At 48.0% G+C, this 264,203-nt stretch overlaps 5 protein-coding genes, 1 long non-coding RNA gene and 1 pseudogene across 32 annotated transcripts; 4 read left to right on the plus strand and 3 right to left on the minus strand.

The window, feature by feature from the left end:
• Positions 1-6,172: 6,172 nt before the first annotated feature.
• SLC66A1 (solute carrier family 66 member 1) lies at positions 6,173-16,439 on the minus strand. Of its 3 annotated transcripts, none has more exons than XM_036448628.2 (8): positions 16,120-16,267; positions 11,610-11,818; positions 10,080-10,209; positions 9,500-9,587; positions 8,754-8,896; positions 8,511-8,603; positions 7,755-7,940; positions 6,173-6,662 (listed from the first exon to the last, which is right to left on the minus strand). In XM_036448628.2, the coding sequence occupies exons 2-8, from the start codon at positions 11,768-11,770 to the stop codon at positions 6,591-6,593; spliced, it is 873 nt and encodes a 290-aa protein (XP_036304521.1). In that variant the 5' UTR covers positions 11,771-11,818; positions 16,120-16,267; the 3' UTR covers positions 6,173-6,590. The 3 variants fall into 3 exon arrangements, with proteins under 3 accessions (XP_036304521.1, XP_045441064.1, XP_045441063.1); XM_045585108.1 differs by having other exon boundaries at positions 11,610-11,800; positions 16,120-16,240; XM_045585107.1 differs by lacking the exon at positions 10,080-10,209 and having other exon boundaries at positions 16,120-16,439.
• Positions 16,440-16,522: 83 nt separating this feature from the next.
• LOC118724892 (aflatoxin B1 aldehyde reductase member 2) lies at positions 16,523-25,386 on the plus strand. Its single transcript, XM_036448621.2, has 7 exons — positions 16,523-16,896; positions 21,528-21,715; positions 21,877-21,981; positions 22,911-23,007; positions 23,195-23,294; positions 23,871-24,000; positions 25,003-25,386. Exons 1-7 carry the CDS (start codon positions 16,566-16,568, stop codon positions 25,162-25,164), a joined length of 1,113 nt encoding a protein of 370 aa, XP_036304514.1. The 5' UTR covers positions 16,523-16,565; the 3' UTR covers positions 25,165-25,386.
• MRTO4 (MRT4 homolog, ribosome maturation factor) lies at positions 25,043-31,388 on the minus strand. The gene is made up of 8 exons (XM_036448630.2): positions 31,218-31,388; positions 29,230-29,288; positions 28,429-28,532; positions 27,694-27,775; positions 27,376-27,443; positions 27,027-27,178; positions 26,623-26,699; positions 25,043-26,516 (listed from the first exon to the last, which is right to left on the minus strand). The coding sequence occupies exons 1-8, from the start codon at positions 31,243-31,245 to the stop codon at positions 26,370-26,372; spliced, it is 717 nt and encodes a 238-aa protein (XP_036304523.1). The 5' UTR covers positions 31,246-31,388; the 3' UTR covers positions 25,043-26,369.
• A 16-nt stretch (positions 31,389-31,404) lies between these two features.
• On the plus strand, positions 31,405-54,754 carry EMC1 (ER membrane protein complex subunit 1). Of its 10 annotated transcripts, none has more exons than XM_036448609.2 (24): positions 31,405-31,652; positions 34,093-34,217; positions 34,864-34,929; positions 35,169-35,262; positions 36,293-36,421; positions 37,554-37,680; positions 38,204-38,353; positions 38,634-38,801; positions 39,246-39,317; positions 39,685-39,747; positions 40,365-40,487; positions 41,470-41,566; positions 41,889-42,011; positions 42,623-42,631; positions 43,880-44,079; positions 44,218-44,367; positions 45,019-45,180; positions 45,507-45,626; positions 47,598-47,735; positions 49,830-50,003; positions 50,363-50,573; positions 51,752-51,836; positions 53,318-53,447; positions 53,585-54,754. In XM_036448609.2, exons 1-24 carry the CDS (start codon positions 31,561-31,563, stop codon positions 53,762-53,764), a joined length of 2,988 nt encoding a protein of 995 aa, XP_036304502.1. In that variant the 5' UTR covers positions 31,405-31,560; the 3' UTR covers positions 53,765-54,754. The 10 variants fall into 10 exon arrangements, with proteins under 10 accessions (XP_036304502.1, XP_036304504.1, XP_036304503.1 ...); XM_036448611.2 differs by having other exon boundaries at positions 41,892-42,011; XM_036448610.2 differs by having other exon boundaries at positions 39,688-39,747.
• Positions 54,755-61,232: 6,478 nt separating this feature from the next.
• On the minus strand, positions 61,233-64,421 carry LOC123652757. Its single transcript, XR_006742249.1, has 2 exons — positions 64,162-64,421; positions 61,233-61,403 (listed from the first exon to the last, which is right to left on the minus strand). It is a non-coding gene; the product is annotated as an uncharacterized LOC123652757 (long non-coding RNA).
• On the plus strand, positions 64,422-187,303 carry UBR4 (ubiquitin protein ligase E3 component n-recognin 4). Of its 16 annotated transcripts, none has more exons than XM_036448595.2 (108): positions 64,429-64,652; positions 72,513-72,610; positions 74,387-74,490; positions 75,266-75,395; positions 75,509-75,648; positions 76,613-76,715; positions 76,849-76,990; positions 77,138-77,262; positions 80,775-80,899; positions 81,465-81,524; positions 81,678-81,868; positions 86,464-86,563; positions 86,697-86,834; positions 87,299-87,416; positions 88,988-89,175; positions 90,337-90,496; positions 90,603-90,688; positions 92,372-92,541; positions 93,703-93,985; positions 94,616-94,751; positions 95,605-95,684; positions 96,399-96,527; positions 97,181-97,363; positions 97,516-97,638; positions 97,727-97,956; positions 99,329-99,450; positions 100,884-100,981; positions 102,124-102,281; positions 103,014-103,223; positions 104,199-104,300; positions 104,611-104,711; positions 104,951-105,149; positions 105,514-105,702; positions 106,628-106,691; positions 107,984-108,175; positions 108,686-108,756; positions 108,844-108,991; positions 109,415-109,642; positions 110,281-110,451; positions 111,796-111,978; positions 112,876-113,034; positions 113,364-113,516; positions 113,937-114,164; positions 114,471-114,628; positions 116,095-116,266; positions 116,494-116,695; positions 117,783-117,946; positions 118,366-118,582; positions 119,403-119,619; positions 120,361-120,393; positions 121,534-121,597; positions 122,033-122,167; positions 123,109-123,283; positions 123,983-124,066; positions 124,156-124,296; positions 125,199-125,320; positions 125,961-126,072; positions 127,953-128,083; positions 128,198-128,375; positions 128,831-128,935; positions 130,386-130,541; positions 131,370-131,544; positions 134,744-134,840; positions 136,007-136,114; positions 136,562-136,678; positions 137,621-137,830; positions 139,763-139,912; positions 142,560-142,787; positions 143,925-144,003; positions 144,688-144,945; positions 145,736-145,904; positions 146,404-146,548; positions 147,427-147,512; positions 148,224-148,311; positions 148,560-148,753; positions 150,583-150,822; positions 151,248-151,386; positions 152,092-152,217; positions 152,325-152,453; positions 153,073-153,416; positions 155,021-155,111; positions 155,456-155,540; positions 155,695-155,822; positions 158,848-158,977; positions 159,102-159,259; positions 160,045-160,154; positions 160,780-160,921; positions 161,188-161,269; positions 161,564-161,737; positions 163,531-163,652; positions 164,595-164,792; positions 165,503-165,583; positions 166,436-166,523; positions 167,062-167,189; positions 168,087-168,194; positions 168,670-168,789; positions 169,466-169,660; positions 170,028-170,197; positions 170,560-170,659; positions 172,955-173,173; positions 174,074-174,187; positions 175,025-175,167; positions 175,572-175,697; positions 176,702-176,896; positions 179,546-179,770; positions 183,752-183,842; positions 184,531-184,693; positions 186,925-187,303. In XM_036448595.2, the coding sequence occupies exons 1-108, from the start codon at positions 64,477-64,479 to the stop codon at positions 186,987-186,989; spliced, it is 15,693 nt and encodes a 5,230-aa protein (XP_036304488.1). In that variant the 5' UTR covers positions 64,429-64,476; the 3' UTR covers positions 186,990-187,303. The 16 variants fall into 16 exon arrangements, 15 of the variants coding, with proteins under 15 accessions (XP_045441060.1, XP_036304488.1, XP_036304487.1 ...); XM_036448594.2 differs by having other exon boundaries at positions 169,466-169,656; positions 170,024-170,197; XM_036448598.2 differs by having other exon boundaries at positions 130,404-130,541; positions 169,466-169,656; positions 170,024-170,197.
• Positions 187,304-244,213: 56,910 nt separating this feature from the next.
• LOC118724397 lies at positions 244,214-245,462 on the plus strand (annotated as a pseudogene).
• The last annotated feature ends 18,741 nt before the right edge of the window (positions 245,463-264,203 follow it).

Raw genomic sequence — 264,203 nt, forward strand, 5'->3', positions numbered from 1 at the left:
TCCCCAGCCCCACCTGCCTCGAAGCCCTGGGGCTACTTGAAGTCACACCAGCCATGAAGTGGGAGGTGGGGGCTTTCCTCCCTGCTCCCCGCTTTGCTTTCATCTTAGCAAACACCTCCTCTGAGGGTCACTGTCCTCATTCACAGCTTTGGGAGGGAGCTGAGGGAAGGCACCCAAGGCCTCACGGCTGCAGAGGCCATGGGGCCGCAGTAGGGCCCAGACCCTCTCTGGTTTGAGGTGCCTGGAACCGTGACCTCTGACCTGCTCTGCTTGTTCTGACAGGAAGGTTCAGATGGGACATCTTCATTGAGAGAGAAATAGAAACGGGAGAAGCCCCCGCACTCGGTTCCTCCAAGTGCCAGGTGCAGAGGACAAGCTGGAGAGAAGCAGGCCCTGGCCATGCAGCCCCGCACGTGGCAGCTGGGCACCCTCGGTGCGGGGCCTGGAGGCACTGCCTGAGGGTCTGGGTGATGAGAGTGCCGAATAAATGATTTCCCTTTTGATAGGTGTTCAATCATGTGACCAAAAACAACACTTGAAACCCAGAAATTGTGACTGTCCTGGATGCCAGGCCTGATCTTACTCTGCCTTCCAGAATCTTCCACAGAGGGGGGCGTCACTGCTCTTGTTTTGATGCGAAGTCAGGCTGGTGAGAGGGAACAGTGGGCTGTGACAGCAGGTTTCTTAGGCGAAGGAAAAGCAAAAGGAGTGTTGGTGGCCTGGCTCAGGGCCACCTCCCAGCCACTCCTTTCTCTGCACAGAGGCGAGCACGGGGGCTGCAGGGCCCCTCAAGCATGCAAAGGCGCCTGGGTGCTTGACTAGCCCTCGGGGTCTACAAGCTGCAGGTGGCAGACTCAGCCCCTCCACCCCCACGGGCTCACTAGATGCTTCCGGCAGCTGCCCTTTGGTGCCCGATAACAGGAGGCAGCCTTCTGGTCTGGGCTGCATGAACCCTGGCCCCCTGGGTCGGTGGTCTCCACCCAGGTGTGAGGGCTCCGGTGGGTAACCCCGGCATTCCCCGTCTCCCAAAGCCCTCCTGGAACCTGCCTCCTTGCTGTCATCTTGATAGGTGGGCTTCTGGGGCCGCAGGTTCCAAGATTGCCTGTCTCCATTCCCATCACTGACTGTGTGGCAGGCCTGGGAGACCCTCCCTGACGGGGCGGGCAGGCACTGCGGACTTGGCCTCCAGGCCCTTCTCTTTGGTGCCGCCCCCTCCATGGAGCCTGGTGCCCTGCAGTCATGGCCTCTCCTCCCCCTGGCATGACCCACGCTAAGCCAATTAAGATGTTCTCTCCGGAGAGACTGACGCTTAAGTTGGAACAGTTTCATCCCAGCTTGGAAGGTTTCCTGCTCCCGAGCCCCTGGAGCAGCCTGGGCGCTGTCCTCGGTGAGGGTTCACCTGGCCCTTCCCTCCTGGGAGCCCACAGTCGGCCTGTCGCTCGCTGAGGGCACCTCTGCTCCTGGGGAGCAGTGGACACTCCAGGGGCTGGAGGAGAGGGAACCCGAGGGAGCACCTACTTGGGGTCGGTCGCTGGGCCTGGAAACCCTCATTACAAGCCAGAGGCAGGCCCGTCTCTCCACTTAGCAATAAGCAGGGGGCCAAGAGAGGATCTTTGGCTTGCGTTTGTTTGTAAGCCCGTTTAGCAAATTCTTAATAAGTATGTCTCGTTCCAAATACTGGAAGTAAATGTTAATAAATTATATACTCAGGAATTTAACGTTAAAAATCTCATTTTAGCCGGGACCGGTTTGGCTCAATGGATAGAGCGTCGGCTTGGGGACTGAAAGGTCCCGGTTCGATTCCGGTCAAGGGCATGTACCTTGATTGCGGGCATATCCCCAGTAGGGGGTGTGCAAGAGGCACCTGATCGATGACTCTCTCTCATCGATGTTTCTAACTCTCTATCTCTCTCCCTCTCTGTACAAAATCAATAAAATATATTTTAAAAAAAATCTCATTTTATATAAGCAAAATCAATGGATGAAAAACTCGGGGGGGGGGGAGAGGGCATGTATAGGAATTGGGGCGGGCAATGGAAAGATATGTACACATATAATACCTTAATAAAAAAATCTCATTTTATAATTATTTTCTCTATATCTAAAATTTGTAAAACCTTCAGTAGGAAAACCGAGGTTACTTAACACCTTGCATGTTACTTCACCCAGAACATCTGCTTCCTACAAACACTTGGAGGACTTTGTTACTGATTTTGCAATTCACTTGGGGGCCCTATAGTCATTCAACAGGTACTTTAAAAAAAAAAAAAAATAACTAGTTGGTGCTATTTTTTTCTTTTTTCATTATAATTTGTATCATTTCTCAGATTGTTCAAGTAGCCTTTTAAATGACAACACAGACTATAGACATTTTTAAAAATATTTTTTTTATTGATTTCAGAGAGGGAGATAGAAACATCAGTGATGAGACTCGTTGACTGGCTGCCTCTTTCACTACCCCACCCCCAAAAAGGGGATCGAGCCCACAACCCAGGCATGTGCCTGACCGGGACTTGAGCTGTGACCTGGTTTGAATGCTGATGTTCAACCACTGAGCCATGCCGGTAGGGTGAGACTATAAACATTTTATATGTATAACCTCATAATTTAAAGAAATCAAGTCTCTGAAATGTATTTAAATATGGTAGAACATTTTAAGGTTTTATTTTCTTTTCTTAGATATTTCCTGTATCTTTAAAACTATTACTTCATAGACATACTCATCCCTGTTGCTACTTTGTGAAACTTTTCAACTTGGAGTAAGTGCTCAGTAAATGCTCTGAGGAATGAACTAGATATATATTATATATAATCTTTTTGGTCTAGTGCAGATATTCAGCCAGTGTGCTGCAAGAATTTCTAAAGCATGCAATACCTGTTTAGTTGGGCACTGACCTCTTTTCCCTTCGACTATTGAATAAAAACATGGCAACAGCCAGCACAAGAGCCATCTGGTGTGAAGGAATCAAAATTTACCTATTCTTATTGTCAGATCGGCAAAAAATACATTTTTCAGTGTGCTGCAGAATTTTAGTCATTCGTTTGTGTGCCATGAGGGGTGAAAGGTTGAAAGTAGCTGCTCTAGTGAATGAAATCCTTGACTCCTCTCACCTGACCAGTTCCTCAGGCACCGTAGGCCTCCAGGTGACTGTGTAATGACTACATTGAGTAGGAATGTTGTAAGACAGTAACACGTTCTCATTGCCTACAACTTCCCATTCAAGTTTCAATCATAGCCAAGAGCTGTATTGAGTGATGAGTCACATGCCTGCCCATTTAAGATGTAAAAATTCAATAGTTTAGTGCTTCCGGGGGTTCCATGCCTTCTTCACTTGGGTCCCTTGAGGGACAGTGTTTCAGGCATTCACTCCACTCACTCAATTCATTCACCATTTATTGAGCACCTGGATACAGTGGTGACCAGGAGAAGTCTCAGCCCATACCATCTAGTGTGGGCGGGGACGTCCTTATTAACTGCATGTGCTGGGAGGTGGCTGTGTCCTCAGGGCTGTCACAGGGCAAGGAACTAATCAATTAGTTGAATTGAGTTAATCTGAAGCCAAAGGCCATCCCTCCTCCCGGCCACAGGGCTGACACTGCCGGGACAGCTGGGACTCACACCTGGCTGTTCACCAGGGATCCCTGGGGTCCCGCCATCCAGCTCCGGTAAGAGCCAAGTCCAAAAAGAGGAGGCGTGAGGAGAGGGCCATTTCTCCCCTTTCTCAGCTTTGGGAAGCCCAAGCTGTGGCTTCGAAAACCCCAGGTTCCAGGAATAACCAGGGGGAACCCTGGGCTGGGAGGGCCTGGGCACGGGCCCTGGATTGGGTAGTTCCTTCTGCTTTTTGCAGAGTGCCACCTGCCTGCCAGCCAGCTGGTCCTGTCTCTCCCCCCCCCCCCCCCCCCCCCGTCCCTGTACCCAGGTGTGGGGTCCACGGGGCCAGATACTGCACAAGGCGTCTTCACATTCAGCATCTCATTCGATAGTTAGGCCTCACCTAGAGATGAGCACCCTAAGCACCCCTGCCTGCAGCAAGAAGCAAGAGGTGTGAGCCCAGGGGAGAAAGGAAATCCATGGGGTGCCTTCAACCCCGAGGCCCCACTCCAGCAGGCCCGGCCCAGTCATGCAATGGAACCCGTCAGACTGGCCCTTCCGCTCTGGGGAGGAAGTAACCTGCACAGACCAGGGCTTGTGCTGGGCAGTGGCTACACTCAGGTAGGCAGTTTATTTACCAGGCACCTCCCTGCGCCAGGTGCTGGGGCACAAGCCGGCAGGCCCGTCTTATTCAGCCACAACCACGTTCTCCATCTGACAGGCACTCCCAGCGCAGGGGCCTCGTCTCCCATCAGACTGGGCTTCCTGAGGGGAAGGGGTGCTATCGCCCATCAGAGAAAGGTTTCCAGGGTGGGGCTGTGATATTTCATCTTTCTCCCCACCCAGCTCTAGATCAGGGGTTCGGGCTGCCATACTGAGCCCGTCTTCAGGCTGGGAGGTGCCTCCTGGCTCAGGTGACCAGCATCATCCAGCCAGGTCACAGCCCTGGGTGGCGGTGGGGGAGGGGCGGCAGAGCCAGCTGGGCCTAGGGCACCTTCCACTGCGCAGACCAGAGGCTGTGGAAGGTACTGCTCAGAATGGTGGGAAAGGGGCCTGAGCCCAGCAGGGTTGGCTGCCTCCCTCAATCCTCCCCCCTCCTGTTCCCCTCCTCCCCCCGGCAGGGCAAGACTGAGGCTGGACCCCCAGGCCCTAGCCAGGGAGAGGGAAGGCACCAGGTGTGGGATGACCCCTGTAGCTGAGGGACCTAATGAAGGCAAGTGGCTTAACCCCTCCAAGCCTGGTTCTCTGTTAAATGGCCATCATAATGCAAGAGGAACCCCCCCCCCCCCAGCAAGTTCTCAGGAAACCTCAGTGGCATGCCGGGTTACACACAGGCCTCATAGGCATGCCTCCGGACAGGGCGGGGGAGACTGGCCCTCACTGCCCACCTAAACCTCAGAGGTGCCCTGTCTCCTCTCCCCAGCCCCAGATCCCTCCTCTCTTCCCCCAACCAAACCCAGCCTCCTGCTGGGAGCCACTCCATGCCTGTCCCACACCCCACACCCCACATCCCCGCACTCCCATCTCCGGAGCAGCCCAGACACACACTCCCTTCCCTCTGCCTTCACCATTCGGCTCCAGGCCTCTCCGCCATGAAGCCTCCTCATTCCTATGGCACTTTGTACCTTCTGGTAACACCCCTTCTCGCCAGGGAGGGCCTGGCAAGTTCTGCCCTTCTTACTGGCAGGGACCAGAGCTGGTTCACCCCATCCATCCCAGATTTTGACTGTAGCACCAAATTGGGCCGTGGCAAGCCCCCGCCCCCTCCCCAGGGAGGCTGTGCCCCTTGCTCAGCTCCATGCTTTCACTGGGGCTGGAAGAGGAAGATTCTGAAAGAAAGGCTAAGGGACAGCCTCCATCCCAGCCAGCCCGATGGCTCCCACGGGCTGGGTGTGAGGGAAGTTGGCTGTTCCCAGGCACCCAAAGGGTCTTGGCCAACAAGGAAGTGAACTCAGAACAGAATCTGGGAGGCAAACGGAGCCCTGCCTTCCTCTCCTCCCTTCCCACCGGCTCTTGCGCCTTCCTTTCCTCTGGCCAGCAGCACTCCCACCTTTCCCCGTTTATCCCCTGCTCATCCCTCTGCCGTGCCGCCTCCTCCAGGAAGGCCTCCCGGATCTCCGGGGAGATCTGGTTGTCCCTCTCCTCCAACTAAAAGTGGTCAAAGCTAACCTGTACGGAGCTCTTACTACGTGCCAGACTTTGGGCTAGCCGCGATAATTACACCCTCTCCTAAGGACATGCGAAGTGGTCATACTGCCATCGCATTTCACAGTTCAGAGTCACTGAGGAAAAGCGAAGATGCAGAACCAAGACCTGAAACTTAACTTGTGCTTCCTCCTGAGCCCTGAGGTGCAGGGACTCTCTTGCTGGTCCCCACCACCGGGTGTGGAGCCTGGCACCGGGAAGCAGCCTGAAGAAATGTGAGGCCACCGGGAGGCGAGCCGGCAGACCCGGTCCCCTCTCGCTTGGCTCCCCGGCAGCGGATCCTCTGGCCCTGGAAGGCGGGGCCCAGATCTCCCTCCACTGCTGTTCAGAGCAGCCCAGACCCCAGCATCCTGGGAAGGAGCGACAGGACAGGCCTCGCTGGGAAGTATGGTTTACTAGGCTGGCTCAGTCCACGGGACAGTCTGGGCACACCAGGCACGGCTGTCCCTCGGGGGCGAGCAGCAGAATGAGGTAGGTGAGCGAGGGGCGGCTGCGCTGTGTTTTCAGGGGTGAGGTCCCCGCGGCAGCCCCTTCATCAAAGCTCCCAGGGCAGCGGCCTCAGACCCCGGGGATTGAGTTCCCAGCGGGAGGGGCAGGCTGGCCTGGGGGCCATCTGGCTCCGGAAGAGCCAGCCCAGCAGGTGTGAGGGAGGCAGCTGGGTCAGGAGCACTAGGCCCCCGACCCTGGCTTCCTCCACAGCCTAGTCCAGGGTCCTCGGCACTCTGACTGCCCCCCCTCTCTTCCTGAGTGGTATCTGGACGTCCCGGTCATGTGGGCTTGGCCTGCGTCCCGGTCAGCCGGGGAGGAGGGGCTGGTGCTCTGAGGACGTGGCGGCGTTTCTGTACACCAGGAACTGGATGGAGATCTGGAGGGGTTGACGTCAAGGCCTGACCAAGCACAGACTGGGCTGGACCTGCCCCTGGGGACCCCTGGCTCCATCCAGAGCTCCCTCTTCCCTCCCTCTCAGCCCCACTCTGGCCGGCGATGACCTCCCAGCTTCTGCTCTCCCTGCACCTCCCACTCCTCAATCCCTAACCCGACTTCCTCCTCCAAGTCCAGCGCTAGGGTCTTCCTCCCGCAGGCAGTCCTCCCTGACTGCAGCCCCATGAGCTGGCCTTCCGCCCACCCTGCACTATCCTGGGAGTTTCCCCCAGGGGCTGGGGCCATCGGAAGGCACTGAGAGCTCACACTGTGCTTTTGCTGACGTTCGGTATTATTTTAGATTAGTTCCAGGTGAGTTAAACTTCCCTCACGGCAGCCAGCAGGGACGCGGCAGATGTGCAAACAAGGGCCACGCTTCCTTTCTCCCAAATGCGATCCGAACGAGGCCCCGTCCGGCCGTTCAGCAAACATTTACTGAGCACACACTGTGCTGGGAGCGCGCAGCCTTCCGGACCCCTTACCTTACGTGATCGCCCCATTACCTTACGGTGAGACAGCGGCTGTTACCTCCCCCAAGCGATGAAGACCCGGAAGCACAGAGAGGCTGAGGAACAGAGCCAGGATGTGACCCGTTGTTGTGCCGAACTCACGTGTCTCCACGTTTCAGCTCTCGCTCCTCAGGCCTGCAGGGCCCGACCTCCCCACTCCCGGGGCCTTCGCACAAGCTGCGCTGGGCACGTCCTTCCGGCCTTTGCCTGCCTGACCTCTCCTCCAGGGCAGCTTAAATGGCACCTGCGAGGCCTCTGCAGAGCCTTTAAACCAGGACAGCCCCCTGGTCACACCCTCACAGTCTTTCTCTGTGGCCCTCGTGTCATTGCAACGAGCAATGAATTCTCCGAGTGCCTCCCGTCTGCCTCCTGGGGCGGGGAGCTCCCTGGGGCCAGGCCGTCCGTTCTCGCTTGCTCCTGGGCCCAGTGCCTGGCGGGACGCATGCATGGCAGGCAGGGCTGACTCTGGGTGGGTGGGTGGATGGGGAAGCCCCGAGCAGGCAGGGGCTGCCCGCCCGGAAGGATACGATGGCGTCGAGCAGCAGCACGCCCAGGCTGCCCACGAGCCACGGCAGGTGGTGCAGCACGTAGCTGCCCTCGCTCTGGCCCTCCTCGGGGTTCTTGAGCAGCACACTCATCCCGTACAGCGTGTTCCCCAGCATCACCAGGGCGAACAGCGAGTAGGAGATCCCCTGCGTGGACTTCCGCAGGAACTGGAGGGGAGGGGGCTGGGGTCAGAGGCCTCAGACAGGGCTCTGTCACCCTGGGTGTGACCGTACCCATCTGCCCGTCACACTGCGCGCGCCGTCAGAAATCCGACTTTTCAGGCACGGCATCTAAACAACCCGCTCCAGGGCCCGGCTCCTCATCCTCGCTCCTGCCACCTCCCCAAGCCCCTGCCCAGGTCCACGGGAGACCATGGCTGTGCTGTGCCTGCTGCCACAACGCCCTGCTCTCAGCCCCACGCTGGCTCCCGCTGCCTCTGACCGCCCATCCCTGATTCTCCACCGTCTCTCCTCTCGGGCCTCTCAGCTCAGCCCCTCGCTCTCACCTGACTTCCTACTTGTGAGAGCCACACCGGTCACACGGGCGCCTGGATGGCAAGCATCACCACGCCCATTTTCCAGAGGCACAAACCGAGGCTTGGAGAATTGGATGGAGTTTCAAAGCCACCGGTGAGAGTCGACCCAGACCTTCTGCTCTGTGCTACTCCTGAACCCGGAGGCCTGAGCTGCCAGGCCGGCTCCTCTCTTCCCCTCGGCCCCACCCCGCCCCAGGCTCACGTTGGTGTGGATCTGAGGCAGCCGGGAGAACAGGTACAGGACGCTGGAGACGGAGCCGATGACAAAACCGATGATCTCCTGCTTCGTGAAGGGCTGAGAACGCAGAAGGGAGTGGTGCTCAGTGCTCCCTCCTAGAGGGCAAGCCCCCCCCCGCCCCCCCGCCTCCCGCCCAGGTGGCCCCGCAGGCAGGGCCCTTGATGCTAGCCTCCCACCTCCACCCGACCGTCACGTCCCACACCTCACCTTATTGCCTGGCTCCACAGACAGGAGCTTCCGGCCCTGGAAGACCTCCCTCGGGGTGGCCACGGAGGCAGTGCTTCTCAGCAGCGGGCTGGCGCACACCAGTCCCAGGCTGAAGAAGAGCAGGGCGTTGATGGGGGCAGACACTGGACAGGAGGCAGGAGGGAAGCCGGAGTTAGATATCTGAGTGGCGGCAAACGGATCAGAGTCCTGGCCTTGCCCCTCGGTGGCTGTGTGACCTCGGGCAAGTGACCTAACCTCTCTGAGCTTTAATTCCTCATCTGTAGAATGGGTGCACTAACACTATCCTTCTCCTGGAGTTGTAAAATTGGTACGATGACAGCAGTAGGGTCCAAGGTGGGGGGGGGGGCAGTGCCTTGGGCCACATCTCACAGCCCTGGCTCTGACCTTGGCTATGGCCACCTCTGAGTCCTCAGAGGCAGCGATGGCCTGTGAGCCCTGTGCCTGTTTCCCCGGCTCCAGGCCCAGGCCCAGGCCCAGGCCCAGAGGAGCAGCAGAAGCCATGCCTGTGGAATAGCAATGTGAGTGAAGGGAGCCCCAGTGGTCCTGCCCGGATGTGTGTGCCCTCAGCCCTCGGCCCCTATCTTGGCCGATCAGGGCTCAGGCTTCCAGATAAGGCTGAGGAAGCCTTCCGGAGGGTTATCACCAGGCAATAGGACAGCTGCTTCCTCTCACCCTCCGGCTGCCCCCGGCGTGCCTAACACAGAGGGAGGGCCCTCCGTACTCACACGCAGAGGGGCGATTCTTAAACTTGTAGTGAAAGTAGAGGGACAGCATCACCAGGTCCGCCAAGACGTAGTACACCGCCGTGTAGGTCTGCAAGAGAAGCAGGGCGCTGGCTCAGCCCCGGCCCTGGGACCGCACCCCGACACTGGGCAGCACTCTTGAAAGGAGGATTGCAGTTCCTCCCTGGCAGAACTAGAGAGCACGGGGGTGAAGTGTTGGCCCTGGCAGGTGAAGGAATGGGTGGCTAGCTCCCTATTTTCCTCCTCCAGCCCACCCCTCCCCCACCCCACCCCCACCCCCACCCCCACCCTGAGCTCCATCAGGATCAGAGCGCCCCAGAGCTTAAAGGCTCTGGTGGTCCTCTGGTTTGATGTGGCCATTTTACAGATGGGGAAACTGAGGCCCAGCGACCAGCCCATTGCCATACTGCACGGCAGGGCCCAGGGCTGTCTCTACAGCATGGGGCCCTCATAAGATGGAACGACAGGCCAGGAGCCCGGAGCCCGGGCCTCTCCTGTGGGTGCCCCCACCGCCTCTGCCATGGCTCTCCTGGGCAGCCCATCCTGCCCGGGGCCGGCCCACCTGCAGGGGCAGCTGGTCAGCAAGGAAAGAGCCGATGAGGTTGCAGGAGTCTCCGCCAATCCAGCCCAGGAGGAACCACAGGGACAGGGCCTGGTCCATGTTGCCCGTCTTGCAGGCCTTGATGTACTGCCTGCGGCAGAGGAGGAGACGCGTGCTCAGGCGCCGAGGGCCATGGCATCGCCTCGGAGGGTGGTGGGGCAGGGGCAGCAGAGGCCAAGGTCACCGGGAGCCCTGCAGACAGGGTCCTCGCGAGCCTCTTTGCCCACTGGGGGTTTTTACTGGGAGAAGCCCTGCCTACCCAGGGACTCGATGGGATGTGCACCTTCTCAGACAGACCATGGCGTCACTCACACTCCCCTCCGAGCACCCTGGGGGCCTAGAATCTTCCTTCTACGAAGCGGGTGGGGAGTTTGGAAAAAGGATGGTGGTGGTGGCAGCAAGCCAAGGGCCGAGGCACGGCCGCTGCCCTATCTCCAGGACGGACGGCGATAAGATGATGGGCAACCACAGCCCGCTAGCTGCTAGGGGCAGGTCTGTGTCTCCTGGCTCTCCAGTACCAACGCCGGGGCAGTCAGCACCCTGGCTATTTCCCAGGGGCCCCTGGGACTGCGCCCCTTTCTTTGGGCCTCTGGCTGGGTACCAGGCACGGTGCTGAGCCTTTCTGAGGTCCTCACGGTCCCCCAGGGGGTCAGGTGTATTTTGAGGACCCTCCTCACTGCGGGCTGAGGAGGTGCGCAGCCAGGAGCTGGGAGTAGGATTCACACCCAGACCCTGGGGCTCTGGTCTCATTCCACCGGGACTGCTTTCTCCTCTGAGCTCATTTGCAGATGGCTCGCCTACCCCTTTATCTGTCACCGCTCTGGATGTAGTTCCTCTCAGGGCCTTGCTTGGCCTGAGCTCACCAGCGCCCTTTGTGACACTAACACCTCCTGGACTCAAGCTTCTGGAGGGCAAGGACAGGGCCCAGCACAGGCCTGGCTCAGAAGGCCATGAATTAAGGTTTATGCCGTGTCCCACTTAGCTCCTTCACGGTGCCGTGACCTGGCCTAGCTCCGAACGTGCAGGTAAAATACTTTAGTCACACCCACAGGGCCTGTGGAGGAGCAGGAAGGTGGCTGCCCTTTCCGCCGTCACTTGGGGCCCCCCCAGGCCTTCAACCCCCGTCACGGGATAATCAGCCACACCCAGGCAGGGCCAGTGCTGTGCCGGGGCCGGAGGGGGAAGCCTGAGCCAGCTCCTCTGATAGTTCAGGAGTTTCTCTCCCTCGGCCCCCATCAGCACCCAGACCTGTCCACTCTGCCTCCTGAGGGCCCCTCCAACGGCCCCGCCATCACCGCCTGCTGGATGGCCTCTCCGGCCCCAGGGTGTCTTCGAAGGGGAAGCCCTGCAGCCTCTATTTTCCTTCCTGTGTCACCCCTAGCGTAGCCCTTCTGTGCTTCTGTGGGACTATGACATAGGTAACGGCTTTGGAAAAGACCCTGGGAGTTCTCAAGCGATCGAGCACGGCCCCGCCACCCTGGCGCTACTCACGGGAAAGTGGACGAGGCGAAGCAGAGAATGGAGATCAAGCCCAGGCCCACACTGGCCTCGTCCCAGCCGTCCTGGGCACATTCCCCAAACACGTCCCAAATCCACCGGGAGCCATTGGGGCAGCTGGAGAAGTTGCCGGAGCCCAGTTTCTTCCAGACCATGCTGCGAGGGCGGGAGGGAGGGTGCTGGCGCTGAGGCAGGCGAGGGCTCTACAGGGAGAGAGGGGGGGGGGGGGCTTCAGCCTTGGAAGGTTGGGGTGCTGTCATGGTGCCCCCAACCTAAGCCCACCCCAGCTTATGACTGAGTCCTGGACCACAGGACACCATCAGCCTCAAGCACAGAAAGCGAAGCCAACCCCAGTCAACCATGCGTGCAGGGAGCGCTGGGCCCACAGTCAGGGGCAAAGTGCCTTCGCATCCCCCCTTCACCCTTGTTAACGGGCAACTGAGCCTCCGTTCCCTCAGCTGCAAAACGGGGTGATAACAGCGCCCCCCTCATACATCTATCTGTGAGGCCCAATGAGCTCGTAAATACAGTGTGGAGAGCTGGGGCCCAACATCTCACTTTGGCTGTAACTGCTGAGACCAGGCCCATGGACGAGGCTTGTCACCGACATTGGTCTGCGGGCGAAATGAAAGGGGTTCTGTGGAAAGTAACCTCAAGGGGTGACCCGTAATCTGATAGTAATCTCATAAATTCCTAGCGGGGCAGGTCGTGGTGGGTAGGCATGTAACTTCTTCAGTGAGAGGTTTTAAGCCCTGTTCATTGTTCTTGGATTAAAACACCACGGAAATGCCGGGAGCAATACCCCTCCAGACACAACCACACTCAAGAAAGCACATAACCCTATAATCTGCTTTCTCCCCTCCTCAGGCACCCTTTCCTTTGTTCCCCCCCAATCTCCCATGCATAAAACAAACTGCAAAGCTGTCCTTCTCCAGAGCACTTGAGGCCTTGCTCTCAGGCATATCCTGAGATGTGTCAGGTAAACGCTTTAGAAACGTCCTCTGCAGGCTGGGACATCTCTCCCATCACAAGTCAGATGAGGCAGGTGAACAAGGACCAGGTGAACCCCGAGGTTGCACAGGTGGCTGGGATTCAGGCCATATTCTCCCAGGAGCTCACCTGTGTGGAATGCCTGCTGGCAAGGAGCCCGTGCCACCTCCCCATTCTCACCGCTGCTAAAGCCAGAAGATGGCTGGCTCGGGGGCAGGCCCCGCCCGGTGCTGAGCACCCTGCACAGTGACGAGAGCAGCCACTGCTGTGTGACAGCCCCAGAGGAAGGAGGAAGCCGAGCCAGGTGGCCCACCCCTCCCCAGGGGGAGTCGTCACAGCCCATTGCTGAGCTCTGTGCCAGCTCCGTGCTCACTACCTGCCTGCATATATGCATCTTGTCCTCCTATCCGCTGGTACAGGAGCCAGGGAAGGGGCTTGCCGGGGCCTCCCAGCCAGGAAGTGGCAGAGCCATGAGTCAAAGCCAGGAGGAGCAGGACCCAAACCCCTGCTCCTGGCCACCGTGCCCCACAGCCTCAGGCGCGGCGTCTGTGGGCGGGGCAGAACCGGCCTGTGGTCCGGCCTCCCGGCCCAGCTTCTCTCGCAGCCACAAGGCAGGCTTCCCCTTTTCTCGCTGCTCGGAGGGGCTTTCCTCCGGAGTGGGCTCAGGCTCCTCCAGCTCCCTCCAGTTCCCAGTCCCGCCAGGAGGCCTGGGATCCTCCTAAAGCGACGCCCGGTGCCACAGACTGAACATTCATGTCTTCCAAAACTCAACCGAACCCCCGGCAGCCGCCAGGAAGAGGTGGGGCCTTAGAAGTGCTCAGGTCAGCAGGGCGGAGCGGATTAACGCCTGATGAGAGATGGGAGAGAACTTTCTCTTTCTCTCTCTTCCTCCCTGCTGGGAAAGGACTGTGAGAAGGCGGCCATCCCCGAATGGGGAGCGGACCCTCACCAGACAGTGAGTCTGCTGGCACCCAATGGACCTGTGTGGTTATAAGCCACCCCATCTATGGGGTCTGCCAGGCAGCCCCAATGGACTGTCATGGGGACTGGACCCTGGGACTGTTGAGGTCGCAGCTGAGTGCCAGGAGGGCAAAGGAAGCGAGTCAGCTTCTCTTCTCAGGAAGCTCCAGGCTCTCAGCCCTAATGCGGCCAGCAGTGTAGTGGGCAAAGGCCCCGGGGCCGGGACGGGGGCACCCGAGGTCACTGTCTGCCCGGGTCACTGCAGCATCTCCAGGGCCCAGCCTCTTCCTGTGTTGGGGTGACGCACCTTGATGACCTTTAGCACAGCTGATGCTGCTGGCATTTACCCGATGTCCTGCATTTCAAATCAGGTCCCTTTGCTCCCCAGCCACCCCCAAACTGGACTGCTCCCACTCTCCTCTTAGATCCCAAACGTGCCACTGCAGTTCATCACGTTAGGACACTGCCATCCTCGGCACTTTCCTGAGAGGTGGGAATGCTGTCCCCATGTTACAGATAAAGGCGAGTGGCTATGGACAAGTACGTAACCTGTCCGAGCCTGTTCACAAACTGGGGATAAGAGCCTCGCTCCTTGGGCTGCTGTGCAGGTGAAATGCACCCACAGCGCCAAGCCAGGGCCTGGCAGTGCCTGGCGGTGACTGTTTTGTGTAGCTCAGCGGCTCTCAGGCCACTCTCTCGCTCCCTCTTTTCATCAGGCTGGGGAGAAATGAGGTAGACAGGAGCCCAGTGAGGGAGGGAGGTGTCCTGAGGAATGTATCCCGGCTCCCAGGGCCCAGGGCTCGGGTGGATGGTCCCCAGTCCACGGGGAAGGCCACCCCTGAGCCCTGAACAGAAAGGGCTTTCCTCCGGGGACCGCTGTGCCTGGGGCCTGTCACCCTGATTCCGACTCAAGTAGGGAACCGTGTGGCCCCCCGCCTGGCTTGTGGAAATGGGCCCACCTGGTCACACGGCACCGAGGGAATGGATGCCCAGAGTGGCAACAAAGCTTGAGGGCATTCGTAGGTTTGACAAGGACCACAGCTGGGTGCCTTAGGATCAAGGAGGGCACATGGTCAAAATTCAGGATCAGTCCGCCTGGGTTGGGGATCAGGGACCTTGGGTTTAAGAGGCCCCCCGGCTGATTCTGAGGCCACAGAGGAAGGCTGCGCTGGAGAAGGCAGCTCCTGCCACACCCAGCTCCTCTCCCAGCTCGCAGCTGAGTCAAGGAGATGCTTTCTACTGAAGCTGCCCAGGGGACCTTCACCTCCCAGATCAAGTCCACATCCCCAGGTACTTTGGGGACTGCCCTCCCTTATCTCCTGCCCAGTGCCCCCATCTTCAGTAGTCATTCTCCAGGCTTATTTCTGCACATGCTGTCTCATCCCCTAGGGCTGTGCTCCGCAAACTGCGGCTCTTTGGCCCCTTGAGTGTGGCTCTTCCACAAAGTACCACGGCCTGGGCGAGTCTGTTCTGAAGAAGTGGCGTTAGAAGAAGTTTAAGTTTAAAAAATTTGGCTCTCAAAAGAAATTTCAATCGTTGTCCTGTTGATATCTGGCTCTGCTGACTGATGAGTTTGCCGGCCAGTGGACTAGGGCTGTCCTCCTCCCCATGAAGGGCCTGGCAGAGATACTAAGATCAAGCTACCCCTTGTCCTCTCCAAGAGGCTTTACCAGGGCTGGCTGGACGCCACCCGCCACCTCCTCCTCTCCCCTCACCCACAAGCCTGAAGAACACTTCTGACACTCGTCGGCGATCATTGCTCTTTAAGCCCAATCCTACCCTCCAACCTAATTGTACACTTAGGAGTCCGCGCACACCAGCTGCTCAGTAAAAATACGGAGAGAGGAGGGGAGGAGGGGAGGAAGAGAAACAAGAAGAGATCTTGTTATGAGCTCAGATGGCCTAAGGACGAGAAGCCTACAAGTCAGAACTCTCGGGCAGGCGATGCTGCCTTCGCGTTCCAACCCGCGAATGGGGAACATGCAAGTACCCACCTCCATGACGGCACACAGAGCAGAATGGTGCTGACACCGGGTAACCCCCTGCGATAATAACTATCATTCCGTTCTGGCTGAAGAGCTCCCCGGATCCCCCTACAGGCCCCCTGGCACACAGCAGCCTTCAGCAAGGGTTGCACGGACAAGACTGGCGCCAACCCTCACGCTTTCAAATGCAGCCTCCCGCGTACTCATTTGGAAACCGGTCCCGGGCACAGGGTGGGGAGGACGCAATCTGTGCTCCCTGCAGACCTGGGGAATACGTCGAGGAGGAGCGTCCCGGCGGTGGATACCACCCACGCCAGGCCTCCCGGGTCTGGGCCAACTCGTGACTCAGCCCGGCGCCGGCCGCCTGGTTGGCGGGGATAATGACAGAGCAGCTGCTGGGGTCAGCGCTCCGCCCCCTCCCCAGGCCCGCCAGGGGGAAAACAAAGCAAAGCCATCAGAACCCGGGACCCAGACCCCAAACCCCGGCCAAGCCCGTCCGAGAAGCCACGCCCCAAAGGGAAGGGGGACACGGTCCCCGAGGGCTACCCGATCCCGGCTCAGACCCTCACCTAGGACCCTGAGCTCCACAGGAGAGGGCGGGAGCTCCAGGCCGGTCCCGCGGCGGGAGGGGGCGCTGTGAAGATGTGGCAGGGAGGCACCGGGGCCTCCACCCGCAGGGTACCTGCTCCCAGCCCCAAACCGGCTCACCTCGTCCCGATGCGCCGCCCGGCCGGGTTCCTGGGTCTCTGGGATCTGCCTCCACGGCCAGGTCAGCTGACCCCAGGCGAAGCCCCGCCCCCGCGCCGAGGCTCCGCCCCTCGCGCCGCGAGCGGGCCCGACAGTCCCCGGGGCGTTCGCGGGCTCGGCGCGCGCGGAGGGAACCGACGCTCCAGGCCCCGGGTCCCCGCTCCCGCGCCGCCACCGCCTCCTCCGGGCTCCTCCCCGCCGCCCCCTCCGGCTCCTCCCCGCCGCGGGGGCGGGGTCCCCGGCGCCCCAGCGCGCAGGCGCGCACCCCATGCTGCGCGCGGTGTCTCGCGCCGTGGGCCGCGCCGCGGTTCGCTGCGCTCGTAGCCGCGGGTCCCCGCAGGCCCGCAGCGCCGGTGCCGCCGCCGCCATGTCCCGGCCGCCGCCGCGGCCCGCCTCGGGCTCCGCGGCCCGGCCGGCCACCGTGCTGGGCACCATGGAGATGGGGCGCCGCATGGACGCGCCCGCCAGCGCCGCGGCCGTGCGCGCCTTCCTGGAGCGCGGCCACACGGAGCTGGACACGGCCTTCATGTACAGCGACGGCCAGTCCGAGAGCATCCTGGGCGGCCTGGGGCTCGGCCTGGGCGGCGGCGACTGCAAAGGTAACGCTGGTGCCCGCGCCCGGCCCCCCGGACTCCCTCCTGCCCCGTGCAGGACGCTGGCCAGGCCCGGGCCACTGTGCACCGACCCGGGTCGGGACACACAGCGTCGTCCCCTCCCCCTGGCCGCCTGGTAACTGTGAGTTGAATCCCGGCTCCTCAGGCCCGGGGCACGGATAGCCCGACGGCTGGGCAGTGCTTAGTCCTGATCACCTTCCCCCTTCCCTTCTCCTTTAGGGGTTGCAACTCAGGAACTCCCAAGTCTGGTCTATCCCTTAGCTTTCTACCCTTTTGCTTTCTTGGGGCACCTCTCTGAGGCACTGGCCTCCAGAGCTATGCTGTCCACACCTCCAATCGTGCCCGGCGCCCATACCCAGGCCCAGGTGCCTTGCCTATGCTCCCCGAGTACCCTTTTCTCTTCCTAGACTTTGCTCGGTTCGGTTGGCAGCCCCTAGACTTTGCCCGGTTCAGTTGGCAGTCCCTAGACTTCGCTCAGTTCAGTTGGCAGTCCCCTTGGCGCTCTCAGGGAGAGCTGTAGCGATGCAGTAGCAGGCTGGGCTGAGGGGGGCAGAGATGGAGGTGTGAGGGGGTAAGATAGCCCATGCCAGGCTTTTTATGGGGTCATAGGAAGGAAAGTGACTAACACCTCCGGGGAGCTCAGTGTAGTGGTGAAGATTGAAGCCAGGGATTACTGGGGCACCCAGGAGGGGCAGCACGGTGGGGAAAGGAGGGGAGGGGGCACCAGGGAAGGGAAGAGAACATGGAGCTGGACCCTAAGGGGTCAGTAGTGGTTTGCTGGGCAGAGTGGCTGAAAGGGGCATTCGAGCTGAGGGCACAGCTGTGCCAAGACTAGGACTGGAAATGCAGAGTGCCTGGGGTGAGGAGTTGTTACAGGATTCCAGGGCAGAGGGGTAGGGAAACTGAGACAGGGAAGTTAACACAAGGCCAAGCTGTGGGCAGTTTGCAGCCAGCTCGTAACTAACAAACCATTATCTTCCCCAGCCAAGGACACTGAGCAAAGGATTTAAAAAACCTCCCTCATGAGAGATGCAGAAAGGGAGGGCAAAGGGGAGAGGAAAAAGGACAGTCTTACTCCCTAAGCAGAGAAGCCAGCAGTCACAAGGCTTGGCAAGATAACGGTGCCAGGTGCTTTTCATGAATTCTGGGAAGGCCACAGCAAAATAAAAAAAGGGGCCTTGAGAATTAATCTGTATCAAAACAGTCAGCAGAGAAAGTTTGAAGCCTGTAAACAGGAGGGTATAGAACACCTCAGACCCCTACCCAACTTGCTCTTAAGATTAACTGAGAGCCGAAACCGGTTTGGCTCAGTGGATAGAGCATCAGCCTGCGGACTGAAAGGTCCCAGGTTCGATTCCCGTCAAGGGCATGTACTTGGGTTGCGGGCACATCCCCAGTAGGGGGCGTGCAGTAGGCAGCTGATAGATGCTTCTCTCTCATAGATGTTTCTAACTCTCTATCCCTCTTTCTTCCTCTCTGTAAAAAATTAATAATATATATATATATTTTTAAAAAGAATCAAGGTTGAGGACAGCCCTCTCCCACTGGCTCAGGGGGCTGTCCTGTCCGGGAACCCCTCTCTAGTGTCCGTAAGAGGTGCCTGTAACAGAAGGACGGCCAGCAGGGCAGGTGTAGCTTGAAAGGGGGAAGTGTGTGTGTGTGTGTGTGTGTGTGTGTGTGTGTGTAGGGGCTGTCCCTCATTAGCCCGATGCCATTACAAGTGACTAGTACGATGCATATAGTGGGGCCCAGTAAATGCTAGCTAGTATTGTAACCGGACAACTAAGGGGTCTGGGCTGCCTGTCACTACTTGATCCAATTTAGCAGAGACAGCGTTGAACCAACCACATGAGCGTTTATTCCAATCACACATGCAGTATGGGAGAGCAGCAGGTTGTCCACAAAAATCTGCTCTGTGACCCCCCCCCCCCCCCATAAGCCAGCTGCTTATAGTGGGGAGGGCAAAGATTACCTGGGGATGTAGGCGGGGAGGGCTGGGGTGGGACTCTCTTGTTTGAGAGAGTTAAGATAGTTAATCTTTCTGTGATAATAGGCAGTTTTTGAATGAGAATGGCCTACATTCCAAAGGTCACGCCCAGGTCCAATGGTGACTGTGACTCCTGGGCCCCAGGGGCATACTACTCCCAGCCAGGTTAGAATGTGCTTTCTTTACTCAGAACTAAACATTCACGGTTAACAGCATGAGTAATATTTCTTATAACAACGTAAAAACATTCAAACCTGTAAAGATTTTTTGTGAGTTTATTTGAGCCAAACAGTTGCCGGGAAGCAGAATCTCAGAGGACTGGGATAGTGCTCCGGAGAATGGTGGTTTTTCACCTTGTTTTATCATTACATTCAGAGGAGGAGACTAAGTGGGCTCCATGAACTCCACTGGTGATAGATTAGAGAGGCGGGAGCCAGCAAAGGGGGCGTGGTGGGGGGTTGGGGGGGTGGAGAGGACAACTCTGGAATTGGATAAAAAGTAAAATGATAAGACAGTATTTCTTTTACTGAGGTGGGCACAGGGTAGTTAACAGGCAACAATTAACATGATAACAATAACAATGAAGGAATTGTGGCTTCTGTCCTGCTGCCCAGGGCATTTGGTTGTGTCCTGAGGGGTCCAGAAAAAAGGGAAGTTACAAGTTACCCAGATAGTTCAAGGCTATGTTATCCTAGATGCAAAAAGACATTGGCTCAGTGAAGGTAAAGATTGACCTTGTCTGGGAAGATACCAGCCTAAGCCTAGGACGGAACTACCCATCACTGCTTTCAGTTAAAGTTTTAATTTCCGACCATCTTTGTGGTCACTTTACATCTTAGAATCTGCAAGACTGCCATGCAGGCCTTCCTTGAGTTTGTCGGGTTAGCATGTGGCCTCCTTTGTCCACATAACTATAGCCAGTCCCCAATATTCTATTGTTGCCCCTAACCCTGCCACACTTTGCCCCTGAGGCTCTTCTTTCCCAGCCCTGGTGGGGCTTCCCCTCTGGGCCCTTAGGTTCATGGCTTGGTGGGTCTGGAGGAACCGAATGAGAATGTGTATCTCAGGCCAGGTGTATCTCAGACTCGCACTTTCTAGTTCACCTGGCTGCCTCTCGTGGATAATGCAGGTTTTGTTTCTGAATTGGTGTTTCTCTTCCAGTCCTCCTCTGCTCCTTCTTTGAGGCCAGGCTCCCTGGGCCAAAGTCCTCAGGTCGGATCCGAGGCAAAGTTCACTCTAAGCTTGCAGGGGAATGGAGAACTGGGCCTTGTTCCCTCATGTGAAGTGGTCTGATGACTTCCCCCCGAACTGCTGAGTTGCCTTTGGCAAGTGTGAAAAGTGCAGACTCCATCTACCCACCCGTCCAGACAGCCAGCATTCTTCATAGCATCCCCACGCTGCCTGCGTGGCAGAGCAAACCGTCTCATTCTCATGGCGATGGAGACTGCAGTGGTGTGTGTGTGTGTGTGTGTGTGTGTGTGTGTGTGTGTGCGCGCGTGTGCATGCTTCCATGAGTCTGGAAGGGGAGGGAAACTATAATTGCCTTCTGTTCATTTTGCCTTCTGCTTGTCTCTCAAAGGCAGACACACCTCAGCCCTAAATTCTCCCAGCAGCCTCTTTACCTGTCTTGATATTTCCAGGCCCGCCCCCTTGAGTTTTTCCTGTGTACTGCAGCCAGAGTGCTGAACGCATGCTACTGGGTGACGGTATCTGAGAAAGCCCTCTGGGCTAAGGCCCGTGCCCTTTCTCTACTCTCTTGTCCCATTGCTCCATGCCTGGAGTTTATGCTCTTGTCACTCAGAATTGCCAAGTATGGCCTGTATGGCCCTTCACAGACTGTGTTGCCTTGTGTTTGATTTTGCCTGTGTTCTCACCCTCTGGAATGTGCTTTCCGTCCTTCCTTGTTGACTCAGCTTGGGAGTTAGTCCACAGGGAAGCCTTCCCTGGCAGTCCCAGGCTGAACACATACCTCTTCTCTGGGCTCCTTTGGCAGTGGTGCTTTTCAGTGCATTTACTGTATTGTAACCTCACCTAGACGCTGAGCTCCTCAAGTGTGTTTAGTTCATCTCAGTGTACTCAGCTTCCAGTGCAAGGCTTGGCACAGCCAGCAGTTTGATGACTAATAGTCTATATGCATATATTTATATATATGTCTAAGTGACTGAAGGACCACACTGACCACCAGGGGGCAGATGCTCAATGCTGAAGCTGCCCCCTGGTGGTCAGTGAGCTCCCACAGCCAACCTCCCATAGTCCGTTGGTGTGTGTGTGTGTGTGTGTGTGTGTGTGTGTGTGTCCCCGCCCCAGCTGGCACTATATGGGTCCTAATTGGGACTGGGCGAGATGGCCCTGATTGGCTCTGATTGCTGACCATGCTGAAGGACCCCACTCATGCATGAATTCATGCACCGGGCCTCTAGTAGTTACTATAACAGCAGTGAACATTGAGAACTTACGTGTACGATCATGTAGTTCATCCTTATGATCTCCCAATAAAGATAGCACCATTATTATGCCTATTTTACAGGTTATAGACTCGAGGCTCAGGGAACTTAAATAATTTAGCCAGGGTCACGTGGCTAACAAGTGGTTATAATAAGTCTCTCAACTATTACATTCTCCCCCAAAGTGAAAATCGCCACTAAGGCCAATCCCTGGGACGGGAAGTCGCTGAAGCCGGACAGCCTCCGGTCGCAGCTGGAGACATCACTGAAGCGGCTGCAGTGCTCCCAGGTGGACCTGTTCTACCTGCACGCGCCTGACCACGGCACGCCCGTGGAAGAAACGCTACGCGCCTGCCACCAGCTGCACCAGGAGGTGAGGGTGGTGTCCCGGGCTCCGGGAGGGGGTCTGTGCTCCCTCTGGCCTGTCATAATCCAGGGCTGTCCTAAAGGGTCACTCCTAGGGTCCTCACTGTGGTCTTGTCTTCCTGGGCTCCTGGGATGTGTTGGGTCCTGACCACCCCCTCTCCCCTGCAGGGCAAGTTTGTGGAGCTTGGCCTCTCCAACTACGCAGCCTGGGAGGTGGCTGAGATCTGTACCCTCTGTAAGAGCAACGGCTGGATCCTCCCCACTGTGTACCAGGTGCGGGGCAGGTCTGCAGAGGCCTTGGCCTCCACAGCTCCTGCTGATCCCAACTTCTCTTGGCCCCTCTGACTGACCCCATGCCCTCTCCACAGCATCCATTCCCCTGCTCACAACCTTGCACATGAGCCCCAGGTGCCCTTGGGATGACATGCAAGCTCCTCAGCCTGGCCAGCCAGTACTCGCTCGCTCTGGCCCTGGCTCCCCTTTTTGCCTACCTTGGTCCCATCCTTCCTGCTTCCTTGCTCTGCACATCAGCCTGGAACACTCCCCCCTTCGCCCTGGTAGAAGTGCTCCTTCCTGATGCCCCAGCGGGGCCTCTAATCTCCAGATCTAATCGTCATGTTCCGTGAGCACCTGCTATAATCCTAGAATCCGCCTTTGTTGTCATCATCTGTCTCCTCTCCCTGTCTTAACTCGCCTCTAACATCTCTGGGGGACAGAGACTTGTGTGTGGAAGCCCAGTGGCCCTCCCACCGTGGCACCCACAGATATTTGTGGAATGATAGCTCTCGTCTAGTTTCCCTTCCTGGGGCCCAACTCTGTCTCCCCATCCCCTACCACCGCTCTGGGAATGACCTGGGAAATCATTGCTGAAGTCCTGGGCAGGTTTTGACGAAAGGAGGTTGCTGGGCCGAAACCAGTTTGGCTCAGTGGATAGAGCATCAGCCTGCGGACTGAAAGGTCCCAGGTTCGATTCCGGTCAAGGGCATGTACCTTGGTTGCGGCACGTCCCCAGTGGGGGTGTGCAGGAGGCAGCTGGTCGATGTTTCTCTCTCATCGATGTTTCTAACTTTCTATCCCTCTCCCTTCCTCTCTGTAAGAAATCAATAAAATATATATTAAAAAAGATAAAAAAATAAAGGTGGTTGCTGGGGTCCCTTTCCCTTGACTTGTGCACCCCGTCTAGCCGGCCCTTCTCCCTGCAGGGCATGTACAACGCCACCACCCGGCAGGTGGAAACGGAGCTCTTCCCCTGCCTCAGGCACTTCGGCCTGAGATTCTACGCCTACAACCCCTTGGCAGGTACGGGCTGTAGGGACAAGGCTCCTCCCGGGGCGGGTGGGCATTCCTGGCCCTGGGGGGCAGGGAGGTGTTTGACAAGAGGCTGGGCTGTGTCTTCCATTCCTCCTGGTCCCCCAACCCCTGTCCAGTCCAGAAGAGCCTCTGGGAACAAGGCAGGTCAGGGGGTCTGATGGCAGCCTTCCCCCAGGGGGCCTGCTGACCGGCAAGTACAAGTATGAGGACAAGGACGGGAAACAGCCTGTGGGCCGCTTCTTCGGGAATACCTGGTCTGAGATCTACAGGGACCGGTGAGCGGAGAAGTCTGCATTGGGGGGTTTGGGTGTGGGGGCTGTTGTCCTGTTATCTGAGTGGAGGAGTTCCAGGCTGCTTTCCTGTGGGCTCCAGGCCTTCCCTTGCAGCCTGGACCTATGTGTCTGGATTCCTGCAGGGATTCCCACACCCTCTGTGGGGTTCTTGTTTTTTGGGGGGACCTCTGGGAGGAAATGAGGACCCCTGGACCTAATGCCGGGTGTTCCAGGTCATCACTTGCCAAGAGGGAAGGAAAGAGCCCTGGATTGAGGCTCAGGAGGTCTGGGGCCCCTGCACCAGCTGCCTTTGCTCCCTGGGAAAGTGAGGGCAGGCTCCGTGTTCTTGGGAATAAAGATGTTGTGAAGGTCTCTGGGGAGGGGGCCACATCCTAAATGTTTCTGCTGTCTAATAAGGCAAGAGACCCACTGCTAGAGAGGACACTGCCCTCCACCACCCTAGACACCATGCTGTGGGGTTGGGTGGGCATAGCTGCCCTGGTTGGCTCTTGGCCTGTGGCCCCCAGTGTGACTGACCCTATACTACTGACCTCTGTGCCACCCCCCTCACCTGCCCAGCTTCTGGAAGGAGCACCACTTCAAGGCCATTGCCCTGGTGGAGAAGGCCCTGCAGGCTGCCTATGGCACCAGTGCCCCCAGCATGACTTCAGCTGCCTTGCAGTGGATGTACCACCACTCACAGCTCCAGGTAACCTAGCCTTCCCAGGAGGCTCTGCTTCTGTTTTCCCTTTTTTGGAGGGGAGAGGGAGGGTGGAGGAATGGAAGAAGGGAGAGGACTATACAATTATTTGGTAACTTTGCTTTCTCTGAAATCTCTCCATGGCCCAGTTCTTTTGGGTGGTAATCTTGTTCTTAAGTTCCTTTAGTGCTCTGTCACAAATACTATTGGCTTTATTAGGTTTAGCACTAATTTTATTTTTATTTTTTCATCCTCACTCGGAAGACTGATTTTTTTTTTTTTTTTTTTTTTTTAAAGAGAGGAAGGGAGATGGGTGGGGTGGAGAGAAAGAAACATTGATGGGAGAAACTGATTGGTTGCCTCTGGTATATGCTGCAACTGGTATGTGCCCTGACCAGGAATCGAACCTGCAGCCTTTTGGTGTACTGGATGATGCTCCAACCAATTGAGCCACTTGGCTAAGGCAACTTAATCCCAATTTTATTAAGGAAACTGGCACAGAGGCTATTACACTTGACCAGGGTCCACTGGTACATGTGACTGGGCATGGATATCTGAGACCTACATTTTTTAGCCATTAACATTTATTCCATCCTTGGTTGCCGGCTCTGCAGCGTCGAGCTCTGTCCCTGGTGGGGTTGTCCTCTCCCTGCTGTTCCTTTTCACCTCCCCAGCTGGGGCATTGTCTGGCTCCCTTTACTGAGCACCTGTTAAGTGCCAGGCCTGAAGCAAAATATTTCACAAACTTAATTCCCACAATCAGCCTTCAAGGCCAAGTAAGTAACCCAGGTTTACCCAGCTGCCGAGTGCAGAAGCTCTGAAGTTAGTTCTGTCTGCTGAGGCTGGAGGCAGGGCTTTAGAGCTGTTAGAAGACAAGGTAAGTTTTTTCTGGAGTAGAAAAGGGTATATACAGATATCAGACCCAAATCCAGCAGGGGCGGGGCTGGCCGGGTGTGCATGACGGCAGCACTGTGTACTGGTGTGTTGACGTCTGTCCATCTCCTCTTCCAGGGCGCCCACAGGGATGCGGTCATCCTGGGCATGTCCAGCCTGGAGCAGCTGGAGCAGAACCTGGCAGCGACCGAGGAAGGGCCCCTGGAGCCAGCCGTTGTGCAGGCCTTTGATCAGGCCTGGCACCTGGTTGCCCATGAGTGTCCCAACTACTTCCGTTAGGCCTCGTCCTGACGTGGTGGCAGAGGGTCCCTTTCGTTCTCACCCTGGCCTTATGCGGCTTTGTTTAGCCTGTTCTTTCTCATCATCTGTTCACAAATGTTTCCTATATTCTTGGAATACTCCCAGTTGCCTTCACAAAATGTCAAGGCTGGGGCCGTGAGTTGCTCCAGCATTTCCGGTCTGAATAAAGCAGGCACCGGGGTAGCCCAGGCCCCAGCACACCTGGTGAGCTTTCTTCTGCTGCCAGCAGCCTGTCTTCCTAAGGCCTGGGGAGAAGGGCGCAGGAGTATGGACCCCCATTGAAGGACAGAGGCAGTGGGAAGGGCTCCCCGCCTCCTGCGCTGACCTCTCAGGAGGGACTGCAGGTGGCCCTTCCACACAGGGTAAATGGCCATTGAACTTGAAGTAGGTTTTCTGTTCAGAAATGGTCTCATGGAGTCCTTTACAAATAGAACAATTTGGGCAAAAAACCCACTATCATTAGAGTCACCGCCAAGACCTCCCAGGATGCTCTGGAACATTAACACTCGATTTCCCCAGGGGCTTTACTCTGGTCCCAGCTAAAGCCTCTGTCACTTGGTCCTCCAGAAGCTTGTCAGCTCTGGTTTGGGAGTGTGTGTAGGGGTAGGAATAGGAGCCAAACTGCCTGCTTTTCTCTGTATAAAATGTTTTTATTTTATTGATTTTAGAGAGAGGAAGGGGCATGAAGAGAAACATCAACGAGAAACAGATCAGCTGTCTCTTGCCCACCCCTTACTGGGGACTGAGCCCACAACCTCTCAGTGCATGGCACGATGCTCAACTGAGCCATGCCAGTCAGGGCCAGCGTGCCTGATTTCCTCAGCAAACTTGTTTCAAGCAAGGGCACTGAGGGCCAGGGAAGAGAAGCCCGAGGCTGCTCTCCTGGGCTCAGAAGTCTCGCAGGAACTAGTGCTGGAAGCTGACGCAGGTTGTGAAAAGGAACCCCAAGAATCCGAACAAAAGTCCAAACCCAAAGGCCTTTTTTTCTGAGAAAAGTTCCTTTGCCATCTACAGGGAGACACCCTACAGACAGTTTTATTCTTTGTAGGGAAACAGTCTGTCCCTATCGCCCTCTTGTCTTCATCACAGCAACAAATAGCTGCTCCAAGAGGGGCAGCATCAGTCCAGTGTGGTCAGGATGACAGCTGGCATGGCCGGGTGGCCCTCAGTCCACGTGCCCATCATCAGTCATCATCTTCCTCTGACTCTTCCGCCGACTCGGACGCGCTCTCTGGCAAGTCATCTCCCATCTGTTGGAACCTTCCAGACTGTGCATCCCACATGTATTTGATGGTCACCTTGAATTCAGCCATCTCATAGCCGAAAAGCTTCTGCAAGAGACAAAGGAACCAAGTCAGGAGGAGCGGGTGTGATCAGGAGTCTGTCCCTCCCGCTACACAGTCTGCAGACTGCTGGGAGGGCCCAGGCCCGACTCACCAGCACACGCGCCTGCTCTGGGGTCAGCACGTCGCCCTCCTTGCACACCTCGTAGTCGGACAGCAGGGTCACCACACCTATGGGGGGTGGGGTGGGGGTGGGGGGCAAGCAGTTACTTCTGGCAGAGCTTGCTGTCTGCTCCCAGTTGGGAAGAATCTGCTTCTCCCCACCAATGCAGCACACATAGAGGCACGGATTAATCTGTGCTCAGCGGCCTCTCCCATTATCTCAAGTTACTGTCAACCATGAGGCAGACACTCAGCCCCACTTTCTCATGAGAGAATGGAAGCTGGTAGAAATAACCTGCTCAGCCAGAAAGGGGAGGAGCGGGGCCTGTCAGGTTTGGGAGCCTGTGCTCTGGGCCACTCGGCTGTGATGTTTCAGCTCCAGGGGCCTCCCCGTACCCTTCTTGAGGGCGGTGGGCAGGCCGAGCTGCCTCAGCTGGGGCTCCATGGAGTGGGGGAACTGCTCCAGGGGCCCCGGGTCCAGGTTCACGGTGAACGTGGCTCTGTTTCCAGCCCGGGCGTAGTCCATTTCCGCATATTTCGTGAACCACCTTAGGAGAAGGAAAAGCGTGGGAGGGGAGGTTCCTGACTGGCCCATCAGCCCACTGGAAGTCAGAGCTAGGATCAAAGACTTGGTAGTGGGTTCCAGGAACCAGCTCATGTCTCCACTGGACAAAGTCCCTGGATTATTCTGTCCCCAGAGTCCTCACCACCTCTCTCTTCCCCACCATGCCCCCAACACACTCACTCATTCACTTCCTCCTTCGTGCGATTGGTGAAAAGGAGGCCAACTTCACCCCTCAACTTCTTGCTGACCTAAAGAACAAAAGTGGGTAGGTCGGGTCGCATTAGAGCAGTGGTTTTAGACTGGGGACAATTTTCACCCCCGCCCCTCACATTTGGCAATATCCGGAGGCATTTTAGATGGTCACAGCTGGACCGAAGTTAAAGGAGAGCCGGTGCTTTAAGCCAGACCTTGCTTTCCCCAGCCGGCTGGGATGCATGTCCTGTCAGAGCAGCAGGAGAGAAGGCAGCTTTGATCCCTCCTAGTGAGGGCCAGACTCACCTGATGGAGGTTGTCTTTGTACTCATCCGCTGGGCTTCGACCTAAGGCCACCATCATCACTTTGTTTTTGCCAAAGAACATCCTGCGGGGAGAGGAGGGATCCGTGAAGGAGGTGGCCTGCCTCAGTTAAGAGCAAACCAGCTCTACTCCGGCTTTGTAGCTGGAGGAATGGTCAGACCCCACTTCTTCCATGGAGCCCTGCCACTGTCTCCAGTCCACTATTTCCTGCCTACAGACCTGACATTCACAATTAATGTGGATATCTGCCCTCCCTGTCTGAACATATGGAAGAGGCCCCTTTAATGGTCTGAACCAGTGCTGGCGCAGCAAAAGAAGACCAGAATCGCCATCCGCACTGCCGTCATTCCAGCCCAAGGACAGATACTCGCCATGTGGCTTGTAGAGCCTGCTGTTGGGTCCTGTGGCTTCCCAGAGCACACCCTGACCTGAAACTGACAGGGGTTCCTAAAAAAACCAGACCTTAGGGGTAAGGAGCCCCTTTTTCTGGAAGGGCCAATGCTCAAACATTCCCTGAGCAATGACCAAGTCTGGCCCCCACAAGAAGTTCAGTGCAAAACCAGCTATCACAGTTACAAAGTGCCCTCCAGTGGGGGCATGGCACTTTGTCCTTAAGATGCCATCTATGTCACTCGGAACCAGAGACAGTAACTGCCTCTGTGCTTTGAGCAGAACGCCTTTCCACGCTCAAAAGGGCCCCGCCCGCCGCCTGCTCACCGGCTGTGCTTCCAGGCGTTCCGGATGTCCTTCAGCTTGCTGTTCCGCATGTTGGCCACGGAGAAGATGAAAAGGTACTTGTACGTGTCCACACATTTCCGAAGCTGTGGAATAATTCAGGGGGCTCTGAAGTTCAAGGGGCACCATTGGCAGGGCAACACTCCGGCCTCCGATGGGAAAGAATATGCTCCAGGTCCCTTACGACAGGAAGTTCAGAACTGGAGGCCTCTAAGCCGGGACCCCTGAGCAGAGCAGACATGACCTCAAAGTGTCCAGGAAGCTGAGCCATGGGTCAAGATCCCAGGTTTTCCCAGGTTTCTGACTCATCTGCGGCCACTTCCTTCACCACCCTGCTCTGTCCACATTGCTGGCCGCAGTATGAGGAGGTGGCCTCAAGGGAACAGAATCTTTGTGTTGGAGGAGACACCCTTCTTATCCAGCCTGAGCCCCAGCATTTACTCACATCTGACAACTCCCAGTTTTTTGACATCAGGCAGACTAACAAATCTCTGTAAGCTTCAGTTACACAACCGCAAAAACAGTGACAATGTCAGCTCATATGTAAGGATGAAGTGGAATGATACATGTGGAACACAGCCCCGTGCAGGGCAGAGGAAGAGCTCAGTCAAAGCTGGAAATCATTACTCTGAGAATTTTTATTGGTGCTGCCACTGGAGGAAAAGGGCTGGACCGGCCTTTCCTTTTCTCCTTTTAAAGAGAATGTTTCCCCAACATACAGTCCTATACCCACATTTCTAACCAAATACAAGGTCTGGGAAAATACAAAGAACAAGCTCTTACCTCTTCGATCAGGTTCTGTTTCAGTTCCAAGCCTTTCTTGGCAGTTTTGGTTAAGGAAACTAATACAAAAAAGAAAAAGGAGATGTGATGAGAGACAAGCTAGGTGTCCTAGAGACTCATTTTTTTCTCACCTCCAGTATTGGCTGGACCAAACCAGTACGGGGAGAGGCAGCAAGGCCATTCCAGGGTCCTAGTGTGCTGTTTTCTGTCATTCCTGACCCTGGAGGTCCTTTGATATATGTCCTGTTATGCAGACAAACTAGATATCCCTTCACTCCTCTTAGTTTAACCTAGAATTCCGTACTGAGGTGGGGGTGGGGCTTCTTCCTGCTCCAGAGTGCTTTCAGTGGCAGACCTAGCCTGCTGGCTGAGGCAGGTCCCTTCCGGCTCTTGGCCATGGTGCACCGAGCCATCTATAGTTGGCCTCTGCTGTGGAATGAATTAGTCTGGGGGCCCATCACTGACCTCCTCTGCTACATCTTTTGCAGTTTGGACCCATGGATGTAGCAATGCCACTTTGGGGGAGAGGTAGGCACCCCTAAGGTAACAATAGCTGGGCCCCAAATGGTCCCTTACCAGGAAGGGTTTGGTTTGGCATTTGCCAGATCTCATCATGGCTCCCCTCAAAGAACCCACACACACTTAAAACATTAAATGCAAAGCCCAGGGTGCCCCCAAGAAGAGGCTGCCTCTTATTTATCCTGCCTGGGACTTAGTCCCTCTTCACAAGGCATGCATACAGAAAGGCAGTCCCACCGGTCAGGGGCAAGTGAAGCTGAGGGCAAGCATAAAGCAACGATCCATTTTCTATCACTTCCGCTGCTACAGTGTGGACCGAACCAACCTCAGCCAGTCTTGGATTGCTGCTGGTCTTGCTGCTTCCATTCTTGCCTCCACTCTACCCAGTCCATTCTCAACAAGGCAACGAGGCTAATCTTTTAAAAGTAAAGCTAAACTACGGTCATCCCTCTGTTCAGGCCCTCTCGAATGGCTGCACATTTCATCGGGATCTGAAAGGCAATTCCTTGTAAAGGTCTAAAAAGTTCCGCCCACTCTTCCCACTCTGCTCCAATCACACTGGTCTCTTGTCCCAGGACATGTCAAACTGCCCTCATGTCAGTCAGTGTTTGCACTTCTATTTCCTCTCCTGGGAAAGCCATTATATCCAGGCAACCCCATGGGTTGTTCACTTCCTTTCTTCAGGTTTCTGCTCATTTGTCACCTCATCAGAGAAACTTTCTCTGGTCACAGTATACAAAATTACATCACCTGTTTAAATTTTACTCCATGGGACTCATCACTACCTGACATTAGTTGTTCGGTTCTTGGTATGAGGGGAGACATACTTCCCATGACTACAATGTTAAACTCTGTAAGGGCTCTAGGCCTTCCTCGTAACTGCTGTATCCTCCTATGCCTAGAGAGTGCCAGGCCCTAAATACTTGAGTGAATGTGCTAACCAGCCGTGTGAGAGAGGCCACCATAGTCGGGATGCTCTCTTAGGAGGTGCCTGCCATATGAACTGACAAATGAGGTCTGCCGGATGAAGACTGGATCATAAGCATGCCGGGCAACAGGGGCTACAAGTACAGAACCAGACGCGAGAGCAAGTCTGGGATGAAGGGAGAGGCGGCCCGGGTGGCGACAGCACAGAAAACTAAGGGGGGTGGGCCGAGGTGGAAAAGTGGATCAAGGAGAGATCGAGAGTAGTCTGGGTACTCAGAAGCTGTTTCCTGGTCCAGCACGGCTTGGGAGAACACTCGAGGCCGGGCGAAGCGGTCTCCGCTCCCTGGCCCCAACCAGGCTCCAGTCCCCAGTCCCCTGGGATGCTCCCCGTGCCCCAAGGGCCCCCGCCGCCCGCTAGCAGCGCAGCTCCTTGAGAAGGCCTGGGTGTCCCATTCCCTGCCCCCAAGGGTCCCACAGCCCCCATCGCAGCCGGCCCCCAGCCAGCGGAGCTCCCCCCGAGTCCCAACGTCCCTTTCGCCCACCTTTCTTGTCGCGCTTGGACTTGGGCATCTCTCCACAGACACGTGCGGCGGAAGGCGGCGCTGCCTGCTAGGACCCCGGTGGCGCGGGGGCTTCTGGGACGGCTCTGGAGAGCTGTCTTCGCAAGTGCCTGACCCAATCTGCGCTGCAGTCAGCCTCTCCGCCGGCCGCCGCCTGCGCCCTTCCCCACGTCTCCAGAGCTACTTTCCGCGGGTCCGGGGACCCCCGAGTCCTGGGCGCCCCACCCAGGGTTTTGCGTGTGTTTCCCGACTCTACGGTTCGCGGAGAGGGAGCCTGCGGCGCGGTGCATGCCGGGCCGGCGGCAGGCGGGGCCGGGCTTCCATCATGGCGGCGGCGGCTTGTAGGTTCTGGCTCTGGGCTGCCCTGCTCATCCCTGCGGCTGCAGTCTACGAAGACCAAGTGGGCAAGTTTGATTGGTGCGTGCAGGGGGGCGCCCCTTCGGGAAATATGTGGCTATTTTGCCAGTACCTGTCTTCTGCCTGCTGAAGAGGGGGGTGATCAGGCATCAGGACCGCAAAGGTTTCCTAACTTGCGGGGCCCAGTGCAATAAGAATGTGGGACCCGTGTTCGTTCAGAAGTGAAGTTTTAAGGTGGCGACAGCAGAGCATTAAGCCAAACGTTGGGGGCGCTGCTAAGCCGCCCCGCGAGACCGTCCAGGTAGCAGCCCGGGAAGCCGGCCTGACGTCCCGCAGGCTGGGGTTCTGGACGGCGAGCGCTGCTCCCGCCTCCCCGTCAGGTTTCTGATCTCCTCCGTGAACTCTCAGTCCTCCTCGAATTGGCGTCTCTCGGGCATGTGGACAGGACCTTGGGGGTTATACGTCCTACTGAGTCCTCTCGTTTCGCCTCCCTTCCAGCCCAACCCAGCCCTGGCCTCAGAACAGGTCCGCCCACGTTTTACAAGGGCCAGAGGTGCCATTCATTCACTTAACCCTCCTCCCTCCCCAACCCCCCGCTTCTTCCTTGAGGCCCTGGAGCTGGCTTGCTTTTGTTGGAATCTCAGTTTTGCCATTTAAGGGTTGTGTGATCTCGGGAAAGTGACTTAACCATTCTGTGCCGTGTTTTCATGATTTGTGAAGTGGTTTACTAATACTAGTACATTACTTCTTACTGTAGTTGTAAGGATGATCGAGATAAGTCCCATAAATTGGCACAGTGCCTGGCTCATTGAGTGCAGTCAGTAAATGTTACTCATTATTGTTGCTATTCAGGGGGCATTTCAACCTTCAGATCCCCACTCCGATAGCTCCTCTGTGAAGTCTTTTCTGAAGCCGGCAAATTAATTCACATATTTGTTGAGTGCCTGTAGTGGGTCAGTGGTTATTCTAGGTGCTGTGGACACAGAGGTGAAGGAGCTTGTGGGGCAGGTATACAGTAAGTCCTTACTTAATGTCATCCAGTAGGTTCTGCAATTTTAACAAAACCACATACATCCAAACCACTTTTCCCATAGGCTAATTGATATAAGCAAGAGTTAAGTCCCTACGGCAAATCATTACAATGCAACAACATTATTCCAGGACCTGCTGTGTGTGACAAATGCAACATGTCACGTTTTTAATGACGGGGCACATGCTCACAATATAATATGTATGATTCCAATTTTGCAAATACTAGGCACATGCAATTTACAAGCTGAAAAATAAACGGAAGGAAATACACCAACATGTTAATACATTTATGGCAGTGGTATTTGGGACTTTTTTATTTTCTTTGTTATATTTTTATATATTTTTCACATTTCTACAACGAGCAGACATTACTTTATAGTCCAGATAACAACATTTTAAAAGAGAGCATGGATTTAGAGTCAGATCTTAGTTTTACCTTCTAGTTCTGACAGTAATTAGATTACTTCAGTGGACTTTGATTTACTTACCTGTAAAATGAGTAATAATCGTCAGGTGTACTTCATGGCGCGTTCATTGGATACAGTGAGAGTCAAGTAAGTGGAAATCCTGGCAGAAACTGTCCAATGTCATATAAGCCTGTCACTATCAGCTTCTTCTAAAAAAAAAAAAAAAAATTAGACCAAACAACATCATGAGGAGGAATTCAGTGTAAGCATCATATGTGATTAATTTGCTAGAGAATGTTGTACTTTTTTTTTTGTTGTTGACACTATTATAGGTGTCTCCCACTTACCCCCCCTCTGTGCGCATATCCACCCAGCACCCCCCCCAACCCTGGCCTTCAACACTCTGTTGGGGAATGTAGCACTTTTTCATCAGTAGCAGTGTGTACTTGGAAGTCTGCCATACAAAGCTAATTGCATTCTCTTTATGCTTAGAGTGTTGAAAGTGAGGAGGGATGTATAGTCCCAAGAAAGTATGAGAATGGGTCAAATGGATCCTGAATGTGGTGTGGGCTAGAAAAGGTTGTAGAGAACAAAGCCTGACCCAGTCTATGGAGTTTTGTTGTAAAATTTGCATAATTTTTCCTCCAGAGGTCAGTGAAAATAGAAGAAAAAGTTGGATTGTGTGTTCATGGACAGTAGGGTTTGTGCCTCTTCCTCATGTGCACTCTGAGTGCCTAGTCCCACTACTAATGACCACAGAGAGAACTGTGATGTTTGTTCTAGTGGGAGGTAGGCCAGGTGTCACTGATCTGGAGATAAACATGTGCTTACATTTAGAAGGAAGGCTTGTATTTTTTCATCTATTAGGGCTATTCTTATTCCCTTTGCTTCAGACTACATTGTATGGAAATCTTGCTTTGGGTGAGGTCTCCTCATTAACAAACATGTCTCCCATGGCCTAAGCTAGGTCTGCTGCTGATAGCTTGTGCCTGTGCAGTTGATTTTTCCAAAGCACTTGGTGCGGTGCTGGTTTTGGCCCCTCACATTTCCCTCTTCTTTAGGAGACAGCAGTATATTGGGAAGCTCAAATTTGCCTCCTTGGAATTTTCCCCTGGATCCAAGAAGTTGGTTGTGGCCACAGAGAAGAACGTGATTGCAGCCTTAAATTCTCGGACTGGGGACATCTGTGAGTAAATTTTGTAGATCGTTAGCTCAGGATGGAATGGCTGACCATAGTGAATCCAGAATGATCTGTGGCTGGCCAAGTCTGCCTGGCTGGTTCCAAGTTAGGGACAAGTTGGCCAAAAGATGCATCTCTTACTGGATTCTGACAGCGTATTTTATTTTTTTATTTTTTAGTCATGTCATTTAATATATTACTGGCCTTTGTAGTTTATTCCCTCAGATCAAGTCCTAACTATTCTTAAAGTAGATATTACTGCAAAAAACACATTACTATATTTTGCATTAAAGATTTGGATTACCACCTTTCCAATTACTTGTACTGCTTTTAGGGATGTTTTTAGGCACTAAAACAATGGCTATGAAATTTATAATCGCTTTTTTTTGTGTGTGAATCATACAGGTTTTGTTAACTTTGTCATTGTTCATTTACATGCTTGATGAGGTGGTAGTGGAGATGGGAGTGCAGAGACCTCCCCTTGTTACCAGGGAGTGCGAGGGTGTCATCGCCAGTTCTCTGTAGTCCTTCTCTCCCTTCAAATAAAATTGGGCACCACCGTGCCAACAAAGACCTCTTCTGTTTTCTCCCACCTGTCTTCTTGGGTGCCTCTCTTTATTTCGTAGTAATGACTGACTCTCCTGTCCCTCAGTGTGGCGCCATGTTGACAAGGGCACGGCGGAAGGGGCGGTGGACGCCATGCTGCTGTACGGACAGGGTAAGCAGAGGCCTGCTTTGCTTCTCTCGTGGTGGTGGCCCCTCTCCTCATTCCTTGGTTTCTTCCTTGCCCTGGGTCTGGTAGGGGAAGGAGAAGGGGTATTCCCAACAGGAAAGAACAGGTCTGCAAATAGCTCTTACTTGCACTCATATCAGAGGCGAGGTTACCGCTAACAGGCCCCAGGAGGCTACAGAGCTCCGACCTGGGGGATGGTGTCACCATGGATTTTTCTCTTCCAGATGCAGTCACTGTGTCCAATGGTGGCCGGATCATGCGTTCCTGGGAGACTAACATCGGGGGCCTGAACTGGGAGATTACCTTGGACAGTGGCAGGTAGAGGGGAAGAAGCTGTATTTCATCTGGTTCAGGGCTTTGCTGGAGCAGAGATCTGTGTGGGCAGCAGCTCTGGGTCTTTTGGCTTTTTCCCAGGGACCACTACAGAGCCAAAGAGCATTAAATGTCCAGGTTTTTGTTTTTGTTTTTTTAATCCTCACCCAAGAATATGTTTTTACTGATTTTAGGAAGGGAGAGAGAGAGAGAGACAGAGAGAGAAAAACATTGATTTGAGAGAGAAACATCAACTGGTCGCCTCCCATGTGTGCCCGACGGGAATTGAACCCACAACCTAGATACGTGCCCTGATCCTGCATCGAACCCACCACGTTTCCATGCTCCAACCAGCGGAGCCACACTGAGGTTATGGAACACATGTGTTTACTCAGCCAGCATTTACTAAGCACCTCTTAGATGCAGAGCTCTGAGCTAGCTAAGTGCAGTGTTTATTGTATTCAACTGCTTTTTCTAATCTTACCATGACTTGAGAGCTTTGCAGTGTTGTAGATACAAGAACATAATATAGAACTTTCAATGTTTTAATTTTGTGTTTAGAGAACAGCTTGAAGTTCTGTTACATCTTTGCTAAAGTTTGATAAGATCATGTGCATTAGCTTATGCATCTGATAGTCATTTATTTGGTAAACATGTGGGGAGCCCCCCGGCAGTGGGAACACACCTGTGAGCGTGAGTTAGTTTCTGTCATCAAGGAACTCACTGTCAGCTGGGGGAGGCAGGCATGTGGCCCAGGAATGACATTACTGTGTGAGGGGCGCCATGGTGGGGGTTTGGTCTGGTTGCTGTGAAGTCCCACGGGAAGGTGGGAACAAACCTTAGCGGATTCAGAGGGCTGGAGGGAAGCAGTTGGCCTAGTGGTTCAAAGAGGCAGAGCCAGGCTAGGATCCAGATGCGTTTGAGCCCAAAATCTATTTTCTTGCCTACCCAGCTACCGTGGCAGTGTGCCACATTGTCTCCTGGAGCCTGAGGCTCTGGAGGTGCTGGGCAGTGCTCACCCTGTGCCTGTGCTCAGCTTCCAGGCGCTTGGGCTGGTCGGCCTGCAGGAGGCGGTGCGGTACGTGGCGGTCCTGAAGAAGACCACTCTTGCCCTCCATCACCTCTCCAGTGGGCACCTGAAGTGGGTGGAGCATCTCCCAGAAAGGTAAGGCTGCCCTCCCACCAGGTGATGGCTACCTGGTCCTGCTCTCCACAAGCCCTCTTCCTCCTTTAGGCGTGGGCCCAGGCTTACCTTACGCTGGGATCATGTGTAGCGTGTTGGGCTCACTAGATCTAGGCCTGAACTCAAAGGCTGTGCTACCTCTGCAGTAGCCATTGCAGTGGGCAGAAACTCTCAAACTAGGCATGAGAGCTGGTCAAGCAAGGGGACTGGCTGTCTCACTCATGGTCCTACTGCTTTTTGCTTTTTGACTTCTAGTTCAAGTCGGACTTCTAACAACTCAAGAAGGCCCAGGGTAGGAGCTTAGTGAGATTTGAGACAGTTTCCAGAGGTCCTGGTGGTGGGAAGCATTGAAGCTGAGAAGGAATAGGAGGGAGGAGGAAAGATCTACTTAGACCACCTCAGGCAGGGACCAAAAAGTCAGATTCCTGTAAGACCAAGTGCATAGATAGCAGGCTCTGGGGGGATTCTTGGGAGCTGCGGTGAGCCTGGCCTACCGCAAGGGGGCAGCCTTACTCAGCTGATAAGTGCCCTATAGCAGTGTTTTTCAACCTTTTTTGGGCAAAGGCACACTTGTTTCATGAAAAAAATCACGAGGCACACCACCATTAGAAAATGTTAAAAAATTTAACTCTGTGCCTATATTGACTATATATAAAGTAATTCTCTTGAATAGGAATCAAATAAACACAAAGAAAGTATTTTATAATTACTTTATTATGAAATATTAAGTAAACAAAATAGTGAAAAATTATAAAATTCTTGTCTTGTCTGCACCTACGGCACACCAGGCAACATCTCGCGGCACACTAGTGTGCCGCGGAACAGCGGTTGAACAGCGGTTGAAAAACGCTGCCCTATAGGATGCATTGTTGGGTAGTGTTGCCACGCCATTTAAAGAAAAGCTAGAAATCTGGTTTGAAGTGTAAAATCTCAGTTCTGAATGTGGACAACTGAATTATTTATTAATTGAAATAATAAAAAAAGGACTGTGTGAGACAAAACCTAGTTGGGGACTGATAGTAGAGGGCCTCTGGCTGAAGACCTGGCAGCCTAGTTTTGGAGGACCCTGCCCTGTGGCTGAAGCTGTTGTTCCTGTTTTTCTTCCCTCTCTTAGTGACAGCATCCACTACCAGATGGTGTATTCCTATGGCTCCGGGGTGGTGTGGGCCCTCGGCATTGTTCCCTTCAGCCATGTGAACGTTGTCAAGTTTAACGTGGAAGATGGAGAGATTGTGCAGCAGGTACACTCAGGCATCTTCCTCGAGGAGCCTTGTGAATTGAGGAGGGACTAGATAGAGCCCTTCCTTGCACTAGGACCAGAGAACTCAGCTGGCAAAAGCCATTTAAGTTTCCTCTCCTAGTCATTAGGTATTTATTTAAAGCCCTTGCATTCGCCCATAGTGCTCTCCTGTGGTGGCTAAAATAGTTCTATAGATCCGTTTGTTGCCTGCGAGTATCTTGCAAAATAATATGTAAAATATGGTAGAGAAACCACAAATGACAAATACAGTAAATAAATGCTTATCTCAAGTGTCAGGTATTAAAAAATAATCTGGTCTATTTTTCTAGCATCCAGATAAAAAATTGGTTTTTTTTCTCTGGCTTTGGAGCTTTTGGGAGGCCGGGGGGACAGGGAGAACTTTGGAACCAGCCATGCAGAGCCTTGTGCTTGGGCCCCCGGTGGAAACTGGCTAGCGTTGCTGATGAGCCGACTGGGAAGGGTAAACGTCCTCACTGGCCTCCTGTTATGTGTCTTTCCCACAGGTCAGGGTTTCAACCCCCTGGCTGCAAAGTCTCACCGGAGCCTGCGGCGTGGTGGACGAGGCTGTCCTGGTGTGCCCTGACCCGAGCTCACGGTCCCTCCAAACTCTGGCCCTGGAGGCGGAGTGGGAGTTGAGGCAGGTCCCACTGCAGGTGAGAGGCCAGCGCTGCTCCCGCTGGCCCGAAGTCTTTCTCCCAGTGTCACTGCCTCCTTCCTGCCGTGGCAGCTGTAGAGAAGGCCGGGCCTCTGGCTGAGCTGGTGAAAGGGGAAGTGGGCCACTCTCCTCTCTGGAGAACCTGGATGGGGACTCCAGCAGCCACGTGCCATGGCCTCGTTACTTTCATTGGCAAAGGCGGGCAGAGGATGCAGGCCCAGGAAGGAAATCTGACTTCTCGGCTTCTAACCCTAACCCTCCTCCCTCTTGTCTTCTAGTCTCTTGACTTAGAATATGCAAGTGGATTCCAACCCCGGGTCCTGCCCACACAGCCCAACCCAGTGGATCCTTCTCGGGCCCAGTTCTTCCTCCAGTTGTCCCCAAGCCACTACGCTCTCCTGCACTACCATCACGGGGTCCTGAGTCTGCTCAAAAACCTCCCTCAGGTAACTGCAGGCTGCATGTTTGCCAGCCAAGACACGATGTTAGAAATCCCCGCCTTTGAAGCTGCAGGCATTTGCTCAGGAAAGAAGACATCTTTCCAAAAGTGGCTTGAGAGGGTTTAGCCTTAGAGCAGAAATGAAATAATTTTTCTTCTAAGTTACACAGCATCTTTAGATTAAAACTGGCACTCTCCTCTGGGTCCTTGGGAAAGTGGGGGAAATAATTACAGCTTCCCACAGATACTGAAAGCAGCGTAGGAATGAGGATTGACTGTGCCTGTGCCCGTTTTCAGCTGTGGATGCAGCTGGCCCTTCCTCTGCTCTCCTACACCCTGGCCATTGTGCTCTCAACTTGGGAGAACTTTCAAATCCCGTAGAGGTGGCCCTTTGGAAGGCTGCTGGCTAGTAAAGGCACATTTAGGAACTGACAGCCTGCTTTCCCCCCAGACTGCCCTTGTGAGCTTTGCCACCACCGGGGAGAAGACAGTGGCTGCAGTCATGACCTGTCGGAATGAAGCGGTGAGTATTGAGAGTAAAGTCAGCCCTGGGGGGTTTCCTTTATGTGACTGCCAAGAGCCCAGGGAGCCAAAAGTCTGGGCGTAGTCTCCTGGTCACTTAGAGCCCAGAAGGCAGCATGCTGTTGAGAACTAAGTTCTCACATTATCTATAGAACTTCCTGTACATCCCCTTGTCCCCAGGAGTGGGACCCTAACATGATGCTTCACTTTCATCCCGGTCTGTTAAGGGTTGCATAGGCTTTGGGGTTAGGAATGAGAAATTACGATGTGCCTTCTCCCAAGTGTTGAGAAGACAGGTGAAAGCTTCCTTTTGGTAACTGGGAAGTGACCCTTTGGCTCATTTCCTCCTTCTGTCCTCTTTTCTCTAGCAGAAATCTAGCAGTTCTGAAGATGGGTCACTGGGGAGCTTTTCGGAGAAGTCTAGTCCGCAGGTAGGGTGTGGCATTGGGCAGTGTGCCAGACCTAGACCCAGGAGATAACCCCAAGATGTTGGGGGTGCAGCTTAGGCCATGAGCTGGTCTCCTATAGAGTTCAGTCTCACATGGGGTTTCCTGAATTGTGTAAATGATAGTTCCCTTGGTCCTTTTCAGTTGGGAGATTAGGAAGTAGAAACTCTAGAATCTGCACTTTCTCCTCTGGGCCTTAGTTTCCTCATTTCTTCTGGGCTCCCAGCTCGGAGAGTTGTTTTAATCTATGCTTTTGCACTGGAGCAGAGCATGGGACGCTGGCTGGGGCACAGGTTCCTGGTGTGGCTCTTTCTCATCAGCTTTTCCGAGGGTTCTGCCATTTCCCCGCTGACGCTTTTACCTCCTTGGCAAGTCTCTGCTACACTGCACTGGCTTCCTCCTGGACAAGTACAGTGGGTGTAATTTTATTTATTTACTCAGGTGTCTTAGTTCTGCCTTAGGATTTAGCTTTCTTTTCTCTTATTTTCCTTGCATGTATTTTCTGTCTTGGCCTGGGTTCTTCTCTAGGGTATTGACCCCCCAGTTATTAGGTTTCCTCTGGGGGAATCCCTCAAGTTAACCTGTGCTGTCTGTTCCCTTAGGACACGCTGGCTTGCTTCAACCAGACCTACACCATCAACCTCTACTTAGTGGAGACAGGTCGGCGGCTGCTCGACACCACCATCACCTTTAGCCTGGAACAGAACGGCACTCGGCCGGAGCGGGTGAGTGGGAGCCTTTGTCTCAGGCTCCGTCCTGTGGGCATCTCAGTGTGGGGTTCTCTTTCCTCAGGGCTGGGTTACAGCCACGGGGCCTGGATTAGAGCTCTCTGATGTGGTCCTTTCTGAGCCACTGACCAGCCACAAATCCCTGTGAATAACAGTAAAAGTAGTACCATTCATTCCAAGTTATGGCTGTGCTAGGCACTGTGCTAAGCTTTTCACAGTGCACTAACTGATCTAACCCTCCCATCAGTCTGGGAGGTGATTATTACAAATGAGGAGACTGTCGAGAAATTCAGGGCCCTATCCCGAGTCACAGAGCCAGGAAGAGGTCATTAGCCCTGTAGCTGGCGTTCTTCATTGCTGCCTGGGTTGCCTTTGTGCGTGTTCGGATGTGTTCTGAAGCCTCTCTGGGCAGGGCTTTTGTTTCTGGAATGGGAGGTATACGCCCTAGCTGGTGTACTCAGCAGTCAGCGCACCGGCTCTAGCACCAAAGGGTCTCGGATTCAATTTCTGGCCAAGGACTTATACCTGGGTTGCAGGTTAGCTCCCTGGCCCTGGTCAGGTGTGTGTGGGAGGCACATTGATGTTTCTCTTTCCTTATCTTCTACTCTTCCACTCTTTAAAAATTAATGGAAAAAAATATCCTCTATCCTCGGGTGAGGATTAAAAAATAAAATAAAATGGGAAGTGTACTCCTGGCCTGTTCACTTAGTGGGGTGTGATTGGCACATGGTGATTGATATGGAACTCCTTGGGTTTCCTCCATGACAAGGTCTGAGGGCGAGCCTAGCCCCATTGTGTTGGCTCCTATGAACACGTGTTATCTTATTGGAGTCCAAGTAGTAGCTGTATTACTTAGACATCTGCTGATGCCATGACCTAGACCTCTGACCACTCCTGAGGCTTTGGATCTGGCATCCGGCGCTCTGTGAGGCATTTGAATTCTCGCTGACCGCAGTGGTCTCCACTCTTTGGCTTACAGCTGTACATCCAGGTGTTCTTGAAGAAGGACGACTCCGTGGGCTACCGGGCCTTGGTGCAGACAGAGGACCATCTGCTCCTTTTCCTGCAGCAGCTGGGTGAGCGACCCCATTCACCCATTTATTTTAGGCCTGCCCATGGGTTCCAGTCAGACTCGGGGGCTGTGGACAGGCTTGTGGAAGTCACATAGAGCGTAGCCTGTTAGTTCATTTACTTTTTCCAGAGCATGTCACCTGCTTTTGAGGAATTCCTTAGCATTCTTGGCTGGGACATGGAATTTTCTTCCCTTGACTTACTGAATCCAGCCCCTTGCCCTGTGGCTTCTGTTTGTCACACAAGAGCGGCAGGGCATCCCTGAGCCACCGAGGAGAGTCTGTTTGGGAGGTGAGGGGCCTAGCGTTGTGCCCATGCTCTTTCCAGCAGGGAAGGCGGTGCTGTGGAGCCGGGAGGAGTCTCTGGCAGAGGTGGTGTGCCTAGAGATGGTGGACCTCCCCCTGACGGGGGCACAGGCTGAGCTGGAAGGAGAATTTGGCAAGAAGGCAGGTATGAACTAACAGGCTGGGCCAGCAGTCGCTGCAGGGGGTGCTTTGGGAATGTGTCTGGTAGCTGGCCCACTGGCAGTGCTGTCTCACAGCATCTCTGGCTTCCAGGGTGCAGCCGTTGCCAGTCTGCTCTGAACCGGCTCTGGTCAGACCAGTTTGTAGTGCTCTGTGGCCATATGGTTTATGTACCCATTCTTTTCTATGAGAGGTGTCACCTGCGACTCCCTTTAGGGAAGGGCCGTGAGGAAAAGAAACTTAGTTTAGTACACTAAGAGCTACCATTGTCTGAGCACCTGAAAATTATCAGGCACTCTACACCCATTGTCCCTAAAGCAACAGCCAGAGCTTTCTAGAGAGACATGACTGGGCTGACTGACCCAGTTGTTGTGGCCAGTGCCCTCTGAGCCACATCCCAACCCCCAGGATGGACTCGGTTCCCTCTACTCTGAGCCACTCCTACCCCCATCTCTGTCCCTTCCATCCATTCATCTCGCTATCCGACAGGCGTTTACTGAGGGCCTACCCTGGGCCAGGTACCCTGGTAGGCATTGCAGTTTTCTTAAGCTGAGGATTAATTTGACTTTACTGTTTATTTTTGCTGCCCGGATCCAGCGATTCAAGGTAAAATCTGCTTTCTGCCACCTCATTGCTCGTTGCCTGTCCACATGACTAGCTTTTGATTAATTCTTTGTTTTCCTGACTTGCATCAACAAGGTATATACTGTGTGTGCGTGGACTGCTATGGCTGTGACTTGTCCTGTTTGCCTCTCACTGCTCTTCCTTGACCTGAATAAAAATTACATAAGAAAGGGCACCCCTCCTTTTCAGTGAGCACTTAATGTGTACCCCACACTGTGCGAAACCCTGTATGTACATCATGTGTCATCTTGCTGTAGCCCAGTCAGCAGATTACGTGCCATTAAATGATGAGGAACCAGAGGCCAGAAGATCAAATACATTTCCCAGGATCACTGAGTTAGAAGCAGTGGAGTTGGGATTTAAAAAAAAAATACATTTTATTGATTTTTTACAGAGAGGAAGGAAGAGAGAGAGTTAGAAACATCAATGAGAGAGAAACATCCATCACTTGTCTTCTGCACATCCCCAGTAGGGGATGTGCACACAATCAAGGTACATGCCCTTGATCAGAATCGAACCTGGGACCTTTCAGTCTACAGGCCGATGTTCTATCCACTGAGCCAAATCGGTTTTGGCTGGAGTTGGGATTTTTAACCTAGGTCTGCCAGACTCCAGAGGCCATGCTCTTTACCGTGCAATGTTGCTTTAGTGATCAAATCTGCCCTGTGGAGGAGATTTGAGGGTCGTGGTGTCATTGATGGGAGTCAGGGGAGAGTGAGTGATAGCCCCGGGAATTGGTTGTAAGTAGTTCTGTTGGGTGCAAGTCAAACACTTGACAGAATAGGGGTGAAGCAGTGGGAAATGGAAGTGCCTGTTCCTGATACGCATACATATGTACCCCTGCACCCCACATCCCTCCCTCTTTTGGTTTCATGGCACCCAGAGCCTTCCTCTGGCCATTCTGGATGTGGGGCTGTGGTGGAGACATTCACAGCATGGCTGCACCCTGCATGGCTGACCCCTGACCTCTTAGTCTCCTATTCCAAGATCAGGCAGGTGCAGTACTGTGAGCCAGGTGAGTAGGTTTGGAAGTTCCTGCCTGGCTGTACCTGAGTGTGAGACCGTTGACATCAGACACAGGACCGCTCCTTGGATGTGTGGTCCGAGGTGTCAAACCACAGGAGAGAGGGTGACCCCTCGCTAGCAAAAGCAAGTACCCCCTTGCTGGACACACCTAGTCTGGTGGGGAGGGAGCCTCAGCTGTATTTATTACCTTTCCCTTGACACCAGACGGCTTGCTGGGGATGTTCCTGAAACGCCTCTCGTCCCAGCTCATTCTGCTGCAGGCATGGACTTCTCACCTCTGGAAAATGTTTTATGATGCTCGGAAGCCCCGGAGTCAGATTAAGAATGAGATCAGCATCGACACCCTGGCCAGAGATGAGTTCAACCTCCAGAAGATGGTGGTGACGGTGACAGCCTCAGGCAAGGTGAGGGGGTGAGCCCAGGTCCCAAACCTCGGGGGCTCTGGGGTGGCGGGGGAGAGCATGGGCTCTAATTTTCATGGATAGAATCAGTTCTTTGGTTTGTCTTTCTCGTAGTGAGCCAGCTATTTGTTTATCTTGCAGCTTTTTGGCATTGAGAGCAGCTCTGGCACCATCCTGTGGAAACAATATCTCCCCAATGTCAAGCCAGACTCCTCCTTTAAACTGATGGTGCAGAGAACCACTGCTCACTTCCCCCACCCCCCTCAGTGCACCCTCCTGGTGAAGGACAAGGTGAGGCCCCCTCTGATGTGTGAACCAACGTGGTGTGGCTTTTTGGTGTTGAGTAACTTACATCTCTCCCAGGCCTTTAGAATTGTATGAGAGTTAAGGGTCAGTATTCAGGGATGAGAGCTCTGTTTCTTCCAGTTTTTTCCTGCGTGGAGGAACCATCCAGGACTGAGTTGGGATGACTGGAAAGGGGGTGACTTTACCAGATGTGTAGTAAGCCAGCTCGTCTTCGTCCCAAGCATAGGCGGCTGGTGGTGGCTGAGTGGCTGTTTTCGCGCCTGTAGATGAGAGACAGCAGGACACCAAGCTCTTTGTATCCCTGCCTCCCAGAAGTGGACGGATTTTGTAGGTTCATTCTGGTACTGCCAGAAGGGAGCTGGGAAGCTTTCTGCTGGAATGGCTGCCCTGGGGTTGCTGGTCATGGACCATTTTGTTTGCCCCTCAGCCTGCCCGGTTCTTGGTTAGCTTTGGAGTCAAGAGGAAGTTTATTTTCCTTTTGACACATTAGCCTCGGGGACCATTCACCTTCAGCCAAGACTATTTCCCACGAAGAAGACAGACTAAGGCATCCAGCACGGCGGAGCTCCAGTCCCAGATTTACTCCTGGAATGTGCGTTCTTTTCACGCTGAAATCTGACAGTGTGCCCGTTTCAGGAGACAGGAATGAGTTCTCTCTACGTCTTCAACCCCATTTTTGGGAAGTGGAGTCAGGTGGCCCCCCCAGTGCTGAAGCGCCCCATCTTGCAGTCTCTGCTTCTGCCCATCATGGATCAAGACTATGCCAAGGTGCTGCTGTTGATAGATGATGAGTACAAGGTACGGCATCTTTAGTGGCTGGAGAACATCCACGCAGAGTTGGGTGTTGGGGAGGGGTGGTCAGACAGCCAGGGTACCAGAGCTGGGGGCTCTCTGCAGTCAGCACCCATTTGGGCTTGTAGGGGATCTCTAAGCAACTTGATTACTCTTTGTGCACTTACAAAAATTCAGGGTCTTAACAGAAGTAAAATTAAGCCCTAATTGAATTCTTTAAGATTGGCATTTCTATTAAGGCTCTCTTTGATGGGAAATAGTAATTGAGAAAGCGCTTAGAGGCTCCTGACCTTGTCCTTTAACACTTGTCTTGGGCTCTCTGGATTTTCAAGGTCACAGCTTTCCCAGCCACCCGGAATGTCTTGCGGCAGCTCCATGAGCTAGCCCCTTCCATCTTCTTCTACTTGGTGGATGCGGAACAGGGACGGCTGTGTGGATATCGACTTCGGAAGGTAAGGGAGGGGCACCTTTCAGGGAGAGATGTGGGTGTTTTCTGGTTATTTGCCTAAGAAGTCAATTATGCTAATCATTCCATTGAAAATTTTGATCAGCATAGAACTGATATCTGATTCAAAGCAATTTTCATATTTATTGGGTGGCTATCTCATGGCAGGCATGGTTCTAGGTGCTGTGGAAAAAGCAGTGAACAACAAAGTCTGCTCCCATGGAGTTCTCATTCTGCATTCCTTTTCTATGGCAGTGAGAAGGGACATTGTTCTCCATTTGGGGGAAAGTGGGTGGGAATGGGGTTGAGTAATAGTACTTTCTGTATGAATATGGTGTTATTAACTCACTCTTGATAGAATGTGTGCTTTGAGTTTTATTCTAGAAATGGAATAGGTTTGCTCTGAACCTGACATACTTGAGTCTAATTCTTACTAACAGTGATACACAGTGGCTCTGAGGTCTAGCTAGGAGGTTCACAAGGGCCTGGTCTTGGTCTCGCTAGCAGGGCTGCAGAGAGGAATAATTTGTGGCCTCACCAGGCGGCCCCTCAGTCCTGTCCCGTAGGGCCTTTGGCGAGGACTGTAATGTAGAGACGAAGAGCTGGGATGGACGCCTATGTGTGAAACCTCACTAACTTTGTGACCTTGGGCGTAGGATTTCTCTACCACTGCTTTCTTGTCTGTGAAATAAGATGATAATGACACCTACCTCATAGGGTTATTGTGAGGAGCAGGGACTTTATACATATAAATTACATAAAGCAATGCCTGGAACATGGTAAATGCCATCTAAATTTATTATCTGTTGTTTTAAAATGCAATGCCCTTTTCTGACATCTTGTATCAGCCCAACTTTCACATAAACAGCGTAGGAAATGGTCTGCCCAGAAAATATATTCTTTACCCTTGTGAGTGAAAATAAATTGCCCTTCCAACTTGATAAAAAGGAGACCCTGAAAGAGACAGTGCTTTGTGGATACAGGGGAGCAAACTGGAGTGTGGGTGCCATGAATCAGTGGAATCCCGAGATGTCATCGGAGTGAGTGGTGGCCAAGGGCAGACAAAGGAGGCAAAGTGCCATGGGGAGCAGGCCAAGGGTGTCTTAGTCTTTGACTTCTGAGTGAGTTTACTGGTGACCTTACTCTCTGGGATGCTTTTTATTGTAAAAAAGATTAAATTGACGTAGAAGCGCATAAGCAAAATGTGAGCCGACCCTTTCCACCCGGCTCCCAGCTGCTTTCCCAGATGGATGGCCTGTCAGGAGCTGACTGCGCATCTTCCACGGTCCTTCAGTGTATTCACAATACTGTGTAAGCAGCTGTATGAACCATATAGATATGTGATTCATAGATATTTCTTAGTGAAATGGAATTGGCCTTTATTAATAGGATTTTTAATTTTTTCTTATCTTATTATTTTGTTAAACCCATGTTTAAATGAAAGTATAATATTAAGAAAAATCCAGAATCCTGAGGTTATGCCTCAGTGACCTTTCAAAAGGGAGTATTTGTGAACATGGCAGTCAGATCAGGAAGCAGAACGGCACCAGTACCCCGGTGGCCCTTGGGCCCTTTCCCCTCCCCCTATAGTAACATTTAACCACACAGATTTGCTTATGGTTTCCTGTGACTCTAAAGAACCTTTCCTATAATACTTCAAGGTCCCTTCCAGCTCAGTAATTCTCTGCTGGCCCAGGATACGGATTCTTTGATTTTAGTAATAAGTGGTAAATTTTCTTTGGATATTTCCTACTCAGATAAGCAATGGAAAGCTATTGAATAAATCTTCAGCTTTCTTAATGGCTTCAGTATATTTTTAAATCAAACTGTGAGCTATAAAACTTGTTTCATAAACCAGGACCTTCTTCCAGCACAAAGGCTGCAGGTAATGAACTGTAGGGCGTGTCCAGCTACTGCAGACTCCAGTCTAGGCATAGCCTCCTGACTACAAGTGCCGGCTTCCTTGCCTTTGCTCCAGGATCTCACCACTGAGCTGAGTTGGGAGCTGACCATTCCCCCAGAAGTTCAGCGTATCGTCAAGGTGAAGGGGAAGCGCAGCAGCGAGCACGTTCATTCCCAGGGCCGTGTGATGGGGGACCGCAGCGTGCTCTACAAGGTACGGCAAAGCAGCCTGGTATAGAGTAGGAGAGCAAGGGTTTGGATTCTGGCTCTAGAATTTGTAGGTACATTATCTCCAGTGAGTCACTTAATCCCTTTGAGCCTAAAGTATTGTCTGTGAAATGGGTACACTGTGCCCTTCTAGAGTGGCCATGATGAGACTCATGCTTAGCCTAGGCTCTAGCTTATGGTCATTGCCCAATCGATGTTAGCTGTTATTATTAGTGACTAGAGGCTCGGTGCATGGGTCTCTCAGCCTGGCTGGCAATCGAGGCCTATTTAGGGATCAGCAAGCCAGGAGGAGGGACCATGAGAGGTTGGCTGGCTATTTCCCTGATAGGGGCCTATGGGTGGGGGGCGATTGGCAGGGGGAAGGGGCCATGGGAGAACGGCCGGCCGCAAGAGGTTGGCTGTGGGAGCACACTGACCAACAGGAGGCAGCTTCTGCGTTTAATGTCTGCCCCCTGGTGGTCAGTATATATCATAGTGACTGGTCAATCAGTCGTTCCGGTCATTCAGTCATAATAGTTACTTAGGCTTTTATATATATAGATAGTACTGATAAAATGACTGGGGTTAAACCTAAGTTGATTCATCAGAAAGTCTGTCTCTGCGATCCAGCACTCTAGTTAATAGTAAAGGGTGGGGTGCTGAAACCAGTTTGGCTCAGTGGATAGAGCGACGGTCTGCGAACTGAAAGGTCCTAGGTTCGATTCCGGTCGAGGGCATGTACCTTGGTGCAAGAGGCAGCTGATCGATGTTTCTCTCCCGTCAATGTTTAACTTTCTATGCTTCTCCCTTCCTGTCTGTAAAAAAATCAGTTAAAAATATTAAAAAAAAAAATAGGGTGAAACTTCAAGTGAGGAGTGGGGCAAAGCCTTCTGGACAGAAAAATCAGAGCATGCCTGAGTGTTCTAGAAACAGCAAGGAGGCTAGCGGGACTAAAACAGGGTCTTTGTGGAGGAGGGTCTGGGTTGCTCAGGTCAAGGGGTGACAGGGCCAGGTCACAGGCCATCATTCTGGCCTTTTGGGTGAGGCAGAGCCATGGGGAAGTTTTGAACAGAGAAGTGACTGAGGTGTTAACAGGTTCATTTGGCCTGCTGTGTTGAGATGAGCCTGTCGTGGGCCAAGGGGTAGAGCAGGCAGACAGGTAGCTGTTGTAATAATCCAGGTGAGATGATGGGTTGGTGACAAAGGATCTGATTCTGATACTTTAAAGGTGGAGCAATAGGATGTGTCGATGCATAGGATGTGTGTGTGTGTTAGAGAGAAGGAGTTGAGGATGGGGAGCTCTGAGAGGGAGCAGGTTTTAGCAAGGGTGGAACAAGAGTTCAGTTTGGGGCAAGTCAAGTTCGAGATAAGACATCTAAGAAGATATACTGAGCTGGCAGTCTGTTAGTCAAGTCTGGAGTTCAGGGAGAGGTCTGGCCCAGATACATAGAGTTGGCATTGCCAGCACCCATATGTGGTGTGAAAGCCAGGAGACGGTGGCTACCATGAGAACAAGTATAGATGGAAATGTACAAGAGGTCAGGAGATGAGGAGGAACCTGCCAAAGGGACCAGAAGGCGTGGCCAGTAAGGCAAAAGGAAAACCGGGAGCATGTGTCCTGGACGCCAGGTGGGGAAAGTGCTTCAAGACAGGAGTGATCCCGTGTCACATGGTACTAGTAGGTCATGTAAGAAGAGAACTGAGACTTATCTGTTGACTTAATGATAGGGAGGACACTGGTGGAGAGAAATAGCATTGCTGGAGCAGTGTCCTTGGGCCAGCGAGTGAGCAGACCTGGGTTGTATCTTGAGTTACCAATGTCTGTGACTTGAGCAGGTTGCTTAACTCCTGTAAGACATTGCATCTTGAAATGTGGGTAATAATAGCTACTTTGCAAGGGTGTTTATGGGTTCAGTGAAACCAGGTAGGCAAAGCACATGGCATGGCACTCAGCAGACACTAAACGAGTGCAGCGATGACAGGAAGCCTGATTCCTCTGCCAGGCCAGTGAACTCCAGGTCTGCCTTCCTCCAGGGCTCTCCGTGGCATGGAGCCCATGATGTGCCACTGTGGTTCTGAGGAGCTTTTCTCTCCTCCCCAGAGCCTGAACCCCAACCTGCTGGCCGTGGTGACCGAGAGCACGGACGTACACCACGAGCGCACCTTCATCGGCATCTTCCTCGTGGACGGTGTCACTGGGCGCATCGTCCACTCCTCCGTGCAGAGGAAGGCCAAGGGCCCCGTCCACATCGTGCACTCAGAGAACTGGGTGGTGGTAAGGACTCGCAGATGAGCTCGTGTCGCCACCAGGGACACTCGGTGGCATTATCTGTGGAATAGGGGTACTAGCAGGAACCTCTCGTCTAGCTTACAGCAGCATCTGGCACATAGTAAGCACTCAGATGTTACCCTACTCTAATTCTGATTTCCAAGAATCTGGAGAATTCTTTGTTTCTTGTGAACTCTGGGTAGCCTAGAGATAACTACTCTGAAAGCTAGTAAACTTGTTAGCAAGGAAGAAAACTGGGGTGCTGGGTGGGCATGTAGCCAATGAGAAAAGTGTCTTCCCATGTAATTTCCCCTGCCCAGTTGGACTGGCAGCTGAGCCCCTCGCTGCCCCTCTCCTCTCTGCAGTACCAGTACTGGAATACCAAGGCCCGGCGCAACGAGTTGACCGTGCTGGAGCTCTACGAGGGCACTGAGCAATACAATGCCACTGCCTTCAGCTCCCTGGACCGTCCCCAGCTGCCCCAGGTCCTCCAGCAGTCCTACATCTTCCCCTCCTCCATCAGTGCCATGGAAGCCACCATCACGGAGCGGGGCATCACCAGCCGACACCTGCTTAGTGAGTGACCAGGGCAGGGGGGCGGAGAAGGTCTCTGGGGGTGACTAGGTCTCTTAGGCAGCCACACTGAAGGACAAAGTCAGTATATATTGCTGGCAGAGCCACGTTTGACCACTGAAAGGGATGGTTAGCGAGGACGGCTTTATTTCAGCAGGAAAAGTTCCTCGTCTGGCTTTGCCATCTGTAAAAGATGACACATTTTAATTCTTATTTCTGATGAACCACATTGTTCTGTATTTTTACTTTGCTCAGAAAGGTGAGCCCTGTGTCATTCCTAACAGATGGCCTGTGCTGACTGCAGGCACTGGCATGGTTCAGTCTCATATGTAGTTCTCGCTCAGGACTTAGTGATGGTTAGTAAGCTGCTGTCTAGTTGATTTTACCAAAGACATTGGGGACTCAGAGCTTGGCACTTGGTATTACTATTGTATAATATTCTCAAGTAGGAGGAGGACAGCCCCTTTTGGCAGTTCCCGATAAGCCCCACTGTTTCTGAATCGAACAGCTCTCATGTCCTGTGTCCTCCCTGGCCTTGCTGCTGCACTGGCGCGCGTGGCTTGTTTGGCTCATGGAAAGGCGACTCATTGGTTGGGGCAGGTAGTATTGGAAAGAAAGGAGGGGATGAAGAGATCTGAGCGGCCGGCTCTCTGTGCTCATCTCTCTCATCATTACCCATTTCTTTTTTATAATAAAAAAATATATTTTTATTGATTTTTTTTATAGAGAGGAAGAGAGAAGGATAGAGAGTTAGAAACATCGATGAAAGAGAATCATCGATCAGCTGCCTCTTGCACACCCCCTACTGGGGATGTGCCCGCAACCACGGTACATGCCCTTGACAGGAATCAAACCTGGGACCCTTCAGTCTGCAGGCCTATGCTCTATCTGCTGAGCCAAACCTGTTTCGGCCATTACCTATTTCTTGAGTCTAGAACTTTATTTCCTGATGTCTCAGGATATGTGAGGAAACCAATATTTTCAAAAGTGGGAACCTTCATTCAGACACATACGTATTATTAGATTATCGTTTTTGGCCATTAGGAGACTCATTGACACTCCCACCTCCTCCCCCCTTTTTTTAACTCAATGTTAAATTTCTGTGATAGTGACATTTTTGCAGCTAGCTCTAATCTGGGGTTGATTGGTGTGAACATACACTTTGACTTCTTTCTGTGCAGTTGGACTACCTTCTGGAGCCATTCTTTCCCTCCCTAAGGCCTTGCTGGATCCCCGCCGTCCTGAGATCCCAACAGAACAAAGCAGGTGAGACCCCTGTGGGCGGTGTGAAGGCTCTGACCTTAGGAACTTAACCTGTTGGTCACCTCTGGTCCTCAGCCTGGTACACGCTGTCCTGCTGTGCTGGGACTTGGGGATGTAGCAGTGAACAAGTCCGACAAATGCGTCTGCCCTCATGGAGTTTACATTTTGGTTGGGGAGATGGACAGTGAATAAGTTGAAATGTTAGCTACTCGTAAATGCTGAGGAGGAAAAAAGCAGAAAGGGGACAGGGCTGTGCAGGGTTAGGGGTGTGTGTGGTTGAACTTTTGCAAGGGTGACCCGGGGAAGCCCCTCTGAAATGGTGACTTGATTGAAGACCAGAAGGAGGAAAGAAGCTAGCCTTATGGAGGCCCGGGGGCACTTTCAGGCAGAGGGAAAAGCCGGTGCAAATGCCCTGACAGTGGTTCTCCACCTTTCAAATGCCGAGACCCTTTAATATAGTTCCTCATGTTGTAGTGACCCCCAACCATAAAATTATTTTTGTTGCTACTTCAGAACTGTAAGTTTGCAACCCTGCTAGCGGTTCTCAACCTGTGGGTCGAGACCCACAGATTGAGAACTGCTGCTGTAGAGCCTAAGACCATCGGAAAACACAGATATTTACATTACGATTCATAACCGTAGCAAACTTACAGTTCTGAAGTAGCAACAAAAATAATTTTATGGTTGGGGGTCACAACGACATATTAAAAGGTCGCAGCATTAGAAAGGTTGAGAACCACTTCCCTCAGATGATGTCAGTGAGTTAGAGGGAGGCTGGGAGGTCATTGGGGCTAGAGCAGCTGGTGAAGGGGAGATGGAAACGAGGTCAGGGAGGAAATGGGGGCTGGGTCTTGTGGGGAAGATAATAGCTTGCCACTGTTAGTATGTTTTTTTTTTTTAATAATTCCAGCCATGGGTTCTGTATAGTCTCGCACCCATCCTGAATTCTTTTCCCTCAGGGGTCTGAGAAACTGGGCAGCAGAAAGCACAAATCTGTTTTTGCACACAGAGGAAAGGAAGGAAGGGTATGGTCTGGAGTGAAGAGAGTAAGAGTGAGACTATGGGGGGGAGGAGGGGAGGATAAAGCTGGGGAAAAGTCATGGGGCGATAACAGGGTTTCTAGAGGAGTGTAGACAGGCACTCTGGGTTGAGGGCAGGAATTGGCAGGAATTGGCCCAGTGGCTCAGTGTTTTGGTTTGAAATGGCCTTGACTTTCCTCCCCTGGTGTGAATACTGTTGTCCGTATGTTATTTGTTTTTAGATTTAGAACAAGGTAGGAATCCAGATCTCAGTCTTAGTCTCCAAGCAGCTTGCCTTCTTACAGCCTTCCTAACAGTTGGCTGCTAAATTTTTAACTGCCTCGTAGACTTTGAAGGAGGATGTGAGGCTAGATATGTGTTCTGGAAAGCTCCCAGGACTCTGAAAGGGCAGCCAGGGGATCGCCTTACAGCAGTTTGAATGCCGTTCCGACTGATGTTTTGCAGAGAGGAGAACCTAATCCCGTATTCTCCAGATGTACAGATACATGCAGAGCGATTCATCAACTACAACCAGACAGTTTCTCGAATGCGAGGGATCTACACTGCTCCCTCAGGCCTGGAGTCCACTTGTTTGGTGAGTAAAGCCCACAGCCACCAGCTGTGACAGGCCGTGGGGACACGGCTGAGGGTTCCCTTTCCTTGCCCACCCGAGTTGGAGGTCGTGCAGATCACTGGCTGCCTTTCTTATCCGTTTTTCCCTCTGCCTTCCAGGTTGTGGCCTATGGCCTGGACATTTACCAAACTCGAGTCTACCCGTCCAAACAGTTTGATGTCCTGAAGGATGACTATGACTACGTGTTAATCAGCAGCGTCCTCTTTGGCCTGGTGTTTGCCACCATGATCACTAAGAGACTGGCCCAGGTGAAACTCTTGAATCGTGCCTGGCGGTAAAGGCCCAAAATCTGCTGCCGGAGAGCAGAGAGCCGAGGGAGCGAGGTCAGCAAAGCGCCAGCTGCAGTTTGACAGGGTGATGGAGGATGTGTGGACGCTCATCCTAGCTAAGGGTTGTGAGGGAGAAGCTGGACTCGCATGGAGACTCCTTTTGGGATATGTCTGGTGCGGTCGGTGGATGGAGGTTGAACTCACTCTCAGCTGAGAATCTCAAAGCATCTTGATGGACTTCCCCCTGAAATCCAAAGGCCATTGCCCTGTTTCCTCTCTCTGTCCACCTAGGAATGTTTTGTGTGTTTTTTATAAGACCTCCCACAGAGCTTTCTCTCTCAGGAGGCCTGTTTAAATTGATTTTGGTTTGCCTCCCGTTTCCCAGGTTATATTAGAAATCTTTCTGTTTCCCTGCTTCTTGCTTGAGTGGGAAGGGAACTCTTACTGACCACTCCGCCTTTACCTGCATTTGCTGTTTACACCGGGGAGGAAGAAGACCCGTCCTTCACTAGTGTGAGCGCTGATCCAGCCTCTCGTGGCTTCCTTGCACAGTGACTCCCGGTTGAGGAATCTATATGTGGGGTCAAACTTATTTTAACGAAGCCTCTAGTTTCATATTCTCATTCAGGGTGGGCCACATAGTCTTCGTTTCAGTTTATTAAAAGCCAGGTGTGTAAATAACATCTTGGTGTGTGGATCACTGCCCAGGTCTTTCACCTAAGGCTTGTGCAAGCTGAGGCCTTTTAATACTACTGAATTGTCTGAACCTTGAAGAGATTTCAGGGGAGGGAGGAGAGAGAACCCGCCTGCTTGGAGTACCTCATGATCTCTCATTTCACCCACAGCCTGGTCTAGCCATCTGATAACCTTGTCAGAGAAAGCCGTCCTGATTAAGAACCTCATTATTTATTTTTTAGTTTTGTATAAATTGACACATGTGAGTCACTAGATTGCTCTTAAAATGAGATTTCAAATCTTATGGATCTTTAAGAAATGGAGGGGGAGAGGGGAGGCAGAGGTAGGAAATTGGCATATTGTGGGTGAGGCATTGCTGATTGGCTGGGCTGTTGTCTCTGCTGCGAAATAAGATGTCCTAAAAATTTTCCCTTGTTCCCGGATTTGGGGAATAATGGGGCTGTTCTTTACTGTGAAGAATGAAATGTATAGAGGAGACCTCTATCCCTGTGTGGGGAGAGGTACATTCAAGCATCTAAATAAAGTGAGTGACGACCTGCACCGTTTAAGTTCTTTTTTGTGTGGTTTAGGAACACTTTGAGGCTACTTTTGTATTAGAGGGGACAAAAAGCAATGCCGAAATGGTTTTTTAGAAAACTTAAAATATATTTCAGAGAGGAAGGGAGGAGAGAGAGAAACATCAATGATGAAAGAGAATCACTGATCAGCTGCCTCCTGAACGACCCCTACTGGGGATTGAGCCTGCAACTGGGCATGTGCCCTGACCAGGAATCGAACCTTGACCTCCTGGTTCACATGCTGAAGCTCAACCACTGAGCCAAACTGGCCAGGCTTCTCAGTATTTCTGAACCTTGAAGCAGCACTCAGTTCTGACCAGCTATGCTCAGCCTCTATCTGTGGCTTTTGACTCTCTGATGGGGTTTTCTCCTCTTTTTCTCTGCATCTAGGTTAACTTTGGGGCCACCTGCAATGAATGTTTCTCTTAAAAGGAGATTCCTTAGTGTTTTGGATGTCATTATTTTTATTAGTTTGGTTAACATACATGATCTCTTGGTGTAAAGTTGACAGCTAAATACAGTGATTTTCAGTCCCTGTTGGGAATAATGTAAAATGGCTATGGCTCTCTTTAATGTTTCCTTAGTCTTTGACTCTGAACAGTAATTAGTTATTGGCGAACGTGCATGCATTAAACACAGAATTATAGTTTTAAATTTTGGGGAAGGAGGAGTTAAATAGTAATGTATTTTGCCCCACCCACCCTCTTACAACTGTAGCTTATTGCCCTTTGCACTCCGCTGTCCCCTCTCAGGGAACATCGGAATTCTAGCATATCACTCGGATGTCCCCTCTCAGGGGACATTGCAGTTTATCAGTGATTACAGGGAATTGAGTTATTTCAACGCACGTGTCCGCCGCAAAGTAGCGTCGAGTAGCTGGTAGCCAATGTCCAGAATGGTTCGGAGTGCAAAGTGTTGATTTAATGCCACTTTTGCAAGAGGCTGTTACCTGCTCCCCTTCCACTGCCCCAACAATGAAGGCTGAGCGGGCTCATATGCAGATAATACAGTTTAACACTGACCTTCAATTTGATAAGTACCAAAACAAGTTATAGAGTTACACTTTCCTGAAACCCAAATAATTTCTGGTAGTATCCCTCCAATATTTATTTTGTTTAGTCTACAATTCTAAATTGGGAGTCGACTCATTCTGCCTTTCTCTATGGAGTAGAATTCTGGGCCTTGACTACCCTTGTGTGTGCACTGGAGCAGATGCTAAACTTGAATCATTCCTTTGGCCCTGTTATTAGCCATCAATCTTCGTCAGGCTCTTTCATTGTAACGAAAGGATGTTACTCCTCTCCTCTGCTTTAAAGAGTGTGAAATTATATGGCTCCATTCTTATCTTTTTTTAAAAAATTTATTTTGATTTTTTTACAGTGAGGAAGAGAGAGGGATAGAGAGTTAGAAACATCGATGAGAGACAATCATCGATCAGCTGCCTCTTGCACACCCCCCACTGGGGATGTGCTCTCAACCAAGGTACATGCCCCTGACTGGAATTGGACCTGGGACCCTTCAGTCCACAGGCCGACGCTCTATCCACTGAGCCAAACTGGTTTCGGCTATAGCTCCATTCTTGAGCACAAACGGAAGATACACCCCCAGGAAGTTTAATGTAGATCTTCTTGGCCAGTATCTCACCTCCTTACTAAAAAGCACTTGGTTGAAACAGACACATAGATACTGAGAGGGGACTGGTGGTTGCCAGAGGGGAGAGAGATGAAGGTGAGGAAACAGAGAAAGAATAAGTACAGATTGGTAGCTACAAAATAGTCACAGGGATTTAAAGTACAGCATAGGGGACATGGTCTGTAATATTGCACTAACTACAGTGGCAACTGGGTACTGGAAATATTTAAAGGGGGAACACTTTATATGTTATAAAGTGTATGATTTATGTTATAAAGTTATAACATTTATATGTTATAAAGTGTAAAGTATATAACATATATACTTTATATGTTAAAGTATATGATTATCTGATCACTATGCTGTACACCTGAAACCAATACTAAATAATATTGAAAGTAAACTAATTGAAGAATAAAAATAAAAATGATTTTTAAAAAAAAGCTCTTTGTGGTAGAGTGTCGGTCTGCGGACCGGGTTCGATTCCGGTCAAGGGCATGTACATTGGTTGCGGGCACACCCCCGGTAGGGGGTGTGCAAGAGGCAGCTGGTCGCTGTTTCTCTCTCATCGACATTTCTAGCTCTCTATCCCTCTATTCTCCTCTCTGTAAAAAATCAATAAAATATATTAAAAAAAAAAAAGCTCTTGGTACAGCTTACACAACCACAAATGATACACAATAAAATGAAAATTAAGGTGAAAACAGCAATGAGAGTGAAAAACACGACTCAAAGGAGTGGTTCAGACAGTGTGGTGGGTCCTCCACCCCCAGTGAATACATATAATTCGTCTTTCTTTAAGCTAAAGTCAGTCCCTAACTTAAGGCAGACCTGCAGGAACCTAGCTGTAGTTCTAGATGGAATTTTAGGACGGCATTTTGTCATAGCCTACCCTCAGGAATGGATTTTAAAACTAGGTGCTGGATTTATTCTAGAGATGTTAAGGATGTTGTTGATCATATGTAGAGGAACAAGGAGGAATTTCCCCGTGGGCTCAGTATCAGAATAGTGTCTCTTAAATCACTCATAAATATATTTTTCCTTTGATTTGAAGTAGAGCATGCCTGTTGTAGAACAAAATTTTAATGCAAATTACTGTGGACTAGTACTAATAATCATATGGTGGCCAGTTTAGTGTCCTTGTGATCCAGGTTCTTTCTTAATGGAATCATGCTATTTAATTCTATTTGTGTTTTCAACTACTGCCTCTTGAACATCATGTTTTCATGAAAGGCCCTAAATTCTTTCTGGAACAAAATATGATAGAAATTTTAGATTTGTAATTTGACTACCCTTATAAATTGCTATTCTTTTTTTAAAGCTTATTACATAAGCTACAATGATCAGAATCATTCCAAGTCTATTTACTGACTTCTCATTTAAAATTTCGTTTTTAAGTAATGAATTATTGTTTTTCTACATTCCTTATTTGGAATGTTTTTTTCCCTTCTCAAAATATGCCTTGTCTCAAATCTAAAATCCTCCCTAAAGCCTTCCCTGTTGATTCTGGCTACCCAGAACCTTCGAGTTTCCTGGCTGCTCACCACACAATTTCCCGAGTGATGTATCCCAGCATTTTATTACTTGAGTTGTTTTGTGTATCCCAGAGATTGACAAGCTGTTTTCTGAATTCCCCACAATCGTAAGCATGAAGATGCTATTTTGACTAATAGTTTCCCCAATGCTAACACCTTCATAGGAGACAGGATATTTGTCTTCATTTCTTAAATTTATAGTGCCTTATAGTGACTTAGTAAGGATTTCTTACATTGAAATGCCAAGAGGTAGTCCTACTCACCTTTTCTAGTATACCCTGGAACACAGGCTCTGGCAAACCCTATTATGCTACATTAAAAAAATGCTCACAAGATCAACATGGGAAATGAACTTTGTGGTACCATAATTTCTATCTTAAAGAGGAAGGAAATCTCAGTATTATATTTATGTGTACTTATATAAACAAAATAAAGAGAACTGTGATTACTTAGACTCAAAGTCCAAATAGGCTTTGAAAAACAATCTACACTAATAAAAGAGAAATGTGAAAATTGATCATACCTCCACAATACCCACCAGCTAATCAGGAGTATGCAAATTAACCCGCAAAGATGATGGGTTAATTTGCATACACAGGCTCGGAGCCGCTGGATGGGTGGGACGCCTTCTATGAGGGGGCGAGGGGCAGAGGGAGCTATACCAGCGGTGCTCTGGCCAGAGCCCAAAAGACTTGAAGGCGCCGGCTGGAGCAAAGACCGAAGGCAGTGGCCAGAGTGAAGGCCTGGGTCCCAGGTGCCGGCAGCCGGGAGAAGGAAGGCCTATTGCATGAATCTTCGTGCAACGGGCCTCTAGTATTCTATAACTACATTAATATTCAAAATTTGATAATTATTCCATAATCAAAACAAGGTAGACGATACGCTGTCACATTTATTTATTTATTTATTTATTGTAAAATGCAAATGGAGACATTGGTACTTCATATGAAGGAACTGCTTCATATTTTGTTGCCAAGTTATATTAAAGGACTACATTCGTTACCATCCATGTCCTGCTCTCACATGGATGTTTCCCTTATCCTTCCTCTCTCAAAATCAGCAAAAATATTTTTTTTTAAAAGACAACATACATTATTAAACAATACCAAAAAAAAAAAAAATAGTAATGGTAGAGTCTCCCTTTCAAAACTTTCCCCAACCCTTTATGTCCAAGATAACCACTGAACAATTTGGAATGTATCTCTCCAGACAACATAATGTCTTGCAACTTGATTATATCAGTCCTAGAGGCACGATGCACAAAGTCTGTGCAAGAGTAGGCCTTCCTTCCCTCGGCTGCCGGCACTGGCTTCCCTCTGGCACCTGGGACCCAGGCTTCCCTCCGGCTGCCAGCAGGCACCTGGGACCCAGGTTTCCCTTGCAACCCCAGCTTCATCTGGAAGGGTGTCTGGTCTAATTAGCATATTATGCTTTTATTATTATAGATATCACAGACAGCTTCCCATATTAGCAATAAGGATCTCCCATACCCCTTTTTATGGTCGCGAGATTGAAATTCTTGTGTTATTCCATTAGTGACTGTTGTTAGATCAATTAAGTGCTCTTTCAGGGGAGTCTTTGATTTACTTAGACCGGCGGTCGCCAACCAGTGGTCTGCGGACAACTGGTGGTCCGTGAGGTCTGAAAGGTTGGTGACCACTGACTTAGATCATCTTTCCCGTAAAGATTTATAAAGGATGTGTACACCCTTCCTCTTAATTTTTCAAGGAGTTTGAGTGTAATGTCAGTTGAGATTGACCAACCAAAATCCCCTTTCCCACCAGCACTAGGGTTATATACATTTCTAATCTTTGGCACTGAGATGGTACTGTTTTCAATATAGAGACTAAGGCTATTTAGAAGTTATATTTATAAAATAGCTACACATTTATACTGAAGAACACTTTTGTCTATTATTGCCTAAACATGCAATCTGAAAGAATAAAAGTTAAGAAAGCAGAAATAATCATATTTACTCATATAAGTTTCACTGTATTTATGGTTCTGGTGAAGTTTTATATCTCAGGTGCGGTGATAGAATAAGATAAACTAGCAACTAATAAGCAGAATGCCAGCTTATTGATAATGAAGACAGGAATCATAAAGAGGATTAGAATACTTATGTCTGCTAGTTGGAATATATATCTATGTGCTTTCCTTTGAAGAAATCTGGATAATAAGTTAAAATGTTATCATAAGTTTGCTTAGTTTTTATGGAGTTAGAATAGGGGGTGTAAAATCCTATGTGTGGTTTTTTACCAGGCATCTATGATAATAAAAATGTAATATTAAATCAACCGAACAGCAGAATGACCGTCCAGATGACCCTCCAGATGACCACGCTATGACATGCGCCCCCGCCATCACCCCTCCATCGTCCCGCCGAGGGAGGCCCAGGTCACCAGCCAGCAGGATGATCCATTGCAGATGGGGGCGCTCCATAATTGGCCCAAAGAGGGAGGCCTAGGCCACCCTCTGTGCAGGGATCAATGGCAGAGCCCTGGCCTGGTGGGTGGTGCCTCCCTCTGCTGGGTGATCGATTGCGGAGCAGAAGGAGGCCCAGGCCATCCGGCTGGTGGCACGTGGTGGGTGGGCAGGGCTTCACTCTGCGGGGCAATCGATTGATCACCCTGCAGAGGGAGGCCCAAGCCAGCCTGATTGCGCCCCATGCCTGTTGCCTGCAAATGAGGCAACTGGTGGTGGGGGTTGGGGGGTAGCGCCATACAGATAGCAAGCAGTGGCAGTGGTGGGGGTGGGGCCAGCCCCAGCAGCTGGGGGAAGGAACCGCCTAGGGACCCTACCTGAGGGGTCCTGGATTGTGAGAGAACACAGGCAGGGTGAGGGACAACCCCCCTTCTCCCCCCCATGAATTTCATGCACTGGGCCTCTAATATATGCATAAGAGACAAGAATATTCACTTCCGCTGACCAGAAGAGCCCCTTCCTCCCCCAAAGGATACATTATAATCATTTGATTGCACTTTTCCTAGACTAAGTATACTACCTTCCTTCTGTTAAGTGCCTGCCAAGTGTCTTTATACTCTAATCATAAAGCATAAAACTTTTTATTCTGTTACAATTTCAGACTTACAGAAGTTACAATAGTACAAAGAATTCTCAGATACCCTTCATCAGATTCTCTAAATGTTAACATTTAACATTTTCATTTTATCCTTCTTCCTCCTAGCTTCTCTTTCAATCTGATGGTCCAAAATTCTGAGTATAAATCTGAAACGACAACAATGACAGAACTGAGGACTATAAAAACAGTTCACAAAACAAAACTCTTCTGGTAGATTTTCAATTTTATGTGTTATTTGTTTAAAGTTGAATAAATATATCCAAGCTTCATTTTGTAGGAGAATTTGCCAATGAGTTAATTCACCTTGGCTATTACTGAACACTTAAAATTTTAATAATTTCAACTGTGTTCTCTCCTTCTCCAGTTTCCTATAAGTCCTGCTTCCTGCTGTTGGGTAAAACTGACATTGTATTCTAGACTTGCACAATTGACAAAATTATTTGTCTTAAAGCAAGACACATTTTCTTCTTTAAAATTCTACCATACCAAATGCACTATTATGGGGGAAATAATATTTGTGGATTACAATGACTGTATCCTATTACTAAATTAAATCATGTTTCCAATCTATTGCCTTATATTTGTTTTTTAAAATATATTTTTGATTTCAGAGAGGAAGGGAGGGGGAGTGAGGGAGATAGAAACATCAATGATGAGAATCATTGATCGTTGCTTCCTGCATACCTCCCAGTGGGGATTGAGATACCAGACCAGAATTGAATCTGGGACCCTTCAGTCTGCAGGCCGAACCTCTAGCCACTGAGCCAAACTGGCCAGGGCTCTTTACTTATTGTGAATTACCAAAACAGAGCTACTCCATCTGCAGTATTCAATGCTGCATTAGGAGTTCCCACAAAGTGTGCACTGACTATTGGTTCATGTAACTTTGTAAAAGCTTGAGAGCAGATTGATTTCTTTTGGCTCCTGGGAACTAATAGTAGCCATGGTCTATTCACCTAATTGTTTCTAAACACAAAGTATTATTAGAGTTTACTTCAAGCAACTCTGTATCAGATGGAATATTTTTTGAAAAACAAAAAGGAAAGCCAATATATCCTGCCTTTGGGGATCCTGCAGTGACACGGACCTCTTGTTGTTCTTGCTAGATTGAGGTATCTACAGTAATAAAAGAGAAACATGCAAATTAACCATCACTCCACTATGCCCACCAGCTAATCAGGAGGAATATGCAAATTAGGACAAAATGGCAGGACACCTACTATGAGGGGGGAGGGGTGGCGGGGAAGGGGTCTACAGAAGCAGCACTCTGGCTGCAGCAAAGACGAAGACTGCAGACTCTGGCCAGAGTCTACAGCCAAGAGGAAGATGGCAACTCCAGCCTGAGTCTGCAGGGAAGACAAAGATGGCAGACTCCAGCTGGAGTCTGCAGTGAAGATGGAAGACTCTAGGTGGAGCCTGAAGCAAAGACAAAGAAGGCAGACTGGCCAGAGCGAAGACCTGGGTCCTGGGTGCCAGAGGAAAACTTGCTGGAAGCCAAGGGAAGGAAGGCCTATTACACGTATCTCTTCGTGCAATGGGCCTCTAGTAATTTATAACCACTAAAGTGTACACAACAAGTACATAGCTCAATAAATAGTACTGTGTGTCTCTACCCCTAACCATGACTTGTTCAAGATACAGAACTTTCCTAGCTCCCTCCTAGTCTGTACTTCCACATTAAACCATACCATTCAGCTAAAGCTGCTTAATTTTGAAGCCATGGTTTCCTCTAAGCCTGGCCTTCACTGGATTTATTTCTAGTACGAACTAGGTCTTTTCTTACTAAAAGTGCAGATCAACCACCAGGTATCAATTTATTCATCCGCATAACAAAAGCTCTTCCCAAACTTGGGACAGTTCAGGCTTCAGGATTTCCATACAGGCTCCACGGTTCTCGAAAGATTTTTGTATTTAGGCAGACGGGTCCACAGGCCTAGTGCTTGACGTCTTCTACCAAGATCTCACATGCACAAGAATGCCCTTAAGGTACGCATACCTTTCCTGGAGTCAAACGGCTTTTTCCTCTTAAATCTGGCATCCAGGTCATCCCCCTTCCTCCCCTTCTCTCCCTCAATAAAATCTAGACATCATGCCCTGTGAATAAAAGCTTACCGTCTTTCTTTTATAAAAAATATATATTTCTTTATTGGTTTCAGAGAGGAAGGGAGGAGAGAGCGATAGAAACATCAATGATGAGAGAGAAACACCGGTCAGCTGCCTCCTGCACACCTCCTACTGGGGATCGAGCCCGCAAACCCAGGCATATGCCCTTGGCCAGAATCGAACCGGGGACCCCTCAGTCCGCAGGCTGACTGACGCTCTATCCACTGCGCCAAGCCGGCTTGGGAAAGCTTACATTCTTTCTTTGCCAGGAGAAAAACAGGAAAACGGAACCTTACGTGACAAACTGAAAAGAGCGAATCAAAACGTAAAGGGGCCAAAACAGATTTGGCTCAGTGGTAGAGCGTAGGTCTGCGGACTGAGGGGTCCCAGGTTCGATTCCGGTCAAGGGCATGTATCTTGGTTGCGGGCACATCCCCGGTAGAGGGTGTGCAGAGGGCAGCTGGTCGATGTTTCTCTCTCATCCATGTTTCTAGCTCTCTATCCCTCTCCTTTCCACTCTGTAAAAAATAAAAACAAAACAAAAACGTAAAGGGGATGTGGGTGATGTGGGTGCGAAGGACGTAAAAACTAGTGATCCCCATAATAGCGGGGGGTGTTGTGTGAATCAGGAAGCTTTGTAAACCGTATTACTATTATGAGCACTGGGGATGAGAAGTGGGTGAGTGATTAGGCTTTGGCCTCCTCGTCTGGTCCTCAGCGGTCTCGGGCCGGAGCCATTCGCGATTCATAGCGTACTCCGCTGCCCTGGTCTCGTCACCTGAGACCAAGAGCTCAACTCACCTTTCCCGGGCAGCGAAGCCACTTTGCTCCCACAGGCACGAACGACTCCCAGGGCGCAGGCGCGGAAGTGAGCGCGCTCCCGCCCTCCAGGAAGCGCTGCGTCCTGCACATGCGCAGCAGCCCCGGCCTCTCTGCGCCGGCGCCGCGCTCGGCCTGTGGGAGCCGAGGGAGGCCGTCCCTGCGCGTCGCGTATTTGGGCCGGCGACGGCGGCGCTTAGTCTGACGCGACCGATTGCGTCACTTCCGCCCCCTCCCGGGAGGCGGCGCTGGGCCGGTGGCAATCCCCCGGAGGGAGCCGCAGGAGTAGGACGGAAGATGGCGACGAGTGGCGGCGAAGAGGCAGTGGCAGCAACGCCAGCGCCCGGGGACCCGGCGACGGGGATGGACACGACCCCGGGCTGGGAGGTGGCGGTGCGGCCCCTGCTGTCCGCGTCCTATTCCGCCTTCGAGATGAAGGAGTTGCCGCAGCTGGTGGCCTCAGTCATCGAGAGGTACCGGGCGGCGGCCCCGGTGGGGCGGCGGAGCGAGGGGGAGGGGAGGTCGTGCGGGACCTTCTGGACCCGCTTCCCCGGCCACCTGCTGCCTTTTGGGGACCTCCGCCCCAGCCTGGGCTTCGGGGCTCCGCGGCCGTGGTAGACGTGGGCTTGTCCGGGGTTTCCTTCCATCAGCCTGTGGAAATCACCCGTGCCTCAGTTTCCCTCCTGAGCAAAACTTTGGAGGTCGGCCTCTCAGGAGGGAGTGGTCGCACTGGTTTGTGTGTTGAGTGACTTTGCGATGCACCTGGCCGCGAGGGGAATGGCCCCCGGGCCGCCCCCTGCGTTAAGGTCAAAGCGCTGATGAGTTTGCATTTCTCGCCGGCACCCAGGCCCCTCGCCTAGGCCCCGGCCGAGCCCGGGGTTTCCATTGGGGGCCACCACGCAATTGGATAACGGTCTCTCCGAGGGGCCGTGGTCCCCGGGGCACGAGCTGTTTCTGCGACTGAAGCCACTGGTGACCGCGGTGACTCTCTTCCAGGGTTGCACTGACTATGTTTCTGCCATAACGGTCTTTGATCGGAAGCATTGCTGTGTGGTAGTCTGAGAGGATCATTTCCACAAAGTCTGTGTTCACTTTCTCTCTCAATAAAATAGCTTCAGACTCTCTCGCAGGTGGGACTGCTTATGTGGTTTGGCCTTTTTGTACAGAGATTCTGAGATTGGGAGGGCTGTGTTAATAGGAAGGCGGTGCTCGCCTTTTCCTGGCTTACTTGCTCAGAGCAATCTTTCGTCAGCTTAATGGTAGACGTGCTTTTAAAGCTAGTCTCATTTCCATTTTTCTAGCCAACCTTCCTGATTTCAGCAACTCCCTGCAGTTGCTAACTGGGTCATTTTAGCTTCATGCCAACAAGGGTCTATCTAATTGTTACCCAGAAGGTTAGAAGTTGCTATTTATTACTAAAGGAAAGGCCATGATTTGAAATATTTTATTACAGTGCTTATTGTTAGGGTTATGTTGCTTTGGATGCAGTTGTTGTTTTTTTTAATTATAATTAAATAACACAGTAGTTAGGTTTGGTAACAGTTTTGGTCACAGTTAACTTTACAGATGGGTCTTTCTGTATAATTACTAAGCCAAGAATGTTCTGAAGATGTAAACAGCTATCAGAAATACTGCTCTGAAATGATGTAGCCTCTTTTTAACTGTTTGAAACATTTGGATTAGTGGTATTTTTTCCTGAATTATACTTGTCAGTCACGTTACTTATAATGGACAGTGTTATACTTTTTAAAGACCAGTTGCTTTTATGTTTTTGTGGAAGTGAGCTGAGTAGGTGAGTAGGTTATAAGTCATTTGTTGACACCCACCCATACATCTGCTATTCTGGGCCCATGCCTTTTATTATTATTATTTTCCATTGATTTTTTTTTTTTTTTTTTTAGAGAGTGGAAGAGATGGGGGTGGGGGGGGGAGAGAGAGAGAAATAGATGTAAGAGAGAGACATTGATTGGTTGCCTCCCTGGATTCAGCCAGGGATTGAACGAACCTGCAACCTAGGTATGTGCCCTTGACCAGGAATCAAACCAGAGACCCATCAGTCCTTGGGCTGGTGCTCTAACTACTGAGCAACCGGTCAGGGATGGGCACATCCCTTTTAAAACCATAATAGTTAAGAAGCAACTTCCTCCAACCTGTAGAAGGAGCCAAAACCAAATGCATCAAAGTGGGTTTGAATTTTACCACATAAGAAATGGTGGCCCCTCCTACAGTCTATGTTAGCTAAGAGAACCAGAGCTGCCCGAGTTTGTGGACCTCGTAAGACCTCTCTTCATGGTTTAGAAAAGAGGTCCAAACAGATGGCTGTTAGTAACAAAATTTTATTGGAAGGCAAGAGCTTCAAAGTCTTTGCTGATTTTTGTGGCTCAGTTAACTTTGGAAGCCTATGTGCCCTCTTCAGACTTTATGAGAAGAATGTGATCTTAAGAAAAATTTCCAAAAGAAACAGCTGGCTTACAAGTTCTTGTAGTTAAAAACTAAAAACACTCAGTGACAAGTTTGGTGCACAGCAGAGGTTGGCACACTTTTTCTGTAAGGAGTCAGACATTTGCAGGCCACATAGTTTTCTTATAAACAGTCAACTTGGCCCCCTAATGGGCGGGCATGGCTGTGTTCCCAAATCTTACTTGTGGACACCACCGTGTGAATTTCATGTTATAAAATATTATTTTTTTGATTTTTTTTCAGCCATTAATAAATGTCAAAACCATGCTTTAAATTTTTTTTGATTGAGTTTATTGGGGTGACTGATTAATAAGGTTATATAGATTCTATAAAACATTACGCGTATACTGTAGTGTGTGTTCACACCAGAGTCAAGTCTCCTTCCATCACCATTTATCCCTCCTTTACCCTCTTCTATTTCCCCTCATCTCCCTTTCCCTCTGATAATCACCACACTGTCTGTGTCTGAGTTTGTTGTTGTTTTTTGCTTAACCCCTTCATCTTTTTCACCCAGCTCCCCACCCCACCTCCCCTCTGACAGCTGTTAGTCTGTTCTCTATATTTATTAATCTGTTTCTATTTTTTGTCAGTTTATTTTGCTCATTAGATTCCACAAAAACCATTCTTTTTATTTATTTACACACACACACACACACACACACACACACACAGGCCGGCCAACCACCCATGTACCCTCCCCCTGGCCAGGCTGGCCAGTCCCCTCTCATGCACGAATTTATGCACTGGGCCTCTCTCTCTCTCTCACACACACACACACACACACACACTCTGGGTGGCCAGATTATTATGATCTCGAACGCATAATAATCTGGCCACTCAGTGTGTGTGTGTGTGTATGTATATTATTGATTTCAGAGAGTAAGGGAGAGAGTAAGAGAAATAAAAATGTTAAAGAGAGAATCATTGATCAGCTGCCTCCTGCATGCCCCCTAGTGGGGATGGAGCCGGCATCTGAGGCATATGTCCTGGGACCCTTCAATCCACAGGCTGATGTTCTAGCCCCTGAAATAAACCGGCTGGGGACACAAAAGCCATGCTTAAATGTGGACTGTATAAAACAGGCTACTGGCTAGATTTGGCCTGCAGGCTATAGTTTGCCAACCCCTGATTTGGAACACAAAAATTAGTACTGTGCTGTTAGTATTGTGTTTCTCAAGTTTCACCTGCCTTTCAAAAAAAATGAAATGAGGGTGTCAGAATGATGGAAGTATTTCTTGAATATCAAGTTGTGGCCACTGAGTATAGGACCAGACCGGAGCCCGCACTGTGCAGGGGTTGTGGTGGGCTTGCTTTACTAAAGTCTGTGGTTGCCGCTTTCATCTGCAGCTCTTGTGGTTTTTTCCCTGGTCTGCCTGCCACACTTTTCTTCCTTGCCTCCAGGGATCTTTTTTTTTTTTTTGTTTCAGTCTGCTACTTTCTGTTTCCCTTTTTGATGTCCCGGTTCCATCATGCCAGCTCTTACTTTCTATCTGGCGCCTATTAACCCATTGAATTCCTCCTTTTTTTTTTTTTATTATTGGGGATGATGACTGCTCAGTACCCTCTATTCTATTTTCTGTCCCTGTTCTTTCATATTTCATACTTCCATAATTGGAATTGACCTTTGGGTTAGAAGAAAAGATAGTTAGAAAAAAAATTCCTAGGTCCAGACCCTGTTACATTTGGCTTGGTAACCAAACTAAGGAAACAAAGGAGGAGTGGATTAGCATGAAGATATTGGGAAGGTACTTTTGAAAGTGTCAATGGATTTTTATTTATTTATTTATTTATTTATTTTAAAAATATATATTTTATTGATTTTTTTACACAGAGAGAGAGGGATAGAGAGTTAGAAACATCAATGAGAAAGAAACATTGATCGGCTGCCTCTTGCACAACCCCTGCTGGGGATGTGCCCACAACCAAGGTACATGCCCTTGACCGGAATCAAACCTGGGACCCTTCAGTCCGCAGGCCAACGCTCTATCCACTGAGCCAAACCGGTTTCGGCAAAAGTGTCAATGGATTTTTAAAAGAAAAAGGTACTGAGTTTACTTAAAGGGGAGTTATTTCTAAAGTCTTTATTTTTGAAAGTATTACAGATGTCCCCCTTTCCCCACATTGACCCCTTCTAGCTTGCACCCGCTCCCCCAGAAAGGGCAGTTACTTATATTTCTACTGTCTCTAGCTAGCCTGTCTTTTAGTAGTAAAGACTGAAAGTCTTTTAAACACCATTACTTTTCCAGATCAGAAATAGAGCTAAGACTAGCTTAATGGAGCACGTGTTATACGTGGAATTAATATAATTGCTGAATGTAGCCTTATGTTTTAAAGTACTGTAAAAAAATTTCCTTTCTTAACTTTGCGCAAGATATGGTGATGAGCATGGCTGTCTTTGAACAATTTGATGGACTCTTTGTTTATTACAAAAAGAAATTGCCCCTTTCCTCTGAGCCAGTCCTTCCTAGGTTGTCCTGGCCTCCCTAGTGATAAGCCTATTTGAGTCTCTGCCTCCCAGTTATTTGTTAAATTTAAGCCAGAGAGGCCTACTTGGGAAGGCAGAAGCTGTTGCAACAGAGTCATTTCCTAAAAATCTTTTTTTAATATGTTTTTATTTATTTTGGAGAGGAAGGGAGAGGGAGAGAGAGAAACATCAGTGATGAGAGAGAAGCATTGATTGGCTACTTCCTGCATGCCCCCTACTGGGGATTGAGTTTATAACCCCTGGCATGTGCCTTTAACCAAGGACCCCTCCATTGAGCCAAGCCAGCCAGGGCCATTTCCTAAAGATCTTGAAAGGGAGAAAGGGATGCTAATGCCATGCTCTTTTGCATTTATATGCTATGGGACATATGTTTGTGGTTGACCTATAGAAAAAAAGCCCACCACCTGATAGAGAGAGTATCACTGTGAGATAATAGTAAGAGTTACTGGTTCCCTGTCTTAGTGTCACATTCACCCCCAGTTTGTCAAGAATGGGAGGGACATATCTGAAAGCTTTCAGTTCTTTGATTAATATGTATTAAATACTCCGTGGCATACAGCAGATGTTCAGTAAACATGCTATTTTAAAACATAACTCATTAATGGATTCATTATGCTTATTTGTTTCATGATTGTATCATGAAACATGTTAACAATGGATTCTATCCTTGGAGTTTATGATTCTGATGAGTTAAAAGGGGTTTGTGGAGTTTTCACAGTTTCCCCAGAAGATTTGAATAGTATGTAATCCAAGAGGGAGGAGGGAGGTGAATTCTTCATCTTTCATTTTGCCCTCTCAGATTTCTACCTCTTCCTAAAAAAGCTAGACATATCCAGAACCTTCCAGTCCTTTTTGTTTACATGTCGAAGTGGATTTCTCTGACCTGGCTGCTTAGCTGCCGTTCCCCTTTGCACTCTGGATCACATTTATTTTGTGTGGAATATGAACACTCCATCTTTCAGCAATGTTTCAGTGGTGCTGTTGTTGCAAAGTTAGAAGAAGCAGATCAGATGTTTGAGGAAGATAGCCTGACTTTAAAGTCCCTCTATTTTTCTTCTCTGTGTTATGTCTGTCTTCAATTTCTTCATCCTTCCCCTTCCTACCTAACTTCTTGTCCTTTATTTTATTCCCCCCCCCCCCCCCCCATTTCTTTCCATCCTCTGATATCCATCAGGTTCTTGGGGAATGGGGATGGGGTCAGGAAGTATGGCAGCACATCTTTATTAGGTGACTCATACATGCTTGTTTCTTTAAAGTCAAGGGATATGACATTGTTATTGACCACATGTCTATTCCCTCCAAGTGGTTTGAAAATAATTTCCTCAGGTTTATCCTTGATTTGCCCTAAGCAAATTATAAGTGGAGCTCAAGACTGCTCCATTCCCCCCCACCCCCACCCCTATCCTAGTGTCCATCTTTCCCAAAAGTGCATTCTTATTTATTAAAAGTGCTCCAGGCATGCAACAGCTCTGGCCACCAACACAGGCATCAAGGTAGGATGAATTAAGTAAGGACTGCATGTCTGCTTAGCCCCTGACAGATAGACGAGCAACACTGCTAATCAGGTGTCTTCTTGCCCACTGCTAGAGCACATTCCCAGGTGTGCTAGGGGTCCAAAGTGTGTTCTTGTTTCCTTATTGAAATAAGGCAGTTGTGTTTTCTAGGGCAGGAAGTAGGGTTTGTTAAATCATATTGGGGCAACAGTGAACCAGGTAATTAAATGAGTTTATTCATATATTTTGTATCTGTTTCATTGACTGAGAATGAAAACAGAATAAGTTCATCCTTTGGGTGGCCTTTTTTTTTTTTAGTTTTAATAAACCTATTCAACAGAAAACATGGGGGTAAGCAATTCTGAAGTTTTGAAATAAAGCAGAGAAGGTAAACAACTCAGTAAAATACACCAATTTATGGGGTGAAAAACTTTAGAACAATGAATAAAAAAGCATAAGGATGGAAGTGAAGGAACACCTAAGTAAAGAAGTAAGGGGATTTAGTAGGGAATTTTCTGTTGAATATGGTATGTCCCTTATCAGTGTGATGGTCACTAGAAACTGAGTGCTACTTGGTTTAAAGGTTTTCGTTTCCTCCTTTTTGTTAACCTGACAAATAAGGAGAAATGATCACTGGTGGAACATCATGTGTTCCATAAATATTTCTTCTTGGTAAAGCAGTTGTTATAAGTAACTGATCTTTGATAAGTACCCATTTATCCATGATAAATCCCCAAATAGCAAAATGTTTGCAATGCCAGACTCTTAAGTGTTATTTGAGGTAATTCATCATTCACATTGGCACCTTCTGAATCTTGAGCTTGGATTTTTGGCTCCTATGTTGCTTTGGCAAGTGGGTAGAATCCTTAGTGTTTACATTTCCCTTCCTAGGCTGATACTTGTGGTTAGAGAATTAACTTATTGAGGAAACTATGTAACCACATTGCTCTGCTCTTTAATAAAATACAGTTTAATCTTTTCTTTGCCTTCTTGTTTCATGGATTGTGGACTAACATTCGATTTGAGAGAGAGAATGCTATAAATGTATCCAGCCTGTAGACCTAGTTGGGCTCCAGGCTTTCACTGAAGAGGTTATTTCTTCAGCCAAAGATCAGGGATGTGATTAAAAATCACTGAATCCGTGCCCTGGCCAGGTGGCTTAGTTGCTTGGAACATCATTCATACACCAAAGGATTGTGGGTTCAATTCCTGGGCAGGGCACATACCCAGGTTGTGGGTTCGATCCCTGGTTGAGGCATGTACAGGAGGCAACCAGTCAATATTTCTCTCTCACATATATGTTTCTCTCAAAATCAGTAAAAAGCAAATCCTCAGGTGAGGATTAAAAAAACTGAATTTGTTGTGAACTAACTGTAATCTACCAGGAAAGGGGTGGGGTCAAGAAGTGAATTTTAGGTTTGGGCAACAATTAGATTATTTCCTCCCTTGAGTTATTGATTTTTTTCCTCTCTTGAGTTTATAGAGTTATTGCATATGGACTAGCCTTGTTTGGTCTTCAGAAGGGATCACTGTATCTGTATTCCCACTAACAGGGTTTTAAGGGCTTTGGTCTACCCCTTTTGGCTAGTACATGACATTATTAGATTTTGGTCTTTGCCAATCAGTAATATAGGACACAATGGTATCCTGTTATGTTTTCACTTGTATTTCCTTTAGCCTTTGCCATTCACTAAACCAGATACCTTGAACAGGTACTTAATTTTTTTGGTTCTCTAAGCTTCACATTCTCAGTCTTGAATGTAGGGATGATAACCGTGCCTTCCAAGTAGGGTTGCTATAAGAATTAAGAAAGATAATACCTATAAATGAACGGGTAGGGTATCTGGCATATGGTAAGTACTAAATAAACCTTGGCCAAATTATTTTCTTCCTAGTGAGTCAGAAATCCTGCACCATGAGAAGCAGTACGAGCCATTCTACTCATCTTTTGTTGCACTTTCTACACATTATATTACAACAGTTTGCAGCCTCAGTAAGTATTCCACTCTTATCACTCTCTCCTCAGGGCCTGTGAGTAGGGGTTGTGTACTAGTATCCTCCTGGTAGGGTGCCTGAACAAGTTGTTGATGAAGTCTGTATTTTAGCACTTTGGACCTGTTCACCCAGGAGTTCATTCATTACATGTGTTGTTGATATATTGATTGTGAGTCTGGAGTGAGTTACAGAAGTTTGAGGTTAAGTAAAGCTCACAACTGTCAGTGTGATCAGGCTCTGCAAGTTCTTTACCTAGGCCAACCTAGAGGGGTTTAAGAACTACTTCCTTTGGACACCTGCTTCATATCCCATTAAGTTAACCTTTACCTTCCTAATCAGAAGCATTTTATTGATTTCATAAATGCACTTACTAGTGTGTTCATTTCTGGGCTGGTTAGGGGGATAGATGGGTCTCAACCTGGGGTTAGCAGCCAGTAACTAAGGCTCTATTCCTTACTTGGTTTTGGTGAGAAAGAGAATTCTCCTTTTATGTCCTCTGGTATGTGAAAGATTTCTACTTCAGGTTTCCATCTTTAAAATTTTCTGCTCAAAAAGCCACCAAGCTCTTATTTTTCCACTATTTCTGGATTTTTGCATTTTCAGATTTAAAAAAATATATATTTTATTGATTTTTTACAGAAAGGAAGGGAGAGGGATAGAGAGCTAGAAATATCGATGAGAGAGAAACATCGACCAGTTGCCTCCTCCACATCCCCCACCGGGGATGTGCCCGCAACCAATGTACATGCCCTTGACCGGAATCGAACCTGGAACCTTTCAGCCCGCAGACTGACGCTCTACCACTGAGCCAAACCGGTTTCAGCGCATTTTCAGATTTTTAATAAAAATTCTAACTTATGCCGGGACCGGTTTAGCTCAGTGGATAGAGCGTCGGCTTGGGGACTGAAGGGACCCGGGTTCGATTCCGGTCAAGGGCATGTACCTTGGTTGCGGGCATATCCCCAGTAGGGGGTGTGCAAGAGGCAGCTGATCGATGACTCTCTCTCATCGATGTTTCTAACTCTCTATCTCTCTCCCTTCCTCTCTGTACAAAATCAATAAAATATATTTTAAAAAAAATTCTAACTTATATAGTTCTGAAAAATTGTAATGATTTGTTTACTTAAATAAATTCTAAGCAAGTAAAATGAAAGGAAGCTCCAGGGATGCTGAGTAATCTTTTAGTGTCCAATGCTGTTTATTATAGGCATTGGCTACTGGTGAAAAAATTAATTTTAACTTGAAGGAACTTTGTGCAGGGAGCCCCTTGCAAAAAGGCATTTAGAATCTGTGGGGGTAAAGAGGTAGTACAGTCTTGTGGCTAAGAGCCAGACTTCCTGAATTTGACATTGGCTATGTGACTGTGGGCAAACCATTAACCTCTCTATTGTTATCTGTTAAAAAATAAATAAATAAATAAATAAATTTAAAAAAAAAAAAGGAGGGAGATCAGATAACAATAATACCAACCTCAGAGTTGGTTTAAGGACTGAGTTAATATACTTGCAGTTCTTGGTGCTTACAATGATATATTTCTTATTATAATTATCTTCATTTCTAGTAAATATAAGTTGATTTGCAAGCAGTTGATGGTTATCAATGCCAAGATACTTTTGTGCCCCCCTGGGTTGTTGGTTCTGAACAATTATTATCCTGGAAATATTGGAAATGTTGGATATATAGAGCTCAATACATGTTTTGTTTGATATATTGACTGTGAGGCTGAAGTGAATTACAGAAGTTTGAGTTTAAGTAAAGCTTATTACCTTCTCAGTTCCCCGGAACCAACTTCAGTCGGTGGCAGCAGCCTGTAAAGTCCTGATTGAGTTTTCTCTCCTACGTCTGGAGAATCCAGATGAGGCTTGTGCTGTGTCCCAGGTGAGTGATAGGCCCATTTCTGGCTCTTATCCTGAGGTAGGATTGTGATTGACTAGTGGAATGATGGAGAAGAGGTGGCATAGAGCAGGGGTTGATAATTTTTTCTGTAATAGGCCAGATAGTAAATAATTTGTTGACCTCCAATCCTTGTTGCAACTAGCCTCTGCCTTTCCAAGCTCTGCCTTTGTGATGTGAAGGCAGATACAGACACTATGTAAATGCATGAGCATTACTGTGGTCCAGTGAACTTTATTTACAAAAACAGGCAGTGGGCTGAATTGGGGCTGTGGAGCTCTAATCTGTAATAAAAAAGGGCCGCAGAAGCTTTTCCAAGGAGTCCAGGCACATGTCCACAAGACCAGGCAAGTAACATAAAAGGAGTAAAGTGTGCTAGTTGAGATGGTGCATGACCCAGCTAAAAAGGGCCCAATCACTGTTGGCTCCAGCTCACTGTTGTCATGCAGTAATGGAGGCTCAGAGGCTTGTTGCTCTATCTTGTGAATTATTGAGAGAGAGAAGAAATGTGGACTTGTAGGTTAAACCTCCCATGTTTTAAAAAGTTAGTATAAACTTCAAATTGGGAACCAATAACATTGTAAGAAATGTAGGACAAACCTGCAAGCCAGGTATGGTCAAAGGACCGTTAGCTAGTGATCTCTGCTTTAGTGTTTTTACCCAAGATTGCAGTTCTTGGTAGGAATCTAAATTTACTCCCATGCCAGTTAGAAAGTGTAGGATCTTCTAAAAGACATATTTGAACTTGTTTTCTTTTCAGAAACACTTAATTCTCCTCATCAAGGGCCTTTGCACTGGCTGTAGCCGACTAGACAGAACTGAAATTATCACGTTTACAGCAATGATGAAATCTGCCAGGCTGCCACAAACAGTGAAGACACTCTCAGATGGTGAGTGTTCCCTTGCCAGGCCTGGTAACTTGGCCGCTTCCCTGGCCTGCTTTTTCCTGTTGTGCTTTCTAAGGGCACTCTCCTCACCCGTCTTTTTGCTTTTGTATTTTCAGTGGAAGATCAGAAAGAGCTGGCCTCACCAGTAAGCCCAGAGCTGAGGCAGAAGGAGGTACAGATGAATTTTTTGAACCAGCTGACATCGGTTTTCAACCCTAGAACTATAGCATCACCGCCCGTAGGCCCACAGACTCCGGTGAGTTACTTCTGTCAAATGTCCTTATTAAGACGATAATACTAGAAAAATAAGTAACAAATATATTGTATATTTCTGATGTAAAATGGTGTACATGCCTGTGATAGAGAAAAATTGAAGAATACAAATAAAAAAGAAAGGGCCTGGCCAGTGTTGCTAAATGGTTACAGCATCTACACACACCAAAGGGCCTGAGTTCAAATCCTAGCCCTGATCTGTGCACGTGCAGGAGGCAACCAGTTGATGTGTCTCTCTCATATCAATGTTTCTTTCTCCCTCCGTCCCTTCCACTCTCTTTAAAAATAAATGGAGCCAAAACCGGTGTTGCTCAGTGGATAGAGTGTCAGCCTGCGGACTGAAAGGTCCCAGGTTCGATTCTGGTCAAGAGCAGAATGTTGCAGGCACATCCCCAGTGGGGGTGTGCAGAAGGCAACTGATGGATGTTTCTCACTCATCAATGTTTCTAGCTTTCTATCCCTCTCTCTTCCTCTCTGTAAAAACTCAATAAAATAGATTAAAAATAAATAAATAAAATAAAAATAAATGGAAAAAGTATCCTTGGGGAGGATTAGCAACAACAAAAAACAAAAGAAAAATAAACAAAAGTAATACTTACCCCAACTTGTCTGTCCACATTTATTACTATTTTTGTGACCATTTTCTAACATTTTTCAATTTGAATAAACAAATGTAAAGCATGTTTTCTATAAAAGGCATCACTCTGTAGTAGTTGCAGAATGTATAAAATATATTACAGCTATATATTTTCTCCCTTCTTTTTGGAAAATAACTTGTATTTCTCCCCAGTATTAGAGAGGAATCTCTTCTCATTAACGGGGAGTCTGAAGAGTGTCCATGAAGTTGCTACTTAGTGTGGACAGATGGTTCAGTTCTGAACTCCAGAGCAACAGTCAACAGATGATTGTATCTTGATAGGCTTTTCTCATCCTTTGATTCTCTTCAGGTGGAAGGAGAAAACGACGAGCAGTCATCCGCAGATCAAGCCTCTGCAATCAAAACCAAGAATGTGTTCATAGCTCAGAATGTGGCAAGTCTTCAGGAGCTTGGTAAGACACTTAATTGTTGTCAGAAAGGTGGTTCCTCTACTGGTTTCTCTGCTTTCAAATATTCCTTGAGTGGGAAATAATCAAACAGCAGACAGACGCTTGTTTGTAAGGTCGAGTCTTTTCGTTAATTCAGGTGGCTCAGAGAAACTACTGCGTGTCTGTTTGAACCTGCCATATTTCCTGCGCTATATCAATCGGTTTCAAGACGCAGTGATGGCAAATTCCTTCTTTATCATGCCCGCAACAGTAGCAGATGCCACTGCTGTTCGTAATGGGTAAGTGCTCCAGGGGGCATGTACTTTACATTCGAATGCTCTTCTTAAAAAGAGAGACTGTGTAGTTTTTATGTCATGCCACTATCAGATTATAGAAGCACGTGATTCAAAGAGACACTTTTGTCCTTCTTTTCTGTTACCTTCCAGTTTTCATTCACTGGTGATCGATGTAACAATGGCATTGGATACCCTTTCTCTACCTGTGTTGGAACCTCTCAATCCTTCTCGTCTGCACGATGTGACAGTCCTCAGCCTAAGTTGTCTATATGCAGGTGAGAAGTTATGTCTGATCTCACTTTCTCGGTCAAACACAGGTATACTTTCCAGAAACCATGAGATCTTTCTAAGTATACTCTCCCCCTTTACCTTTGCTTCCTTCCTTCCCCCAAAGATCATCTAATATCCTTTCTAGGTGAAATGAGGTCTCAATAGGAATCTTGTAGGTTGTCCTACTGACTAACAGCTAACATTGTGTTATGTGCATATTTGTGGGGTTTTTTTTTTTTTTTTTCATATTTGGTTTTATGGTGTGTGCAGGTAATGTCTACTGTATGAAAAGCAAAATGCCAGTGCTCTTGGGATAAGTAATCTGTAATCCCTGCCCTCAAGGAACCTATACTCAAGAGTGGAGAGCAGATAGAACCACATAGCGAAATATAAAGTTGGAGATGGTAAAGGCAATAGTATAGTACATTGGGGACACACAAAGAAGGGAGCGATTGCGTGTTGCTGTGGGAGCATATTGAAGAAGGCTTTGTAGAACAGGTGGAATCTGTTTATATTGGTAAATATGATGAATGCTTTCTTCATGCTTCCACACAATCCCCTTCCTCTTGATCCTACTTGCCTTAGGAGTGGGGCCTTACAGCTGGTATTTACTCTCTTTTAAGTTATTGTTACCATGGCTTGTTGACTACATAATCCTGGAATGTCTTGGAAGGTGTAACAGTTTCTGATGTTTACTTGATTCTGTAAGTGAGGATTTGAACAGTCTGGGGAAATCTGACTTTGAGGGCACCAAGAAATTATTGAAGTTGGTCACCTTCCTACATTCTTTGAATAGCTTACTTTGAACATCCCCGTGCAAATAGGAATCTAAAGTTAAATGCACTTCCACTAAGGAAGGCAGTCGTCATGAAGGAATTAAATTCTGTTGATACATCTTGTAGGCAGGCAGGATTTTAGCTTGGCTAGCCCTAGGCACAAGTAAAAGCAGGGCCAAAAGTATGCTAGACATTGGGGAACATACTGGATGTGTGTGTGTGCGCTCTCGAGTACGTGCGTATGTGCACACTAATTAGTGAACGTTACAGCTGCCTAGAAAGTAGGCCCCAATTCCAGAGGGCTTAGGAATGCAATCTAAGTCATTAGGACCACATTATTTGGACAGTAGAAACCATTAAAGATTTTGAAAGGTGTCATGATCTGAGATATTTTAAGAAGAACATTCAAGCAGTAGTACGTGAGATACTTTGGTGTGGGGAAATATTAGAGGCAGAAAGATCTGTTGAGGAATTTGCAGTTACTCAGGTAAAAACACTAATGGCCTGAGCTACAGCAGCAGCAGTAGGAGTAGAATGCATGTGATCTTGATCTCTCATTATACACAATAATGTGTTATTTTAATCCTTCTGCTAATTATGGGATTCTGAGCCATGGAAGCTAACTCATCTGGATATAAGTGATTATATTTATGCAACAACTGTGGACCAAGGATCCATAGGTTGGTCTCAGGTATACAGACATGTATAGATGTAGACCTTGAATAGTTCTTGAGCTAAGAGTAGGTGCACTCTCTCCAAGCCCACTTCCAATATTTACATGCTAGTCTCTACCATTGATCTTTGCAATTTTAAATTTAGGGTTTATTAATTTCAATTTTCAGGGAATTTCTTGAATATCACATGGATCTAAAGTATGTTTAGTCAGTAAGGATTAAAGATTATTTAAAAATTCTAGTTGGATGAAAGATTCCAGATTTGATTTGTTGTTGAAATTTGATCACTTAGGGTTAGATTTAAAGAAAGAGATTTGTCCTTGATGCCTTCCAGAAAAACTAAATATGGGATTTTCCCCCCCAGAATTTAAAAAAAATAATAAAAATCATTAAAAGTATATTTTAAAATTAACAGATTTTATTTATTTTTAAAAGGATTTTAAAATTGATTTTTTATTAAAAAAATATATATTTTATTCATTTTTCACAGAGAGGAAGAGAGAGGGATAGAGAGTTAGAAACATCGATGAGAGAGAATCATCGACCAGCTGCCTCTTGCACACTCCCACTGGGGATGTGCCTACAGCCAAGGTACATGCCCTTGACCCTTCAGTCGGCAGAGCCAAACCGGTGCCTGCTTAAAATTGATTTTTAGATAAAAAGTGAGGGAGAGGGAGAGGGAGAGAGAGAGAAACATCAGCGTGAGAGCAAACATTGATTGGCTGCCTCTTGCAGCTCCCTACCAGGGATTGAGCCTACAACCTGGGCATGTGCCCTCTTTTGCTCAAACCAGCAACAATGACCAGCTAATTGAGTCACACTAGCCAGGGCAATAAACTCACTCACTCTCTCTTTCTCTCTATTTTTAAAAAATATATATTTTATTGATTTTTTACAGAGATGAAGAGAGAGGGATAGAGAGTTAGAAACATCAGTGAGAGACAATCATTGATCAGCTGCCTCCTGCACACCCTCTACTGGGGATGTGCCCGCAACCAAGGTATTGATACATGCCCTTGACCGGAATCGGACCTGAGATCTTTCAGTCTACAGGCCGATGCTCTATCCACTGACCCAAACTGGTTTTAGCAATAAATTCTATTTTTAAAGCAGTTTTAAGTTTACAGAAAAATAGAACAGATTGTACAATTTTCATATATCTTCCCTTTCCAACATATTTTCCCTTATTAACATCGCATTAATATGTTACATTTGTTATGATTGAGGCAGCAGTATTGGTATATTATTATTAATTGAAGTTTATAGTTTAGATTAGGGTTAATATGGTGTTACCTCTTCCTTATCCTCACCCTCAGTCTCTAGTAACCACTGATGTTTTTATTGTCTTCTTAGTTTTACCTTTTCCAGATTGTCATATAGTTAGAATCATATAGTATGCCATCTTTTCAGATTGGCTTTTTTCCCCCTTAGGATATGCATTTAAGTTTCTTCCATGTCTTTTTGTGGCTTTATAGCTCATCTCTTTTTTTTTTTTTTTTAAATATATTTTATTGATTTTGTACAGATAGGAAGGGAGAGAGATAGTTAGAAACATCGATGAGAGAGAGCCATCGATCAGCTGCCTCTTGCACACCCCCTACTGGGGATATGCCCGCAACCAAGGTACATGCCCTTGACCCGAATCGAACTTGGGACCCTTCAGTCCCCAAGCCGATGCTCTATCCATTGTATAGCTCATCTCTTTATTGCTGAATAATATTCCTTGTATATGTACCACAGTTTGTTTATTCACCCTCAGAAGGACATCTTGATTGCTTCTATTTCTTGGCGATTATGAGTAAAAGATACAATAAATTTATGTATACAGGTTTTTGTGTGGATAGTTTTTCTGCTCATTTAGGTAAATACCCTTGGAGTAAGATTGCCTCTTTCTTGAAGTCTAATGATCCTGCGGTCTATTCTGCACAATGAAACTGAATTCTCAAATCACTAATAATTACTTTCAGTAATCAAATCACTGAATTGCTTGTGAGTGGGTTTTTTGTTTCAGCTTTGGTAGATTCTTCGGACCATGCCATGATTGGAATCTATGCATCTTTTTTTCAGGTGTGAGTGTGGCAACCTGTATGGCCATCCTTCATGTGGGCAGCGCTCAGCAAGTGCGGACAGGGTCCACGAGCTCCAAAGAAGACGACTATGAGAGTGATGCAGCTACGATTGTCCAGAAATGTGTAAGTCACGCCTCTGGGGATACGGCTGCCCTGACTGTTCAAATGAGAGACTATGGCCAGTTCCACTTTCTTTGGTAGAGGAAAGGCCGTGGAGTACTCTATGTCTAAGAGATAGGCATCCAGTTTGTTTATTTGGCAGATTGGTTGACTCTGTAGAAAACACTGCCATGTTGTGGTGGCAGTGGATCTTAAAAGATGAGTCATCCAATCAGCATATATATCTGAGGGCTTACTATGTGTCAGTGTACTTTTAGTGGAAACATACAATACACAAGGTAATTTCCAATAATGATAAGTGTGTAGAATGAATAAGGAAGCAATCTGGGTGTGTTGGGCCTGGGTGTGTTGCTTTAGATTGGGTGGAGGGAACACCTCTGAGGTGACATGTGAGCTGAGGGAGCCAATACTTATGTGAAGATGAAGGAAGGTGGCATGCAGTTGTATCATTGGAAAGTGACTTGAGGATATTTAACTCTCGAAGCTGAATTATTTTAGGTAGGATTTAGCATGTATAATGAAATATGTCAGCTTGTTCAAATTTTTGTGTATGTTTGATATTGGACAGCTTGAAATCTATGACATGATTGGACAAGCAATCTGCAATTCTCGCCGGGCTGGTGGTGAGGTAAGAAGCACATCTCTGCTACATTCCACTCTTGTAGCGTCTAAGATGTGTTCCTGTCTTGTGGCCTATAAGATATCAATGTTCATTATTTTTCTTTTCTGCCTTTTTCTTATTTCTTAGACTTATTTATTTAAAATTACCTTTTTTCAACAGCACTATCAGAACTTCCAGTTGCTCGGTGCCTGGTGCTTGTTAAACAGCCTTTTCCTCATATTGAACCTTAGTCCTACTGCCTTGGCTGATAAGGGGAAAGAGAAAGACCCACTGGCTGCACTCCGAGTCAGAGACATCCTTTCTCGTACCAAAGAAGGCGTGGGCTCTCCTAAACTGGGGCCTGGAAAAGGGTATGTGGCACTCCTGCCTTGTTTTATTTTGTTTCCCTGACATTTTCTGTTGATGGGGGCTAGTTTAATTCTTCTAATCTCCACATCAGTAGAAAAAATTGCCTCCATACTCAGTTGAATTTAACAACTAAGATATTGATCATAGTCTATCTCTATGTCATAGCTATATGGTTTTGGTGGCAGTGGACTCATATTCTCTGATCCTGTTTCCTCATCTGTAAGGAGAAAATATCTATTAGGTCTAGTAATAATTAATGTCGTTTTCTAATACTTTTTTAAAAAAAATTTATTTAAACAATACAACAAAATTTAATCAACAATATAGTTGCCGTTGTTTTCTACTACTTGTGCCCAATGCTCAGGAAGCATTTTGCTCTGTTGTAAAATTCTTGTGATTTTGATGCAAAAAATTTGGTCAATGCATTTTTGAGGCATTCTTCATTATTAAATTTTTTTCCAAGAAGAAAGTTTTGCAAAGAACGAAACAAATGGTAATCAGAAGGGGCAATATCAGGAGAATATGCAGGTTGAGGGAGAACTTCCCATTCCAACTGGTGCAGTTTTTCAGCAGTGATTCTTGCAGTATGCGGTCGTGCGTTATCGTGGTAAAGAATTACACCCTTCCAATTAATCAGCGCGGGTTCTTTTTCTCTTAAAGCTTGGGCTAACCTTTCCAATTGGGCACTATACACTGCACTTGTAATGGTTTGGTTAGATGGTAAAAGTTCATAATGAAGAATTCCTTTAAAATTCCACCAAACACACAACATCACTTTTTTCGCATGCAAGTCAGGTTTTGGCGTGGGCTGCGGAGCCTCATTTTTGTCCAACCATTGAGGCCGCCTTTTCAAATTAACATACCATTGTTCATCTCCGGTAACAATTTGCTCTAAAAACGGCAAACAGTTTTGACGAGAGAGGAGCGAACTGCAAATTGTGACTCTTTGATTACGGTTGTTGTCGGTCAACTCATGAGGAACCCATTTTCCAAACTTTTGGACTTTGCCAAGTGCAAGCAATTGATTGGAAATTGTTTTTTGTGAACAATTTAAAGTTGTCGCAAGCTCTTGTTGGGTAATTTGAGGATTTTGCACCAAAAGAGCTTGAAGAGCTTCTTGATCAAAATTGGACACACGGCCTCGACCACTCTTGTCATCTAACGAAAAATTTCCCTCGCGAAATTTCTCAAACCAACGCTGGCATTTTCTGGCTCTAACTGCATGTTGACCAAGAGCACTACAGATGTTTTTTGCAGCCTCACTTGCTTTTCTTCCTAATTGGAACTCGTAAAGCATGCAGTGCAGAATATGCTCTTCATCCGCCATCTTCTTAGCCCTAGTTTTGCAACAAAAACCAAACCAAACACAAACTTTTTCAAGCAAAACTTGTTAATTGCACTTCACACATTCTGTAGATACCATGTGTTTGAAGGTTATGTCAATACAAGTCAATGCCAAGCAAGATTTTAAACGAATGTTAAAAAACGACATTAATTATTACTAGACCCAATATGTAATATATATTTTAGGATTTTTTCGAGGTTCAAATCAGGAAAAAAAGTGCTTTTATATAATGAGCTGGTTGATTTGAAGGTGATGACTCAACTTGTATGTTTACCTATAAAGCGAGGATTTTGTCATGTCCTTCTGGCTTCTTAAAATACTTATTACTGTTTTGAAGAAATCTGGGCACTAAGCCCTGCTTGGTAGGAAAAAAGAGATGGCTTCTGTGCTGTTCAAGGTTTTGTTTTCTAAGCCCAGACATTTCTGGATTGTATTTATTCATTCTGCCCCAACAATGTACTAGGTAGGTTCTATTCAGGCCTTGAGGCTGTAGCAGAATCAAAGCAATGTCCTTGACTTTCTGGAGTTAATTTTCTTTCTGTTTGTTTTGTTCTTGCTAATCCTCACCCGAGGATATTTTTTCCATTGATTTTTAGAGAGGTTGGAAGGGAGGGAGGAGAAGGAGGGGGGGGGAGGGGGACACACATCAATGTTGATTGATTGCCCTCTGCACATACCCCCACTGGAGCTGAGATTGAACCTATAACCCAGATATGTGCCCTTGACCAGCAATTGGGCTTGAGACCCTTTGGTAACCAGTGAGCAGAACCAACCAGGGTAGAGTTTATTTTCTAACTGAACGACAGAGAACAAATATACTAAGTTCATAATAGATTATTATATATGAGTGTTGTGAAGAAAATAAGCCAGAGCAAGGTAATAGAGTGATTGGCTGTTATTTTAATTAGAATAGTCAGGAAAGAGCTCTAAAGATGAGGTGTAAAGAACATAAGTGAAATGACATAGTAAGCATTGCAAATATTTGGGATACAATTGTACAGGTTTTGAGGTGAGATTATGCGTTGGCATTTTTAAGACTCAAGTTCAGTATGGCTCGAGTAGAGAAATTGAGGAGGGAGATTAGTAGAGAATTAGGTCAAAGAGGTAGTAGCTAGGGGCCAAGTCACCTAGGGCCAAATGTAATCTGTAGATATAAGAGGTTTTCGACAAGTGAGTGATATGATCTGATTTATTAGTGATTTGATAATCCAGCTTCTGTATGGAAAATATTCTGTAGGGTGGTTAGACAAGAAGGAGGCAGAAGAGTTAGGAAGCTCATGCATTACTCCAAATGAGAGAGGAAGGGGACTTGGAGTAGGGTGGTGGTGGTAAAGCAGAGAAGAGATCATGTTGGGATATGTTTTGAGGTATAGCTGATGGGATTTGCTGATGGCTTGAATGTTGAGTGTGAAAATATGACATCAAAATTTTTTGGCATGAACTCAGCCTATGTGGGTCAGTGGTTGAGGATTGACCTATGAACCAGGAGATCAAGGTTTGATTCCCTGTCTTGGAACATGCTCAGGTTGCTGGCTCAATCCCGGCAGGGGATTGATGGGGGAGTGAAGGAGACGGCTGATTGATGATTTTCATCATTGATGTTTCTCTTTCTCCCTCTCTCTCACTCTCTGAAATCAATACAAATATATTTATATTGAGTCTATCTTCACTTTTTTTTAATTAAATATATATTTTATTGATTTTTTACAGAGAGGAAGAGAGAGGGATAGAGAGTTAGAAACATCAGTGAGAGACAATCATTGATCAGCTGCCTCCTGCACCCCACCCACCGGGGATGTACCTGCAACCAAGGTACATGCCCTTGACTGGAATCAAACCCAGGACTTTTTGGTCCACAGGCTGATGCTCTATCCACTGAGCCAACCGGTTTCGGCTATCTTCACTCATGATATTGTAAAGGGAAATGCAAAACAAAACAAAACAAACAACTATATTCTTAGAAATAGCAGTTACATTTTTTAAATGGCTGTTGTTTCTTGAGATTTAAAGAGAACATGTACATTTTATAAGTTAGGAACCATAAGCAAGGGGGGAAAAATACCCAAATTGGTAAAAACTCTACCAGACATCAGACATTTTTCTGTACACATATATATGTTTTAGAAAATTAGGATCACTGTTATGAAATATTGTTGACATCTTTTCAGTGAACAAACTAGGTAAGTTTTTAATGGCTGACAGGATTCCACTATAAAAATACACCATAGTTAACTAATTATCTGTTAAACACTTAGGTTGGTTCAAGCTTCTTTTGATAAATAATACTCTGTTAAAACTTCTAAAACACAAATCTTTGTGAACTTGTTTAATGATCCCCTTGGAGTAAATTCCTAGAAGTGTAATTGTTAGGATAAAGGGCACACTTATTTAAACATTTGCAATGTTTCGCAAGTCTCTCTAGTTTGCATTTCCACCTTTTATGTATGCATATTCTCATTCTCCCAGGTCCATTTTGACAGTGGTTATCGTTAGTCCTCTTGTTTGCTAACAGAAGTGAAAGATGTTCTTATATTGCTCTTGTCTGTATAGCTTTGGTTACTAGTGTGATTGTGGTTTATTGCTCATTTTTGTTTCTTTTGTAAACTGTCTATGTCCTTTGCTTCAGTTTTTCCTCTTTGGTGTTTGTCACTTTTTTTTTTTTTTTTTTATGAGCTCGTTGTAAATTGGATATGCAAACTTTGTCATGTCATTCAGACATAAAAGTTTTATAGAAGTTGGTAATTTTTAACGCTTTCTCAAAAGAATGACTTTTAGAAAGTTCAAACACCATTTAAACATCAGCATCTTCACATGACTCAGTGGCTGGTAGCTCAGTTCATTACAGTGTCATCCTGAGATGCTAAGGTTGCAGGTTCGGTCCACACTCAGAGCATGTATATAAGTGGAACGCTAAATGTTAATGTTTCTCTCTCTCTCTCTCAATAAATAAATAAAATACCATGGGTTTGGAAGTTTCTACCAGTCCTGGAATTCTTAACCTGAAGCCTGTGGACCCTTAGGAAGTCTGTAGTTGGCCTCCAGGGAGATTGTGCACTTCTGAAATTACATGCAGATTGTGTGTGTGTGTGTGTGTGTGTGTGTGTGTGTGTGTCTATGTGTACTGTTTTCTCCTCTGGGGAAAGGCCCATAGATTCTGAAAGGGGTCTAGGATCCCAAAATGACAAGATCCACTGTTTTTACAGTTATAATTTATTTATCTTAAGATTTGTGTTTTCCTTTTGCTTTGTGTAGGCATCAGGGATTTGGGGTGCTCTCAGTAATTTTGGCAAACCATGCTGTCAAGCTGTTAACATCCCTCTTTCAAGACCTGCAAGTGGAGGCTCTGCACAAGGTAAGCGGATTGTGCTCAGGGAATCAGTATATCGATGGTTAGATCTACTGGATTAGCTAGCCGAGGCTAGCAGATCAGGTTGTTATTTCCTGATGACTCATAACATTAATTATCTTTTGATGTTTACCTTTAGGGCTGGGAGACAGATGGTCCTCCTGCGGTACTGAGCATTATGGCTCAGAGCACCTCCATACAGAGAATTCAACGGCTGATTGACTCTGTTCCACTGACGAACTTGCTGTTGACATTACTCTCAACTTCCTACAGAAAGGTGGGTGGGTCATACCCTTGGTAATTGGAAGATCTTATATAGAATAACCTTCTCAAATGAGTAAGCCTGACTACATTCTTATGTTGACCTTTGCAAATGCCAAATTTGTGGTAATGGTTTTAAAAATTAGAGGAATTCTTAAATTATCCTAAACATTTGAATCAGCTATTAGCATTGTGACACATTTGGCTACTTGGTGATTTTGTGGCAATTGGCATGCTGAAGCAAAAACATGCAGTACACTATGGAAACACTCCTTTTTCAATTCTTGACTGTATTTCTGGCTTTGGAGTGCTTTTGTAGGGTAAAGCAGAGTCTTATGAAGGGGGCTATTAGGAGAGCTACTCCTTGGATTTAGAAAGAAGAATAAGACTAAGAAAAAACTTTGCAAGTGGTGAATGGGATGAAGTAGGATGGCTCCAGTTTTGTGGTTTTCAGTTACACAAACCTCACTGTTTGCCTAGGCATGTGTCCTGCAGCGTCAGAGGAAGGGCTCCATGAGCAGCGATGCCAGTGCCTCTACTGACTCAAACACCTACTACGAGGATGATTTCAGCAGCACAGAGGAGGACAGCAGCCAAGGTAGAGTCTCTCTTTTCTGTCTCCCGGGAGATCAGCTACTCTGAAGCTGCTGCAGAGAGCTGCAGGAAGTTTCCCAGTGGTTCTTCTAGTTCCCTATTTACCGTTTTCTTTCAGCTCCTAGCCTGGATCTTGATTTTATGTGTATTCAATGGTGACATGTTATTTAAGAGTAAGTTGAGCTGTTGAAGACTGAATGATAGAAAATATCAGTAAAGCCCAGATTGCTTTTCTCTTCTTATCTTTTCTTTTAAAATATATTTTATTGATTTTTTACAGAGAGGAAGAGAGAGGGATAGAGAGTTAGAAACATCGATGAGAGAGAATCATCGATCAGCTGCCTCTTGCACACCCCCCACTAGGGATGTGCCCGCAACTAAGGTACATGCTCTTGACCGGAATTGAACCTGGGACCCTTCAGTCTGCAGACCGACGCTCTATCCACTGATCTAAACCGGCTTAGGCCCAGATTGCCTTTCATTCCTTTTCTTCCAACATCAAAATTCATATTTTTTTTCATGTTAACCCATTTTGTAAACTCTGCTCTGAGCTTTCCCACTGGAACTGAAAAGGTTGTGAGGTGCTTGGTTTGGCTGTTGTCATAGATGTGTGGCTTGGGGAAGCTTTGGGAGAGACTGTTGCTGTGAAATACAGGGCAAAACTAGCATTACTTCCTGCCTCTGTTTGGAGAAAGGTTGAAAGAGATAAGTATCTCAGATTCTTTATAATCAGGTTTGAGGGGCCAATGTAAAGTACTGCGGAAGGTATGATTCTTATCTTGATGTTTACAACTGATAGGCAAGTAAAAATTTGCTTTTGAAAATATTTGCTTTGTTGCCAGTAAAATAAAATGAGATTGTTTTTCTTCCTCTGTTGGGCTCCATTAAAAAAAAAAGTCAGTTGGTAACAAAGAGAAGAAAAATCAGTTTTATTGATGTATAATTTACATAAAGTGCTCCCATTTTATGTACCGTATTTTTCGGACCATAAGACGCTCCAGATCATAAGACGCATCAGTTTTTAGAGAAGGGAAATGAAGAAAAAAAGATTCTGAAACAAATAGTGTCCTAAAATATTTTATGTGCATTAAAACCCAACATCACAGTCATAAACACATGTAATCAACCCTGTAAAGTAAACAGCAGCATTTAGAACCATTTTAGAGCCGGGCAAGCACACAGAGACCACACAGAGCTGGGCAAGTAAAAAAACTTTTTTTTTAAAGTATATGTGTAGGCTATATTTGGACCATAAGATGCAGGGACGTTTTCCCCCCACTTCTGGGGGGGAAAAAGTGTGTCTTATGGTCCGAAAAATATGGTATATGTTTAGATGTTCTAAAATTTTCAATTACAGTTGACGTACAATATTATATTAGTTCCAGGTGTAAAAACATAGGTGAGTTTTGACAAATTTATGCAGTTTTGTAACTACCACCACAATCAAGGTATCCTTGTGTTCCTTTTGACTTAATTTTTTTTTTTTTTTTTTTTACAAAATATCTAAATGATATACTAACATTTTAAATTTTTTAAAAAGTATTATGTTTGTTGTTTTTCTTTTCTTCTGTTCAGATGATGACAGTGAGCCTATTTTGGGGCAATGGTTTGAAGAGACCATCTCCCCCAGTAAGGAGAAAGTGGCCCCCCCACCTCCTCCTCCACCCCCTCCTCTGGAGAGCTCTCCACGAGTTAAAAGCCCCAGTAAGCAGGCCCCTGGGGAGAAGGGCAACATTTTGGCCAGTCGAAAAGATCCTGAGTTGGTAAGAGTGGATTTCTGAGATTTAGGGGAAGGAAAAAGAGGGAGAAAGGACATGAAAAGCCGATAATATAACTAAAACATTTTGTAGGATGGGTAATTGTAAGATTTAAAAGTATTTTATCTTAAGACTTAAATGAATCAATTATGCTTCATTAATTAACTTATACTCTTCATGGTGTTTCTGTGATTGAGGGTTAGTAACATGGTCTTTAGAGTTAGACAGAAGTGACTTTCAATTATATATCTCTTACTGGCTCTGAATTTGGGCAAGAATCTGAACTTCTTGCCTCAGTTTTGGTTTTATCATATGGAAGTGATTGTACCTGCCTTTAAGGATGTTGTAAAGACCCTTTATCATAGATCTGGTACATAGTAAGTGCTTGCTAACGCTTTTTCTAACCAGTATTTATAGATGATGTACTCTGTTGGCCCCTATTCTGAAGCTGTATCAGCAAACAAGTCAGATACAATCTTTGTTTTCATACAGCTTAGTCTAGTCAGGAGTCTGGAATAAAGTTTTTATACAGTAATTCAATTTAATTAAAAAATATATTTTATTGATTTTTTTATAGATAGGAAGGGAGAGGGATAGAAAGCTAGAAACATTGATGAAACATCGATCAGCTGCCTCCTGCACACCTCCCACTGGGGATGTGCCCCCAACCAAGGTACATGCCCTTGACTGGAATTGAACCTGGGATCCCTCAGTCCACAGGCTGATGCTCTATCCACTGAGCCAAACCGGTTTCGGCTTCAATTTAATTTTCATAGAGCAGGTAAAGAGCCAAGAATTCTATAATGGTTATATAGGCCTTAGAATTGAATATATCAATAATACCCTAGAACTGGACAAATAATAGATGGTAGAAGAGAAAGAAGCGAGTTAGTCTATTTGGAAAATCCTTGTCTTATAATATTTTGTGAAATCTGTTATACTTAACTGGCATACTGCTTTGTGTAATTGGTAGAATTACATGGGAAGGACTATCATAATTAAACTTAGTCCTGATGTAGGAATTTAAAATCTGACTTTTAAATTCATTGTGTTTATTATAAGCATGAGGCCCATGGCCATATTTTACTTCTATTTGTATTCAGAATTTGTAGTGGCTCTGGGCTTCAAAATCTGATATGAGCTTTTTGTTGTTACTGTTCTTTCTAGTTCTTAGGTCTGGCTTCCAACATTTTGAATTTCATCACCTCTTCCATGCTGAACTCCCGGAACAATTTTACCCGAAACTATCTGAGTGTATCTCTTTCAGAACACCATATGGCCACGTTGGCCAGTATCATTAAGGAGGTGGACAAAGATGGACTCAAGGGTGAGTAGACAGGATATCTTTTTCTAGGGGAGTTTGGCTGTCAGCAGGGTGGTGTGATGCATCAAGTAGCTGCTTGCATAAATTGGCTTTTCCATTTGTCTCCAAGGTTCATCAGATGAAGAGTTCGCTGCTGCTCTCTATCACTTCAACCACTCTCTGGTGACTTCTGACCTCCAGTCACCTAACCTGCAGGTTTGTGTGCACTATGACTGGTCAGGCCAAGAGCTCTCCATCAGTTCTCTGCAAGCTACAATTCTTCTATTGCTAAGGAATGCAGTTTGTCATGGAATCCCCACACTGGAAAGAGTATCTGAGGATTCTAGTGTGTCCCTCTGCCTCAATTAGGATCATTTTAGGGAAAAGAAAATGTCACTCGGTGAACTCAAAGAAAAGGAACTACTATGTAACTCCCAATGACTATCCTAGCAGAAAAGTGGACAAAATAAACAAGAAGGCAGTTTATTAAAAAAAAAAAAAAAGGCCAACAAACAGGAAATGTTCGTTATTAGTAATCTTCATAAATACAAATTAAAAGGTGTGTTTTAAAGAAATCAGATGACAGAAGATAGATGCTCTCATATACACTCCTGCTTGCAAACCCACCACCAAAATGAAATATAGGTTCTTGATTGTGGACTTCTAAATTTTAAAGTTTTCTCTCCTTACTGAAGTACCTGATGTCCTAATTTCTCATTTTATTAGTTTCATATATGTATTTTTGCATTTATAGTTCTTAAATGATAAAATATTGTTTTTAGTTTTTATAGCAAATGACATGCTCTATGGAATCTTAGACTTTTTTTCACTTAATATTTTTTAGTAATAAACTGCCAAGATCCATCTCTAATTTTGCAGTTCTTGTTTTGACTACTACGTAATATTCCACTGTCTTTGTGACTATACCAGTTTATTTCCCATCTGCTCCCACTGACAGACCTTTGGGTTGTGCCAGGTTTAATTGAAATTCCAAGTGTTGCTATGGTCTTTCTTGTACATCTCCCCTGTTCCCTTGGGACTATAACTAGAAGTAGAGTTGATAGGTTATGGAGTTTGTGGCCTTAAGCAGATAATGCCAAATTACTCTATTTGTGATATCTGTAATGTTTTGAATAATTATTTCCAAGGAATGAGGTCCTCTAGAATGTTTTATAAGAATATAATTTAATTTGGCAGACTTAGAAGTTCATCCTGTGCCCTGAGGTAACCACGATTTGTGTTTTCTGAAGCCAAGTGAGAAAGCAGGCTTTTGTCTGCTTTTCCATTGCATCCTGCTCAGTTTGTGTGTGTTTGAGAAGATAAGTTGCAGCTTAGATAACTGAGCTGAATGTAAAGCTCATTTGAAAGACTTGCCTCAACTGGAGGCAGACAGCCTTGATTAATTCTAGATGCCTTGACATCTTCCAGGCAAGTTTCCCTGCTAATACTGTTAATGTAAGTTGTTAGACCTACAAGGTGTTGTATCTTCCCCTTTGGAGTGTTATTTGTAGCATGTCACTGATTATGAAAGAAAAAAATGTTAGCTATTTCAGTTCAAGTTATCTTTGGAAAGTACCGACTTTCCATGTTCTATCCCTTTAGAATATTTCCTTGATTCTGCTGTCTCAATGCGTTTCTCCCTTTTTGGGATCTCATTTCTGATACTAATTAATAATAATTTTTAATGGGGTTAGGTTAGTAATTGTTTCCTTTATGTTTTTGTCATTTGTTGAATGAAATGATCTTTTTCCAAACCACTTCTAAATCTGAATATTTGCACCCACTTTTATTTAAATTATTCCTTTCAGTGTTAAAAAGTAACATTAGAGAGCATGAGTAGCCTTTTGGCCTCATTCGCTGCCCTTTTCCTAATGGTCTCTTGTATGTCTTTCATGTCAGAACACACTATTGCAGCAGCTGGGAGTTGCTCCTTTTTCTGAGGGCCCGTGGCCCTTGTACATCCACCCTCAAAGCCTCTCTGTACTTTCACGCCTCCTGCTCATCTGGCAACATAAAGCCGCCGCTCAAGGTGACCCTGATGTCCCTGAATGCCTTAAAGTTTGGGACAGGTAAGAAAACGCCAAGAGAGCCCTGTGGAGAAGGTTACTTACTTTTTCTTTGCAGTAATCTGTACCTCTGAGGTGGTACTCGGATGATAGTGTTGAAAGTGTGAAGGTGGAGGGAGAGGGTTGAGGGAAGATGTGCTGTTTAAAAGCTAGAAGTACATAAACTGTGGTCTGGAAACAGAATTCCTTCAGCACAGAAGGGATTTGGTTGCAATTATAAGATAGAACCTAAATTGTGAACATAGCCAATTTTATCCTGACATGGTTTTTTGAGAGGGAACAGGGAAGCCAACTCTGTCTGTGGTTATATTGCTTTCAGCATGAAACCACTTAGAGTGACTCGAAGTCTTTTTTGGACAACTTTTAAAGCATTTTTTTTTTACTTGGGGGAAGCTCAGATTAATTATCTAAATCCTCTTTAGATGGACCTATATTTGCATTTTTGTTTACATGGTTAGGAGTCTTCAAAGCAGTTTATTTTCCTAAAAGGCTTTGCTTTTTCTTCCCCATTCTATGATCAAATAAATTCTAATGTTGGATTGGATAAATCATAAACCTCTCAAATGCCAAAGACCCTACATTTTTCCTGATGGAATCTTGCAAAAAGGCCAGGAGGTGGTGGGGGGAATGGGAGGAGGAAGCCCTTATTAAAACACTAATCTCTATTCTGATAGCCAAAGGCAGCGGAAACTGTTGGCTACATTTATTTCTTTTTTGCATAAAAGCTCTTCCAACAAGTTCTGAATAGCAGAGGTTTGAGTTATTTTTGACTATTATACATTGATTTAACCTGTACTATAAACTAAAAAAATTAAATTCTAGAATCAAAGTATAGGGAAAAGTAATTGTTTTTCCCGGACCAGATTTGTTAATTAAAAAGAAAAAAGCACCACCTTTTGGGAGTTTGCAGTTCTTGCCATTGTCACAAATGGCTAGGCTGGTGTTAACATTCCTGTGGCCTCCCTGGACATTGCTAAAGGGTTCTTGTGGATCCATCTGGCTTTTTTGTAACCAAGATTTAGTTTTTTCTTTGCATGTGGCTTTTTGTCTTTCTCAATTTGCTGTCTTAATGCCTGGGTTTAACTCTTCCAGTACTTAACATTGTAACACTTTGGGAATGTTGTAATTTTTTCCCAATGGACATATTCTCCTTTTCTCTGGTAGGTTTTTGTTGACAATGAAGCAGAATGCCTTGCAAGGGGTGGTGCCCAGTGAGACAGAAGACTTGAACGTAGAACACCTGCAGCTGCTCCTTCTCATTTTCCACAACTTCACTGAGAAAGGCCGGCGGGCCATATTGATCCTTTTTGTGCAGATCATCCAGGACTTGAGTGCCAACATGGATGCCCAGATGCCCTCTGTGCCTCTCATCCTGGCTCGCCTTCTTTTGATCTTTGATTATCTGCTTCACCAGTACTCCAAAGCCCCTATGTATCTGTTTGAGCAGGTACGATGGACATACTCTTTTTGCTTTACTAGCTGTTATGGAGAGTGTTTTCTACTTGAGTTACATGATACAAACCAAAATGACCTACTCAGCTTAGGTTTAAGGTGATCATTGTGGTAGGCATTTGAGTAGCCTTAGGAAGACCAGTAGGACTGTGTTTATGCAGTCACACGTGATGTTTAGCCAGAAGCAATAAATGTAGATGATTTGATATGTTTGTTAAATTTGGATTATAGGCTCTGTTCACAGGTGTCCTTCTTTGACTTAACCTTGCTTTGTCTAGCACAGTACCCTGAACATCAGCCCTTACTGAATATCTCTTAGTGGTAGAATGATAATCAAGGAATACATTTTATGGTTTAGTGAATTCTTTTGTAGGGATCCAAAATGAAGGTGGAAGGGGCAGTTAAGGATTATTATACTCATAATAATGAAACATATTATTTTCATAAAATGTTTCATTTTACTCCAGCAAAAAGATGCTCCCCAAAAGAAGTCACAGAAAAATCTTAAGATTTTATTTTAGTTTATGAATTCCTTAAACTTTGATTCATCTGTCTACATCATGCCTGGAGTGAGAAGCAGATGGTGACTATGCATCTTTCTTACTTTGAGTATTTGTTTTAAAAGGTGCAGCATAACCTGCTCAGTCCTCCTTTTGGTTGGGCAAGTGGATCCCAAGACAGCAACAGCCGCCGGATGACCACCCCCCTCTATCATGGTTTCAAAGAAGTAGAAGAAAACTGGTCCAAGCATTTCTCATCAGGTCAGACAAAAGACTGTCGATAAGAAACCCATTTATTGGTTTTCATGGGTAGAAGACTCCTTGGGGATCTTTGCTCATTAGTTTGTCTACTCCCTTGGGTGACGAGTTCCTATAAATTCAAAACATTTTCAGAAAGAGATGCTTACATATCCAGCATTTATTTTAAAACAACAACAACAACAACAACAAAAATACCACACTGAGACACAAGAATTAGAATCCTTTAATTTCTCGAAGGATATGGTTCTAACTCACAGGCTAAATTTCCTTTTGGGTCAATATTCAGAAAGTAATGGGAGTTATGACATTCTGTGTTCTATTTCTAGTTACCCATTCTTTTGACAAGGTGCTTCTTGTGTGCATTTTATCATGAGGATTGTGAGATGTTTAGTGTATCCTGTGGAAATATTCAAGTGTTCATATGAATTTACTATCATTTGGATCTCTTATTAGTCCTTTTGGTATTGGGGAAATAGCATTTATCTTTAAGGTAGTCAGTCTAATGATACAATTTTGTTGATGAGCTTGATCATAGAGCATGTTTGTTAACTCCTAAGTAGTTCTTATCTGGGGGTGATTGTGCCCCCACTGCCAAAAGAGATATTGGGCAATGTCTGCAGATATATTTAGTTGTCATAACTGGGAGGCTGCTCCTGGATAGAGCCATAATGGTGCCAAACATGCTACAGTCTGCAGAACAGCCTCCCATAGCAGAGTTATTTGGCTCAAAATGTCCGTAGTGCCAAGGTTGGGAGACGCTATTTTGAAGTGTTTCTTGGTTCTTACATTTTATACCTATTAAACAGGGTTGAGAATAAAATACTTTTTTTTAAGTAAGCATATTATTTTTCAGATGCTGTGCCACAGCCCAGATTCTACTGTGTCCTGTCTCCAGAAGCCTCAGAGGATGATTTGAACCGACTCGATTCTGTGGTACCAGGAATTTTAAAACCCCATTGTACATGCGGGTCAGATGGTTTCCACCAAAGTTTGTCAGGGGGAAAGGGAATGACTGTATGTAATGAGAGAATTTGTTCTGTGTTAAGGTTTGAGCTTATTCTAAAAGGACATGCTACTTTGAGGTTTATTGGCTGGGCTCCAGTTTTGCTGTAGGGGAAATGTCTTTTCTTGTGGCTGACACCTTTGAAACGTTATTCCTGAAGACTTAGCATTTTCACATGCAAATATATATATATTTTTAAATATATTTTATTGATTTTTTTTTATAGAGAAGAAGAGAGAGAGAGAGAGAGAGAGAGCTAGAAACATCAATGAGAGAGAAAGACAGATCAGCTGCCTCCTGCACACCCCCTACTGGGGATGTGCCTGCAACCAAGACATGCCCTTGACCGGAATCGAACCTGGGACCTTTCAGACTGTAGGCCGACGCTCTATCCACTGAGCCAAATCGGTTTCGGCCACATGCAAATATTTTAATGGATAAACATAGTTGCCTTATTCTAAAGCCTGCACTGTGTGCTCACAATGGCCCATGTGAGGGCTCTGAGGGGGAATCTTTCTGCAACAAGAAATTAATCAGAATTAGATGAACTCTCTTGTCAATCATGAGGTTAAATGACAGTATAAGTAGTAGGAAAAAAATATTTCCCAAAATAAGAAATTATTGTCTTTCTTTCTTGATATTAGGCATGTGATATTCTCTTCTCCAAGCTTGTCAATTATGATGATCTTTATACTGCCCTGACATCCCTGCTTGCAGCTGGTTCCCAGCTTGACACGGTCCGGAGAAAGGAAAACAAGAATGTTACAGCTCTGGTAAGACCATGGAAGCCTGGGCTAGTTAGGAAGTTTGGCCTTTGATAATTGGTAGCAGTTCTACCAGAAGTTTCCTTCAGTTTACTGAATATCTATTTGCAAAACTGACTGATACTTCAGTATTTCTATGTAGTTATACATCTTAGAGATAATTTTATCATTTGTTAGCACTGGGAAAATTGTGACTTCGAGAGTTAATGGCCACCTAAATATTACATATCCTGTAAGCACTCAATGGGTGATACCAGAAGCCTCACATTTGAACTTTTCTTGGTCACAGCAATGTGTCTCTCTCTCTAAAAGCCATAACAGCAATCAGGCCACGGAAAAGGCCAGATGATTGTGGGCCTGCCAAGGCGAATGTCCTGCTTTCTTTTAGTTACTTGTTAAGTTGTGTGGGGAGCCAAAGTTGTCTCAGAGCAGCTTTTTTGGCCTGTGAAGTCTGCAGGATATGGTGCAAATTATTTGTATGTGTGCTTTCACGTTTTCTGCTTTATTATTAGATATATTCTCTAGGAAGACTTGAGAGCCAAATCTCAGTTGAAAATGAGGACTATTCTGCTTTGAGAGTTGCATTTGGAGCAGTTCTTACCATTAGGGAGATCTTGAGGCAGTGCTGCTACCTTGGTGACTGCTCTTTTTGCTTCTTCCAGGAGGCCTGTGCCCTTCAATATTACTTTTTGATTCTGTGGAGGATCCTAGGAATTTTACCACCATCCAAGACCTACATGAACCAGCTGGCCATGAACTCACCTGAGATGAGTGAATGTGACATCTTACACACTCTGCGGTGGTCTTCTCGCCTGCGGATCAGCTCCTATGTCAACTGGATAAAGGTACCATAGTGCAATGCAGAGCTTGCTGCTAAGGGGTATTCAAAGCCAGTATTCTCTGTGCTGTTGGGAACTTTTAAATGTAAGGGTGTAATGAAAACTTCAGACTCTGTCTATATTGATCTCCTGAACACTTTTTCTTGCTGCCCAAATAGGATCACCTTATCAAACAGGGAATGAAGGCTGAACATGCTGGTTCTCTCCTAGAACTGGCTTCCACTAAGTGCAGTTCTGTGAAGTACGACGTTGAAATTGTAGAGGAATACTTTGCTCGACAGGTATGTGTTTTGGATTCATAGTGACTGAATTTGGCTTTTGCCACACAGCCCTTTGCCACAACTAATTAATATATTGTTATTTTTAAAGATCTCATCATTCTGTAGCATCGACTGCACCACCATCTTGCAGCTCCATGAAATTCCTAGTCTGCAGTCCATCTACACCCTTGATGCTGCTATCTCGAAGGTCCAGGTCTCCTTGGATGAGCACTTTTCCAAGATGGCTGCTGAGACTGATCCCCATAAGTCATCTGAAATCACCAAGAACCTACTCCCAGCCACACTACAGCTCATCGATACCTATGCGTCATTCACTAGGTGTGACGGGCTGCCTGCCCAGAGGTGGCAGAAAGGGAGAGTTTAGATCCTTGGGTGGTTTGTTTTCTTCAGGAGCCTGAGAATTCCTAAAATTGAACTTTGTAGTTCTAAGTACTATTCACTCTTCAGATCCCCAATGATTCAGAATTTTGTTGGTTTTGTTTTTATCCATTTAGATTTTTTTCTTTTCTCCTCTAATATGAGGAAGTGCTGATGAAGGAATTTTCGAATAGTTCAGTAAGAATCAAGAGAAAGTTTAATTTGTATAAATCTTTAAACATTTTCTCGCATTTTATTTATAAGATAGAAAGATAATATAATTTTTCCAAGCATGGTCATTTCTGCTATTCATTAAGATGAAACTCTTAAATGCTCTTTAAATTTTATTGTATGTAGTTAGAAAAACAAATTTTTAATGAGTTCGAGTATATTAAAATCCAGCCCTTTCTTATAAGCATGGCAAATCACATGCCATGTAGATTTGTGTGTTCTTCATGATGTCTAAATATTTTGGAATTCATTTTCAGTGTATAAAAATTGGGAGTTTATTCATAAATCAAGATTTCTGGCCTTTCTTACGTTGGAAGAACTGGCAGAACTGGGCCTGACTTGCCACGTGTCAATAACAAACCAGAGCCGAGGAGTGACCTCTCTTGTAGCTGTGCTCACTGGGCTCACAGGGACTTTAAGCTTGTTCCCTTTTTCTTTTCCCTCTAGGATTTCACTATTCAGCTCTGATTCTATCGGGCTTTTATGTTAAAAGGGTCTTGGTGTCTTTGCAAAACTTAACTAATGTCTTTTAATGTGAATGCCTCCCAGTAGAGAGAGGATTGTTTCTTGAGGCAAATTTTTGAACAAAAAATACGAAGTAAACATGAATAATAAATATGAGTGCTTGCTATGTGCCAGGTGGTTTTCTAGGTGCTTGGACCTTGCCCTCTGAGAACTTACGGTCTTTACTCTGGCCCATTAGGCCAATACTTTGTCAGCGGAACTGTTACTAGATGTTCCTGGGCAAGTGAGTTTGGGAAGTGCTGGGTAAATAATATTTAACAGTTTTTAAAACTTCTCTGAGACTTTATATATTGACAGTCTTTCAAGGCCAGGGGAAGAGGGGTCGATATAGTATTTACTATTTCCTGAACTCAGTTATACTAGAATCGTGCTTTGGGAACATTTGAGAGGATGGGATATTCTTTGGGAAAGTTACCGATTGGAATTCTTATGAGACCAGAAAGGGGCAGGAGCTGTCAACTATATTTAACAGATTAGGAAATGGATAAAGGTTTTTCAATCGGTCCAGGGTTAGTTTCTCTAACTACAATGGGAGTAGATTCCTTCGGCTTTTACATATCCCCTATTTTCTCTTCAGAGCCTATTTGCTACAGAACTTTAATGAAGAAGGATCCACTGAGAAACCTTCCCAGGATAAATTGCAGGGCTTTGCTGCTGTTCTGGCTATTGGCTCTAGTAGGTGCAAGGCAAACACTCTGGGTAAGTGAATGTGCTTTTGCATAATACTGTTACTACGACCAGTAGTGCCACTTCTCTCCCTCTCGACCGGTCTACTGGCATTTTCCATTTATTGGAACCTTTCTGTGCATCAAACACTGACAGGTTTATCTGTTTAAATCTTCACAGTAACCCTGTGAGTAAGTGTTGTTATCATGCTCTTTTACTCATAAGGAAACTGAGGCTTAGAGAAGTTATTTGCCCCTAATCCTGTATCTTTGCAAGTGGTAGAGCTGGAATCCAAACCAAGATAAGTTGGTTCTAAAGCATTAGACTATTTTGTGAGTGCAGATCTTTGTTTCATGCTTGGGAAAATCTTCCCTGAGTTAGGAATGATCTGGTAGAAATTTAGGATGGGGAATCAAAAGAATTGGATTTAAGTACAGTAGTTACCCTTCAAAATTTCCAGCTATTTGGCCCTGGCTGGTTTTGTTCAGTGGAGAGAGCATTGGTCTGCGAACTCGATTCCAATCAAGGGCACATACCTGGGTTGCGGACTTGGTCCCCAGTGGGGGTGTGCAGGAGGCAGCTGATCAATGATTCCCTCTCATCATTGATGTTTCTGACTCTTCCCTTTCCTTCCTCTCTGAAATCAATAAAAATATATATTTAAAAATTTCCAACCAGTTGTATTTTCCTGAATTTCAAACTTTAAATGCTTTGGATGTTGAAATATTCTCACTTTAGAAATTAAATTTTACTACTTCCTTCAATGCTGTTCTTTACAATTTCTACCCTTAAGATATATTGTAAGGGTAAAAGGGACCAAAGCAACACTTATTTGTAGGTGTAGCAGATGTTTAATAGTAATTTTAGTCAAACTTTTTTTTTTCTCATATACATTTTACTAATTTTCTTTCATCTATGACACTTCTATTATAGAGAAAGGGCAAATAGAATATTAAAATATTTCCTCTAATTAATCCCCTTTTAATGTGCATGAATTTTGTGCACCAGGCCACCAGTTGTTTAATAACATGCTATTTTGCCTCCATGTGTTTTGAAGGTTGTTGATTTTTGTCATGGTTGATTTCTAGTTTCATGCTGTTGTCAGAGAAGACGCTTAATATGATTTCAATCTTCTTAAATTTACTGAAACTTTTTTTGTAATTTTAGTCTAACTTTTAATGACCTGCCTTGACTTTGCATCTTGTTTCCAGTTTTCTGCTTTACTTACAAGATTAGAAAGTAAATATAATGAGAAATAAAAACCTTACAATTGAGATTGTTAAGCAGTTATATAGTTCTTGGACATAATACTGCTATTGAATATCCATCTAAGCTATCTTAGTAATTACTTTGACAGCTTGAGCTGTGATGACTCTTTTCTGCATGTGGGCTTGGCTGGCTTTTAAGATGCTGTGCCCTATTCTTTTTCTCTAGTGATGATTCCTTGTCCTTTTTGTGGCCACCAGGTCCAACACTGGTTCAGAATTTGCCATCATCAGTGCAGAGTGTGTGTGAGTCCTGGAACAACATCAGCACCAATGAATTTCCCAACATCGGATCCTGGGTGAGTGTCTGTCTTTCCAGGAAACATTAGTCCATTTGTGTTCTATTCTTGTTCTTTAGGCTGAAAGTAGCTACCAAAGGATCTTTGTATGCTCCTGTAGTATTTTCTATAACTAAACCACTAATCAAAGCCTTGAATGATCCATATGGTACCCATGTGATCTTTTGCTAAGAAGTGTGTGTTATTGGGTTATAGGACAGGTACTTTGCTACTATGAGCCTCAGTTTTTTATCTGTTAAATACAGATGTGAAATTGAGAATATTAAATACAAAGTGCCTTGCACCTGATCTAGCATGAATTCTCTGTAAATGTTAATTCTGTTTCCTTTCCTTTTAGATTATGTCAAAAACGTGCTCCTCTTGTCATAATTTTATGGGGTAGCTTTTAGGTTCTCTAGGCTTTTAGAAGAATGTTTAATCTGCCAGTTTACTTGAACTTTGTATATTCTCTACTAAGATTACCTCTTAACAGATTATTACATTTCTTTGGAAAAGCCAACTATTATACTCTTATTATCCCTGCTTTATAATTGTGGCTTCAGTTTACATTACCTGGAGCCTATAGTACAAGGATAATGAAGATATTTGTAATAGAGATCTAGATGCATTGCAAAATCTAGATCCTTCTCAGGTATTCGAGACAATAGTTTTCATGTTGTGAATATACAGTTGACCCTTGAAGAATACTGGCTTGAAATGTGTGGGTCCACTTATAGGTGGATTTTTGACCCATACAGTTCAATTTGGCATTGTTCAAGGATCAATTCTGGGGTTGGGAACCTGTGTATGTGGAGGACTGACTAGTTATATGCAGATTTTTGACTCATGGGAGATTGGCGCCCCTAACCTCCAAGTTCATCAGGGCCAACTGCAGTATATTCTGATTATTTGGAAAATGATATTGGTATTTTAACTTTTTATTAACTAAATTTTAACTTGTAACTAAAATTTGTGCCTGCTCCCTCTACTCGACCAGCTTTCCTTCCCAGGATCCATAGTAGTGTATACTGAGGAGAGCAATTGTCTGTAAACCTCAACAGGGCCTTAGTTTATGTCAGCTTGGTTTCTTTTTTTCCACGTGAGAATTTTATCCTGGGTAGATAGATGGCCTGTTCATTTGTGTCTGTTTTGTCTCCATTTAGCGAAATGCCTTTGCCAATGACACCATCCCTTCAGAAAGTTACATCAGTGCTGTGCAGGCTGCTCACCTGGGAACTCTTTGTGGCCAAAGCCTACCCTTGGCTGCTTCCCTGAAGCATACCCTCCTCTCTCTGGTCAGGCTGACTGGGGATCTTATTGTGTGAGTACTTACTATGTAGCCTGAAGTGCTTGCTGCACCTGTATTCTGTCATAGCTAAAAAAGGGCACAGGTGTTGTTGTTTTTAAATCTACATAATAATGACTTACGCATGATTCTGTAGCTGAAATCCTTTTGGTTCTGAAGGGCAACAGAGTACCTCTTTCCCTCTCTATAGTATTTCAGAAAATGCATGCCGGCTTTTGATGATGCTGTGATTTGGAGGTGCTTTGGGTTTAAACTTGAAGGTGATAGTGATGTATTTGAAATCAGATGTTTTTCCAGAATCATTGAGGGAGTCAGACACAGCCACTGGGGACTAGGAAAGGCCATGTAGGGACTATTTTGTCTTCCTGTACTTAGGTCACGGGTAAAGTCCTATATCACATTGCCTTAAACGTTATCCAGATTACTGACAGTTTTAGAAAAGTATCTGGGATGGGTTACTATATTAGGTTTTAGTTAATTTTTCTTTTCTAAATATAAAAAAAAACACATCTTGTTGTTTTAATAAGTGAATTTTTCATATGGAAATAAGTTTTGTTTCTGATAGAACAATGAAGAAAATATGAAATGATATGTTGGCACCTCTGTAAAAAACAACTCTCAAGGGCAAAAAACTGGGTTAAGAGTCCTTCCCCCTAATAATGACTGAATTGCCCTATTTTGCCGTCCCTCCTCGCAGCATTTTGGAGAAGTAAATTCACTAACTTGGTTCCCTTTTCTTTGTTGAAGTTGGTCCGATGAGATGAACCCGCCACAGGTAATTCGGACCCTGCTTCCCCTTCTGTTGGAGTCGAGTACTGAGAGTGTCGCTGAGATCAGTAGCAACTCCCTGGAACGCATCCTGGGCCCCTCGGAATCTGATGAGTTCTTGGCTCGTGTGTATGAAAAGCTGATCACTGGTTGTTACAACATTCTGGCCAATCATGCGGATCCCAATAGGTGAGCATGATTGAGATCAGTCAGGTTCCTGTGACCTGCTGCTCTCAGTGAAATGTACCAATATCCAAAAAAAAACACAAACAAAAACAAAACAAAACAAAACAAAAAAAAACTCCGACTCAAAAAAAAAAGAAATGTACCAATATAGGCTCCTTTATGCCATTATTTATTAGCTTTTTATTGTGCTTTTGAACAGAAAGTTCTATACTTGTGTGCACTCTGTGTTGTTGGCATGGGTGTGAAAATTATTTGGAATCCCCTTTTGTGATTAATTCTTAAGTATAAACATGAAGAAAATGGAAGGCTTAAATGTTTAGATTTGGAAACTTGAAATATTTCAACAGATGCTTATCAAGTGCTGTACTAGATGTGATGACTAGAGATCCATTTAATAGAAATGATAGCATTTCTAATATTTTTGTGACCAGGTTTCTGAGATGGGTGGTCAATGGAATTAGGTAGTTTCATATCATTGTTTGACTTCGATAGTTTAGGCCATGTTGACATGGGCGAGCCATAACTTAACAGTTATGTAAGGTATAGTTTTACCCTACTGAGAACTATATAAATAAAGGGTCTAAGTATTGGGATTTCCTTTCTTTATGTTGTTGAGACCAGGTTTTTATTTTTATCATGGCCCCCCCATTCCCTTTCTCTTTCCCTCCTTCCCTTCCCTCCTTCTTTCCCTTCTTCCATAATGTGTGGCTTGTGCTCATGGTCCTTGGGCTCTAAGCCATTGACTACATCAGCTACCTCAGATTTTAGGAACTTTTTTGTTTTATTAGCTTAATTTATCAAGTACTTATTGAGTACTTACTGTGTGCCAGGCTTTTTTGCTAAATTTTGACGAGACAAAATTAAATATTACCCTCAAAGTTTAGTCATGAACAAACTTTAGGCTTTTAAAAATCGGTGTTAGAAGTACATTGAAACAGACCTCGTTTTTGGTAGTTAAGTTTTCTTTTTTATCCACAGTGGACTGGATGAATCCATCTTGGAGGAATGTCTCCAATATTTAGAGAAACAACTGGAAAGCAGCCAGGCTCGTAAAGCCATGGAAGAATTCTTCTCTGAAAGGTGAGCTGTATTTTGTTTTATTCAGTGAGTGAGCATTTTTTGAATGCCTCCTAAAAGCAAAAAGCTATCTATGTTGACTTAGTTATTCTTTTTTGAGGAATACTTTAAGGTCTGCTTAAGTGTGCAAACAATATTTTGGGGAAGACTTAGGCTAAATGTTGACTCCTTGAGGTTATTGATGAGAAGTTGACTTCTTGAACACCTTATGTTGTTGACTCACAAATGACCAGTTCCCCTAGAGGAGATGAAATTGTGAAGAAATAGAAATGCATATTAATGTGCTTTCCTTTTTTCCCTTTCTGCCTCCCAGTGGAGAACTTGTGCAGATCATGATGGCAACAGCCAATGAGAACCTCTCTGCTAAATTCTGTAACCGAGTTTTGAAATTCTTCACCAAACTCTTCCAGCTGAGTGAGTGACAGCTTTTAGTAATTTATGGGAACTTTGATGTCTGGCTAATACTGTGCGTTTCTTCTGCCCGAGTGTCACTATAGCATTTAAATGATAACAAGTGGAGAGAATCTCTCAGAAAGTTCGGAAGGAAGTAGAAAACTTCTTAAAGCCTTTCCCCTTTCCTGGCTCACAATTTGCACCTTCCTTCCTTTCCCCCGTCCTCTTTCACTGACCTTGGCCTCTCCGTCTGCCCCCAGCTGAGAAGAGCCCTAACCCGAGTCTTCTACACCTCTGTGGCTCTCTGGCCCAGCTGGCTTGCGTGGAGCCTGTGCGGCTCCAGGCCTGGCTCACCCGCATGACCACATCGCCCCCCAAAGATTCTGAGCAGCTGGATATGATTCAGGAGAACCGGCAGCTGTTGCAGTTACTGACTACATACATTGTTCGGGAAAACAGGTAGAACAACTGCATTTCTGAAACGTGGCCCTGATGACTCCAGAAATATGTTGAGAGCTTTTTCAGTGATCTTTTCTTCAGGCATCAGCCAGTATTTTCAGTGACTTCAAAGCTCCCTTCACTAGAGTTAAGGAACCTAGTAGAGCTCCTTGCTTTTTATCATGGAAAAACTTTTGCAATGACTTGACTTGTTGGTTGTAACATAGGTGAAAGTTTCCTGCTCTAGGAGCCCAAGTCCAAAGTATTTATAGTCATGCATTTAATATTTAATTTAAGATTTCCCTTAATTATTCTTACCAATTCAGAGGTACATGAAATCAGATTCCTGTTGATTACTCACCAATTTGCTATTTCTTCCTCCCAGCCAAGTTGGGGAAGGTGTGTGTGCTGTGCTTCTGGGTACCCTGATCCCCATGGCGACAGAGATGCTGGCCAACGGTGATGGAACTGGTTTCCCTGAACTCATGGTTGTGATGGCCACCCTGGCCAGTGCAGGTCAAGGCGCTGGCCATCTTCAACTTCATAACGCTGCTGTGGATTGGCTAAGTAGATGGTAAGGCGATGAAATTGGAAGAACCCATCCATACATTCCAACATTGCTCTTAGATAAAAGGGGATAAGTAATTGTAGGTTATTTTCTTTGTAGCTCAGAGTGAGTATAAAAGAAACTTGAATCCCTGGCAACCCCTCCCTCCTTTTTTGTTAATCTTTGCCCAAGGCTATTTTTTCCCTTGGATTTTTTTAGAAATAGTGGTGGTGGTGGGGGAACGTGCAGAGAGAGAAATATTGGTTTCAGCACATCAATTGGTTGCTTTCCTCCTGTACCCCGATGGGGATTAAACTTGCAACCCAGGTATGTGCTCTTGACCAGGAATTGAACCCACAATACTTCGGTGCATGGGTCAGTGGTCTAACTATTGAGTCACACCAGTCAGGGCTTGAATCCCTGCCTTTTTTTTTTTTTAAAGACTGTGCTTTTATTTTTATTTTTTTAATATATTTTATTGATTTTTTATAGAGAGGAGGAGAGAGGGATAGAGAGCTAGAAACGTCGATGAGAGAGAAACATCGACCAGCTGCCTCTTGCGCACCCCCTACCGGGGATGTGCCCGCAACCAATGTACATGCCCTTGACCAGAATCGAACCTGGAACCTTTCAGTCCGCAGACCGATGCTCTACCACTGAGCCAAACCGGTTTCGGCAATCCCTGCCTTTTTATCAATAACTCTGTTCCTTTTAGACTTCATCTTTACTGTTTACTAAGTAGGGTTTTCCTTAGGAGAAGTCTTGGGGGGGAAATGTTCTAAGTGTCAGTGATAAGGCCAGAGCACTCCAGACCTCTGCTTATCTACACAGTTTTCTAAGGATGCCTTTGCTTTGTGGTGTCCACAACTTGATGCAAGATTTATGAAGATGCTTTCTTTCTTTGGGTCATCTGATTTTGTGTTCTCTCCCCCTTTTTCTTGCCTTGGGATAGCAAGAAGTACCTATCACAGAAGAATGTGGTTGAAAAACTGAATGCCAATGTAATGCATGGAAAGGTAAGAAAAATGAGGAGTGACAACAGTCAGGGAGTGATGATTCTCTGTCTGTGGTCAAGTGGAAGTCTCTCCTTTCTGTTCGCTCTGTCCCTGGCCAGCCTACAGAGGAAGAGGCTACAAGTCTCAAAGACCTAGAAAAATGTAATTGCAAACGCGTGCCTTTCACACCTTTTGGGGGTCAGAATCCTTAAAACTGAACTCCAGCTGTTTTTAGACACTGCTGGGCTGTGGAACATTCTCTCCTGCTCCTGCATTAGATCCATCTACTCTGAGGAAGTGTTATGTGGGGCTACAGACTCTCTCTTCAGCTCCAGATAAGATACTAGAACGGTTTACTTTTTCTGAGGATTCAGATCACTGTGCTGAGAAAACAGTTTGAAACTGACAGAAATCTTACATCCAGGCATTCCCCAAACCTTCACCCCTCAATTCATGAACCTGGCATAGGAAGCTAATGGCCAGCCATCACGATACCATTCACTTCTCCCTCTTTTCTTGCTAATCTTTATCCTTTCAGCTCTGAACTGTATGTGCAGAGTGAGAAACTGAGAGATCTGAGGCTTTGATGCTAGGCTGTTGAGTTTTTTAGGAAAGCAAGAACTATCTGCAAAGGGTTGCTGGAAATTTTCCATCTGATCTCTGAAGCTGTCTCTCCTCTATTGCATTGATTTAAAACCAGTAATTTAAGTGTCTTTTACTAATGGTTAAAAAATGCTAATGAGAACCTCGTCATACTTTTAAAATATATATTTTATTGATTTTGTACAGAGAGGAAGGGAGAGAGATAGAGAGTTAGAAACATCGATGAGAGAGTCATCGATCAGCTGCCTCTTGCACACCCCCTACTGGGGATATGCCCGCAACCAAGGTATATGCCCTTGACCGGAATCGAACCCAGGACCTTTCAGTCCCCAAGCCGACGCTCTATCCATTGAGCCAAACCAGTCTCGGCGCTCGTCATACTTTTAATCTAGTCCTTTCTTGAATGATATTTGTCCTCATTTTTTCTCCCTTTTCCTTATTTCAATTTTATTTCATTTTATAATATTTTGTAAAGACTCATCTTTGTGCTTAAGAATAAATGAATGCACAGTAATTCAGTGCAATTTATTGACCAGCTACATGTGGTCATAGTGCTAAGAGTTGTGGAAATGGATAATTAAACTATTTTTTTCTCTTATACCATTCCTCTGAGATTGAACATTATTAGGAAAAGCATGAGAAAATGTACTTTACATAATAATGAAATATGGGGACCAAGGCTTGCATGGTGTGGTGCTCTTTTCTTGTAGCATGTGGTCGTCCTGGAGTGCACATGCCATATCATGTCTTACTTGGCTGATGTCACCAATGCACTGAGCCAGAGTAACGGTCAAGGCCCAAGTCACCTGTCAGTGGATGGGGAAGAGCGGGCCATTGAGGTGGACTCAGACTGGGTGGAGGAGCTGGCAGTGGAAGAGGAAGACTCCCAGGCTGAGGATTCAGTAAGTACCAAGGAACCGCCAAGGGACCCACAGAGTAATTCCTGACTGGCACTTGCAGAGCTCACACTAACAGGCCCATGACCTCCCTCCCAGCCGTGAGCTTCGAAACTCTGTATAGTCCTTTTAGCTTTCTCCCAGTTTATCTGATTAATGCCAGAATGTTTCCCCAGACCTGCAGAGCAAGCTGTCAGGATCTAATTTCTTGGGGGAAAGGACTATTTAATAAACATGCTGCTTCCTATCCAGCACCACTAATTCTGCTATTCCTTAGTTTTTGCATTCAAAATGGAGTTTCCAGGATGAGTTCTTCATGGGTATGGTGTGAGCTCTCTTTTAGAGAAAGCATAAGGTTTCTCTTGTTTTTAACAACAAAACTCTTAAGGTCTCACCTGACATTGTAGCACATGTAGAGCCTGCAAGTCATTTCCTAGAGTCAATTATTTATAGGCTGTGTTTTTCTGGGTGTCTGGAGGCATATAGGTCTGATTAAAAGGTCTTATTTCTTTGAAGGATGAAGATTCTCTTTGCAATAAACTCTGCACTTTCACCATCACTCAGAAAGAATTCATGAATCAGCATTGGTAAGAGTAGTTCCTTTTGGGTGATGGGTTGCCAGGCCTTGATTGTTGGGACTTCCGGGCTCATTTGCTGGTTCTGATTCTTCTTAGGTACCACTGCCACACCTGCAAAATGGTTGATGGGGTGGGAGTGTGCACAGTATGTGCCAAGGTATGCCACAAGGATCACGAGATTTCTTATGCCAAATATGGATCCTTCTTCTGTGACTGTGGAGCCAAGGAAGATGGCAGCTGTTTGGTGAGAGATTGGAGCATTCTCTGGGCTAAAAGGGTGACTTGTTAGTGACATGGGAGTGGTTAAGCCAAACTGGGAAATTCTCATGTCACCTTCATGGTGACCTGGGTCTAGGAGTAAATTCTGATTCTGTCACTGATCATGGCTTAAGCACTTCACTTAGAATGTTAGAACTTTCGAGTCATTTGAGATCTTGCAACTTTTTTCTAAGACCCATAATTTCAGATGTTATAATCAAGACCAGTTGCTCTGCATAAGTTTTAGATATTAGGTGAATATCATGAAGATCAGAATTCAGGCTTTTGGATGCCTTTTAAGTGGCTAGCCAATTTCTCCTTTGGGTCAGATTTCCCTCCAGGACCTTAGGTAGTATTTCATCTGTGCTTGTGGCAAGAGCTCAGGGCCTCTGATGTTTTCTGTCCCTAGGCGCTGGTGAAGCGAACACCTAGCAGTGGCATGAGTTCCACCATGAAGGAGTCAGCATTTCAGAGTGAACCCAGGGTTTCAGAGAGTCTGGTGCGCCACGCCAGCACATCCCCAGCTGACAAAGCCAAGGTCACCATCAGCGATGGCAAAGTTGCTGAGGAGGAGAAGCCTAAGAAGAGCAGCCTGTGCCGCACAGTGGAGGGCTGCCGGGAGGAGCTGCAGAACCAGGTGGGCTCTGATGGCGCCCAGCACCATGGGCAGAGGGCGGAGCCTGGCAGGTGGTTCACTAGCAAACAATGAACAAGGCTGTTTTTGCAGCTCCACTGGTGGGACTTGGAGCTATTTCCTCTTTCTCTAAGTTTACTCATTTCCGCAGTGTGAATAAATGGTATGTATTGTCAGTCATGCCTGTTAGGGAAGGATGTATCACTGAGTATTATGGGAGTTTGTGTGAGGGTAGGTTTTAGTTGTGTAATACACTAGAGCACCCCTTCTCAGCCAGGATTCCTCATCTGAAGCATAGAATACAGAACATGGTTTGAGTGATTATTTTGTCAATTTTCCTAAGGATTGTACATAACTAGCACTATTCTCGTTTCACAGGAGATAAGTTAATTAATTATGCGTGATGGACTTGACCGAGCTTTAGGGTATCTACATGAGACTCCTGGTTTAGAAAGATTGCTTTAGAGTTAATAGCATAGTAACACACTGAATGGACTCAAATCCAACATTATGGAGGGAATGAAATGATTCTCCATAATGGATTCTGAGAATAGATACTGGCAAGATTATGATGATGAGTATGACCCATTATTTTTACGTCTTTTTTTTTTTTTTCCTTTGTGTATTTGGATTTTTCTCAGGCCAATTTCTCCTTCGCTCCTCTCGTGTTAGACATGCTCAATTTCCTCATGGATGCCATTCAGACCAACTTTCAGCAGGCCTCTGCCGTGGGGAGCAGCAGCCGGGCTCAGCAAGCCCTCCGAGAGCTGCATACAGTGGATAAAGTGGTTGAGATGACAGATCAGCTCATGGTGAGTGTGTCAGGGCCAGGAAACTTAGATACCAAAGTGTGCTAGGTATCCTAAGAAATATCCTTAGAATAGTCGAACCCTGACCATTTAGAACTTAGAACCTAAGGTACCATGACATCCAGTGTGAAAACCAACATGGGAGGTGTGTATTCTAAAGAAATCATTTAAAGTAAGTCCCCTTTTCAGTTCATATAAGTAAATGAATTGCCAAGATGTGAAGATCTTCATTTGGAAACAATTATAGTATAAATTTCTTCTGTATATAAAATAAAGAACCTCCTTATTGTATCTTATCCCCTAAGGCTCTTCTGGCTGGCGAAAATAATGTTTGTACTCTTTTGCTTTAGGTAACTTTCCTTTAGTTCTTCATATGACATGGGTTTTAAGTTGTAAGTGTCTATCCACTTTAAAACCTGTACTCAGTCCTGACTATAGGATTTCCAGTGGGTCTGCCTGGCTTTCTTTGGAAGTGCAAAATTAAATGACGGACATGACTAGATCTTATAAGGTGACTGTTTCTAAGGAAAAAAATACTTATTTGGAAATCCACACACATACTTACACTCATGTATTTTATTAAAAATCTGTTACAATTTACACAGTGGTTACACAGTAGTGTAAAAGATGTTTCTGAATCCATGTCTTTAAGTCTTAAGATACCTGAATGTAAGAAATACCTATGTGGTCTAGTATGTTTTCCCCCACTCAAATAAATAATGCCTTTGCCAGTTTGGCTCAATGGATAAGAGCACTAGCCTGTGGACTGAGGGGTCCCAGGTTTGATTCCAGCCAAGGACACATGCCTGGGTTGTGGGCTTGATCCCCAGTGGGGGGCATGCAGGAGGCAGCTGATAATTCTCTCTCATCATTGATGTTTCCATCTCTCTATCCCTCTCCCTCTCTAAAATCAATAAAAATATATTAAAATAAATAAAGAAATAGTCACAGTTTTAGACCAGTGATTTTTAGACTTCTAGATATGAAAGATGAAGCTAAAAAATATTGGGGTAGTGTTGGTAACCCTAAAAGCTGCTTTTTATTTCCTTGGTTAGATCAACGAGAAAAATTTCATAGTCACTGTTATTTTTTTTTTTTTTAAACCTTATAACATTTTAAGAGCCAATACTTTTTATTAACTAAATGTAGCTTTATGAAACATTCACAACATTGTTGTTATTGCTGACAATAATTTTACAAACTTACTTGTGTCCATGGACAGAGATTGGAGTCCATTGCTCCTGAATGACCTAACTGTAACATCTTAATCACTTAAATAGTGTGTGAATCTACTTGATCTTGTTTGCCTTATTAACTGCCTACTCTCTCTGCTTCCCTCTATGCCAGGTTCCCACCTTAGGCTCCCAGGAAGGTGCCTTTGAGAATGTTCGGATGAATTACAGCGGAGACCAGGGCCAGACTATTCGACAGCTAATCAGTGCCCATGTACTCAGGCGGGTGGCTATGTGTGTACTCTCCTCCCCCCATGGGCGTCGCCAACATTTGGCAGTCAGCCATGAGAAAGGCAAGGTGGGTACTCCCAATTCCTTCCTACTCACTTTAGGTTTTATTTAACACTTGTTCATCTTAAGTGCTAAGTAATACAGATAAATGACTATGATCAGATTGGCCTTTTGGGAAAAATCTATCAGGTCTGAGAATGCTTTAAGGACAGTGCTCAAAGAGCATTTCTACTGGAACTCTTGGTGACTTGATTAAACTTAGGCCCAGTATAACCAGAACAAAGGCTCTGTTTCTCATTAGTAAATTCCCACTCGAAGCATATCCTTCAAGCCCCAGGGAAAGATAATGACCAGTAGGGACCTAGGACAGAGTGGCTTGCAGTCTGCCCAGTTTGGTCATTCTGGAAGGCATAAGCCACAAGACAAATAGCTTCATAGGAAAACTGAGATTTCCTTATTTGGTTCCTCCCACCCCTCAAAGGACACAGGAAAGTTTATATGTTGTGTTCTAGAAGGTGAGAGAGTTGTGTGTATCTTCACGTTTTTCCGTATTCTGGCTTCTCCATCACCAGTTATTTTAACATTGTCTGAAGTGAAAAGAACAAACTAGAGATATGAATAGTTCTTAAAAGAGCTTGAAAATACTCAAAAATATTTTGTAGTAAACTAGAAAGGCTATAGTACATAGGAATTTTTTATTTTTATGAACTGATTATAGAAAGAGAAATTAGGTTTATTAGTCATCTGTTTGGTCCTTACTGGATAGAGAAAATGAAGACATTCGATATACTTTACAAACTTACCTGTGTCCATGGATAGAGATAAGAGTCCATTGGATTTTTCTCAGAGGCTTATTCACAATAAAAACCTGCAATCTAATACCCCTATTGAAGAAGCGTTTGTTATTGCTGTGTTCTCTGAGAAGACTAGGGTTAAGAATAAATAGGCAATTGTTCCTTTGCAGATCACTGTTCTGCAGCTCTCTGCACTCCTGAAGCAAGCAGATTCCAGCAAAAGGAAGTTGACTCTGACCCGCCTAGCATCTGCCCCAGTCCCCTTTACTGTGTTGAGCCTCACTGGGAATCCATGCAAGGAAGACTACCTGGCTGTGTGTGGGCTGAAGGTAAGTGTCATGATCCAGGGTTGGTTACCTAGAGCTATAGATCCTAGTCACCTTTTCTCTCTTATTCTTGGCACCACTTTCCTTACTGGAAATAAGGTTTTTAAACTTAAAAACTATTGGAATGCCAAAGAAATATTTCTCTGAATTTCTTCTACAATAGATTGTCTTTATGTTGGAATAATCTTTATATGTTCTTGAAACCTGAATATATTCTAGATTGTCTGAAGGCAGGGGATATGAAGGAAGAATAGGAAACATTAGCACTCTGAAATGAATTAGTCTATTTCCAAATCATCTTTCAACCATTCTGTTCCTTAAACTTTGTCCAGGACTGCCATGTGCTGACCTTCAGTAGCTCAGGCTCTGTTTCGGATCACTTGGTGTTGCACCCCCAGTTGGCAACAGGAAACTTCATCATCAAAGCCGTGTGGTTACCAGGTTCACAGACTGAGTTAGCGATTGTCACCGCAGACTTTGTCAAGGTACAGTATCAGCTGTGATGATGTGGTCCTAGAATGGTTTTGCTTTTAAATCCAGAATGTCTGATCTCCATTGTGTGCTGGCTTTTCTCAGAAATAAAAAAGCAAAAATCCTAACATTTTGTTGCCTTCTGTTACATTGCTGAGAGGAGCTTTCTGTGTGTAGGCAATATAAAATCGATTCTAGTTCTGCCCCCAGTAGACAAAGTGCACAGCTAGTGCTGTACTTGTTACGGAATTTGTTGATGTGTGTATCTCCCCTACTCATTCCCTGAGGGAGAGTAATAGGTACTTTATTCATCTTTATTCACCAGTGCCTAACACTTGCTCTCTGATTGCAGCTCTTTGGATTTACCAGGATAATTTGGGGGTGGAGCTGTAATAGATCTCCCTTATTTCATCTTTCTTCCTTCCATTCTGCAGATTTATGACCTGTCTATTGATGCCTTGAGTCCAACCTTCTACTTTCTCCTGCCAAGCTCAAAGATACGAGACGTTACCTTCCTCTTTAACGAGGAGGGAAAGAACATCATTGTTATCATGTCTTCAGCTGGGTACATCTACACTCAGCTCATGGAAGAGGCCAGCAGTGCCCAGCAGGGACCCTTCTATGTCACTAATGTTCTGGAAATCAACCACGAGGACCTGAAGGTTAGAGCAAATGTTGCCATTTCCCATTTCCTTCTATTCCCGATTTAATTAGCTTAGCAACTCTTCTATTCTTGTTCTTTTTTCCTCTAACTTTTACCTTATAGCAAAAACTCTTGTCCTTAAGGGCTAAATTAATTCAACTTGATGTTTCTTTAGTCTCAATTTTTAAAATTTAGCCTAGGGACCTCATGTTTAGCCTATGAAAGCTCATAATCTTGATTTAAAACTAATAACCAGCAAAATGGGAAGCTGGTACCCAAGGCAACATGAGACATTAATGCAGACATCGTGTCTTCGTCCTGACAGGACAGTAACAGCCAGGTGGCAGGTGGTGGTGTGTCTGTCTACTACTCCCACGTGCTGCAGATGCTGTTCTTCAGCTATTGTCAAGGCAAGTCATTTGCAGCCACCATCAGCAGGACGACTCTGGAGGTGTTGCAGCTCTTCCCCATCAACATCAGAAGGTGGGAATGAGCCCTGCATGTTTGGTTTCATAATGCCCACATCCATTTCCCTCCCAAGTACTGTGTCTGTTATGAATTTGCTGAAATGTACTTTTCTCCATCAGAGAGCTCCTTTCCCTGCTGGGTATTTTCAAAGTCAAGCAGCATCCAGTGTTGGCAAGTTGGGCTGTCTGCATGGTTTGTCCCCACCATGGAGACTAACCTGTAAGAGGTAGTTTGTGGGGCCACTGTCAGAAGGAAAAGCTGTAGTCAGGCAGCATAGTGGATTTTAATGTGATTACTGAGTTTGGAGAAGTGAAAGTTTCTCCTGGACATGCATGTTGTGGTGATGCCCTATAAGTTGCCTTTTGTCGGGGACTCATTGGTCATAGAACACGGTATTGGTAGTGGGGATACAGTTAGGGTTGGAGAGCTAGAAGGTTGCATTAGCTTTTTAGATACTAGAGGTGTGTGTGATGTAGTGACACACCTCTTTTTATTTAGGGAGGAGGAAGGGGTTTAGGATTTTTTCCTGTCTTATCTGCTTTTCTAGCCATTCTAGCACTTTCTTGCCTCTGTTTTGTGAATTACCTGGTTTGGAATGAAATAAAATAGATGTCATTCATACATAACTTGAAGTGTTTAGAGACTTTTTTTTTTAAATCATCCAAGACTATTTTCCCATTGATTTTTAGAGAGTGGAAGAGAGAGGGAAAGATATAGAGAAATATCGATATGAGAGACATGTCGAATGGTTGCCTCCTGCACAAGCCTGGACCAGGGCCTGGGTCAGGGACGAGCCTGCAACCCAGATACATACCTTTGACCAGAATCGAACCCAGGACCCTTCAGTCCACAGGTCGACGCTCTATCCACTGAGCCAAACCGGGTAGGACTGGAGATTTTTTTTTTTTTTAATATATATTTTATTGATTTTTAAAAAATATATATTTTATTGATTTTTAACAGAGAGAAAGGGAGAGAGATAGCTAGAAACGTAGATGAGAGAGAAACATCAACCAGCTGCCTCTTGCACACCCTCTACTGGGGATGTGCCCGCAACCAAGGTGCATGCCCTTGACCGGAATCGAACCTGGGACCTTTCAGTCCGCAGACCGACGCTCTACCACTGAGCCAAACCGGCTTCGGCAGGACTGGAGATTCTTAATAGGAAATTGGATCATCAGCCTTAGGCAGCTCCACAGCTCTATGTAGTGACAACCTCTTAGGCACATAGAGTCACTTGTTCCCTCAGACAGTGTAGCCTAGCAGTGGAGATCCTAGCCAGGACTCTTGCTGGGACACACTTTGGGGCATATGAGAGTATATACATGGCTCAGAATAGAAATGAGAATCATGGGTAATTGAATTCCTGGACAAATAACTTGCTCTGAGAGTCATGTGTTTAGTGAGGATGTCCTATAGTTAAGGACAGCTCCAGTAGATGGTGATTGACACCTGACCGTGGCCACTTTTGTTGTCGGCAGTTCCAATGGTGGCAGCAAAACGTCTCCTGCCCTTTGCCAGTGGTCTGAGGTGATGAACCACCCTGGCTTGGTGTGTTGTGTCCAGCAAACTACAGGTGTGCCACTGGTAGTTATGGTGAAACCAGACACTTTTCTTATTCAAGAAATAAAGACTCTTCCTGCTAAAGCAAAGGTCAGTGCCACATTCTCCCATCACTTGAATTGCGTGAACCTGCCCTAGTTTTATTGTATAGTCTACTTTCCCAGCTCTCTCAATGGAGCCAATAAAGGAACTGGGATCCATTTTTCCCCTCGACACCTGTGCTTTCCTTCTGCAGTCCCATAACTGACTGTGAATCTCTCTTTCTCTCTAATCTGTAGGTGTGGGAACTAACACCCTCCTTTGTCCCCTTCTCCTAGATCCAAGACATGGTCGCCATTAGGCACACAGCCTGCAACGAGCAGCAACGAACAACCATGATCTTGCTATGTGAGGATGGCAGCCTGCGCATTTACATGGCCAATGTGGAGAACACCTCCTACTGGCTTCAGCCGTCCCTGCAGCCCAGCAGTGTCATCAGCATAATGAAACCTGTTCGAAAGCGCAAGACAGCCACCATCAGTAAGACCCCTCAAGCTGGGGGTAGAAAGTGGGGGAGTGGGATGGCAGTCTTCTAGATGATGAGTAGACTGTTGTAAATATCTGTGAAGAATCGGTGACTGTCTGACATCCATGTTTTGTAAAGGTAGGGATATGTCTTAGCTAATTTCCAAAAATGGACTCGAGTTTCCTGAGGCCACCAATGCTTTTGTGTGGCTTTTAGAGACACATTGTACTAATAGGAAGCATCCATTGGCTCTCCACTTAAGGTCATCCATCCACAGGTGCCCAGTAAAGAATTATCTTTTGGACCTTGTTTGATTTTTCTCTGGGTTCAGGGAAGTGCAAGAACTGACTAAAGAGTAGGTTCTTCAGTTGCTGGTTAATTTCTAAGTGAGTAGTGAAGAGTGCCTCATGGGTCTCTGAGCTGGGATCCTGCTCCTGATTGGTGGAGGACTCTTCAGGGAATGAAAGCTTGACTGTAGGAATGAGTAAATCTGGCTGAGCACAGACAGCCGTGAGGGCCCTCCCATTACCTGAAATTTGTCCCAGTCTGTGAGATAGTGATACAGCTCATCCTCCAGTAAAGAAGTAGTTTTACGTATTTTTTTTATTATTTTAAAATTTATATTTTATTGATTTTTTTACCGAGAGGAAGAGAGAGGTATAGAGAGCTAGAAACATCGATCAGCTGCCTCTTGCACACCCCCAACTTGGGATGTAGCCACAACCAAGGCACATGTCTTTGACCAGAATCGAACCTGGGACTTTTCAGTCCACAGGCCGAAGCTTTATCCACCGAGCCAAACTGGTTTTCGCAGTTTTACTTATTTTAAACAAACCAGCTATGAGAGGATCTATTATTATTAACTGTACACAACACCAGCGCCAGATTTCATTGTCCTGCTATGTGGTATTGTGGTTATAGGAATAATAACTGTGGTACAGCTAACCACATGTAGGCATCATACTGATGCAAACATTATAATCCAGAGTTTGTCTAGAAGGTGTGGGCGTGTGTGTGTGGGCTCAGCTGGGCGGGTGTGAGCAGAGGTGGGAGAGGCTACGCTTACTGATGCTCCCCGGCAATCTGTGCTGCTCTCCCCAGCAACCCGCACGTCCAGCCAGGTGACCTTCCCCATTGACTTCTTTGAACACAACCAGCAGCTGACAGATGTGGAGTTTGGTGGTAATGACCTTCTGCAGGTCTACAATGCACAACAGATAAAGCACCGGCTGAATTCCACTGGCATGTATGTGGCCAACACCAAGGTGAGGACTGGGTCAGGCTGGGTTGAGTCTCAAACGGTGTTGTTGGAGAGCACATCTCTTTAGAATGCAAGTGTAAAGTATATACCCATAGCCACTAACCCTTGACCCTAAATGGTCCCTCGGGTGAATATTTGTCCTCACTCCATGCAGAAGGGCTGCTGTACAATGTTACCAGCAGGTTTGCTCTGCAGAGGGTGGGCAGGTGGTGACTGCTTGGGAGAAGGAAGCCTGAGATTGAAGAGAGTCTACTCCCTGTCTCAATTTGCCTGTCGTTGGAAGGAAGGAAATTATTACTGGAGTGTTAAAAGGATAAAGGTCTTATTGGGGAACCACACATTGAGACACTGTCAGAGGAAGGTTTACTGGTCTTCCCTTAAGAACTGTATTTGTTCTCTGATGTGAGCCTTTCTTTCCTGCAGCCTGGTGGCTTCACCATTGAGATTACTAACAACAACAGCACCATGGTGATGACGGGCATGCGGATCCAGATTGGGACCCAGGCAATTGAACGGGCTCCATCTTATATCGAGATCTTTGGCAGAACTATGCAGCTTAACCTGAGCCGCTCCCGCTGGTTCGACTTCCCCTTCACCAGAGAAGAGGCCTTGCAGGCTGATAAGAAACTGAACCTCTTCAGTGAGTCACCAGCCCTTGGCACAGACTGTATCCTTCCCACTGTGACTGCAGACTTGGGGCCGCTTGTCTTTGGGGAACCCTCTATTCTTTTGATATCTCTGGTCTCTACTGTCAGGAAACTCTCAACTTCATTTGAGATATGAAGGAGGCAAGGTGACAGGAAAGGGATATACTTGAGGTTGAGAGGGGTGGAGATAGAGTCAAAATCTGCTTCAGTTCCACATCTATAGGCTTGGGTCAGCCTTGCTGATGGGGCTGCCTGCATGTTTATGCAGAGAGGAGGCAAAATTAGCACATGAAACCACAAGGCTTTCATAAAGCACAGAGACAGCCATAGGCACTGTGGTGTTTGGCAACAACTTGCCTTGCCATGCTATTAAAAACTTGAAACCCTGAATATAAATCCTGAGCTTGCATAAGGCTGGCATCTTTCTATAGTGTTTACTGGCCACCTGCCTGATGCTGTTTGTATGAATGATGAGGATCTGTGCTTTGAACAAAGGAAGTGCTCACGGTTTCCTGGGCGAGGGGGTTGGCGATACCCAGATAGCGCAGCGGGTCTGGTTCCTACAGTGACGGTCAGTGACTCTTCTTCCAAGTAGTAGGCCTCATAGGCTTTCATCAGTGGGGCTGTTTCTTCATGTATTTAATATCTGTTCAATACTAAAGTGCTGAAGTTGCAGGGGATCAAGTTCTATGACTCTAAAAATGCATGTGATTTGCTACTTGGCTCAAACTTATTCTGGTCTTTGCTTTGAAGATGGTGGTGTTAATCCCTTCGGAGAATGTGCTTCTTAATAGCTTCTCTTGCTTATTACAGTTGGGGCCTCAGTGGATCCAGCAGGTGTCACCATGATCGATGCTGTAAAAATTTATGGCAAGACTAAGGAGCAGTTTGGCTGGCCAGATGAGCCCCCGGAAGAATTCCCTTCTGCCTCTGTCAGCAACATCTGTCCTTCAAACCTGAACCAGAGCAATGGCACTGGAGAGAGCGACTCAGCTGCCCCCACCACAACCAGTGGAACTGTCCTGGAGAGGTACCAGCACTGGAGGGGCTGGCTTCAGTGTCACTGTTTCTCGCTCTCCCTACAGAACCTGTACCTTGAGAGAGTCAGTTTCTATTAACTGCTCCAGGTTGAGCCTATGATTTTCAAGTGTTCACACAACTCCCAATACTCGCTATCTTCTTAGTGTTCAGACAAAGCCTGAAAGTGTGCTGAGAGCCATCTGACTCCAGTCTCTGCCCAGGGCTTCTGTGCCTTCTCTTAATGCTCAGGTACCCTTTGGTATAGCCAGAGGCTGCTAAGATGCTTACACGAGTGTTATGGATTAGGATCCAGTCTTGCAAAAATTATAGAGAAAATTCTTCCTCTCATTCTGATTTCATCATTTTCTCATCTTTCTCTGCAGCAGCAATTTATGTGGTGGTAACTGCTGTAAAAGGCTGGCTGCTGCCTCTGTGGCAGAGTTCAGAGCCTCTTGGGCTCCCTCCAGAGGCCTCCTTAAGTACTGCGCTTGGCTTCTTGTGCTAGGTAGCTACTGGTTTGCCATGGCAGATGAAGTAACTCATGATGTAAGATGTTGAGATTCTTACATTTAAGTCATAAGAATACCCTGGCTTGAGTCACTGCCTCCCACCAGCAACCTCTCCCTCTCCCTTCTCTCTCTTTTTCTCTTCCCCTAACCTATTCTTATATTGTTTGCTTAGGATGTGTTTTCAGGTTTCTCTGAGCTTCACATTTTTTTCCTTTTTTTTTCCTCTTTGCTTCTTCCCCAAGTTCTGAAACTGAGTCCCTAACCAAGCTGGACCGGTTAGTATGCCCTCTTTCTCTTCTCTGCACGAGTGACTGTGTGTCAGAGAGCAGTGTAACCCAATGGTGTGGCTTTGCGTCGAATCTGCTTCTGTGGAAGAGTCCCCCTGCTTCTCTCTGTTCTGGTTGTTGCATGGCTGCAGAGCTGTCTGCCTAAAAGTGGAGAATGCGGAGGGTTGTACTTGTGCACTTGGTGTTGGCTGCTTCAGACCTGGTTGGCTTTCTCTTTTCCTTACCCCATTCCTCCCTGTGCCCTCTCTACAGTGGATGAGAAGGGCGGCCAGGCCAGGGGCGGTGAGACAGTCAAGAAGCCCTAATACCTGAAAAGCCACTGGAGAGCTATTCAGTCCAACTGTGTTTTATGCCCCTGGTCTCTCTTCCCTGGCTCTTTGTCTTCCTCTACCCCTTGGCCTTTCTTTCCAACTGCCTTCTCAATCCTTACCCTCTCTCCAGAATGTCGGTCCTCCGAGTATTGGTCTTTTTACTGTGCCACATTAAACTCACAGGAGTCAGCCGTGAGCAACATGTTATAGTTGGGTGTCCTGTTATTTCCTAGGGGAAAATTGCTCAAATTTCTAAAGGTGCTTTGTAGTATCCTTTAAATGTTGGCAATTGGCATGCTCCTGAAAATATAGTTTTCTCTGTTCCCTATCCTTAGGGACTAATAGGAAGTGCCTTTGTGCATTTTCTAGGAGGCGTAAGTAAAATATAAACTAACCTTCCCCGTATAAGAAGATGGCTTTAACCTTTCCCCTTGGGTATGTATCCCTCTGCCTGTGAACTGTGGGCACCTGAGCTTCAGGTCCCGTTGCATCAGACTGTTAAGCCCATCTCAGTGATCCCTGCCACAGGCAGCAGAAGGAAGCACATTTATCCTCTTTACGGAAGAAAAGCCCTCTCTTTGAGTTACGGATTATGAACATGGCCTCAGGTTGATCTGCAAGCAGGAGCCAGGCTTCTTCTGGCCTGTAACACGAGGAAACGATATGCATGGTGCCTGTGGCAGGTCTTCTTACGCTTTGATTTTGTATTTGGCATTCATTAGCTGTCCCCAAGGTCCTCGTGACTAGAGTTTGCGCAGGCTGAAGCACAGGGCGGAGAGAGGGTGGTTGTACTCAAGCAGCTTTTCTGTCTCCCTAGGCTGGTTGTGAGTTCTTTAGAAGCTCTGGAAAGCTGCTTTGCGGTTGGCCCAATCATCGAAAAGGCAAGTTACTTTTTCAGAGTTCATGGGAGCTTTCTGGAGGGGCAGGAAGTCAGTGGAATTGTCAGAAGCCCCGGGGCCTCCCAGCTAAGGAACATTTATAGTTTAACCTTGATTTGCCGAGAAGCACTAAAGAAGTCTTCCACTTAAGGCCTTCTGTCCTACTTTTGGGGATGCTTAGTAACAGTGTTTCATAGGATAGGGTGCATGCTGGTAAAAGAATACTGTTCTGGAGTTATGAGCTTGGACTCAATTTCTACACCTGTGTTGTGAGAGGATTATAATTTCTGAAATTCCTTGTTTGGCTTTTTGCAGTCCATGGAGCTCACCTTGCCCTGAGGGTCTAGAAGGGAGGAAAGAGGAGGGCAGGGTGTAGACAGTGCATTCCACATGGATGTGGTAGGCTTAGTGGTAACCCTCCTGTCTTTCGCGCATCAGGAGAGAAACAAGAATGCAGCTCAGGAGCTGGCCACGTTGCTGCTGTCCCTGCCAGCACCTGCCAGTGTCCAGCAGCAGTCCAAGAGCCTTCTGGCCAGCCTGCACACCAGCCGCTCTGCCTATCACAGCCACAAGGTAACCATTCCCTCTTGGGATGCCTTCCGTGAAGGTGGAAGTTGGGGCTACTGACAGGGAATCACGTATGTTGGCTTTGGTATGTAAAGTAAGGTCATTGTGAAGTACAGTGGGGAGAGATAGTATTTAGATTAGATCCACACAGTCTAAAATGTCTCCTGAGGAATTAATGGATATTCCTGGAAACTGAGGACAAGCTTGCAGTAGGCTACTGGTTTGCATTTGTTTTTTCTGTCACTCTAATAGGATCAGCGAGAGTTAAGAAAGAGGAGGGAGGGACATTTGAATGTGAGTCTCTGGCTGGAAGAGAGTGAAGCAGGGGACTCATTTGGGAGATCAGTGCTGCTGGTTGTTACCTCCGCCAGTAGTGGTACCAGCCTATCAGTATACTTGCTTATGAGGAGATTGTTGAATGGTTGTTGGAAGGAGACTAAGTGGGAAATCTGGGGAAAGAGGGTCTCACTTGTAAAAGTGGGGCTTAAGGTGGGCCAGTTTCCACAGATGGAAAAGCCAGCAGCCCAGATGCCTTGGTTAGTTTTTATGCCTCCAATCCAGAGAACTGAGAAATGTGAGTTTATCCTGCCGTACCACTCAAGTGAAGATTGTTTGGAAACAATCTTTGGGTGGGATGAACTTGCAAAAGAATGATCCTTTTACTCTGGGAAAGAGATCTGGGATGTTGCAGTGCCGGAGAATTGGGGATTTTCTTCCCCATCATATTTTGGGAAGATTTTGTGACTTTTGATTTCCTTTTTTGGTATCTTTAATATTTTATGTATTAAAAATTTTAACTTTGAAGATTTTTTACTGTTAACTGGTGGTAATTAACCTGTTCTCTTGAGTGGAGGTAGCCATCCTGACAATCTGCCAGCTCTCCTCTGCTCTTTGCCATAGTACCAGCTCTTGCTTGTGGTTTATCCTATGTGATCCTTCCATTATAGGATCAGGCCTTGCTGAGCAAAGCCGTGCAGTGTCTCAACACATCCAGCAAAGAAGGCAAGGACTTGGATCCTGAGGTCTTCCAGAGGCTAGTGATCACAGCTCGCTCCATTGCCATCATGCGCCCTAACAACCTTGTCCACTTTACGGAGTCAAAGCTGCCCCAGATGGAAACAGGTGAACTTAGACTGTATGGACGTGGTCCTGAAATCTGCTTAATACACCTGCTACGCCCTTTTACCCTTGTATTATTCTCACTGGCCTCTGACTAACTTCATGCTCTGAACCATGGATTTTGCTCTCTGGTCTTTATACCTTATGGTGGGTTTGTGACATTAAGATTGTGCCTTTTTTAAGTAAATAGTACTCTTTCCAGTGCTTACTTCTTATATTATTATCCTTGGGTTTATTTATTGCTCTGGGTATTGATATAATCTGTCACTACCTCTTATGATCGTGAGGGTAAAGTTAAGTTTGGGCCTGGTGTTGCTTTAAAGTACTAGGGTCATATCTTTTACTTTTATGCTGTTCTTTCGCCAGTATCTTATTAATATGTGTAATGGACTTTCTTAGTGCTCAATTCTGTTTCCTCTTCTCTCATTTTGTCTGGATACCAAACTTGTTTCGTCTTTATCAAATATAGTTTATTGATGCCTTTACAATTCTCTGTTATTTTCATGCACCCATATGCTGTCATCATGTTGTTCCTCTTTCAAATATTATAATCTAGGAATCATTCTAGAAAATCTCAGACTGTCCCCCAGTTTTGATAAGTTGAACAGTTAGACCTGAGGTCTCTGAATCTGCTGTAAAGATCCTGAATGCTCCCCTTCTTAATTCTAACATACAGTGTTTTCTGTGATATTCCTTTCCCAGACTGTTTTCTTCCTAGATGTGCCTGCTGGAATCTAGGGATAGTTGGCATATTGATTGGGGCCCCACTTGAAACTCCCTCCCCAGGCAAGCTTCCTTGACCTGAGTTAACCTTAAAACAAATTAAATTTTATCTCCGATTTATAGTTGTTAATAATTTTCTTTTTCCTGCTTAGAAGGAGTAGAGGAGGGGAGAGAGCCTCAGAAGCAGTTGGAAGGAGATTGCTGTAGTTTCATCACCCAGCTGGTGAACCACTTCTGGAAACTTCATGCATCCAAACCCAAGAATGCCTTCTTGGCACCTGCCTGCCTGCCAGGTATCATGTTGAAAGGGAAACTTGAGTCTTGATAGAGAGTAAAGTCTCATGTAAGTTCTGTCTTTGAGCAGATTGAACCTCTAGCCTTTAGTCATCCATTTATTCAGAACTAATAGTTAGGAAGTAGGAGGCTGTGAGATCATTACACTGTTCCTGAAACGGAAGTGCAGTGTGGGGGGAGGAAGTGGAATTTTCTTGTATCTCTTCATGTCGGGGTCAATTTTTCCCATGGAGGTGTGTGGGTGTCTGTCCTTAGTCATGTTTGTAATTGTTTAAAAAAAATCTTTGAGAGCTTGATTCAAAACCAGTTCAAAGGGTATAAGTTAAGTATCAGCCTTGAGAATTATGTTATTTCCGAGCTGTCACTGCCTTTGGTATCTACCTTCTCACACTCTCCTGGGTGTAGGTGGATAGCCAGGACCTGACTAGCAACCTAGAAAAGTAGAATGCTCTTAATGTTTGTTTGTGTTTGGAGGCTTCTTGGACAATAAACCTAAAAGGCATATCAGTGTCATGCTTATCCATACCTAAGGTTCAGGGTTAGTGGGAAACATTTAGAATGTGCTCATCTGTTCATACTTCTCTGCCCTATTTTGATATCCAGGTGCGTAGACAATTACTTATTTCTGTGATGCAATTACTTATTCTTGTTCAGAAGGGTTGCCTCTGGGAGTCAGTAGGTCTTCTGGTGAGGCTTTTAGGACAGTTTGAGAGATTAGGAGAGTATTCATCAAACAAATCAAATAATGATGACAGTCTACATTCTCTGTGTGTATTTTGTTTATTTTGCTCTGTGCTAATTATTTTATCTTGACCTTTGTGTGGGGATAAGAATTTCTTCTTTTGTCTTAGACTCTCAGGTAGTTAGAGAAGTTTTTCCGTTATATTTTTATCCCCTTTAGGCCTAACTCATATTGAAGCTACCGTCAATGCTCTAGTTGACATTATCCATGGCTACTGTACGTGTGAGCTGGACTGTATTAATACAGCGTCCAAGATCTACATGCAGATGCTACTGTGCCCTGTACGTATCACTAAAACCCTATGTAGCCTGGGAATGCTGGAAAAATCACTTTTTGTATGTTTGCTAGTTAATAATATAAGGACAGGCTTAGAGGAGATAATGGGAAATGGAGCTCTGAATAAACGCTTTAAGAGTTTACTCATTCCATAGAAAAAATAGTTGCAGAGGTGATGCACTTTGTCTTGTTCAGTGTTGGATCCCCAGGAACATCCTGTTTTTTGCTGCTTGGTTAGTGTTAACTATTAATTAAAATGAGTACATGAGAGATCATCGTCAAGCTCTGTCTCCAGTGACGGTCACAGAAGCTAAGGATTTGAAGTACTGATTTGACACAGAGCTAAGATGAGCCTGATCATCTGATGAAAAGCCAAAACCCATTTATAGAGAGCCAGAGTGACTTCAGGAGCAAATGACCTGCCAGTCCATTACCAGAACAGATACAAGAATGTACTGAATGGGTCTTACATAGCCAGGTTGGGAAATGGGTTAATTGCTGAACTTGTTCAGAAGGGGTGCCTCTTGGAGTCAGTAGGTCTTCCACTGACTTCATGTAAGTGATTGATCATGAGAGAAAAGTGTTTTGTATGCAGTCTCATGAATGACCTAAAATCTAAGCATGACAGTTTCCTTTCAACCTCAGGATCCTGCCGTGAGCTTCTCTTGTAAACAAGCTCTAATTCGAGTCCTAAGGCCCAGGAACAAGCGGAGACATGTGACATTGCCCTCCTCCCCTCGAAGCAACACTCCAATGGGTAATGCGAGTTCTGGGTTTAAGCTCACAGGGTGGTCGGAAGGGGGAGGAGCGGGGACGTGCTGCCCATGTTGACCAAGGTCCTTTGTTTATGTATCTTTTGTTGTTACCCTACTTTATTCCATAAAGAATTTAAGATGACATATAAAAATGCATATAATAAGTAGTATAAAAATAAAATCAAAGCCATGGGAACATAGAGATACAATAGTAAAGTCAAGCCAAGGATACACAAAAAAATTACATCTTGAGTCCTGTATGGTTGTTAAGTGAAGAAAGATATTTGGCTGAAAGCTTCCCATAAGCCATAGCGAAAATAACAAAAGAACAGTTATAACGTCACAGTGAATAAGGAAATAAAACAAAACCCGCTATTTTTCAGGAAAAAGAGACTTCCTGGCACAAAAGCTGTACATTATGTAAGGATCCATTTTGTTGCCGAGGGGGTAGTATCCTATTGTCTTGCCTGCAGTGTTTGACTGAAGATTTCACAAGAGATTTCCCTCAGGATACCCTGGGATACAAGTCGAGGGCATACCATTTAACATTTTAGTAAAGCATTTCTCTGAGCATCTTAATATTAGCATTATATTACGTAATACTATGGTTATTTGTTTCCCCCAGCAGTAAGTTTCCAGTGAAAGTCACATACATAATTGTAAATTTTTGTATGCCGCATTATACAGAGTAAAAAGAAGTATGTTGAAATTAACTTAACTAATTAATATATAAAAATATTTCTACATGTAGTCAGTATAAATTATTAGTGAAATATTTTGCGTCCTTAGAAAGTATTTGTTGTGCAGTCTTAATCTAGTGTGTAGTAAATACTACCGTCACATCTCCGTTTGGACCAGTCACATTCTTTTTTTTTTTTTTTAAATATATTTTATTGATTTTGTACAGAGAGGAAGGGAGAGAGATAGAGAGTTAGAAACATCGATGAGAGAGAGTCATCGATCAGCTGCCTCTTGCACACCCCCTACTGGGGATATGCCCGCAACCAAGGTACATGCCCTTGACTGGAATCGAACCCGGGACCCCTCAATCCCCAAGCCGACGCTCTATCCATTGAGCCAAACCGGTCTTGGCAGGACCAGTCACATTCTAAATGCTCAGTGGCTGGTGGCTACTGTGTGGTACAGTGCAAGTCTGGAGGAATGCTTGAGACTCTGTGACCTTCCACCTTTCTTGAATATCATTTGTGTTATCTAAACTTTTGATGAGCTAGGCAACAGTTTGTGCATCTTTGGTGAGAAGCTAAAGTGCAGAGAGTGTATATTTTCAATTAAGGCCACATTCACATGCTTTCCGAGCCCACTGAGTGGGAGGCAAGGGGTGTAACTTATTAGAAGGCCTTTCCCCTTCACACAGGAGCTGGCTGGGCAGGACCTGTAGTGGCTTCCTCAGCCTCCATTTGATGGATTTCACATTTTTCAGTCCTTGTTTTCATAATGATTGTGTAGGGTGAAAAATCTCACTGACCAAGTTGTTTTGGAAAAAAAAATAACAAAATAACACTAAGCTGCCATGATAGATGACAGATATTATTATGTTGTTTACTTTCTTTGTCTTGCCCAAGGCCTCCTGAGAGTTGGTGGCAGCTGGTCTTAGATTTCTCTGCTTTATGGAAATCCCGCTTCCCATTAATGAGCTGGGAAAAGTCTTTTTCTAAGGTGGGGCAAGCTGTCACTGCCAGCCCATCTTCCCAGACCCTGCCTGATCCAGAAAACATTAGACAAGACTGGAGTTTACCTCTAAGGCACAGGTGCCAGCTAGTAGTTTGTCTGAGTTTTTGTTGGCTCTGTGACTCCTCCCACCACATGCTGAGGATGGAAAGACCTTCAGGTACCTTCAGGTGACTGGGATTTCTTTGACCAGGAGATAAGGATGATGATGACGATGATGATGCAGATGAGAAAATGCAGTCATCAGGGATCCCGAATGGTGGTCACATCCGTCAGGAAAGCCAGGAACAGAGTGAGGTGGACCATGGAGATTTTGAGATGGTGGTAAGTCGAGCTGGAGAGGGGAAGGGGGCCTCTAAGTCTCCTCTAACTCTTATTCCGTGGACTTCCAAAAGCTACCATTTACCATGGGACACTAACATAGCTTTCTCTGTGCAGTCTGAGTCCATGGTGTTGGAGACAGCTGAAAATGTCAACAATGGCAACCCCTCTCCCCTGGAGGCCCTGCTGGCAGGTGCAGAGGGCTTCCCGCCCATGCTGGACATCCCGCCTGATGCAGATGATGAGACCATGGTTGAGCTGGCCATTGCCCTGAGCCTGCAGCAGGACCAACAAGGTAGAGGCAATGCCAGGAGCACAGCAGCCTATTTGCCTTGCACAGGAAAGCGGGTTCGGCAGTTACTGATGTGCAACTGACACTTAGTTTGTCCCCAGATTTGGGGAGAGGTTGATCTGGGTGAGAGCTGTTCGGAGATACAGGTGGAGAGTGAGAGGGATTGTAACATTTTCAATCTGGGAGCCAGTCTCATAGTTTCTGTTAGTTGGATTGTCCCTCCCAAATCTGTTAGATTCCTCCAGCCTGTGCCCTCCCTACCTGAGCTAAAGAAAGTCTTCCACCATCTCTGTAACAATACATGGTGGTTGGGTAGCTGTAGCTCTTGATTAACTTCCTCTAGGCCAGAGGGGTCTAACGCTGGAGAGTTTAGACTCCCGAGGGCAGCAGGTTGCCAAAGCAGCGTTGTGGACGGGGTCTTGGGGGGATGTTGTGCTCACTCTCCACTTGTTTCCCAGGCAGCAGCAGCAGTGCCCTGGGCCTGCAGAGCCTGGGGCTGTCCGGCCAGGCACCCAGCTCTTCCTCTCTGGACGCAGGAACCCTCTCTGACACCACAGCATCAGGTAACTGTCCACAGCAAGGAGCATGGCTCAGGGCCCCAGGACCCTCAGGCCTTGTTTCCAATGCTGTGAGAGTGTAAGGGGCAGCTGCTTTGACAGGCCATTCTGGACTTCCCGCTTCTGCCTTTGCTTTGGAAATGGGAGAGGGGAAGGCATACCGATGCAGTTCTGCAAGGGCACTCATGGTTTTGCTTCCTGGCTTTGCATGCTGCCTGGCTTCATTCAGCTTCCCAGAGGAAAGACAGAGAGCAGCTTGCAGGTTGATCAACTTTAGGGCTTAAATGACAGCTTTCAGGGTTCTTCATCAGCATTCTGACATTTTAGACATTAAAAGAAAGACAAGAAATAGAGATTATACCTTTTAACATTTTTCTCTTCATTCGGAAATAAAAGTGATGCTTCAAGAAGCCAAGTTAGTTGCAGGCTGGAGTGGCTATCAGGGATCTGCGTGCTCGGGAGGTAGGGATTTTGTGCACAATTCAAATGCATAGGAAATCTTCAGACCTAATTTTGTCTTCACTTTCAAACTCTCCTAACATGATAAGAAAAGGAAAATTCCTCGGAGAGTTGGACTAAAATAGAAAAGGGTGGGACATCTGAATAAGCCTCTGGAAAAGCAATCCTGATTAATTTAAGGGTTGACTTGGAGTTTTTCAGACTGATGCTTTCCTATGTTTGTTTTTTTCTTTTTTTAATTTCTTTTTGGAAGTTTTACCCTGGGTAGGTAAGAAAAAGATAAACTGGCTGTTCCCCCTCAGCTGCTGCCATGGCTTGTTGCTTTCCTTGGTCCTTTTAGTTGCTGTCATTTCAGGCTTGGAGGTTGCTGTCGTGCTGTCCCATGTGCTCTGTGGCTGTCTTGGCTTCCCTCCCCATGTACCTCATCCAGCATTTTCCTCCTGTCTCAGCTCAGCCCTGATCCTGGATGCTGTGGCTGTCTCTGGGGAATTTCCTTGCTTCATTGTTAGCACCTGAGGAGGATGATTAGGAAGAGTGAAATTTCCCAGTGAGCTCCCCTGGACCACCCGATTACAAAGAAAAACAACAGGGCTGATTCAAGAGCTCACATAGTGATTTCCTCATACGAGCACTGATTACAAAATAAACCATTAAAATTCAGAGTTCTGTGCTTCCGATCTCAGGAGGAGTCAGCAACACCGACACAGTGGTGACTAAAGCATTGTAGCTGGAAAACTGAGTGTTCATGTCACAGATTCTCACTAAACCTCTGCACTGTTCTATTTGCACTGTGATGCAGCAACGAAGGAAATGCCCAGTGAACTGGGTTTCCACTTCAATCTCAGTTGTATTCGCAATGCACCGCGTGCAGTGTTTGTTCCAGCAAAGCAAACCTTTCCTTTTTTTCTTTGGCGACAGGACAGAGAAACTGCATTGTGTTTTCTGCACTATGTGGTTTGATGCTTTTGCTCCAAGGAGGGGTTTTTTCCTGTAACAGCTCTCGTTACTCTCTCAGCTCCAGCCTCAGACGACGAGGGCAGCACAGCAGCGACTGATGGTTCCACCCTTCGGACCTCTCCCGCTGACCATGGTGGTAGTGTGGGCTCGGAGAGCGGGGGAAGTGCAGTGGACTCAGTGGCTGGCGAGCACAGTGGTAATGTGGTTAATATTGGACTATTTTATAGGCAGCTTTTAATTATCTGCTAGTGGAAGAAAGCAATGGCACATCTAATTCCAAATCATGATTTAAAAAAAAATGATTTTATTAATTTCAGAAATGGGAAGGGAGAGAGAGAGAGGGATAAAAATATCAATGATAAAAGATAATCACTGATCGGCTGCCTCTTGCACATCCCCTACTGGGGATTGAGCCCGCAACACAGGCATGTGCCCTGACCGGGAATCGAACTATGACGTCTTGGTGTATGGGTTGATGCTCAACCACCAAGCCACAGAAGCTGAGCGCAAATTATGATTAATCTAAAACAATTTTGGTATGATTTTGAAGTCCATTGTTTGGGCTTTTGCTCTTTCTGTTTGGGGAAGATATTTTGGGCAGCACTCTTAATGATCTGATGTGTTAATGTAATAGATCATCTTCACAGAATCTTAGCTGATAGATGGAGCTCTAGGATGAGGAAGTATGACAAAGCCATTCCGGCTTGATCTTAAAATTCAGTCTGTGGATGTGAAATTTTTTTTTATCAAAGAGATTAAGAGTAGCTGAGAATGTCTAGATTCCCAAATCAGTATATATTCTCTGGAACATGAAGTGGAAATTTATCAGTATCTGAGATTAAGATTATTCTTGTAGGTAGATATTGTGTTCTGTAAAATTGTGAATTTCATTCTTATATAGTTTCACATAGAAGAAAAAATTCCCAAAGCTACAGTTACCTTCTAACTATTGTTGACTTCAGAATGCATTGGATTCCATCATGCTTTGGGAGTTGATTTGTGCTTTTAAATCATTTTCCTCCAGTATCTGGCCGGAGCAGTGCTTATGGTGATGCCACAGCAGAGGGGCATCCGGCTGGACCAGGAAGTGTCAGCTCAAGCACTGGTGCCATCAGCACCGCCACTGGACACCAGGAAGGAGATGGCTCCGAGGGAGAAGGAGAAGGGGAAGGAGAAGGAGATGTCCACACCAGCAACAGGTCAGGACCTGGTCATTCTCAGTCAAGAGGCATTCCTGTGGGAAAATATTTTAGGAATAGGATGATGGATCCATTGCAGGAAGTGGAGTGGGTGATAACAGTATATTTCTTTTGAAACATAAAGAAAACAAACTCATGAAGCAATTTAAAATCTTTGCATCTTAGCAAGTGTTCTAGATCTGTCTTTGTTGTCCTAATTAGAATTCTATCAAATCAAATGCAGAGAGAGTAGAAATTAGTTTTTCCCTTAAGGCTTCCCTATATTTTTTAGTAGCTGAGAAGTGGTTGTCATAAAAGCATATACCTTCCTCACTCAAATCTTTCTTGTTTCATCAACAGGATGAAACTAATTTTGTAGCATTCTCTTTATAAATGGCATTGTAATAGGCACAATGGTAATAGTTATTAAATATACTCTAGAAACAGCTTCTTGCTCAGCATGTTTTATAATGTAATGGAGAAGTAAGACAGAGCCAGTGCATGTTTATGTCTAAAAAATACCAGTGGTTGACCTCTTGGCAAATTGAAATTAATCTGAAAATTCTAATCCATTTCCCTCGACATTCTAGTGGTGTTTGTACTGGACTGGTGGAGTGAATGTATTCTTAACCAAGAGGTGACTAGAGAAATAGGAAGAAAAACCTAAGATTTCACTTGTGATATAGTGTTTGTTAAATTTGTTGAGGCCCATAGTTATCTATCACATTAGTGTAGAAATAAAGGATCAATACTTTGAGTGATTTTTATCAGAAAAACAGGTCACTGAAGCCATCAGTCATCAGAGACATTGCAGAGTGTCTCCTTTATTGTTTCCTCCCATTCCACTCAGACCCTTGCAACAACTCTCATGGAGATGACCCTGCTCAGTTTAATTGCTGATATCTTGATGGAATTAGTTTTTTAACTAAACATGAAGGGGCTTTCTACTTCATCTTTTTATTTTCTCTTAATGTGATTTCTAGGTTAATTCCATGAGTTCAGATAATGTGGTCTTGTTAGGGGTTGCAATTTTATTTATAAAGAACCAACTTTTGGCTTTTTTACCCTTCCTCTCCCTGTTGTAAGTCTGCTTTCTATTTTATTTTCATTCTTTATCATTTTCTTTCTATACTTCCTTTTTTAATACCTTATTTTTGGATGTGTAATTTTCTGGGGTTTTTTTCCCCAGCTTCATAAGATGGAAGCTAAAGTCACTGATTTAAAATCTTTGTTTTTAAATATAAATTAGAAGCTATATATTTCTCCCTAAAATTCAATTTAAACATTGTTTTCGCTGGAGCCCACATATTTTGCTATGTTCTGTTTTTATTGCTGTTCAAGTAAATGTTTTCTGAATTCTGTTGTAATTCACTCTATGGACCCAGGTTTTCCAAACATTTGGGGATTTTTAAATTTTCTTTCTGTTATTGATATGTAGTTTAATTTACTTTGGTTGGAGAACATCCTATGTGATTTCAATCCTTTGAAATGTTTTGAAATTCATCATTACTTCTAAAATGATGTTATGTCTTTTTAGGATTTTTAATCGTTTTTATCGGGTCTAGTAATAAGTAATGTCGTTTTTAAACATTCATTTAAAATCTTGCTTGGCGTTGACTTGTATTGACCTTCAAACACGTGGTATCTACAGAATGTGTGAAGTGCCATTAACAAGTTTTGCTTGAAAAAGTTTGTGTTTGGTTTGGTTTTTGTTGCAAAACTAGGGCTAAGAAGATGGCGGATGAAGAGCATATTCGGCACTGCATGCTTTACGAGTTCCAATTAGGAAGAAAAGCAAGTGAGGCTGCAAAAAACATCTGTAGTGCTCTTGGTCAACATGCAGTTAGAGCCAGAAAATGCCAGCGTTGGTTTGAGAAATTTCGCGAGGGAAATTTTTCGTTAGATGACAAGAGTGGTCGAGGCTGTGTGTCCAATTTTGATCAAGAAGCTCTTCAAGCTCTTTTGGTGCAAAATCCTCAAATTACCCAACAAGAGCTTGCGACAACTTTAAATTGTTCACAAAAAACAATTTCCAATCAATTGTGTGCACTTGGCAAAGTCCAAAAGTTTGGAAAATGGGTTCCTCATGAGTTGACCGACAACAACAGTAATCAAAGAGTCACAATTTGCAGTTCGCTCCTCTCTCGTCAAAACTGTTTGCCGTTTTTAGAGCAAATTGTTACCGGAGATGAAGAATGGGTGCTGTATGTTAATTTGAAAAGGCGGCCTCAATGGTTGGACAAAAATGAGGCTCCGCAGCCCACGCCAAAACCTGACTTGCATGCGAAAAAAGTGATGTTGTGTGTTTGGTGGAATTTTAAAGGAATTCTTCATTATGAACTTTTACCATCTAACCAAACCATTACAAGTGCAGTGTATAGTGCCCAATTGGAAAGGTTAGCCCAAGCTTTAAGAGAAAAAGAACCCGCGCTGATTAATCGGAAGGGCGTAATTCTTCACCACGTTAACGCACGACTGCATACTGCAAGAATCACTGCTGAAAAACTGCGCCAGTTGGAATGGGAAGTTCTCCCTCAACCTGCATATTCTCCTGATATTGCCCCTTCCGATTACCATTTGTTTCGTTCTTTGCAAAACTTTCTTCTTGGAAAAAAATTTAATAATGAAGAATGCCTCAAAAATGCATTGACCGAATTTTTTGCATCAAAATCACAAGAATTTTACAACAGAGGGATTAAAATGCTTCCTGAGCGTTGGGCACAAGTAGTAGAAAACAATGGCAACTATATTGTTGATTAAATTTTGTTGTATTGTTTAAATAAATTCGATTTAAAAAAGGTATTAGAAAACGACATTAATTATTACTAGACCTAATAGGTAAAAGAATGCCAGGAAAATAATGCCTGGGGCAGAATAGGGCCATATGCTGGGGGGAAAACAGTGCTTACTATTGAAGGTTAAAATTCTTGATACTGAGAATGGCTAGGACCTGATTGCTTGAGAAATATTTTAACTTCCATGTAGTAGGTTTTCTGTACCATTAATAGTATTTTTAATAGTTTTTCTCCCTTTTAACAAAGTGAGATTTCTTTAACAAAGTGTTGCTGGTTAATAAATAGGCATTTATTAATGTTAGGATTGTTACTGAGCAGTAGGTGCCTTGTTTACTTTGGGAACAAGAGGAAAGAGTTATATTCAGCTACCACCATAAGTGGTTGTATATTAGCTCAGGTTTCATCTATTTTCCTTGGCCTTTTAGGCTGCACATGGTTCGTCTGATGTTGTTGGAGAGACTACTGCAAACCTTGCCCCAGTTAAGAAATGTTGGAGGTGTCCGGGCCATCCCATACATGCAGGTATCCATCCCTCAGTTCACTGGGTCTATCACATTATAGTTGGGCCATCCTTAAGCATGCTGCCATCTCAAGGCATTGGTATTAAACAATGGAATTCAATTTATAGCCCTTCAGTTTATAGATGAGAAACCCAAGGGTCAGATGATTTATTCTTTTATTATTTCTAATTTATTTTAAAATATATTTTATTGATTTTTTTACAGAGAGGAAAGGAGAGGGATAGAGAGCTAGAAACATCGATGAGAGAGAAACATCGACCAGCTGCCTCCTGCACACCCCCTACTGGGGATGTGCCTGCAACCAATGTACATGCCCTTGACCGGAATCAAACCTGGAACCTTTCAGTCCACAGACTGACGCTGTATCCACTGAGCCAAACCGGTTTCGGCGATTTTTTTTTTTTTAATGTCTACAGTCATCCAGCTAGTTATTGACAGAGCCAGGAGCTAAAGTCTGCTCTAGAGATTCTTTAAAAAAAAATTTAATTTAATTAAAAAGTATATAAAAAGTCAATTATACATATATATATATATATATATATATATATATATATATATATATATATATTTTATTGACTTTTTACAGAGAGGAAGAGAAAGGGATAGAGAGTTAGAATCATAGATGAGAGAGAATCATCGATCAGCTGCCCCTTGCACACCCCCTACTGGGGATGTGCCCGCAACCAAGGTACATGCCCTTGACCGAATCAAACCTGGGACCTTTCAAGTCTGCAGGCCGACGCTCTATCCACTGAATCAAACTGGTTTCGGCTGCTCTAGAGATTCTTAATCTGCAGTGACTCTTCATTAATATTAGTTTATTAGAGTGATACATATTCTCCCACTGGCTGCCTTCCTTTTGGGCAAAATTGTTCTTTAATTTGTAGCAGTCCAGTGCCCTCTCTCAACCCAGTTTGGTTGGACATAATATAGGTTAGTCATTTAGTTTTACAAACTTTTTGCAAAACATTTTCTGTGATGCCAAACACCAACATTTGACTCTTCTGACTCTGCATGCATAAACTTTGGATAACTTGGGATTTAGAAACCTTTCACAGATTATGCTTGGCAGGGAAGTCAGGAAGATTGGGATTTCTTCTGAAACACCTTGTGTTCGAGTTGTTTTCTAGGGAAGTGGCTTTCACGTTTTCTCTCTCTGACTTGTAGGTCATTCTGATGCTCACTGCAGACCTGGATGGAGAAGACGAGAAAGACAAGGGGGCCCTGGACAACCTGCTCTCCCAACTTATTGCTGAGCTGAGCATGGATAAAAAGGTGAAATTTGAGTAGTCATATTGTGTGAAAAATAGGGATCAGCTAAGATCAGTTCTCAGTTGTTTTTTCTCTTAGAGAACTTCCCCTATTTTCAGGGGATGACCATCCATTGAGGCCTCTAGTTCAGTTGATTCCACAAAGATGTTTTCACTGCCTACTTTGGCCAGGCATACCTTTGGGTCTGAACATAAATAAGGAACGAGACCAAGTCCCTACCCCTAAGGTTCTATAAGGTGAAAACAGTAAACTAGTTGTTTCTGTCTTAATATGGCTTCCTAAATGTATCAGGCTTTGGTAATTCAGGTGTAGTCCATGGACACATGATCTTGCTTTGTCTCTGATTCCATCTGAGGCATAGTTAGCACTGATAGGCTTGAGGGCATCTTGTTCAGAGGATGCCTCAAGCTTAAAAGTCAGCCTGAGCTTCTGAGCTGTTTCTGCCTGCAGGATGTCTCCAAGAAGAATGAGCGCAGTGCCCTCAATGAAGTCCATCTGGTGGTAATGCGACTCCTGAGCGTCTTCATGTCCCGGACCAAATCTGGATCCAAGTCTTCCATATGTGAGGTATTTTTGCTTCAAGCTTATGGGTGGTGGGGAAAGGTAAGAGGATTGTCTGGTTGGTACTAGGGCTGAGGGCAAAGGTGATAGTCCTGATAGTCAGAATAAGGCCATTGTTGTTCCTTGAGAGGAGTTAGATTTTAAGCAGTCACCTCTTCAAGAAGAGAGCCTCCACCTTTTCAGAATCTCTTCCAAATGCTCTCTTTGCAACAATTCCTCCATTGGAGGGGTTAAAGGGATTGGATTTTCATTATTAAAAGGCAGGGGACTGACTGTTCTGCAAGGCACGGAGTGGCTAAGAGGATTCCCTACTGTATGTTGCTATAAGGTATGGTAATAAAGCAGAGAGAAAGCAGTGTGTGCGCGGTGGGAAGGAGATTAACACAAAGCAGAGAAGGTAGAAATGGAGGCTGAACTGCATCCAATCTTAATGAGCTTATGAGCTGTAGGGTTTGCTGGGATTTGTAAGGCTCTCCTAATGGTTTTATTTACAGTAGCTTTTCTCCTACTTCTTTATTCATGTGATCGCTTACCCCATCTCCTTTGGAAGCTGGTCCTATGAGAAGAGCCCCTATTGGGAGGATGGAGTTGCCCAAAAGTGCCTGTAATGAAAAGTTTTCTCTCCTTGAAAAGGTCTTTTTTTCTAGTTGCCCAAAGAAAAAAAGAAAACCATGCCCTCCAGGTAGAAAGGTTATCTGGTCCTTGCCTCTTGGCTTCTGGCATGTGTGTGTGTAGAGAGATGAGAGTTGAGAACTGGTGTTTATTTGTTTCTTTTCTTTTACCATGCCATTATTCAAAGGAATTGGGGAAATATTTGAGCTAGTGGGAAACTTTTAACTCAAGAAATCAACTAACTCACTTCCATGACAATCAGCTCTATTAAGAGTGTGTTTCCTCTCTCCAACACCCAGCTGCATTTACAAGCCATTCTTACCTCTTCCCTCCCAGTCGTCCTCCCTCATCTCCAGTGCCACCGCGGCAGCCCTGCTGAGCTCTGGTGCTGTGGACTACTGCCTACACGTGCTCAAATCCCTGCTGGAGTATTGGAAGAGCCAACAGAATGATGAGGAGCCTGTGGCTGCGAGCCAGTTGCTGAAACCACATACTACTTCCTCCCCACCTGACATGAGCCCTTTCTTCCTCCGCCAGTATGTGAAGGTGAGGGCTTTCCTTGGACAAAGAGCCGCTCCTCTGCCTCATTCTGAGCACACTCAGTAAGGAGAGCGAAGGAGCAGGGAGCGAGGAGCTGCGGGAAGGAGCCCGTATTCCTTGGTGGGGTTCACTCTTGGTGTGATTTAATAAATGCCCTTCTATTGGGATTCTGAGTCCTGCCACTTGGTAAACCTGAGGAATTGAATGAAATCAGACAGTCATGACTTTCACATTAAGCTCCTTAGAAAAAGGTGAGATGGTACAAGGTTATGTTGTTAATAGTGGGTTACGTTCCCATGTTTGTCACATGCCGTCATTAGAGGTCTTTTAACATCTAGTGCAGAAAATGAGCTTCTGATTAGGTGAGCCTGGGAACAGTTGTTCTCACTAGCCCAGAGGCTTGGAGAAGTTCTGTCTAACCTTAGTAAGCCTGTATACCTGGAAAACAAGGGTACACAAGGTCTGCTTTATAGGGTTGTCGTGAGCATTGAATGAGGTGATGTTGGTAAAGCACAGTGCCTCGCACATACCAATGCTCAATAAATGTTCATTATTACCATTTCTATTCCACTGAATCCATATGGTAGAGCTAAATGGGTTGGACTAGCTGTGCTTCTTACCGTACTGTGTATACTGTGTTACTATACACAGAGATAGTAACTCCTATATATAGGAGTATAACAAGCATAAAATAGGAATCTGATCATGACCTCTCTTTTTTAAAAAAAATATATTTTATTGATTTTTACAGAGAGGAAGAGAGAGGGATAGAGAGTCAGAAACATCAGTGAGAGAGAAGCATCGATCAGCTGCCTCTTGCACACCCCCTACTGGGGATGTGCCCACAACCAAGGTACATGCCCTTGACCGGAATCGAACCTGGGACCTTTCAGTCTGCTCTATCCACTGAGCCAAACCGGTTTCGGCATTACCTTCTCTTTTTAATAACCCTTAGGTGGTTTTTTTTTTATTACTTTTCAGCCAAAAAATTCTTTGAGGATGCAGCTATCTATCTTACTCCCTAGCTTTCGTACCTACAACACCCCTGCACGCAGCCCTACTGATGTGTGCATTTTCGCCATGTGGCATGTTGCCTTTGTTCATACTATCCCTTCAGAAATTCTTTCTTCTCCCTCTGCATCCCTGTGTTCCCTCTTTCTCGAATTCCTACTTCTTCTTCAAGACCCAGTTCCAGCATTGGATCCTAGGGAAAGCCTTTCCTAACATACGCTTCCTTGCTGTCAAGTCTGATTGAGATAGTGTTTACCTGGTCACGCATGTGGAGTCTCCCCTTCAAACTATCAGCAAAGGTCATGTTTACTCCTTTTATACTCCCAATGCTTGGCTTAGAATCGATAAATAACGTGATTGAGTAGGAGACACATTGGGTAATCTCTTCCTAGGATCTACACATCTTACAGGAGAGCTGTTGTTTGCACTGTCCTCAAATCTCCCTGTACCCCTGCCTGTCCATGTGATGTGAACCCAGGATTTCGCCTGAGTTTAGTGATCCTGGCCCCCTTGGCTTATTTGAATATTTCTTATTATGGAAGTTTTAGTTCTAGGGGATGGAATATGTCTCTCATAGAAAGTCAAATCTTTTCCTGCTACTGCTTTTTCAGTATTTTCTAATTCTAGGTTTTGTGTAAATAGAATACAGTCTATCCAATGTCAAAAACCACGTAGTGAACTTTTAAAAAAGGAGCAGTGAGATCTGTCTCCACCGCAACCTTTGCATGTAATGAAATTGCCCAGGAGCCTGGGGCCTTGCTTAGTTTGTAAACTGAACTGTCAGCCAGTGATGGCTCTGGCTACAAAAGGAGCCATTGACCAGCTCTAGCATCAAGTATGCCTATTGAGCAGTAAACTAGCCTTTTTCTTAAGGGTGGGCATGGAAATTGCCAATCATGGGTTTTTACACAAATATTCTTTTCCCAGGGTCATGCTGCTGATGTGTTTGAGGCCTATACTCAGCTGCTAACAGAGATGGTACTGAGGCTTCCATACCAAATAAAAAAGATCGCTGACACCAGTTCTCGAATCCCACCTCCTGTCTTTGATCATTCCTGGTTTTACTTTCTCTCAGAGGTAAGTGAAGGGGGCGGTGCCAGTGGAGGGGAGGACACCTCGGCTGTGACTGCCTTTGTGGACCCCTGATCACGTAGTGTTTCCCCTAGGTCTCCTCCCTGTGCTGTAGACTACAGGGTGGGGCAAAGGCACATTTACAGTTGTGAGTATGGGAAACAGTTTTTCTTGATTTATTTATTTATTATTGTGTTATTTTCCATACAAACTACTGTAAATCTACTTGTGCCTTATCGTGTATATGGTGAAACTGGGAGATACACATCAAAGCAAGCTGTCCACTTTAGTTTCTGATCTGTACCTTTAATTTCCCCACACAATGATAATAGGCAAGTTTAATACTTGGGACTCTGTTCGGAAAACAGAACATATAGTAGTTAAATTAACAGAGATATTAATATAGGGAATTGATTAAATGGCCATTGACATAGCAAAAAAAGATTGAAAGGGAAAGCTGAGATACACAGAGATAGTAACTTCAAGCAGCAGCTACCAGCAGCCTTGTATGTGAAGAGGGAGTCCCAGCGGATCTGAGGAGGGGTGCAGCTGCTGGTACCGTAGGAGCTCTGAGGACGGGAAGTGACGTGGTTGATTCTGGAAGTACTGAGAGAGGCTGGTGATTAACAGTTGGTTTGCCCTTGAATACTAAAGAAATGACAGAGGCCACCAGCATGAGGAGCTGTTGCTACGATAGCAGGCAAACAGGAAGAAGCAAGTCCCTTCTTTTCCTCGTGCTTCCCAGTATCCATCTCTCTAGTGCTCCTTTTGGCAGAACCTAAGAGGGACAGTTACAAAGAAACAAAGCAGTTAGCATAATTCTGGACTGGATATCGCAGCTGCAGGGTATTATGGGTTGAGTTTGGAGCCATCTGAGAGACCATAGTTATTAACCACAGCAATCGTGAGTTTAACTCAAGGATGAATAAATAATCTGTTAGCAAGCTTCAATGACCATTTCAAGATGTATATGTGTAACAACCTCACCTCTTTCCCCATCTCTTTCACCTGGGAGATTGTGAATATTTTTCTCTTATATTTTCACTAGGTGGGCCAGAGTGGAGGCAAACTTCCCTATAGATTCCTAAGTATTCTAGGAAGGGGAGCAGTAATATTGTTATTTCCCCCTCTTTGACTTCTTTCTAGGCCTTTCTCCTGGCCCCTGCAAGGAATTCTAAAGTTCTCTAGAGGCTAGCTTAGCCATAAGAAAATAGATTGGTTTGTGTTTCTCACCAGTTTTTTTTTGTTTGTTTTTGTTTGTTAATTCTCACCAGAGGATATTTTTCCCGTTGATTTTTAGAGAGAATGGAAGGGTGAGAGGAAGAGAGAAACACTGATTAGTTCTCAGATATGCTCCTACTGGGGTAGGGGAACCTGCAACCAGGTACATGCCCTTGATAGGGAATTGAACCTGAGACCCTTTGGTGCGTGGGCCGATGCTCTATCCACTGGGTCACCAGCCAGGGCCCTTACCAGTTTTTATTTTTATATTCTTTAAAAAAACTATATTTTATTTTACTTTTTGTTAATCCTCACCTGAGGATATTCTTCCATTGATTTTTAGAGAGAGTGAAAGGGAAGGGGAGAGATAGAAACATCGATGTGAGGGAGACACATCGATGGATTGCATGCACCTGCAACCGAGAAATGTGTCCTTGACCAGAATCAAACCCGAAGCCAAGGGGCCGACACTCTATCCACTGGATCAGACTGGCTAGGGCTATCATCAGTCTTTAAAAACAGCCGGCGGGGCGACGGCAGCGGGAAGATGGCTGCCCGGCCGCGGCGGCATCGCTCTCGGGGTCACAAATAACGTTGTTCTGGAAGCTCCCTTCCTTGTTGGCATCGAAGGTTTACTCAAGGGCAGCACTTACAACCTTTTATTCTGTAGTTCCTGTGAGATTCCCATTGGTTTCCATCTGTATTCTACCCATGCTGCCCTGGGAGCATTGAAAGGTCACTTCTGCCTTTCCAGTGACAAAATGGAATGCTATCTCTTAAAAACAAAAGCCATAGTAAATGCATCTGAGATGGATATTCACAACATGCCTCTACCAGAAAAGATTGCAGAGAATGAAAGGGAGAGGGAGTTAGAAACATCGATGAAAAACACCCTTCAGTCCACAGGCTGATGCTCTGTTCACTGAGCCAAACCATTTTCAGCAAGGATATGCTTATTGGCTTGAGATGAGGAGGAAGATAGGGAAACATGGATGTGAGAGAGAACATTGGTTGTCTTCTGTAAGTGTCCTGACCTGAAACCTAGCTATGTGTCCTGACTGGAGTCAAACCAGCAACCTTGCATTACTCAAGGCGATGCTCCTCATGCGACATCATCACAAAATGGCTGCCACAAGGTGGCTGGCAGGGGAGGGCAGTTGTGGGTGATCTGGCCGGCAGGGGAGGGCAGTTCATAGGTTGATCCTCAACCACTAAGCCATGCCAGATGGGCCATCTTATTTTAAGCCCAGTATCTAGCATAGTACTTGGGAGTGGAGTATTTCAGTAAGTGTATCCTATCTAATAAAGAGAATATGTTAATTGACCATCACTCCACAAAAAAAAAAAAAAAAAAAAACAGCTCATGGAAAGCCAGGGCTGGTACAGATAGATAGTTCCAGAATCATTGACTGTGTTGCTTTTCCCCCTCAAGTACCTGATGATCCAGCAGACTCCATTTGTGCGCCGGCAAGTCCGCAAGCTTCTGCTCTTCATCTGTGGATCAAAGGACAAGTACCGCCAGCTCCGGGATTTGCACACCTTGGACTCCCATGTGCGTGGGATCAAGAAGCTGCTGGAGGAACAGGGGATATTCCTCCGGGCAAGTGTGGTAACAGCCAGCTCAGGCTCTGCCTTGCAGTATGACACACTCATCAGCCTGGTAAGAGGAGGTGGAAGTGGTTGGTGGGAAGGGTATGTGATGAAGCTCAGCTCAGTAAATACCGTATTTTTCGGACCATAAGACGCACTTTTTTCCTCCCAGAAGTGGGGGGAAAAAGTCCCTGCGTCTTATGGTCCAAATATAGCCTACACATATACTTTAAAAAAAAAGTTTTTTTACTTGCCCGGCTCTGTGTGGTCTCTGTGTGCTTGCCCGGCTCTAAAATGGTTCTAAATGCTGCTGTTTACTTTACAGGGTTGATTACATGTGTTTATGACTGTGATGTTGGGTTTTAATGCACATAAAATATTTTAGGACACTATTTGTTTCAGAATCTTTTTTTCTTCATTTCCCTTCTCTAAAAACTGGTGCGTCTTATGGTCCGGAGCATCTTATGGTCCGAAAAATACGGTAACCCAGATGGAGTTGTAGACAGGGCTTTTAGATATTTAGAGAAAATCCTGGCCAGGGTTGGGATCAGGGAAAATCTGTAATACCTAATTGGGTGCTACTCCACCATGGCTTCAGGGTCTGAGATTTTCCCCTTACGTTCCCTCCCCTACCTGGCTGTGGTTCATCTATTATGAGGAGGGGTGACTTGGATTTTTTACCACTGTTATTTATTCATGTCATGGACAAGATCAACCTGAAATTTGTACACTTCTGATTTTTGTCCTTGAATGCTAAAGAAATGATGTCTTACTGCCTGAAGATAAATTGTTTGGACTTTGGGAAGTAAATTGAATATTTTGCATAGGAGCATCTAGAAGGAACAACTTCTGTATTAAAGACTCCTGATCTAATGTCCTTACTGTTGTGCTTTTAGTAAGAAAAAAGTAAACTTTTGTGGTTTTCCAAGTCATGGAAAACCATCTCTCCTGCTGCATTATTAAGCAGTCTGAAGGATGCCTGGAAACAAAGAGCCGTTGTGTGGTGGGGAGTGGAACTTAGGTGGCGGGGCAAGAGCCTCATGTGTGGGCAGTCCCAGGTTCTCTGGTGCACTGGATTAACTTTGCACAGAGGGCCATATTCAGTTTGCATCCAAAACCAGATGATGACCCCTCAAGGCAGCAGGTGTGGTACCAGGTGGGCTGCTTGGCGGGGTTACTCATTTTTGGTGATTGGTTTCCATTTCAGATGGAGCACCTGAAAGCCTGTGCAGAGATTGCTGCCCAGCGGACCATCAACTGGCAGAAATTCTGCATCAAAGACGACTGTAAGCAGTGCTGCTCCTTTTGGTTGCATTATTCATTCATTCCTTCAGGAACTATTACTGAGGCTACTATATGCCAAGAACTAAACTGGATGCTAGGGAAATAAAGCCATGACCAAGATAGGTAGTCATGCGCCATTTAACAATGTGCATTCTGGGAAATGTGTCATTAGGCCAATTCATTGTGCGAACATCATAGAATGTACTTATACAAATCTGGATGGTATAGCCTATACACACCTAGGCTCTGTGGTACCTCATTGTCCATTCTTGACCAAGTCGTTATATGGCACATGACAGTGTAGACAGAATTCTGCCTTGCAAAGAAGACAAGTAAAAACTTAAAAAAGTGATAAGGGTCAGTAGACAAGATTTGAGTGCTACAGGGGCACAAAGGAGGATTATCTGACCTCTTGATAGTAAAGCTATAAAGAAGTATATGGAGTCTATGGAATCATCTTTTTCAAAGAAGTGGGGCTGGCAGTCATTCTCTGCAGAGTGTTAAGATACTTGTCAATATTCTCTTAGAGGATATACATTCTTTTGGCAGCACTCAGCAGAGAGAACTTAGAAAAGAAGCCGGTGGGAATAGGGCAGTCCTGACCTTATGGGGAAGTTGCTCCAGTCCTTGCATATAAGTTGAGTTGTCATCAAATTTTACAGCTGAGTCCCTCTCCTCTCCTACAGCCGTCCTGTACTTCCTCCTCCAAGTCAGCTTCCTGGTAGACGAGGGGGTGTGTCCAGTGCTGCTGCAGCTCCTCTCCTGTGCTCTATGTGGCAGCAGAGTGCTCGCCGCGCTGGCAGCCTCAACATCGTCCCCCAGTTCCTCCTCCTCCTCCTCCTCCTCAGGAGCCCCTGTGGCCTCCAGCTCTGGACAAGCCACAACACAGTCCAAGTCCTCCACTAAGAAGAGCAAGAAAGAAGAAAAGGAAAAGGAGAAAGAGGGTAAGAAACCAGGGTGATATATTCTAGTCTCTCCTAGAGCACAAGGTCTATTCTCTTCTGATGTGTCTTTCATCCTGACTTAAAGGGGACCTAAAACCCAAATGACCTTCGGACTCTACTTTTGGTCTCATTTTCAGTAACATTGATGGTAACACCTTAAAAACAGTGTGCCTTCCCATCTTAAGTGAGCGTAATAGGAAAGGTCAAAGTAGACAACATTTTTACTAGGCCTAGTTTCTTTTGCTGTGAAATAATAATAATTGTTCTGTGGCAAGTTTGTCAGTGTGAAATGAAATGTGCCCTGTAAACTGTTGAATGCTCTGTAAATGTAACCTGTTTTGCCCTACTTCTCACCATCAGAAATTCAAGTGCCTTTCTGCTTAACTGCTTTTCATGGTCCTTGGAAGCCTGAGACAGGTGATCAGGGGTGGAAAGCAAGGGATGCATTCACATCCTCTCAATTAATTATTCAGGTCTATGTGTTCAAGTAGGTATATAGTAATATTGACTGTTTTTGGTAGCAAGCTCCGATAGGTTATTTCGCCTCCAGTGTTTGTGCAGTGCCAGGCTAATTATAGGCACTTTCTGCTTTTTGGGCGGTAGCAATATTATATGTCTCTTTTGAGGTTGACCTTTTATCTCCCAGGAAGCAACTGAAAGTTGTTTTCAAATTATAACCATTTAGCTCAAACGTTTAGACATGGACAGCTTCCCCTCCCCCTGTATATGCTAGTGCTGGCTGTGATACTCTAGACCACTTCTCCCTATTCTTCTTGCCTTGATCTTGCAGGTGAGGGCTCAGGCAGCCAGGAGGACCAACTGTGCACAGCTCTGGTGAACCAACTGAACAAATTTGCAGATAAGGAAACTTTGGTCCAATTTCTGCGTTGCTTCCTGTTAGAGTCCAATTCTTCCTCGGTACGCTGGCAGGCCCACTGCCTGACACTGCATATCTACAGGTAGGGTCCATGGCGGTTTTGACAGTCTTCACGGATCTGGGACCAGAGTGGACGGTGTAGTTCTGGCTTAGTTTTATGTTACACGCTCATGGTCTCAGTGTCAATATTTATACCAGTCTGAGCATCCTCTTAACTATTACAGATTTCTTCATTGAGTTATCTAATTTTTAGTATTAAACTGATGTTTTAAGCAAGAGGCTATCTGTTTCCCACTAAGAAGGCTATGTTTCTAGAAGATTGTAAAATAATCAGGTTTGACTCGTTAGATGAACAAAGCTAGGTTATTGCCATTGAGTAATGTTGGATGATGGGAATAGACCACCTCCCGAAGACAGGAAAGGATTCTGCTACATCTGTTAGGATGGATTGTCAAAAGAGCAACAAAATCATTCAGTTATGGGGGAATAGCTACACCTACAAAAATAGTACCTGGGCCTTGTTGATTAAGAACCTCAGGGCTTTCTGCTGTGTGGTAATATGAACTGCCATTTATCTACAGAAACTCTAGCAAATCTCAACAGGAGCTCCTGCTAGATCTGATGTGGTCCATATGGCCAGAACTCCCAGCCTATGGTCGTAAGGCTGCCCAGTTTGTGGATCTACTAGGATATTTCTCCTTGAAGACTCCACAAACAGAAAAAAAGGTAACAGTTTATTTATGGTCAAAAGGGCTAATTGGTCATTTTAACCTCCCCACCCCCTTCCTTAAAAAAAAAAAAAAATTATATATATATATATATATATATATATATATATATATATATATATATATGTTGGTTTCAGAGAGGAAGGGAGAGGGTGAGAAAGATAGAAACATCAGTGATGAGAGAGAATCAGAAATCATTGATTGGCTGCCTCCTGCACACCCCTTACTGGGGACTGAGCCTGCATCCTGGACATGTGTCCTGACCAGGAACTGAACTGTGACCTCCTGGTTCATAGGTTGATGTTCAACAACTGAGCCACACCAGCTGGGCCAACTTTTTTCTCTCTTGAGTTAAGAACATTATGACCAACACCCGAAGGGGTGCATATATGAAACCTATTGTAAAAATATCTATGCAATCTCAGTGTGTATACTGTGTAGATAATATACACTAACACATAAGTACAATCTGAAATTGGTTTAGCCAATAGAAGTAGATCAAGCGGGAAGAAAATGCAAGTCATTAAAATTGCTTGGGAAAGACAGTGCTTCTCTAGGTTTCTAACAGCTCTGATTACATTCCCCAGAGTGTTTCTACAATTATATAACCTTTTTATGGCTTCTCCTTGAGAATCAAACGTATCTTCTTCTACAGGGTCTAAAAAGATGGACTATCATTAAAATTGTGGGAACTTCTAAAGAAGATAGAATCCTTTAAACAATTAGGAATTAGGCCCAGTTTTGTATGATTCTGTTGGGGGTTGAGAAGTCTGGTACTTCTGGGGCGGTATCATCTAGGAAGCAGAAGACAAAAGTCTTTTCCAGTAAGACTTCCCTTGGGCTTTAACTGTGGTCCTTTATTGACTTCCGTTTCAGTTGAAGGAATATTCACAGAAGGCTGTGGAGATTCTGCGGACTCAAAACCATATTCTTACCAACCATCCCAACTCCAACATTTACAAGTGAGCTTTGTTCTGCTTTCTCCTTATTGAAGCTCAGCCAAATTGCTCTCTCGATGTTGATTGGCTTTTATATGCGAATCAACATGCCCCTGTCTAGTTGGTCTTTGAATCCCTCCCTCATAGCTGGGGCCTTGCACATAGAAGTTACTAAAATATAACTGCTGAATTTGGGTTTGATAAGCAGTAATTTTTAAAAAAGACCTCAAGTTTCCAGAGTCTAAGTCTAAATTAAATAAGACAAGTTTACAGAAAATGGCTACATTAAAAATAAAAAATTAAAAAATAAAAAACTTTTGAAAGAGAATATTGGTTAAACAGACAATTTAATGTTTCCAAGGTTTAATAGTGACTATTCTTTTTTTCCCCTTCAAACTTTATTGAGGTACAGTTTCCATAGGACAGAATTGACCCATTTTAAATATATAATTTAATGACGTTTAGTATCTTAATTGTGACTCTGAGCCAAACCTTAAACTTTTTAGGATTCCCTCTGACCTCAGGACAGCTCCCGAAACAGGAAACTTCTATGTGAAATTTCCTTACTGTGACTTCTCAATCCTGTTGGCATTTCTCACATGTCTCTATGTTCTTACCAGGGTGGGGATTGCCTTGGGGAATATTGAGCCATGGCCTTTTCATGGCTTCTTTATGAAGCTCAGTGCTTTCTAAGATGAAAATTTCTTTATATGCTGAGACTGGTTTCTTCTTTAGCACCTTGTCTGGCTTAGTGGAGTTTGATGGCTATTACCTGGAGAGTGATCCCTGCCTGGTGTGTAATAATCCAGAAGTGCCGTTTTGTGTAAGTGACATCTTCAACGTGGATGGTCCTGAGACTCACAGGGCCAGTGGGTTTCTTACTTCCAGAATTGGTTGTTACCACATAGGTGTTTCTCTCCTAATGTTTGGTCGCCAGGGGTATAATTGTTACCTTAAATAGAAATTTCATCCATGGATGAAGAGTGGGTTACAGTGATGAATTTTGAAGAAGGCAGGATGAGCCGTTAGCTTTGAACTAATACAGTGTTTTGTGTGTCCTCTTGTGTTTAGTATATCAAGCTGTCTTCCATTAAAGTGGACACCCGGTACACCACCACCCAGCAGGTTGTAAAGCTCATTGGCAGCCACACCATCAGCAAAGTGACGGTAAAAATTGGAGACCTGAAGCGGACCAAGATGGTGCGAACTATCAACCTCTATTACAACAACCGAACTGTGCAGGCCATCGTGGAGCTGAAAAACAAGTACGGGCTCTTTGGACTTGAGGGTGGGGGAGGCTGGCAAGGCTTCCCCGCTGTTGTTGGCTTTGATTGCTGGGATGCGGTAAAGTAGCGCATCCCTACAGGTCTAGTATATCCTCTTACCCACTTCAGTCATCACAAAAGTGAAGTGCCAGTTCCTAAGGATGACAACAAAGGTTATTTTAAAATCATGTCTAGAGAGCTCTCGGGGTCAATGGAAGTTCTTCAACAGCTTGGGAGAGGAAGCATAGTGAGGGGCATGCCAGGCTTCTCATACCCATGTTAACTAGAGCAGTTTCATTTTTATATAAAACCAAAAAAAAGTTGTCATTTTTTTGGATTTAGATGCTATTCTCTTGCTCACAGAGCAGGCAGTATTTCTCCAGAAGTTTTTCTAGTACACAGTCCTTCCATTTCTGCATAGTGCCTCCCCTCTATATCTGCTAACATTGGATCTTTCTAGCTTATGGATGCCAATGTTTGAATCAGGGCAAGTCATATATGCGCTAAAGAATGTACTAGCAGGTTACAGTGCTGACTTTCACAGAGACAGATCTCTTGTTGAAGTCTCTGGCATTGCTGTTGGGCATGAGTAGATACTGTCTGAATATTAAGACTTATGGTGCTGCCTGGCCAGTGTTGCTCAGTGGTTGAGTGTAGACCCATAGGCATGGTTTGATTCCCTATTGGGGTACCATCCCCAGTAGGGAGCATGCAGGAGGCAGCCAATCAATGATTCTCATCATTGATGTTTCTCCCTCTCTGAAATTAATTAAAAGAAAAAAACTTAGGGTGCTGTTCTGTACATAGAATGGAAGTGTTGGCATTATTCTAAGAAGCAGAATAAAGCTGGAGTGTACCATATCAACAAGTGGCTACCTTTGGAAAGCACTGGTGACCTGCAAATAGAAGCTGCTCTCTGGGATAACCTCATTCCTTTCTGCAATAGGGGATTTTGATGTTCTTTGTGTGGAGTCTGCTAGGAGAGCACTTAGACTCGGAACAGGACTGTGGATTCACATCTCTGTTCTGCTCATCTTTGACCTTGGAGGAGTTATGTAGACTCAGTTTTCCTTACCTTTAAATAGAGATAAGTTCACTTTCAGGGTGTTATTTTAAAGGTTCAATGAGAGAGGCGGGGGAAGAGTGTGTGTGTGTGTGTGTGTGTGTGTGTGTGTGTGTGTGTGTACACTGAAAACAGAGGAGAGAGAGAGAGAGAGAGAGAGAGAGGGAGGGAGGGAGGGAGGGAGGGAGGGAGGGAGGGGGAGGGGGAGGGGGAGGGGAAAGAGTGTGTGTATGTGTACACTGAGAACAGAGCCTACCCAGCACTTGGTAAGTGCTCAGTAAAAGTTGGCTCTAATTGTAGATAATTACATGCCTTTTCTCTCTATGTGTTTGTTTGCCACTTATTTGGTCCAGATTCTGTGCTTTAGAGGGGCAGAGGGTCACCCAAGTACCTTCTGAGGTAGTTGTTGTGATGGGAACTTATGGCAGTCATCATCATGCTCCTCTGAGGGTACAGGCTTCAGTGTGGTACACTTTTGGAGTAAGGTCTTCTTTTGATAAGAACTTCTGTTTTTCTGGAATCTCAAAAATCATCATATGGAACATCTTAAAGCACTTGTATGTTCTGTCCTTTTTATAGAGAAGGGTAGTAGAAAATATTTTTAAAACTTTGGTGCTATTATTTGCCAGATGTCCTGCTCTTAGAGTAACCACTTCATTGCCCTAGAAAATATATAGGAAAATCTTGTCTCATCAAACCATCATCACTGAGCCTTAATGAGAGGCTAGCAGGTCTTTGCCCCTCTAACTGGCACTGTCTTTCTCAGGCCTGCTCGCTGGCACAAAGCCAAGAAGGTTCAACTGACCCCTGGGCAGACAGAGGTGAAGATTGACCTGCCCTTGCCCATTGTGGCTTCCAACCTGATGATTGAGTTTGCAGACTTCTATGAAAACTATCAGGCTTCCACAGAGACCCTGCAGTGCCCACGCTGTAGTGCCTCCGTCCCTGCCAACCCAGGGGTGTGCGGCAACTGTGGAGAGAATGTCTACCAGTGTCACAAATGCAGGTAAGCAAGTAGTTGTTGCCCGGGCTAGGGCCAAGAACATTCTTTGTATCTTTCTGTAAGAGTGCGGGAAATTTCAGTGTCTGAGTTAGAGGGTTATGGGTATGTAGAATGTGAAGTACAAAGGTAGAGAGAGAAGGAGGGAGGCAGGGGGAAAAGTGGAGTGTGTGTGTGTGTGTGTGTGTGTGTGTTTGCCCAACCTGTGATGGGGGTTAGGGGGTTCCCCTAAGTTTAGTTTTTGGTCTTCCTTTCTTGTTATCTGGTTGTTTAAGTCCTCCTTAGCTATTTGTTACTGTCCCTCCAGTAATCCCTGCAATAATTTCCAGAGTATAGGCATGATAGACATGATAAAATCCGTTTCCTCCCTGAGTCATCCCTACACCACCAAACTTCTGCTGTTCCCCTGACCCAACACTTTGGTTCTTCAGATCCATCAATTATGATGAAAAGGATCCCTTCCTCTGCAATGCCTGTGGCTTCTGTAAATATGCTCGCTTCGACTTCATGCTCTATGCCAAGCCTTGCTGCGCAGTGGATCCCATTGAGAATGAAGAAGACCGGAAGAAGGTGAGGCCACTTCTGTCCTAGACTCAGGCTTTGATCTGAGCTTTCTCTACAGCTGATGTAGGATGTGTGCTTTTCCTTCCAGCCTCAGTCTTCCTCAACTCGGGACTATTTGCAGGGCCAAGCTTTTGGGTAGAAGCAAATAATGAAGTGAAATATATTGGAAAACATGGTTGGCCTAGGATTTTGGAGAAATGTTGATAGTAAGAATATCTCAAGGGGCAAATAACTTCAGATTTGGAAAGGTGGAATTGCCCTGCATTTTTGGTGGCTTGCCCTGCATTTTTCCCATGGACTGCTTCATATTGCAGCTGTGGGTCTTCCCTCAGTATTAGCCTATTCAGGGGCCGCTTCTCAGCCAGCATGATGTGATGGGACTGGATGTTATAGGAGAGAAAAGGAGTGGGTTTTGGAGTTAGAGGACCAAAATTCTAGTTCCAGCTGTACATTTTAATGCTCTGTGACCTGCCATCAACTATTTTTCAACATTGTATGTTTATATGTTTGTGATATTATATATGTACATCAAATTTTATTAAAAATAATTAGAAATAAGATACCTGCCCCACAGGATTATTCTGAAGAAGAGAAAGAATGTATGGAGCACAGCACCTGCCCTATAGGAAATGTTTCAGTGAACAGATCCCTCAGGGAAAGCCATCGCGATGAAAAGGCTTCATGCGCTCATCCGTGTCTTTTCCTGTCTAGGCTGTTTCCAACATCAATACACTTCTGGACAAAGCTGATCGAGTATATCATCAGCTGATGGGACATCGGCCACAGCTGGAGAACCTGCTCTGCAAAGTGAATGAGGCAGCTCCTGAGAAGCCACAGGTAATCGCAGATTGGAAGGGGCATTTGAAGAGGGACATGATCAGAAGACTGTACCAGGTGAGACGATCTCTCGGTGGAAAGCTGACAGCTTCCCTCTTGGATTGCAGGATGACTCGGGCTCGGCTGGGGGCATCAGCTCCACTTCAGCCAGTGTGAATCGTTACATCCTGCAGTTGGCTCAGGAGTACTGTGGAGACTGCAAGAACTCTTTCGATGAACTCTCCAAAATCATTCAGGTAGAGCAATGGGAACGCCTTTGGAGTGTGCTATTGAGAATTGCTTTCAAAGCAGCCCTGCTGCTCTGGTCCAGCAGTTCAGATCCTGGATGACTGGTTTTAAAAAATCCAGTGCCAAGATTCTGTTTCCTTTTTTTGACATAGGCGATTTTGGCAGGTTAGATGGACAGGGAGTTCCAACTCTCTTCAACCAGGGTGGCCACCTAATGGGTGGAATATTGATCTCTATGGAATGGGAGGCTGCCTGTAGACAAGGAGAGCAGCTAGTATCCTTGCCACTCAGACTGCTGGTGTGCCTTCTTTGCTATCTATACCTGCGGTTCTGACCTTTGTCTTTGCTCTTTTTGAGACTCTGACAATGGAATTAAAGGCACCTGCCTTCGATCAGAGGCTTTTCTGACTTTGCCACTGACCTGGTCAAGCCAACACTCTAAGCCCGTTTCCATCTCTAAAATGGGGATAAAGTAACTGTTGGGATTATCAAGAAGGTTAAATTAGAAATACATGTAAAGTGTATTTTTTTTACCCCAAACCAAAGCTTTCTAGTTAACTTCCTCTTCCTCCTTATTTTAATTACTAATTTATTTCTTTGTCTTTTTTTTTTTTTTTTTTTTCTTAGAAAGTCTTTGCTTCACGCAAAGAGTTGTTGGAATATGACCTGCAGCAGAGGGAAGCGGCCACCAAGTCTTCCCGGACGGCTGTGCAGCCCACCTTCACTGCCAGCCAGTACCGGGCCTTATCTGTCCTGAGCTGTGGCCACACGTCCTCAACCAAGTGCTATGGCTGCGCCTCAGCTGTCACTGAACATTGTATCACACTGCTCCGGGCCCTGGCCTCCAATCCAGCCTTGAGGCACATCCTCGTCTCCCAGGGCCTAATCCGGGAGCTCTTTGATTACAATCTCCGCCGAGGCTCTGCAGCCATGCGGGAGGAGGTCCGCCAGCTCATGTGCCTCCTAACACGGTCAGAGCCTGCTTGCAACGTGGTGGGACTAGTAATTCCTGCTAACACCAGGGTTGATGGCAGCAGAGATGAGAACACTAGAGGGTGCAAAGAATTATGCTTCTCGTTGCCAGACAGTTTGGCTAGTTTATCATGGAGGAGAAAATGGGGAGCTGTCCAGGGTGTAGATGAATGAACTTAGAGATGTTTGAAGCCCTGTGTAAGTAGTGTAATTGGCTTTTACTGGGCTTTGGTTTCCGTGTTTCCTGAGGAAATGGTCTCTGAGTTCTAGTGAAGGGGAGAAGAAAATGACTGGGCACTTGGACTTAAAACTCACCCAAAAGAAGACAGTGGCCTTAAAAACTTAAGTCCAACTCAAGAACTTGGACTCTGGGTCAGAACCATCCAGGCTCAGTATCTGGTGCTTTGTACTGTGGGCCTTGGACAAATTACTTAACTCCTTGAGCCCAAGTTTTCTTCATCTAGAAAATACTGACAATAGTAAATACCTTTAAGACTAATGGTGAGGATGAAAAGAAAATAATTAATGTAATAACTCATGTTTGTTGAATTCTTAAAGAATGCCAATATAGTGCCTAGAGCTGGATGTGGATATATACTGAGTATGTGACTTAAACTTTGGAATGGGTTAGATGGTTGGTAAATATTGTATTGTTTATCACTCATTTAGCAAATATTTGTTGACGAGGCACTGTGCTAGACTCAGGTTAGTTACAGTGGTAAATGAAACAAAGTCCCTACCCTCATGGAGCCTACATTCTAGATGGGAGAACTGCAGTGGACAGATAATTCCACAATATCAGGAGGTTAGATTGTGAAGAGAAGTAAAGCTGGGGTGGTGACCCTGATGTGGAAGGGGTTGCTGTATAGGATAGGGTGATTTGGGAGACCTCTGAGGGTGTCATACTTGAGCAAAGAGCTGTGCTAAATAGGAGCAAGCTGTGCTACATGCATAGGAGACACATGTGGAAGGCTGAGAGGCAGGGCTGTGCCAGGAATGGAGGGGGAACAACAGGGAAGCCCATGAAGCTGGAGGGAAGCACGTGTGGGAAACGGGGGAGTGGAATTAGTGAGGGGTCTCTAGGGGCCAAATCCTGAAGGTGTCTTGTAGGCCATTTTAAGAACTTTGGATTTTATTTAGAAAGCGTTGGAAAGCAAGAAAGTGATGTGATACAAAATTTACGTTTTTTGTAATAGTTAATGTAGACATTATTACAAAGGGCCATGGATGCCTTGTGGGAAATGGAGGCAGTTAGAGAAGATACGGAAAGGGTTGTAGCCAAGACTGAGTGTGAACACCTAGATCTGGCGACTGATTACACCACCTGGCACCTGAGGGCTCTGCAGCCTGGGACGTGGGTGGGGACACAGTCTCCCCTATGGTGGTGCTGCTCCTCCCCAGCCAGGGTCTCCTCCCAGGAAAGGCGGCTGTGGAATGTGCTTTTTACTACACACCAGGGTCTTGTGGGCTAACACTGTATAGTCTTGCCCTAGGAAGGCCAGGTAGCCCTAGACATCGATTTCCTCTTCTTTGGGCTCCTTCAGGTGGGAAGAAGGGGCACAGCCAATGGTGAGTAACAGGACCCTGTGTTTTGCTTCTGCAGAGACAATCCAGAAGCCACCCAGCAAATGAATGACCTGATCATTGGCAAAGTCTCCACAGCCCTGAAGGGTCACTGGGCCAATCCTGATCTGGTGAGCAGGACAGGTGTCCCCTATGACTCCTCCCTCACTTTCCTTCTTTGTTCTCTCGTTTCCTCCCTGCCAGTCCGTTGTCAGACTGAAGAGCATGTTTGCTTGCAGAGCTCATGTCCTAGAGTGATTTTGCCAGGTTAGACCCAACTCCACACAGAAAAGAGAAGTGGGTGGTCTGCCATATGGAGTACAAGGGCCTCCCCCCCTCTCTTCTCTCTCTGATGATGCCACTTATGACCAGAAATTTTAGTTCTTAGTGCCTGGGTCAGAGTTTGGCCACAGCCAGTCCTGGGATTGACTTTCAGACCCTTCTCTACTCATGTCTCTTCCTGTTGGTCTCTTAGGCAAGTAGCCTTCAGTATGAAATGCTGCTGCTGACAGATTCTATCTCGAAGGAGGACAGCTGCTGGGAGCTCCGGTTGCGCTGTGGTGAGTTTGGGGAAATCTGGTTGGGAGCTTTTAAGAGAAAGGAAAGGAGGCCTCAAGGTGCAGTCCCAGCCAGAGAGGAAGGGATGTGGGACAGCCTTTCGGAGCAGCTGCGAGGTGTTTTATGATCGTGACTCTGCCTTCCCTCCCGACCCAGCTCTCAGCCTTTTCCTCATGGCTGTGAACATTAAGACCCCCGTGGTTGTTGAGAACATTACCCTCATGTGCCTGCGGATCTTACAGAAGCTGATTAAACCACCTGCTCCAACCAGCAAGAAGAACAAGGTACTGGGCAGGGAGTCTCCGAGGGAAGGGATGGGTGGGAGCCCCCACCATGTCCCGGCCAGCACTGTGCTCTGCCCTGTCTGAACTCCCTGACCTGGGGAGCACCATTGCTTCCTTTGCCGCAGTTCAGCAGAGATGGTTCGGGATTCTTGAGAGGTTTTCTCAGAGGAAAGTCAAGGGTAAAATAAGCACAAAAATATAGCCCGGCTGGCATGGCTCAGGAAAGTCAAGGGTAAAATAAGCACAAAAATATAGCCAGGAGGTCACAGTTCTATTCCTGGTTCAGGGCACATGCTCGGGTTGTGGGCTGGATCCCCAGTAGGGGGCGAGCAGGAGGCAGCCAATCAATGATTCTATCTCATCATTGATGTTTCTCTTCTTTCTGAAATCAATAAAAATATTAAAGAAAAAAAACCACAAACATATATATATGTATATGTAGAAAACAAAGTGGTTGACCATGGAGGGCTACTCTTTCTACCATCACATCACGTGACTTGCAACTCCTGGACAGCACGGTGTTCTTCCTGTCCCTGTGCCTTTGCCATGCGGTGTGTGCAAAGATGTCTTCCATTACCAGTAACTTGACCTTGGAAAGTTATTTAACTTAGGTTCCTCACTTTTTCCATCTGTAAAGTGGGAATAGTCTCCACCTTGAAATGTAAAGAATAAGTGACTTAATGAAGATCAAATTCTCAGAGCAGAGTCTGGCCCAAGTTAGTCCTTACTAAATGTTAGCTGTGGCTATATATATATATATACACACATATTATTGTCCTCTTTGTCTAAAATACTCCTTCGATCCTTAGCTGCTCCTCAGAAGATCCACTTCTTCTCTGCTAGGCTGGCTGCAAGTTCCTTGAACCCAGGGACTATCTTACTAATAAATGTTTTTATGTCCAGTATCTAGCATATAATAACCACTCCGTAAATTTTTAAGTGAATGAATAAAGCCAAGTTCTTTTTTTTTATTTTTTATTGATTTTTTTTTTTTGCCCCCCCTCCCTCCCCAGAGTTTTGTGTCCATTGGTTGTACTTATATGCATGTATAAAAGTCCTTCGGTTGATCTATTATCTCCCCCAGATCTTCCTCCCCTCCCCGCTGTAATTTGACAGTCTACTTGTTGATATACTGTCTCTATATCTATCTTTTGGTTCATCAGTTTATAATGCTCTTTATTATCCACTAAAGCCAAGTTCTTATCCTAAAATAACTAGCCAGGTCACAGACTTGCCTGTACCAGCTATATACACCATAATTTTTTATCTCAGCCATGCCTGAGGCTTGCTGCCTCTAACCCCTCATTGTGGTTCTTAGGCCATTCCAAAGCCTGCTCCATTATGATAGAATCTCTTGATGGAAACAGCCTTCATTGCAGGAAGGTTGCTTTCAGAGTGGTAAACACTAGGGAGGAAGCTGCTGTTGAACATTTCCTTTGTCCTGGTCTGCCCAGACAGTCCTCAGGAAAGACAGCACTTTAGGTACCTTCCTTCCTTCCCTTTGATGAAGGTTTATTTCCCCTCAGAGCTGATTCCCAGCAAGTGAAATTGGTCTTGATTGAATAGAAGGACCTCATCCGCACATAACTCATTTTATCCACAGTGAAAGGTAAAAGATTTCCCCAGAGTTCTTGCCCTCCAAGGCTGATGCTTAATTACAGCCCAGAGAGAGCAGCCCACAGTTCCCAAGACAGCAAGGAATCTGTGGCCAATATTATTTTTATATTTACCCTAAATCACTATTTGCCCTTTGCACTCTATGGATGTTTGTGCCGATGGTACAAAGTCAATGCTGGTAAGACTGCTGATGTCTTAGCAGAAGAGGCAGCGACATCAGCTTCATGGGCTCTCCACTGCCATGCAGTTTCATTCCAGAGCTTCCTGATGGAGTAGTGCAAATTAATCTCAGTGAATCTCGACTCTTGAGTACTAATCTCCTTAGTATTATTCAGTGGGACAGGGTAAGAAATACTCACAGAGTGCTCCTGCTTCACTCCAAAGTGCAAGGTTGTCTTGAGGAAACAACCTTGATTGTTGGAGATGCCAGCTGAGCTAGCGCTTTTTCCAGAACCCATCTGTGCTTGCAAGGACAACTGATAGGCAAATTGTGGTTGCTCAGAATTAGTGCCAGGCAGACATTTTCTTAACAAATTAATAAAATGAGGCTGTCACTTGAAGAGGAATTAGTGTATTTTCCAAATGATCAGTGCATGTTACAGAAACATGCATGGGTAAAAGATGAATTTTAGTGTAATGGAATATGAAAAGTTTATTGGATAGGTTTTAGATTCCACATTGCAGTCAGTCTTTAACCTGAAATTTGTTGAATTTCGGTGTAGTATCAAAGAAAAAAATCTAAAATTAATTGGAAAGCAATAAATATTTTCTTCCCTTTTCTAACTGTATGTCTGTGTAGGGCTAAGTATTTTTCATATATTTAACCAAAACAGCATATCACTATTGTTTGGAAGCAGAAGCTGATATGAGAATCCAGTTGTCTTATTAAAGCAGTTATTTTGAAAAATAGAAAACTGTGCCATTCCTTTCTCTAGATTTTGTTTGTTTTGGAAAATATAAAAAATGTCATTTAGGTTGGTAGGTAATGGATTTTTTAAGAGAGTTAGGTTTTGAAGCCAAAAAGATTGAGGTTTAGAGTTCTGGTCAGTAGTGGCCCTTTAAATTCTGTAGGCTGCCCAGTGATTCCTTAAAGATTTATGTTGGGAAACTACCAGTCAGCCTGGGGATAGGTGTTAGTGTATGTGGCTCTAGAATGGTCTGTAGGAAACAGCTACATCTTAACTTGCATAATCAAATCAGTGATCTTAAGCTCAGTGGAGATGCTACTGCTAAATTGGATCAGAATGCTTTAACAGGAACATGTATTTGAGCATAAAGATGTGACAGTTGATCCTTCTGATCTTCTTGCCTTTGTACATGTTCCCTTGGGCTACCAGTGCCACTGTGTTGGAGCTGTGGCTCAAGTATGGCCTCACACGCTTTCCCTTGCTCCACTTTCCTCCTGTAGGATGTTCCCGTGGAGGCCCTCACTACAGTGAAGCCTTACTGCAATGAGATCCATGCTCAGGCTCAACTGTGGCTCAAGAGAGACCCCAAAGCATCCTATGAAGCCTGGAAGAAGTGTCTTCCTATCAGAGGTGTGCTTGTTTCTTCAAGACTGGGGAAATCAGTCCCTCCAACTCCTGTCCTGACAGCCTAAATCCTTACCTTCTCCTGTTACTTTCTTTTCCTTATTTCCTCTTGTACCCTTTTACCTTCCAGGGGTAGATGGCAATGGGAAGTCCCCAAGCAAATCGGAGCTCCACCATCTCTATTTGACTGAGAAGTACGTGTGGAGGTGGAAGCAGTTCCTGAGTCGTCGGGGAAAGAGGACCTCCCCCTTGGATCTCAAACTGGGCCATAACAACTGGCTACGGCAAGTGAGTGGCCCTGCCCCTGGGCCCTGCCCAGCTGCCCAGCCCCAGATACTGAGCATCTTCCCACATTTACTCTGCTTCTGTTCCTTCTCTTTGCTTTTTTGCAAAGGAATCTGTGGCCAACATTATTTTTATAATTACTCTAATCACAATTTGCCTTTCAAATAGGGAGTGGTTGAGGGTCTTGGTTGCAGCCACCGCTGACCAGAGCAGAATTTCTCTGCCCCTCTCTTCAGGCTCGTCCTGCTCTCTGTTCCCTCCCTGACCACTTAATAGACTGAGTCACAGTGGCCACACTCCCCTTTTATCCTTCCGTCTTTCATACCTTCTGCTGACCTCTCCCTCTTCTTCCAAGCTAATGTTTTAAAGGATTAAAGTAATTCTTGTCTATTGATATGTAAAATGAAAAATACTTGAAATGTCTACCAGGGAAAATACCTGCTTTTCTTTTTCCCAGTTCGGTCATCTTAGGTATATTCTCCTGAAATAGAATTACAGAAATGTCTACCAGGGAAAATACCTGCTTTTCTTTTCCCCAGTTCGGTCATCTTAGGTATATTCTCCAAATTACTTGATGGAGAAAATCTCCATGAAGAAGAAGGCTCCTTAGCAGCCTCTTTCCCAGCCTGGCAGTCAGATCTCATGCTAGTTAGCAGGCGATTTTTGCCTTTAATCTTTTCCTGGAAGATGCCCAGACGACGTCTCGGGATGGGGAGTAGTTGACTGCCCTGCTAGGGGCCTGGTGAGAGGCTGTCATCTGAGCCAGGCTTTCCTCTCGTGTCCTGCAGGTGCTCTTTACTCCAGCGACGCAGGCAGCACGGCAGGCAGCCTGTACTATTGTGGAAGCTCTAGCCACCATTCCCAGCCGCAAGCAGCAGGTCCTTGACCTCCTCACCAGGTACTATTTGAGGGTGGGATGGGGAGAGTGGTTAGACTTCATCTAGAGCCTTCTGTGCTTTCCCAGGGGAATCCATAGATAGGAATGATGGGAGGCACACCCAAGACCACAGAAACAAAACAGTATTAAAAAGCTGAGTTTTAAAGTAGTAGTAATGGAGCACCAGCACCAGCTTATGAGCACATAAAGAAAGCTTGCCACGCATCATCCCATTTAATTTTCAAAGCAACCTGGGCTAAAGGGGGTTAATTAACTTCTCCATCAGAGGGCAGCCTTTGAGTTCAGGCAGTCTAATTTAAAAACCTTCATTATTGAAATTATGGTACACTTGCCTTTTAAGTGATTCGGTCAAAAATAGTTTCGCTGCCCAAGTAATCGCTAATCATATTTTGGTGCTTATTCCTTTTATTTATTGCATCCCATCCCCTGTTGTGTTCTCTGGGCTCTTCCCAAGTGGGAAGTTTGAGTTTTCTCAAGAGCCCTTCCTCTGATCTGGAAGAAAGGGGGGCAGGAAAGAAGGGGGGTGAAGGGTGGCAGAAGACAGGAAAGGTGAAGGAGTGTAAGGAACTAGTAGACTGTTGGAGCTGTTTGAGTTCTCACAGTGCCCTGTCTGTCTCGATGGCAGTTACCTGGACGAACTGAGTGTAGCTGGCGAGTGCGCTGCTGAGTACTTGGCTCTCTACCAGAAGCTCATCACTTCCGCTCACTGGAAAGTCTACCTGGCAGCGCGGGGAGTCCTGCCCTACGTGGGCAACCTCATCACCAAGGTATCCCATCCTGCAGCCAGGAAAGCTCCTTCCCTAGAGGGCCCTTAGGCTCTTCCCAATTTTTAAGCAATCCCTTAGCATGGATGTAATTGCCTTTGGCTTCTTGGAAAGGAGTTTTGCAAAGATTCAACTTCAGGGATCATTGGAATGAAACAGTGGTCACCACGGAGTGTCTTGGGTTGATGCCGAAAGCTCTGGACTGGTGGTGGAGGTGACGAGTGTCATTGGCAGTGCTGTCACACTAACTGTGCTTATGTCCTGTTTAGGAAATAGCCCGCTTGCTGGCTCTGGAGGAGGCAACCCTGAGCACTGATCTGCAGCAGGGCTATGCCCTCAAGAGTCTCACAGGTAGAGGAAGCTGCCAGACCCTTCCTTTATGGCACCCTGGGTGCAGTTTGGAGACTGACCCTTAGTTCCTTGGGTGTTGAGGTTGACCATAGTGAACACTAAAGTTCTGCATTGTTCTCTTCATCTGAGTTCCTGTTCTCTATTGACTAGTACACTCATTGAGCACCTGCTCTGTGCCAGTCACAAAGATAGCTTTTTTCTGCTTTTGAGTTGTTAATTATCTTTTGAAGACACACCTTCCTTGCTTATATTCTCAATCAGAGCTTTTGCAACAACTTTTTCCTGTCCCCACAGGCCTTCTTTCCTCGTTTGTCGAGGTGGAATCCATCAAGAGGCACTTTAAAAGTCGCTTGGTGGGTACAGTGCTGAATGGATACCTGTGCCTGCGAAAGCTGGTGGTGCAGAGGACCAAGCTGATCGATGAAACCCAGGATATGCTGCTGGAGATGCTGGAGGACATGACCACAGGTAGCACTGCCAGGAGCCTGGAGCCCAAGGCCCCTATGTCCCTAGGGGTCTGCCTGGGCACATTAGTCTGATTCCCCTGAGTTCTGCAGAGCCAGAGGAGGGGTGCAAACATGTTCATGCATTGAGATAGAGAAGGAGGAGAACTTCTCTCAAGAGAAGACTAGTTCTTGGAGTTGTAAAATTTGGCCAAGAGGCCAAAGCTTCTCAAGTTAGTGTCTTTCATTGATTATAGAAAATCTTTAGCCATTGTCCCTTGTCCCTGGGAACTCCACTCACTCTGTCACCCATATTTCTTCACCTCTCTCATAGTGTTTACCTCACTGTGTCTTTATGCTGATTTTGGATGATTTTCTCTATTCTATCGTTCAATTTATTAATTTTTTTCCTATACTTTTTGCTACTTGTTTAATCTACCTAGTGTGTTCTTATAGTTAGTTCTATGTAGATTTTATAGCCTTACAGCTTTTTATTGACATTTCCCATCCCTTATATACTCTTTCAACACATCAAACATATTTCTATGCCTGGTAATTCTAAAACTTGAAATATTTATTAATCTGATTCGTCTGTGTGTTATTTTGGTTATTATGATACCTTAAAACTTTTTTCTATTTTATGATTATTTATTTATTTATTTATTTATTTATTTATTGTGTTTTGAGGATTTATCTGTGGAAATTCTTTAAGATTGAAGTCTAAGATCTTTTTTTTTTTTTTTGAGTATTTGTAACTGCTTCTGTGAGGCATCTCAAGGCACTACCATCCCAGGAGCTTGTCTTCAGCAAAGTTCTAAATTTTGGGTTTTTAGACCCCTGAGATAGTATGAGTCACAAACCTTTGAATGGCTGGGTTTGCAGAGATTTTTTTTTTTCCTTCCTCTACTCAGTGACACATTTTAAGGGAAGACAATTTCTTGTCAGTTATTTGCCTGGGAGAAAATGCAAGACATTTCTAGTTGAACCTTAAACCAAAGTATAGCTCTCTTAGGGCACCAGATTTATGTGTGTGCAGGGCATTTCCGCTAGACTTTCCACCCTGGCAGGTTTGGGGCTTTGTATCCGGGTTTCAGACCTTGCCAGGTTATGGAAGCCAAAGTTCAAGGCAAAAGCAACTCAGTGTTTTGCTAACTCTCCTGGGTTCCTGATTTCTCTTAGATTTTGGCCTTTGTTCTTTGCTAGTGTGGCAGTTCACTGGTACCTTTTTATGCCATATTTGAAGTTATTTTTAAGTGGGGAGTAGGTCTGGGAACATAGTCTGTATATTAGTGAACATGGAGGTCCTTCTGTTGCCATTTTATTACACCGTGCAAGGCTGGTTTGTCACTTTGTCACTTGGACTCTTTTCAGCAGGATATTTCTTCTTTGTATGACGTGAAGTTATGTCTTTGGCTTATAGAAGACAATCCAACTAAGCATTTAGAATGAAGCTTATAACTTCCCTTTGATTTGACTGAAATACAGTTAGGATTATGTTAAAACGTCAATATTTGACATTTTTGGGTACCTATATTAGTCAAGCAGTGCGAGGTTATAATTCTGAAAGAAAGACATGTACACAATTGATCATGATGCATGGTGTATTGGATATTAAGGCTTTCAAACAGAATGTGGTGTGAGAATAAAACTCAATCAACTTCAAGTTTCCAGTTGAACTGCTGATATTGCCATGTAGGGGATTTAAAAACATACCAGGCAGAAAGACTCTGTCACTGATGATACTTCATTCAAAACATCTTCCTGGTTTCTGTGTGAATTGCTTCCCCTAACTGACTTGACTGCTTTGATTTCTGGCAGGTACAGAATCGGAAACCAAGGCCTTCATGGCTGTGTGCATTGAGACAGCCAAGCGCTACAATCTGGATGACTACCGGACCCCTGTCTTCATCTTTGAGAGGCTCTGCAGCATCATTTATCCCGTAAGCAGTGGTACTTCCCAGGCTCTCGGGGCATCTGCATGAGCCTTTCTGCCCTGAAATCTCTTGGTGATCCATTGTGGTCATGGGCAATCTTACCAGCTGTGGGCCATCTAGTTAACATTTTAGAAGCCACCACTGACATAAACCCAGAAGGAACCTCATAATTTTCCTGATTTTGATGATAGAAAATCAAAAGGCCTTCCTTGGTCTTATTTCCTAGATATATGGTAAGATCAGCCTTTTTAAAAACCTGGCTCTAACCTCCCATTGCCAGAATCCCACTGCGTATCAATCCGATATGCTGTGAAAGAACAGTATTGAGCTGGAGAATAAGAAATGTTCACTACATTTCTTATCTTCCCCATTTTGAGTACACATGCATGAATATTTGTTCCCTGGCCTGAGCTGTGGAGAAGCATAGTGTGAGCCAAAGATCCTCTCATTCTTGAGAAAGGATGAAAAACACCAGTGTCCTCAGATATTGATGAGAGGTCATTGGGAGTGGGCGTGTCTGATGCTCTGTAATATAAAGGAGACCCTTTTCTTGACTCAAGGGCCACCATAACACAGTCATTAGCCTCAAACCTGTCAACATCACATGAGATGAGCAGGTGGAGGAAAGCCTCCTCTTCCTCATTTCAGTAACAGCTTTCATGTCACGCCTCACTGCTTATTTAGGTTTCTCTCCTAATCCACTCTTGAGTTTCAGAGGAGATGCTTGATATTTATAGCTGTTTGAATTATATTTGGATTTTTGGAATCACCCTGAGCTTCCAGTTTTTTATATCTTTAAATGTGTAGGGAACTGGATGAATCTGGTGTGTTTCCCTCAGAGTGTTCATGGAACAAGGCAGTATGGTATAAACCTAAAAGGCTGTTGCCATCCCTCTACACATATCTTTATGCCATCCCTTCTGATGCCTCCTTCTCTCTGCTCTTTAGGAGGAGAACGAAGTCACTGAGTTCTTTGTGACCCTGGAGAAGGATCCCCAACAAGAAGACTTCTTACAGGGCAGGATGCCTGGCAACCCATACAGCAGCAACGAGCCAGGCATTGGGCCACTTATGAGGGATATAAAGAACAAGATTTGCCAGGACTGTGACTTGGTGGCTCTCCTGGAGGATGACAGTGGGATGGAGGTAACAAACATGGGATGGCTGCTACAGTTAAGAGCGTGGGCTGAGATGAGATCCAAGTTCCTTCCTTTAGAAGCTGGTTAACGTTTGGCAGCTAGCTTGCTTCAGCTTTCTCATCTATATAAATGGGGGCCAAGGATTCCCACTTACTTGATATAAAGGTTAATTACCTGTAAAGGGCTCTGCTCCAGGTCTGGCATGAGGTAAGCAAAGGATTAGTGGCTGTCACTTGTCATGGGATAGACTTTTAGTATTCTTGTTGTTCTGGCAGAGGTTCCCAGTGATTCCCATTAATCTCCCTAAACACTGGCACATGAGCTCTGGTGCAGATTCCTGGCTCTGTATCTGGCACCTTCTGGTAGATAGCCTGTAGGGTTTGGTGTAATATATACATAGTGAAAGCAGGTTGGATGAAATAGAGAAATGGGCTTTTTCTGGTGCTGAGCCTGAAAATGGACTCAGGCTAAGAGAAAGTCTTAAGCAGTTTTTAGCCCAGAATCCATGGTTTGGGTTAAGGGTGTTTGCAACCCAAGAAATTGTGCATAAAATTTTATGTTGTGCACACGTTCATATTTTAGAGCGGGAGAGTTGATTGATCCTCAACACATAAAAATTATGAATTATGAATCACTGCTATAAAGTGCCCTTTGATCTTGAAATTCACTTGCCTTACAATTACCTGGAATAACAGCCTTGTCTACTTTTCTATTCAGCTTCTAGTGAACAATAAAATCATTAGTTTGGACCTTCCTGTGGCCGAAGTTTACAAGAAGGTCTGGTGCACCACGAATGAGGTATGTGCTTGTCTTCCTGCTTGGAGGTGTGATTTTACTTTTCCGATGTGTGCAGACTTGTATCAAGAGGAGCTGCTTCGGTCATCACTTACCCAGCTTGCAGCAGCTCTTAAGCTGCCCTTCCTCTGACTGGTTGTGGAAAGAACCAGGCAACTTGCCCTCTGCTTGAAGCACTTGGCTAGGGAAGGTGGAAGAGCTTCAGGGAAGGATGAGTGTTTTCTGCTGTGCAGCCAGGCTGAGCAAAGTCTGAGGAAGCACTGTGATGGGGGTAGGGGGGAGCAGGGGGATGGGTACAGGGATTGGGAGGGGTAGGGGGAGGCGGGGTTTGCGGGATCGTACTGCTTCTGTGCAGGCGCCTTGTGACTAAAATGCATCCTCAGCTTTTGGGGGCCTGCTCAATTATCAGAACATTTTCCCAGTGGCTGTGTCAGGGGAGCATATTTTCTGTTCCACTAGTTGGGGAGTTGAGGAGGGAAAAGGAAATGAAGGAAGCATAGCTGTCTGGTCCTTTTGGCCACTGCAATACTATCTGCTCATGCAAGTCTTAGGTATTTTCCTCCCTCTTTTCTTAATTTCTCTTCGTTAGAGTTATTACAGAGTTTAATGAAACTAAATGGGATAGTGTCTGTAAAGTGCTTCATATAATTCCTGGTCTAAATAGACACTAAATGAAATAGCTTCCTTCCCCTTAAGGGAAATGCAGTGCATTTGGATTCTAGTTGCTGTGGTCCACATCATGTAGAGAAATAGAAGTTGTCCACACTGCTGAAGTATTACTTGAGACCAGGTATTCAGATCTTTGTATTTTGGGGGCCTGTTTACAAGTATCCTTCTTCAACTTTCTCTGCTCAGGGAGAACCCATGAGGATTGTTTATCGAATGCGGGGGCTGCTGGGTGATGCCACTGAGGAGTTCATCGAGTCTCTGGATTCCACCACAGGTGTGGCCCTTTTCCCGGTTATTGCTGCATGTTGGGTTGAGGTTTGGGACCAATCAGAGGTTCATGTCCTGGGACTTAGAGGTATTCTGGGCAAATACTCTGATCAGAATTACTTCTCTGACTGAGGAAAAACACAGGTATCTATGGCCTGATTCAGAAACCTCTGGTGTTGGAAAGAAAAACACATAACCAGCCTTGGGGAAAATAATGCAATTAGCAACAAATTTGAGTGTAGATTTATTTTTAGCTTTGTTTGTTTGTTTGTTTGTTTCTTTTCTTCCCCCCCCCCCCCCCCCATTGATGGTTGTGGTACTTATATTTTCACATATTTGAGTAAATAATTTTAATTGACTTGGATCTTTTAAAAAGCTACTGAGAGTAAGGTGGTGTGGTTTAATATACAATATCGACCCCTTTTATTGGCTGTCATTATTGGAAAAATGAAAAAAGGGAAATAGCTTCCAACCCGGAAGAGGGCTGTCAGTTTTATGCCCATCTTCACCTTTTCCTCTATGTCCGCTCGGCTTCCTTTCTCCAGATGAAGAAGAAGATGAAGAAGAAGTGTATAAGATGGCTGGTGTGATGGCCCAGTGTGGGGGTCTGGAATGCATGCTTAACAGATTGGCAGGGATCAAAGATTTCAAGCAAGGACGACATCTTCTAACAGTGAGTTGGAGGCAGTAAGGTGGGATCAGCCTTCTGCTTTGGGAGAGAGCCTATGGAAAGAAGCTTGTGGTCATTGTGCCATTTAACTCTAGAGGGCAGCATGGTGCCATGCACAGTGCAAGCCAGTAAAGGCAACTTCCCTTAGCTCTACATCTAGGCTCCTTTTCTTCACTACCCTCTTCCTGGCCCACTCCCCTAAAATGCCAGTATGATGGCAGCCTTGCCTAAGACCCTTTAGTCACTTGTGGAGCCAATTTCTGATTGTCTTTTCCTAAAAAAAAAAACACCCACAAAAACAGTACTTGTGTCTGTTATTATTGTTTTTAAAATTTTTTAAGTAATCCTTTCATTTCTTGTCGGATTTTTGTCTGATTACTCCTTGGTCTCATTAGAAAAGAAAGAGGATTTCAAAGGCAGCTCAGATATTACACTAGGATTTTTACCTCCAGGGGCTGTGAGAACACATATTACTGTGCCGTGTCTTAAATGACCTACATGGTTCTGAGCTGCCAAAGACCATGAGCTTTGGATCTCCTATTGACTGTTAGTTAAGAGTCTTGAGTTAGTACTAGAATTTCCCCTGAGGCAGTGGAGCATCACCTGTTCCCTTAGGGGTGGGTGTCTCTGCCAGGGCTTTAGAGATGGTGGGGACCTACCCCGCCCACAGGAGCTACTTTTGGAGAACGTTGCTGTTTAAATTGGCCCCCTAATACGGGATCTCAGCCTCTTACCCTGGGATCTTACCATGTCCCCTTAAGGAATACTCTCGGCTGCCCTCTGGGTTTCAGGAGGAATACCTGCTGATTGTACATGATCTCTCTTAAATTCTGCTCCTGCTTGCCCACACATCTTCACTCTCAGGTGGTTTCCTGGGTGTTGACTGGCTTTTCTTGTCAGGTGCTGCTGAAATTGTTCAGTTACTGTGTGAAGGTGAAAGTCAACCGGCAGCAGCTGGTCAAGCTGGAAATGAACACTTTGAATGTCATGCTGGGGACTCTAAACTTGGTAAATAAAGAGTGTGGGCTGCAAAGGATAGAGTCCTAAAAGTCCTGGGAGGGGGAAAGACAGCTCAATTCTGGACTCAGATGAAATGGACTGTGGCCTTTTCAAGCACTTCATTTATCTGTCTGAATCATTCAGGTGTCCCTTGTTCTACTTGCTCACCCCATGTTGTCACCATGACACCCAGAGCTTCCTTGTCCCTTTCCTGAATTCAGATCAGAGACAAGAGGAAGTTAGTCATTAAAACAGTTCAGACCACACACCAGTGGAGAAGCAGTGCCACTCCCCTCAGGGCAACCAGAAAGATATGTGGAGCATCACATTTGCACTACCCTCAAAGCCCACATGCTGTGTCTCTCTGAGAAAATAAACACATAGTCTCTGGGAAGTCAGGCCATGAAGGACATCTTTGAGGAGCAGATCCCATAAACGAGTGGTTGTGTTGCTGTCCCCAGAGTGACTGTGTCTCCTCCTACAGGCCCTGGTAGCTGAGCAGGAGAGCAAGGACAGTGGCGGTGCAGCTGTGGCCGAGCAGGTGCTTAGCATCATGGAGATCATTCTGGATGAGTCCAATGCTGAGCCCCTGAGTGAGGACAAGGTGAGTGAGCCCAGCCTGTGCTGTGCAGACTCTGGGAACCTGCACTGTCTCATTGCCAGCAGCAGGCTCATCTATGTCTCACTGTGTCACCCAAGAGTAACTGAACCCGCTCAACTATGGGAATGGCAAGGCTCAACTAATTAATGGTGACATCATTGCATTAAAGCCCGAAAGCTGTGGATTCAGAGGAAACAAGGCTGCTGGAGATATTCTTGCACTCAGAAGCTGCTTGTTAATGGAATTTTACATGTTCTATTATAGCTGATAGACAGTCCAACCCTTCACCTCACAGTGGAGGAAAGTAAGCCCAGGGAAATGCAGTGAGCTGTTCAGTCTAGAACACGGGTCTTCAACTCCCAGTTCAATTTCTCTTCACTTACTGCACCATTGCTGCCCTCCATTCTTATTGATGCGAATGTTTTGGCTAGAGATATGAATAATTGAGAACCAGGGAGCCTACATTCTCTTGAGGGAGCGGAGATTGTACTTTGATCACCTGTGACTATTAAATCCACGACAGAAATTAAAGAACTAATTTATCAAGTGGAACTCACACGGTTTATTCCTAAGTAGTGCTGAGACGGTTCTTTCAGGGCTCCTTCTGATGGCTGATGGAAGTGCTGCAGCCCACGACCTGACCCCATTAAGGGCCCTCGTATCCTCTTTCCTATTATAGGGCAACCTCCTCCTAACCGGGGACAAAGATCAGTTGGTGATGCTCTTGGACCAGATCAACAGCACCTTCGTTCGCTCCAACCCGAGTGTGCTCCAGGGCCTGCTGCGCATCATCCCCTACCTTTCCTTTGGAGAGGTGGAGAAAATGCAGATCCTGGTGGAGCGGTTCAAACCGTACTGCATCTTTGAGAAGTATGTTGCTTGCACTTCAATAAGGCAAAGGGAGAGTCCCCACAAAAGCCTTGAACTGGTTCTGGAGACTGAGGAAAATTCACCTGAATTTTTATCAGATTTTTACGTGCCAGTCTGGCAGACCTTTAAGGGGCTTAGGCTAATTGCAGAATCCATAGTGAAAATACATTGTGTGAAATTGACTCTGCAGAGAAGGCAAAGTGGGTGTAAGACGGGAAGGGGGTGTGACAAGCTGGGCGGTGGTGGGGGGGGAGGTATGAGGGAGAGAGGTAAGAACCAGATCAGCTTAAGGAGTTTAGACTGTTGAAGGTTGTTCAGCTTATGGTAGTCCTTTCACACCTTCACACTCCTGGCTCTTCCCACCTAGGTATGATGAGGATCACAGTGGCGATGACAAAGTCTTCCTAGACTGCTTCTGTAAAATAGCAGCCGGCATCAAGAACAACAGCAATGGGCACCAGCTAAAGGACCTGATTCTCCAGAAGGGCATCACCCAGAATGCACTTGACTACATGAAAAAGCACATTCCCAGTGCCAAAAAGTAAGAAGCGGTTTTGGCAAAGCGGCTGCTTTTCTTCCCCTTTTCCTGGTTCCTTTCTCCTCCATCATCTTGGCATAATTACTCCCCTTTGCCTTCCTTGGGGGTCTCCCTCCTCTTCTGGAAAGGTCCAAGGTGCCTCTCAGCCCTTGCAGAGTCCTTTAGAGCTCTGGGGAAAGGATGATAGCCCTTTGGTTTCTGTTTAGAGCACTCATCTCACTCTGCTTCTCAGCTGAACTGGGCGGTCCTTTGTGATTCTTTGTGGCACTCTGGGAGGGTCATGTTTTAACAAATCAGAATCAACAGCTGGATTCTAGGTAGCCTTTGCTTCCCTGGCTGCTAATAAGCCGTTCTTTGCTTTGCAGCTTGGATGCTGACATCTGGAAGAAGTTTCTTTCTCGCCCAGCCCTGCCATTTATCTTGAGGCTTCTTCGGGGGTTGGCCATGCAGCACCCTGCCACCCAGGTGAGTAGCCAGCCTGCAAGCATGCCTTATTCTGGAGACAGGACATGTAGAGTGAGGGAACCATATACTATCTCCTCATCTCCCAGGACTGCCTTGATAGCCTTGAGGCATAACTTGCCCTGATACGTGAGACTTCTAGAGTGGAAGACACTCTTAGAGGTCATCTGGCTCAGCTCTCTGGGAAGGATTAAGTTCCATTTGTGATTTCCTCATTCATCTCATTCCTACGTAGGGCTTCATTATCTCGGTAGCTGAGCAGCAGTTGGACTGTGAGTGTGACTGGCCCAAGTGTAAAACAGTTTTGTTTTCTGGCCACACTCACTGGGACATTAAGAATATCATCATCCCGTTTCTGCTCCGTGACAGGCAGCTGAAAACTTTGTGCTCAGAGAGACTCACCTGTTCCCCTCTGTAGCTCATTCCTGATAGCTGCCCATGGGCCAAGGCAGCTGTTATCACTCACAAATCCTAACTGGCCTGGGCAGGTGGCCAGGCTGGGGTTTTTAAAAATTGACTTTTTATTTCAAGATAATTATGGATTGACATGAAGTTGTTAAGAAATGATACAGAGATGCCTGGCTGGTGTGACTCGGTTTTTGAGCATCGACCTATGATCCAGGAGGTCATGGTTAGATTACTGGTCATAGCACATGCCTGGGTTGTGGGCTCAATCTCTAGCGTAGAGCATGCAGGAGGCAGCCAATTGATGATTCTCTCTCATCATTGATGTTTCTATCTCTTTTTTAAATCAATTTAAAAAAATACTTAAAAAAAAAAAAAAGAACTCTCAATGGTAACATCTTGAAAAACTCAAATATCACAACACAGCCATGATGCTGATCTTGGTGCACAATTCAGGACAGTTTTGGCACCACAAGGATCCCTCCCATTGCACTGAGTCCCACCCACCTTCCTGCACCCCCACACCTCTGACCGCGGGCAGCCACTGGTCTTTTCTCCATTTCTATAGTTTGGTCATTTCAAGAATGTCATATAAATGCAATCATACAGCATGTAACCTTTTGGGCACAGTGAATGGATTCAGCAGAGATCTAGGAGGTAGAATGAATGGAGTTGGAGGCTGATTGCACCTGGGGAGAGAAGAAGCTAGATTAATCGAGAACACTGCTCAGTTTTTGGATTGGGTGACAAGGTGAAGGTGGTGCCATGAAGGAGGTGAGCTTAGGACAGGTCTGCTGATAACCAGGCTTAATCTTAGTTACTAAACTGAATTACTTAGTTACCAAACTGGAGGTTTGAAGTGAGGTGGGCAGAATTCATTAGATTGGACTCTCAACTGGAATGGAAGCTTCAGGAGGATAGAGTTTGTTTCCCCAGCACTTAGAACACTGCCTCACACACAGTAAACACCAGAGTGGTGAGTGTGGGCTACCTCACCATAGGCAGTTGGACTATGGGCTTGGCGTTTAGGAGCTTGAGACACAAGATGCCCTGTAATTTTGTTGAGCTGCATATTTGAAGCCATGAGAATATATTTATGAGCTAGTGAGTGATCTGATTGAGTGCTGAGCTTTCACATTGCAAGTTGGCTTCGTAGTTTTCAACTTATTGTCCAATATGTAGTAATTGTCATCAATTCACTTGTGATGTGGGTGGTGCAGAGTTCAGTGAAATGCTGCTGTTCCCTGTGAGCTCACCTGGAGAGCTTTTTCAAACCTGCCTTCAGTGTTCTGATGGTCTCTGACCCCAGTTCAGCATGTGGTGCTATAGCACATTGATTACCAACCTTCCCAAGCACAGCGGCTTCTTGTTAATACATTTTTAAGTGTTTTCTTATCTCCAGTCCCACTTGTAGTCGTACCTCTAGTATCCAGAGGTTGAGAAAACTCCTATGCTCCTGAGTGTGGTGGCCCAGATGAAGACCTTAGCACAGTCCCCATGAACCCCAAGGGCCTGCTAAGCTTGGTGGTCACTGAGTTCATTTAGGACTCATCAGGTGCTGCTTCTCCAGGGAGTCTTATCTGCACCTCTTTCCCCATGCCTGGATGCTTCGCATGTTGTCTCATTAATCACCACAGGAGTCCTGGCATTACTCTTGCTTTATGGATAGAGAAGCTAAAGAGCATAGTGATGGGTCAGAGGTCCTTGGCAGAGCCGAACCTGCCCCCATTTGTCCAAATCTCTCAACATTTAGAATGAAAGGATCTGATTGAAACTTGAGCAGATAACACAGGGTTGTGTACATTCCATTGATTTTCTGAACCTTTAAGCTCCTGGGAAAAACACTTGTCTACATATCTGGAAGCCTGTGTCTTTCTGGCCCCTTCTTGGTAGGTTCTGATTGGAACTGACTCCATCACAAACCTGCATAAACTGGAGCAGGTGTCCAGTGACGAGGGCATTGGGACCCTGGCAGAGAACCTGCTGGAGGCACTGCGGGAGCACCCTGATGTAAACAAGAAGATTGATGCCGCCCGCAGGGAGACCAGGGCTGAGAAGAAGCGCATGGCCATGGCGATGAGGCAGAAGGCTCTGGGCACTCTGGGCATGACGGTAAACCCAGTCCCTGCGTCCCCAGTTCTTGCCACCCTGCTGAGGAGGTGGGCATGGCACGATGATTTGTAATCTGGGACAGAGCTGGGGTTGGGCATGGTGAAGCTGAAAGCTGGACAGAGGAAGAGGTGCTAGGCCATTCACCTTGCTAATCTTCCCAACAACCCTCAGAGCTGTGACTGTTACTATTCTGTACAGATGAGACTCAGATGCTAAGGGACTTCAGTTCATAAAAACAGTTAAAATGGTGATGATAGCCATTGTTTATTGAGGATTTACTATCTGCCAAGCACTGTGCTTATGCAATTTACTTGTAAGATTTTATTTAAGCCTTCATGTGGTTCTACAAGGTATTATACCCATTTTCCAGGTGAACTAATTGAGGCTGAAAGATGAAGTAAATAAGCCAAAGCACATAACTAATAAGTGGGTGGCAGTGTTTTGAACCCCGGTCTGTGCACACGAAGGGCTCTGTGCTGTTTTCACTGTCCTGAAGCCTTGGAAGAGGCAGTAGGCCTGTGAGAGGCTCCTCCAAGCCAGCAAACTGAGTGTTAGCAGTTTTCAAACTCCATGGGGACAGTAAATGATTCATAACGCATCAGCCCTTGCCAGCTGAGAGCTGGTATTGCTGGCACCAAGAAGGGGCTGTTTTGGTGGCAAGTGGCGGCTTGCCAGGGTTCCAGCCGGATGGCTTCTCTGCTTCAGTGGTCCTGCAGGAAGAGAATAGCAGGGAATCCAGGTCTTTACCCTCATTAGTAGCCAACTGAAGAGATTCCTTTTGATGCAGCCATCCTTTTAGTGTATGTGGAGGGTCAGCCCTGTCCTTGAACGGCCCCGAGCTAGGGTTGGAGGTGAGGTGGAAATCCCCTTCTAACATGCCACCTGGGGTTCCCCCAACAGACAAATGAAAAGGGCCAGGTCGTGACCAAGACGACGCTCCTGAAGCAGATGGAAGAGCTGATTGAGGAGCCGGGCCTCACGTGCTGCATCTGCAGGGAGGGGTACAAGTTCCAGGTACAGCTCTGGGCCTGCGCCTGGAGGCCCAGCTGCTCGCTTGCTCTGGTGGTGGCACTCGCCTGCAGGCCTTTGTTCTTAGATTGGCCAAGGCTTGCTTCTCGGCCACTCTTCTTTGAAGGCAGGAAGGCACACTGTCTTCATCATGATCATGATCATAGACAGCAGTCACGCATTGGGTTCTGTCTTGCTAGGCCCTTTGCCCAGAGCTTTATGTAATTTTATCCTTAAGCTTGTAAAATGTCCTGTTTATGGCTGAGAACAAAGGTCATGGGACAGAGCCAGAATTCTGGGCTTTTAAAAACATTCAGGACACCTGGGGAGCTCAGGCTCCCCAAACTAGATTCTTACCTGAAAGGAGCAGAGCGCAAGTGACCTGTTTGCTCTCCTAACAGCCTAAAAGGGTCCCCTTTCTCTAGCCTCTATTGACTACTTAGCACCCAGACTACTGAAGGGCAGTACCCTGGACCACAGGCCTTTAAGTCCTGCTGCAACACAGGCTCTTTGGAGCTGCCCGATAATTTTTGAAAAGCAAACGACTTCTCAAAAAGGCCCTTTATTCATTTTAAAATAAAGCAAAAAGAAAAGGGCAGTTTAAACATACATTTCTGTCTTCCCACCTGCATAGCGTCTGCTTTTGTTTGGTTGCTTCTCTCCACATCTCACTGCCCAGCCGAGTGCATACCCAAGAGCCTGGGGTGCTGGGTGTTACCCCCTCTCCTGAGTGTCCATGCCTAGGAGGGTTGGCATTCAGGTCCCTTCAGCTCTGCTTCACCTGCTTCCAAAGCCTGCCACGGAGTGTCTTCTCACCTATGTTCCTCCTTCTGTTGTCTGCAGCCCACAAAGGTCCTGGGCATTTATACCTTCACCAAGCGTGTGGCCCTGGAGGAGATGGAGAACAAGCCTCGGAAACAGCAGGGCTACAGCACCGTGTCCCACTTCAACATCGTGCACTACGATTGCCACCTGGCAGCCGTCAGGTAGGCCTGGCTCTGGGGACGGGCTCCCTCAGTGGGCCTCTCCCCCATCTGGGCTTCAGCTCCAGACCTCTGTTACTTCCTAGGTGTGGGCAGCTGCCAACCCTGACGCTTTAATGCTGTTCCTTAGTCTCTGGGGAGTAGGGTGTTCTACCGTTAACCATATAGGCTGAAGAGCCATTCTTGCCAGGAAAATACATGTGGCTTTTGGCCCAAGGCTGGTGAAAGCGATATTCCTTACCTGAAGCAATGAAGCCTGCATTTGCTATATCAGGGTTACACGTTGCTAATTCTGTGTGGAGTCAGAAGCATGGGCTAACTTCCTTCGTGTTAGCAAACCCTCTCCCACCTGCCTGGTTGCCCAGTTAATTCCAGCAGCCACTCATCCCTGCTCTCCTCCCATCCAGGCTGGCTCGAGGCCGGGAAGAATGGGAAAGTGCCGCCCTGCAGAACGCCAACACGAAGTGCAACGGGCTCCTTCCGGTCTGGGGACCCCACGTCCCTGAATCAGCTTTTGCCACTTGCTTGGCAAGGTGAGTGTTGAGCATTTTGCATGGTAGGAAGGGGATTCCCAGGAGATTGGGGGAGTGGGTGGTCATCTTTCAGCCCAGCCTTTGGTGAGACCATTTTCTGTTGCCTTCATTGGAAATCCCTGTCTCTACTTGCTGGCAAGGGGCTGTTTGGAACAGAGGGCACTCTGGGTCTGTGCACCATGGAGAATTTCTCGTTATTCACTACTCTCCACTTTCGTTGATCTAAGGACATCAGACCAGGGATGCCTTACTTGGTTCCTGAGGCCAACATTTCCCAGAGTTCACTTCTATGGTATATGCCTCTGAGAGTTAAATAATAAAAATAATAGCCCAGTGGCATGGGCTCTCTTGTTCTAAAACGCAGAGTAGCTGAAGCTTCTGTGAAGCTTTGCCTCTGACTGCTGCCTTGTGGAGTGGTGCCCAGCACAGATCCTGGTTTTAAAGCTCAGGGATGAAAAGGCACTTATATAAAACTGGTATCCGGTAGTAGTAATGGTGGAAGTAACAATAGGCGATATTAAAATGCTTACCATGTGCCATTGTTAGGCGCACTCTACAGATGAGAAATTGTGGCACAGCGAGATTGAATAACTTACTTGAGGTCACATAGTTAATAAGACAATGGATTATAATGTAAATTGACATAGAAAAAGCTTTTGTTTGGGGAGATGATTCTTAGAATAGATTTCCTGGTCAGTCAGAAGGGATAAGTTCTACCTTTCTTATTCCAAAATGTACTTCTAGATGTGGCCATAATATGTTCTATGACCTTGGTCTCAAGTGAGTCCCTCAAAACCAGTGAGTTCTCATCAAAGCTTGGAGAGCATCACTTTTAGTCACAGCGGAAATGAAACGTCCTCTGCTTCCTCTTCCTACTGGCTCAGTCCTTGCCTCGACTCCCCTTTCATCCTGCTGTCCATTTGTGCAACCCGTGCAGCCAACTGGGAAGACGGTTTCCACTGGGGATTTGCTTCTGTTTCAGCGCTTGTTCTGCTCCCTCCCAGGCACAACACTTACCTCCAGGAATGCACGGGCCAGCGGGAGCCCACGTACCAGCTGAACATCCACGACATCAAGCTGCTCTTCCTGCGCTTCGCCATGGAGCAGTCGTTCAGCGCGGACACTGGCGGGGGTGGCCGGGAGAGCAACATCCACCTGATCCCGTACATCATTCACACTGTGCTTTACGTCCTGAACACGTCAGTATCTCGCATCCCACTGGGCAGCATCCAGCTGACCCAACACCTCTGATGTGTCCGTATTCACCTTAGTTAGTTCCAGAGCCAGTGCCTAACCTAAGGCAGCCTTTGTAAAAGAAGGAATGTTTAGCCACAGCTTTTAGGTGATTCCCTTCTGAAACTGTCCCATCTCCACACTGGGCAGCCAAGGGACTGACCTCAGCTCAGCGAAGACAGAAACTTCCACTTCCATGTAGCCTCTACTTTTTCTACTTCCAACACTTCTCTTGGGTGGGAGAGGGGATAGGTTGGAGGTGCCCATAGTTACTTCAAGGTGTTTCAGGGGAGGGTGCCACATGTAGGGGATGTGGCAGAGCCATGAACCTGTTTCATAAATGGAACTGGACTTGCTTCCCTGTTTCCTCTCCAGTGAGAAATGCTTCTGGCAGGTGTGAGGGGAACGGAGGGAGTGTTGAGATTATCTGGGAAAGTCAACTGACAAGGAAGACAGCCAGGAAAAGTTAGATTGTATTTTATCTGGATATACATTAGTGGTAGTTAGATTGATATGTGAAAGTACAATTTTAAAGAAGCACTCAGGGGTAGAGAATAGTATTCTTTTATTCCATCCCAGTTCTCAAAAGCAGATTTAATATACTTTAGCTCTTAGGCTTGATTTATTAAATGGTTTCATATTTTAGGCCCCAGATCCATTGGGCAGAGAACTGACAGGCTGTGTACAGTCATGCAGGCAGCTACAGTTCCGTTTAGGCAACAGGACAATCTGCCTCTTGTTCTTGTTGGTCTCTCTTCAACAATGTTATCTTCTGCTTCCCTCCTATTTCCTTGTAAGTTAAATGGCTGACCTCCAGACCACAGGTTTCATTGTTAAAAAGGTGCACAGGTGGGTCTCCATCAGTGCATTACGTCACCTGCTAAACTGTTTAGACTGTTAAAGAAACACCTACATTGCTGACAGCACAATGTTCCCATCCCCAAACTGCTGCAGGCCTGGGCACTAATTGCGTGTTGTGGCCTTGGACAGAGCCCTTGGCTTTTGCAGAGACATGTCTGTTGTTGACAGCGAAGAGGTAGAGTGGACTGTTCCCCGGGGCGGAGAGCTGACCCAGGGCGGGGAGCCGGCACGATGTGCCTGGCAGAACAGAGCCGGTGATTTCAGGTGTCACTGAATGCTAGACATTTTAACTCTTCTCAAGCCTGGTCAGTGGGGAGGGAGTTGGCTGTCATTGTTACCTTGGTCAGTTCCAGGCTGACCTGGAACTTTATTGAGAGGCACTCTCTTACCCGCAGACTGCTTTCCTAGTTACTCCTCGTTGCCATGGGCTTGGCTACGGGGTGGCTGAGGGGGTGACTGCCTTTGGTGGACCATTCGTGTATGAAAGCGTGTGCGTGACGCCGTGATCCAGAGCAGAGTTGGGCAGGTCTGCAATGGCGGAAAGCCTCTGGTGCCCAGTTCAGGAAAATGGAGTTGCGTTTACTCACCGCTCCCTCTGCACCACTGTGCGGAGAGCAGGTGTGCTCGCACTGCCCCTGCTCCCCACAGCCAGTTGGGCAGTGCTGTCTGCACACGTGGTAACTGTGATTCTGTGCTCCTCCTGCTGTGTGGTTTATCTCATGGCATTAGGACAGGGCACCAAGCACTCCTGTTTTGAGAGCACCATCCATCTGGGTTATAACGAGAGAGAGTAGCAGAAACACCTGATGAGCGGGGGCGGGGGGGAGGGGGTTCCAGTGCTCTCATTGCCGTGTCAGTGACCACTGCCAAGGCTTCGTCCTGGAGGCAAGAGAGAGTTAACTAATGCTCGGTAGGCTCTGAGCCAGGCGGCCTGGGTTTACAGCCAGTTCTTTCACGCCCCAGTGTGTAACTTTGGGCAAAATATTTTCTCTGTGCTGTAGTTCTGTGAGACTGGGCTAGTGCTGGTACCTGTTCCAGGATTATTGTGAGGATGTCCACATGAAGCTCTTAGAATGGTTCCTGGCATTAAAGTTCATGATCACATTGTTCCTGCAGCTTAGGCAAGATTTGGAACAAGAGGTGGCGCTTGCCTGGAAAAGCTGTCCTATTGAAGGGGAGAGGGCACAGACACATAGGAAAACAAACGGCACAGCAGGCCGTGGGAAGCAGTGGTGTAGATGGAGTGTGAACTTGGCTGTAATAAGACCACTCTGCATCAGGGAGTGCAGGTGGCAGGCTCAGAGCCAGAGATTCAGGATTCACATTGGCTCCATCGCCTACTGCTTGGTAACCTTGGGCAAATCACCATGGTAAAAAGGTGCTAGCTGTCACCTTCCAGGGTTCTGAGGTCACTGGTGGTGGAGTGTTTGTGAAGGTGCTCAACCCGCATGTGCTCAAGCCAGCAGTTTGGAATTCTGTCAGAGCGGAGCTGGGGGTGGGGAAGGGCCAAGGAAGATGCCACTAAGAGGGGCTTGGAAGGGAAGCAGCAGCATTTAGAGAGGTGGGAGGGGACAGGAGTGTGTGTGGTCTGTGACCCAGGTGTTCAGGACAAACAAGAGAAGAAGAGAGATCGAGCACACCCTCCTCCTGTTATCTTCTGCTTCCCTCCTATTTCCTTGTGAGTTAAATGGCTGACCTCCTGTTCTACTGGTCCCTGGCACCTGCCCTGGTTTCATTGTGCCCTTTTGTTCTAGAACCCGAGCAACTTCCCGAGAGGAGAAGAACCTCCAGGGCTTTCTGGAGCAGCCGAAGGAGAAGTGGGTGGAGAGTGCCTTTGAAGTGGACGGGCCCCACTATTTCACAGTCCTGGCCCTCCACATCCAGCCCCCCGAGAAGTGGAGAGCCATGCGTGTGGAAATCCTGCGGAGGCTGCTGGTGACCTCTCACGCGCGGGCAGTGGCTCCAGGAGGAGCCACCAGGTTAGTACCTGCTTCAGGGAGCTGCCTCCTGCCCCCTGTTGCCTGGACAGTGTATTCCCAGTGTGTGAACACTGCCAGGCAATGTGTGTGCTCATTTGACTTGGTCATTGATCTTGACCCCTCTCTGTCTGCGACCCCAAATCTAGGCCCGATGGCTGGCAGGTGCCTGCCCACCTTGGGCCTGGGGTTCAGCCACTACAGAGGCAGAGCCAGGCACAGCCTGTGCAACATTTCTAGAGGAAGCCAGCCTGGCACAGGCCGAGGAGGAGCATTCGGGCCTCTGGGACTCAGACAGGTGACAGGTTGCCCAGGCTGCTGGTCTGGCATAAATTAGGAAAACCTCCGCATGGCTGTGGTTGGGGAGTTTCTTTTCTTTTTCTTTTTGTAAAAATTAATTTCTTTATTGATTAAGGTATCACATATTTGTCCTCAAACCCCCATTCCAATCCCTCATTTTCCCCTTTATGCCCCCTCCCCCTATTGTCCTTGACCACTGGTTAGGCTCATATGTGTGCACATAAGTCCTTTGGTTGATCTCTCCCTTTTATCCCCACCCTCCCTTTGAGGTCCAACAGTCTGACCCATGGTTCCTTATCTCTAGGTCTGTTCTTGTTCATCAGTCTATGGTGTTCACCATTTCCCCTAGATGAGTGAGATCATGTCCTCCTGGAAATATACTTATAAGAATAAAAAATGAGACAAGCAATAATCGATATGCTGAAAAGCATATGCATCAGTCTGTAGTGAGCTTCTTTCTGGGCCACCAGTTCTTTTTGAGACCCAATTTCAATGTCAAACAGTTCCTTAGATGTACATGTCAGCAATGATATTTCAGTTCTGGATGGTGGGGAAATGGTGGTAATGCAGGTCCAACCCTCTCTGGTTTGGTCATGGGCAACCTGCAGTGATACACTGCTGCTGACTGCTATTATGGTAAGGCGCCATCAGCTACTTCCATCTCTGGACTGCTTCTCTTCTGTCTTCATGGTTGGAGTACGTAGTCCTGTCAATTCCTCTCTGTTGTCAGAATCCACATGGTCTCGGAGTTGTTTTCTGAAAATATACAAACATATTCTCGACCCAAGTTAATAAAGGAATATTTTCTATAAATTTATCTTGGGATCCTTTTTCATTTTTTGCCCAAATGATTTTCCTCTGGCTTGTTTTGACACCATGTGTGTTTTTCATGGGTGTCTTGCTAATAGCATTACAATTTCCTAAAGTACAAATTTTCTAGCTGTAATTTAATTTCAGGATATTTTTCCTTGCATGATATTCTTTTACTTACCCCTTTTTTTGACTTACATATTAGGGAGTTTCTTTTCCGATCATTAAAAAATGCTCATCGTCTCCCTCCTTGGTCACATTCCTGTCCTGACCTTGCCACGTTCCACAGCTCTTCTTTCTCTCCCGTTAATGTGGACACCTCCCAGAGCCGGAAGTGGTCTTTGTTTGCATGACCTTGTGCTGTGATTTGGGTTACATGGGAGGTGTCTTGAGAGAAACATCTGCAAGGAAGCCCTTGAGATGCCCACATGGATTGCCCCACACTCACTGGACTCTGCGGCACCACTCTTAGCTCTCGGTGGCTTGTGCAGGCTCTGCTGCCCAGCGCGGCAGAGTAGGGGCAAGTTTGTCAGCTTGCTCCTGCCACTGGAGGAAAATCTTCCTTCTGGGAGAGCTGTCTTTGGGAGTCTGCTTTTCCTCGATCCAAGGGAACATTTCCACATTTGTAGGCCGAGGGGGCCTTCAGGCCCCTGATAGTGACAGAGCAAGTGGAAACAGCCAGTGCCTGAATAGGCACACTTGGTATCTTTACTTCCATCAGCTCTGCTCTACCAAGGGTTGCTAGTCAGGCCTCACACCCGCAGCGAGGCTGGGCTGGAGCCCTGTTGAGTCAGGCCAGCATCAGCTTCTTTGTGTGGGGCAGGAGGAGTGAGTCTTGTTAGATTCCTATCTGACCCCTGCCCCATTCCAGGCATATCACTGCCAGTGTTCCCCGAGAGACCGAAGTATTCATAGCTAGCTAGCCGCCAGAATCACAAGTCAGATCTGGCGGATACCAAGTTGTTGATAAGCCAGGCTGGCCTGTTTCCCTAGCACATAAAGTGGCATTTACTGGGCACAAGCTCTCAGTGGCAGGTGTGAAATCTGAGCCCACAGGAGCCGTTTTGCTTTCAATTAGGAGACTGGAATTCATTACTGTCCCAGGCGGTTACGGAAAAGCCGATTTGGTCACAGCTTAATTAGGCAATCCAGTGCAAGCTATACTCAGGAGTTGCCATTTTCTCTGTAGCAGTTTAGTCACCTTTACTAATTGGCCTAAAATAATTAAGTTGGGCAGGGTTATTCAAGATTCCTGCTTACCAAGGCAAAACAGTCACAGAGAAGGACCAAACTTGGTGTGATGTGGGGGCGTGAGCAGGGTGCTCCTGGAGCAGCCTGGAGGAGGAGCCGGCATTCGCACGGTATTGGGACACCCTCCGGGGAGAGGCTCTGCTGGGAGGATTTTAGAGGGTGTCATCTTGCTGGTTGGGGCAGTGTCCCTGGCGCAGGCTCTGCACGTTATGGAGTGGGAGGCAGTGGCAGACACACAAAAATGTGGCTCTCGGCATCTGCGCAAGAGAAGTTGACCTCTTCTGAATGGTTTACACTCGAGGAGAAAGGTCATCTGCCTGGGACTTGCAAGTACTTCAGCCTAGGACTTCCTCTTCATGTTGTTTACAGAGAAATGGTCATGGGCCTCCTCCTCAGGCCCACCTCACAGTGGTTTCACTTTAGGCTGTGGCATCCTCAAGCTGGCAGGCAAGGGAGAAAGTGCATTGGGTGGAGGAAAGGTTCAGGAAGCATATTTCAGCAAATGGAATTCTTTTTTTATTATTCTGCCTTTAAAGAATTTATATTTATTGACCCTTAAATGTGATGGCCTGTGCCATGTGACACTGTCCCTTTACCTGAGGCCCTTGCGGTATAGTTTTTTAGCTTCTATGATAAGTAGCATTGTCTGATTTTTATGATTCACACACACACACACACACACACACACACACACTAATAGTCCCTTTAGTTATGGGCTCTGGACATCATGTTCTGAGGTATACATCATCCCCATCACAAGGGTTCAACTACCCTTTACTTACTACAGATGTGAAACTGGTTTGCTAACAATACTTCTTGTAGATAGGGTGCTGGAAACCAATTCTAGCCCCGCTTCGGCACTCCCTATGCAGTGAGGAGTCTGGTCTTTCTGCATTTCACAGTGGCTGCGCCTGGTGTAAGCATCCCTCACCGGCAGTGCCTGCCGAGGAGGCAGTGGACGTGGTCGCAGATAGCCCCGTGTTCTGAGGGACTGGCTGGTCCTTAATCAGCTGCATCATAAGATTAAGTAGGGGCAGGCGATACTGGGTAGAAACTAAGAGGTGTGGTGAGCAGCTCGTTCGGGATTATCCTGGCATTGAGAGGTGTTGGGCGGTTGTGTCCTCCATCCTCAACACAATTGCTCATCGCCACTTTCCCACCAGTTCGCCGCTTTCAACACAGCACGTGTTGACAAATTGCTGCATGTGGTGGCTTTAGGCCTGCTGACTAACACTTCTCCTCGACTGAGGAGGACCTGTTTCCTACCTCATCTACTAGAGCCCATCAAGTCTGGAGCTCGTGGGGTGACACACAGCAGCATGTGAGTCCTTGGCCTCTCCTTCAGGCAGTTGCCTTTCGGTTGTTATGACGCAACTGTGTCTCCCTTTCTTCTAATCTACCCTGATTGGGAAGAGAGTCCATGCTAAAGTTGAATATTTCAAGGAACGTTTTTTGTAGTAAGTGAATCTCTGGCTTCAGAAGGTCCTGCCCACTGAGACAGACAGTGGCTAGAACTGAGTGACCCCTAAATTACTGTGACTCCCCCTGCTCCCCCATGCTTTGCCCTGTCCTCTGAGGGCCCTTCCAGGGCCTGCATGACATGCAATGGGATGTTCTTTTCAGGCTGACGGACAAGACAGTGAAGGACTACTCTGCTTACCGCTCCTCCCTTCTCTTCTGGGCCCTCGTCGATCTCATTTACAACATGTTTAAGGTAAGGGTGCCATTGGAGGCTCAGCAGTGTCTGCAAGAGTATCAGGTGATATGTTGCTGGCTCTGACCCTGCCTCAGCTGACAGGTGGCTGCTCCTCCACCAGCCTCTCCCAGGAAACCAGCCCACCCACCGTGGGAAGGAATTTACCCCAGCCTAGACCCTTGCGTGTCTGTACCTACTCCACCACCTGGTCTGGGGCCTGCTGTAGACCTGCTTCTGCAGGAAAATATTCTCTTTTCAGTCACCTTTGTGTGCTCTTGTCCCCCCGGTTTCGATAACTCCATTGCCCTGCTGAGTGTGACTTATTCCAGCCCGGCTTACACTCCTCTCTGCTGGAAGGAATCAGGGTTTGGGTGGCTCCTTTCATAATCTGAATGAAACAGCTCAATTAAGGCATCTTGATGAGTCCCTTTGCTTTGGGAAACGCAGGTGTGACGTGTGGGGAGGAAAGAATGCAGTCACTTGTTGTAGCTTGTAGGTTCAGGTGACCCACTGTGTAATGAAGGGGCTGTGAGAGGGGTGAAGTGAAGTTTTATTGTTCCTGGAAGCAAAACACATCCTCCAGGGAAAACTCTGGTATACATAGGAGGGCTCTCCTTTCAAAGGCTGATGTGGCTGCCTGTTTAGTCCCCAGGCATTAAGTTGTCCTTCCTCACCCCCCCTGCTTTCCTTCTGTTTGTTCTTGTAGAAGGTGCCTACCAGCAACACAGAGGGGGGCTGGTCCTGCTCGCTAGCAGAATACATCCGCCACAATGACATGCCTATCTGCGAAGCTGCTGACAAAGTCCTGAAGACCTTCCAGGAGGAGTTCATGCCAGTGGAGACCTTCTCGGAGTTCCTCGACGTGGCTGGTCAGTATCAAGGTTCTGTCTCTCAAAGATCCTCTGCAGCAAAACTGGTTTGTCTTAGTGGGACTGGCCATAGCTTGTATCTTCACATGTCAGATAGCACAGGTGAGAACTCGCCTGTCGGCCACCAGAAGACCTGGGAGCACTGATAACAAGAGCAGCAGCTCTGCACTGAACTGCCCGCTGCATTTCCCTGTCTGCGAGGCAGCCCCGGGTGAGGTGGGCCTTTGCAGATGGGGTAACTTGAGGCACTGAAGATTAACTACGTCTACAGAGGGGCATCGCTGCAAATTGGTAGAGCCCCTTGTGATTCCTGGCTTTTTATGACAGCTCAGGCAAGGACCATGGAGCTTACCAGCTGCCCCTGGGGAGATGCGGAAAATTTTAGATCTGATTCTTAAATGGTGAACATCAAAACACCAGAGCAAAGAGCATCTATGACTAAGAATAGGGCAACAGTTTGGGCTCTTGTCATATGAGACATCCTCAGTTCCTTATCCCTCAGCTAGTAGACATGAAGTTCATTGTCTTTTCTGTGTACAAATTCCTTATACAACAGACATGTATTTTAATTGTAAATACATTACAAGTTGCTTGGATTTCATAACCAAGCATCAGGTGACCACAGGGGGAGGTGACGTGGGCCGCTGTCTGGGAAAATGCACCTCAGACCACAGATCTGGTACCTTCTCTGGCTGTGGGCGCTGTTGCCTTACAACCCTTGTCACTCTGTCCAGTGCAGGGTTCCAGGGCCGAAGCAGAGGGCCCACACCAGCCTGACTCTTGGGAGCTTATGTTGTTTTTCCCTGATGCTCATTGTGGGAATGCTGTGATGCGTAAAGAAGCAGGGGAAACATTTTCCCAATCCCGCTAATATTTTTCTGATTGTCTTTGCCCTCTGGGGACTAAACTCTCAAGGGTTGGAATGATGCTCTGTGTGAATTTCTCTTTCCTCCCAGCTCAGCCCCAGCTGATGGAGGTCCCCTAAAGCCTGGGGCATGCATTTTGTCCTTTGCGGTGGCCTTGATGGGAGTGGTGCTTCGGGATGGCCTTTGTCGGTGCCCTCCGTTATCAGAGGTCACGTGCTAGCCCTACTCCCCCGGTTCCTTTGTTAACTTCACCCGGTGCTCCCATGTGCATCCTCCAGCCTTGGCTTCCTACCTTAGCCACTCTCCCTGCTTTCTTCCCAGGCAGTGACCCCTACAGATAGGAGGTAGCCTGAGTATGTGTGTCCTCAGGGCCGAGCACTGTGTTCATCACCCAGGGGTCTGCTGAATGGACTAGTAAACCAAGACTGTCAGTGTGAATGCACGAATCTGAATAAGAAGAGGGGGTGGGCCAGGCAAGGAAGGTGGCCAGCTCAGTTCAGGGCTTTGCGTCAGTCCCAGGACTGGTGGTAGCAGCCCAGCCCGAAGCAGGGAAGTGCAGGGAGGCTCTGGCCTTCACTGAGGTCCTGTTTTCAGTGTGACTTCATTACTTTGTTTAAACTGGTAGAAAATCTCAGAACGTCAGACACACCCTACTTTATTGCAAGGACAGAGACACCTTCCAAAACCAACATGAGATGGTGCCACCCTTGCCTGCGTTGCACAGATGTGGGGAGAGGATTTCCGTTTGCATGCTGCCGGGCCTCCAGGATCACTTGTGAGGGAGGGGCAGGGGCAGCGGGGGACCTGATGCTGATTGAGCACCTTCTGTCACTGGCACTTTCACATACCTGCCTGACGCCCATGGTGATGAAGCGAGGGCTCGTCACTGTCCCTGTGTGATGGTTGAAGAAATGGAGCTTCTGAGCACAGGCAGCTGCTCAAGCCCCAGGGCTGGTGGCCAAAGCTCCGATGAGCCGGGGTCCTTCACCCTTCTCTGCCCTCCAGCCCTCCAGGGCGGTGGCGTGCGCCTTCCCCAGTCCAGGTCCTTTTGAGAATGCGGGGAGGGCTGTGGACACTTCTTTCCAGTTACACGGTGGTGCAGGGACCGGGCTGAGAACTGCTCCGGGAGATTGTGGGCCTGCCTCCGCCCCTGTACCACCCTCACACAAACAGCAGTGCCGGTTCCGGAGCAGCCTCCTCTTCCAGAACATGGCGCCATGACTCTCATCCCAGTCATGGCCAAGCCCCCAGCCAGCAGCTGTCGGGACTTGTTGGAGTACAGTGTGTTCACTTGAGGATGCGGCAGCCATGACTCACGGGCTGGGGGCTATGCGCTCTGCTCTAACAGCCTCCGCCTCTTTGCAGGCCTGCTATCAGAAGTCACCGATCCGGACAGCTTCCTGAAGGACCTGCTGAACTCAGTCCCCTGACGTTCCCGGGACGCTGCTGACCCTCTGAGCTGGCTGGCCTCCGCCCTCTGTGTCTTCCCTCCTGTGCATCGACTCCCCACAGGACGCTACACCGGTGCCCTCCCTCCTTCCTCCCTCAGCTTTCTCGGAGTGGCTTGGGGTTTTAGGCTTCCTGTTTTATCTTGTGTGTGTGGTGCACTAGCTATGAAGTTGTTGTAACCCGAGCCACGGAAGGACTTGTACATACCTAGGAGCCATGAGTTGTCCTGGCCAACTTAATACTTGAGTGTGCACATCTTGAGAAATAAACGAATGACTTAATACACATTGAAAAAGAAGGTGTTGACTGCTGCTTACACCCGTCCTTGGCGACACGGGCCACACTTTTCCTGGCTGCCCAGCCTTCCGACGTCAGTACAGGAAGACTTGCCTTCGCCATCCTGGGCCTCTTGTCGGCATCAAACAGAGCCTGTCTGTTTTGGGCCAGCAAGTCGGGCACCGCATTTGATGAATATGATCTTTCCTAAAACAAACCCATTGGCCCCTCTTAATGCTTTAGCCTTAAGAGCCGGATCCCAAAGACACGTGGAGCCGATGGTTTTCTACCGTGTTTCCCGGAAAATAAGACGTCCTCCGAAAATAAGACCTAGCGCATGGAAAGATAAGACATCCCCTGAAACTAAGACCTAGCGCAACTTTGGGAGAAAAAATTAATATAAGACACTGTCTTATTTTCGGGGAAACAGGGTAGTCCTCGGCGGAGGGCAGCCCCCTAGGGCACTAGCCTTTCTGCAACAAACGCCTCAACACTCCTGCCCACTGCGAATCGGGATCCTTGGGCCACTTCTCCTCGGGGCCGCTGCTTAGGAGAGGGCCTGGGGTAGACTTAGAGTCGGAACAACGAGCAGCTGCGCTTTGCCGCACTTCCCTCTGCCGGGCCCATGTGAGCGGTTATTTCTAGCCTTTCTGACAGCCCTTCGGGAAAGGGCCACTGAGCCAGCGACACTTGCCAGGGGCTGCCCACCAAGGCTGCCAGGGCGGCAGATTTGTGCCTCTGACTCCGTGTCCTCAAGCACTGTGGCTCCTGTCCTGAGGCCTCAGGACCTGCCTGCCCAGCTCCTGGGCAGCGTTCCCTTCTAGGGAAGCAGCGAGGCTGACCCAGATGGCCCTGGGAGGGAGAGCTCGCAGTGCGTCTCCTCACCTCCATGACTGCTCTGCTGCTGCTTCTCCGAAGGACAGACTCCCCTGTCTTGATGTCCAGTGTGTGGTTCCATCCTCGATTCAGACCGTCGGGGACAGGCGGTTCCTCTGGGCCCGTTTCAGAGATTTCCACAGCCAGGACCTCATGCCTCTTCCCAGAGCCTCTGACGAAGTCGCCACAGGCAGGCGTGAGTGGGAAGTTGTGTCTGCAGGATAGGGTGGTTGCCAGGATTACATTAGATTATCTGCCTGCTGTGTAGTAAAAAAAATAAAAAAATGGCTGCTCTTACTATTAATGAATTCACCTTCAGTCTACAAGATTCTGGATCTTTCTTTACCGAAGCTCCATGTCTCAGTGAGGTCCAGACAGGTCTGGAGGAGGCGGATGAAGGACTTGGGCTCAGGGACCCTGACTTCACATGCTGAGGACAGCAGTTCATGCCCTCGGCGGGCCCGTCTCCCCTGCTCTGAGGGTCTCCCGGGGGACCATTGCAGGTACACATAGGGGAGTGGCTGTTACATAGCATCCTGGTAGCGAATAAACTGGCAGCTTATGGGACGGCGAAGGGTGCTAGGGGAAGGTGCGGGGTGAGCAGGGCCATGCCTGCTTACCGGGTGTTGGCTTGCTGTCCGTGTGGCACCTCTATAGGCTGAGCTGTGCTCAGAGGGACACCTTGGGGCACTGGTGTTGACGTGATGCCTTCGGGAGCTTACCTGTGCACGTGGCAGGGCGTTCGCCTCTTTTTCCCCCTCTGCCTTCATTTCTTGCAACGGCCTCAGAAAGTTGGCCCCAACCCAAGTCATCAAGCCTCGTGTTTTCCCTGCCCCAGCTGCCCACTGCTGCAGTCCCTGACAGACGTGCCGGCAGGGGGACTCTGAGCCCAGGGCTGGTCACAGTCGCCCTGAAGGACGGACATCAGGCAAAACGCAGTCTCTTCTGTCCCGAGCTCATGTCTCTTCTCTCTCTGGGCTCATCTCTTGGGTTCCTGTCTTCTCAGCAGGCGACCCCAGCGGGAGCTCAGACTGAGCTGTGCCTGCTGCTGGCTGCAGTGTGTAAGCTCCAGTCTGCATTCAGCTGGAAGGCTGGCGCAGGATGCCACCTCTTTCCCCGGAACGCTGGAGCCCGTGTGCCTTGATGGTCTCGTGTCTCTCCTGGCTCCGGCTTCTGAGTTCAGTCTCTATGAGGAGGCCTCTCACCCCCAGTTTCGTTTGCTGTGACACCAGGGTCTGCGCTGGGTTGTTTATGCTTATTTCTCACATCAACCCTAAAGTTAGATGGTGGTGTTCCTACCTTACAGATGAGGAAAGGGCCCCAGAGGAAGGGACCTGCCTGCTGGAAGCCGGGTGCTGAGGGGCGGGGGTGGGGGGGACTCAGCATGGCTCCACTCACTACCCTACTCATGTCTTCAGTGTCTGCCTGGTGCAGGTGCCCTGCCGAGTGCTGAGTGCACAGCGGGGCATCCACAGTCTGTCCTGTGGAGCTTAGATTCCCGTGAGGGACAAAGGCAGAAAGCGTGCATGTCCCAGACCAGTGGCCAGCAAACTCATTAGTCAACAGAGCCAAATAGCAACAGTACAACGATTGAAATTTCTTTTGAGAGCCGAAAACTGACTTCTCTGCATGGGCCACGAAGTTTCAATCACATTGTACATGTGCGCCCGAACGTGGTATTTTGTGGGAGAGCCACACTCCAGGGGCCAAAGAGCCACATGTGGCTCACAAGCTGCGGTTTGCCGACCACTGTCCCAGACTGAACAGACCCATCACATGAGCTGACTTAGTCCCGGTTGGCCACTGGATGTGGGCATTATGCTGGGGATGTGCCAGGCTCTGGAGAGGCCCAGCGCTGCTGTGGGGCCGAGAGCGAGTCTCCCCACCTGTCTCTGAGGCTGGGAGTGCTGAGCTGAGATGGGAGAAAGTCCTAGAATTGGGCATGGCCTGGGCCCTCTGCTGTGGCTCCAGGGGCCACTGTGGGCGGGTTCCCGTAGAGAGGAACCGCAGAGTGACTGTCGCCTCTCCTCCCTCCCGGCTGCAGCCCATGCACACACACCCGCTCATGTGCACAGAGCACACACGGCCCAGGCACATGCTTGCACGGAGCCCGTTGCGTGGTGATGCTTGTTTGTTCCCCACGGTTATTCCTGTCTCTGCTGCTCCACGGTCCCCACCCTGGGGGCTACTCCCTCTCCTGCCCATCCTTGTCTCTCATCCCATCTCAGAGCCTGGCCCAGGCTTGTGAGCTGCCAACTCGCCCCCTTGGCTCCCCGACAAGCCTGGAGCGGCTGCAAGGCGTGTCCAAGTGCAGAGCTGGCTCCTGCAGCTCAGAGTGTGGGACCCCACCCTACCTCAGAGCTCAGCCTGGGAGGAATCTGTGCCAAGGACCCCGGGGCTGCAGCAGCCAATGCCCCACCTGTGCCATTTGCCAATTTCTGAGCTTTGGGATACACTGACCCCTTTGTTCTAGGGCTGGGACAGTGTGGCGCAGAGAGAGGGAAGGATTGCTGGGGTCCCCGAGTTGCATTTTCCACATCCCAGGCCAACAGGCTCCAGGCACAGAGGCTTGGGGCCCTCCAGGCCTGTCCCCTGAGTCTGAATTTCCAAGTCATGGCTGATACTGATAAGAGGAAAGAGAGGGAACAGGGATTGGCATGGGGGGCCCTCTTTGGGGAGAGAAAGTGGCAGGTGGAGTTGGTAGTATCTGGTACAGGCCCAGCATCTCTGCCCACTCACCTGGCCCACGCTGGGCTCTCACAGCCATGTCGGTCTGTGGCCACTGTCCATGCACCATGGCCTTTAGTGGCCATGGGAACAGGCAGTGCGCCTGGCTACTTCATGGTGCAGGACACCCCTGAGCTCATTGGCTAAAGCCAGCAGCCCTCGCTCAGGTGGTCATTGAACACACACTGAAGCAAACTGGCCCTGACTTTGTGGAAGCCTCTGCATCCGTGAGCGAGGCAGGACCCACGGGCACATCCCCGTGGTGGGGGCCCGAGGAGCAGCTGATGCTCCTGGAAGTTGGGGGGAGCCTGGCATGCTTGGGGACCAAGGTCAACAGGCCTGGAGTGAGGGAGGGCATGGGGAGAGTGAAGAAGCTCGTCCATGCGCAGGAGGAACGTGCCTCATCGGGTTAACCAAGGTGCTGGCACAGCACCTGGCACAGAGGCGGCCATGGGAGCGGGAGCCGTGCGGGGGATGAGTGACTCACCCCCAGAGGGCCTTCCCCGACCTGGTTTGGGTTCCATCAGGGAAACAGGCAGCTGACCCAGAGCTGCTGCAGTGACAAGAGCCGTTTGGAGGTAGTGAGCCTCCTGTCGCTGGAGGCATCCAAGCAGATGCCGCACTGGATGGTGCTGGGCAGCAGGGGCCAATCTAGGGCTTCGGAGTCAGAGGTTCTGGTTCTAACGCTGCCTTATCCTGCGCCTGCTTCTCAGGAAACCTCTCCCGGGAGCCCCAGAGGCTTCCCCTCACGTCTCCAGGATCCCTCTCCATCTCTGCTCCGGTCAGGACACACGGGATGGTCCCTGGTCCTCATCCCAGCTCCCCCACCCCATTGCCTCAGGGCCTCAGTTTTCTCGTCCGTGAAAAGGATCTAAGAGCCCCAACAGCAGAAGTAAATGCGATTATACCCACTAAGCACGGAGCACAGTGCCGTCCAAGGCCACCCACATCATCATCGGGCGCCGGTGCCCAGCACGGGCCAGGCCAGCCGCCGTCCACAGAGCTCTCGCTGGTCACAGGTCTCAGCCCGCATCCTAATGAGCGAGGCGAGGACTGAGCTAAAGCACAGCAGGGCTCTTAAGGGAGGGAGTGACCATATCTGCTTGGGGGCGGTGTGCATGCACCAGGGGAGGACTTCTTGGAGGAGGTGACGTTTGAGAGAGGGGTTCCTAGGTCGAGGGAGCAGAATCTCAGAGGGGCAGAGACAGCTGTGGTGGAGGGAGGGTGTGTGGGGAACCAGCTCAGTGTAGGCACTGTCTTGGGAAGGCCCCGGGAGAGGCCAGATGGTGGGAGCCGGCAAGAGTGTAGCTGGAGGTGGGGGGAGGCAGGAGGAGTTCAGGGCAATGGGGGTGGGACAGGGGAACAAGGGGAAGCTGAGCAGAGTGGCCTGGCCACAGTGGACAGAGCCCCTGTGTGATCCAGGGCACATGCCTGCCTCTTCGACGCCCTGTTCGTCTTTCTCTAACACGAGGGGATTGGACGAGACCAGCCCATCTCCTGCTGTTCCTGGAAGCACCCAGAGGCTCCCCCTCCCTCCCAAGGGCCACGTGGGAGCTGGCAAAGATGCCAGTTCCTGGGCCAGCCCTGCCCCTGTGTGCTCAGGTGGCACGAGAACCAGTGATCCCACGGCCTCTTTTGTTCATGTTTTGGACTCACCCAATCCAACAGCACACACTTGCTGGCGGTCAGGGGGAAGGGGTAGGGAGGGGACACCGGGGCTGGGACTTAGGCTCGGGCGGGAGGGGCTGCAGGGGAGGACACGCAGGCAGGACAGCAGAGGTGAAGGTGTGAGGGCCAGAGCAGCGTGGAGTTACCGGGGGCCTGCAGGTGTGAGAGGGAGCCTCAGGTTTGTCCCTCGGGAGGGAGGTGTGGCCCAAAGCCTGTGCACAGGCGCCCTGAGACCCTGTCACACCTGGCCACTCCTTCCCAGGTGGGAGTGAAGGCTGCCAGCTGAGCCACCCCTGGCGGGAACCAGGGCTGCGTCCCTCTTCCCTGCCTGGACGGTCTCTGTGGTAACATCTTTGTCTGGAATGTCTGCACCCTAAGCAGCGTAAAACCTGCTCAGAGGTGCTCCTCCCCTCTTCCCATCCCCAGCTCGGCCGCTTCGCGGCCTCACCCTCTAGAAATCTCGCTCACAGAGAGAATCTGAGCGTCCAGGCTCCTGCCCCTCTGGCTGCTCTGATGCAGGCCCTGCAGACAGGCGTGGGAAGCGGGGCGACCGGAGCTGTGACAGCGCCTGCCCCATCCCCTCCCGCCGCTTCTGGAGCCAGGGCAGCCTGCTCTCCCCACCTCCCGCCACGACAGGCTGCCCATCATCCCACAGAGCCGTCCTGGCCAGGAGGCCATGATATCATCTCTTGGGCAAGCTCTGTCTGCCAGGGTGGGGTCCCCACCAGGTGGAGGCTGGCACGTGTCTGGGCACCTGAGCCTGGGCAGGCCAGAGGGCGCAGGGAGGCAGCCACACAGCCAGGATCCTAAGGTCCCTGTCTTTATATTCCCAGTGTGCCCTGGGGCCATGGTCCTCCCTGGTGGCTTGGGGCCTGGTCTCTGCAAGGCAGGAATGCTGGTTAGTGACTCCACTGAACATCCAGAGTTCGGGGCAGATGAGTTTAGGAGGTGGGGGAGCAGAGGATTTGCTGTGTGCATGCTCCTCAGTTCCAGGGGGGGTAGGAGATCTGGCAGGTGTCCCCAAGAGCAACTGGGACCGCCTGGCCTGTGAGGAAGCAGCTGCTCCCACAGCGACCTCTCTTCCTCCAACAAGGTGAGCCCTTCCCAACCCCAGGGCCTTTGCTTGTGCTGTTCCCTCTGCCCGGACGGCTCTCCAGTTCTGACTCCTTCAGGTCTCCATCTCGGTCACATGTCACCTCACAGGGCCCTTCCCGGGCCCCCATCCCACCTCTCGCCATCGCATTGCAGAGCAATGGCCTGCTCTGAAGTTGCCGTATTTACCCACTTGGTTATGTGTTAACGGCCGGCCGCCTCCGTTCACAGCCTTCTCCGACGGGGGTGTAATTACTTCTTCAAGCATCAGATCCGAGGTCCCCTGTTCTCTGGGTGCCCTGGCGTTGAACCCGGGGCACTGGAGGACAGTCCGGAGAATGGGAGCCTCGTGGTTGGTTTATCCTCCAAAGGACTAGCGACCTCATGAAACGGAGGGTCAGGGGTCTCTGGTGGGCAGCGGAGGTCTTGGGAACACTCAGCAGTCCCACCCGTGGGCGGCCACTCACTTTCCTTAGGAGGGTCGCGTACCCAGGGCCACGCTGGGACTCGGTCCCCGTCTGTGGAATTTGGGGACGAGGCTGCTCCCTCCTCGGGGCGTGGCAGCCCAGGTAAGTCCTGTGCTGAGCTCAGCGTGGGGCTGACTCACCGGCCTCTCCCAGGGCCCAGTGGAGTCTGGGCTGCAGGGGCCTTTTCTCCGGGGCTCACACCAGGCAGCCCAGGCTCAGGGCCCTGTACACGTGCGGGTAATGGGTCGCCGCCCGCCTGGGATGGGGCCTCGGAGCCACAAGTGCCAGCTGGGGACCGCCCTCACCACAGGCCAGCCTGTCCCGGGCCAGCTGACTTGGGGTTTGTTAAGGATAAAGAAGCCAGATTTTCACATCTGAGAAGGGGGTTGCAGACATGCATCGGGAGAGAACGAAAATGAAGCCTGTGGGATTGGGTGGAAGTTTGAGATAATCTGTGTACACTCAAAGTGAGAGAGACAGAAACATATGGGTGCAAACGTGTGTTTTGTATTTACCATCGCGTGTGTGTGTGTGTGTGTGAAATCACATACATTCCTACCCGTGGCCCCTGCGCCGTGTCCAGAGGGTCCGGGAACGGCAACTCCCCGTGGCATGGGCACACCTCACAATGGACTGTGGCTTCTAGGCACCATTTTCCTCAACAGGAACCAGGGCTTATTGGGGACGTGGCTGATTCTAGGACCGAGGCAGGGAGAGAACCAGATGAAGCTGGAATATCTTGTGCCAGAAAGCAAGGAGACATCCAAGAATGATGGAGACATCCACAAAGCCCCATAACCACGCGAAGGAATCGCCACTGGCCGTCTTGGGACAGTGTGAACGTGAACATAAATAAGGGCAGTAGCCCTGGCCAGTGCTGCTCAGTGGATAGAGCATAGGCCTGCAGACTGAAGGGTCCCGGGTTCTATTCTGGTCAAGGGCACATGCCCTGGTTGCAGGCTCAATCCCCAGTACAGGGCGTGCAGGAGGCAGCCAATCAATGATTCTCATCATTGATGTTTCTATCTCCTCTCTCTCTCCCTCTCTGAAATCAATAAAAATATATTTTAAAAAATACACAAACCCATGAACAAGGGTAGTAGAGGGTTGTAAGCTGTTGAATACAATCAGAAACCACGAGTCCACCTGCTGCAAGTAAGTGGAGAAATGGAAAGTGTGATGGGGAAGAAGGCATTTGCATAGTCTCAGAGTGCTTACTGATGACAAAGGGAGACCGAGGAGCTGACAGTGGAGAAACCTGCTGGACGCCACCTTAATCAAGTGACCCAGTTTGACATCGTCAGTGGTGGGACAGATTCAAAGCCCAGGAGGTGCCACCGGGGATAGTCCTGTCTCAGATGAACCGAGCCACGAAGAAACGTCAGCCAAACCCGAATTCTACGAAGCAACTGACCCGACATCTTCAAAAGTGCCGAGGCCGGGCCAGGAGGTCTGGGGAGCCGGCTCAGGCCGAGACATCCTGGCAAGCACCCTAGCTGGGTGCTTGGGCACTCCAGGGCGTTGCTGGGACAGCGGGCACACCCTGCCCCTGGCCGTGGGGCGGAAGGTGGTGATGTATCCAGGCTACGGTCCTGATCGGGTGGTTTTGCTGTGCTTGTTGAGGGAAAGGTCCTGAGAGCACAACACAAACACTAAAACATGTGGAAGGGTGGGTATCGGGTCGGCAACTTACTCTCGAGTGGTTTCGGGAAAAAGACAATCCCTGGAGTATTTATTCCATGTGCCAGTTTTCTCCACGTCTGAAACTGTTTGAAAAGATTAACAACCATTAGTATAAAAGCCAAGAGGAGCCCTTGGCCGGTTTGGCTCAGTGGGTGGAGTGTCAGCCTGCAGACTGAAGAAGAATCCCGGGTTCGATTCCGGTCAAGGGCATGTACCTTGGTTGTGGTCACATCCCCAGTAGGGGGTGTGCAGGAGGTATCCTATCAATGATTCTCTCTCATTGATGTTTTTAACTCTCTATTCCTCTCCCTTCCTCTCTATAAAAAAAATCAATAAAATATATTTTTAAAAAAGGCCAAGAGAAACGCAGGACAAAAGAATTCTGAGGACGAGACCATCTGCATGCGGCACGTGGGCCAATCCTGACCTGTATGTGCTCACCTAATTGCCGTACTTCCACCGCAGCTCCTGGTCTTGTCCTCTCTTCCTGCCCATCCCTTCACGTCCCTCCCTGCTTCAAAGTTGCCTCCTCCAGGAAGTCTCCCATGAAGGCGTCATGTGTACTAGGGACGGAGGCCACCCGGCCTTTTCTGGGTCCTGGCCTCCAGCTGTGTTTTTAATTCACAATTGCTTGTAGCGCAGGACGGACAGGAGAAGGATGGGCCGGACAAAACCCCTGTCCCCATGCTCTCCTCCTGCCCGAACCTCCCAGCATCCTCTGCTCTGGGTGCCTGCCCCTGTCCTCCAAACAGGCGTCTTCCCCGAAATCAAGGTTAAGCTGCTCTTGTCACTCCTGTCCCGGAGTCACGGCTAATCTGGTTCCTGGAGTCCAGCCCCTGCCTCTTGGCTGGACCACGGTTGAACTGGCTTGGTGAGTGTGGGCCTTATCTTCTTCCTACATTTTTCAAGGGAACTGGGTTTCAAAAGCGCACATCAGGCAACCCTGGCAGGCCTGGCCACCCAGCCACATCCGGCACCCACTCGCCGCCAGCTTGCTCCCTCGCTCCCACGGCTGTCGGTGATGGGAGCTGAGGCGGTGCAAGTCAGCAACGCGTTCCCGGCACTTACAGAGCGTGCTCCATGCCAGGCTCGGACTCACTCCCGTGTGCTCACAGAGCGTGGTGGGGCAGCTACGGTTCTGCGTCCATTTCACAGATGAGAACATAGAGGCTGAGCCCCATGCCTGCTGTGCCGTCTCCGTGCGGAGCTGTCAGCACTTGCATTTGCTCGTTTCATCCCCGCAGCAGCCATGTGAGGTCCAACTACTTCCTCCATTTATTAGGGGGCCTGAAGCTTACAGTTTGGGGTTGGGAGACTCTAATAGAACACAAAATGCCTTCACTTGCAAATTGCACAAAACACATGAGCAGGTAAGTCCATTGCTAGGGCCTCTCCCAGGCCTTGGGGGGGGGGGGGTCTTTTTAAAAATATATGTATTTTACTGCTATTTTACAGAGAGAAAGGGAGAGGGATAGAGACTTAGAAACATCGATGAGAGAGAAGCATCCATCAGCTGCCTCCTGCACACTCCCCACTGGGGATGTGCCTGCAACCAAGGTACATGCCCTTGCCCGGAATCGAACCTGGGACCCTTGAGTCTGTAGGCCGACGCTCTATCCACTGAGCCAAACCGGTCAGGGCAAGTGGGGGTGGGGGGTGGCTTGAGGCTTAAGCTTCTTCTACTTCCTGTAGGTCACCCTGTGCTCAGAGAGGGGATTGCCTTGTCCTGGCCTTTCAGCTAAGGGGGAATATTAGGTCTGAGTTCCCAGGGAACCTTCCCTCTCCGTGTCCTCTCCTTGGTCACTTGCTGAATCCTCCACATTCCCCAGGCGGGCTGGGTCGGGCGAGGGCAGGGCTCTGTCTGGCTTTGGGGTGGGGCAGGTTAGAAACCCTGTCTGGGAACTTGGTGGGAATGCATGTTCCTGGGCCCTCAGCCCCATGCAGAGTTCGTGGTTCTGGGGCAGGGCCTGGGAACCTGCACTGTTAAGAGGTCAATAGGTGAGGCTGATGAAGTCACCCCTTTGGGACACGCTGCTCCTGGACACCCCCTCCTGCCCCTGGGCCCCGCATGGTGGCTGAGGTCTGTATGAACATGCCAGGGCTGAGCAGACCTCACTCCTCAGGCATGCAATTAGCAGCCCCAAGAACAATGCCCTTGTTTTAATCATTACAGCTGGGAGCCGGCCTGGTAATTTGTTGCTTTTACTGCAGGAACAAGCTCTGGCTTGGAAACAAGGAGGAGCTGTTTCCTTTCATCCAGGCATTCCCAAACACCTGCTTGGGGGGGGGGGGGGGTGGCTGGGAGAGGCAGAGAGACACCTAGCGGTGTCCGGGGCAATCTGGGAAGGCTGCCTGGAGGAAGTGGCTGCTGGGTGTCTACCAGAAGGACCCAGAAAGGGGCTGGAATTTGGCCTGGTGCTGGGGCCAAATATAATGGTACAAAGAGGGCATGGATAGCATCCATGCCTGGGAGTGGGGTGTCACAGTCTGTTGGAGATCACTATGTAGGGGAGCCACTCTACCCAGAGGGGCAAATATGGTAAAGAAAGGCCTCAACCTATATGAGGTGAGCAGAGGTCACAGTAGGCTTCCCGGGAGATGATGTCCCCATTGGGCCCTGAAAGGTGAGTGGAGGTGGGCCGGGTGAAGGGGTGCACCCACCAAGTCACCCCTCAATACCCAGGTGCCCTGCCTGCTCCTGACCCACAGACTCTGAGCATCACAGAGCTGTTTTAGGCCACAGTTCCCCACCCAGCATACCCTAACCTTAACATTAACCCTAGCCCTAACCCTAACCCTAACACTAACCCTGACCCTAACCCTAACCCTAATCCTAACCCTGACCCTAACCCTAACCCAAACCCTAACCCTAACCCAAACCCTAACTCTAAGCCTAACCCAAACCCTAATCCTAACCCAAACCCTAACCCTAACCCTAACCCTAATCCTAACCCAAACCCTAACCCTAACCCTAACCCTAATCCTAACCCAAACCCTAACCCTAACTCTAACCCTGACCCTAACCCTAACCCAAACCCTAACCCTAACCCTAATCCTAACCTAAACCCTAACCCTAACCCAAACCCTAACTCTAACCCTAACCCTGACCCTGACCCTAACCCTAACCCTAACCCTAACCCTAATCCTAACCCAAACCCTAACCCTAACCCAAACCCTAACCCTAACCCAAACCCTAACTCTAAGCCTAACCCAAACCCTAATCCTAACCCAAACCCTAACCCTAACCCTAACCCTAATCCTAACCCAAACCCTAACCCTAACTCTAACCCTGACCCTAACCCTAACCCAAACCCTAACCCTAACCCTAATCCTAACCTAAACCCTAACCCTAACCCAAACCCTAACTCTAAGCCTAACCCTAACCCTAACCCCGTCACCTTGTGCCAATGACCACCCGCCTCTGTTGGCCTGAGGCCGGACGCTCACACCTCACGGGGCTGCCCCTTCCTTTGTCCCTCGGACCCAAGGGTCACAACTCTGCCTCTTTCAAATTGGCATGGGCTTCCGGAAGCATCCCTGAGTTCTGTCCTCAGAATTCCCACGTGGTCTTCTCTCCGGTCTGCCCTCGTGGACGTGGTGAGGGGACCCTCCAGGCCACTCGGTGAAAGGAGCGGCTCCAGGGGAGTCAGCCGCTGTGTGTGTGGTCCTGGTTGCAGGCGAGGGTGCAGCCGGACTCTGCCTCTCCCCGCAGTGTGGTGAGAGCTCACCACAGGGTGCCCCGGGACAGGGGTGCAGTAGCGCCCCCTGGTGACGTGGGTTAACGTGTGCCAGGTGTTGGGCACAGGCCGGGTCCATCAGTGTCAGCTCGGACAGTGGAGAGCGACCTTGTCTTGCTGCCTCTCCAGGTCGTGAAAATCTAAGGAGACAAAGGCAGGAAAGTGCTTTACAAACTGCATTGTGGGCGGGCATTGCTGTCACTCTTCCAGGATTATTTTCAAACAGTGCAGCACAGGCCTAACCCAGTGGTCGGCAAACCGTGGCTCTCGAGCCACATGCGGCTCTTTGGCCCCTTGAGTGTGGCTCTTCCACAAAATACCACGGCCTGGGCGAGTCTATTTTGAAGAAGTGGCATTAGAAGAAGTTTAAGTTTAAAAAATGTGGCTCTCCAAAGAAATTTCAATCACTGTCCTGTTGATGTGTGGCTCTGTGGACGAATGAGTTTGCCGACCACCGGCCTAACCTGCTCCTGGGGCCCATCCTGCAGGGACACTGGGAGGCACTGTCCTCTGCAGTCACAGGTGGCTCGGCTGTGGCTGTCTTCTCCCGCAGCCTGGCTCCCGGCCGAGCCGCCACCGCGGTGACTGTGCCGGTGCCGCCCCCACACCCCGTTCGTTCCTCATCAGGGCCTGGGTGCTGGTGGGAGCAGGCTTCACAGATCCCCATCTCTCCTCTGAACCCCAAGACCCTGGTGCCACCTCACCTGGTGGCCCAGATTTCCCCGTACCGAGAGCCAGGGCCCCGCCTTGGGCAGCCTGCGAACCCAGTGTCTTGGGCAGAGATGGAGAGAGAGTGGGGGCCCCTGGGGCCCCCTCGGAGAGAGGGGCGGAGGGTGAGGGTCTTGCCCCCTCGGCCCCAGCATCTCTACTTGGACCTAATTTACCATCAGAGTTCCACGTGAGACTTTTCAAAAGCCGTTTGTTCCAGCCCAGCCCTCAAGAGTGGTGGGGCTCCTTTCTCACCTGGCCACCCCCTCAGCCCACCCACCCCGCTGAGCCACAGCCCTGGCACCGAGCCTGACCCACCCACCTGCCGGGAAGATGCCTCTGCTGGGCCCCGGGGCCTCCGGCTGGAGTGGCACCAGGAAAGCTCATGACCCAGCTGTGCCCCAGGCGTCTGGAGGTCACCCAGGGGCCCTTCCCACACCCTCTCCCTGGCTGAGGGTGGCAGGAACCACAGCCTATTCCGTGCCGGCTCTGGGTCCCGCACTGCCTGGCGGTCCTTGTCTTATCCTCATCGCCTCCGGAGCCAGCCGTGTGGACCGATGGTTCAGCCAGGGACTCTGGAGCCGGGTGGCCCGGGTTTGAATCCTAGCCAAGCCACACACTAGCTGTGTGATCCTGGGCAAGTTGCTTCGCCTCTCTGTGCCTCATCTCGCCTCCTATAAAATCGGGCTGCTGCATCACTGAGAGAGGAGCTAATACACAGGAAGGGCTCGGAACAACAATGCCCGGCCCATGGGGAGGTGCTACGTAATGCTAGCGTTGTGATCCCCATTTCACAGATGGCACTGCCGAGGCTCAGAGGGGGTGAATAACTCGTGCAGAGCACGTGGCTGAGTAAGCACGGTCTGTGTGACTGAAGAATCAGTGGCCCATTTTATTGCCACTGGAAGGAACTCCCTAATTATGTCACCTGAGTGCTTTGGGCCACTGGAACCAGCTAGGGCAGTGGTCGGCAAACTGCGGCTCACGAGCCACGGTTCTATTCCTGGTCAGGGCACATGCCCAAGGCTTGGGCTCGATCCCCGGTGGGGGGCATGCAGGAAGTAGCAGATCAATGATTCTCTTTCATCATTGATGTTTCTCTCCCTCTCCCTCTCCCTCTCCCTTTCTCTCTCTGAAATAAATAAAAACATATTAAAAATATTCTTACAACGAATTTCACCTGCTCGTGTCTACCTTTTCTGTGGCTGCGAGAACATTTGTGACCCACATGGTGTCTCTGTTGGACGCGCTGATCTAGGCCGGTCCAAGCAGGCCTCGGAGCTATTGCGCCCCTGGTCCCGGCCACTGCGATAGAGTGATTACTGCCATTAAGGAAGTGGGAATCTTTTGCTGCTGGAGGGTCTCTCTCCATTTGTAAAACACGCAACACCTGTGAAGCTCGACTAAAGGGGGTGCAATAAAACGAGGCGTGCTCGCAATAAAACGAGGCGTGCTGTGCCCGTTGTACGGACAAGGACAATGAGGTCCGAGTGCGATTCGCTGTAGCTGCGGGGCTGTGTGGCAGGGCTGGGCCTCGAGGTCCCCTCCAGGTTCCTCCTAGGATGCTGTCACTCCAGGAGGCGGGAGCCCAGCCGGACGGAGCGCTAAGGAAATCCTGCGTCCGTGTCTCTGTGACTCCGTCTGTCCTCGCCCACTGCCCCTTCCTGCTGCACCACCTCCACGCCTCACGCCTCTGCCGATGTCTGAGAATCCCCACCCGGAAATGTCTGAGGCTCCCTGATCCGCCCGTGGGAACTGTTCTAGGCAGAAATCCACCTCTGCTCTCCGAGAGCCTGTCGCGCTCCCTGCTCTGCTTGCTCCAATCTCCACTCTCTCACCCCGTCTCTCTGGTGTCGAACCCGCGCCCCTCACGCTGCAGAGCGCACCTCCTCCCCCTTGTGCTGGCTCCTGTGGGTTTTCTCAAGGGCCGGCCGGGATGCAGGTTCTGTAAAAGCGGCATGGACCTGCTGGCTGCGTGAGCCCCCGGCAGAGGCCAGCTCCCTGAGGGTGGCTGCTGGACCCCCCCCCCCCCCCCAGCACCCCGGAGAGGTTATAAAAGAGGGGTGCCCTCGCCCTGTGCTCGCCCAAGCCCCCCGCTGGCATCCACAGGACCCCATTTTAATAGGGTCCCGTGCACAGCAGCGTGGGCTCTGGCTGTCAAACATTTGCTCACGACTCGGGCTAAGCGATGTTCCAGCGCCTTCCCCGCAGCCCGGCCCCGCAGCCCGCTTAGAAAATGAGCCTTCTCACGTGTGCACTGTTTCCCTCCCCTCTGCTTAGTCTGTTTTAAAAATGCTGCTCCTGTTCCTCTAACCCCGTGGTCGGCAAACCGCGGCTCTCGAGCCACATGCGGCTCTTTGTCCCCTTGAGTGTGGCTCTTCCACAAAAGACCACGGCCTGGACAAGTCTATGTTGAAGAAGTGGCGTTAGAAGAAGTTTAAGTTTAAAAAATGTGGCTCTCCAAAGAAATGTCAATCGTTGTCCTGTTGCTATGTGGCTCTGCGGACGAATGAGTTTGCCAACCACTGGTCTAACTCATTCCACACCCCACTGACGGGACGACCTGCGGACTGGGCGGCACTGGTCCAGGGGCCGGATCTGGGTCCTGGAGACCTGCTCCTGAGCCTGCGGGGAGCCGGGATGCGGGAGGGGAGCCGCACAGGAGGCAGAGGCCGCTGTGGGCTGTTACCCGGTTCTTGCTGCACAGATGCGCCCGTTTGGGGCTGAGGGCAGGCGGGGCGTCTCTTCGGGCCTCGCTGCGGGAGCGCCAAGGATGGACGTCCAGGATGGACCTGCCCCCGCCCAGCAGCCCCAGCACCCCTGAGAGCCCCTCCTCAGGTGAGCCCGCCTGCCCAGCTGCATCCTTTCACGTGTGAGCGCACCCGTCCGAGGGGTGACTGTCCCCAAGTTTTGACAAACGAGCTTGTCAGAGTCTCCCCTGACCCGGACAGACAGGAGGGAAGAAAAATGGGGGGCGGGCGGGGGGGAGGATGTGTCTGGAATTGGGGGGAGGGTAAGGAGTTGGTGGGAGACCTGGCAGGTCTTTTCGGACACCCGGACGCATTCTCTGACCTGTGCCCTCCTCGCCCAGCAGCCCCCTGTTCCCCCTAGGAATGGCCCCCCACTCTGGCGATCTGTCTCCTCACGTCTCTGAGCCTCCACTTCCTCCTCTGCAGCGTGGTGGCACTTCCTAGGTGGACTGTAACATGTCAAGGACATGGCACCTGTGGAGCACGCCATGCTGTTGCCAGCATGTGGTGGGACCAATGCAGCTTAGCTCCCCTGCCCAGCCCGGCCCCTCCCTACGTACCCCTTGAACCCCAGGTTTGGGGAGAGAGCTGCCTGATGAGGCAGTGAGTTCCCCATCACTGGGAGCGTCCACAAAAGGGTCGGAGAACCAGCCGCGTTCTGGAAGAGATGGAGGCAGCCTTGGTTCCGGGCACTCAGTAGGTCCTTTATTTGTGCGTATCGAGTCAATAAACAACGGTGACGGCTTCACCGAGAAGGAGGTGGTTGTAGAACCTTCTGGAACTCGGCTGCACGTTGGAATAACCTGGGGAACTTCACCAAGATGGGGGCCTGGCCCAGCTGGTGTGGCTCAGTGGTTGAGCAGTTAACCTATGAACCAGGAGGTCACAGTTCAATTTCCGGTCAGGGCACATACTCAGGTTGCGGGCTCAATCCCTGTTGTAGGGGGTGTGCAGGAGGCAGCTGATCAATAATTCTCTTTCATCATTGATGTTTCTATCCCTCTCTTTCTCTTTCTTCCTCTCTGAAATCAATAAAAACATATTTAAAACAATGTGTGGGTGCCTGGACCCCCGCCCTCCTCCATGGATACTGACTTAATTGATCTGAGATACAGCCTAGCCATAGATAATTTTATTTTTTTTAAAGGAATGTTTTTTTTTAGTTATGTAAGTTTCTTTATATGAAGGAGATGCTGCCAATTTTCAAATATTTGAGGTATTGAGGACCAACTGATAACATCAAATTTCATTTTAGTTTAAGACTACACCCTTCAGCAAGCCTAATTAAAGGAATTTTTTTAAACAGCATCTTAATATTTATTCACATTTCACATACCATTTGTATTTTAGATAAAGTAAACTTCCGCCCCTTCCGATTATTTTATTTTATTTTTGGTTAATCCTCACTCGAGGATATTTTCCCATTGATTTTTAGAGAGAGTGGAAGGGACAGGGAGAGACAGAGAGAAAAACATCAATGTAAGAGAGACACATCAATTGGTTGCCTCCAGTCTGTGCCCCTCCCCCAGGGCCAGGATGGAGCCTGCAACCGAGACACGTGCCCTTGACTGGAATCAACCCCAGGACCTTTCAGTCTGTGGGCTGGTGCACTATCCACTGAGCCAAACCAGCTAGGGCCACTGGTGATGTTAAAAGCTCTGCAGATGATCCCACAGGCAGCCATGCTTGAGAACCTGAGCACCAGGTTTCCTTTTAACTCCAAGGTGCTAAGATCTTGCTGTAAAGTCATGTACACTGTAGTATACATTTAAGTCAACGTTGCCTCATACACTATGTGGTTGGAAATACACTCTCGATGTCAGGGAAGAGCTGGGTTGTCTACAGGGTTTCCCAAACTTCCCTCATGATGAGAATCACCTGGAGGAGTTGTTAAACTACAGATTCCTGAATCCCAACTAAGAAGTGCTAAACTAGAATTTTTGTGAACATATAGGTAAAATTGTATACTTTTAAAAATATATATATATATTTTATTGATTTTTTACAGAGAGAAAAGGAGAGAGATAGAGAGTTAGAAACATCGATGAGAGAGAGTCATCGATCAGCTGCCTCTTGCACAACCCCTACTGGGCATATGCCCGCAACCAAGGTACATGCCCTTGACTGGAATCGAACCCGGGACCCTTCAGTCCCCAAGCCGACGCTCTATCCATTGAGCCAAACCAGTTTCGGCTAAAATTGTATACTTAACTAGTGCTCTAAGCTCATACAATTTTGCCTATATGTTCCCAAAAATTCTAGTTTAGCACTTCTAAACTAGTCCTGCCCCCCCCCAGCCCCCCACTCCAGCTTAGAGCACTAGCTAAGTATACAATTTTACCTATATGTTCCCCAAAATCCTAGTTTAGCACTTCTTAGTTGGGATTCAGGAATCTGTAGTTTAACAACTCCTTCAGTTGATTCTCATCATGAGAGAAGTTTGGGAAACACTGGAGCAGAAGCGATTCGGCTGAGTCGGCTGAGCCTGAAGGCTGACGGCGAATGGCCCGCCAGCGCCCACGTAAGTGGGGCAGAGGGCTCCCACACCCCTGGGTGCAGCGCTCCTGTGTCTGCAGCATTCAGACAGGCACCTCCCGTTCGCGGGGAAAGGAGTTCCCAGCCCGATGGCGAGCACGCCCTCGCCCTCCGCAGGCTCCCGGCCTCACCCAGTGCTTCCCAGCTTACAGCGCGTTTTGGTGCCTCATCCTCACCGAGTGAGCAGTTTAACGCGGGAGACGCGGTCCCAGCTCAGGCAATCCCCCCGCCCGGGGGGACTCCCTGCAGCAGCCTCGCCGTGGCCGTGGCATTCCCGGGCAGACGGAGGGCACACGGTTACCGAATGCCCTTAGGGGACCCTTGTCTGAGGCTTTCCAGCGCCCCACCCCGCCTGGGTCTGGGGACAGGTCAGGGAACCCGTGGGCGACCATGGGTGCCTGCCTGTGCCTTCGGCATGCCCTGCTGGAATGGGTCAGCCCTGCTGTCAGTGTCCTTCCCTAAAACAGAAGCTCCTTGCGGGCCAGGGCTCTGTCTTCCTGTCCTCTGGGTGCTCGTGGGGTTTGCTGGCCCCCGGATGGGCCCCTGAGTACAGAACAGGTGAGAGGGGCAGCAGGGATTGCACTCTGACCCTCACAGCGACGGAGCTCCTGCTGGTTGCCCCTGACAGCCTAGGAGCCCATGCCCCTCCTCAGAGGCCCTGCATTCCCAGCCCGGATCGCACAGGCCTGTGCAGGTGGGAGGGTTCCCTGGCCCAGCGGTCGGCAAACTCATTAGTCAAGAGAGCCCAATATCAACAGTACAATGACTGAAATTTCATTTGAGAGCCACATTTTTTATTTTATTTTTTAAAATGTTTTATTTAAACTTATTTTATTGATTTTTTTTTACAGAGGAAGGGAGAGGGAGAGAGAGTTAGAAACATCGATGAGAGAGAAACATCGATCAGCTGCCTCCTGCACACCTCCCACTGCGGATGTGCTAGCAACCCAGGCACATGCCCTCGACCGGAATCGAACCTGGGACCCTTTCAGTCCGCAGGCCGATGCTCTATCCACTGAGCCAAACCGGTCAGGCAAGAGAGCCACATTTTTAAACTTAAACGTCTTCTAACGCCACTTCTTTAACATAGACTCGCCCAGGCCGTGGTATTTTGTGGAAGAGCCACACTCAAGGGGCCAAAGAGCTACGTGTGGCTCGCGAGCTGCAGTTTGCCGACCACGGCCCTGGCCCGTCAAGATGCGCAGAGACCAGTGCAGCTCTGCAGCCTGAGAGGCGAGGGCCACAACCCTGCTCAGCAAGACTCGCATGGGGCCTGAGAACGGGGTGGGGGGCGGCCTCCTCCTGCAGGGGCCCCCCTCCTTCTCCACTCCCCGGTGCAGAAAACCACGCTGGAAGGAGCTGGAAGGAGGTGCATCCACATCCAAACAGCCGTTGCCTGGGGAAGGGGTGGCGGCAGGGATGCAGCACTCCTTCCAGAATTCCCACGCACGGCCTCGATAACGCCGCCAGCCTGCCTGAGCTCGTGGTCCCAGGCAAAGTCTCCCCGTGTCCCCACACGGCCCGGCCCAGCCCCTCGGTGCTACTGTACTTTCCCGAGATTCTCTGGAACTCGTTGCAGGCACGCTGCCCGGGCTGCCTCGTTCCCTGGCTGCCTGAGCGCGGGCAGGGCCGGGCACCGCTCCTTCTCCCGGTGCCCGCATGGGCCCGCGCCAGGAGCCGGCCCCAAAGAGCCGCAGGGTGATCCAATGCATGTCACTCTCAGTGGGGGGCCTGCATCCATGTCAGTGTGCTGAGATTCTGGTGAAGGGACGAGGGCAGAAGGCACTGCCTGCTCTCCCACTTGCAAGCTCTCACCGCACCGAAATGGGTTTGGGCTTGTGTCTTCCCTGGAACCTGAGATCTTCCTCGACCTCATCCATCCTGTGGTTTCTTTATTCATCCGTGTACACAACACCTGAGCATGCTTATCAGCTCAGCGGCGACTGCCTAGTGTCCCAGCTCCTCAGGCTGTCCTGGCCCCAGAAGACTCAGTGCCTCTTCCTGCTCCGCGGCCGCTGCCTCAGAAAGCCTCTGGCTGCATCTGGTCAGGAAGAAAGATGGATGAATGGAGAATCCGGGGAAATGTGTTCAGTAAAGGAATAGAACAGGACAGGGTGGGGTGGGCGATGCCTGCTGCAGTCCTCAGGGTGCCCAGGGATTGCCTGGGTGGCTGTGGGCGGGGGGCAGTCTGTGCCGAGGTACAGCAGGCTGGTGGGCTGGTTCTCAGGCTACCGCCACCACCAGGTCATCCTTCCTCCATCCTGCCCTCACCTCCTCCCGGCACCACTGTCCCAGGCCACCAGGCCACAAGGGGAGAGGGAATTCTCGCAGCCCACGTGGGTGAAAGCTGCTGGGCCATGGCAGTCAGGGCCCCAGTCAGCTCTGAGGTTACTTGTGAGCCTAGTTACCCCTCCCACCACCCCGCTTTTTTTTTTTTTTTTTTTTTAGAGAGGAAGGAAGAGGGAGAGAGAGAGAAACATCCATGATAGGAAAGAATCATTGACCAGCTGACTCCTGCACGCCTCACGATGGGGATCGAGCCCGCAACCCGGGCCTGTGCCCAGACCTGGAATCGAACCACAACCTCCTGGTTCATAGGTTGACGCTCAACCACTGAACCACATGGCTAGGGCACCCCGGCTCTATTCTATCTTGCTCTCTCGTCCTGGCTTTGTTTCTGGACGTGATTGTGATTGTTTATCTGGGATGTCCCTCTGGTCAGCGGCGGCTGGGGCCTGGGGAGCCTGCCCCACGCCTCCCCATGCCTCCCCACGCCTTTCCTGGTTTGCGGGCAGCCCTTGGGGTTGGCAGGCCTCCTCCTCTTCATGTTCTTTCCCTGGAGCAGGTCTGTCTGCGTGTCCACATTTCCTCTTCCAGAAGGACCTCGGTCACGTTAAATTAGGGCCCAGCCCAGTGACCTCATCTCCATTATTACCTCTGGAGTCTGTGAGCAGGGAAGGTTATATTCAGGGACAGGGGGCTGAGCACTTCATCTATCTATTTGGGACTCAGTTTCCCCAGCACCTGCTGGGCAGACAGGCCTCCGCGGTCAGTTAAGCGGGTGGACATGAGCCGGCGCTGTGCCCGGCTTGCTCCTGGGGGGCTTGCGGTCCCCACAAAGCCCTCTGGCAAGGGGCAGGGTGGCTCCCAGGTTCCCCGGGGGTGACTCTAGGGGCACAGACCCCGACGGCCTCCCAGCTCCGTCAGAGCCCAGCCGGCCCTCTGCTGCTGTGGCACCTGCCGGCCTCCGTGTCCTCCCACCCCCGTGTCCTCCCCTCGGGCCCTGGGAGGCTCGGGAACAGCCACTCCTTTGTCCCAAAGGGCCTCGTCCTGCCCCGCCACTCACTGGCCCTGTGACCCTGAGTGACCTGAGCCCCTCGTTGAGTCCCTCCTCGGCCTCCATCCATCTCAGTCACCAGGACCCGCCTCCCAGGTCTGCAGGGACTAGAGGCACCCACCACAGCCTAGGGCACGGCGGGCAGAGCAGCCGCGTGAACCCCATTTTCGGTGTCTTGGTGGGAAAGCCAAAACCCCCAGAGGCTCAGAGCTTTCACAGTGCCCCCCACTCCCACTGTTTGGGGGAGCAGGCGTGTTTGGGGGAGCAGGCGTGTTTGGGGGAGAAGGCATGTTTGGGGGAGCAGGCGTGTTTGGGGGAGCAGGCGTGTTTGGGGGAGCAGGCGTGTTTGGGGGAACAGGCATGTTTGGGGGAACAGGCATGTTTGGGGGAGCAGGCGTGTTTGGGGGAGCAGGCGTGTTTGGGGGAGCAGGCATGTTTGGGGGAGCAGGCGTGTTTGGGGGAGCAGGAGTGTTTGGGGCATGACAGGTTGGGGGGCGAGGGATGAACCGAGGGGGAGCAGTGTCCTTGGGCGGGAGGGCAGGCTGGGTTTGGGCCTCTACCTGCCTCACCTCCGGGGCTCTTGCTTTTGGGCGCAAACCAAGGATGCTGTCACCGTTCGTCCCGATGCTCATTAATCAGCTCCCAGGAAAGCGCCAGCTACGGGCTTTGGGCCTTTTCCCTCCTCGTTTTTCCTTTTCTGTTAATGAGGGGATGTGATCGGCCGGGACCTGTGCGAGGGAGGCTGCTCCCCTTTTTAGGGCAGGGCGTTGCCCCTCCCCTGACTCATGCCCTCCCCGCTGCCCTCCAGCGTGCACCTTGCCTGTTGCCGGATCCCAGGTACTGCGCCTCCCGGGAGGGCGGCCCCCACCCTCGTGTTTGCGAGGCTGAGTCAACGGTGAAGTCACCTCCTGGCTGGGCTCTCAGACAAGTGCTCTCTTGCCTGGCCGGCTGGGTTCCCATTGGCACCCCGGCTCCACCCGGCCGTCCTGTGGGCCGGCACCCTGGGCAGGTGCTTGGTGAGCGGAGTCAGCCCTGGGTCCATCCGCTGCCCCCCGATTCCATCTGGTTCCTAACGCAGCCACTGCTGGCTGAAGGCGGACTCCGGGCCGGGCCCCGGCGTGGGCTGCAGGGTACGGAGCTGGGAGGACCAGGGCCTGCTGGGCCGGGGCAGGTGTGCAATGATATCCCCGTGGATGGACTCTGTGCACGGCCACTGGATGCCCAGAGTGGGGAGCCCCAGCTGCCCTGGAGGTCGGCGAAGGCGATGCTGGCAATGATTTCTTAAAGGATGCACTGGAAGTTGCCAGAAAAGGGGAGGGAGCATAGCAGTCAACAGGAACAGCATCCGTCAGGTGGAACAGAATGTGCAAAGGCCCAGAGACACATTTAAGGAAACAAGAACGGTTTTTGGGATGAGCTCAGGAGGTGACGAGGGAGAACGAGGCAGCGTCTGGACATGGAGGGCTCTATGCCACACCAGGCAGCTCCCATCAGGAGAGCGGGGACACAGAGGCTTTGTTTTGAGCAGGAGAGTGACATGGCCAGGGTGAGCGTGAGGGCAGGTGCTGGTGGCAGGTGGGGGGGACGTTCAGGGGTGGAGACAGGCGGCAGGAAGCCCACTGGCTATGATCACAGTCGTCCCAGGAGGCCGGGAGAGGCTGTGGATCGGGGCAGGGGACCGAGGACGGGGTGGGTTTAGGAAGCTCAGGGCCCTGGTCCCTGGCACAGCAGGTGCCATTCTTAGCAGACAGATCCTGTTCCTCGTTTCTGGCCTCAGGGCACCCTCTCGTGATGTCCCCTGTGTGCCAGTCCTTACATCTCTCCTCCCAAGGTGTGTTCAGGTCTGCCCTCTTGTCTGCTCTCCCACGGCCCCTGTAGACTGAGGGGGGAGGCACCCACTGCACAGACGAGGGCTCCCCGGCTCTCCCACTTCCAGGACCCAGGGGGGCACCAGGGCCGGTCTGCACACTCAGCCCAGATCTCTCTCACGTCATTGCAGCCGCCCCTCCTGAGGGTCCTGCCACTCAAACAGGGCTACCCCCCCTTCCCCGCCGCCCTGGGACAGAGTCCAGGCTTCTGATGTGAGGCCTGGGGCTTCCCATGGCCTCTTCTGTGTGACCTTGGGCAAGTAACTTGACTGCTTTGTGCAACCCTTCCCTTCAAAGTGGGGCTATTCTCACTGGGTGGATGTGAAACCTAAATGAGGTGGCACACGGCCCATATGTGTAATTATCCTGTATAATAAAAGGCTAATATGCAAATTGATCAAACAGTGGAACGACCAGTCGCTATGATACACACTGAACACCAGGGGGCAGATGATCAATGCAGGAGCTGCCCCCTGGTGGTCAGTGCGCTATCACAGGGGGAGGGCCACTCAGCAGAAGCAGGGCTCACGGCTGGCGAGTGCAGCGGCAGTGGTGGGAGCCTCTCCGGCCTCCGCTGCAGAGCTAAGGACCGCTGGGGAGTGGGCCCAAGCCAGCAGGCGGACATCCCCCAAGCGGTCTCGGACTTCGAGAGGGTGCAGGCCGGGCTGAGGGACTCCACCCTCCCAGTGCATGAATGCTGTGTACTGAGCCTCTAGTGTAGGGGTGTCAAACTCAATCAGAGAAGGGGCCAAAATCTAAAATCCAGCCTAAATCGCGGGCCGAATGGTTTACTGAACAGTCATAAACTGTCATTGTGATGGAAACGCAGCGGAGTGCAGTGATGACAGCGCTGTGCGGGCCACACTGCAAGGCCTGGCAGGACGGATTTGGCCCGCGGGCCTTGTGTTTGACACATGTGCTCTAGTGCATTATAGTTAGGAGCAAACCCCCTACCTCCCCTGCCCTCCCTACAATTATTGGGGTGTTCCAGAATAGATGGAAGACTCCTGTCTACCGACCCCCGAGGCCATGTCTGCAGCACATCCCACAGCCACCTGGAAAGCGAGGAGCCCGGCTCCGGGAGCCTCTGAGTAGCTGCCCCCGTGCAGGGCAAAGGCCTGGTGGATCGGTGTCGCCCGCCCGAAGCGCCATGTGCTCCAGGGCTGAGAGCAGCCGCATCGCCCGCGCTGCTCCGGTCAGAGGGCTCAGGCAGACACTGGCCTGTGCTTCAGTGTCTGGGCTCCGTCACAGCCCCCTTCTCCAGCCCCTGCTGGACAGAAGCGGGTGAAAATAAACAGCCGGAACCGTCCCCGAGAAGCACTCTGCGTGCCAGCATAGGAGAGGCTGGCGCCCCGTCTTCTTAAATAGCCCGGAGGAGGACTTGGGGGCTGAGGCTCATCTGCCCCCAGTAACTGCACCCCAGAAACCATCCCGCTGCCCCAGTGCGGCCTCGGGCCCCGAACACGATGTCCTAGGCCTGGAGTGAGGGCCACGTTGTTTCGTTAAATAAAAAAAATAAAAAAAAAAGCCAGTCACCAAACAGCAGGCAGAATGTACTTTTATTTTGGCAAAACATACGTAAGACACACGACCAGGAAGCGTCTGAAGAGAAACACAGCACAGTCTTGACGGGAGTGACTTGCGGCGGAGGGCTGGCAGGCAGTGTCCCCTTTCTTGGCTGTGTCTGTGTGGAGCGTCTGGGATGCGGGTTGGCAGACGGTGGTGGCCTGTTTTCCTACGTGAGTGAGGAACGGCTTTTGCATTTTTAAAGGGTGCGAAAAACAAACAGGACCATATGCCACCAAGAGCAGATGCCAGCCACAAAAGCTGAATTATTTAGGGCCTTGACAGAAAAATGTGCCAACCCTTGATCTAGAAAAAGAGAGAGAGAGAGAGGGAGAGAGAACGTTAGCATGCATTATCGGTATAATAATAAAAACAGCCACCTTGCTCCTTTTGGGAAGGTGTGAATTCCCCGTAGCCAGCAGGCACCCAGCACCCTTCCTTCCGATCCAGTAACTGGCCCAGGAGCCTCTTCTCCCCCCTCCTTCTGTCTCTTTTATCCCCAGACTTTTCCCGGGCGCCTCCCGTGTGCCAGCATCCCCCCACCCTCTCCGCCCCCATCAGTGGGGAGACAGGCCCAGGACAAGCCACCACGGGGCTGTGGCCCCCGTGCCAGGGGCACCTTGGGGTCCGCCCCGGCTGCGGGTGGCGGGGTGAAGCCCGGCCTTGCTGGGAGGGTGAGGGTGCTCCAGGGACGCCTTAGGGTGGGGTGTCCCACCGTCTCCGGGAGCCAGACCAGGCCCGTGGGAAGGCTTCACAGCCAGCCTCCTCGGCCGGCGCTGCCCAGATAGAGGTGACCGGGACGGTTTGGTGACTAAGAAGGGGCTTGTCTGAGGGTTTTAAGAGTCGAACGTCTACACACGGGAACAGGAGTGGAATGCTGAGGGCAGGGGGCCTGCGGGCCAACGGCCAGGCAGACGGGGCTCGGAGAGGCGCTTTGGGGGACAGGAGGTTGCGGAGTGGTGACTTGTGGGGGTGAACCTGGAAGACGGGGCGGTGGATGACAGGCCGGGCTTCATCCTTGGTGATGGGGAGCCCTCGGGGGGACTGGGGAGCCCTCGGGAGTCCGGGGTCCGGGGATTGGGCCGGGCTGGGACAGGCTCCCGTGGGCCTGACGGAGGCTGTTGCAATCATGGCCGGCGCCTGCCCAGCCAGCTTACAGCCCACGCTCCTCCCAGCCGGCTCCCATCTGTCGGCTCTGCCAAACCAGCAGAGGGGATTGGGAAAGGACTGAGCGGGGCAGGGTGGGAAGGCGAGGGACACCCCCTCCTTCCTCTTAGTCACTGGGGCTAGCTTCCGGCACATCTTTCCAGCCTTAGTCACGTCGAGGTGGCCTTGCCGTCCCCAGCACCAGGATGACCGAGAGGGTGCCACGTGGGCTCCATCGCAGACCGCCTACCTGCTGCCCTCCATCTGCTGCCCCCCTCTGGGGTGCAGGCCAGCAGGCCAGCAGGCCCTCTCTCCGCCTAGACGCCCAACCTCTCACCACTCAGGCCAGACCTAGATGTGCTGGGACTCAGGCAGGACACACTGGGCCCCGAGTCCCAGCTCTGCGGCTGTCACGCCACCTCTCCGACAGTTTCCTGGTTCTGAAACCAGGTACCGAAATGGCCTGCCACGTGAGGACGGGGTGTTCTCACGCCCCAAAGGGCACTCCTCCCTCCTGTGATGTGGAGCCTCGCTCTGCCCTCCAGAGGTGGCCCTGGAGGCCAGACAGGGCCTCCCCGGGACAATTAGACGCACTAATGGAGCTAAGTCACTCCCAGGACTGCGCCCTGCCCTTGCAGACAGCAGTTTGCACCCCCAGCGTCCGGGACGCCCCAAGGTCATGGCCAACAAGACCCTGGTCCCACAGGACTCTGGGCAGTTCCTGGCCACCCCAGCTCCCATACGGAGCCTTGGGTCAGGCGGCTCTCTCCCTGCCACACCTCCCTCCTGTCACCTCTTTGTGTCCACACCCCCCCCCCCCCGCCCCCTCACCTGCTGGGATGGAATCCACGGCCAGGAGGGTGGTCACATCGCCACCCTCAGGGTTTGGAAGGGGGAGGCCCACCCAGTTTTGGCAACACCCCGGGGATTCACTATTCCCACAGGTCTCAGGAAGCTCCCTAGGCCAGATCCAATGTAATTCGCTTTAATTAAAAGAGACGGCAGCCACCTGGCACGTGGATGGGTGGGGAGAGGCGGGAGAGCGAGCTCGGAAGTCTAGTGCCTACGGCCTCAGCTCCGAGGGGCACCGGTCTCCTGGGAGTCTCCCCAGTGTGCCCACAGAATGGTGAGTCCGCCACATTGCTCTTCAGTGACGGGGTCCCCCCCTGGACCAGGCGCATCGCCTCGGCTGGTCCTGCAGGAAGGTGGAGGTTTGGGGCACGCGGATGCCAGGCCAGGCGTGAAAGTGGGCCAGAGCATCCCTCCTCCGTCCACGGCTCTCGCTCCACGTTCTTGTCCCCATTGTTTTCATGGCTTTGCTGATGGGCAATGCGCATCCCAAGGAATTCGCCCATTTAGAGCATGTGGCTCGGTGACTGCTGGGAAATCAGCACAGCTGGGCACCCACACCCACAGCCAAGGTTAAAGCAATCCCAGCACCCCACACCCCCTGCACCCCGAGTTCCCTCGTGTCCCTTTGTGGTCCATCTCCAGCCCCCTGCAACCACTGATGTGGCTTCTGTCGCTGTGGTGTTGCTTTTCCTAGCCCTGCACAGAGGCAGACTCAGGCTTCGCATGGTCTTTGCCTGGAATAATGCTGTCGAGGCTCACCCACGTGGCAGCATGCGCCAGCATGGCTGCTGTCTGTTAGTGACGGGCATCCATCAGAGGCATGGCTGCTATCTGTTAGTGACGGGCACTCCATCAGAGGCATGGCTGCTGTCTGTTAGTGACGGGCACTCCATCAGAGGCATGGCTGCTATCTGTTAGTGACGGGCACTCCATCAGAGGGCTGCATCGCATGTTGTTCAACCTCCCCCTATTGAAGGACATTGGGTTGGATCTGTTTTTGTGTGTGTGTGTTTTTTTTTAGGATATTATGAACAATGCTATGACCACCGGCATACAGATCTCGATGTGGACACCTGTAAGTACTGGAATTATTTAGGGCTAGAATTTTTGGATCAGAAAATACACGTGCTCTTTAAGAAACCCATACAGCTGTTTCACCAAGTGGCCGGATCATTTTGCATCATCCTCAGCCGTGCGGAGGGGACGTCAGAGGGGACACATCTCTCCATCCCCAGGGGCTAGGTTTTGTTTTATAGTCTCAGCCATCGTAAGGGGTGGCTCCATGTTGAATGGAAATGGTGGGGGCAGGCGTCCTGGATGTTCGTGGATTTTTGCTGGGAGGAGCTTCACGTGGCAATGATGTATTGGTGAGTTTGATTTGTTAATACTTGTTAAAGAGTTTTGTACCCATGTGTATGAAGGATATTGACCTATAGGATGTTGTTTTTTTCTTCCTGTGATTTCTTTGCCTGGATTTGCCGTTGGGATAATATTAGAGGAAACTGGGGAATGCTTCTTCCTGCTGGATTTTCTCAGTTTCTGTAGAATCAGCATTTCTTCCTCAGATATTTGATGGGATTCACCAGGGACAGCATCCAGGCCGGGCCTTTTCTCTGTGAGAAGACTTTTAATTACCAATTCAATTTCTTCTTGAGTCAGTTTTCATCTTTTATAACGTCCATTTTACCTGTTTTCAAATTTATTGGCATACAGTTGTTTATAGTATTTCCTGTTGTCCTTTTTCTTCTATTTATATTTATTTTGTAATAGCTTTATTAGTGCATAATTGATATACAGTAAACTATACATATTTAAGGGATACAATTTTATTGAAAAAATATATAATATTTAGATACACATCTATCACCCCAGGAATTTCCCATGTCCCTCTATACATTCCATTATGGTTTTCATCTCTTAAACTTTGATTTGGTCTTTTTTAGATCAGGTTAGTCCGGCCTTCCTTGTAGTTTTGAACACAGGTAACACAGTGATGACATATGTCTCTGTGCCATTACCTGCTCGTTCTCACATCGGTGCCAATTCTGGGTCAGTTGGTTGATTTTTCTCCTCGTGGCAGGTGGCCTTTTCCTGCCTCTTTGCACGCCTGGTTATTTCTTGCTGAATGTCTGACTTGCGAATGTTTCCTTGTTAGATACCAAATGTTTTATATTTCTGTAGGTATTCTTGAGCTTTTCCCCTGGGACACAGTTAAGCTACTTGGAAACCTTTTGATCCCTTTGGGTCTTGCCGTTAAGGTTTGTCAGAGGGCACCAGAGCAGCATTGCTGTTAAGTCAAGGCCCTTCTGAAAACTCTCCCCAGAGCCCCCTGCAGGGAGTTTTCCAGGCTGACTGCGGGAACAGGCCGCGCTCTCGGGTCACTGTTCCTTCTAATCCACCAGGCTTGTTCTTTCACCGCCGTGAGGGTGGAAACATAGGTAATCGTTTTCATACGTTTTTTCCTTTTCTAGTATGAGCATTTAAAGGCATAAAGTCCCATTAAGCCCTGTTTTAACTAAATTTTGACATACTGTTTTTATTTTTATTAAGGTCAAGATTTTTTTTTCTGATTTCCCTTGCAATTTCTTCTTTTGATCACGAGTCATTAAGAAGTATATGGTTTAGCCAAAACCGGTTTGGCTCAGTGGATAGTGCGGACTGAAAGGTCCCTGGTTCGATTCCGGTCAAGGGCATGTATTAATACCTTGGTGGCGGGCACATCCCCAGTAGGGGGTGTGCAAGAGGCAGCTGATCGATGATTCTCTCTCATCGATGTTTCTAACTCTCTATCTCTCTCTCTTCCTCTCTGTAAAAAAAAAAAAAAAAAAAAAAAAAAAAAAAAAAATCAATAAAAAAAGAAAGAAAAGAAAAAGAAGTATATGGTTTAATGTCCACGTAAATGGGGGATTTCCCATACGTCTTCCTGTTACTACTTTAAATTTAATTCTTTTATATTTAAACAACATACTCTGTATTATTTCAACCCTCTCAACGATATTGAGACTTATTTTTGACCCAATCTTGACCTACTCCAGTAAAGGTTCCATGTTTACTTTTTTTTTTTTTTTTTTTTTTTGCTCCACTAAGCTTTTATTTTATTTATTTATTTATTTATTTATTTATTTATTTATTTATTTTTCCCAAGCCATTTTTATTAAGGTATTATATGTGTACATATCTTTCCATTGCCCCCCCACATCCATACATGCCCTCCCCCCTATACATTTTTTTTAATGTTGCAGTTATATAAACGTGAAATAGATCAAGTTTCTTGATTGTGTTGTTCAAGTGTTCTGCATCTTTCCTGATTTTCTGACGAGCTTGTCTGTACATTACTAAGGAGAGAGGTATTAAAATCTTCATGTATTGGAGGGTATGGTTATCACATGCATATATATGTATAAATCTTTATGCCATGTTGACCTTATTAACATTGTGAAACGTTCCTCTTTGTCTACAGCGACAACTCGTGTTTTAAAGCCAATTTTTTTTTTTTTTATGAATATGGCCAATCCAGCCTTCTCATACTTCCATTTGTGTGGCATATCCTTTTACTTTCTTGTACAAAGCAAATAGCTGAATCTCGCTTTTTAGTACAATCTAAAGTATCCCTGCCTTTTGATAGAAGGTTTAGTCCATTTATATTTAATGTGTTATTGACCTGGTTAGAGTTGGTCTGCAATTTTGCTGTTCATTCCTTGAAACTTTTATTGAATTTATTGGGGTGACATTGGCTAATAAAATATACAGGTGTACAATTCTGTAATACATCATCTGTATATTGTATTGTGTGTTCAACTCCCAAAGTTCAGTCTCCTTCCATCACCATTTATCCCCCCTTCACCCTCCTCTATCTTCCCACCCACTTTCTCTCTGGTAAACACTATGCTGTTGTCTGTGCCTAGGAGATTTTATTTTCCCCTTAAATTTTTCTGCTTATGCAGTCCTTAGCCATTCCTCAGTTCTTTCTATGCTTCCTTCTTTTGTAAAACAGTCTTTTTAAATATATGATTTTAATTATGTTTTTGGATATTTTGGTAAGTTTTTAGAGATTGCTTTAAGCATTATAATATACAGCTTCACTTTATCAAATTCAAGTTAGTAATGACTAATTTCCACCAACTTTGCACCAGTATAGTTCAATTACCCATCTTCTATATAATATGCATAGATGTTGCTAAATATACTACATCTATGCATATTATAAATCCATCAATACAGTATTATATTTTGGCTTTAAATCAGGGGCGGGGAACCTTTTTTCTGCCAAGGGCCATTCCGATATTTATAACATCATGTGCGGGCCACACAAAATTATCAACTTAAAAATGTGCCTGCTTGCTGAAACCGGTTTGGCTCAGTGGATAGAGCGTCGGTCTGCAGACTGAGGGGTCCCAGGTTCGATTCCGGTCAAGGACATGTACATTGGTTGTGAGCACATCCCCGGTAGGCAACTGGTCCATGTTTCTCTCCCATCGACGTTTCTAGCTCTCTATCCCTCTCCCTTCCTCTCTGTGGAAAATCAATAAAAATATATTTTTTAAACATGTGCCTGCTATATTTGGTCAAAAATTTAATTAACTCATCTCACCCCTAATGCCTTGGTAGGGGCAGACAAAATGATTTTGAGGGTCTTATATGGGCCATGGGCCAGACATTCCCAACCATGCTTTAAATGGTCAGATATATTTTAAAGAAATTAAATTTAAAAAATAGAAAATAAGTGCTCTTTCAGTGCTTTTTATTCCTAACATGTGTCTCTGCATTGCTATCAGGTATCATTTCTCTTTCCTTTGTTAATTCAGATTTCCTTTAGTTTTTACTGTAACGCCAATCTGACGACAAATTTGCTTTGTTTTTATTTATCTGTGAATGTCTTTATTTCACCCTTATTTTGAAGGATGGTTTTGTCATATAGTGAATTCTTGGTTGACAGTTTTTTTTTTTCTTTCATCACTTTGAATATATTGTTCTAATGTTTTCTGGCTTCCATTAATTTTGGTGAGAACTCAGCTGCTTATCATCTTGCTGTTCCTCTATATGTGATGTGTCATTTCTCTCTTTCTGCTTTCAATATTTTTTTCTGGCTTAGTCTTTCAACAGTTTGACTGGATGTAGCTTGGTTTGATTCCCTTTGTGCTTAGTTTCTTGGATCTGCCAGTCAATGTTTCCACCAAATTTGGGAATATTTTGGTCATTATACTTCAGATATTTTTCTGCCCATTTTTCTCTCCTAGGGCTTGATATTGATATTGTCTTGCAGATTTTGGAGAGACTACTAGTTTTCCCCCCTCTATGTTTTTTTCTATGGCTTTCAACCTGGTTCATTTCTACTGATTTATCTACAACTTTACTGTTTTTTTTTTTTCTTCTTCCGTTATCTCACATTTACTTTTTAAGCCCCTCTGGTGAATTTTTACATTGTTGCTTCAGTTATTGTACATTTTAGCTCTAGAATTCCTACTTGGTTTTCAAATAGTTTTAATTTCTCTGTTGAGAGTTTCTATTTATCCACTCCCTCCCAAGATAGTTTCTTAATTCTTTTAAATATGTTTATAATAGTTTTCTTCGATTTAAAACACACACACACACACACACACACACACCCTCCCATAAACCTGTGTTCAACATCTGGGCCCACTCAGAGTCAGTGTCTAACGCCTGCTTCCCTCCCTCAACACCCTGGCTATAGGTCACACTTGCCTGCTTCTTTGCATGTCCTGTAATATTTGGTTGAAAACTGGTCCTTGTAGATAATGCATTGTAGTAGTTCTACATTATTTTGTGTGTGTGTGTGTGTGTGTGTTTTTTGAAGTTGTTAGTTTTTTGGTTTTAGTAGGCAAGTCCTGTCCTGAACAGAAACTGCAAGCTGTCCCTTTCCAGCCGGCATGGCTGCCTGGGTCTGTCCCTCCCTCAGTGTGAGGCTGCTGCTGTTCCTGGCCATTCTTATTTTGTCTGTGGCAGCTTGGCTCCCGAGGGCTCTCCCCTGTGTCTGTATAGTTCAGGGTCCACCAGTGACTGAGATGATGCTCAGACACTTCAAGCCGATAAAGATTTCACCCTTTGCCACCTGAGCGCTGGGTGGGTTGAGAGGCTCATTCAAAGGCTCTAGTTCCAGGCAAGCAAAGGGACTGAACGCCTGGGAACCAGGGGAGCTGATGACATCAGTCTGAGTCCAAAGGCCAATGAAGATAGAGTGGCAGCGTCTGAGGCAGGAGACGATGGATGTCCCAGCTCAAACAAAGAGGGAAGTCCCGTCCCTCTGCCTTCTTGTCCTGTCCAGGCCCTCAGAGGATTGGATGATGTCTCTGGCATCGGGGAGGGTGATCTTCTTTCCTTAGTCCCCTGATTCAAACACTAATCTCTTCCTGAAACACCCTCACAGACACACCCAGCAATGATTTCTTACTTGCTCCCCGGTAAGCCTTCGCCCCGTTGACACACAGATGGGTCATCACTCGTCCCCTCTCTCACTGTCAGTAATATCTCTCTGTTGAACATGCCACCCTGGCATCCTGTTCACCACCTCTGGCCGTTTCAGCCATGGGCTTTGCTGGGAGAGACGTGGCCCCTCCAGCCACGAAGGCCACATGTTCCCTGTTCCTCCCTCCGCAGCAGTTTCTGCTGAGTGGAGACGGACCATGTTGCCACCTGCCTCTGGTCTGTTAGCCAAACAATTTCGTCCGGCTTCACAATTGTTTTCTGCGGAGGAGAATTGCCTCCTGTCCTCATGTTGACATGACCGGAAATCCTGCCCATTATACTCTTTCAGGTTTTAGTTGTTATACAGCTAAAACAACTTCTTCATCGGTGTTTAGAAGATGAGATCACTTTCTCAGATCGCTTATAATCTGTTGCTTAGAGATCATTACTGTTGACATTGTAGATATATCCTTTTATATTTTAAAAAATGTATACGTTAAGCCAAAACCAGTTTGGCTCAGTGGAGAGAGCTCCAGCCTGCTGACTGAAAGGTCCTAGGTTTGATTCCAATCAAGGGCATGTACCTTGGTTGCGGGCACAACCCCAGTGCGGGGTGTGCAGGAGGCAGATGATCAATGTTTCTCTCTCACTGATGTTTCCAACTGTCTATCCCTCTCCCTTCCTCTCTGTAAAAAAAATCATTAAAATATATTTTAAAATGTATACGTTAAAAAAGGGGATAAGTTGATATATAATTTACTATTGTAAAAATATATATAACATAACATTTGCCATTTGGACCATATTTATGTGTACAGTTCTGTGGCATTAAGTACATTCACGCTGTGGTACAGCCTTCACCACCACCCATTTCCAGAATATTCTCATCTTCCCCAGTGAAGCTGTGTACCACTTCAACAGCACTCCCACCTCCCCAGCCTCTGGCCACCACCATTCTGCTTCCTAATTATGAGCTGGACGACTCCAGGTACCTCGTGTAAGTGGAATCATACAGTATTTGCCCTTGTGTATCTGGCTTATTTCACTTAGCGTAATGTCCTCAGGAATCAGCCATGCTGTAACGTCAGAATTTCCATCCTGTTCCAGCTGAACATTCCATTGTATTACAATATATGCCACATTTTGTGTAGCCATTCAGTTTGGGTTGTTTTATATCGAGGTTGTTTCCACCTTTTGGATAGTGTGCCTTTGAGCACTGTTTTGTTGTATCTCCTCTGTGTTCCAAATGCAAACCCAGGGCTCCCAGGGTGTTACGCTCCTGCCATGGCTGGGCTTGGGTCCCAGCCCTACCCCTCATGCACTGGGTGGGTTAGGACCGGTACCTTAACCCCCCTTCATGGGTAGAAAGAGAGCAACAATGCCCAACTTCTAGGGCAAATGGTTTGCGTAGAGCCCAGCACAAAGCAGACACTTAGTGACTCCTCCTCTCCTTTGTAGCATGCCCCAAACTAGAACTCGGGGTCTTTCTTAACCTACTCTTCCCATTTCTGCAGTCAGAGTTCTGAGGCAGTTTTTAATTCCATTATCTTGCTTGAAGGGAAGGGAACAAACCCTTTCTTCTCATTCAATTGAACTATAACCCTTATTATTTTAATTACATAATTACTACTTCTACTAATTATCTTATCTAAAAAAAAAGGGTAATATGCAAATTAACCATCACTCCATCACAAAGATGGCAGTGCCCATAGCCATAAGATGGCAGCACCCAGTCCTCTCAACCCTGCCAGAGTCCCCCAGTCCCTGGGAGGACAACCACTGAGGACAGGCAGTGTGAGTGGCCTGGCGGAATGCTTGCTTCATTGCTGTGATGACGAGGCAAGCATTCTGCATCCAGCCTTGGATGGGCAGGGGGCGAGAAGCAGCCAGGCCCTACAGAGAGCTACTGGTGCACAGATTCATGCGCAGGGCTACTAGTCTATATATAAAAGCCTAAGCAACCATTACGACCAAATGACCGGAATGACTGGTCAGCCAGTGGCTATAACATGCACTGACCACCAGGGGGTAAACATTCAATGCAAGAGCTGCCCACCGGTGGTCATAGCCAACCTCGCCCAACCCCTCCTCCCACCCTCCTGGCTTGCCCAATCGAGTCTGGATGAGATGACCCAATTGGCTTGATCACCAGGCAGGCCGAGGGACCCCCTCCCCCCCGACCCATGCATGAACTCGTGCACCAGACTTCTAGTATAAAATAGTTTTTTATATTTAAGTCGACTTACATTTTATATAATATAAAATTATAGTTAATCTGAATTCTTTGTCAGGAATCGTTCTAAGCACTTTATAAATGTTCATTCCTTTACTACCTTCTAGCTGAGGAAGTGACAATTAGCTTGGGCTGGGGAAGTACAAACCTGGCCGCCACTGGTCAGCCTGGACTGACAGACACGGGTCAGGCCTGCACAGTCACCAGGAGGCAACATTCTCCCGTGGGGACACGCTGCCTCTGGAAATGGCAGAACTGCGCACGCCTTCCATTGGCGACTGCCTTCCACTCCCTGGGAAACTTGGCTCTGTCAGATTCCAGGCCACCAGAAACGCTATCTGTGGGAATTTCGGAGAAGGAAGGGATGTCAGAATGAACTTCCCGCTTGTGCCCTGAGGATCCCAGTCTCTCACACAGGGAACAGCCCAGTCCCCACGCCTCGCCCGGGGCCTCAGGTGAGGAACTTCCGAGCACAGCGACCACGTCCATTGTCCACCTTCACTTGTGGTTTCCGGGAAAGAGAACTCGGGGTCCACTTTGCTGTCCAGACTTGATGCCAGTCCCTTTTTTAAAAAAAATATATCTTATTGATTTTCTTACAGAGAGGAAGAGAGAGAGATAGAGAGTTAGAAACATTGACGAGAGAGAAACATCAATCAACTGCCTCCTGCAGTTGTGATGTCCCTGCAACTGGTGATGTCCCTGCAACCAAGGTTCATGTCCTTGACCAGAATCGAACCCAGGACCTTTCAGTCCGCAGGCTGACCCTCTATCCACTTAACCAAACCAGTTTCGGCTGATGCCAGTCCCTTTAGACACAGTCTACTTTGCTTCAAAGCTAAAAGTTTATTTAAATTCCACCTGGACTCCACTCTTTGCCAAAGTTCTAGAGTAACTCTTTTTCTTTAGTTCTAGTTTTAAAGTTCTATTCCTCTTTCTAGGTTAATTAACAGTAGATGGAGTAGTGTCTCTTGTTGGGATTTCGTCTAGATCTTTTATATTTTGCATTTTTATTTATTTATTTTAAGGAAACTTTTATTTATTAATTATTTTATTTATTTATTTTTATTGTTTGAAGCATTACCCATAGTAGTACATATGTCTCCTTCCCCCCCTTGACCTTCCCTGCATTTTTATTGTAGTAAAAAAAAAACAAAAAATTCACCGTTATAACCATTTCTGAGTATACAGTTCAGTGGTATTAATATATTTACCGTTTTGTGCAACCATCACCACTGTCAATTTGCAAAATGTTTTCATTACCCCTGCAACCATGAAGCAATAAATTCCCAGTCCCTGGTAACTTCTAGTCAACATGCCATCTCCATGGAGTTGCTTGTTTTAGATATTTCATAAACATAAATCACACAGTATTTGCCCTTTGTATCTAGCTCATTTCATTAGCATCATGTTTTAAAGTTTCATCCATGCAGTAGAATGCTGTAGAACTTTCTTTCTTTCATGGCTGAAATACCACTTCACACCTATGAGGATGGCTGAATATTTTTATTTACTCTTCTAGCTTTTAAAAAATTACATGTATCGGGATAACATCCTAATATATAAAAATCCAGGGTCCGTAACCACTGACCAAAGGCTCTACTGAACACCGGAAGTCAGTCCTGCAGTCAGTGCTGGGTTGCCATGATGACCCAGCGCTAACTGCCAAGGGATCTGCAGGTCAGGCCCAGAGTATTTTTAAGACAGTCATTCTACCATGTCATTACTAGGAAACCTCCCAAACCAGAAATATGACACAATGTCTGTGCTGGATTCCTGTAACCGTCCTGTTGGTGAACATGCCGCTTCTCCCGGTGGTTACTGACAGGACTAGCTCTCCTGTGAGGAGCCTGCAGCCAAACTCTGTCAGAAGCACAGATGGCCTCTTAGGGAGAGAAAGAGGCTTAAAACGGGGAGAGGAGGAGGCAAAGGGCTCTGAAAGGTCTCCCAAGAGCCATTGTCAAGTTTTCTCCCACCTTAGAACAGGAAGGTTCCTGGCGAAAGCTTCCAGACAATTGATGCCCTGGCTGGCTGGCTCTTGGTTGGAGCATCGTCTCGTGCACCAAGAGGTGTGGGTTCAATTCCCAGTCAGGGCACATTGGTTGTGCTTATTGATCCCCATTCAGGGTACATATGACAATTGATATCTCTCTCTCTCTCTCTCTCTCTCTCTCTCTCTCTCTCTCTCTCTCTCTCTCCCCCCCCCTCTCTCTCTCCCCCCCCCCCCCCCCCCTCTCCCTCTCTCTCTCTCTCTCTCTCTCTCTCTCTCTCTCTCTCTCTCTCTCTCTCTCTCTCTCTCTCTCTCCCCCACCATCTGCTCTCTGAAATCAGGTGAGGATTTTAAAATAAAAAGCCTTCCAGATGGCAGCATCTGTGTTCCTACTCCACCGTTCTCAGTGATTCTGAGCATCAGGCAGAGGTGGCGGGATCCCAGCAGCAGGGGCGATGAAGGTCACCGCCAGCCTCAGCCTTTCCCCACTTCGTGCTGAGCGAGCGAGCAAGTGAGTGACTGAGCGTGTGGCCTGGCTTCCCAGGCTTCTGTCTGCCTTTCCTTCTCGGTTAGAGGGCAGTCTGGGCCCTCCACCCATCCCTAATGGTGCGTGAATGGTTTTATGGGTTTTCAGTGAAGTGTGAGGCATGGGAGGAACCACTCCCCGGTGGCCTCCGTGTCACCCCAGGCTTGGCTGAAGCGGAATAAACTGAGGCAGGCGGTCACCTGGCCGAGCGTGGCGTGGCTGAGTCTAGGTCAGCCCTCACTGGAAACAGATCGGCCCTCAAAGGGAGTTGCCTCTTCCACCACCATCAGCAAGGACAGGGCGGCCTCCCCTGAGTCGGAGAATCCCCTGTGGCACCTGCTCAGCCCTGTCCCTGCCTCTCAGGACGCATGCCCCCCGCTCAGGGAAACCTCCCGACACCCCCAGCCCGCTGTGTCCCCCCCCGAGAGCTCCTTGCTCACCTCGACTCACTCCAAGTCGTGCTCATTGGGGGCCCGTATCACGGCCAAGAAAACGGCGGCTCAGAGAGGAACGGGCACATGGCCCGGCGAGAAACCAGGGGAACCGCACTGGGAGGTCGGGTCTCCTGCGTCCAGACCTGGACGGGCTGCCCCAGGCCAGTCCCCGCGGCTCGTTGGGCACCACACGCCCTGGTCAGCCTTCCCCTCTGCTGCCCGCTGGCCTCACGTTCGGAGCCCAGTCCATGCGTCTGTCTGGTTTTATGACTGTCGCCTCATGACTTGATGCCCACTTACTATTCGCACGGGGCTGGGCCCAGAGGTGCTTGAGGAATTCCTTCCTGCTTTCTCCTTCCTTCCTCCCCCCATTCCTGTTCCCTGAAGGGGTGGTTTTGGGTGACTTTGCTTATTTCTAGACGAGATATTACGAGGGGAAATGTCCTCATTTCCCTCCTTGTAGTTCCACTCTTTAAAGAAAGAGACTGGAGACTTTCCCCCAAACCCACTGCGATTTTAAAGAAAGCAGCCACAGTCCTGATGGTTCCATATTTAATATTCATGCAAGTTGATTGAGTAATTTCGGTTCCAATAGGATACACCGGGCGTTCCACGTAACAGGACCACTCCCTCCTCCCTTCCTCTCCTTCCTGACGTGTCTGCTGCCACTGCAGGCTGGGGCACTGGGGCCATCGATGCTGGGCTCTCGGCAGTCCCCACCCGTCAGGATGGCAGGCCCCAACACCAAGAACGGCCCCAGAGGAGGCCACTAGTTAGCATGTTCTCTTGTTCCCAGCTTTATACAGTTACATTTGACAAATAAAATTGTAAGGTATTTGAAGTGTACATTGGGTAATTGGATGTATGTATGTATGCATAATTAACACATCTGTTACCACACACACACACACACACACATTTTGGTGAGAATGTCTAAGTTCTACTCTCAGCACATTTCAATGATATAATACAGTGTCATCTACTGTAGTCACCATGTCATATGTTAGATCCTCAGATTGATCACCGCGGAGCTGAAAACGTGGACCTTTTACCAATCTCCCTGCCTGGGACGAGACAGCACCCGCCCCTGTGCACGCCCCGCTCCCAGCCCCCTGCCTGCGTGATGCTGGTCCCATCTCCGTCTTCCACTGGGAGTCACTCCTTCGGGAGTCTTCCCGGGTACAAGCATCAGATTATAGCATCAGAAGCTCAGCACTAATCGCAGCTGTGTTTTAATATTCATTTATGGGGTCATTTGATTCATGTCTGTCTTCCCGACCAGAATGGGAGCCTTCTAAGGGTGTGGGGACTGTGTGTGTGTGTGCCTGTGTGTGTGTGTGTACACATATGTGTGTTTCTCATCGAACCCATTGTGCAGCACAGGGCTTGCACATAGTCCGCGCTCAGTAAGTGTTTGTTGAAGAGATGAGTGTATGGGGCTGTGTATTTATTTAGAACGCTTTCAGCGGTAGTGACTTCACTTTACAAACAGAAACCATGGTTGGGAGAGGGGACTGCATGGGCCACGGTCCCGCAGCTGGGAAGGGGCAGAGGGGGGTTTGGAAGCCCAGCCTTGGCCTCAGCCCATGCCCTCTGTGCTCCTCCGGGCTGCCAGTTGCCCTGCAGGTCCGGCGGGTTACACAGAAGCAGGCGGTTCAGAGGAAATGCACCGCCAGGCAGAGTGTTTACAGTGGTGACCTCACCGCCGAGGCGGCGAGAGGCTTTCCACAAAAAGGCTGAGAAGAAAATACCTTCGTTATGAATGAGCCCGGCTGACTCAGGAGTCAGTTTTCACTTTATAAGGACTTTATTGCCCTCCCCCCCACCCCGCCTCCCCGGGCATGCCTTTCGCCCCATGTGCGGGCCGGGGGAAGGGGGGAGGGTGAGTCAGCCCTGGCGGGAAGCGGGCTCTCCAGCTTGTCCAGGACCCGGCCTTCCCTCCTTGGATCTGCCTCCTCCTCTTTCAACAGCCTGTGTGTCAGCTAAGGTGACCAGATCGTCCTGCTTTTGGCGGGACAGTCCCAAATTCTAACAATTTTTCCAGCGTCCCGTGGCCGATTTTTGGAATAGGGACTTTTTTAAATCACCGCAGTACGCGGGAAAAATTGTTAGAAATCGGGACTGTCCCGCCAAAAGCGGGAAGATCTGGTCACCTTAGTGTAAAAGGCACCTTTATAGCACCGCCCAGAACTCAGGGGTCTGGTGCCAGCTGGGGATCGGGTCCCTAAAAACCTCCCGGGTGAGTCTGAGAGTCTGAGTGTCCCAGGTGCTCACCAAGCCCTCTGCACCCCCAGCAGCTCCTGCTCATTCATTCATTTCCTCACCCCTCCCTCCTGTGTCTTCTGTGCTGGAGTCACTGAGCGGCTGGCCACGGCGGCAGTGCTGTCTGCCGGAATGTGGAGATTCGTGCCCGACTTCCCAAGGCCCCACCTCGGGGCCCACGGGGCCGAGTTCTGGCAGCGGAGGGGGGAGCTGCCTCTTACCCCCGGGTTCACGCCTCGATCCCGTGACAGCGCCGCCTCACGGGCTTTCACACCCTGGCAGCTGCCTGACACATCGTCATCCTCCTCCTCCTCCCAACGAGCATCTCCCCAGCGAGCCACCCGTGTCATCGTGACCCGGGCACTGCCCACTCCACCGCCCAGCCCACCAGGCAGCCGCGCTGAGTGTTGATGCTGAGCAGTGAGAACTGGGGAGACCCTAGCCCTTCCCCTCACCCCCGATGCTTCTCACAGCCGCCCTGGGGGGGCTGGGGTATCGCCCACCCATTTCAGAGCTGGAGAAACTGAGGCGCAGAGAGGCGAGGCCCTCCCAGCCAGGAGGAACAAGGAAGCCGGGAGCGGGACTCTGGTCCGACGCTCACGTTCACGGAAAGGCCGTCACGCGTGTGCTCGATCCAGCGGCCACAGGCTTCCCGCCCGGGACCCGGCCGCCAGGGAGGCCCCCGAGGCCTCCGGAGGGCAGGGAGGCGTCTCGGGAGCTGGCACCTGCGAAGGGACGGGAATGGCTGGGGTGACATCACGCGTCCCTGGCTGCTTGCCACCCGTCGGCATGTGTGTGCGCTTGGGCCGGAGCTGGAGAATGATTACCCCGAGCTCAGGGCCGGGAACGGGAAGGAAATGCGGGCCGTGACCCCAGGCCACACTCTCGGGCGGGAGCCGGGGCAGAGACCCTGCGTGCCCGGAGCCGTGTCTCCGCCGCCAGGAGCGGCCTGGCCTGGGTGCGGGGCACAGGGCGCTGGGTCCCTGCTGTGTCTGCGGCTTCCTCCTGTGGACCTGGGCCCGTCCCTCCCTGCCCGGCCCCGTCTGCGCACCTGTAAGGTGAGAATGCCAGCCGCTCCCCGGGGGCCAGGACGGTCCCTGCGGGATGCGGGCAGGGCTCTGTGCGGAGTCCTCGGTGCTGCAGGTTCCTGCCGCTTCCCCCGCGAGGAACACCAGCTCCATCTCCACGCCTCCGGAGGGAATGGGCTGTGGCGTGGAGTCCCACCCGCCCACGTCCTGGGTGGCCCCTTCCCGAGCCCCAGCTCCCTCCGTGGGAGCGGGGCGGCCACAGCTGCACGGGGAGGTGTGAGGCCCGGGTCACATCCGCGCGTGAACACAATCTCTGTGGCTGAGCCAGCCTTCGCTCGGAGCCAGCGCTCGGGAGCGGGGCCTGAGGCTCTGCATTTCCAGCCAACCCCTTGGGGCTCCTGCTGCTGCGATCCAGAGCCCCCCCTTTGTGTAGTGAGGTGACAGGTCAGGCCCACGGATCTTTGATGGTGGCGCTGAGGGGGTGCCTGTTGGAGACCTTTAGGCGGCCCCTGCCTTCAGGGTCCCCTGGCTGACACAGAGCTGAAGGCGACCTGCAGCCCATTGGCCATGTTAGTGCGGGGCTGGGGCGGCTCCCTGCCTGTCCCCCAGGAGCCCGAGTGCAGGGGGACATGGGCAAGCGTCTGTTACCACCCCGGGCCCTGAGAACAGGGGCTGCCGACGCACAGGCCCCCTGGGTGGGTGCCAGGACCGGCCTCGCCCAGCCTGGGGCCGGGCAGGAGGACACTAGCGTCTGTGATGAGGGCGTCACCACGTGGAGGGAGGTGTGCTGTGGGAGACCCGTCACCCAGACACGCACCGAGGACACCATCTGTGTCCGTGTCATTGTTTTACAGCCTCGCCGGGGGGAGCACCAGGCGTGGGGCAGGGAGAGCGGGTCACACCCTGCCATCAGGTGCTGCGTCACCGACACACTGAGTGCCCGCCTCGCGGGAGCACTCTTTCCTGTGTGTGTGTGGGGGGGGTGATGCTTCCCGGGGCGGCTGCTGGGGGAGGCGGAGCGTGGGCAGTCTGCCTCCAGTCTGTGGACTCCCTCCCCGGGCACGTGGGAATCCAGGGTCCCAGCGAGGGGGCTGGTGTCCCAGTGGTGTCTCCCCTCTCCCCCAGCCAGGCTGGCAGGCCAGGATGGGAGGGAGCCAGGGTCCCAGGGAGCCGGGTTTTGTCAGAGCCTCGGAGCGTAAGCCCTGCACTGCCTGGCAAGAAGCCAGAGATAACAGGGCCGTTATCGTGGTAAACAGACGCCTCCCGGGACAAGGAGGGCACAGACCAGCCTCTGTTTGTCCTTCCCGGGCATGGCACCCAGGAGGGGCCCGGGGCTGACCTGCCTCTCAGGTTCCTCTCTTTGCTCGGAGGGGCGGCAGAGGAGGTGGCTGGGATCGCTGGGACCCTATCCTCTGGGTGGGCAGCGGACCTCCAGGGTGACCAGAGGCCCTGGTGTGCCCGAGATGGAAGGGCTCCTGAGACACAGGACTTCCGGGTTTAAAACAGGGATGGTTCTAGGACACCTGGATGAGTGGGTCACCCTCTTTGCATCTCGGAGACTCAATTTGCTCATCTGTAAAATGGGGATAATTATCTGCTGGGAGGACTAAGTGGGTTCATGCAAGGAGGCATCTCGAACACGGCGAGTCATCAGCGATGGTCCCAGTTACTTCTCCGTCTGTGAATGTCCCTCCTTCCTTATTTCCAAGACCTTTTGGATCAACACTGAAGCCGATCCGGGGTAGTGTCTGCATTTGAGAAATCATTCAACCCGTCTGTGTACCCAGATTTGCCCCAGATGCCTTTTGACCGGCAAGGCTGACGCCATGAAGAACAGAGGCAGGTTAGTAAAGAGACACACATACTGGGAGCCAGAAGGCTAGGCCCGTGGTCGGCAAACTCATTCGTCCGCAGAGCCACATAACAACAGGACAACGATTGACATTTCTTTGGAGAGCCACATTTTTTAAGCTTAAACTTCTTCTAACACCGCTTCTTCAACATAGACTCGCCCAGGCCGTGGTATTTTGTGTAAGAGCCGCACTCAAGGGGCCAAAGAGCCGCATGTGGCTCGCGAGCCGCGGTTTGCTGACCACGGTGCCAGGCTCCTTCTCAATTCCGCCACTAACCTACCTGCTGTGTGCCCTTGGACAAGACACGTTGCCTCTCTGGGCCTCAGTTTTCCCATCTGCCAAATGGAGGGTTGCCCCGCCTGATCGCTGAGTGTGTCTAAGTGTCCCTTCCAGCTCTGACACCCAACCGTCCTCTCCTACTGATGCTCACTACCTGCACGCTCTTACGGAAAAGCACTGAGGATGGGACGGTTTGGTGGGTGCCGGTAGAAAAGTGAGGAGGAGGAAGGAGCCAAGCTTTTGTCACTTTCTTAAGCACCAACTAAAACTTTTAGATGGCAGAAGGTGGGACAGACAAAGGCATCTTACAGGGAGAGCAGTTGCTTGATGTCTGGGAGCAGGCTGGGCTCGGTGCCATGGTGCCAGGCTGCTGGACACCTATCTACTCATCCCTGTGTTTAACTGTTTATTCGCCGGTTCCTTCCCGTTCCCCTCTGCTTGTTCATTCATTCTTTCCCTGGGGGATTCGCTTAGCGATTGACAGCATGGATTCTGGGGCTGAGATGCTCGGGTTCCAATCCTGGACAGTGATTAGTTATGTGATGATTAGTCAGTGATCGACAGTGATTAGTTATGTGATCTCAGCAGAACTTGACTTCTCTGAACCTCTGATTCCTCCTCTGTAAACTGGAGACCACGGAAGTGCCTGCCTTTGGGCTCGGTGTTGTGTTAAATGTGCTAATTTACGTGAAGGTCTTCAACCAGAGCCTGGAAGGTGTGACATACCCATTAGTGGCTGTTTGTTTATTCTTTCACCGTTGACTAAGAGACAACGAGGTAAATGGTCTGGGCTGCACATCTGAAGGTCAACGCCAACCGTGAGGAGGTCACAGCAGGATAACCAGGCAATAGCAGTCACGTGGCCAGTGTTGTGCAGGCGAGCACGGGGCGCCATGGGAACGAGGAGGAGGGGCACCCAGGCTGGATGGGATGGGATGGGATGGGCCCCAGAGGGTGTGTGTGCTCAGGAAGGCTTCCTGGCAGAGGTGTCGCTCGATGAGGATCTGTGGGCACAGGCACATATTAGCCAGGAGGGGAAGGGGGCGGGGTGTCTGGAACCTCTGGCAGTGGGGACAGCTTGTGTGAAGGCTTGGAGGGGGAATATGGGTGTTCAGGGAACAGACAGAGTTTGGTGTGGCTTGCTGGGGGCAGGGGCAGGGGTAGGTGAAGTTGCGGGCGAAGCTAAGCAACAATCCCTTTTACAAAGAATATAAGTGAATGTTTAAAAAGGAGTCTGAAATACAGATTGGTTATCACTGGGTGGTGGGGGCTGGTGAGAAGTTACAATTAATTGCTTTTACTTCGATTGATTAAGTAATATGTTTTGGGCCCTGGCTGGGTGGCTCAGTTGGTTAGAGGGTTGCTGAGATGCGCCAAGGTTGTGGGTCTGATCCCGAGCAGGGCACATGTAGAAGCAAGCAATGAATGCAAATAAGTGGAACTACAACTGATGTTTCTCCTCCTTCCCTTTTCTCTTCCTCCCTTTCTCTAGTCAATAAATAACAACTTAAAACAAGAAATATATTTTGGGTTTTGCTTACTTGTATTAGTTATTTTCTGATGAGAAATATGTCTGTTATTGTGTGATTTAAATATATATATATATATTATTGCTTTTTTACAGAGAGGAAGAGAGAGGGAGAGAGAGTTAGAAACATCAATCAGCTGCCTCCTGCACGCCCCCCACTGAGGATGTGCCTGCAACCAAGGTTCATGCCCTTGACTGGAATCAAACCTGGGACCTTTCAGTCCACAGGCCGACGCTCTATCCACTGAGCCAAACCGGTTAGGGCATGTGTGATTTTTAAAACATGAAAAACAAGAAGGCTGAGACCCCATTATCGAGCAGGGGATAGTACAGAGGGAGGCAGAATAAGGCAGAAGGCCTGGGGCGACGTAGGGGCACTTAGAGAACAGGTGAGAAGTGAGAGGAGGCTTGGGTTGGCAGTGACTTTGGGAGGGTAAGTAAGATGGGTTCCAGAGACCGATGGGAGAGAAAGACTCAGCAGGACTCGGTGACTGATGAGGGGGAGGCAGGGGTGAGATTCTGAGTGGTGCTGCTCACCAAGATGGACCTGCTCAGGACAAATAGCAGTTCTGAGAAGGAGGGTGACAGATGCGTGCTTGGGACCCAGTGGGGTACGCTGCCGGCTTGATGGCTTGGTTTTGGGCACATGGGCCTGTGGGACGCCCAGCAGGAGGGGAGAAACTTGGAACTTGCTGTATATAGGCCTGTTTCTTGACTTCAGCCACTATTGCCAGCACCCTCCCTTTGAAAACTCACCGAGCCTTCAACATTGTGCTGTGCTGGCCTGGGAATCCCTTTTGACCCATGTCCCAGTTTGAAAAGAGTTAGATTTTAAGACATATCTGTCTAGGTTTTCGGACACTTTGCTGTCACTTGCAAGCTGCTAAAGATGACTCTTATGCATTATATAGAACGTTTCTCTTCTCTATGTTTTAGCTAAAAAAACAAAAACAAAAACAAACCTGTGCATCCCTTATCATTTTTTCTCTCTCCAGAATCAGTGTAGTGATTTCAATCTATTTAAATGGATCGAGGCATGTTTATGGCCCAGCATTTGGTGTGCCCTGGAAAATAGTACTGTGTTGCTAGGTGGAGTATTCTATAAATGTCAGCTAGGTCAACTTAGTTGACTGTGTTGTTCAAGTTCTCTGTATCCTGATGGCTTTCTGTCTACACATTCTATCACTTACGGGAGTGATGACACTTATAACTCTACCGTGGAGTTGCCTGTCTCCCTCCAGGTGTGTCCGTTTTGCTTCGTGTATTTTGAAGCTTTGTTGTCAGGGCATACATCCTCTCCATGAATTGATCCCTTTCTCATTAATAAATATCCTTCTTGATCTCTCACAATATCCCTTGTTCTGAAGTCTACTTGGTCTGCTATGCATTAGCCACTCTGGCTTATGATTAGTATTTTTCTACTCTATATTTCCCCATCTTTTTACTTTTTTCTGCTTCTTTATATTTAAAGTGGGTTTCTTGTAGGCCAGGGTGAAATTGGGTCTTGCTTTTTCAAATCAGATCTGACATTTTCTGCCTTTAAATTGGTGTTTTGAGGAAGATTAGCGGTGAGTGTAATTATTGATATGGTTGGGTTTAAATCTACTATTCTGATACTTTCTATTTGTCCCATCTCTTTTTTGTCCCTTAATTTCTCTTTGTCTGGCTCCTTTTGGATTATTCTTTATGATTTCATTTTATTTTCACTCTTTTATTTTTTTAGTGGTTAGTTTAGGGTTAATTATATGCATCTTAAACTTATCACATAGTATTTACATAATATTACATCACTTTTCATATTTACTAGGGTTCAATCAAAGCAGATGAACTACTGGGAGTGATATACGAAGTAGATTTATTATAAGAAATGAACCTTATATAACTCCAAGGCTCTTTTCTGGCAGGGAAAGCAAGGATCCTGGGAAGAAGAGATGGATTTAAAGTGAGGGGAGGGCAGGAACAAACCAGCACCCCCAAGGTCACCTCTCACTTCTTCCAAGACAGTAACTTCAATGTGAATGACCGACAGGAAAAACTGGGGCTTTTCATCATGAACCTAAACACACACCTGGGCCAGCTGCTGCCTCAGGGTGACAAGATGACCCAGCAGGTAAGCGAGAGGGTGTGGGCTGCACCTGGTGTCACTTTCTGAGCGATCAAAAAGCAAGAAACAACAGACAAAAACCAAAAAAAGCAAGTAGCTACTGTGTCCAGATGTTGCACAAAATGTCTGTAACCCATGTTAACTTTGAACTATACAGCAATAGGAATTCTGGGAAATCTAGTTCCAGCTTAGCTTAGTTGACACACTACAAGTCACCATAACAGATAATATAAGAAATTTATAATAACATTTCCAACCCCCATTCTGTCCTTTATGTGCTATGTAGTCTTATATTTTGAATTTTCATACATTGTAAGCTCCAGCAGACACTTATTTTCGCTTATCTTTAAAAAAAGTTGACAAACGAGGGAAAAATGCTTTTATATTTACTCACATGTTGATTCTCTTATGTAGATTCAAGTTTCCACTCACTATAATTTTTCTTTCACCTGAAAAACTTCCTTTATTGTTTCTTGAAATGCAGGTCTCATGGTGACAAATTCTCTCGTTTTTTATGTTCTAATGAGAAAGTTTTTATTTCTCCTTCATTGTTTCAAGGGTATTGTTGCTGGAAATGTAGAATTTTAGGTTGATGGTTTTTTCTTTCAGTGCTTTAGAGAGGGCCCATTGCCTCCTGGCGCGCATGATTTATGATGGGAAGGTTTTTCATTCTCATTGTTGCTCCTCTGTATGTAACATGTCTTTTTTCTCTGTTTGCTTTTAAGATTTTCTTTCCATCTTTGGCCCTCAGCAATTTGATTATGATGTGTCTTGGTGTAGGGTTTTTATGTTTATACTGCTTGGGGTTTATTGAGATTCTGTGGGTTTATTTATTTTTAAATCAAATTTAGAAAATTTGCAGCCATTATTTCTTCAAGAATATTTCCTGTTATTTTTTTCTTTCTCTCCCCTGTCCTCCAATTACACATATGTTAGACCATTTGAGGTCATATCACACTAAGCTCTGTTCTTTTTCCCCCAGTCTAGTTTCTTCCTGTGCTTCATCTTCGATAGCTATATTGCTACACCTTCAGGGTCAGTTACTTTTCTTCTACAGTATCTAATCTGCTGTTAACCTCAACCAATAACTTTATTTTCATTTTAGATATTGTATCTTTCATCTCTAAAAGTTCTACTTGATTTTTAAGTGACTTCCATTTTTTTCTTCTCATTATGCTCATATACTTCAACATAGAACATTTTTGTATGCTAGTTTCACCCTCTCTGTCATTTCTGTGTTCATTTCTTGATTGATTTTTTCTTTTGACTATGAGTCACCTTTTCCTGCCTCTTGGCACAGGTACTATTTTCTGACTCAAAGCTGGACATTATTATGGATGTTATGTAGTTGAGTGTTTTGATTTTGTCGTCTTCCTATAAAGAAGTTGGGCTTTGTTGGAACAGGCCGGTTGCTTGCAGATCAGCTTCATGCCTTTGAAGCCTGTTTTAAAGCTTTGGTATGGCTGGCCTGGACTAGCCCTCACTCTGGGACTAGCTCAGCTTACAGCGAAGGCATGACTTCTACAAAGTCTCCCTTGAAGGTTCTAGGTTTTCAACGGCCTCATCACTCTGGCTGGTCATAATTCAACTGTTTCCTATCTCGTGTGAGCTTTGGGGACTGTTCAGCTTGCCACTTGTCAGTTGCTCTCTGCCCAGTCTCGTGGGATTTCAGCAACACCTTCGGAAGGTCACATGCAAATTTCTGGATCTCTTTTTCTGCACAGCCTCCTTCTTTCTGGAACTTCAAGCTGCATCCTTGAACTCCAACCTCCAAAATTTTAATTCAGCAAAATTAATGTATATTTGAGATTCCTCTCCCCGAACCATGATCTGGAATTGATTTCAGGCAGAAAAACAAGGTAATCAGGGGCTCCCCTCGTTTGTTTCTCTTCTCTCAGGGATCATAGACTGTCACGCCTGTTTTTCATTGTTTGAAAACCATTGTTTTTTTTTATATGTTGTTCAGTTTTCTAGGTTTTTAGGGTGAGAAGGAGAGCCTAATTTTTGTTACTCAAATACAGTCAGGAGCAGAAGTCAGGAATTACGTACAGAAGAGCTCTCAGGCCTGACCGGTGTGGCTCAGTGGTTGAGCATTGACCTATGAACCAAGAGGTCATGGTTCGGTTCCAGGTCAGGGTCCATGCTTGATCCTCAGTGGGGATGTGCAGGAGGCAGCCAACCAATGATTCTCTCTCATCATTGATGTTTCTATCTCTTTCCCTTTCTCTTCCTCTCTGAAATCAATAAAAATATATTTTAAAGAAAAAGAAGAAGAGCTCCCTAATGGCTTCGATGCTACCCCTCTTTCATGAGCCCTTTCATTCCTGTCTCTCCTGAATTTGCTGCCACCACACTCGGCCTTGAGTGAATGAATGAATGAAGAGGTTGAGAAGGAATGGTCAATGAGGTAGGAAGAAGAGAATAAATTATTATGGAAACCAAGAGAAACTTTTCAAGATGGGATAGTCCAGTGTGTGGAACGTCGTCAATTGGGTGGACAATAGGGGCCTCGAAGGTGGGCCCAGTGTCCTTCTTAGTAGCTTCTCTGAGCCCTGCATGCGATAGGCCCTTGGGAGACTGCGTTTCCCTTTGTGGCCGTGAACTGAAAGTGACCCTGATGAGGCAGCGGGCACCCCAGACTGAATGAAGCCCAGGAGGACCGGCTCTCTCCCTCGTGTGCTCACCAGTGGGCACACTCCCAGGTAAGTCATGAGGGTGCACTCTTCTCCCTTATTCGGCAGGGGACTGAGGGATTGGCTAAAAGAACCCAAGCCTGCCTAGACTTGCCAACGACATCATCCTGACATGAGTGTTCACAAAGCCTGAGATGTTGACACAATGAAAGGGCTTGACCACGGGTGCCCTGGCAGCGTCAGACGGATGATCCCTCAGAGGGGGGCCAAGCCAATCCTGAGGGGCAGACCCCCGGGCCAAGTGTACGGGAGCTCAGGCGGCCACAGTGGGCTCTTGCTCACATTCCCGGGAAGTGGAGCATGAATGCAGAGTGGTGAGAGTCTAAGTCTTAACCCTCGCTCTGTGACCTTGAGCAGCTGCCTCAGTTTCCCTACCTGCACAATGAAGCCTTAGGCAGGGTGGTCTCTAAGCCCTATCCCCTCTGTGAAGAGCTGGGTCCTGCCAATGGATGGGTGGATGGTCCTACAAGCCTGTCATTCCCTGAGCTGGTGATTCTAGCCTTAGGATCCGGGGTTCTGGGATCTGTGATTAGAACAATCGTCGCTCTCGACCAATCGTGATGCGCTATGAACCCAACCCTCCGTGGTTCCGGTGGTCACAGTTAGTGGCAATTCCGTGGCGCTCTGTTGGGTGGCTCTGTGAATCTGGGGCACCCACAATAGAGCCTCAGCGGCGGCAATGGCCTTGGTGTGCCTGGGACCCAGCTCTCTGTTTGCTCAAGGAGAACTCAAACCTGCTCCCCATTCATTGTTCCCAGGGTCATTAATTGGAGTGATTCACTTACAGGAGCCAGAGAGAAACAGAGGGGCAGGGGCTGCCAGCCCGGCTGCCCCGGCCTGAAAGGGCTGGATTGTCTGCCTGCCTGAGAGGGCCATTGTGCTTGGCTGTCTGGTGAGGGCCTGGCAGGGCCGGGCAGCACTTCTCCGTGCCCATGCACAGAGAGGTGCTGCCCTCCCAGCCCATTATCTGGCTCCCCAGTGAGGATCCTGTGCCCACCAGGAGGGGTGAGCAGGAGGGCAGGTAGGGGCCCATTGATGATTCTGCGCCTCTTCCCTCCCCTCCCCCCCAAGTTCCAAGGGCTGCCTCTGGCTGGGCTTCTGCCTGTTTGCCAACTCTGGGTGACACCCCTAATTCTGGTCCCTGGCCTGACCCCACCTGAGGGCCCTCCATGCAGCTCTCTGGAGTCTCCTGGCCTGGCCAGGCTGTCTGGCTGAGACTCTGGGCACAGCCCCTGGAATGTCCTAGCCTCCATTCCATTTCCCTCTAAATGGATGCTGCTCGCTGGCCTGTTGGCCTGCAGATTTGGACAAACCTCTGGCAATCCTGAAATTCTGTCTCGGACCTTATACGCAGGGACAAGCTGGAGGAGAAGGGGTAACCCCCACGCTGTCACTTGTTCCTGGGAGACAAGAGGACGTGCCCTCTCTGCACTGCAGGCTCTTCATGCACCGTGGGAGAGGAGCACGTGGCTGTGGGGGGGAATCATGAGAACATGTGTACAACCTGCTCTGTAGACAAGGCCAGTCCTCCTGGAACACACGTGAGCCCATCTCCTATATCTAATACAGCATGTTCTCCGGCCACAGGAGAATGTTGGGTGGGCGCCTGGGTCTGACTCTCTCAGGCAATCGCAGACCCTCTCCTCTGAGAAGAGAGACTGGAGTCAGGAGAAATTCATTCATCCATTCATTATACATTCAGTAGTGCATTCATTCACTGATTCACTCATTCATTCATTGACTCATTCATTTGTTCACTTACCAAGCTCAGCCTTTTTACTGGTCATTGGTTTAGATGCTACTTTGTGTCTTGGAAATTCAGCCTAGAAAATGACTTTATCACACTCTGGACTTGGAGTGGGGAGGGGTGGGGAGGTGAGAGTGGCCACACCAGCCCAGCCCTCTTAGGGAAAAGAGTTCCAGGCAGGGGTTAAGAGCCAACATGCTGGCGTCAGATGGGCGTGGGTCTTTGTCTTTGCTTGCCTTGCTGTGTGACTTTGGGCAGGTTATTTAGCCTCTCTGACTCTCTGTTGACTCATCTTTAACATGGAGAAAGTGCAGGTGATTCCCCTGCCAGGCTCTGAGGCCTAACTATCATCAGGAGTAGCCCCGTGTGACCAAGTTTGGGCTCCATCCTCCGCAGCTCTAGCGTGGAGGTGAAGGTCATAGGAGTCAGGGGACCAGTTTGAACCTCAGCCCTGCCACTTCTTGGCTGAAAGGCCTAGTGAAGCTCCTTGGCTTTTCCAGCCTCAGTTTCTTCTTCTGTCAAATGGGGTTCCTAGGTGCATTGTGGGGATTAATTGGTAGAAATGTAGATTATGTCCGATGGTGGCCGACAGTGTTACTCAGTATTCCTCATGACACCTGAGGGCTCAGGCTGCTTGGACTTCATCCATGAGCTTCTCAGAGAAGCACACGCCTGTGGGTGTGCCAGGGGCCTTGAGAAAGACTCTGGCCGCACGGCCAATGGGATGGATCCCGGTGCTCGGGGTTTCTTCTCTGTATGGAATGAGGCCGAGGGCCCCACACCCCTTGCCCAGTTGGCCCCGCCGGAATTTCTGGATTCCTAACTCACCGGTGAGGAGGCGCCCCTTCTCGAACCTTGACTTCCCCAGAGAGGGTTTGGCCTCTGTTTTGGTGCCGTGTTGTGGGGTTTCCATGGGGCCGCCTGAGTCTGGCGATTGCATTGATCTCAGCTGATACCCTCTGGTACCAAAGCTGCCTCGCCTCCCGCCTTCCGGGGCGAGGCGGCCGGAGAGGAGGGTGCAGCCAGCTTCCAGGTGAAAAACCGGTAACGGGTCAGCATCCTGTCCGGGGCCCTGCCCTCCTGGGAGCTGAGCCTTCTCGGCTCTGAGGCCAGCTTTCTGTTCCAGTCTGTTCCAGTCTGTTCCAGTTCTGATGAGTGACCGGGGGGTCTGAGAGGGAAAGTGAACCTGGTATTCAGGCTCCGAAAGCTGCGTTTATTCACAGAACCATTCGTTCCAGATGTCACTGAGGTTCTCCTATGACATGCCAGGCACCGCACAGGCGCTTTGGAAAACAGTGCCCAGCTTGCCCTCAAGCGGGGAGGACCTGGTCAAATTATAACCCAGCTGCAACAGCAGTGTTGCGGAAATGCTGTGTGTGTTTGTGGGGTAGACCCCTTTAAGAATATGGCGGGAGCCGAAACCAGTTTCGCTCAGTGGATAGAGCGCCAGTCTGTGGACTGAAAGGTCCCAGGTTCGATTCTGGTCAAGGGCATGTACCTTGGTTGCGGGCACATCCCCAATAGGGGGTGTGCAGGAGGCAGCTGGTCGATGGTTCTCTCTCATCGATGTTTTTATCTTTCTATCCCTCTCCCTTCCTCTGTGTAAAAAAATCCATAATATATATATATATATATATATATATATATATATATATATATATATATTTAAAAAGAATATGGTGGGAACTCCCTAGGAAATGTAGCAATACATGAAATTTGGCCTACACTTTTAGAATGTTTGTGGAGTCCCCTGCTGTCCATTCAAGAACCCCAGATCAGATCAACCGAAGGACTTGTATATATGCATATAAGTACAACCAATGGACACAAAACTCTGGGGAGGGAGGGTATGCATGGGAGGGGGGAGGCAATGTTAAAATATGTACACAGATAATAATTTAATTAAAAATGTAAAAAAATAAAAATAAAAATAAATGTGAAAAAAAACAACAAAAAAACAACAACAAACAGATCAAGAGCTCCTGAATCGCAGTGGGGAAATGGCTGAGAAAGCCGAGCCAGGAGGCTGTAGAAACAAGGGGTAAGGAATGTCTCCAAGTCTAGACATTCAGGGAAGACTTCCTGGAGGAAGTTCCATCACTCACTCAAGAAGCATTCATTGAGCTCTTAGGAAATGCTTCCTACTGGTGACATGCCACTCAGCGAGAAAGGCCAGGCTTCCTTCTCCTCTCCTGGAGCTTAGAGTCTAGTGGGGGGAGACAAAGACACACAGGACATCTGGAGATGATGGGGAGCCTGCTTGGCGGGAAGTGCCGGGCAGAGGGAACAGGAAATAGTCAGGCCCTGAGGTGGGGGTGCAAATGGTGCTTGAGGACCCCCCGGGGAGCCTGGTGTGGCTAGAGCGTCTAGCGGGTGTGAGATGGCATTAGAGAGCCGGGCAAGAGCCACATCACATAGACCTTGGGGTCCAGGTAGAAATGAGCATTTCCCTCTGAGGGGAAAGGGAAGCATTTTTCTCCTTAAGGTGAGAATTTTAAATTTTCATACGTAGACACAGCATGTACATGTCTGTTAGGACTGTTTTTGTTTCTGTTTTTTTCATTTGACCAGACGTGATAGATGTTGAATTCACTTATTTAATTTATTATTTATTTATTTATTTATTTATTTATATATTTTAAAAATATATTTTATTGTTTTTTTACAGAGAGGAAAGAAGAAGGATAGAGAGTTAGAAACATCAATGAGAGAGAAACATCGACCAGCTGCCTCCTGCACACCCGCTCCTGGGGATGTGCCCGCAACCAAGCTACATGCCCTTGACCGGAATCAAACCTGGGACCTTTCAGTCCCGCAGGCCGAAGCTCTATCCACTGAGCCAAACCGGTTTCGGCAGTTAATTTATGTTTAACTGCTATGTAGAATTACAGGAATGTAGACGTCCTATTTTATCTATCTGCTCTCCCATGGACAGACATTTAGGTTGTATCCTGCTGTTGTTGTTTTCACTGTTAAAACTGATTCTGAAGTGGGGGCTGATGGGTTGATGGCTGTGCTCATTTTCGACATAAGAAGTTGCCAGGTTTGCCCTAACCAGTTTGGCCAACTTCAATGGATAGAGTGTTGGCCTGTGGACTAAAAGGTCCCAGGTTCGATTCCAGTCAAGGGCATGTACTTTGGTTGCGGGCGCATCCCCAATAGGAGGTGTGCAGGAGGCAGTTGATCAATGTTTCTAACTCTCTATTCTTTTCCCTTCCTCTCTGCAAAAAAAATCAATAAAATATATTAAAAAAATAAAAATAAAAAAGTAGCCAGGCGGCTCTCCAAAGCTGGCCTCCGGATTTATATTACCGCGAGTCGCGTCTGAACGTTCCCGTTTCTCTGTGTCCTTGCCAACAGTTGATACTGTCAGCCTTTAAAAAAGTTGACAGTGTGTTGGGTGTAGAATGGTAACTCATTTTAATGTGCATTTCCATGATCACTAGTGAGGCTAGACATGTAATTTTGTATTTATTGGCTCTTGGAGTTTCTTCTTCTGTGAACTGTCTGTTCACATTCCTTGTCCATTTTTCTAGAAGGCTGTCTTTGTCTAATCGATTCGTGGGAGTTGTTTCTATTTTTCAGTTACTAACCCATTGTCTTTTATACATGTTGCAGATATCTCTCCCACGCTGCTTACTGGAGGGTTTTAAGGAGAGGAATGACATGATCTGATTTACATTTTGGAAAGATCACTCTCGCTATGGCGGGAAGAATCATGGTGGTGATGGGCTTGCACGGAAGCCAGGAAGCCAGAGAGAAGGTCATTCTAGGAGTCCAGGGGTGGGTGATGCTGGCCTGGACTATGATGACAAGAGAAGAGAAAGTGGACAGTTGCTGAGTACATTTTGGAGGTAGAGCTGGCTGAACAAGCTGATAGGTTGGTTGTGGGGTGAGAAGAACAGATAGGAATCAGGATGACTCCCAGGGTTTTAGCCTGAACAACTGGGTGGACAGTGGTGCCACTCACTGAGATGGAGAATGGCAGGTGGAGAAGCAGGTTTAGGCGAAGGGGTGGTGGTGGTGGTGGAATAAATATTTCTGTTTTCAACGTATTAACGTATTAAACTTGAAACAGCTTGCAGATTTCCAAGTGGTTAGATTAAGCAGGCAGTTGGAAGTAGGTGTCTGGAGTTCAGCAGAAACAGCCCTGTCTAGGGATAGATATCTGGGACTCATCGACCATGGATGGAATTTAAAGCAGGAGACAGATAAGATGGATAAGACAAGAGGAGCACATGCCAACGCTTAGAGGCTGAGCTGAGGTGGAGCATCAACAAAGACTTGCTCTAGAATGTAACCTCCGTGGGTAGGGCTTGGTTCTGTTGAATGAACAAATGAGCCCCAGCCTTCTCCAGGGAGCTAAGATACCGGTGGACTCCACAACATACTCAGCACCAGCATCACCCCATATGATGCTGTTGGCAGGATGTCGCTCCTGGAAGATGGAGATGGACTTTCCATTGGCGACAAGCTTTCCGTTCTCAGACTTGCCTGTGCCTTTGAACTTGCCATGAGTAGAATCATACTGGGACATCAAAGGGGTTAGCAAGCAGTGGGCTCTTGGTAAATATTTGTTGCAGGAACACATAAAAAAATGAATGAACGAACGAAGAGGTTGAGAAGGAATGGTCAATGAGGAGGAAGAAGAGAATAAGTTATTATGGAAACCAAGAGAAACCTTTCAAGAAGGTGGGAATAGTCAATTGTGTGGAACGTCGTCAAGGAGTTATGTAGGAGGCTCTCTGCTCCTCCTGCTCATCAGACAGCCAGCCTCTCCCCCTGCCCAGTGCCAGCCATAACCCTGAGACACGACGATGAAGGTTGGAGTGAGTGGATTCGGCTGCATTGGGTCCCTGGTCACCAGGGCTGCTTTTAACTCTGGCAAAGTGGATATTGTCACCATCAATGACCCCTTCATTGACCTACACTACATGGCCTACATGTCCCAGTATGATTGACCTAAACTACATGGTCTACATGTCCCAGTATGATTGACCTAAACTACATGGTCTACATGTCCCAGTGTGATTGACCTAAACTACATGGTCTACATGTCCCAGTGTGATTGACCTAAACTACATGGTCTACATGTCCCAGTATGATTGACCTAAACTACATGGTCTACATGTCCCAGTGTGATTGACCTAAACTACATGGTCTACATGTCCCAGTGTGATTGACCTAAACTACATGGTCTACATGTCCCAGTGTGATTCTACACATGGCAAGTTCAAAGGCACAGGCAAGTCTGAGAACGGAAAGCTTGTCACCAATGGAAAGTCCATCTTCATCTTCCAGGAGCAAGATCCCGCCAGCATCATATGGGGTGATGCTGGTGCTGAGTATGTTGAGGAGTCCACTGGTGTCTCAGTTCCCTGGAGAAGGCTGGGGCTCACTTGAAGGGCGGAGCCAAGAGGGTCACCATCTCTGCCTTTTGTGCAGATGCCCCCATGTTCGTGATGGGTGTGAGCATGACGAGTATGACAACTCCCTCAGGATTGTCAGCAATGCCTCCTGCACTACCAACTGCTTGCCGCCCCCCCTCCCCCAAGCCAAGGTCATCCATGACAACTCTGGCATTGTGGAGGGACTCATGACCAGAGTCCATGTCATCACCGCCACTCAGAAGACTGTGGATGGCCCCTCTGGGAAGCTGTAGTGTGATGGCCAAGGGACTGCCCAGAACATCATCCCTGTTTCTACTGCTGCCAAGACTGTGGGCAAGGTCTTCCCTGAGCTGAATGGGAAGCTCACTGGCATGACCTTCCATGTCCCCACCCCCAACGTGTCAGTTGTGAATCTGACCTGCCACCTGGAGAAAGCTGCCAAATATGATGACATTAAGAATGCAGTGAAGTAGGCATCAGAGGCCCTCTCAAGGGCATCCTGGGCTACACTGAGGACCAGGTTGTCTCCTGCAACTTTAACAGTGACAGCCACTCCTCCATCTTTGATGCTGGGGCTGGCATTGCCCTCAATGACCACTTGTGAATTTGACAAAGCAACAGGGTGGTGGACCTTATGGTTCGCATGGCCTCTAAGGAGTAAGAGCCCCCTGGACCTCCAGCCCAGCAAGAGGAAGAGAGGCCCTCAGCTGCCCAGATCAATTCCCCGACACACTGGGAATCTCTTGACCACAGTATCCATCCCAGACCACCTGAAGAAGGGGAGGGGCTTAGGGAACCCTACCTTGTCATGCATCATCAATAAAGTTCTCTGTACCCCCAACCCCCACCGCCCAAAAATAAGTTACGTAGGAGCTGGACAGAGAAGTAAGCCTTGAATTAGCAACATAGAGGTTATTGGTGACCTTGAAAAGAGTAGTTGAGGCTTGAAAGATGAGGTGTTTGCCAGGTCAGGTCCTGTAAAGTAGAGGGGGAGAGTGGGGGAGGGGGAAGAAGGAGGGGATTTTCCAAGCTGTTGGAATGGTGTGTGGGAATGCAGGAAGGCAAGTTGTTCTGGCTGATGGGAGGGCTAGAGAATGGCCATGTGAGAATAGGCTGGGAGAACAGTAGGCATCATGCCCTAGCTGGCTTGGCTCAATGGATAGAGCATCTGGCTGCGGACCAAAGGGTCCTAGGTTTGATTCCGGTCAAGGGCATGAACCTTGGTTGCAGGCTCTCCCCTGGCCCGGGCCCTGATCAGAGCTTGTGCAGGAGGCAACCAGTTAATGTGTTTCTCTCACATTAATATGTCTCTTTGTCCTGTCCTCTCTCTTCCACTCTCCCTAAAAATCAATGGGGGGAAAATATCCTCGGGTAAGGATTAACAAACAAACAAAAATAAAAACAGAATGGGTTTCAAGGCAGAGAAGAGAGGGAGGGAAGGCCAGTTCCACAGAGATGAGGAGGTTGAGGGCAGCCCAGCGGTGTTTGAACATGATCACTTGAGCTGGGGTTAAGGAGCTAACCACGTGCTCATGTATTAGTCAAGATTCAGGGGACGGAATTCCAATTTGAAACTAAAAGGACATGTATTTTTTCCTAATGTAAAAACGCAGGGATAGTTCCTGGCTTTGGGTACAAGGCTTGGATTCTCTTCACTCTAGATTCTTTTTTTCTCTATGTTGGCTTCCTTGTCAGGAAGGCTGTTCTCTCACAGCCTTCTGGCTGCCAGCAGGACTGGGCTTCCATCCTAATCCCTTAGCAACTCCTGGGGAAAGTCCACTCATTTCCAATCTTTCAGTCAAATGGGGCCTCATTGGCTTTGCCTGGTGGTCATGTGTCATGCCTGAACCAATCACTGTAGTCAAAGGGAGGGTACTCTCCTCTGATTGGCTAGGCCTCAGTCATATGTCCAACCCTATAGCTGGGTGCAAAGATTAGCCTCTGGGAAGTAATTTTCCTTGGGAAAATCAAGGTGCCAACACAAGAATGGAATGAGGAAGGGTGTAATCCCAGATAAGGAAACCCAGAGAATTAAAGAATTACCCAGCATCAAAAGGGGGCGTAGTTTTGTAGAATGTCAGAATATTAGAAAAAAGGAAGAGATTCCATAATCCAGTGCCAAACAAGAGAAGTAGAATGTGAGTCACAAATGTAACTTCACATTTTCCAGGACCCACATTAAAAATGAAAAATAAAAGAGATAGAAACAGGTGAAAATATTTTAATAATGTATTTTATTTAACCCCATAAATCTAAAACATTACCATCTTAATATATAATCAAAATAACAAGTATTAATGAGATATTTTACATTCCTTTTTCATATTAAGTCTTTGAAATCTGTATTTTACACTGAGAGATGTTCTTAGTCCAAACTCTAAATTTTTCTTAGAAGTACGTGATCATGTTTATATTATGTAAAATTTACAAGGGAAGAAAATGGTTTCCCATACCCAAGTTGTTCCAAATGTACTTACAAATTCTCCAATGACTAACTTGAATATCAGTTTTTAAAATTAATTAAAAAAGAAATAAAATTTCAAATTCAGTTCCTCTAGCCACATTTCAAGTCAGTGGCTACCATATTGGATTGCACAGCCCTAATCCAGGGTGTTCGCCTGGCCAAGGGGGTTGTGGGGTGCAGGGAGGGGAGCGGCCCACCCACGGTCTCCCCATTGTCAGGGCCCCTCCACTCCACCTCCTGCATGCTCTGTTTTGAGCGGGTCAGTGAGCACCTTCCTGAAAGGCTTTCCGTGGTGAGAGTCCCAGCCTGCAGAAGGCATGGCCTACGGTAGGGAGGGTCCAAATCTCGGCGAGACTCAAATTCTTGCTCAGTCTGTACACTTCCTGAGTTGCTTTATTTTATGTTAACCTATCTGTGACATCTCCGTCGCTAGATAATAAGTGTGGGTGGGACGTGTGCATACATGACTTTAGCAAGGATTTATTGAGCACCTACTGTGTTCTAATCCCTGCACCCAGCCTTAGGGACATGGAGAGGAGGCTGGCCCAGGGAGAGCAGGTGGTAAAGGCTCATTTAGGATGCGCACAGGGTGGCACGGGCAGCGCTCTGGGGAGCGGTCAGATCGCGTGCCTGGGGTATGGAAATGACCAGTAAACAGCCGCTGGGCTGGCTGAGTCCTTGGGAAAATCTGCGGGGAGCCCACGCCTGGCCCGGCAGGGGTTGGGCCTCGACCTGTAGGTGTGGGGGTGTTTGGGTAACAGCCTAAAGGCTAGGAGGGGTTGTTTTGGTGGTTGATCTTGGAGCTGAGAGGGGCTATTGTGAAGTGAAGTCTCAGCTTGTTGGGATGTGGGACTGGCTCAGGGGTGGGGTGGGTATTGACTGGGGTGTCTTTGCCATCAGCTGATATCGCTTCATTGAAGAGAACATCTCTTCATTGAGCACCCCCAGCAATCCTCTCTCTCTCTCTCTCTCTCTCTCTCTCTCTCTCTCTCTCTCTCTCTCTCACACACACACACACACACACACACACACACACACACCCTGACTACAAAATTTAATTTGCAGAGCCCAGTGAACAATGAGAATGCAGTGTCCCTTGTTCAAAAATTAAAGATTTCAAAACAGTGACATTAAAGCAGAGTTTTTACCAAGCTCAGGGTCCTTCAGGGTCCAGGAGGGAGCTGACCCTCCCACCCCAACACTCCAGTCCCTGCTGCTGGCATTGCAGCTGCGCCTTCCCTTCCTCCACATGCTGTGAATGAGGCAAGAAGTGTGGCAGCGAATGCCAAGCGCCTTAGCGATGTATTATCTCCCGTAATCTGTGCACACCAGATGTGAACGGCGATTGTCATGCCCACTCTGCATGCGAGGAAGTGGAGATGCAGAGGAGGACCTGGAACCAGCCCCAAACGTAGCTGAACCCCAAGGTCGGGCTTGTTCCCCACACCCCGCTTTTCCTCCCAGAAGAGGTAAACCTTCTCTTGTGTCCTCTCTGATACTTTTCTAAGGTTCCTTTCCTCTGAAAATGTAGATGGTGAATCTGGTAGGAAAATGGAACCACCAAGCTCCTCTAGCTTCATGGGACCACTCTCCCTTCCAGTGACTCCCCACCGTGGGGCCCTGTGGGGTCCCCTTCTCACCCAAATCACCAAGGAGTCTCAGGTGCAGCCCCATCTCCCTTTCACTCCTTCTCAGGGTGTCCCTCACCCGAGCAGCACAGGCTGGGCTGAGATTTGGGGGCACTGGAAGAACTGCATGACAAAACAGCCAACAATCAGCAGGTGACAATAGATGTCCATCTTCTCAGCATCTCCTGGTACCCCTGCCTCCCAGGGCTCCTATCTGACCAAGGCTTCCTGGAGCAGGCTGTCGCTCCTCCCTCTTTCCTGGGATGTCCCACCCATCCATCATCCATCCATCCATCCATCCATCCATCATCCATCCATCCATCCCTCCCTCACTGAGCATCTGCTGTGCGTGATGCACTGTTTGGTGCTGGAGATAAAGGGCAGAAAAGACGGACAAGCCTCTGGGTTCCATCTGGTGGGAAGATGGACCTGAAATACCTGAAGCCACACAGATTAGCTCCTCGGTTTCGGTTGTGACAGGTGCTGGGAAGGCAGCAGGTGGAGAACCAGACGAGGTGGAGAAGGGAGGACCCATTTCCGACTGCACGGCATTGAGATGGAGACCTGAGAGATGAGCAGGGAACAGCCTGGGCAGAAGGAAGCCCTCAATAGAGGGCACGGCCTGGGTAGGGGTCCTGAGGCAGGAGGCTGGGGTCCACGTGGGGTGGAAGGGAGCCTGGGCTGCAGAGAGCAAGGGGAAGTGGAGATGAGGGCAGAGAGCAGGTGGGTCAGCTGGCACAGGGCTCTGTGGCCAGGGAAAGGGACTGGGGCCATTCCCAGTCCAGCAGGCAGCTGCCGGAGGCGGATGAACATGGGGGCCATGTGATCGGTGTTACTTTTCAAGAATGATTGCTCTGGCTGTTGGGTGAACCCACTGGAAGGTTGAAAGGACGAGAGCGGAAGTGGGGCACAATGGCGGACAACCTGTGGCGGGTGAGGACGGCTGCATCTGGAATGGGGGTGAGGAAGACAGACGAGGCGGACCAATTTGACATTTATCTTGGAAGTGGAGCCAATAGTGCGTGACCAGTGTATGGTGATGGAAGGTGATTCTCACATTTCTGGGACCACCCCTCTCACCTGCAGCCCCCCCCCCCCCCCCCAGCTGTTAGATGTGACAGTAGCACGTGACACCAGCCACCCAGGGCACTGGGTGCAGAACTCCGCTCCTGGGAGTTCGAGGTGGGATAGAAAGGCTGCCGGACCCGTTGGAGGATGCTCAGGTGGTGGGAGCTTAAACGGGAAGACATACGATAACCCCATTCCCCCTGATTACTGAAGTCATACACAAACAATGAAAGAGACAGATGAGGTTCTGTGCTGGTGAAGGTTTGGAGAAACAGGCACCTTAAGTAATCTCAGTGGGAAAATCAAGAGGCAGATATCACTGAGAGAGTATTTTGAGTTTATCTCTTTTTTTTTTTTTTAAATATGTTTTTATTGATTTCAGAGGGAGGGAGAGAGAGATAGAAACATCAGTGAGAATCACTGCCTCCTGCACTCCCCTTACTGGGTATTGATCCTGCAACCAGAGCATGTGCCCTGACCGGGAATCAAACTGTGACCTCAACCACTGATGCTCAACCACTGAGCCACACTGGCCCAGCATGGGGTTACCTCTTTAAATTGAAAGCGTGTGTGCCTATGGCCTTGATGGAGACTCTCCCCTGGAGGAATGCGTGTGTACCTGCATGCACACAGGCGCGGACCAGCGCTTTCACTGCGTCCATGTTTGTATCGGTCAGAAACCGTGGGCAACCCAGACATCCATCAGCTGTGGGTAGGTAGACAGATGTGGTCCATCCATCCTATAGATTCTATGCAGCAGTTAAAATGACTGGGTAGATTTCTTTATACCAATATGAAGAGATCTCCTGCCTGACTATGTGAAGAAGCAAGTTACCTATCTGTACAGTACCTATGTTATGATACCAATTATGTAAAAGAAAACAACCCACAAAACTAAAGAATTCTACATAGGTCTAAATGCACTCATCTCCATGCAAAACACACAGGGAGAGGACTAAAAAAGATGACATTAAACTCTAATAGTGGCCACATTGGGAGGGGAGGGCCCCAGGGAGGCCCGGTTAAAGGAGCTGTTGGCCTTATGTGTTTTGCTTGAATATTTCAGCAGGAGTCTGTTGTCATGCATTCCTGGTGTAATTAAAAAGTTAAAACTAAAGTAATTATATATCCATTGTAAACCCTCTGAACATGCAGCTGTCACAACGGAGGCATATTACACCCCAAAGATAAGATCTTGCTGCATGTTTCCAAAATTTTTTCTATAGTTTTCTATTCTTTAAAAAAATATATATATCTTCTTGATTTTTTTTTTTTTTTTTTTTTTTTTTTTTTTTTTTTTTTTTTACAGAGAGAAAGGGAGAGGGATAGAGACCCAGAAACATTGATGGGAGAGAAACATCCATCAGCTGCCTCCTGGGGATATGCCCGCAATCAAGGTACATGCCCTTGACCGGAATCGAACCTGGGACCCTTCAGTCTGCAGGCCGACGCTCTGTCCACTGAGCCAAACCAAATAGGGCTATTTTTCTATTCTTAGAAAATATGACTAAATTAAGCATACTATTGTATGATGTGCTTTTTTATACTTTATTGTATTTTTCCATGTCATTCAATAGTCTCCCAAGCCAAGGTTGATGTTTAATGGATGCATTGTATTATGCTGAGTGGATTTACAGATATACATGTAAATCCCTGCAGTTAACACAGAGCCCATTTGTCATTTTTCTTTATTGCATACAACCTTGTAAGTGCCTCTTTATGCAGTTGTCTGGTTGTTTATTTAGAATAACGTATTAGGAAACTATGTGGGCTGAGGCTGTTTTAAAGCTTTTGATACATGTTGTGCAGTTGCTTTCCATAAAGGGGATATTCAGGGAGGATTGAGCGGGCCAGTGTGTTCCCGACAGGCCGCCTTCGCCTCAGGCTTCTCAAAAGGAGCTTGTTGTCCAGAGCGAGACAGGTTCCCAAGAGAACCAGTGGCATCTCCCTCATGAGAGACCTTCAGAGAGGGTCTGTCTGGGTGGGGACAGAGGCTGAGCTGCCAGGGGACTTCTGAAGTCCTTTCCAGAACCAATGACAAGAAGACAAACCATAGCCCGGCCGGTGTGGCTCAGTGGTTGAGCATCGACCTATGAACCAGGAGGTCACGGTTTGATTCCTGGTCAGGGCATATGCCCAGGTGGCGGGCTCAATCCTCAGTGGAGGGCATGCAGGAGGCAGCCTGCTGATTAATAATTCTCTCTCATCATTGATATTTCTATCTCTCCCTCTGAAACCAATAAGAAGCTATATGAAAAAAAAAATAGAAGAAGACAAAGAAGGAGGAGGAGGAGGAGGAGGAGAAGGAGAAGACAAACCATAGAACCAACATCAAGGTTAAGTTTGACTTCTGCTTGTGAAGGCCAAGGCCATGGAGGATCTTCAAGGACTCTGCCCTCAGAGAGGTCAGGCCAGGAGTCAAGTTCTCTTGAGACCCCAAAGACAGAGTCCCGGGATGAATTTGTTCCATCTCCGAGCGTAGCCACCTCCAAAGGCCTTGTGCACCTGCCCAAACAGGATGCAGGCATTTTTAAGAAGCCGGGAGAAAGTCGTGAGGTCTGTGTTGAGTCAAAGGGTGACCAGCAACCTCTCTGGAGTAGCCTGGAGGCTGAGAAAGCCTCACTAGCATGGCTCCAGGGCAGGCTCGGGACAGCTCCTCCAGCAAATCCTCGACTCTCTATCCTTTACACGAGCTCCCCATCAACCTTTCTTCAGTCCGGTGCATGACACATATGGGCAAAAATCGCCATCCACGTGCCCCAAACATGCATGAAAAACAGCCATCACCCCTGCGACTGCCACCTGCTTCTCCTCTGGGCCCCTGCTTGGCTCTCTGTAAGCACTACGTGTGTTCATCAACACAATGGAGCCAGACTGCCAGGGCGGACCCTCTTGCTGCCTCGTGCAATCGCTCTGAGCTGCAAAGATCTCTCACATCGATTCCTCTTCCCTCCGCCCGCCACCACCACCTCCTGCCAAACCCTCACCATCGCAGTAAGAACAAACACTTATATGGACCTTGTCATGGGCTAGGCATTGTCTCAAGCTCTTACACGTTTGTGATTTTATTTCTCTTAATACTCATTAGACCCCCCGAGAGGGAGCAGCTCCAGTTTCTCTCCCTTGTGAGCCCGCACCTTCTGCAGGGTTGCCAGAGCATGGGTGGTAGTTGCATTTTGTTTTTGAAAAGAAGAACATTTCATCCCCGTAAGACACGTCTAGATGGGAGATATTAATAATAACAACCATAGATTCAGATACCCACCTTCAACCCAGAAGCGCTGACACCACACATTCCTGAAGCGTGCCCTGTGTCCCTCCTCCCGATCGCTCTCTCCCTCCCATCTGGGGGCACTAGCCACCCTGCACTTGATATTTGTCACTCCTCTGCCCTTTTTCTGTGTAGTAGTTTTCTCACGGATGGGTGCAGTCCTGAACAATACGGTTTTGCATGCCTTTGAACTTGGGAGGAATAGAATTGGACGGCCTGCATTTTCCTACGGTGTGTGTGCCTTGGTCTGTGGGACCCACCCATGGTGTTGATTCCGCTGTAACGCATTCATTTTCGCGGCCACAACGCGCTCTGTTTTCTGGATAAGCCCCAGGTCATCAGTCCAGTCTCTGATTGATGGACATAGGATGGTCGCCATCAATATTCATTGCCTCTCCCCGTGCTCACACGGAAGGGTTTCTAGGCGAGGCACGCAGGGATAGGAACACTGGGTAGCACCTGAACTTGGCCAGACAGTGCCAAGTGCACATCCAAATTGGTTGTATGGATGTACACTCCCACAGGCAGCGCACAGAGCTCGCATTGTTCCACAGCCCTGACAACACTTGGTGCTGTCAGGCGGGAACCGTGGTGCCAAGCCGGTGGGCGTCAGTTGGCAGAGGATGGAGGTGTTAGGCTTGCGTTTCCCTGATTCCTAATGAGGTTGGGCGCCTTTTCATGCTTGTTACGATCCTGAGTTCCTTGTCTGTGCGATGCTCGGCTATGTTGTGTAGTCCTTGTTCTATTGTGTTCCTTATTGATCTTTTAGGAGCCCTTTATAAATTTCCCTCCTACTCTTTTGTAAGTTGTTTGCATTTCAAGTGTCGTTTCCTAACCCATGGCTTGTCTTGTCACGTTATAAGTGGTGTGTCTTGTGAACAGAAGTTCTTATTCTTCACACAGTATCAATTTTTGAGGTTTTCATGTATGGCGTGTGCTTTTGTGCCTTTTTAAAGAAACCCCTCCCTCGTCTGAGGTCACAGAAATAGACTCCTGTTTTCTTCTTAAAGTTTTGCCTTGCACGTTTAGGTCTTTAGTCCACCTAGAATTAATTTGGTAGAAAGAAGGATTACATTTCAGGGTTTTTTCCCCCCAAAAGTGGATAAGCAACTGTCCTCGCTCTATTTGTTGAGTAGTCCATCTTCTTTATTATTTGCAAAACCACCTCTTGGAAATGGATCACATTTCCATTTCTGCTTCAGTTTGTTTCTGGCCTCTCTAGTCTGATTCACTGGTCTATGTATGTATCTATCCCTGAGCCAAACCACAGTACCCAATTACTAACACTTTCAAACAAGTTTTAATGATCACGTTATATTGTGTGCATTGATAGCTGGTAGGCCACGTCCTGCTCTTTGTAATTCTTCAGGAATGTCCCTGGCCCTTTGCTCTTTCTTATAAATTAGAGGCCCAGTGCATGAAATGCGTGCATGGGTGGGTTCCCTAGGCCTGGCTGGCGATCAGGGTCGATCTGTGGGGTGATTGGGGGGCCCCCAACTGGCACCCACCTTGGCTAGTCTAGTGCCACCCGCTTGCCAGCCCTGTCCCCTGCCACCACCGCCACTTGCCTCCCTCTGCAGGGCAACTGGTAGGGCAATTGGGGGCTCCCGCTGGCACCCACCTTGACTGACCTGGGGCCTGTGGACTGGGGGCAGCTCCTGCATTGAGTGTCTGCCACCTGGTGGTCAGTGCGCCTCATAGTGACTGGTCATTCTGTTGTTTGGTGGATTTGCATATTAGGCTTTTATTATACAGGATAATAGAGATTGTCATGTGCCATGAACACCTTGTTGAGATTTTATTTGGAACTGCAATGAATGATAAATTAATTTCTGCAGATATTACATTTTAAGTGGTTAATATTTATATTTACTTCCACTGTTGTCTCTTTTTCTCTCATAATTCTATCTTATATTTTAAGGGTCCTTTTTATTTAAGGGAGAGAGAGAGAGAGAGAGAAACAGAGAGAGAGAGAGAGAGAGAGAGAGAGAGAGAGAGAGAGAGATGGAAACATCAATGATGAAAGAGAATCACTGATCAGCTGTCTCCTGCACACCCTCTACTGGGGATTGAGCCTGAAACTTGGGCATGTGCCTTGATCAGAATCAAACCTGGATTCCTCTATCCACTGAACCAAACTGGCTAAGGTCTATCTTATATTTTAGGCCTACATTTGGGATCACTTCCTTCTTCCTGTGCTACATTTTTAAAAGTACCTTAAGTTTATTTGTGATCAATATATTCAATGTTGGTTTGTTTGAAAATTTTGACTTTGGTCTTGAAAAATATTTTTGCTGAGTACACAGTTCTAGTGACAATTACTTTCACTAAGGGGCAATTATTTGGCCCTTTGAAAATATCATTCCACTGTCTTCTGGCTACAGTTGTTATCCTGAAAAGTCAGCTCTCTACAAATCTTTGCTTTTTTGTTGTTTTTCTGTATTTTTTCTTCGACCATAGACTTCTGCAGGTTTGTTGTGTTATACATAGATGTCGATTTAAATGTTTACCTTGTTTGAGATTTACTGTGCTTCTTAAATATGATTTGTGTCTTTCATCAATTCTGAAAAAAATGGCCATTATCTTTTGGATGGTTGTCTTTCTCCCATTGTGTTCGTTTCCTGTGGCTGCTGTAACAAATTACCACAAACTTGGTGGCTTAAAACAAATGTACGCTGTCACAGTTCTGGAGGCCAAAAGTCCTAAATCCGTATGATTGGGCTGAAGTCAGGCTATTGAGAGGGCATTGCTTCTGCTGGAGGTTCTAGGGGAGAACTTGTCCCTTGTTTCGTCCAGCTTCTGGTGGCTGCCAGCACTCCTTGGCTTGCATCAGCAGGACTCGAATCTTCAAGGGCAGCATCTTAAAATTTCTCTGCTCTGACCTGGTATTGACATCTCTGAGTGTTGTCTCCCTCTTGTAAGGATACGTGTGATTGCATTTAAGGACCATGGACAATCAAGGCCCATCTCCCCATCTGATGCCCCTTCACTTAACCACATCTGCAAAGAACCTTTTGTTGTGTTTTTTCATTTATGCTTACATTAACAGGTTCCAGGCATTAGGACATGGATGTCCTTTGGGGGCCATTTTTCAGCCCAGGACATGGAACTCCGCCTCGTTGTCTGGGCGGAAACCACACCCTCCCACTCTGTCCCCCATTTTTCTAGTCTCTTTTTCCTCATGTATACATTTGTCTCTCTGTGCTACATTCTAGATTAGGGGTGTCGAACTCAATCAGAGAAGGGGCCAAAATCTAAAATCCAGCCTAAATCGCGGGCCGAATGGTTTACTGAACAGTCATAAACTGTCATTGTGATGGAAACGCAGCGGAGTGCAGTGATGACAGCGTGGTGCGGGCCACATTGCAAGGCCTGGCGGGACGGATTTGGCCTGCGGGCCTTGTGTTTGACACATGTGTTCTAGATAGTTTCTTCAAACATATCTTCCATTTTCCCCATTATTTCTCAGCCTTCTATAATCTGTTGTTTAATCTAGGCATTGATTTTTAAGTTTCCCTTAAGTTTCTCATTCCTTGGCTTGTTTCTTTGTAAAATCTCCAAGGTCATTTTTATAGTCTCTGGTTTCAGGCTCAGTTTGGTTCTCTTTTTAATTGATTCAGTTGTTTTAAATCTGAAGAAAAGGTCTGAGCTCTTTTGTAAAAATTTTCTCGTAAAAATAATCATAGAAATGGACCAGTAGCTAGAGGGGGGTGTGAAGTCACACACACACACATGCACTGAAAGATGAGAAGTTACCTTCAAGGAAGGTGAAGGTATTTATGGGTGATGAGATGACCTAGCTGACAGGTGATGGGGCCATGTCCATGTGTCCGGGAGAGCAGACAGAGTCCAGTATACAGGTAAGAGCTGGAGAGTTCACAGTGCGAACGCAGAGCCAGAGGCTGGCACGGGGAGACAGAGGGGTGGGCCATCTCTGGCTGTTTCTGCGTCTCAGTGAATAGGAAGGAAGGTCATGGCAGAGGAAGAGGGTGGAGGAGGTGTCTGAGCTATGGAAGAGAGAAGGTGGGCATGCTCCTCCAGGAGAGTGGAAAGGGAGCAGACTGAGAAGTGGAGGAGGATGGAATGGATGTCTGGCAGCACCCAGTACCCAGGGGAGGCTGATGGGCTGGATCTAATGAGAGACTGATCAGCATGGCTGTATTTCTCTATAGTACAGATTTGACTATGTCCCTCCCCTGTTCAAAATCTTCATTAACCCCCTTGACCCCCACTCCAAACTCCTTCAGTATGGCATTCAGGGTGCTTTGTGACCCCAGCACCACTAGATCTCAATATTGCCCTTTACACCCTCAATTTGGTGTAAATTATGGTCCTAATGGGGCTACTTGCAGTTCCCCAAACAGGTTTCATATCTCTCTGGTGGGGCTCATGCTGTTCCCACTGCCTGGAACACTTCCCCGCCCCTACCCTCCAATGGCGGGTCTGCCCATGAAGCTCCCATCTGCCCATCCCCCCGCAGTTCCCTGTGCAGACTTGTCTCCTCTGTTACAGCTCCCATATAGCTTCGCTGGCTCTCAGCCGTTCATGGCTCTGCCTGGTCCCCCTCATTGAGGGCACCGTCTGTGCCCTGTCCTTTCTGTGTCCCTGGAGTCCTGTGTGAGCAGGTGCTGGGCTGTCCGCTGAGCGGATCGGCCAATGGCTCCTGGAGGAGAGCTGGGTCAGGCAGGCAGGGGTGTGGCCTGAAGGGCCATTAGTGGAGTCACTGGGCTGTGGAGACGAGACTAGAGCAGTAGCCAGGAATCTCGGCCAAGGCCTGAGGTCAGGAGAAAGCAGGCCATGCTCCCAAGTGGGGTGCTGGGGGAGGCTGGGAACCAGAGGGAGCTGGCAGGGTGGGGCCCTGGGGTCCATAACACACTCTCAGACTCTGAGCAACTAGTAGGGCGATTCTATGCCCTTGGTCCTCATGCTGGGAGGGACACAGGCTTGCCAGGGAGAGGGAAGAAAGCTGCTATGAAATGCTTTTCTTTCTGGGAATCATCGACCACTAAAAGTAGGAGAGATGTGAGGGGTCCCCCAGGCCCTCATTTCCAAAGAACTGAATATTCCACTCCCAACAACCTCCAACGGCAAGTTGGGGAATACAGTCAAGTGGGGATCTGGGCACAGCCTACCACAGTGCCAAGGGCAGTGCGTAGGGGTCAGGCTGCCTGGCACCCACCAGCTGTGGTGCCATGGGCACGCTGCCCTGCCTCTCTGAGCTTCAGTCCTCTCATCTGTAAAGGCAGATGACAAGAAAGAGTCAACACCATTAAGAAATGGGCAGAGGATTTACATAGATAAGCTTACAGAAGGTAATGCGTCCGGCCCACAAGCACACGGAAAGCTGCTCAATCCTTAGTCATTAAGGAAATGCAAATCAAAACCACAACGAGATACCAGTTCCCACCCACTAGACAGCAACAAGTGTTGACAAGTGTCCAGACTCGAAACCATCATGCACTGCTGGTGGGAATGTCAAAGGGTACAATGGCTTTGAAGAAGAATTGTCTCAAAATGGAAGACACAGAGTTACCCTATGACCCAGCAACTCCACCCCTAGGTACCTCCTCAGACATGAAAACACACATCCACACAGAAACCTGTACACAGATGTTCATAGCAGTATTATCTCTATTATAACGAAAAAGGAAGTGGATTCAAAGGTCCATGAGTGGGAGAATGGATAAGCAAAACATGGTCTATCCGTTCAATAGCGTACTATTTGACGATAAAAAAAGATTGAAATATTGAAAATCTACAAACGGATGGACCTCAAAAGCAGGATGATAAATGAAGGAAGTCAGAGCCAAATGACCACACATTGATGATTTCATTAATATGAAATGTTCAGAATAGACAGCTCTACAGGGACAGAAAATAGGTTTGTGAGAGGCTAAGGCTGGGGGCAGGGGGGGGGTGCAGTTTGTTGGGGAGTGGGGTCGGGACATGACTGTAAATGGACAAGGTTTGGACAATGTGAGGATGTGGATGTAGGCCAACTTTGTGAATATCATAAAATACATTGAACTGTATACTTAAAACGGCAAATTTTGTGAAATGTAAATTAGACCTCAATACCGCTGTTTAAAAAGGGGGGTGGGGGGATGACGGTGTCCATCTTGCAAGGTGTGGGGGCGGGGGGGGGGGCTGAGTGAGAAATTGTGTGTGTGGTACCTGAGTGCCTAGAACAGTGGTCGGCAAACCGCGGTTCCCGAGCCACATGCGGCTCTTTGGCCCCTTGAGTGTGGCTCTTCCACAAAACACCACGGCCTGGGCGAGTCTATGTTGAAAAAGTGGTATTAGAAAAAATGTGGCTCTCAAAAAAAATTTCCATCGTTGTCCTGTTGATATTGGGATCTGTTGACGAATGCCGACCACTGGTAGCAGGTCTCATAGCAGAGGCAGTGGGTGTCCCGTAGGCCTCATTGTTAATACCTCTTGCTCCACTTCCAGCTCCTGCGATGTTTTCATGCAGGCACCCCCAGGCACTCACAGCCCCATCCCCACCTGTAGGAGCGCCTGGGAAGGCACATGGACATTTCTTTAATTGTCAGCTGGATCCAGGGCAGTCAGCAAAGCCGCACCCTGGAAACACATTCTGCCAAAAGACAGAAGTGTTGTCCGCTTGACCTTTGTGTCAGCCCAGGTGCCAGGGGGCGAGTTTTATTATGTAAATCCAGCCACCCACCAGGAACCAATAGGAAAGCTTCCTGGTATTTGGGGTATAAAATAAACACGCTGCATGGGCTCTGGGTCACCGTCTCTCCATCAGAAGAGGGCAGCGGTCCCACCCGGCCCCAGCTTTTTCCTTCTATCTCTGTGTCCTGTTTCTATCTTTCATTTTTCTCAATCCCCAGCCACCCCTACTCAGGAACCAGGTCATTCTCTAGCAGCGCTGGACACGGAAAAGAGAGAAATATTTACACCCACCCCAAGACATGCAGCACAGTGGTAGCTGGATGCCTTCCTTTCTCCATCTCATCCCCCCTGGCGTTTCCTACAAAAAGCTTCATGTCCAGGTCTATGAGTCCTGGTATCAGGGACACTCTGTCTAAGGTAGTGATTATGGTCCTAATGCGGCTAGTCAAGTCTCGTGACCTTAGCTGGCTCCCAGGGTGCTGTGCAAGCCTGGGCTCTCTGCTCTGCTCTGAGGAGTGCATATGAAGAGGGAGGACTCGCTCTGGAGGGAGCTGAGGCCCAGAGAAGGGCAAAGAGGGGGATCCAAGTTCCTCAGATGATAGAAAGAGCTGGGCGAATTGAAGATTCATATTGTGCCTGGCACTGTGTTCAAAGCACTTCCCAGGTGTCATTTCCTCCTCACAGAAGCTCTGGACCTCATCTGACTGAGTTGAAAACTGAGGCTCAGAGAGGTGAGGTGACTTGCCTAAGGCCACACAGCTATTAAGCTGTGGTGTCTGCCTTTCACAGAGGCCTGCTTGGCACCCGGCCCTCCTCCTTTCCATGTAGACTTACGGGGACTGGTTTTCCCAGGGAGGTTTCGGTTTGCTCTGCATGCTGCTGTCTTGGCCCCAAGCCCAGCTGTAAGGACACCATTCAGGCATGTCTTTGGTCTGGTTTCTGTTTTTACAGATTTATGGTGGCGAGGGCCTGGGGGCTGCGAGGAACAAGGATGCCGGTGTGGCCTCCTTTGAGGTCCCACTGCCCCGGAACAAGGCAAGCCTCTTACTCTGTCCCTGGCCCATAAACCATGCTTCCGGATTCTTCTCCTCAAGTTTGCAAGGGGCTGGAAGGGCCACTGTGGGGCAGCTCCAGGCATGGCCCTGGCACCTGGGGCCCTGGTTTTAGGTCAGGGACCTCTGTGAGAAAGCAGACCTGCCCTGGGGCAGGCTGAGTGCACTCCTGGCCAGTCTGCTTTGTTCAACTGGGAGCAGGGGTGAGGGTGAGGGTGAGGGTAAGGGTGAGGGGGAGGGGGAGGGGGAGGGGGAGGAGGAGGAGGAGGAGGTGGGAACTCACTTTGATGGAGCAGCTGCATAAGGCACTGGGAGTCGTACCCGGACGACGAGGAGAATGGGCCAACCTGGATACTTACAGTTACAATCGCATGCAGTTACCCTCACGGCGACTCTTTGCTGAGCACTTACTGTAGGAAGGGGTTTCCCAGGCATTACCTCATCTAATCTGACCACAGGCTTAACCAGCTGGCACTACCTCCATTTTACAGGCAAAGCAACCGATACAGAGCAAGGCTAAGTCCCTTGTCCAATGACAGAGTTGGAACTGAGAGAGTCAGCTTCAACCCAGGCTGTTTGGCTCCAGAACCAGCTGGCTAAGCCTTCCGCTGAACAGCCTCCCCAGGCATGAGTGGGGGCCTGGAGGCAGCCCAGGGGAGGGAGGGAGCTGCTCTGTTGGGGGTGAGAACTGGGTACATGGAGGTCTTCGTACTAATGTCCCATGAGGCTTTGAAGGATGAAGAGGAGTTCGGTGCAGACGGGCAGGGAAGGTGTTTCCGTCGGAGCAGCCTGTGCACAGGGCAAGAGGCAGGAGCCGACGTGATGGGTTTGGGGAATGACAAGCACAAGCAGGGAGCGGTTACAGACCAGGCCCCAGGCACGGAGGGCCTGTCCTGTCCTGCTGCATCGTTTGGAGTTTGTGTAAGACACACTTCCCGCCCTCTCGGGGCCTTTCCTGAGTTTGCCTTTTAGGGACGTAAATAAATTCATGTCAGAAGGCAATGTTACGTCACCTCACCACCACTTAACATGAATAGGTGACCATAGAGTAGCATTAAAGAAGCGAACTGGTGTCATTGAATCCTCCCGGGGCCTGAGCCCGGGGCCTGTTCTCTCTGTTCAAGGGCCAAGGGGAGGTGGTGGGGACGAAGGAGAACAAGACTGAGACGTTCTCCTGGTCACATTTAAAGAAAAAAAAAGGGAAAAGGAAGGAGCAAGTGGGAACCTCATTCTAGGATCAGCGGCGCTCAGTGCTGCGTCCTGCTCGGCCCGATGCCACAGGGAAAGGCAGCATGGATGTGGTCTGCAAAGACTCTGGCTGTGCCACGGGGGCTCGGGCCCAGCCTGGCGCCCTGGGTCCCCATCGGGGTCACTATCAGGCGAGGAAACACTCTCTGACAAGCATCCGGGTGGGAGTCCACCTCCGCTAACTGTTTTGAAATCACCTAATGACAAGGGGATGGCCAGCGCAGGAAATTAGTGCTAATTAACTACTAATCACTAATTAATGGTGAAGTAATGGCAGTAAAGTCGGGGTGGGAGGCCTTAGTGCCCAAAGGCCTTGAAGCAGCTTGTAAAAGCATCCCTATAACCACTGAGTGAGTCAGGGGCCTAAAAGCATGCTGGGAAAGGACATAGGCCCGCTGGAGAAGCCCACCGAAACAGCTCAGGACCCTTCCCCTGTCTGTCCAGACAGAAGCTTGCAAGGAACGAAGTGGGGGTGAGGGTGAGGGGAGAGGCACCTTCAGGAAGCCCATGAAGGTGACACAATAGAGATGGTGCCTTTTGATGTGGGGCCCATCTTGGAGGTTCCCAGGCCTCGATGGCCTCATCTGGGAAATGGGGATAATAATGCTTTATGTCCTGGAGGAAGGGGGCTGGGCCAGCTGAGCCCTTAGGTTCTGTTCCAGGCCTGCCCACTCTTACCTGGTGTGGGTCTCAGCTCCTGGTGTCTCAGTGGCCGGTGTTCTCCATTTGGGAGGGAACATCTAATGCAGGTGTTTGCTGCCTGGGGCCACATCTGGCCTGTCAATGTGTTTTACCTAAATGGTGTAGTTAAAATGTTAAAAACCACAACTTTGGGGATTGATTACATATAATGAGGTAATAAATATATTTAAAAGCCTAAGTGACCGTTAGGACCATTAGGACCAAATGACGGGAATGATTGGGCGACTGTCCGGTAGCTATGACATGCACTGACCCAGGCCTTGCTGTTGGGGCCCTGACAGCATCAAATCTGGTTCACTTGCACCCCAGACCCAGACAGGAGGGAGGAGGGAGCCAAATTCCTTGTGGATCAGCCGTTGGTTAACTTGCTGCTGGGGCCAACCTCCCACAGTCCCTCCACCCTGGCCTGCCAGCCTGAGGGACCCCACCCATGCATGAATTTGTGCACTGGTCCTCTAGTGAGGTGGTAACACAGAGACAGAAACACGCACAGTTCCTAACTAAATACAATAGCTTGGTGAACCGTCACATAGTGACCAGCTGGTGACCACCAACCCTGCCAGGTGGAGCACAGCAGGGCCGGCCACCAGGGCCCCCTTGTGCCTCTCCCTTCACTTGACCTTGTGTTCTTCTTTTTTAAATTCTTAGGTTGGCCATGTGATTTCTTTCTTTCTTTCTTTCTTTCTTTCTTTCTTTCTTTCTTTCTTTCTTTCTTTCTTTCTTTCTTTCTTTCTTTCTTCCTGGCACCATTTCTGAGGACATTGTATGGGGGTTTCCACACCAATTCTGCAATTCTCCAACACCAGCTAAGTCTCCAGCTATTCCATTCAGTTCTCCCATGAGCTGCTTGCCGTTGGGATAGGCACCACAAGTTACGTGCTCAGTCCCACAAGACACCCCCCCCCCCGCCCTTCAGACATCAATCAAAAGTCCTGGGCGCCACCTGTACTCAGTTTCCTCATCTGTGAAATGGGGATGCGAGCACCTGGTCATGGCATTGCTGTGAGAATTAAAGGATTGCCTGTACAAATAAATCTGAGCACAGTGCCTAGTCCACAGCCACTGTCCCACAGGTTAGCTATAATTGCTCTTTTCTGCCTGGTTTCATGCTGCTAGGATTGGGCTGGGAAAGGCGCTAACTCTTAGAGTTCTGTATGTGGTGATTTTCCTAATCCGTGCTGTCTTGGGAGGTCCGTCCCCTTCCATCCAAGCCCCTCTGACCCCTGAGTCTCCATCCTTCTCCCTCCCTGTGACACCATCATCGTTTCGCCAGCCAAGAGGTTGGCAGATGGAAACTGATGCTGTTCCTACCCTTCCCAAGGACGTTTTCATTTCAACGGGCTCT

The sequence above is a fragment of the Pipistrellus kuhlii genome, unplaced genomic scaffold (genome assembly GCF_014108245.1).
Source record: "Pipistrellus kuhlii isolate mPipKuh1 unplaced genomic scaffold, mPipKuh1.p scaffold_m20_p_2, whole genome shotgun sequence".
Lineage (NCBI taxonomy): Eukaryota > Metazoa > Chordata > Mammalia > Chiroptera > Vespertilionidae > Pipistrellus > Pipistrellus kuhlii.

What these genes read in the sequence shown, in the direction of transcription:
- UBR4 (XM_036448595.2), top strand. Translation starts at nt 64,477, where the DNA reads ATGGCGACGAGTGGCGGCGAAGAGGCAGTGGCAGCAACGCCAGCGCCC. An exon ending in CTACGATTGTCCAGAAATGT is followed by an intron (nt 80,900 to 81,464) that starts GTAAGTCACGCC and finishes GATATTGGACAG; the next exon opens with CTTGAAATCTATGACATGAT. An exon ending in AAGGACGACATCTTCTAACA is followed by an intron (nt 167,190 to 168,086) that starts GTGAGTTGGAGG and finishes TTTTCTTGTCAG; the next exon opens with GTGCTGCTGAAATTGTTCAG.
- MRTO4 (XM_036448630.2), bottom strand. Translation starts at nt 31,245, where the DNA reads ATGCCCAAGTCCAAGCGCGACAAGAAAG. An exon ending in AACGCCTGGAAGCACAGCCG is followed by an intron (nt 27,776 to 28,428) that starts GTGAGCAGGCGG and finishes CTCTCCCCGCAG; the next exon opens with GATGTTCTTTGGCAAAAACA. An exon ending in ACAAAGACAACCTCCATCAG is followed by an intron (nt 27,444 to 27,693) that starts GTGAGTCTGGCC and finishes TTTGTTCTTTAG; the next exon opens with GTCAGCAAGAAGTTGAGGGG.
- SLC66A1 (XM_036448628.2), bottom strand. Translation starts at nt 11,770, where the DNA reads ATGGTCTGGAAGAAACTGGGCTCCGGCAACTTCTCCAGCTGCCCCAAT. An exon ending in TTCGCCTCGTCCACTTTCCC is followed by an intron (nt 10,210 to 11,609) that starts GTGAGTAGCGCC and finishes CCTCTGCCGCAG; the next exon opens with GCAGTACATCAAGGCCTGCA. An exon ending in TGCCTCAGATCCACACCAAC is followed by an intron (nt 7,941 to 8,510) that starts GTGAGCCTGGGG and finishes CCTCCCCTCCAG; the next exon opens with TTCCTGCGGAAGTCCACGCA.
- EMC1 (XM_036448609.2), top strand. Translation starts at nt 31,561, where the DNA reads ATGGCGGCGGCGGCTTGTAGGTTCTGGCTCTGGGCTGCCCTGCTCATC. An exon ending in GTGGAGCATCTCCCAGAAAG is followed by an intron (nt 36,422 to 37,553) that starts GTAAGGCTGCCC and finishes TCCCTCTCTTAG; the next exon opens with TGACAGCATCCACTACCAGA. An exon ending in GCCTGGAGTCCACTTGTTTG is followed by an intron (nt 53,448 to 53,584) that starts GTGAGTAAAGCC and finishes TCTGCCTTCCAG; the next exon opens with GTTGTGGCCTATGGCCTGGA.
- LOC118724892 (XM_036448621.2), top strand. Translation starts at nt 16,566, where the DNA reads ATGCTGCGCGCGGTGTCTCGCGCCGTGGGCCGCGCCGCGGTTCGCTGC. An exon ending in GGGCGGCGGCGACTGCAAAG is followed by an intron (nt 16,897 to 21,527) that starts GTAACGCTGGTG and finishes TCTCCCCCAAAG; the next exon opens with TGAAAATCGCCACTAAGGCC. An exon ending in ACCACCACTCACAGCTCCAG is followed by an intron (nt 24,001 to 25,002) that starts GTAACCTAGCCT and finishes CTCCTCTTCCAG; the next exon opens with GGCGCCCACAGGGATGCGGT.